This window comes from Lingula anatina, chromosome 5 (genome assembly GCF_051362555.1).
Source record: "Lingula anatina isolate TDL-2025a chromosome 5, LinAna3.0, whole genome shotgun sequence".
Taxonomy (NCBI): Eukaryota; Metazoa; Brachiopoda; class Lingulata; order Lingulida; family Lingulidae; genus Lingula; species Lingula anatina.
In genome coordinates this window covers 23,201,705-23,445,497 of record NC_141771.1, presented here as the reverse complement: position 1 = coordinate 23,445,497, position 243,793 = coordinate 23,201,705, and the positions used below count along the sequence as shown (strand labels likewise).

Here is a 243,793-nt window from a genome sequence, read left to right as displayed (position 1 = left end):
GTTCTTCATTCAATGCGTCCTCGTCACTGCGTCCTATACACTGAAGATGATATTCCTCATTGCACCCGTCACAGATGACATAGAGGGTGTGTGTATCTGGTAATTTACAATTACAGTATAAATTTACCGCGACCGAATTTTTGATAGGATTTTTAATTTTACGTCTGCTTGTTATCGGAAAAAGAGAAAGATGTCGTCTTTCTAAACAAAAAAATAAATGTGAACGCAGTTTTTTTTGCTGTCATACTTCATGTTTGTGGGATCTTTACCATGCGCCAAGGCAACCATATTTGCTATTGCGTACATACCGCAATCATAGTTGTTGTTTTGTTGCGTTACGTCCAAAACGTTAATTTGTAGAGTTCTTGCAGACGATGGTGCTATTAATGACGCAATGCACATTTGTTCCACAGTATATGCGATTATGACGTAGACTCCACAGTTTGCAAATAGGAAAACAAACAACAAATACCTCTAATTTTTATTGAAAAGAGAAAAGAAACATAAAACACAATAGTGAGTATTGGTGGGGTGAGATAGAAAACACATCATTCTTTACATTTTTACTGTAATTTTGCCTTTTTATACACTCTCAAACGTCTATGACTTATACAATGGTAGGGTTTAATTTGCTACGATAAAAGATTAATCACCATTGAAATAAAAACTAATGTAATTTCAGGAATTTATTGATATAAAACAATGAGCTGACGCATATTTATAATTTTGATATTTTTATTTTGTAAAAATATTTTCTTGTTTACTTGTAATTGCAAATTTATTAATAGTCTAAGTTATCTGTGACGTCACAATTTTCTTTGGTTGTTATTGGAGCGTTTGTTTTCTAAGGCCGTTCCGCACTGTTGGTTCCGCAAGCCAGCAGTCACAACAATTAAACGTTCCGTCTTTTATGCTGTTCCGTTCCTGCGTCGTGTGTTCCACAGTAACAATGTTCCGCATTATAGTCTGTTCCGCTGTTCCGTTGTTCCGCTGTTCCGTGTTTTAGGTTTACTGTCTGATATTTTTTAACCCAGTGTTGTTGTTGTTGCGGTCGTCACCTTGACGCTCACCTTGACTTGTCAGTAAACGAGTGTCGTAAGATAACCAAATGATTATTTTATTATTACGTTTTGAATGCTGCTATCGAATTTGGTGTTTTTAAAATGTGCTTTGGCATAATAGAATAACAGTTATTTTATTATAGTTTTTTCAGGTTGATGCACCCGGTTTATTAATAATAGGACGATTTTACGACACCCGTTCACCGACCAGTCAAGGTAACCCCCGAAGTGTGTAAGCCGTGTCAACATTCTCTTTGGAAAGGTGGACATCTAGCGATCTGTTTATAATTTGCAGTGACTTTTCGACTGGTGTACTCAGGTATTGCTACAAAAAACGCTCTGCTGGTTTTGAAATGAAACCACATGTACAGTCATGAGAAGTACGCTACTAATAAGATTATGGATCGGTGTGGCGATAGGGGGCATTATGGTATTGTTAATAACAATGCATAAGAAAACAACGTCCCCGCTCCAAAGTCTCTCCGGAGGACCAAGCCACGTCGTGGATGAAGGGGCGCCGGCAGGTACTAGTGCTAGCGGGTCTAAATCCAATATCCCAGGTGTCTGGGACTCTGTTCCGACGCTTGAACTGTTCCTTCGCATGTACCACAAACATCATCATCTTTACGAGAAGATCTTCAAACCCAGCTTGATGCTTTTCTGGCCGCGTCATATTCGTGTGATGGTTATCTTAGACAATGAATCGAAACAGGACCATGCGTTGGAAGCAACGATAAGAGACAGCCCGCCTTTTCCGAAGGTTTTCTTTGAAGACCCCTACCCAGAAATATACAACCATCGAGGGCCAAGCCGTATGCAGCGGTCGATGTTTTATCCCGAAAATTACACCAAGGCCGAGTACGTTGGCTACGTGGATACAGACACTCTGTTCGTTACGGTTGTTACGCCGGAAGACCTTTTCAGAGACGGCAAACCTATCGTGGTCGGCGTCGTTGGCCAGTTTCTGACGAAAGAATGGGGAATGACAACAATGAAGCATTACAATTTATTCGGGACTGGAGAAGTCATGAAATGCATGTCATACTTTCCTGTCATCATAAAAGTAAAACATGTTGTTGAATGTCGCCATTACTTGGAGCGGTTACATAAGAAATCTTTCGATGCAATCATTAAAGAAATATCAGTCGACAATCTCTTTTCTCAATTCAGCATAATGTGTCAGTGTATATACACTCTCCATCGCAAGGAATACATCTTTCGCATCCAAATGCGCCCAAACGGAGACTTCAAAGCCGAACTCCCCGGGAGAGCACCTCTCAAAACTTACAAAGAAAATTTTACGACGGAGGAACTATCCCCCATCGCTAGAACTTCAATGCATTGGAAATATCAGACAGTACCCAAACAGGAACTGTTGAAAACACCGTACGACAGGGAAACTTACTACCCTCAAGCTCTTCTGATGGGGATTTGCTATTCCGGTGGCTTCGAAATGTGCCCGAATCACTGTAGATTTTTCAGTAGGAGCGTCATTCAAAGAGACCTGTTTAATTTTGAGTTCACCGACTGGACCTGGCACCCGGGCTGTATGAAGGCTCAAGAAAGACACTACCAGGATGTGAACCGATTGTTGTCGTATTACAAATCGCATGGATTCCCCATATTTGGCGAGAAAAATCCCACCGTGGCATGTGATCGAATTTATAAAATGCTTCAGGTCGATAAAAAGTATTCACTGATTACACCAACGTAGGCATGGCTTTTCAAAGTTTTAATATTAGTATGGGTATCTCTGATATGATGATGAAAGTAGTCCTGCGACAGGTAGATTTTACATTTTTCACTTGGTGTGAAACAGAGGTATACGTATGTGTAACGGAGGCCGTGCATTTGAGTTATATGCTCTAAGGGCGCATTCCCATAGATTTTAGATCGATCTATCCCCGTGGGGAGTCTCACTAGATTACTGTCAGATAATCCGGCTTAAATGTCCGTCCCGCCTACCACAAGCTGTAAGGGGGTAATTAACTTTCGTGCCCGCTCGGCTGACAGCTATTTAGCGTGAACCCCCAGGGAGTTAGGTCGATCTAGTTGGATCAATCTAAACCCCATTCCCAGAAATTAGATCGATCCAAACTAGATCGACCTAACTCCCTGGGGGTTCACGCTAAATAGCTGAGACTCCCCACAAGGATAGATCGATCTAAAATCTATGGGAATACGCCCCTAATCTCTCGGAATGGGGTCTAAAACTCGGGAATAAGCTCTGTGTAGAATCAGGACAAACCAAGACGTATTTTTTTAAACAATTTTTTAAAGACGCATATCTTTTATATTTTTTACTGTCTGATATTTTTTAACCCAGTGTTGTTGCTGTATGAGATTATTACTTTCTTTGTATTTTCAATATAATTTTTGTCAGTGTTCATATTAATTTAATTTACTTACTGTAAGACGCGTTGAGATTTGTGGAAATTTTTTGTGGAAAAATTTATATTACTACTGTCATGTTGAGTACTGCATTGGGTTAGATGGTAAAGTCTATACAGCTTTCCATACAACTTTATTTTTCATCTACTTTATTTATTGATCTGTTTGCTAGCTTTATGTACTTGATTTAATTTTTTTGCCTTCTGTAGTTACATAGTATGGAAGCAATGTTTTCGTCTGTCATTTGTTTGTTTAAAAACTTCGTTCACTGCTTGTATTGAGGGCCATGTGTAACATGTTTTACGTTCTTTAAATATATTTTTTTATTTTTATAATTATTACTTTCGGGATATACACGATAGTGTGAATACATTTTTAGTGTTAACAGCTGCTGACTTTATCCCCCCCCCCCCCCTCCCACCCTTAGCTGAACTGACAGCATTATAGAAAGCTAAAGGTAGGATACCATCTTTTTAGAAATGAATATGTATCTTGGACAGTTCGTATCAGACCGGTGTAGGGTAACTTGTGATTATTTAAGGATTATCTAGTGCTACGGCACTTAAACATAATAATAACACATTGTTTAGTAGTAAAGCATAAGTTGAACTGTTTATTTCCTGAAACGAGTCATTTTCCCCACAAAATTATATCGAGTCATTTTGCCCCTTTGCGACCGCGCCATGCTTACGGAGGATGTTTTACATAGAGAAGCCCATTGAATTAAGACATCCAAAAGTTGAATGGGGTATATATATATATATTGATGCTTACTTAGGTATGTGATCTTATAGTGGTCACTTCTATCGCTTCTGATAGCTTGGGTATTTTCACTTCACAGAAAACTACAAAAATATAACTGAAATAAAATATGTATATTGTACAAGTAGGAACAAGCTGGAAGTCAAGTTAGTCTGAAAACAGTGGGATATATCAATGTACTTTATAACTTAATTGACCAATGTCGCGTGAGTGACTTGGGTTCTTAGGGTCGATGCCCACCCAAGTTCTCTGAGTATATACTAATGCCAGGTAGTTCTATGTATGTGTGTGAGTGAAACTGGGCGGTAAAATTTTAATTTAAAATTTAAAAAGTAAAATTCCTGTTTGTGCCTTGATCATAGCGTGGCTATCACTAAATTTAGTTATATTATAACTTATAAGATGCGTATACTGAGACGCCATTTCGTCAACGAAGGGCTCCGACGTGATTCCAAATCCGAGTGAAGTCTTTCACTTCACGTGCACAGAAAAGCATAACAAACAACCTCACATCTTCAGTTAAAAACGAAATTTTACTTTATGCTGTACACTATTCACATTTTATTCTATTTATGTAAATGGGATCAATATGTGTGCAACAGTAACTCCAAGTAATTTACATGCATCGAAAGGTTCACTATATAATCGGGGCTTAAGTAAGATCAGCTGTGCTACATTTTACATTTTATGGACACATTTGGGATGAAGATAGCCAAGGCATGTCACTTGATTCACTTATTTTGATCTATTTTAAGCATACTCTGTGTGAAAGAATCAAAAGGGTTATCAGTTAACTCGGCTTACTTTCATCTTGAGAGTTCAATCCCTTTGATACAGTAATAATAAAATTGTACTACTACTACGATCAAAATTGTCGATGTTGATTGCTGTCTGTCATGTTGGATATCCCGCGTTTTTCGGGAAGTCAACAGTCAACATGGCCCGCAACATGTCATGGTGAGGTAGATATATATACTGCGGTGTCCTGGTGCCTGGAAGTTAAACTGGAGACATGCCCCCTCGCCCTCTAAAAATTTTTGAAATGTATTCCGTTTTTTAAGCCCCTTTCACACTAGACGGCGTCCTTTCTGCGTCCTTTGTGGACTATGTAACTGGCATCGATATGGTCGTAGAGAAGAGGCATAAGCATCGCTTTGGCTACAGATTGAATCCTCAGTGATCGATCAGTTGTCGGCACAGAAGTAATGGTTTTATTTGCTCTCAAACGGGGCCGTTCTAACGGAAGCAGAAAGGACGCCGTCCAGTGTAAAGGGGGCTGTACTCACAGTAGTACTACATGGACTCTCAGCATTGAGCTGGTCTCTTGTTACCTCTCTCTCTCTCGTCTCCCCCGTAGATGTTCCACGCAATCGTGCGCTCACACAAACACAGGATCGTTCGCGTCATTTTTGCCTCATTCTGACGCCGACTGAGGGAAAAGTAAGAAACTCCTTTTGGACTGGAAGAAAGCGCAACAGCAATCTTTATACCAATTGCATGCTTCGTGATTTTGGTAATGATGTATTTACTGTTCTCATAAATGAACTGAGCCAGAGGATTGTATGCTCAAGCTAATCGTGTGTGTATCTGGTGGCATATTTTTAATTTTGCTGGTCTTTTTTTGCTCAATGGAAATGACAGTGGAACGTCAGATTTGAGGAGCGTATGCTCTAAACTTGAATAAATGGTATATAATATAGATCGACATTTTGTACTTTCTGTACCGCACGTCAAATTAGGTATGGTAAATGGAATTTAAAAAATATTTAAAATGGTTTATGTAAACAAAAACACATGCCATGTCATGGAACTCGAGTTAGGACACAATTTTTGACCAATAGTGTACATGTCTACATACACACACAAGAATCCAGTATGAAAAGCGTTTCAATGGAAAATTGATAAATCAATATACAAAGCAAAAAATAAAATAAAATAAAAATAAATAACTTGGGTAGCCATGCTCATTTCATCACAGTCTAAGGGTTATGTATAAGACCAAATTTATTGACAAATTTGAGACACTTGTTAATCCATTCCCTAAGCTTTTAAAACAAAAACCCCTGAAAGAGCATTTTAATAGACATATTCTGTAAGATGGACACAAAATTGTCAACAAAACATACATCTTTATCATAAGTGTTTGAATATTTTATATAAAATCAACAAAATTATCATAAATCATTTGCGCCTCTGTGCGGCAGTGAGATCTACAATTACATGTATATTCACCTTCTTCTCCATCAGAAAACTATTCACTGTATCCAGAAGTTCCTGAATATTGACCATGTTATGGCTTTACTTATGATATAAATGAAATCAATGTTTGTCATGTTCAATATGCAGTGTTTACACTATAGGATTATCATATTCTCACTGCTGTTTGGTAATTACCAATAAGGATTTACATGTATAATACATTCTAACAATACAAAACTCCACAAATTTATGTACAATCACAAACAACTGATAAATGAATTACACATACCAATACAATCAGGTCTTTGAACCTTAGGAATTATATGCACTGCTGCTCGCCTTTGGACAATCTTAAATTTAAACTTCTGAATATCTACTGAGACAGTCAAATAAAGAGCTTTGTCTATCTATGTCTATTTTCTCCAATTTAATGTACTCACACAGACAGCCAAAATCCTGAAAACGCTCACATACATGTGGTACGATAGGTACCTGTGCTTGCAATAAATGGTACATCCATTTATATATATATTTCTACCTCCGATTCTTATAGCCAGTAAGATATAAACTATCCCATTTGTGGTTTTCTGTACTTTAAATATACCATGTTCATCAGGGGAAAATGGAGAACTATCTGGTTTCTAGTCAAAATCATATTATAGTCATAATGAATTAATTATTACAACGGCTGCATTGACACCAGACTCTTCTCTTTTCAGAGAATAGGATATTACAATTTTCAAACTAAATGACCAACCATTTCAAACTTGCATTTTATCTAAATCTTGTTTACATATTCAAAATACGTGCGCCCTTTTTGATCTGTATCTAAACCAAACACTTCAATGTAAAATGACTTCCTTTAAGTTTGTAAACAGACAACTTTTAATTTAATGCCCTGTTTGCTTACAAATAAACTTTTGAACTGTGTTACTATTAAGTTCTTCTTTAAAATATCACACTGCAGATTAAATAACCAATAAATCTTACCAAAAACCAGACAAAAAGACTAAAGCATGACTGCCACTCACCTAATTTACCTGGAATATTTTATTTTACAGACCAGCATATATAATATGTACTGCTGTACAGTATTGTATATCCTTGAGGCTTTGCAGGTATTGTGTACTTTTATATACATAATGACATATACAGTAGTCACATTTTGCTTTCAATGTCTTCAGCACTACCATCAGAATGTAGTTGAAAATGTCACCTCTGCACTTTTTTTTTCTTTTGTACAAAATAACCTTATGCACTTATATACATTTTTCTGAACCAGTTTTAATGGTCATCCTCTTTGCATATGCATATTAGCTGAAAACTTACATTCCTAATAAATAAATAAATAAATAAATAAATAAATAAAATAAAAATAAAAGCCATATGTTTTCAACTCTCTTTTACAATTTCGTCATTCCTTCAGGGTTCTTTTACCTCCTTTCCCTTACAGAAAAGGATGTCTTATTCTGCCACGTTTCATTTGTTATTTTTGTCATCTTCCTCATTCATCGTTTTTCTCCTCGTCCTGGTCCCCTGTGGCCTCCTCATCCTCCTGGAGCATGGCATCCTCATCTATTTCTTCTTCGTCCTCCTCCTCCTCAGCTGCCTCCTCACCATTGGTGTCCTCCTCAGCCACATCCTCACCTGAAAGTCATGACAACAGGGGCTACCTTCACAAAAGAACTAGAAGGTGCACAATGAGTGTTAGGCCTCTACAGAGGAAAAAAACAACAACAAAATTTCATTTTTTCTCCTTAATAACCAATGGACCTCACATGCAAAATTGTTGATAAAATTATTACTCAGTTTTTGAGTTAATTTTTTTTTTTTTTTTGTTTGTTTTTGGGTCACATTCATGATAGAGACAGATAAAGGCGAGTTTCTTGACACCTTCCTCAGAAATCAGTTTGCAGGTGTTACTGTTTCCTCTACCCGCAGTTAGCGTCCCCTCCCCCCAACTCTCCTATTTTTTTGCTATTGGGTGAACTATCATAGTAACTGAAATCAGCCGAAAACTATGGTCTGCGTCGTGCTTTATTCCATGTAGAGTCACAACGTGCAGGAAAACGCAGGGCAGACAGAATGTGGCACAACATACAATTTTCTGCTCAAGCAATGATTAAGTCTAATTAAAGTACTCATAGCAATTTTTTTACCTAATACTGAGTGCATAAAAACAGCAGATCAAATTCTTATACAAAGTCCAATTTAAAGTTCAGGTTCATTTACCTTCTTTCCTTGACTCCTCTTTCTCTTTGCTATTCCCAGCCTGTGTATATGAAAACACCATTATTTACTCTCTCTCAAATCATATTTACAAATAAAGGAATAAATATAAACATTGTAATTCATGCATCAGCATGTACTGCCAAAAATGTATAGTCTGATTTGTATATATATAATGATGTATGTGCACAATATGATAAAAGACTACACCAGGATCTTAACATCATGACAATATTTACAAGAGCCTTTATATTCTTGAACAGCACAACAAACATCATTCAAATCAAAATCACTGAGAGCAATTTTCCAAGTCTTGCTGATACTAAACCAACTGGAAAAATATCATATCTTTGTTATTATGAAAATCAAATCCCTTCACAACTTCAGCTTCATAAATCACTTCTCAGTCAACCAATCAGTTATTTGAGCAATTGTTCAAATGATAAATAACAAACTAACAAGGTACTTTGAAATTCTTTTTTTTAAACATCAAATTCATGTGAACTGCTCTAAATGAGAAATATAAAAATACACAAACCTCTGTTGTTTCTGTGCCGTTGGTGTCGGCCTCTGCTGCTTTCTTAATGGCACTCTGGAATGTTTAGAGTCGATAAAATTAAACCCACTGATTGGTAGCGATTTGTCTTCACCAAAGCAAGTTATTACCAAGATCAAGCTTTAAACAATTTAGTACCATTTTCAGTCCTGTACTCTTACTGATAACACTGTTTTCTTTCAAATTGCCTATACCATTTATAACGATAAGTAAATAAAGTTTACCTAGAATATTAAAGTCAAATGTTTCTAATAAATGCAAATATTTCTAATTCTTCGAAATGTCAAATCTATCCAAAATGCATAAAAACCGTGTATGTATTTCAGTTGTAGCGCTCTAGATCTGCATATAGCAAAGTTTTACCTGTTCTTGGATTGGTGGTACAAATATGGACATGTTGTGTTCGGTTTGGCAGTGGTTACATAACTCCCAGCTAGTGGGGAAAACTTTCTTACAGGTAGCACATGACACCACAGCTGGTTCACCATCTGAGGGAAAAAAAAGCATATCTTTTGAAATAATGGCCCAATCCTTCGAACTCGACCTGTATTTTATGAATATTCATCAGTTCCATGAGTTTGAAGACAAAAGCCGAAATGTTCTTCCACTGATCGTGTTATCACTGAAAGTGCATGGCAACAACGACAACATCAACATCTGTGTCTGCACATAAAAAACATCAATGAAAAGCAGGAATTCCAATAACCCTGACAATATTTCAGAAAGAGAAAATAAATAATTAAGAATGTTAAAATATTATACTAAAACAGTACAAACATCACTACCAGACCCAAGAAAAGTAACTCTGAGAACAAAGAACTCATCCAAAATGGCATGAGAGGTTTCGTGTTTAAAATTTCCCAAAGTTCACTTGTCCATGTTTTCACCAATAGAAGGAAAACCATACGGTCAGGGTTTCCAAGCTTGAAGGGATAACAACTCTTTGTATGAGATTCAAAAATTCCACATTCAATAAATTTTTAACAAGATGTTAACAAGACGTGAAAATGTAATAAATTGTATTTTACCACCAAAATTGCAGTTAATCGTTATATCTGGCTATCACGAGACGGTGGAATGTCATTGATTGCTACCCTCTGTAATAATCTCTGAACAGATTATTACTAAAACATACTCTTAAAAAAAATTAGATTACATTTAAAGTCTCTGTATGGGAAAATTACCTTTCCTTCAAGATAATTCACTTTATGGCACTTTTCCAGCCAAAAAGAAGAGCTGTTATCCCTTTGAGATATGTAGCTGAAATAAGTGGTCCCCTGAAAATCCTATCCAGTACTTATCAATTTCTTTTCTTACCAGGTCTCTTGCATTTACACAGGAACTTCAGTTGACATGTCCGCCGTTTGTGGAGTGCCAGCTCCTCAAAGTCTGTGAAGATCCACTTGCAGTTCCCACAAATCAAGATGTCTGGACTGTCTGAAGAAAAAATACAGAACGGATCACGAGTGTAGAACAAAAAATTGACAGACGATCAGAGCAAAGCAGATATTTTTTAAAAAGACAATTAACACAAAAATCTTTTTAAAAATTCTGCCTGAAAATGTTACAGAAATCTGCATTAAATCTATACCATGAAATATTACTATTTAAAATTATGTAGGAAGAGTTCATACAACGTGATATGAGTAGCAAGAAAAGATTAAACTTAATGGTTTCTAAAAAGACTTAACAAATATGAGGCATTAAGTTCACAGCCTCCATCCCTCAACCACTTGCTACATGAACTCATTAACACTAAGAAAAAAGGTCAAGTCTCACAGGTTCCCCAATAAACCACATGTTTAACCTCTGTAAAAACATTTTTTTTTACCAGCCTAACATGAAATGAATAACATTATCTGGACACTTAGACCCCCCCCCCCCCCCACACACACACACACACACTACACACACATCTTCCTACCATATTTCTGCACTGGTCCTTTGGGCTGTGTGCTGGCAGGCTTCCCGCCCCTGCCCTTGGGGATATTGCTGACCAGTGACACCAGGTTTCTCTTGTTAATGGACCCCATGGGGTGGGCCATCCCTGGACGCTGTTTTTCATGGGAGGGCCTCCTCCTCCTCCACCCCCTCCCATTGGCCCCCGTCCTGGCCCTCCTTGGCCCCCACCCTGAGACCTGAAGCACAAATGTTGATAACATTTTTAATTTTTTTAAATTTTACATTGAAATAAAAAAAAAGAAAAATAAAAAAAGGACTGGGTGACTGCATCACAATGGATCATGGTCTTCACTTTCAGAAAAAAAATTCTTGGTCTGCTTTTAGTCCAAGAGCCTGCTTCACAAAGTCTGAGAGCTTTTAGCCTTAGCTTAGACTGCTTAACTTGGATAATCAAATGTGTGGAGTCTAGTTTGCAATAGTGGTGTTAGAGCATTTCACAACTGGCTCCCCATAAATGTATTAAATATATCCACATGGACTAATATCACCCCCCATGAGCATTAATCATTGTTAAGGCAATTTCAATCCACTCTGGGGACTTGGTTAAAAACAAAGGTTAAGGACTCATCAGATTCTCCGAGAAACATATCCTTGTTATCTATATTCAGTTAATCTTTTGTACAACAGGCCCTTGGATAAATAGCACTCTGAAATCTAGTAACTGCCTGATTGAAACACTGACCATTATCCTTTTTAAGACATTAGGAGGTCTAACATTTGATTCCCAGCAATGAAAATATCTGCTCCCTACACTTCAACTTTAGTTTAAAAATATAATCAAAAATAATTACAGCAAAGCTTTACAATACTTACATGCATCAAAATACAGAAATTTGTTAAGCCTATAAAATTTCTTTAAATATCTCCAGTGGCACCACCTACCAGTTATTTCCAGAAGGCCCTGCATTATGTGGTCGCTTAGCACCTCTTTTATGTTGCTTTGGTTCTGAGAAAAGGTTTATATCTGTCAAATAAAACATTGGATCTTAAGTATGGGTATGGGTTTTAAAAAACCTATAGTTGCACAAAACACTAAAACTTGGAATGCCTTATGTGCCATTAAAATAAAATTTAAATCCAAGTTAAATAACATTTGACCACAGACAGTATGCAGAAAAGCATGTAACCAAGGCAACTTAGCTCACCTAAAGTCTGGCTGGCGTATATCATCCCGTCCTCTCCGTGTACCGAATTCCGAGCGTCAAACTCGTTGTAATACTGTACAAAGGCATACCCCTTATGCATGGAGATCCCAGCCACTGGCCCATAGCAGGCAAATATATTCTCCACATCTTCCTTCTTCAACTGAAATGTGTTAAGGTTGCCGACAAAGACGCGGCAGTTCACCCACCGTGGGTCTGACGAGTTGGTAACATTGCTTATTTTAGCAGTGTTCATAGTGTTACAGCTCTGCTTTTTCCTAGCATACCACAGGTATTCCTGAAGCAAAAGGTATGCCATCATCAACAGGTGATACAGGTAATATAAGGTGATGTATATTTACTGTCTTTAGACAATGGAAACAATTTGGACAATGTATGATTTATTAGTCAATACAATACTTTATATTTTTCACTAATTTAATGGAGGTTTTATTTGTGTACTTTTACTAGCCTCATGAGGGCCCCGGAGAAGATAAAGTTTACATAGACCTACCATTTTACCATCAATAAATATAGTTAAATAAATAATAAATGTTTTATTTCACCTAAGCACTTTTTAAAAACAATTAACAATTTTATTTATCTTATTCTTATCAAGTGAATATAACAATTAATAGTTTTACAATCTGACTACTGGTATTTTGGTTGCAAATGAACATTATTGTTATTATTATTTATTATATAACGAGTATGATAAGTTACAATATTGGCAATCAGGCATTTTAAATATTATAATATGCATATCATGATGGGAATATCAGACATAATGCACTTGGAATATTCCAATTTCTATGGAGAGAGAGAGAGAGAGAGAGAGAGAGAGAGAGAGGGAGATAGAGGGGAGGGAGAGAGAGAAGCAGAGTTTCCTAAAAAAGGGCATATTTGTGTTCAGAAAGTCATAATAACTATAAGGAGAAATATCAAATTATTTTTTCAGAATTAATGCAATCTATAATAGGTATACATATCACAATGCGCCAGGGGTGCCACAGTAACCACTGTCTAGCTGCAGTGCTGGCAAAACTGTGACCAGCCTGATCACAGGTCGCATATATGACATCCCTTTCAAATCTCTCTTTTAGCAATGTGTAATTTATACCATTTATAAGCTCAGGTAATTTGCAATCTAATTTTAAAACAAGGCAGCAAAGCTGTCAAATGTACAGACAAAAAACAGGAAATAACTATGCACAAAATAGGCTACTGTCAATTCTGATGCAAAAGTACATTATGTTAAACTGCAAATTCAACATCAAATTTTAATTATGCTCAACAGGTAATACCAATGTAAGTAAAATGTGTAACAAGTTCACACTTTGAAAATGTATAACTTCCAGAAAAAGAAGCCAATTAGACTGTTTTTCCAACTCAGGCTGCATTTTACTCCTGTATTTCTTTTTTGAAAGTTTGGCAATCATAAGTAACATGGTTTTCCCATAATGGTCATCATGGCAGCAGCACCCAAAATTGTGTTTTCTTCTATTCTGATGCCATATTACATAATGGTTAACAGCATAATGACTGTTAATTTTTAATAATAAAATATACGTATCATGGATTTTCAGAAAATGTGACTAGCATGGGTCTTCAAGCCCGTGGAACTTCAAAGTCACACCTTGAAAATATGTGAAAAATTAAATTTTCACAAAAGAAAAAAAAAAAAAAAAAACGTTTAACTGGCAGTAAGAATTACCAGACAGACTGCATTGCCTACTGAAGCTGTATTTTAGTCCCATGTTTCTTTCCTATAAGTTTGAGAACAGTAAGTGACATGTTTTTTCTTAAATGGTCATCATGGGAGCAGTGCCCAAAATAGTTTTTTTTTCAAATTTTGATGCAATATTACATAATGTTTAACAGCATAATGATCATCAATTTTAATAATAAAATATTAGTATTATGGATATTCAGAAAATGTGACTAGCAAAGGTCTTCAGGCTGATGGAACTTCAAAGTCACAACTTGAAAATGCCAAAATGTAAACAAGACAGCAATGTTCTGAAATGTTTTTTTTTTTCCAGTTTTAACAATTTCTAACATAAAACAAAATTAACAGTTTACTACCGTTTTTATATGATCAACTAAGAAAATTGATGAGATGGGAAAAATATCAATAGAGCAGTGTTAAATGTCCAATTTCTTCCATTCTGAGATTCTGAACATAGTGAATGATTGAATCTGACAAACTGCAATGATATGAGTTTATTTCCATTTTTGAAACTTTATTACATAATACACGACAACAAGTTTACCATCATTTTTACAAAATCAACTAACAATGTTGTAAAGATGCAGGAAATGTCAAACAAACACTTTTACATATCTTATTAATTAAATAATGAAACTGTTAACATGCCTAAGAATTGAATCTGAGGAAATGTGAAAAAACAGCATAACTTCTAAAATAATGGCCCGTTTATGCTGATTTTTTTAACTCAACCTGCGTTTTAACAGGATTGACCACTCCTGTGAGTTTAATGACAATTGGCCTATCTGTTTTTCTTATATTGTGTTTACAGTGTTGCATATATGCTGAAAAGTTAAAAAAAAAAAGAGCATAACTACTAAAATTGTGGCCCGATCATGCCAATTTTTTTAACTTGACCTGCATTTTAGTAAGATCGATTACACCTGTAAGTTTCATGACAACAGGCCTATCGGTTTTCCTTGAAATGTGTTTACAGTGTTGCATATATGCTGAAAAGTGAAAAAACAGCATAACTTCTACAATAATGACCCGATCATGCTGATTTTCGAACTTGACCTGCGTTTTATGAATATTCATTAGCTCTGTAAATATAAAGCCAAAAAGTAAAACTGCCTTCCACTTATCGTGTCTACAAGGAAAGTGCACGGCGCTGGCGACGACAGACGCAGGTGATGGGAATATGTACAGACACATCTGTGTCTGTACATAAAAAAAACAGAGCTGTGTATCTGAAATAAAGAATTGTTTTATCTATTTTTATTGATTTTACCATTTCTACTCACCCACAGTCTTGGCTCCAGTAGTTTTGTTCCTCCCAATCACGTTCACACAGAGCAGAGCATGCGAGCGGGAGGAGTGCTCATTCATGTTCGTGCATGCTGTCGCTCTGTTCCTGTGTCCTAGGGCAAAGGTCTGAAAGGAACAAGATATACACTCTCACAGGAAGTCTTTTAAAACAACAGGCTGTCTGCTATTGATGAAGATGGCAAAGTACTGGTGTGAAATACTATAATATACACATTTTTAATTGTCATTTTGATGCTTTTAAAGATCGATAACCAACTTTTCCAATCCATGCACACATTTCATTTAAAACAGTGCATGCGAGTGTGTGTGCACGTGTGCGTGCTGTCCATCTGTCTACATGTGCATGCCAATAAATTTTAGTCTTTTCAGCCAGAAGGACAATATACCAAAATATATGGACGAGCACGTGCTTATGTTTGTACAGATTAGTCCGGTTGCTTAGGGCAAAAAAATTGCCAAATCGTGACACGGCGGATAAAAGCACCAAATTTTGCATGTGGGTACCTTTTAACATACTAAATCAAATTAGAGCCGTAGCCCACGGAAAAAATGTACCGTTTGTCCAAAAATCCAAAATGGCCGCCAATTTGTGAAATTCTGTAGAAATATACACATACCTATGTTGATTTTTATCATATTAAGTATTTTCTCAATGTTTTCCACATCCTTGTTACCCATATTATGCATATGTGTCAGATAGCAAACAAGTGTCCATGGACTTTTTGAAATATCCAAGATGGCCGCCATATGGCATAGGAATACTAGATCATGTTCATGGGTTTTCAACTAACTAATGCCAACAAGGAAGATGCATTGCCCACTATCTAATTGTTTCTTATTACACAAATGATATATTTGTGGTGAGTGACTAACCTTAATTCTCAGGCATTTCGAGAAAAATCCAAGATGGCCGCCATATCAAAGGAATACTAGTATACACATAGGGCTTCTTCTGCCATGGAGATATAATATTAATTGATAAGTTAGGTTTGATTCTGAGTATTTTCCACATCTTTTTTATTCACATAATATATATATGATGAAAATGTTATGTGTATCCTTTTTGAAAAGAAAACAAAACAAAATGGCTGCCATTAGCCATAGAAGGTGGGGTTCAGTTAATACCTGCGGGAGATAGGCTTACATATACAATGAAGCTGAATTCAGTTTTTATTCTGTTTTTTTTTTAGTATTATTATTTCATGATACATATCTGTTAGGTAATTAATGTCCATATTTTATCATTTTGGGGAAATACAAGATGGCCTTCTTTTCCCCATAGGAAAACTGGTGCATTAGATTTTATAGGCACTTCTAAGGCAAATGAGGGTAATCATGATATTTTGTCAAAATACTTAAGGGTACACACTTGTTACCCACCAGATAGATATCTCAAAGTTCAAAAAGAATGTGGGAAATACCGAGAAACAAAATTAATTTTACATTGAACCCAATGTCTCTCTGGCAGTAGTTGAATGTACTATTCCTATTGTGAATTGCAGCAATCTTGAATTTTCTCAAATCTGTAAGATGCACACTTGCTACACACCAGATTTATATAGAGTAAGGTTAATAAGGATGTCAGCATGTTTGAACATCAAACGGCTTTATTTCATGTTGGAATCAATGTCTGAACTGTTCCATTAATTGACACCTATTTGCATTTGAATGATATATTCCTATGACAACTGGCAGCTAACTTGGGTTTTCTTCGAATAATACTCAAGGATACATACACTTTCTACGCACACAGAGTCTTTCATAAGGATAGATAGGATATGAAAAACATTTAAAAACGATCTAAAGTTAACTGCATTTAAATTGTACTCAGTGTATCTCTGGCATTATTTTATTATGTATTCGAATATTCTAATGACAAAAGACAGACATCTTGAATTTTTTCCAGAATACTCAAAGATACGCACATGCTACAGAGCAGGTATACATCATAGGAGTAATAATAAATGGAATGAAAAACATAAATTTTTTTTAAAACAAACCCATGGTAGTGTGATTGTATAATAAACCATATGCCTCTCTAGCAGCAATTGATCCACCCATTTGTATTCCTATGTCAAATTGTATCTATCTTGGATTTTCTCAGAATGCCCAAGGATGTACATTATTTACCCACCAGATATATATCATAGGACTAATAAGGATGGGCAAAACTTGATAAGCAAACACATCTACTACTTTTCATCTACTACCAGGGTGAAAAGCCATGGATGTGCAGTTGTAATTCCAGCAGTATTCCTACGGCAAATGACGGCCATCTTTGATTTTCTCATAATGATCAAACATGCACATTTATTACCTGCTAGATATGTATCACAGTGTAATAATTATGTGTAAAACACTAAAAAAAAACTGAATTTGATAGTGAATTAGTTGGCATTAGTTCCAACCCTTAGTAATACTAGAAGTATTCCTATGACATGTGGCGGCCATCTTGGATTTTCTCAAATTGCCCAGGAATACATGTTAGTTACTCACCACATACATATTGTGTGGGTGGAAAGGATGTGGAAAACACCCAGAAACAAACTTAATTTGATAGTGGAAAATTAATCTTCCCATTTGCCATTAGCTGAATTCCCCCGTATACTAGAATTCCTGTGGCACATGGCAGCCATCTTGGATTTTCCAAAATGCCCAAGAACACTTCGTAGTTACTCACCACAAACATATTATGTGGGTAACAAAAATCTGAGAAACAGATTTAATTTGATAGTGGATAACGTATCTTTCTAGCTAGTATTAGTTGTGCACTAGTATTCCTATGGCTGTTTCTATGGCATATGTCAGCCATCTTGGATTTTTTCAAAAAGTCCAAGGGAACTTGTTTGCTATCTGACATATATGAATAAAATGAGTAATAAGGGTGTGGAAAACTCTGAGAAATAATTTATTTGATAAAAATCAACATAGGTATGTACACATTTCTATAGAATTCCATAAATTGGCGGCCATTTTGGATTTTTTGGCCAAACGGTAATTTTTTTCCGTGGGCTACGGCTCTAATTTGATTTAGTATGTGAAAAGGTACCCACATGCAAAATTTAGTGCTTTTATCCGCCGTGTCACGATTTTTTCCTTAAGCCACCGGACTAGATTGCAATTCCATAAATGTGTGACCAAAGCACCTTATATCATGTTGGCATGGTAACTTAGTCGATGTCCTCACCTCATTAATATCCTCCACAGACTGGACCCTGATGGTGGTCAGCCCTGGGACATACAGACCCCCCTCGGGGCTCATCTTCACCTCCATCTTGTAGCTGGGGTCAGAACTCAAAAGGTCTCTGGGGATTGATAACATTAAAATCATATTGTATGTTATACTGTTATCTACCAGATTTGGGACTGATCGTCTTTACATCTGTTTCATAGATGGGCTAAGAACTCAACAAGTATCTGATATTTAATAAAATTCATATTTATATCACATTAATTATATATACTTTTTAATTTATATAAATATTTAACATGGACTTTATATAATATATTTAATTACTGATATTGTTCTAGAGTCGTGCCTATGTAAAGTATCATATTTAAGGAGCTAGATGACATATATGATCAATGAAATAAATCTTACTGCTAAATTCCAGATAAATCCAGACCAATTTTGAAAATTCCAATGTTTTTTACTATACTCCAACGCATAATTTATCAGTCAATTACCAGAAAATAGTAGTGCTACTGTAGATCTCCATCACACTGACTGTGACATCACACTTTACCTGATCAATTGTAGATCTCCATCACACTGACTGTGATGTCACACATTACCAGATCATTTCATTGTAGATCTCCATCACACTGACTGTGACATCACAACTTTACCTGATCATTTCATTGTAGATCTCCATCACACTGACTGTGACGTCACACTTTACCTGATCATTTCATTGTAGATCTCCATCACACTGACTGTGATGTCACACTTTACCTGATCATTTCATTGTAGATCTCCATCACACTGACTGTGATGTCACACTTTACCTGATCATTTCATTGTAGATCTCCATCACACTGACTGTGATGTCACACTTTAACTGATCATTTCATTGTACATCTCCATCACACTGACTGTGACATCACAACTTTACCTGATCAATTGTAGATCTCCATCACACTGACTGTGATGTCACACATTATCTGATCATTTCATTGTAGATCTCCATCACACTGACTGTGATGTCACACATTACCAGATCATTTCATTGTACATCTCCATCACACTGACTGTGACATCACAACTTTACCTGATCAATTGTAGATCTCCATCACACTGACTGTGATGTCACACATTACCTGATCATTTCATTGTAGATCTCCATCATGTGATGTCACACTTTAACTGATCATTTCATTGTAGATCTCCATCACACTGACTGTGATGTCACACTTTACCTGATCATTTCATTGAAGATCTCCATCACACTGACTGTGATGTCACACTTTACCTGATCATTTCATTGTAGATCTCCATCACAATGACTGTGATGTCACACTTTACCTGATCATTTCATTGTAGATCTCCATTATACTGACTGTGATGTCATACTGCCACTCCAGAGCCCTGTCAGCAGTCTCCCTGAACAGCTCCATCAGTCCTCTCTGGTTGATACCTGGGTCCTCATTGGGTCCCTGGAAGGAGGGCAATATGACACAATGAGGACAATGTGACATAATGATGACAGTGTGACACAATGAGGTCAGTGTGACACAATGTGGACACAGTGACACAATGGGGACAATGTGACATAAGGACAATGTGACATGAGGCCAGTGTGACAAATTGAGGGCAATATGACACAATGAGGACAATATTACACAATGAAGACAATGTGACATAATGAGAACATAATGAAACAATGTGGAAATTATGACACAATGTGGACAATGTTGCACAATGAAGACAATCACAAAATGACAAACATTTCTGGCACAATGAAGAGTTTGTGACAGTGACAGAGACATAATGTCGCAATGAAGGAGGGCAATTGTGACAACTGATAATGAGACAGTGGTGACACTTGTAAAATCAATAAATAAAAAAAAAAAAAACTAAAGGATCAGAGAGGCGATACCGCCTCCGAATATTGTACCACCAGCTGGAGCAAGCGCATTTGTATAGACCCCCACATATACAAAATAAGGAACACAGCCACCAGTCTTGTGCTTGACAAGCTGTAAAAATGCAATCAACAAGAATTTTCAAAATATGCAAAAAAAATATATATAACTAAAAATGGTACAGTCAAAGTTAAGTTCATCGTAAGGTAGGTCAAAGGTCAATTCCAAGGTCACAGTAAATTGCCAGTATATGACTTCCTATTCAACTTCAATAGTAACTATGGGCCTACCTCTGCCAGGTTTGGAGATAAAAGAGAAAGAAATTAGCAGAGTTCAGTTCATGATAATAAGTAGGTCAAAGGTCAATTTCAAGGTCACACTTAGATTGCCAGTATATGACTTCCTATTCACGTTTAATAGTAACTATGGACCTATCTCTGCCAGTTTTGGAGATAAAGGGGAAGCAAAATATGCAAAGTTCAGTTCATGGTGAAAAGTAGGTCAAAGGTCAATTTTAAGGTCACTTTTAGATTGCCAGTATATGACTTCCTATTCAACTTCAATAGAGACTATGGACCTATCTCTGCCAGTTTTGGAGATAAAAGGGACTCAAAATTTGCAAAGTTCGGTCCATGGTGAAAAGTAGGTCAAAGGTCAATTTTAAGGTCACATATAGATTGCCAGTATATGACTTCCTATTCAACTTCAATAGAGACTATGGACCTATCTCTGCCAGTTTTGGAGATAAAAAGGAAGCAAAATTTGCAAAGTTCAGTTCATGGTGAAAAGTAGGTCAAAAGTCAATTTTAAGGTCACATTTAGATTGCCAGTATATGACTTCCTATTCAACTTCAATAGTAACTATGGACCTATCTCTGCCAGTTTTGGAGATATAAGGGACTAAATGTTATAATTTTGGAGTTACCATAATGTGCCATAAATTTCCTACAGAAAAAATTAATTAAAATAAAGAAAAGGTCGTTTTGGTCAAAATTCTTGAAATGGGAGGTGCTCTGAAGTTCCAGATGTTCAAATTTGATGAAATAATGTCATTTTTGACCACAAGTTGTCTGCTTTGCCAAGCCTTATGTACAAAATTTATTATCCATTACTGTACTGCACATTTTGCTTTCACCACCAATATGTACTTTTTGATACAGCGTAACTTTGGAGATAAAAGGGAAGCAAAATTTGCAAAGTTCAGTTCATGGTGAAAAGTAGGTCAAAGGTCAATTTTAAGGTCACATTTAGATTGCCAGTATATGACTTCCTATTCAACTTCAATAGAGACTATGGACCTATCTCTGCCAGTTTTGGAGATAAAAGGGACTCAAAATTTGCAAAGTTCAGTTCATGGTGAAAAGTAGGTCAAAGGTCAATTTTAAGGTCACATGTAGATTGCCAGTATATGACTTCCTATTCAACTTCAATAGAGACTATGGACCTATCTCTGCCAGTTTTGGAGATAAAAAGGAAGCAAAATTTGCAAAGTTCAGTTCATGGTGAAAAGTAGGTCAAAGGTTAATTTTAAGGTCACATTTAGATTGCCAGTATATGACTTCCTATTCAACTTCAATAGAAACTATGGACCTATCTCTGCCAGTTTTGGAGATAAAAGGGAAGCAAAATTTGCAAAGTTCAGTTCATGGTGAAAAGTAGGTCAAAGGCCAATTTTAAGGTCACGTTAAGATTGCCAGTATATGACTTCCTATTCAAGTTCAATAGAAACTATGGACCTATCTCTGCCAGTTTTGGAGATAAAAAGGAAGCAAAATTTGCAAAGTTCAGTTCATGGTGAAAAGTAGGTCAAAGGTCAATTTTAAGGTCACATTCAGATTGCCAGTATATGACTTCCTATTCAACTTCAATAGTAACTATGGACCTATCTCTGCCAGTTTTGGAGATATAAGGGACTAAATGTTATAATTTTGGAGTTACCATAATGTGCCATAAATTTCCTACAGAAAAAATTAATTAAAATAAAGAAAAGGTCATTTTGGTCAAAATTCTTGAAATGGGAGGTGCTCTGAAGTTCCAGATGTTCAAATTTGATGAAATAATGTCATTTTTGACCACAAGTTGTCTGCTTTGCCAAGCCTTATGTTTTATTTTTCCGGAGTTCAAAATTTATTATCCATTACCGTACTGCTCATTTTGCTTTCACCACCAATATGTACTTTTTGATACAGCGTAACTCGAAAACCGTATGGAATACAAAAAAAACGGAGACCACTTTCAGTGTTGGGCTTCACATGCTCTACAAAATGCAAAAAAGAATGGATGTCTAGCATTAACGGTTCCCGAATTAGAGACAGTTTTCAGTTTCGATATCTTATGGCCGCTACTCCCGTGAAAATGCACCGATTGACCCCAAATTCATGGAGATGAAAGATGACCCGAAGGGTAACACTTTCCATTAATATAAGTAGTTAAGTCTGAGTGGTGTCTGAATAAGACCGCAAATAATTTTTTTTTCGGCAAAAATTTTGTTTTTTGAAAATTTTGGCCCGTTTGACCTTGAAATAAAGGTCAAAGGTCAAATCCAAGGGCATATTTGAAATCTACACATATGACTTTTGGAAAGCTGTCTGTAGAAATGTTTCCCATAATTCCTTCCGTAGGGGAGATAATTAGCATGTAATTTTGCCATTTTTGGACAAGGGTGTATTGTAATGAGTGCCACACCTAGACCCCAGCACCGACAAAGCCCAAATTTTACGTGGAACGAGTTGAGATTATAGGTGACCTAAATCCAAGAGATGGGTACGGAGGCCCTTACCGTCTAGGAGGAGCAGCGGTAATGGTGAGATGGCGACGGAGCCAGAGGAGCCGGCGGAGCCAACGGAGCCAGTGGAACATGCGGGTCGGGACTAAAACCATGTGTACCGCCAGCGCCTACGCTGGTGGTACAATAAACTTGATATACAGACAAAGGACATTCAGATCTCTGATACTATTAAAAAAAATTTAGTCCTCTATCAGGCAAAGATGTAAGCCCCAAAACTTACTTTAGACTTCCAGTAAAACCAGCCCCAGATGGCTGAGTGGACTTGCTCACCCTGTGGCTGATACTGCTCTAGTTCTTCTTCATCAGAGCTGGGCATGTCCGGCTGACCATTACATCCATACGGGTCATCTGGGCACAGAACAGAGAAATACAATGTCAGCAATATAATAGCATTTTTATCAAATTATTCAAATATAAATTGTGTATTTTCAAATGATAAATAAGTAGAAAAAATAAAGCCATACCAAAAGCATAAATCACACTGATAAACTGAACTTTTTACAACTTTTTATACTCCTCTGATAAGATATGAACCCCAAATATTGACAAATTTCCAAACAGTGAAATTTGTGATAAAACATATGTGGTTCTATTTCAATGTTAGACTATCAAGATCAATTTTTTCTCGAACAAAAGTAACATTATAAGCTTTTTAAGGACATAACAGTACATGTACAGGTTTATTTAGCCTTTCCTTACCATCTAAGCCTAGCTGTTCCCTCCACACATCAACTCTGGATGGGGATGGTCTTGCCTGCTCTCCTACCAAACGAGGACTGAAAGTCATAGGTGTCTTGAACACTGGCTCCCTGTGCTGTGAGAGAGAAGAAGATGAAAAAAAATTAAAGCTGACAGACACTTATCTATTTGTTGCGCCTTCCTGGCATATTTACCATATTCATTGGAAACCATAGTATTTAATGAAAATGTTGTAATTATTCTTTTTACTTTTTTATCATCAACCAATAAAATATACTACAGTTAACTATAAAATCAAATCTCCCAGTTCAATAGCAATAGTACTTGCACAAATCTTCATGTTCAATGAGATATTTACTCCTTTTTTTCTTTTTTTTTTTTTTTTTTTTGGCCAAGAATGAAGCATATTCAATAATTCAGGGCACTGAGATGTTTTGAACACAGTAACTGCTACATTTCTCAACTATTTCTCCAAGTCACTCTGACCAATTTACTGACATTTCACTAAATAAATTAGGACTTTAGCAGGGATTAACTTTAGAAATATTTTAGAATAACCTTAAGCCAAGGTAAGATGCAAATGCCTGCAAATATTTCAATAATAATCTTAAGTCATATCTAATTACTTGTGGCACTTTAGGGAAATAATTCTGGTAAGTCTATTTGACTGCAGGTGTGAGACAAAACCATGTATAAATTTGAACAAATACTGTGATATATTTTCAAACAAAACAGTTTTGACATTTATATACCTGAGTATTAATTAAGGGATAAAAAAACTCTGAAACTGAGCTGGGTTAAAGAAAGGTTTTTGTCAGTGTCTCAAAATGACTGGTCTTGAAAAAATAATTGACAAGTAGAATAATTAAAGCCAATTCAGAGTAATAATTCCAGTATCAAACAGGCACTAAAATGTATACTGAGAGTGGCAAACAACATTCTGCACTCTGCGGTTATTGTCGAGAACATAAAAAATCACTCAAAAATGATGCCTTATGTTACTGTGACACAGTCTGGGATTCATTATCAAAAATTCATGTGTAAATTACCCCCAGTTTGAAGATTAAAGCAGAAAGATTAGTGAGTAATTACTTTAGCACAGATAACACTGGTCAAATACCAGGTTTATCATGTACGTAGCAGGAACTGGCAGAACAAACAGATGAGTGCAGGTAGACTACATACAAACGATCACTGTGTTAATATGTACCAAGGTGACACATGTTAAGTGCAAAGCCTGTTGTAATAATGAGAATAACATGCAAGGTGCCTGTAAAATAATGAAAATGTTGGCATTTATGTAAACACTTACTTAAATGTGATGTTGACTTAATGTGTGGGTGTGGAGAGAGAGAGAGACAGAGAGAGGGAGAGAGACAAAGTACTATTTTACCTTCAATCCCATCATATGAGAGGGGGTGACCACTTGGTACGCCCTGTCTTCTTAGTTTTGTTGCCTAAACTTAAACTTCCTCAGTGAAGATGTTGGCTGTGGCAACCTCACTTCTCCTTCTCTGCTGTAGTTTTTTAGACAGTCAACAGCTCAGCTGTTCACCTAAGCCTTCACAACTCCACCCACAGTTCCATGGAGACTCCATCTACATTCTGCTTCAACTGTAACAAGTCTCAAATACTCAACATTTTCTCCAAGTCCCAAAGGTTCACCAGCTTGTACAAAGTCCCTACAACCTGCTCTATATAATTAGTCTTTCCACTTGTTTGTGCTTCTTTGTAAGTTCTTCACAAATATTCAAGATTTTCAAGGGCCCACCTTTGTGAAGTGGACAGACGGCTAATGACCCACAGTGAATTTCTCTCTGGAAGGTAGAAAAAAATGTCATTTTAAATTAGGTGATAATATCAGAGGCTGGGTATAATAAAGGCACAGCCAGCATGGGAGCTGGGATGTTTGTGTTGTTATTATTACTGGGTGACTCATCCTGGTATACAATACCTGCACTTGTACATATATTATTAACCTGGATTTTTCATTTTAATTTAAAATCTTCATTTCACAAACCACACTATTTAAAGTCAGTATAAGTATTAGATTCTGAATCAACCTTATCCCACCTGTACACCCAAATAGACCAATTGGGAATTCTCAAATAATATAAACAATTAATGCCATGAAAAAATATCAAGCTGAGAGTCGAGTCAAAGTTCTCGTCAATAAGACCTCAACTTTGTGATCTCAGACAGCTAAAAATGTGAAGAAATGACAGCATGTACAACCTATGTATTGCACACAGTCACCCCACCTACATCTATTACTCCTTTATTTTCTTAGGATTTTCCTGTTGATTTGTCCATCACAATGGCCCTCCGTGCAGTGGAGGGTACGTGCCCTTTGTTCCGCTTACATTACAACAGAGTTCACCTGTATTACCTGAGCAAACACACTCCATGGCCAGCTTCTAGTACATGTGACCAAAGCACATAGACTGATAAACAGGCTCTCTCCTTCATGTCAATTCACAAAATGAAAAATTTTACATCGGATGTACAAGTTGGGGGTTAGGAGCTAAAACTTATTTTACAAGCTTTGGTGTATTTTTTACTTCTATTTAAAAACAGACTAGCAGATCTAATTTTCTCAATGGTTTTTAAGGAAAAGGCATATCAAGGGAAAAAAACTTGACATATTTAGGAAAATTGCTCTTCCTATATTAAGGTCCAACATGTAAATGGCATGCCTTTCGTTAATTATAACCCTAAATTCTAAACCCTTTTTAATGGCTCTACCAATGCAGCCAATTGAAAGTGGAAATGATGGAAGTATCTATTAATGCATGCATTTACCTGGTACTTTCTAGTACAGAAGCAATCAGCATAATGCTTAATCAATCTCCAATCCAATTAGTCATGATGACAAATCAATTGACTGGGAGAGCTTTTCTTATTAAAAGTACATCAGGGGCATGTTTCATAAAAATAACTTATGCTCAAAAACTGGTCCAAACTTTTAGACAAAAACTGACCCATTTTCATTAGTGACAAACTAAATTCATTTTAACAGTAATTTATTCATGTATTTATCTATTAACTCATTTCACATTTTCATTCATTCATTCACATATCCCTTTTTTGATTGGAGGGGTGGTAGTATTGTTCATAACATACTAGACCATCAAACAACAAATTAAAACTGCATTCAATACAGCACTAAAGCATTCCTAACCTCAGTAAGGGTATCAGGAATGGATTTAACTGTGTCAAAATGGCATTTGATGACAATATCGAATTCCACATCATATTAATAATCCATAGCAACTACCAAACTGGATGCTTAATTTGTTATGTATGCCACAATACTTAGAAGACCTTGGTAGTTTTGTGACAGAGGAATGATTGGATTATACAACATATACTAGCACAGCAGAACATTGTACGGGCACTCAAAATTAAAGCAGATTGTTTGAAACTTTATACCGGCATAAATTAGTCGGTATATAATATCTCCCTTGTTTCTTTTGCACATCTTTGACTGATGCACAGCAGTTGCTGATGATGGGGGGGGGGGGGGGGGGGGGGGGGGGGCGAAAAAATTATTCCACAAATCTACTAAATGACTTGTAACAGTATATCAATAACAGAACATGAAGGAACTGAACTACGTCAGTATTGAAACCCCACATTTAATCCAACGGGAAAACATTCTAACATTTGAAACAACAGAGCGTTCAAACGCATAACATCAACTTTAATCACAAAGAACATTTTAACATACACTAGTTGTTTGAAATAACCCCACGTTAAGGAAAAATTTTTAAAAACTAGATAACAACTCCTCGTGAAAAATAAGTTTTTCCACCATACCTTCTGAACGGAGTGTACCACAGAAGCCTTATTTTCGTAGAATCCGCTAAATAGATCAAGTGACACGTAAAGGGGTCGATGCTGGACCAAAAGTGTTAATTGTGGAAAATACGAGTAAAAGCCGAACGTGCCCCGGGGCCGAACGTGCCCCGGTGAAAAAGTCATATCAATGGTGCCTTACTTTCACTGACAATACTTAGTTTCTCATTTAAAACGATCGCCAATATGCCCAGATTTCACAGAATAAACCAGGACAAAGAAGTATGGTTTATTCGAGAGCGTAAGAAAATTCACAAAATTTCATCATTATTATCAAGATCTGAAGTCCTCCACTTAATACTGTAGAAGTTCTTCTGCTTCTCGTGTCTATTAAAAGCACTGCCTAGTTACAACTTTATCCAAGCGATATTCACTTCCCGTAGGATATACTGTATGTGCTATCGTAATTTGAGCATTTATGAAACTGAATATCAATTTCACGCTTACTTCTATTTTGATGCAACATTACATAATGCTTTACAGCATAATGACCATTGATTTTTAATAATAAAATATAAGTGTCATGGATTTTCACAAAATGTGACTAGCATGGGTCTTCAAGCCCGTGGAGGTTCTAAGTCACACCTTGGAAATGCCAATATGTGAAAAATTAAATTTTCACAAAAAACTGTTTAATTGCCAGAACAATTTACCAAACAGACTGCATTGCCTACTGAAGCTGTATTTTAGTCCCATGTTTCTTTCCTGTAAGTATGAGAACAGTAAGTGACATGATTTTCCTAAAATGGTCATCATGGGAGCAGTGCCAAAAATAGGGGTTTCTTCAAATTTTGATGGAATATTACATAATGTTTTACAGCATAATGACCATCAATTTTTAATTATAAAATATTAGTATCATGGTTATTCAGAAAATGTGACAAGCAAAAGTCTTCAGGCCCATGGAACTTCAAAGTCACATATTGAAAATACCAAAATGTAAACAAGACAGCACTGTTCTGAAATGGGTTTATTTCCATTTTTAACACTTTTTTAACATAAAATAAAATAAACAGTTTACTGCCATTTTTATATGACCAATGAAGAAAATTGATGAGATGGGAAAAGTATCAATAGAACAGTGTTAAATGTCCAACTTCCTCCATTCTGAGATTCTGAACATAGTGGATGAATGCATCTGACAAACTGCAATGATATGAGTTTATTTCCATTTTTGACACTTTATTACACAATACATGATAACAAGTTTACCATCATTTTTAAAAAATCAACTAACAATGTTGTAAAGATGCAGGAAATGTCAAACAAACACTTTTACGTATCTTATTAGTTCAATAATGAGACTGCTAACATGCCTAAGAATTGAATGTGAGGAAATGTGAAAAAACAGCATAACTTCTAAAATAATGAACTGATTATGCTGATTTTCAAACTCAACCTGCGTTTTAGTAAGATTGGCCCCTACTGTGAGTATAATGACAATTGGCCAATCTGTTTTTCTTATATTGTGTTATCAGTGTTGCATATATACTTAAAAAAGTGAAAAAACAGCATAAATTCCCTATAAGTGACCCGATCGTGCTGATTTTCGAACTTGACCTGCGTATTATAAATATTTATCAGTTCTGTAAGTTTCAAGCCAAAAGGTAAAATGGTTTTCCACTTATCGTGTTATCGGTGCTGCACATATGCTGAAAAAAGAGAAAAAATAGCCTAAATTCACTAAAAATGACCCAATCACGCTGATTTTCGAACTTGACCTCCGTATTATGTATATGCATCAGTTCTGTAAGTTTCAAGCCAAAAGGTAAAATGATTTTCCACTTATCGTGTTATCGGTGCTGCATATGAATATTCATCAGTTCTGTAAGTTTCAAACAAAAAGAAAAAACAGTTTTCCACTTATCGTGTTATCGGTAAAAGTGCACGGCGACGGCGACGATGGCAACGACGGCAACTGCGACGACAGACGCAGATGACGGCTATATGTACAGACACATCTGTACAGACACAAGGTGTTTTTTCATTCAGAGTGAGTCCCCGTGGAGTAAGTGTGATATTTGTGTGAATAGCTGTAAAACGCAAAATATAACAAATATAGCACAGGTGCAGTGCTTACTTATGCCCGATTTAAGTGTGCATCGAATGACTTACCAATTCATTCACCAAATGTCACTTAAATCTAGATGTAAGTACTACATTACTACATGTACAGTTTATTGTTTACCAGTTCACAGTAGTGAACACGGATGTATTATAATGAAGTATATTTTATAATTAATTCGTTTTTATCATAAAAAACTTATATCAATACATAAGAAATACTTTTTACTATTTAAATTTTTAATTAACAGCTGAGAATGAACCACAATGTTTCCTCCCTATCATATAAGGTTCTCATCCATTCTAAGTAGCCTACGTAAATAAAGTAATAATGAGTAAGAATCGTGTAAGATCTTTGATCTGCTGATATAATTTGTAAACCCAAGAGTTGGTGTCCAACTTGTGATTACATGTAAATTTTATTGGATAGTTACGTTACATTTCATCTACTTCCATAGTCAAGATAACAAAGTCACTTTTTTTTAAAAGATTCCCCGTGATTTAATGCTCTCCTGTAAATTGAGGAGAAGGTAGGACGGAATCACATTCTGATAGTATGTTTATATAGTAGGTACAGCATACAAAACTAAAGAAATGGAGATACAATAATTTTGTAACAGACTACTAACGGACACTGTGGTCAGAGAGTAGGACCGGTCAGCATTGTAATCAATTTAAATTACAAGTTAAATTCACTTTCAACTCTGATATCCGAATAAGACTAGAGGATCAGAGAGGCGATACCGCCTCCGAATATTGTACCACCAGCTGGAGCAAGCACATTCGTATAGACCCCCACATACACAAAAAAAGGAAGACAGCCACTAGTCTTGTGCTTGACAAGCTGTAAAAATGCAATCGAAGAGAATTTTCAAAATATGCAAAATATATATATATAACTAAAAAAATGGTACAATCAAAGTTAAGTTCATCATAAGGTAGGTCAAAGGTCAATTCCAAGGTCACAGTAAATTGCCAGACTTCCTATTCAACTTCAATAGTAACTATGGACCTATCTCTGCCAGGTTTGGAGTTAAAAGAGAAAGAAATTAGCAGAGTTCAGTTCATGATAATAAGTAGGTCAAAGGTCAATTTCAAGGTCACACTTAGATTGCCAGTATATAACTTCCTATTCAAGTTCAATAGTAACTATGAACCTATCTCTGTCAGTTTTGGAGATAAAGGGGAAGCAAAATATGCAAAGTTCAGTTCATGGTGAAAAGTAGATCAAAGGTCAATTTTAAGGTCACATGTAGATTGCCAGTATATGACTTCCTATTCAACTTCAATAGAGACTATGGACCTATCTCTGCCAGTTTTGGAGATAAAAGGGAAGCAAAATTTGCAAAGTTCAGTTCATGGTGAAAAGTAGGTCAAAGGTCAATTTCAAGGTCACACTTAGATTGCCAGTATATAACTTCCTATTCAAGTTCAATAGTAACTATGAACCTATTTCTGTCAGTTTTGGAGATAAAGGGGAAGCAAAATATGCAAAGTTCAGTTCATGGTGAAAAGTAGGTCAAAGGTCAATTTTAAGGTCACATGTAGATTGCCAGTATATGACTTCCTATTCAACTTCAATAGTAACTATGGACCTATCTCTGCCAGTTTTGGAGATAAAAGGGAAGCAAAATTTGCAAAGTTCAGTTCATGGTGAAAAGTAGGTCAAAGGTCAATTTTAAGGTCACGTTTAGATTGCCAGTATATGACTTCCTATTCAAGTTCAATAGAAACTATGGACCTATCTCTGCCAGTTTTGGAGATATAAGGGACTAAATGGTATAATATTGGAGTTACCATAGTGTGCCATAAATTTCCTACAGAAAAAAATTAATTAAAATAAAGAAAAGGTCATTTTGGTCAAAATTCTTGAAATGGGAGGTGCTCTGAAGTTCCAGATGTTCAAATTTGATGAAATAATGTCATTTTTGACCACAAGTTGTCTGCTTTGCCAAGCCTGCACATTTTGCTTTCACCACCAATATGTACTTTTTGATAAAGCGTAACTCGAAAACCGTATGGAATACAAAAAAATGGAGACCACTTCCAATGTTGGGCTTTACATGCTCTACATAATGCAAAAAAGAATGGGTGTCTAGCATTAACGGTTCCCGAATTAGAGACAGTTTTCAGTTTTGATATCTTATGGCCGCTACTCCCGTGAAAATGCACCGATTGACCCTAAATTCACGGAGATGAAAGATGACCCGAAGGGTAACACTTTCCATTAATATTATTAGTTAAGTCTGTGTGGTGTCTGAATAAGAGCGCAAAAAATTTTTTTTTTCGGCAAAAATTTTGTTTTTTTGAAAATTTTGGCCCGTTTGACCTTGAAATAAAGGTCAAAGGTCAAATCCAAGGGCATATTTGAAATCTACACATATGACTTTTGGAAAGCTGTCTGTAGAAAATTTTCCCATAATTCCTTCCGTAGGGGAGATAATTAGCATTTAATTTTGCCATTTTTGGACAAGGGTGCATTGCAATGAGCGCCACACCTAGACCCCAATACCGACAAAGCCCAAATTTTACGTGGAACGAGTTGAGATTATAGGTGACCTAAATCCAAGAGATGGGTATGGAGACCCTTACCGTCTAGGAGGAGAAGCGGTAACGGTGACTTGGCGGCGGAGCCGCAGGAGCCGCAGGAGCCGGCGGAGCCGGCGGAGCCGCAGGAGCCGGCGGAACATACGGGTCGGGACTAAAACCATGTGTACCGCCAGCGCCTACGCTGGTGGTACAATTAGCCGTGCGGAGTAACCATTTCAGTTGAAATTTATGGTCTGGAGAAAAAAAAACGTGAAAACACCAAATAGAAATTTGGTTGGGGGGTTTTTCGATGCTTTTCCTTTTCAACATTCAGTGTCGACAACAACACGCATTTTGAGACACATTGCATTGCATAGAAGTAAAAATTAATCCTCCACTCACACTTGGAGCTACTGGTAGTTAAACATCTTGTTTGGTTCCTGCATACATTTTGGACATTGTTATTAGCTGCAACATCTCAACAATATTAAAGGTCTATGGAAGGCGTCATAATAAACAACACGAAATATCATATTTTTATTCAAACCGAGTCAAAAGAGAAAGGAATTAATCGGTCGCATAAATCTGTTACCAAAACGGTGTAATTATGTCCTATGGACGCGACATAATTTAAGAACTAATGTCATTCCCAAAGGGTCATGGTGTGACAGGAATAGCAGTCCGAGAAATGAAAGTCCGAGGTTCCAATAATATGATTAGTCGGTTGATTGCTACAGGTAAGTGTTAGTCTCCTGTACTAAATAATGCCGAACGGACTACGGTTCCTAGCGGACTGCCATTCCTGTCATACCGTTTAAGGCTATATATGCACACGAGACAATGGCACGACCCCCAGTTTCGTTACACCTCTACTTCTGTTGACATACTCGTATATCTGGGTTAATAATATCAAGAATAGAGAATCACCAGTGACTTGTGACCAGATTTTGACTTGTGGATATTATCACCATCGCTTACTGATAATCAGTTGAAGCTAGTTCACTTCAGTTCAGAATATAAGAGGTTCAGATGAATGTGCAATTGTACTGAGGTGGTCATGGTTTCAATCCCTCTCTCTCTCTCTCTCTCTCTCAAAAACACGCACGCACGCGCACACACGTGCAAACGATCTAAATGCATACAGATATCTCACCATCTGTCCTTTGTCTCCAAGCAGTATGAACGCGGATCTTCGAAATAGATTTACATACCCCTCCTTGTCCCGACCCTCACCTTAACCACAACCCCTTTAGGGGGAGGGGGCGGAACTTCAGGATAGTCGACAATCTTCAGAGGAGCTAAAGCCTCGCAGATCTCCGCTCTTTTCATGCTTACGTTGGGCGCTGTCAATGAATGCGACTTGTTGCTTTGACTAGAGCGTTTTAAACTCAACACCGTACCAGATCTAGAGTCAGGCGGGTTCGTTGTTTACGTGAGCTGTCGCTGATAGTAAAGTTAGGAAGAGGGCGTAAGACGATGTTAAGGGGCCGATAAAGATTTGGCAAAGTCAAATAGACAACGGACGATATGACGTATTTATCACTGTAATTCGGTCAGTGCATTTTTTAGAAGTGTTAATATTTAACAAAGCTCGTGATTGTTATTGTACGCTTAGCACGCGGCTTTGTGGTAACGTTTAGGGCCTACATATAGGCGTAGGAAGCAGTGGGACCAACGGACCCCCTCCTCCGTCGCTTATATTCCCTCACATGGTTTGCCCCCTCCCCTTCACACACACACACACACACACACACACACACGCACACACACACTTAAAAGCTGCGCACCTGAATAAAGACATATTATATACATATTTACTGATACTCAATATATATATAGGCTTAAGTTCATTTGAAAAAAAAAAAAAGGAAAAAATGAAGTTAAAAATATAAGCGCGATTTCTCCTTTTTTTTTAACTCTGGAGACAGAAAGTGATAAATATAGCTTTTTGTGCGCATGCCAATCCAAGAAAAGTTTAAAATCCATGCCCTGCTAGTGCGGGGAGTGCGAAGAGAAACGAAGGTTTTATGAAAGAAATTTTAAAAATATCACGCCTTTTGTGTAATATTTGCACGATATTAATACTAAGAAAAATCAAACTGCGCTAAGGGCTATTACAAGATGCATGGTTATTTTACTGACACAATTTGTACTCAACCTCAAGTATATTTTTACAAAAGATTCTGCAAATTACTTTCTCTGAGAATGCAGTTTTGTCGCGTTTTGTGTAAAATGCTTGACTATGCCCTGTCACCATTTCGTCTAGCTAACAGTGGATGTAACTGAAATGAGGATTTTATTTATGGCTAAAACATTACAAAAAAAAAAAAAAAAAAAAAAAAAAAAAAAAACGCTAACGACTGAAAACAACGCTCTGTAAAACTGTGTGCAAACTTTGATATGTCTACACATCGGAAGAAAAAAATCAAACACCAAAATATGCATCTCGGTGCAAGAAAACTAGAGAGCGCAACCCCCGCAAGGACAAATAATTGCGTATTATAAAGTATCATTAATTAAGTATTAGTATTATAAATTGATTAATACTAAAATATGCACCTGAGCAGAAGAAAACCAGAGAGCGCAACCTCCGCAAGGACATAATTTAGTATTATTCAGTATTCTTAATTAATTAATACTAAATTATTTGTCCTTGCGGAGTTCCATGATCGATTAATTTATTAATTAAATAATAAATAAATGGATCATTACCAAAATCTTCTTCCATTGTCCATTTGTGAGCTATCCTGGAAATTTAATTTTCAAGTAATTAATTAATGGAACACAACCAAAATCCAACCATTTCTTCCTTTGCCCATTTGTGACCTATCCTGTAAATTTCAACAAAATCTGTTAATAGCTAAGTAATAAATAAACTTATTAAACAATTAATTAATAAATGAATTAATGGATCATCACCAAAATATGGTGCAGAGCCTGTTCATTGTGGTTGCTGAGACTCACAACGTAATTCAGCCGTTTGCACCCGTGTCACATTTTTGAGTGCTATGAGATGATGCTGTAAACAGTACATCGCCAGCCTTAAATATCGGACACAATTTACCATTCTGTTGGACATAAATCCTATTTTCAAATCATGTATGAGTGTAACACAAGAAAATCGAGATAATTGTTATAGAAATTTTATGAGCCGAGATGGTGTACAGAAGAAACAGGTGAGAAAAAGTCTAGTCCTTTTTAGGTCAATTTTTTCAGTTCATTTTTCAAACACAAATATAGATAAATTTGAACTCTTACATGCCCCGTTATTCTTTTATTTCTATTGATTGCCATATAAAACTATTAAATAATCCTTTCTTTCGTTTCTGATCTTTTTCACATGGAAAAGAGTTCTGAAGAGATGAACTGGTTGTAGGGGTCCATGTTCCTCATTACCCAGCTTCTTTTTAAATTTCCATAATGAATTAATTATGACAGTGGAACGTCAGATTTGAGGAGACATAAAATTACCTTAGAGTTAGCCAACGAAAACGCGGCAAGTTATTGACTGCGGGTGTATTGTAGATTTTCACATTGTATTTCAATGGGCTGGATTAAATGTGATTAAAACTAATAAAAAGACCACAGGTAATTACAAAAGCAATTATTTCAACAGCTTTGACATAGATGAACAAGAAAATGTAAAAGACTGTTTGAAAAGTGAAAGTTACAGAAAGTTACAGGGTGGGGGGGGGGGGGGTATACTACAAAAGTACCGAACGATCTACGTAGACCGACATTGATGGTTTCAAGGGGAATGAGCCATTAAATTCTGTGGCCTGTGATATAGGGCCAGGGGTAATCCTAGAGAGGGGTCAGAAACGTCCATTGTTCTCGTTACGTCAGTGAGGCTAACCGAATTCAGGGTATGTACGCACAGACAGTAAACCATGTATTGTGGGAACGTTACTAATGAAGCCACTGGTAGTACTAGTAGATATCAGTCTGTAGTCTAGAACAAGCACCTCGTTGACGAGTGAACAGTTGTCAAACACAAAAGACCCAGGTGTGGTAGATCGACTACTGTTCGCGCGTGCCGCAAAGACCAAGCCTAATTGCCCCTCAAGGTCACAAACTAATATCCGGTGCTGACGGTTAGGCTCGTCATAACCATATAAGTAGCGCGTTTCCACCCCCTGATAGGGCCTACCTGCTGCTGCCATCTTGACTCTGTTTGGGCCGTGACGCTTCACAGAGTCCAACGTTTATATTTCCGCTCTAATAATCACTAATAAACTCTGTTCCGACGATTGAACTGGTCCTTCGCATGTACCACAAACATCATCTTCTTTACGTCCAAAACCGGTTCGCTCGGGCAGAAACTAAAAGACGGAACACCGGAACAACGGAACAGCGGAACAGACTAAAATGCGGAATACAGTAAAAAGCGGAACGTGTATCAAATACATTGTGGAACGAGGAAATATTATTTATTTAGTGGTAAAAGAAAAACAAGACGAATATGAATACATTGAGTTATTATTATTGTTGTTGTTGTCTTCTTTTCCTGCATATAATTAAAGAAAAATTTGAACGCCAATATATTATTTCTTGTTTCAATGCGTTATATTGAGTTATTATTATTATTGTTGTTGTCTTTTTCTGCATTCTGTGCAATACATTCGTTCTTCATTCAATGCGTCCTCGTCACTGCGTCCTATACACTGAGGATGATATTCCTCATTGCACCCGTCACAGATGACATAGAGGGTATGTGTATCTGGTAATTTACAATTACAATATAAATTTACCGCGACCGAATTTTTGATAGGATTTTTAATTTTACGTCTGCTTGTTATCGGAAAAAGAGAAAGATGTCGTCTTTCTAAACAAAAAAATAAATGTGAACGCAGTTTTTTACTGTCATACTTCATGTTTGTGGGATCTTTACCATGCGCCAAGGCAACCATATTTGCTATTGCGTACAGACCGCAATCATAGTTGTTGTTTTGTTGCGTTACGTCCAAAACGTTAATTTGTAGAGTTCTTGCAGACGATGGTGCTATTAATGACGCAATGCACATTTGTTCCACAGTTGGAATGTCACTGAAAGAGGAATCGCATATATTAACTGTATCTGGGGCACACCCAATGTTTGATACTGTGAGCCAGTGTGTACCGCGGTCTGGTGTTCGGTTTATAATTTGGATGAATTGATTTTTGTGACGCTTGAAATCTAGCTGTACTGCCAGAGCACATGACTCGAGTCCTTCTAGAAGCGGGAATTGATATTTAATTATATCATGACAAGCGTCGATGATGGTTCCATTTAGCCAACCGCAAGGGTCAGTGATTATGTCGCGGTCTCTGACGTTCAAATTTTCTTTAATAATATTCCTGTCAGCCGGGATCCACACTTCTCTGCTGTAGCTGATGTCCCTTTGAAAACTTTCATCGATGTGTTCCGCGTCCAGAGTTAAGTGTTCCATTCCGTGGTCGATGTCTGTGTGAGTTAAGTGTTCCGTTCCGTGGTCCAGAGTTAATTAAGTGTTCCGTTCCGTGGTCATTGTTCCGTTGTTCCGTGTCCCGAGTTAAGTGTTCCGTTCCGTGGTCGATGTCTATGTGTTCCGTTCCGTGGTCATTGTTCCGTTGTTCCGTGTCCCGAGTTAAGTATTCCGCTCCGTAGCCGTTGTCTCTGTGTTCCGCGTCCAGAGTTAAGTGTTCCGTTCCGTGGGCGATGTCTATGTGTTCCGTTCCGTGGTAGTTGTTCTGTTGTTCCGCGTCTAGAGCTAAGTGTTCCGTTCCGGTGTCACATACATCACCCACCCGAGGTTTTTTCCTTCCAGGCTTTGCTCTTTTCGGCCCTCTTGCGTTTTTCCTGACAGTTGATAAGTATTTGAGGCCTGATTTCTCTAATGGCAAATTGATGCTCATGGGCACTGCCATAAGGTGCACGCACCCATCTTTCAGTGGACAACTGCATGACGGTGGCTTTTCCATCTGCACCCTTTGCATAAAAGTATGATTTTTTGTATAATGGTTGTTTCCTAGGTAATTTTTTAGAACTGCCGTTTGTCCACCTATGGCCGTCTGCCCTCCAGTCTTCTTTTTCCGCCTCCGAATTGGCTTTGAAAACAAATGTTTGTCCTCCTTTTGGTCGAAACGGAATGACGTCCACTTTCTCAGTGTGATTAAATAGTCGACACACTTTATCTGTTGTTAGCGGGGCGTTTTTTTCAGATATTGTATCAACCATTCTCTGCGCCATCGCGCATCTCTAAGTGTTGCCGCTGCTAGTGCTATTGTAGCGTTATGGTGATAGCGATTATGACGTAGACTCCACAGTTTGCACATAGGAAAACAAACAACAAATATCTCTAATTTTTATTGAAAAGAGAAAAGAAACATAAAAAACAGTAGTGAGTATTGGTGGGGTGAGATAGAAAACACATCATCCTTTACTTACTTACTGTAATTTTGCCTTTTTATACACTCTCAAACGTCTATGACTTATACAATGGTAGGGTTTAATTTGCTACAATAAAAGATTTATCACCATTGAAATAAAAACTAATGTAATTTCAGGAATTTATTGATATAAAACAATGAGCTGACGCATATTTATAATTTTGATATTTTTATTTTGTAAAAATATTTTCTTGTTTACTTGTAATTGTAAATTTATTAATAGTCTAAGTTATCTGTGACGTCACAATTTTCTTTGGTTGTTATTGGAGCGTTTGTTTTCTAAGGCCGTTCCGCACTGTTGGTTCCGCAAGCCAGCAGTCACAACAATTAAACGTTCCGTCTTTTATGCTGTTCCGTTCCTGCGTCGTGTGTTCCACAGTAACAATGTTCCGCATTATAGTCTGTTCCGCTGTTCCGTTGTTCCGCTGTTCCGTGTTTTAGGTTTACTGTCTGATATTTTTTAACCCAGTGTTGTTGTTGTTGCGGTCGTCACCTTGACGCTCACCTTGACTTGTCAGTAAACGAGTGTCGTAAGATAACCAAATGATTATTTTATTATTACGTTTTGAATGCTGCTATCGAATTTGGTGTTTTTAAAATGTGCTTTGGCATAATAGAATGACAGTTATTTTATTATAGTTTTTTCAGGTTGATGCACCCGGTTTATTAATAATAGGACGATTTTACGACACCCGTTCACCGACCAGTCAAGGTAACCCCCGAAGTGTGTAAGCCGTGTCAACATTCTCTTTGGAAAGGTGGACATCTAGCGATCTGTTTATAATTTGCAGTGACTTTTCGACTGGTGTACTCAGGTATTGCTACAAAAAACGCTCTGCTGGTTTTGAAATGAAACCACATGTAGGCCTACAGTCATGAGAAGTACGCTACTAATAAGATTATGGATCGGTGTGGCGATAGGGGGCATTATGGTATTGTTAATAACAATGCATAAGAAAACAACGTCCCCGCTCCAAAGTCTCTACGGAGGACCAAGCCACGTCGTGGATGAAGGGGCGCCGGCAGGTACTAGTGCTAGCGGGTCTAAATCCAATATCCCAGGTGTCTGGGACTCTGTTCCGACGCTTGAACTGTTCCTTCGCATGTACCACAAACATCATCATCTTTACGAGAAGATCTTCAAACCCAGCTTGATGCTTTTCTGGCCGCGTCATATTCGTGTGATGGTTATCTTAGACAATGAATCGAAACAGGACCATGCGTTGGAAGCAACGATAAGAGACAGCCCGCCTTTTCCGAAGGTTTTCTTTGAAGACCCCTACCCAGAAATATACAACCATCGAGGGCCAAGCCGTATGCAGCGGTCGATGTTTTATCCCGAAAATTACACCAAGGCCGAGTACGTTGGCTACGTGGATACAGACACTCTGTTCGTTACGGTTGTTACGCCGGAAGACCTTTTCAGAGACGGCAAACCTATCGTGGTCGGCGTCGTTGGCCAGTTTCTGACGAAAGAATGGGGAATGACAACAATGAAGCATTACAATTTATTCGGGACTGGAGAAGTCATGAAATGCATGTCATACTTTCCTGTCATCATAAAAGTAAAACATGTTGTTGAATGTCGCCATTACTTGGAGCGGTTACATAAGAAATCTTTCGATGCAATCATTAAAGAAATATCAGTCGACAATCTCTTTTCTCAATTCAGCATAATGTGCCAGTGTATATACACTCTCCATCGCAAGGAATACATCTTTCGCATCCAAATGCGCCCAAACGGAGACTTCAAAGCCGAACTCCCCGGGAGAGCACCTCTCAAAACTTACAAAGAAAATTTTACGACGGAGGAACTATCCCCCATCGCTAGAACTTCAATGCATTGGAAATATCAGACAGTACCCAAACAGGAACTGTTGAAAACACCGTACGACAGGGAAACTTACTACCCTCAAGCTCTTCTGATGGGGATTTGCTATTCCGGTGGCTTCGAAATGTGCCCGAATCACTGTAGATTTTTCAGTAGGAGCGTCATTCAAAGAGACCTGTTTAATTTTGAGTTCACCGACTGGACCTGGCACCCGGGCTGTATGAAGGCTCAAGAAAGACACTACCAGGATGTGAACCGATTGTTGTCGTATTACAAATCGCATGGATTCCCCATATTTGGCGAGAAAAATCCCACCGTGGCATGTGATCGAATTTATAAAATGCTTCAGGTCGATAAAAAGTATTCACTGATTACACCAACGTAGGCATGGCTTTTCAAAGTTTTAATATTAGTATGGGTATCTCTGATATGATGATGAAAGTAGTCCTGCGACAGGTAGATTTTACATTTTTCACTTGGTGTGAAACAGAGGTATACGTATGTGTAACGGAGGCCGTGCATTTGAGTTATATGCTCTAAGGGCGCATTCCCATAGATTTTAGATCGATCTATCCCCGTGGGGAGTCTCACTAGATTACTGTCAGATAATCCGGCTTAAATGTCCGTCCCGCCTACCACAAGCTGTAAGGGGGTAATTAACTTTCGTGCCCGCTCGGCTGACAGCTATTTAGCGTGAACCCCCAGGGAGTTAGGTCGATCTAGTTGGATCAATCTAAACCCCATTCCCAGAAATTAGATCGATCCAAACTAGATCGACCTAACTCCCTGGGGGTTCACGCTAAATAGCTGAGACTCCCCACGGGGATAGATCGATCTAAAATCTATGGGAATACGCCCCTAATCTCTCGGAATGGGGTCTAAAACTCGGGAATAAGCTCTGTGTAGAATCAGGACAAACCAAGACGTATTTTTTTAAACAATTTTTTAAAGACGCATATCTTTTATATTTTTTACTGTCTGATATTTTTTAACCCAGTGTTGTTGCTGTATGAGATTATTACTTTCTTTGTATTTTCAATATAATTTTTGTCAGTGTTCATATTAATTTAATTTACTTACTGTAAGACGCGTTGAGATTTGTGGAAATTTTTTGTGGAAAAATTTATATTACTACTGTCATGTTGAGTACTGCATTGGGCTAGATGGTAAAGTCTATACAGCTTTCCATACAACTTTATTTTTCATCTACTTTATTTATTGATCTGTTTGCTAGCTTTATGTACTTGATTTAATTTTTTTGCCTTCTGTAGTTACATAGTATGGAAGCAATGTTTTCGTCTGTCATTTGTTTGTTTAAAAACTTCGTTCACTGCTTGTATTGAGGGCCATGTGTAACATGTTTTACGTTCTTTAAATATATTTTTTTATTTTTATAATTATTACTTTCGGGATATACACGATAGTGTGAATACATTTTTAGTGTTAACAGCTGCTGACTTTATCCCCCCCCCCCTCCCACCCTTAGCTGAACTGACAGCATTATAGAAAGCTAAAGGTAGGATACCATCTTTTTAGAAATGAATATGTATCTTGGACAGTTCGTATCAGACCGGTGTAGGGTAACTTGTGATTATTTAAGGATTATCTAGTGCTACGGCACTTAAACATAATAATAACACATTGTTTAGTAGTAAAGCATAAGTTGAACTGTTTATTTCCTGAAACGAGTCATTTTCCCCACAAAATTATATCGAGTCATTTTGCCCCTTTGCGACCGCGCCATGCTTACGGAGGATGTTTTACATAGAGAAGCCCATTGAATTAAGACATCCAAAAGTTGAATGGGGTATATATATATATATTGATGCTTACTTAGGTATGTGATCTTATAGTGGTCACTTCTATCGCTTCTGATAGCTTGGGTATTTTCACTTCACAGAAAACTACAAAAATATAACTGAAATAAAATATGTATATTGTACAAGTAGGAACAAGCTGGAAGTCAAGTTAGTCTGAAAACAGTGGGATATATCAATGTACTTTATAACTTAATTGACCAATGTCGCGTGAGTGACTTGGGTTCTTAGGGTCGATGCCCACCCAAGTTCTCTGAGTATATACTAATGCCAGGTAGTTCTATGTATGTGTGTGAGTGAAACTGGGCGGTAAAATTTTAATTTAAAATTTAAAAAGTAAAATTCCTGTTTGTGCCTTGATCATAGCGTGGCTATCACTAAATTTAGTTATATTATAACTTATAAGATGCGTATACTGAGACGCCATTTCGTCAACGAAGGGCTCCGACGTGATTCCAAATCCCGAGTGAAGTCTTTCACTTCACGTGCACAGAAAAGCATAACAAACAACCTCACATCTTCAGTTAAAAACGAAATTTTACTTTATACTGTACACTATTCACATTTTATTCTATTTATGTAAATGGGATCAATATGTGTGCAACAGTAACTCCAAGTAATTTACGTGCATCGAAAGGTTCACTATATAATCGGGGCTTAAGTAAGATCAGCTGTGCTACATTTTACATTTTATGGGCACATTTGGGATGAAGATAGCCAAGGCATGTCACTTGATTCACGTATTTTGATCTATTTTAAGCATACTCTGTGTGAAAGAACCAAAAGGGTTATCAGTTAACTCGGCTTACTTTCATCTTGAGAGTTCAATCCCTTTGATACAGTACATGTAATAATAAAATTGTACTACTACTACGATCAAAATTGTCGATGTTGATTGCTGTCTGTCATGTTGGATATCCCGCGTTTTTCGGGAAGTCAACAGTCAACATGGCCCGCAACATGTCATGGTGAGGTAGATATATATACTGCGGTGTCCTGGTGCCTGTAAGTTAAACTGGAGACATGCCCCCTCGCCCTCTAAAAAATTTTGAAATGTATTCCGTTTTTTAAGCCCCTTTCACACTAGACGGCGTCCTTTCTGCGTCCTTTGTGGACTATGTAACTGGCATCGATATGGTCGTAGAGAAGAGGCATAAGCATCGCTTTGGCTACAGATTGAATCCTCAGTGATCGATCAGTTGTCGGCACAGAAGTAATGGTTTTATTTGCTCTCAAACGGGGCCGTTCTAACGGAAGCAGAAAGGACGCCGTCCAGTGTAAAGGGGGCTGTACTCACAGTAGTACTACATGGACTCTCAGCATTGAGCTGGTCTCTTGTTACCTCTCTCTCTCTCGTCTCCCCCGTAGATGTTCCACACAATCGTGCGCTCACACAAACACAGGATCTTTCGCGTCATTTTTGCCTCATTCTGACGCCGACTGAGGGAAAAGTAAGAAACTCCTTTTGGACTGGAAGAAAGCGCAACAGCAATCTTTATACCAATTGCATGCTTCGTGATTTTGGTAATGATGTATTTACTGTTCTCATAAATGAACTGAGCCAGAGGATTGTATGCTCAAGCTAATCGTGTGTGTATCTGGTGGCATATTTTTAATTTTGCTGGTCTTTTTTTGCTCAATGGAAATGACAGTGGAACGTCAGATTTGAGGAGCGTATGCTCTAAACTTGAATAAATGGTATATAATATAGATCGACATTTTGTACTTTCTGTACCGCACGTCAAATTAGGTATGGTAAATGGAATTTAAAAAATATTTAAAATGGTTTACAGCTGTGAGATGATCATATGTAAACAAAAACACATGCCATGTCATGGAACTCGAGTTAGGACACAATTTTTGACCAATAGTGTACATTGTCTACATACACACACAAGAATCCAGTATGAAAAGCGTTTCAATGGAAAATTGATAAATCAATATACAAAGCAAAAAATAAATAAAATAAAAATAAATAACTTGGGTAGCCATGCTCATTTCATCACAGTCTAAGGGTTATGTATAAGACCAAATTTATTGACAAATTTGAGACACTTGTTAATCCATTCCCTAAGCTTTTAAAACAAAAAACCCTGAAAGTGCATTTTAATAGACATATTCTGTAAGATGGACACAAAATTGTCAACAAAACATACATCTTTATCATAAGTTTTTGAATATTTTATATAAAATCAACAAAATTATCATAAATCATTTGCGCCTCTGTGCGGCAGTGAGATCTACAATTAGGGGAGAGCGGGGTGGGTTGGAACGCGGGTAAGTTGGAACATTGGCTTTATTTCTTAAATCACAAGACCGATCATGTGCTCCTTCAGCATAAAAATGTCACGTGGCATGGTTATTCATCTGGTAAACTTGTGGAAGTTTCGAAAATGCATTAAAAGTTTTATGCGAAAAAAACTTATTTTCGCTACTCGAAGTAAGTTTTCATATTTTTGACATTCATCGTGCTGTAAACTAAAGTATAAGGATTATATCACTGAAATTGTGCAAAGCGTTTAGGACCACCTTGATGTTCAAAAAGCTGTTGTTTTTTTTAATCACTTCCCACGTGTTAAAGAAATACAGTGTCATAAGTAGGCCATGACGTCATGGGGGCTGGTCGGAACATTTGACATGGGGCCAGTTGGAACACTGTCAGGGGTGTTCCAACCCACCCCGCACGGTGTTTTTCATTTTTTAAACCTCTCCAAATGTTTTAATTTCAACTTTGAAGAGAGTAGTAACGTAGTAACCCAGTACAACTCCAACTGGAGACGAAATCTAGCTGATAGAACATCTCCAAGATGCCGGAATGTACATGCGTGTAGAAGATACAAGGGGGGATGGTCACTGCTTGTTAAATGCAGTTGCTAGCTGTTTGGTCGAAAATTGTCTGCATGCCCACTGTTGCTTTTTGCGATAAATTGCTTTTATATGTGGAAGGAAATGTCGATTATTACTCTGCTTTTCGCGGCAAAATGAAAATATTCTAGCTGAGAGCCTATGTTTTGGATAAACTATACAACACCAATTCTGCCAATATTGTTTTAGATGCTTTGTGTAATGGGTTGGGGGTTGCTGTTAATGTTTAGTGAACGAGGGCACAAAATCCGCCAGAAAAGACAAACATTCACCTCGTAACTTAGGCATAGATTCAGTTGAAATCTCAGTTGCCCTCACCGGAAGAGGTGCTACAGCACACTAAGGCTTTTAGATCGATCTAGATTACTGTCACTAGATTACTGTCAGATAATCCGGCTTAAATGTCCGTCCCGCCTACTACAAGCTGTAAGGGGGTAATTAACTTTGGTGTCCGCTCGGCTGACAGCTATTTAGCGTGAACCCCCAGGGAGTTAGGTCGATCTAAAGTAGATCGATCTAATCTCCGGAAATGGGGTCTAAAGCGCACTTAAGAAAAGCCCAAAACAGCTCAAGTCCAGCAATAATTAGACCGGTTCCGAAGGCTCACCGTCGCAGTCCAAATGTTAAAAGAAGAAAACGATGCAGTGCAGTACTAACTGACACACCTGAAAATGAGCTGCTCGAAAAAGAAAAGGCCAAGCCCAACAAAATTAAAAAGGACAAGCGCAACAAAAATAAAAAACAGTTAAAGATTTCTAGTCGATAGAGAAAATCAAGAAAAAGGAAATTAAAGATGACCAACGATTCTGAGTCAGAAGAAGAGTGGCCATCTCTGGTTTGTGGGGAGCCGTTCATTAACAGCCGACCAAAAGAGAAATGGGTTAAATGCATTGTTTGTCTAAAGTGGTCACATGAAGACTGTACTAAGGTTGACCAAGTGTACATACTGAGTATGTCAGAACTGCGATTTTGATTCTGAGTTGTTGAGTTGAAAGAGATACAGTTTTCATTTGTAGGTCTAACATACTGTTGTTGATAGGTTGAGTTATGTGTGTTCAATTTCTTTTCTCTTAAACTACACCACTTTTGTTATCATTATGAAATGACGTGTACCTGGATATGGTTTATACATCGAAAAGACTATTTGAAAGCGAATTGTAAACGTAAAAAATGCTTACAAACTATGGAGATACGAATACAAAGTAACACGCACTTGTTGGGAAATTAATATAGATAAACCTACTCTTAAAATGAATTATACTTTGAATTTATATGCAAGCGTTCCAACTCGCCCTCTTGTTCCAACTCACCCCACTGCCTGTTCCAACTTACCCCGCGGGTGGGGTGAGATGGAACGTTTTAGGAGGCAACTTTGAGCATTTATTACTCTAAAATAAAAAGACCTACTTGATGTTTTATTTCATAGATGAGTGCGGCATATAATTTTCCCCTATCAGATTTTTTATTTTTGTCCCCAAAGCTTTGACTGCTGAGATATCGCAAAAAAGGTGAAAACTGTTCCAACCAACCCCGCTCTCCCCTACATGTATATTCACCTTCTTCTCCATCAGAAAACTATTCACTGTACCCAGAAGTTCCTGAATATTGACCATGTTATGGCTTTACTTATGATATAAATGAAATCAATGTTTGTCATGTTCAATATGCAGTGTTTACACTATAGGATTATCATATTCTCACTGCTGTTTGGTAATTACCAATAAGGATTTACATGTATAATACATTCTAACAATACAAAACTCCACGAATTTATGTACAATCACAAACAACTGATAAATGAATTACACATACCAATACAATCAGGTCTTTGAACCTTAGGAATTATATGCACTGCTGCTCGCCTTTGGACAATCTTAAATTTAAACTTCTGAATATCTACAGAGACAGTCAAATAAAGAGCTTTGTCTATCTATGTCTATTTTCTCCAATTTAATGTACTCACACAGACAGCCAAAATCCTGAAAACGCTCACATACATGTGGTACGATAGGTACCTGTGTTTGCAATAAATGGAACATCCATTTATATATATATTTCTACCTCCGATTCTTATAGCCAGTAAGATATAAACTATCCCATTTGTGGTTTTCTGTACTTTAAATATACCATGTTCATCAGGGGAAAATGGAGAACTATCTGGTTTCTAGTCAAAATCATATTATAGTCATAATGAATTAATTATTACAACAGCTGCATTGACACCAGACTCTTCTCTTTTCAGAGAATAGGATATTACAATTTTCAAACTAAATGACCAACCATTTCAAACTAGCATTTTATCTAAATCTTGTTTACATATTCAAAATACGTGCGCCCTTTTGATCTGTATCTAAACCAAACACTTCAATGTAAAATGACTTCCTTTAAGTTTGTAAACAGACAACTTTTAATTTAATGCCCTGTTTGCTTACAAATAAACTTTTGAACTGTGTTACTATTAAGTTCTTCTTTAAAATATCACACTGCAGATTAAATAACCAATAAATCTTACCAAAAACCAGACAAAAAGACTAAAGCATGACTGCCACTCACCTAATTTACCTGGAATATTTTATTTTACAGACCAGCATATATAATATGTACTGCTGTATTGTATATCCTTGAGGCTTTGCAGGTATTGTGTACTTTTATATACATAATGACATATACAGTAGTCACATTTTGCTTTCAATGTCTTCAGCACTACCATCAGAATGTAGTTGAAAATGTCACTTCTGCACTTTTTTTTCTTTTGTACAAAATAACCTTATGCACTTATATACATTTTTCTGAACCAGTTTTAATGGTCATCCTCTTTGCATATGCATATTAGCTGAAAACTTACATTCCTAATAAATAAATAAATAAATAAATAAATAAATAAATAAAATAAAAATAAAAGCCATATGTTTTCAACTCTCTTTTACAATTTCGTCATTCCTTCAGGGTTCTTTTACCTCCTTTCCCTTACAGAAAAGGATGTCTTATTCTGCCACGTTTCATTTGTTATTTTTGTCATCTTCCTCATTCATCGTTTTTCTCCTCGTCCTGGTCCCCTGTGGCCTCCTCATCCTCCTGGAGCATGGCATTCTCATCTATTTCTTCTTCTTCGTCCTCCTCCTCCTCAGCTGCTTCCTCACCATTGGTGTCCTCCTCAGCCACATCCTCACCTGAAAGTCACAACAGGGGCTACCTTCACAAAAGAACTAGAAGGTGCACAATGAGTGTTAGGCCTCTACAGAGGAAAAAAAAAAAAAAAACAACAAAATTTCATTTTTTCTCCTTAATAACCAATGGACCTCACATGCAAAATTGTTGATAAAATTATTACTCAGTTTTTGAGTTAATTTTTTTTTTTTTTTGTTTGTTTTTGGGTCACATTCATGATAGAGACAGATAAAGGCGAGTTTCTTGACACCTTCCTCAGAAATCAGTTTGCAGGTGTTACTGTTTCCTCTACCCGCAGTTAGCGTCCCCTCCCCCCAACTCTCCTATTTTTTTGCTATTGGGTGAACTATCATAGTAACTGAAATCAGCCGAAAACTATGGTCTGCGTCGTGCTTTATTCCATGTAGAGTCACAACATGCAGGAAAACGCAGGGCAGACAGAATGTGGCACAACATACAATTTTCTGCTCAAGCAATGGTTCAGTCTAATTAAAGTACTCATAGCAATTTTTTTACCTAATACTGAGTGCATAAAAACAGCAGATCAAATTCTTATACAAAGTCCAATTTAAAGTTCAGGTTCATTTACCTTCTTTCCTTGACTCCTCTTTCTCTTTGCTATTCCCTGCCTGTGTATATGAAAACACCATTATTTACTCTCTCTCAAATCATATTTACAAATAAAGGAATAAATATAAACATTGTAATTCATGCATCAGCATGTACTGCCAAAAATGTATAGTCTGATTTGTATATATATAATGATGTATGTGCACAATATGATAAAAGACTACACCAGGATCTTAACATCATGACAATATTTACAAGAGCCTTTATATTCTTGAACAGCACAACAAACATCATTCAAATCAAAATCACTGAGAGCAATTTTCCAAGTCTTGCTGATACTAAACCAACTGGAAAAATATCATATCTTTGTTATTATGAAAATCAAATCCCTTCACAACTTCAGCTTCATAAATCACTTCTCAGTCAACCAATCAGTTATTTGAGCAATTGTTCAAATGATAAATAACAAACTAACAAGGTACTTTGAAATTCTTTTTTTAAACACCAAATTCATGTGAACTGCTCTAAATGAGAAATATAAAAATACACAAACCTCTGTTGTTTCTGTGCCATTGGTGCCGGCCTCTGCTGCTTTCTTAATGGCACTCTGGAATGTTTAGAGTCGATAAATTAAACCCACTGATTGGTAGCGATTTGTCTTCACCAAAGCAAGTTATTACCAAGATCAAGCTTTAAACAATTTAGTACCATTTTCAGTCCTGTACTCTTACTGATAACACTGTTTTCTTTCAAATTGCCTATACCATTTATAACGATAAGTAAATAAAGTTTACCTAGAATATTAAAGTCAAATGTTTCTAATAAACGCAAATATTTCTAATTCTTCGAAATGTCAAATCTATCCAAAATGCATAAAAACCGTGTATGTATTTCAGTTGTAGCGCTCTAGATCTGCATATGGCAAAGTTTTACCTGTTCTTGGATTGGTGGTACAAATATGGACATGTTGGGTTCGGTTTGGCAGTGGTTACATAACTCCCAGCTAGTGGGGAACACTTTCTTACAGGTAGCACATGACACCACAGCTGGTTCACCATCTGAGGGGAAAAAAAGCATATCTTTTGAAATAATGGCCCAATCCTTCGAACTCGACCTGTATTTTATGAATATTCATCAGTTCCTTGAGTTTGAAGACAAAAGCCGAAATGTTCTTCCACTGATCGTGTTATCACTGAAAGTGCATGGCAACAACGACAACATCAACATCTGTGTCTGCACATAAAAAACATCAATGAAAAGCAGGAATTCCAAAAACCCTGACAATATTTCAGAAAAAGAAAATAAATAATTAAGAATGTTAAAATATTATACTAAAACAGTACAAACATCACTACCAGACCCAAGAAAAGTAACTCTGAGAACAAAGAACTCATCCAAAATGGCATGAGAGGTTTCGTGTTTAAAATTTCCCAAAGTTCACTTGTCCATGTTTTTACCAATAGAAGGAAAACCATACGGTCAGGGTTTCCAAGCTTGAAGGGATAACAACTCTTTGTATGAGATTCAAAAATTCCACATTCAATAAATTTTTAACAAGATGTTAACAAGACGTGAAAATGTAATAAATTGTATTTTACCACCAAAATTGCAGTTAATCGTTATATCTGGCTATCATGAGACGGTGGAATGTCATTGATTGCTACCCTCTGTAATAATCTCTGAACAGATTATTACTAAAACATACTCTTAAAAAAATTAGATTACATTTAAAGTCTCTGTATGGGAAAATTACCTTTCCTTCAAGATAATTCACTTTATGGCACTTTTCCAGCCAAAAAGAAGAGTTGTTATCCCTTTGAGATATGTAGCTGAAATAAGTGGTCCCCTGAAAATCCTATCCAGTACTTATCAATTTCTTTTCTTACCAGGTCTCTTGCATTTACACAGGAACTTCAGTTGACATGTCCGCCGTTTGTGGAGTGCCAGCTCCTCAAAGTCTGTGAAAATCCACTTGCAGTTCCCACAAATCAAGATGTCTGGACTGTCTGAAGAAAAAATACAGAACGGATCACGAGTGTAGAACAAAAAAATGACAGACGATCAGAGCAAAGCAGATATTTTTTAAAAAGACAATTAATACAAAAATCTTTTTAAAAATTCTGCCTGAAAATGTTACAGAAATCTGCATCAAATCTATACCATGAAATATTACTATTTAAAATTATGTAGGAAGAGTTCATACAACGTGATATGAGAAGCAAGAAAAGATTAAACTTAATGGTTTCTAAAAAGACTTAACAAATATGAGGCATTAAGTTCACAGCCTCCATCCCTCAACCACTTGCTACATGAACTCATTAACACTAAGAAAAAAGGTCAAGTCTCACAGATTCCCCAATAAACCACATGTTTAACCTCTGTAAAAACATTTTTTTTTACCAGCCTAACATGAAATGAATAACATTATCTGGACACTTAGACCCCCCCCCCCCCCCCCCCCCACACACACACACACACTACACACACATCTTCCTACCATATTTCTGCACTGGTCCTTTGGGCTGTGTGCTGGCAGGCTTCCCGCCCCTGCCCTTGGGGATATTGCTGACCAATGACACCAGGTTTCTCTTGTTAATGGACCCCATGGGGTGGGCCATCCCTGGACGCTGTTTTTTCATGGGAGGGCCTCCTCCTCCTCCACCCCCTCCCATTGGCCCCCGTCCTGGCCCTCCTTGGCCCCCACCCTGAGACCTGAAGCACAAATGTTGATAACATTTTTAATTTTTTTAAATTTTACATTGAAATAAAAAAAAAGAAAAATAAAAAAAAGGACTGGGTGACTGCATCACAATGGATCATGGTCTTCACTTTCAGAAAAAAAATTCTTGGTCTGCTTTTAGTCCAAGAGCCTGCTTCACAAAGTCTGAGAGCTTTTAGCCTTAGCTTAGACTGCTTAACTTGGATAATCAAACGTGTGGAGTCTAGTTTGCAATAGTGGTGTTAGAGCATTTCACAACTGGCTCCCCATAAATGTATTAAATATATCCACATGGACTAATATCACCCCCATGAGCATTAATCATTGTTAAGGCAATTTCAATCCACTCTGGGGACTTGGTTAAAAACAAAGGTTAAGGACTCATCAGATTCTCCGAGAAACATATCCTTGTTATCTATATTCAGTTAATCTTTTGTACAACAGGCCCTTGGATAAATAGCACTCTGAAATCTAGTAACTGCCTGATTGAAACACTGACCATTATCCTTTTTAAGACATTAGGAGGTCTAACATTTGATTCCCAGCAATGAAAATATCTGCTCCCTACACTTCAACTTTAGTTTAAAAATATAATCAAAAATAATTACAGCAAAGCTTTACAATACTTACATGCATCAAAATACAGAAATTTGTTAAGCCTATAAAATTTCTTTAAATATCTCCAGTGGCACCACCTACCAGTTATTTCCAGAAGGCCCTGCATTATGTGGTCGCTTAGCACCTCTTTTGTTGCTTTGGTTCTGAGAAAAGGTTTATATCTGTCAAATAAAACATTGGATCTTAAGTATGGGTATGGGTTTTAAAAAACGTATAGTTGCACAAAACACTAAAACTTGGAATGCCTTATGTGCCATTAAAATAAAATTTAAATCCAAGTTAAATAACATTTGACCACAGACAGTATGCAGAAAAGCATGTAACCAAGGCAACTTAGCTCACCTAAAGTCTGGCTGGCGTATATCATCCCGTCCTCTCCGTGTACCGAATTCCGAGCGTCAAACTCGTTGTAATACTGTACAAAGGCATACCCCTTATGCATGGAGATCCCAGCCACTGGCCCATAGCAGGCAAATATATTCTCCACATCTTCCTTCTTCAACTGAAATGTGTTAAGGTTGCCGACAAAGACGCGGCAGTTCACCCACCGTGGGTCTGACGAGTTGGTAACATTGCTTATTTTAGCAGTGTTCATAGTGTTACAGCTCTGCTTTTTCCTAGCATACCACAGGTATTCCTGAAGCGAAAGGTATGCCATCATCAACAGGTGATACAGGTAATATAAGGTGATGTATATTTACTGTCTTTAGACAATGGAAACAATTTGGACAATGTATGATTTATTAGTCAATACAATACTTTATATTTTTCACTAATTTAATGGAGGTTTTATTTGTGTACTTTTACTAGCCTCATGAGGGCCCCGGAGAAGATAAAGTTTACATAGACCTACCATTTTACCATCAATAAATATAGTTAAATAAATAATAAATGTTTTATTTCACCTAAGCACTTTTTAAAAACAATTAACAATTTTATTTATCTTATTCTTATCAAGTGAATATAACAATTAATAGTTTTACAATCTGACTACTGGTATTTTGGTTGCAAATGAACATTATTGTTATTATTATTTATTATATAACGAGTATGATAAGTTACAATATTGGCAATCAGGCATTTTAAATATTATAATATGCATATCATGATGGGAATATCAGACATAATGCACTTGGAATATTCCAATTTCTATGGAGAGAGAGAGAGAGAGAGAGAGAGAGAGAGAGAGAGAGGGAGATAGAGGGGAGGGAGAGAGAGAAGCAGAGTTTCCTAAAAAAGGGCATATTTGTGTTCAGAAAGTCATAATAACTATAAGGAGAAATATCAAATTATTTTTTCAGAATTAATGCAATCTATAATAGGTATACATATCACAATGCGCCAGGGGTGCCACAGTAACCACTGTCTAGCTGCAGTGCTGGCAAAACTGTGACCAGCCTGATCACAGGTCGCATATATGACATCCCTTTCAAATCTCTCTTTTAGCAATGTGTAATTTATACCATTTATAAGCTCAGGTAATTTGCAATCTAATTTTAAAACAAGGCAGCAAAGCTGTCAAATGTACAGACAAAAAACAGGAAATAACTATGCACAAAATAGGCTACTGTCAATTCTGATGCGAAAGTACATTATGTTAAACTGCAAATTCAACATCAAATTTTAATTATGCTCAACAGGTAATACCAATGTAAGTAAAATGTGTAACAAGTTCACACTTTGAAAATGTATAACTTCCAGAAAAAGAAGCCAATTAGACTGTTTTTCCAACTCAGGCTGCATTTTACTCCTGTATTTCTTTTTTGAAAGTTTGGCAATCATAAGTAACATGGTTTTCCCATAATGGTCATCATGGCAGCAGCACCCAAAATTGTGTTTTCTTCTATTCTGATGCCATATTACATAATGGTTAACAGCATAATGACTGTTAATTTTTAATAATAAAATATACGTATCATGGATTTTCAGAAAATGTGACTAGCATGGGTCTTCAAGCCCGTGGAACTTCAAAGTCACACCTTGAAAATATGTGAAAAATTAAATTTTCACAAAAGAAAAAAAAAAAAAAACGTTTAACTGGCAGTAAGAATTACCAGACAGACTGCATTGCCTACTGAAGCTGTATTTTAGTCCCATGTTTCTTTCCTGTAAGTTTGAGAACAGTAAGTGACATGTTTTTTCTTAAATGGTCATCATGGGAGCAGTGCCCAAAATAGTTTTTTTTTTTCAAATTTTGATGCAATATTACATAATGTTTAACAGCATAATGATCATCAATTTTAATAATAAAATATTAGTATTATGGATATTCAGAAAATGTGACTAGCAAAGGTCTTCAGGCTGATGGAACTTCAAAGTCACAACTTGAAAATGCCAAAATGTAAACAAGACAGCAATGTTCTGAAATGTTTTTTTTTTTTTCCAGTTTTAACAATTTCTAACATAAAACAAAATTAACAGTTTACTACTGTTTTTATATGATCAACTAAGAAAATTGATGAGATGGGAAAAATATCAATAGAGCAGTGTTAAATGTCCAATTTCTTCCATTCTGAGATTCTGAACATAGTGAATGATTGAATCTGACAAACTGCAATGATATGAGTTTATTTCCATTTTTGAAACTTTATTACATAATACACGACAAAAAGTTTACCATCATTTTTACAAAATCAACTAACAATGTTGTAAAGATGCAGGAAATGTCAAACAAACACTTTTACATATCTTATTAATTAAATAATGAAACTGTTAACATGCCTAAGAATTGAATCTGAGGAAATGTGAAAAAACAGCATAACTTCTAAAATAATGGCCTGTTTATGCTGATTTTTTTAACTCAACCTGCGTTTTAACAGGATTGACCACTCCTGTGAGTTTAATGACAATTGGCCTATCTGTTTTTCTTATATTGTGTTTACAGTGTTGCATATATGCTGAAAAGTGAAAAAAAAAAGCATAACTACTAAAATTGTGGCCCGATCATGCCAATTTTTTGAACTTGACCTGCGTTTTAGTAAGATCGATTACACCTGTAAGTTTCATGACAACAGGCCTATCGGTTTTCCTTGAAATGTGTTTACAGTGTTGCATATATGCTGAAAAGTGAAAAAACAGCATAACTTCTACAATAATGACCCGATCATGCTAATTTTCGAACTTGACCTGCGTTTTATGAATATTCATTAGCTCTGTAAATATAAAGCCAAAAAGTAAAACTGCCTTCCACTTATCGTGTTTACAAGGAAAGTGCACGGCGCTGGCGACGACAGACGCAGGTGATGGGAATATGTACAGACACATCTGTGTCTGTACATAAAAAAAACAGAGCTGTGTATCTGAAATAAAGAATTGTTTTATCTATTTTTATTGATTTTACCATTTCTACTCACCCACAGTCTTGGCTCCAGTAGTTTTGTTCCTCCCAATCACGTTCACACAGAGCAGAGCATGCGAGCGGGAGGAGTGCTCATTCATGTTCGTGCATGCTGTCGCTCTGTTCCTGTGTCCTAGGGCAAAGGTCTGAAAGGAACAAGATATACACTCTCACAGGAAGTCTTTTAAAACAACAGGCTGTCTGCTATTGATGAAGATGGCAAAGTACTGGTGTGAAATACTATAATATACACATTTTTAATTGTCATTTTGATGCTTTTAAAGATCGATAACCAACTTTTCCAATCCATGCACACATTTCATTTAAAACAGTGCATGCAAGTGTGTGTGCACGTGTGCGTGCTGTCCATCTGTCTATATGTGCATGCCAATAAATTTTAGTCTTTTCAGCCAGAAGGACAATATACCAAAATATATGGACGAGCACATGCTTATGTTTGTACAGATTGCAATTCCATAAATGTGTGACCAAAGCACCTTATATCATGTTGGCATGGTAACTTAGTCGATGTCCTCACCTCATTAATATCCTCCACAGACTGGACCCTGATGGTGGTCAGCCCTGGGACATACAGACCCCCCTCAGGGCTCATCTTCACCTCCATCTTGTAGCTGGGGTCAGAACTCAAAAGGTCTCTGGGGATTGATAACATTAAAATCATATTGTATGTTATACTGTTATCTACCAGATTTGGGACTGATCGTCTTTACATCTGTTTCATAGATGGGCTAAGAACTCATCAAGTATCTGATATTTAATAAAATTCATATTTATATCACATTAATTATATATACTTTTTAATTTATATAAATATTTAACATGGACTTTATATAATATATTTAATTACTGATATTGTTCTAGAGTCGTGCCTATGTAAAGTATCATATTTAAGGAGCTTGATGACATATATGATCAATGAAATAAATCTTACTGCTAAATTCCAGATAAATCCAGACCAATTTTGAAAATTCCAATGTTTTTTTACTATACTCCAACGCATAATTTATCAGTCAATTACCAGAAAATAGTAGTGCTACTGTAGATCTCCATCACACTGACTGTGACATCACACTTTACCTGATCATTTCATTGTAGATCTCCATCACACTGACTGTGATGTCACACTTTACCTGATCATTTCATTGTAGATCTCCATCACACTGACTGTGATGTCACACTTTACCTGATCATTTCATTGTAGATCTCCATCACACTGACTGTGATGTCACACTTTACCTGATCATTTCATTGTAGATCTCCATCACACTGACTGTGATGTCACACTTTACCTGATCATTTCATTGTAGATCTCCATTACACTGACTGTGATGTCACACTTTACCTGATCATTTCATTGTACATCTCCATCACACTGACTGTGATGTCACACTTTACCTGATCATTTCATTGTAGATCTCCATCACACTGACTGTGATGTCACACTTTACCTGATCATTTCATTGTAGATCTCCATCACACTGACTGTGATGTCACACTTTACCTGATCATTTCATTGTAGATCTCCATCACACTGACTGTGACATCACAACTTTACCTGATCATTTCATTGTACATCTCCATCATGTGATGTCACACTTTACCTGATCATTTCATTGTAGATCTCCATCATGTGATGTCACACTTTAACTGATCATTTCATTGTAGATCTCCATCACACTGACTGTGATGTCACACTTTACCTGATCATTTCATTGTAGATCTCCATCACACTGACTGTGATGTCACACTTTACCTGATCATTTCATTGTAGATCTCCATCACACTGACTGTGACATAACACTACTGATCATTTCATTGTAGATCTCCATCACGCTGACTGTGATGTCACACTTTACCTGATCATTTCATTGAAGATCTCCATCACACTGACTGTGATGTCACACTTTACCTGATCATTTCAGTGTAGATCTCCATTACACTGACTGTGATGTCATACTGCCACTCCAGAGCCCTGTCAGCAGTCTCCCTGAACAGCTCCATCAGTCCTCTCTGGTTGATACCTGGGTCCTCACTGGGTCCCTGGAAGGAGGGCAATATGACACAATGAGGACAATGTGACATAATGATGACAGTGTGACACAATGAGGTCAGTGTGACACAATGTGGACACAGTGACACAATGAGGACAATGTGACATAATGATGACAGTGTGACACAATGAGGTCAGTGTGACACAATGTGGACACAGTGACACAATGGAGACAATGTGACATAAGGACAATGTGACATGAGGCCAGTGTGCCAAATTGAGGGCAATATGACACAATGAGGACAAAGTGACATAATGATGACAGTGTGACACAATGAGGTCAGTGTGACACAATGTGGACACAGTGACACAATGGGGACAATGTGACATAAGGACAATGTGACATGAGGCCAGTGTGACAAATTGAGGGCAATATGACACAATGAGGACAATATTACACAATGAAGACAATGTGACATAATGAGAACATAATGAAACAATGTGGAAATTATGACACAATGTGGACAATGTTGCACAATGAAGACAGTCACAAAATGACAAACATTTCTGGCACAATGAAGAGTTTGTGACAGTGACAGAGACATAATGTCACAATGAAGGAGGGCAATTGTGACAACTGATAATGAGACAGTGGTGACACTTGTAAAATCAATAAAAAAAAAAAAATTAATTGGCATGCTAAAGTCAAAATAGTAATCATGTATACATCCATCTTTTTAAAGCTGAGAGTAAAACAAATTATCAAAAGGAAAATGTCAATAAATGATTAGGTAACGACTATTATCAATATTTGACCAAATCATTCTTTACATATACAACTACATACCAGCTAAAGATATATGTCTATTAAGTCACACATGCTAGTGTGTACAGTTACCTACCTCCATGGTATATGTCTTTCTAGACCCTGTCTGACCATAAGCAAATATGCAGACATTATAACCATCAACACAGCATGTCACCAATGCCTTCACTTCATCAAATACCTGGATATATTAAGTACCAAAATTATATCATTGTTAATATGTCTAGGAGAATTTGAATAAATACAAGGAAAAACACAAAATTTAAAAATTCTCCACTAATGAACTGCTTTTCAATGAGCTGATATAAAAATGCCTTACATTTTTCATTCTTATAAGACATGAGACCTTTAAAAGGTGAGACCCAATATCAGCTAGGCAAAAAAAAAAAAAAAAAAAAAAAAAAAAAATGACGTATAAATATTCTTTTTTTTTATTTTTCAAAGCAAACATTAAAAAAATTCATTCAATAATTTAAAATATCTTCATGTGTCTGTTTGCTCTTAGCAGGCTGCCAGAGTTTTCAGCGAAAAGTTTTCAATAATTACAAAAAGTGAATAGAAGCTCAATCATACAATGTCTGATGGAAAAATTAAGAACCCACTTCTCACACTCACATACCTGTGCCCAATAGATATGCCCATACATGTATAACTGTAACAACAATTTAGACCTGAACTAAAGAAAGAAAGAAAGAAAGAAAGAAAGAAAGAAAGAAAGAAAGAAAAAGCAAACCTCTGTTTGAGTGCTGTCTTCAGTGAAGACCTTGTCCATCTCAAATGTCTGGACACATCCACCTTTGTTATTGAGGAACAGCAGTCCATCATCATCCTAGTCATAACTGACCACTGACTGGGCCTGCTGACCACTGCCATCTTCACGGATGTTTGGACGGACACGACAGAAAACACGGATGTTTCCTGAAATTGGGGTAGGGATCAAATGAAATGAAGTTTGTCCATAGAAAAAGTGAATTAATATCACATTTTGAAAAAAAAGTTACCCTTCTAAATGGGCATGGTGTTTCAACTAGTTTTGTCTCTTTAGAAACTATTTATTTTATACCATCTTTATAAAAGAAACAATAAACTCTCCTTTCAGCTGTCGAGTGACAAATTAATGTAATTAATAAGTGATAAATGCAGCTGATAGAATGTTTTCAAACTTTAATTTGGCAAAATACACAAGGTTTACTAAAATAGGTCTCATATATAAAATCTTTACAATGGAGATTGAAAAGTTTACAGTTTGAACTATCTATTGTCTCTAGCAGTGCCAACTACCTTTGAGTTCCACAAGCTCATTGTGGTATTTCTTCCTCAACTGCATCTCCTTCTTGTACTTCCTGACTAGTTCCTTGTTGTACTCACTGACATTATGGACAGCTTTGCTAATCTGTAAGAAATACATGTGGCATAGTCATAACAACCCGATTCTTGTTACTATTTCCAGTCATAAGATCATGTAATGTTTTAATATGTGTTATTGGATTTGTTGAATGTAAGTGTCTGTTTTCATGAAATATAATTACATCTGTTCATCATATAACTTCATTAAACAAGCAGCAGACCTGAAAGTTACTCTTAGTGCGACCAATTTTATCACATGTATGCCAAAGCATATAACAATGGTTACCTCTTTCAGTGTCATTACCACGGTTTGCTTAATGAGGAGAGGAAAGGCAGACATGTCCTTCTTCAATGCTTTGTGCTCCTTCACCTGAAAGAAAGAAAACAAGCTTTTATAGAGGATGTGGTTTTTTACATGGTGATATGTCCATGCTACCCTCATGCACAAATGTACTTATATTTCATTAGGTATCTGATTTAGTGGGTTTACAGGTTAAAATAGCTTGTCACTTGTAAAATATTTTACTGAAGCAATTTCCATCCCATTTTAATCAAAATGCAAAAATTTCTCACAATTCCTACTTTCTTAATTTAAGGGAAGATGCATACATCCCACCCCCCTTAGCAGGTGAAGATATTCTAGAGAGTATATGATAATATACTGTGGAATAGCCTTCTGTAATTATTATTATCATCATCATCATCTCATCTATATCTCTACATTTTAACAATCACCATCCAATATATTCTATAACTACATTAACTGTAATAAGACAAGTTTAACATGTAATAATCCACAGATGATTCTACAATCAAAGTGCAAATCAGTTACTTTGGGTGACAAATGACAATATAATGTACTGCAAGCTGACTTCCTCACCAGTTGCGTAAACTGAGGCCAGAGCAAGTGGAGTCCCAGCTTGGCCCGTGTGTAGTTGGTATTCAGGGACATCATCTTCTCCTCGGCCCTCTTGGCAGCCTGGTCCACGGCATGGGACTTGGTCTGCTCCAGCTGTTTCATCTCCCTCATCATCTCTGACTTGACAACCTCCATCTGCTTCTCGTACTCCTTTAACTGGATGGGAGGAAGGATTTTAAAAGAACTGTGAAATAAATAATTACCTCTGCCAGTGAAAAAGGTTGTGTTTTTATTGGCGTTGATAAGTATGCGTGGACATCATATCTCAAAAAGTTCTCTACCAGTTCTAATGAAATATTTTGGATAAACAGGATAAAATTTTCATTGGACCATGCATTTCATACTGTCAACAACACATACCTTCTACCCTAATTGACACATACCCTCTTTTCAAGATCAGTGACTTTGATTTTCTCTGCAGTCAACTGTTTGTTGCTGTCATTGTACATTCTTTGGTATGTCGTGATCTGATTGCGTAGCTTATCCTTCTCGGCCATGGCTTCTGCCAGTGCCTTCTTACTGGCCTCGGACTCGACTTCGACCTTCTTGACCTTGGTGTGGACCTGTTGGTCAAGGAGAAACATGCATCAAACCTTGTTTTCACCTTAGATAAGTTGGGGGCAGTTTCACATAAGGGCTTATGACTGAAAGTTGGCTTTGACCTTTAGACCATAACCTTTGGTCTAGTTCTAGTCCTGTGTATCATGGAGAAACATGAATTATGTGTGGTTTTGTAGGGGGAAGGGGAGGGGGGAAGCACAAAAGAAATGTTGACCAAAAATTCTGGTGTTAATTCCAATTAGGATAATTCAATAGTACTGAAGTAACTATTGGCCTAACACATTGTCCTCCAATAAATTTAGTCTAACTCTGTCTTTTGACTGTTTTAAGCCAAAGTCTTCCTCGGATAGTTTAATATTTTACATTGAATAAAACTACAAAGCTAAAAAGTATTATTATCATTATTATTATCATTATTAGCATTTTTCATATTACTTCCCACCTGAGGTTCTTTGCTCTGTTGGGAGGTGAGATCTTGTCTCATCTGACGGAGCTGCTTGTTCACACCAACATTCTCTGAGGTCAGCCTGTGAATGTCTTCCTTGTGTTTGAGCTTTAAGTCCGAGAGCTCTTTCTGTTTTATAGCACAGTCTGTCTCCAGTTCCAGCACCCTGTTTTTCAAGTGCTCATTTTCTTCTTCTAATTTCTGTTTTGTTTTGTTTTTTTTTGTGTGGAAAAAAAGTTGAAGTATTTCAACAGTTGTTAGACATTACCTTACAGTACCACTAAAACTTAAATATGTCACAAATATGTCATAAAACATACTGTTTTAACCACATTCAACTGTCACAGTCTTATTCTGTTACAGTAAAAGAGAGTAATTATCACATTTTTTCATGGGTAAGATTGCAATAAAGCAGTCAATGACAAAATCATTTACACAGACTTTTGAATCTATAGATCAGACACTAAACATTTACAGCATATTTCTTTTACTTGTAAAATTCAAAGAGAATTAACTTCAAGAAGAGTTTCAGTATAAAACCCAAGTCAGGCAAATTGCCCCTTACTTCAAAAATAAACAAACAAACAAACAAATAAATGCTGACAATAAGTAGTTCCAATAATAGTAAAATAATACTATAAAAGTAATAATTGATAATACAAATAAAAATCACTGTAACCGACCTTTATTTTAGCATTCTCTGCAGCATAATTATAAGGTTGTTTGGGCTGCAGTCTGCGGGACTCGGAAAGCTCCATCTGCAGTCTGTCGCAGTCCTGCTCTAATTTCAGCAGTTGTTTCTCTGTGTCTGTGCTGCCATTGCCCTGAAGAGAAAATAAATACCAACTATAATTTTTATAATTAATTTCTGTTACAATGTTTGTCTCTAGAAACAAGGACTGAAACCTAAGAGTTATTACCACTGTTGAGACAATGAAATATTGGAGTCACTGTGGAAAAATTGTGAGTTTTAATTGTTTAAAGAAACTATCATCATTGAACTTTGAGTGCATACCACAGCTTAGGAAATTCTCTGCTGGATTCAAATCTAACTATGGCACCTTGTGTTAATTGTCACTCCCCAAAATATGCACTGATTGATACCAAAATCAGACTGGTTAGACTTAAAATTACATTCAACCTAAAACCATCAAAATTGCACTTTAAGGGGATATGGTTGTAGCAAATCCTATATATGATGAATCAAAATATACACTGATAACTATATCAAAACATTTACCTGTTTCTGAGGCCTACTACCTCCTCTTGCAATGACCTATTGTCTTTCTCCAATTTATTTATTGCACTTTTGGTAGTCCTATCCTGTTCCTCTTTCTCTGAGCGGAAATTTTGGAGCTCTGCCTGAGCTGTGAGTAACTGTCCTGTCAACTCAGCCTTTTCTGACTCTAAATGCTGAATCTGATCAACCAACTTGTTCACTGCAGATGGAGGTTTCGATCTGCGACTTGTATCCCCTGTGAAAAAAGTTAACTAAATGATGCAAACTATATAAACAGGTTGAAAAATCATCTACTAGTAGCCTCAAAAGAATGGTGCGTGTTCAGCATTACTGATGAAAATATGCTTATCAATATGCAACATTGGTATGTAGGCATATACATTATATCAAGTAGATTTCATACAAGATACTTTTTCCTCAAACTTGCATGTACATGCATATGCATGTTTATGCAAACACGCACGCACTCACAGGCAGGCACAAACAAAGGCCCACAACATGCTCACATACATCATGTCACAGCCTATTACCTTTAATTTCTGCTTCCAGCTGGAAGATTTTAGCTTCCTGCTCATCTATGACATCTTGTAAGTTTTGGACTAGGTTTTGTTTGGCCTCTAAGTGAGATTCGTGCGTTTTCCTCATAATCTTGATCTGTTGCTTCTTGTTGTTCTCCTCTTTGACAAGACGAGCCTTGTAATTCTTTCCTTTGTCATTCAACATCTGAAGCAGAATAACATCATTATTTCAACGTTTTCTCCATTTTTTCTTTACTTTTTATGCCAAGCCTAAGTAATTTAAACTCTGCTGAAAAATATTCAAATATAAAAAGAAAGTTTAGCTTCTGACAGTAAGTATATATCTTTAAACACTAATCTTGAACTGTCCACCTTCTGAACACTTCTTTAAATGCTCTGATTTAAAATACCTGTTTTTTTTATTCTTTCTCATTTCCAAGTGTGTAACAATGTGCATACATCTTTATAAATGCCTTCTTTTTTGTCCTCACCTTAATTTTGTACAACAGTTCATCTCTCTGTGAATTCCTCTCCTCCAACTCTTTCTTCAGGGCCTGGTACTCTATCATAGAACATGTCTCTAGAATAATAATAATAATAATAATAATAATAATAATAATAATAATAATAAAATTGATGTAAGATTTATTTACTCATTTACTTAATAAAATTTGTGAAATTATCAATGAACTAGAGGATCAGAGAGGCGATACCGCCTCCGAATATTGTACCACCAGCTGGAGTAAGCGCATTCGTATAGACCCCCCCCCCCCCCACAAAAAAAGGGACCCCCCCAGTCTTGTGCTTGACAAGCTGTAAAAAATGCAATCTACAAGAATTATCAAAATATGCAAAAAATATATATAACTAAAAATGGTACAATCAAAGTTCAGTTCATCGTAGGTCAAAGGTCAATTTCAAGGTCACAGTAAATTTCCAGTATATGACTTCCTATTCAAGTTCAATAGTAACTATGGACCTATCTCTGCCAGTTTTGGAGATAAAAGGGAACAAAAATTTGCAAAGTTCAATTCACGATGAAAAGTAGGTCAAAGGTCAATTTCAAGGTCAACTTTAGATTGCCAGTATATGGCTCTGTTCTCACAACTTTTAGATCGATCTATCACCGCGGGGAGTCTCACTAGATTACTGTCAGATAATCCCCCTTAAGTGTCCGTCCCCGCCTACTACAAGCTTTAAGGGGTAATTAACTTTCGTGTCCGCCCGGCTGACAGCTATTTAGCGTGAACCCCCAGGGAGTTAGGTCGATCCAATGTAGGTCGATCTAATCTATGAGAATGGGGTGTATGACTTCCTATTCAAGATCAATAGTAACTATGGACCTATCTCTGCTTGTTTTGGAGATAAAAGGGAACAAAATTTGCCAAGTTCAGTTCATGGTGAAAAGTAGGTCAAAGGTCAATTTTAAGGTCACAGTAAATTGCCTCTAATGACTTTCTATTCAAATTCAATAGTAACTATGGGCGTATCTCTGCCAGTTTTGAAAATAAAAGCATTAAAAAGTTCAGTTTATGGTGTAAAGTAGGTCAAAGGTCAATTTCAAGGTCAGAGTAAGATTACAAGTATATGACTTCCTATTCAACTTTAATAGTAACTATGGACCTATCTCTGCCAGGTTTGGAGTTAAAAGGGAAAGATATTAGCAAAGTTCAGTTCATGGTGATAAGTAGGTCAAAGTTCAATTTTAAGGTCACAGTAAATTGCCTCTAATGACTTTCTATTCAAATTCAATAGTAACTATGGGCGTATCTTTGCCAGTTTTGGAGATAAAAGGGAACAAAATTTGCCAAGTTCAGTTCATGGTGAAAAGTAGGTCAAAGGTCAATTTTAAGGTCACAGTAAATTGCCTCTAATGACTTTCTATTCAAATTCAATAGTAACTATGGACGTATCTCTGCCAGTTTTGAAAATAAAAGCATTAAAAAGTTCAGTTTATGGTGTAAAGTAGGTCAAAGGTCAATTTCAAGGTCAGAGTAAGATTACAAGTATATGACTTCCTATTCAACTTTAATAGTAACTATGGACCTATCTCTGCCAGGTTTGGAGTTAAAAGGGAAAGATATTAGCAAAGTTCAGTTCATGGTGATAAGTAGGTCAAAGGTCAATTTTAAGGTCACAGTAAATTGCCTCTAATGACTTTCTATTCAAATTCAATAGTAACTATGGGCGTATCTTTGCCAGTTTTGGAGATAAAAGGGAAATAAAATTTGCCAAGTTAAGTTCATGGTAAAAAGTAGGTCAAAGGTCAATTTTAAGGTCACAGTAAATTGTCTTTAATGACTTCATATTCAAATTCAATAATAACTATGGACGTATCGTTGCCAGTTTTGGAGATAAAAGGGAACCAAACTTCGCAAAGTTCAGTTCATGTGAAAAGTAGGTCAAAGGTCAATTTTAAGGTCACAGTTAATTGCCTCTAATGACTTTCTATTCAAATTCAATTGTAACTATGTCGTATCTCCGCAGTTTTGAAAGTGTAAGCATTAAAAAAGGTGCAAAGTTTAGTTTAGGTATAAAGTAGGTCAAAGGTCAATTTCAAGGTCAGAGTAAAATTATCTGTATATGACTTCCTATTCAACTTCAATAGTAACTATGGACCTATCTTTGCCAGTTTTAGAGAGAAAAGGGAACCAAAATTTGCAAAGTTCAATTCATGATGAAAAGTAGGTCAAAGGTCAAATTCAAGGTCACATTTAGATTGCCAGTATATGACTTCCTATTCAAGTTCAATAGTAAATATGGACCTCTCTCTGCCAGTTTTGAAGATATAAGGGACTAAATGTTATAATTTTGGAGTTACAATAATGTGCCATAAATTTTGTACAGAAAAATTAATTAAAATAAAGAAAAGGTCATTTTGGTTGAAATTCTTGAAATGGGAGGTGCTCAGAAGTTCCAGATGTTCAAATTTCATGAATTAATGTCATTTTTGACCAGAAGTTGTCTGCCTCTCCAAGCCTTATGTTTCATTTTCCCGGGGTTCAAAATTTATTATCCATTACCGTACTGCACATTTTGCTTTCACCACCAATATGTACTTTTTGATACAGCGTAACTCAAAAACTGTATGGGATACAAAAAAATGGAGACCACCCCAGTGTTGGGCTTTACATGCTCTACAAAATGCAAAAAAGAATGGGTCTCTAGCATTAACGGCTCCCGAATAAGAGACAGTTTTCAGTTTCGGTATCTTATGGCCGCTCCTCCCATGAAAATGCACCGATTGACCCCAAATTCACGGAGATGAAAGATGACCTGAAGGGTAACACTTTCCAATAATATTATTGGTTAAGTCTGTGTAGTGTCTGAATAACAGCGCAAATAATTTTTTTTTCGTAAAAAATTTTGTCTTTTTTGAAAATTTTGGCCTGTTTGACCTTGAAAGAAAGGTCAAAGGTCAAATCTAAGGGCATATTTGAAATCTACACATATGACTTTTGGAATGTTGTCTGTAGAAATTTTTCCCATAATTCCTTCCGTAGGGTAGATAAATAGCATTTAATTTTGCCATTTTTGGACAAGGGTGTATTGTAATGAGTGCCACACCTAGACCCCAGCACCGACAAAGCCCAAATTTTACGTGGAACGAGTTGAGATTATAGGTGACCTAAATCCAAGAGATGGGTACGGAGGCCCTTACCGTCTAGGAGGAGAAGCGGTAACGGTGAGATGGCGGCAGAGCCAGAGGAGCCGGCGGAGCCAACGGAGCCGGTGGAGCCGGCGGAACATGCGGGTCGGGACTAAAACCATGTGTACTGCCAGCGCCTACGCTGGTGGTACAATAAACTTGATATACAGACAAAGGACATTCAGATCTCTGATACTATTAAAAAAAATTTAGTCCTCTATCAGGCAAAGATGTAAGCCCCAAAACTGACTTTAGACTTCCAGTAAAACCAGCCCCAGATGGCTGAGTGGACTTGCTCACCCTGTGGCTGATACTGCTCTAGTTCTTCTTCATCAGAGCTGGGCATGTCCGGCTGACCATTACATCCATACGGGTCATCTGGGCACAGAACAGAGAAATACAATGTCAGCAATATAATAGCATTTTTATCAAATTATTCAAATATAAATTGTGTATTTTCAAATGATAAATAAGTAGAAAAAATAAAGCCATACCAAAAGCATAAATCACACTGATAAACTGAACTTTTTACAACTTTTTATACTCCTCTGATAAGATATGAACCCCAAATATTGACAAATTTCCAAACAGTGAAATTTGTGATAAAACATGTGGTTCTACTTCAATGTTAGACTATCAAGATCAAATTTTTCTCGAACAAAAGTAACATTATAAGCTTTTTAAGGACATAACAGTACATGTACAGGTTTATTTAGCCTTTCCTTACCATCTAAGCCTAGCTGTTCCCTCCACACATCAACTCTGGATGGGGATGGTCTTGCCTGCTCTCCTACCAAACGAGGACTGAAAGTCATAGGTGTCTTGAACACTGGCTCCCTGTGCTGTGAGAGAGAAGAAGATGAAAAAAAAAAATTAAAGCTGACAGACACTTATTTATTTGTTGCGCCTCCTGGCATATTTACCATATTCATTGGAAACCATAGTATTTAATGAAAATGTTGTAATTATTCTTTTTACTTTTTTATCATCAACCAATAAAATCTACTACAGTTAACTATAAAATCAAATCTCCCAGTTCAATAGCAATAGTACTTGCACAAATTTTCATGTTCGATGAGATATTTACTCCTTTTTTTTTCTTTTTTTTTTTTTTTTTTTGGCCAAGAATGAAGCATATTCAATAATTCAGGGCACTGAGATGTTTTGAACACAGTAACTGCTACATTTCTCAACTATTTCTCCAAGTCACTCTGACCAATTTACTGACATTTCACTAAATAAATTAGGACTTTAGCAGGGATTAACTTTAGAAATATTTTAGAATAACCTTAAGCCAAGGTAAGATGCAAATGCCTGCAAATATTTCAATAATAATCTTAAGTCATATCTAATTACTTGTGGCACTTTAGGGAAATAATTCTGGTAAGTCTATTTGACTGCAGGTGTGAGACAAAACCATGTATAAATTTGAACAAATACTGTGATATATTTTCAAACAAAACAGTTTTGACATTTATATACCTGAGTATTAAGGGATAAAAAAACTCTGAAACTGAGCTGGGTTAAAGAAAGGTTTTTGTCAGTGTCTCAAAATGACTGGTCTTGAAAAAATAATTGACAAGTAGAATAATTAAAGCCAATTCAGAGTAATAATTCCAGTATCAAACAGGCACTAAAATGTATACTGAGAGTGGCAAACAACATTCTGCACTCTGCGGTTATTGTCGAGAACATAAAAAATCACTCAAAAATGATGCCTTATGTTACTGTGACACAGTCTGGGATTCATTATCAAAAATTCATGTGTAAATTACCCCCAGTTTGGAGATTAAAGCAGAAAGATTAGTGAGTAATTACTTTAGCACAGATAACACTGGTCAAATACCAGGTTTATCATGTACGTAGCAGGAACTGGCAGAACAAACAGATGAGTGCAGGTAGACTACATACAAACGATCACTGTGTTAATATGTACCAAGGTGACACATGTTAAGTGCAAAGCCTGTTGTAATAATGAGAATAACATGCAAGGTGCCTGTAAAATAATGAAAATGTTGGCATTTATGTAAACACTTACTTAAATGTGATGTTGACTTAATGTGTGGGTGTGGAGAGAGAGACAGAGAGAGGGAGAGAGACAAAGTACTATTTTACCTTCAATCCCATCATATGAGAGGGGGTGACCACTTGGTACGCCATGTCTTCTTAGTTTTGTTGCCTAAACTTAAACTTCCTCAATGAAGATGTTGGCTGTGGCAACCTCACTTCTCCTTCTCTGCTGTAGTTTTTTAGACAGTCAACAGCTCAGCTGTTCACCTAAGCCTTCACAACTCCACCCACAGTTCCATGGAGACTCCATCTACATTCTGCTTCAACTGTAACAAGTCTCAAATACTCAACATTTTCTCCAAGTCCCAAAGGTTCACCAGCTTGTACAAAGTCCCTACAACCTGCTCTATATAATTAGTCGTTCCACTTGTTTGTGCTTCTTTGTAAGTTCTTCACAAATATTCAAGATTTTCAAGGGCCCACCTTCGTGAAGTGGACAGACGGCTAATGACCCACAGTGAATTTCTCTCTGGAAGGTAGAAAAAAATGTCATTTTAAATTAGGTGATAATATCAGAGGCTGGGTATAATAAAGGCACAGCCAGCATGGGAGCTGGGATGTTTGTGTTGTTATTATTACTGGGTGACTCATCCTGGTAAACAATACCTGCACTTGTACATATATTATTAACCTGGATTTTTCATTTTAATTTAAAATCTTCATTTCACAAACCACACTATTTAAAGTCAGTATAAGTATTAGATTCTGAATCAACCTTATCCCACCTGTACACCCAAATAGACCAATTGGGAATTCTCAAATAATATAAACAATTAATGCCATGAAAAAATATCAAGCTGAGAGTCGAGTCAAAGTTCTCGTCAATAAGACCTCAACTTTGTGATCTCAGACAGCTAAAAATGTGAAGAAATGACAGCATGTACAACCTATGTATTGCACACAGTCACCCCACCTACATCTATTACTCCTTTATTTTCTTAGGATTTTCCTGTTGATTTGTCCATCACAATGGCCCTCCGTGCAGTGGAGGGTGCGTGCCCTTTGTTCCGCTTACATTACAACAGAGTTCACCTGTATTACCTGAGCAAACACACTCCATGGCCAGCTTCTAGTACATGTGACCAAAGCACATAGACCGATAAACAGGCTCTCTCCTTCATGTCAATTCACAAAATGAAAAATTTTACATCGGATGTACAAGTTGGGGGTTAGGAGCTAAAACTTATTTTACAAGCTTTGGTGTATTTTTTACTTCTATTTAAAAACAGACTAGCAGATCTAATTTTCTCAATGGTTTTTAAGGAAAAGGCATATCAAGGGAAAAAAACTTGACATATTTAGGAAAATTGCTCTTCCTATATTAAGGTCCAACATGTAAATGGCATGCCTTTCGTTAATTATAACCCTAAATTCTAAACCCTTTTTAATGGCTCTACCAATGCAGCCAATTGAAAGTGGAAATGATGGAAGTATCTATTAATGCATGCATTTACCTGGTACTTTCTAGTACAGAAGCAATCAGCATAATGCTTAATCAATCTCCAATCCAATTAGTCATGATGACAAATCAATTGACTGGGAGAGCTTTTCTTATTAAAAGTACATCAGGGGCATGTTTCATAAAAATAACTTATGCTCAAAAACTGGTCCAAACTTTTAGACAAAAACTGACCCATTTTCATTAGTGACAAACTAAATTCATTTTAACAGTAATTTATTCATGTATTTATCTATTAACTCATTTCACATTTTCATTCATTCATTCACATATCCCTTTTTTGATTGGAGGGGTGGTAGTATTGTTCATAACATACTAGACCATCAAACAACAAATTAAAACTGCATTCAATACAGCACTAAAGCATTCCTAACCTCAGTAAGGGTATCAGGAATGGATTTAACTGTGTCAAAATGGCATTTGATGACAATATCGAATTCCACATCATATTAATAATCCATAGCAACTACCAAACTGGATGCTTAATTTGTTATGTATGCCACAATACTTAGAAGACCTTGGTAGTTTTGTGACAGAGGAATGATTGGATTATACAACATATACTAGCACAGCAGAACATTGTACGGGCACTCAAAATTAAAGCAGATTGTTTGAAACTTTATACCGGCATAAATTAGTCGGTATATAATATCTCCCTTGTTTCTTTTGCACATCTTTGACTGATGCACAGCAGTTGCTGATGATGGGGGGGGAGGGGGGGGGGGCGAAAAAATTATTCCACAAATCTACTAAATGACTTGTAACAGTATATCAATAACAGAACATGAAGGAACTGAACTACGTCAGTATTGAAACCCCACATTTAATCCAACGGGAAAACATTCTAACATTTGAAACAACAGAGCGTTCAAACGCATAACATCAACTTTAATCACAAATAACATTTTAACATACACTAGTTGTTTGAAATAACCCCACGTTAAGGAAAAATTTTTAAAAACTAGATAACAACTCCTCGTGAAAAATAAGTTTTTCCACCATACCTTCTGAACGGAGTGTACCACAGAAGCCTTATTTTCGTAGAATCCGCTAAATAGATCAAGTGACACGTAAAGGGGTCGATGCTGGACCAAAAGTGTTAATTGTGGAAAATAGAGTAAAAGCCGAACGTGCCCCGGGGCCGAACGTGCCCCGGTGAAAAAGTCATATCAATGGTGCCTTACTTTCACTGACAATACTTAGTTTCTCATTTAAAACGATCGCCAATATGCCCAGATTTCACAGAATAAACCAGGACAAAGAAGTATGGTTTATTCGAGAGCGTAAGAAAATTCACAAAATTTCATCATTATTATCAAGATCTGAAGTCCTCCACTTAATACTGTAGAAGTTCTTCTGCTTCTCGTGTCTATTAAAAGCACTGCCTAGTTACAACTTTATCCAAGCGATATTCACTTCCCGTAGGATATACTGTATGTGCTATCGTAATTTGAGCATTTATGAAACTGAATATCAATTTCACGCTTACTTCTATTTTGATGCAACATTACATAATGCTTTACAGCATAATGACCATTGATTTTTAATAATAAAATATAAGTGTCATGGATTTTCACAAAATGTGACTAGCATGGGTCTTCAAGCCCGTGGAGGTTCTAAGTCACACCTTGGAAATGCCAATATGTGAAAAATTAAATTTTCACAAAAAACTGTTTTATTGCCAGAACAATTTACCAAACAGACTGCATTGCCTACTGAAGCTGTATTTTAGTCCCATGTTTCTTTCCTGTAAGTATGAGAACAGTAAGTGACATGATTTTCCTAAAATGGTCATCATGGGAGCAGTGCCCAAAATAGGGGTTTCTTCAAATTTTGATGGAATATTACATAATGTTTTACAGCATAATGACCATCAATTTTTAATTATAAAATATTAGTATCATGGTTATTCAGAAAATGTGACAAGCAAAAGTCTTCAGGCCCATGGAACTTCAAAGTCACATATTGAAAATACCAAAATGTAAACAAGACAGCACTGTTCTGAAATGGGTTTATTTCCATTTTTAACACTTTTTTAACATAAAATAAAATAAACAGTTTACTGCCATTTTTATATGACCAATGAAGAAAATTGATGAGATGGGAAAAGTATCAATAGAACAGTGTTAAATGTCCAACTTCCTCCATTCTGAGATTCTGAACATAGTGGATGAATGCATCTGACAAACTGCAATGATATGAGTTTATTTCCATTTTTGACACTATTTTACACAATACATGATAACAAGTTTACCATCATTTTTAAAAAATCAACTAACAATGTTGTAAAGATGCAGGAAATGTCAAACAAACACTTTTACGTATCTTATTAGTTCAATAATGAGACTGTTAACATGCCTAAGAATTGAATGTGAGGAAATGTGAAAAAACAGCATAACTTCTAAAATAATGAACTGATTATGCTGATTTTCAAACTCAACCTGCGTTTTAGTAAGATTGGCCCCTACTGTGAGTATAATGACAATTGGCCGATCTGTTTTTCTTATATTGTGTTATCAGTGTTGCATATATACTTAAAAAAGTGAAAAAACAGCATAAATTCCCTATAAGTGACCCGATCGTGCTGATTTTCGAACTTGACCTGCGTATTATGAATATTTATCAGTTCTGTAAGTTTCAAGCCAAAAGGTAAAATGGTTTTCCACTTATCGTGTTATCGGTGCTGCACATATGCTGAAAAAAGAGAAAAAATAGCCTAAATTCACTAAAAATGACCCAATCACGCTGATTTTCGAACTTGACCTCCGTATTATGTATATGCATCAGTTCTGTAAGTTTCAAGCCAAAAGGTAAAATGATTTTCCACTTATCGTGTTATCGGTGCTGCATATGAATATTCATCAGTTCTGTAAGTTTCAAACAAAAAGAAAAAACAGTTTTCCACTTATCGTGTTATCGGTAAAAGTGCACGGCGACGGCGACGATGGCAACGACGGCAACTGCGACGACAGACGCAGATGACGGCTATATGTACAGACACATCTGTACAGACACAAGGTGTTTTTTCATTCAGAGTGAGTCCCCGTGGAGTAAGTGTGATATTTGTGTGAATAGCTGTAAAACGCAAAATATAACAAATATAGCACAGGTGCAGTGCTTACTTATGCCCGATTTAAGTGTGCATCGAATGACTTACCAATTCATTCACCAAATGTCACTTAAATCTAGATGTAAGTACTACATTACTACATGTACAGTTTATTGTTTACCAGTTCACAGTAGTGAACACGGATGTATTATAATGAAGTATATTTTATAATTAATTCGTTTTTATCATAAAAAACTTATATCAATACATAAGAAATACTTTTTACTATTTAAATTTTTAATTAACAGCTGAGAATGAACCACAATGTTTCCTCCCTATCATATAAGGTTCTCATCCATTCTAAGTAGCCTACGTAAATAAAGTAATAATGAGTAAGAATCGTGTAAGATCTTTGATCTGCTGATATAATTTGTAAACCCAAGAGTTGGTGTCCAACTTGTGATTACATGTAAATTTTATTGGATAGTTACGTTACATTTCATCTACTTCCATAGTCAAGATAACAAAGTCACTTTTTTTTAAAAGATTCCCCGTGATTTAATGCTCTCCTGTAAATTGAGGAGAAGGTAGGACGGAATCACATTCTGATAGTATGTTTATATAGTAGGTACAGCATACAAAACTAAAGAAATGGAGATACAATAATTTTGTAACAGACTACTAACGGACACTGTGGTCAGAGAGTAGGACCGGTCAGCATTGTAATTAATTTAAATTACAAGTTAAATTCACTTTCAACTCTGATATCCGAATAAGATTAGCCGTGCGGAGTAACCATTTCAGTTGAAATTTATGGTCTGGAGAAAAAAAAAACGTGAAAACACCAAATAGAAATTTGGTTGGTTTTTTTCGATGCTTTTCCTTTTCAACATTCAGTGTCAACAACAACACGCATTTTGAGACACATTGCATTGCATAGAAGTAAAAATTAATCCTCCACTCACACTTGGAGCTACTGGTAGTTAAACATCTTGTTTGGTTCCTGCATACATTTTGGACATTGTTATTAGCTGCAACATCTCAACAATATTAAAGGTCTATGGAAGGCGTCATAATAAACAACACGAAATATCATATTTTTATTCAAACCGAGTCAAAAGAGAAAGGAATTAATCGGTCGCATAAATCTGTTACCAAAACGGTGTAATTATGTCCTATGGACGCGACATAATTTAAGAACTAATGTCATTCCCAAAGGGTCATGGTGTGACAGGAATAGCAGTCCGAGAAATGAAAGTCCGAGGTTCCAATAATATGATTAGTCGGTTGATTGCTACAGGTAAGTGTTAGTCTCCTGTACTAAATAATGCCGAACGGACTACGGTTCCTAGCGGACTGCCATTCCTGTCATACCGTTTAAGGCTATATATGCACACGAGACAATGGCACGACCCCCAGTTTCGTTACACCTCTACTTCTGTTGACATACTCGTATATCTGGGTTAATAATATCAAGAATAGAGAATCACCAGTGACTTGTGACCAGATTTTGACTTGTGGATATTATCACCATCGCTTACTGATAATCAGTTGAAGCTAGTTCACTTCAGTTCAGAATATAAGAGGTTCAGATGAATGTGCAATTGTACTGAGGTGGTCATGGTTTCAATCCCTCTCTCTCTCTCTCAAAAACACGCACGCACGCGCACACACGTGCAAACGATCTAAATGCATACAGATATCTCACCATCTGTCCTTTGTCTCCAAGCAGTATGAACGCGGATCTTCGAAATAGATTTACATACCCCTCCTTGTCCCGACCCTCACCTTAACCACAACCCCTTTAGGGGGAGGGGGCGGAACTTCAGGATAGTCGACAATCTTCAGAGGAGCTAAAGCCTCGCAGATCTCCGCTCTTTTCATGCTTACGTTGGGCGCTGTCAATGAATGCGACTTGTTGCTTTGACTAGAGCGTTTTAAACTCAACACCGTACCAGATCTAGAGTCAGGCGGGTTCGTTGTTTACGTGAGCTGTCGCTGATAGTAAAGTTAGGAAGAGGGCGTAAGACGATGTTAAGGGGCCGATAAAGATTTGGCAAAGTCAAATAGACAACGGACGATATGACGTATTTATCACTGTAATTCGGTCAGTGCATTTTTTAGAAGTGTTAATATTTAACAAAGCTCGTGATTGTTATTGTACGCTTAGCACGCGGCTTTGTGGTAACGTTTAGGGCCTACATATAGGCGTAGGAAGCAGTGGGACCAACGGACCCCCTCCTCCGTCGCTTATATTCCCTCACATGGTTTGCCCCCTCCCCTTCACACACACACACACACACACACACACGCACACACACACTTAAAAGCTGCGCACCTGAATAAAGACATATTATATACATATTTACTGATACTCAATATATATATAGGCTTAAGTTCATTTGAAAAAAAAAAAAGGAAAAAATGAAGTTAAAAATATAAGCGCGATTTCTCCTTTTTTTTTAACTCTGGAGACAGAAAGTGATAAATATAGCTTTTTGTGCGCATGCCAATCCAAGAAAAGTTTAAAATCCATGCCCTGCTAGTGCGGGGAGTGCGAAGAGAAACGAAGGTTTTATGAAAGAAATTTTAAAAATATCACGCCTTTTGTGTAATATTTGCACGATATTAATACTAAGAAAAATCAAACTGCGCTAAGGGCTATTACGAGATGCATGGTTATTTTACTGACACAATTTGTACTCAACCTCAAGTATATTTTTACAAAAGATTCTGCAAATTACTTTCTCTGAGAATGCAGTTTTGTCGCGTTTTGTGTAAAATGCTTGACTATGCCCTGTCACCATTTCGTCTAGCTAACAGTGGATGTAACTGAAATGAGGATTTTATTTATGGCTAAAACATTACAAAAAAAAAAAAAAAAAAAAAAAAAAAAAAAAAACGCTAACGACTGAAAACAACGCTCTGTAAAACTGTGTGCAAACTTTGATATGTCTACACATCGGAAGAAAAAAATCAAACACCAAAATATGCATCTCAGTGCAAGAAAACTAGAGAGCGCAACCCCCGCAAGGACAAATAATTGCGTATTATAAAGTATCATTAATTAAGTATTAGTATTATAAATTGATTAATACTAAAATATGCACCTGAGCAGAAGAAAACCAGAGAGCGCAACCTCCGCAAGGACATAATTTAGTATTATTCAGTATTCTTAATTAATTAATACTAAATTATTTGTCCTTGCGGAGTTCCATGATCGATTAATTTATTAATTAAATAATAAATAAATGGATCATTACCAAAATCTTCTTCCATTGTCCATTTGTGAGCTATCCTGGAAATTTAATTTTCAAGTAATTAATTAATGGAACACAACCAAAATCCAACCATTTCTTCCTTTGCCCATTTGTGACCTATCCTGTAAATTTCAACAAAATCTGTTAATAGCTAAGTAATAAATAAACTTATTAAACAATTAATTAATAAATGAATTAATGGATCATCACCAAAATATGGTGCAGAGCCTGTTCATTGTGGTTGCTGAGACTCACAACGTAATTCAGCCGTTTGCACCCGTGTCACATTTTTGAGTGCTATGAGATGATACTGTAAACAGTACATCGCCAGCCTTAAATATCGGACACAATTTACCATTCTGTTGGACATAAATCCTATTTTCAAATCATGTATGAGTGTAACACAAGAAAATCGAGATAATTGTTATAGAAATTTTATGAGCCGAGATGGTGTACAGAAGAAACAGGTGGGAAAAAGTCTAGTCCTTTTTAGGTCAATTTTTTCAGTTCATTTTTCAAACACAAATATAGATAAATTTGAACTCTTACATGCCCCGTTATGCTTTTATTTCTATTGATTGCCATATAAAACTATTAAATAATCCTTTCTTTCGTTTCTGATCTTTTTCACATGGAAAAGAGTTCTGAAGAGATGAACTGGTTGTAGGGGTCCATGTTCCTCATTACCCAGCTTCTTTTTAAATTTCCATAATGAATTAATTATGACAGTGGAACGTCAGATTTGAGGAGACATAAAATTACCTTAGAGTTAGCCAACGAAAACGCGGCAAGTTATTGACTGCGGGTGTATTGTAGATTTTCACATTGTATTTCAATGGGCTGGATTAAATGTGATTAAAACTAATAAAAAGACCACAGGTAATTACAAAAGCAATTATTTCAACAGCTTTGACATAGATGAACAAGAATATGTAAAAGACTGTTTGAAAAGTGAAAGTTACAGAAAGTTACAGGGTGGGGGGGGGGGGGGGTATACTACAAAAGTAGCCTACCGAACGATCTACGTAGACCGACATTGATGGTTTCAAGGGGAATGAGCCATTAAATTCTGTGGCCTGTGATATAGGGCCAGGGGTAATCCTAGAGAGGGGTAAGAAACGTCCATTGTTCTCGTTACGTCAGTGAGGCTAACCGAATTCAGGGTATGTACGCACAGACAGAAAACCATGTATTGTGGGAACGTTACTAATGAAGCCACTGGTAGTACTAGTAGATATCAGTCTGTAGTCTAGAACAAGCACCTCGTTGACGAGTGAACAGTTGTCAAACACAAAAGACCCAGGTGTGGTAGATCGACTACTGTTCGCGCGTGCCGCAAAGACCAAGCCTAATTGCCCCTCAAGGTCACAAACTAATATCCGGTGCTGACGGTTAGGCTCGTCATAACCATATAAGTAGCGCGTTTCCACCCCCTGATAGGGCCTACCTGCTGCTGCCATCTTGACTCTGTTTGGGCCGTGACGCTTCACAGAGTCCAACGTTTATATTTCCGCTCTAATAATCACTAATAAACTCTGTTCCGACGATTGAACTGTTCCTTCGCATGTACCACAAACATCATCTTCTTTACGTCCAAAACCGGTTCGCTCGGGCAGAACCTAAAAGACGGAACACCGGAACAACGGAACAGCGGAACAGACTAAAATGCGGAATACAGTAAAAAGCGGAACGTGTATCAAATACATTGTGGAACGAGGAAATATTATTTATTTAGTGGTAAAAGAAAAACAAGACGAATATGAATACATTGAGTTATTATTATTGTTGTAGTTGTCTTCTTTTCCTGCATATAATTAAAGAAAATTTGAACGCCAATATATTATTTCTTGTTTCAATGCGTTATATTGAGTTATTATTATTATTGTTGTTGTCTTTTTCTGCATTCTGTGCAATACATTCTTTCTTCATTCAATGCGTCCTCGTCACTGCGTCCTATACACTGAGGATGATATTCCTCATTGCACCCGTCACAGATGACATAGAGGGTATGTGTATCTGGTAATTTACAATTACAATATAAATTTACCGCGACCGAATTTTTGATAGGATTTTTAATTTTACGTCTGCTTGTTATCGGAAAAAGAGAAAGATGTCGTCTTTCTAAACAAAAAAATAAATGTGAACGCAGTTTTTTACTGTCATACTTCATGTTTGTGGGATCTTTACCATGCGCCAAGGCAACCATATTTGCTATTGCGTACAGACCGCAATCATAGTTGTTGTTTTGTTGCGTTACGTCCAAAACGTTAATTTGTAGAGTTCTTGCAGACGATGGTGCTATTAATGACGCAATGCACATTTGTTCCACAGTTGGAATGTCACTGAAAGAGGAATCGCATATATTAACTGTATCTGGGGCACACCCAATGTTTGATACTGTGAGCCAGTGTGTACCGCGGTCTGGTGTTCGGTTTATAATTTGGATGAATTGATTTTTGTGACGCTTGAAATCTAGCTGTACTGCCAGAGCACATGACTCGAGTCCTTCTAGAAGCGGGAATTGATATTTAATTATATCATGACAAGCGTCGATGATGGTTCCATTTAGCCAACCGCAAGGGTCAGTGATTATGTCGCGGTCTCTGACGTTCAAATTTTCTTTAATAATATTCCTGTCAGCCGGGATCCACACTTCTCTGCTGTAGCTGATGTCCCTTTGAAAACTTTCATCGATGTGTTCCGCGTCCAGAGTTAAGTGTTCCATTCCGTGGTCGATGTCTGTGTGAGTTAAGTGTTCCGTTCCGTGGTCCAGAGTTAATTAAGTGTTCCGTTCCGTGGTCATTGTTCCGTTGTTCCGTGTCCCGAGTTAAGTATTCCGCTCCGTAGCCGTTGTCTCTGTGTTCCGCGTCCAGAGTTAAGTGTTCCGTTCCGTGGGCGATGTCTATGTGTTCCGTTCCGTGGTAGTTGTTCTGTTGTTCCGCGTCTAGAGCTAAGTGTTCCGTTCCGGTGTCACATACATCACCCACCCGAGGTTTTTTCCTTCCAGGCTTTGCTCTTTTCGGCCCTCTTGCGTTTTTCCTGACAGTTGATAAGTTTTTGAGGCCTGATTTCTCTAATGGCAAATTGATGCTCATGGGCACTGCCATAAGGTGCACGCACCCATCTTTCAGTGGACAACTGCATGACGGTGGCTTTTCCATCTGCACCCTTTGCATAAAAGTATGATTTTTTGTATAATGGTTGTTTCCTAGGTAATTTTTTAGAACTGCCGTTTGTCCACCTATGGCCGTCTGCCCTCCAGTCTTCTTTTTCCGCCTCCGAATTGGCTTTGAAAACAAATGTTTGTCCTCCTTTTGGTCGAAACGGAATGACGTCCACTTTCTCAGTGTGATTAAATAGTCGACACACTTTATCTGTTGTTAGCGGGGCGTTTTTTTCAGATATTGTATCAACCATTCTCTGCGCCATCGCGCATCTCTAAGCGTTGCCGCTGCTAGTGCTATTGTAGCATTATGGTGATAGCGATTATGACGTAGACTCCACAGTTTGCAAATAGGAAAACAAACAACAAATATCTCTAATTTTTATTGAAAAGAGAAAAGAAACATAAATAGGCCGTAGTGAGTATTGGTGGGGTGAGATAGAAAACACATCATCCTTTCCTTGTTCGCTGTAATTTAGCCATTTTATACACTCTCAAACGTCTATGACTTATACAATGGTAGGGTTTAATTTGCTACGATAAAAGATTAATCACCATTGAAATAAAAACTAATGTAATTTCAGGAATTTATTGATATAAAACAATGAGCTGACGCATATTTATAATTTTGATATTTTTATTTTGTAAAAATATTTTCTTGTTTACTTGTAATTGTAAATTTATTAATAGTCTAAGTTATCTGTGACGTCACAATTTTCTTTGGTTGTTATTGGAGCGTTTGTTTTCTAAGGCCGTTCCGCACTGTTGGTTCCGCAAGCCAGCAGTCACAACAATTAAACGTTCCGTCTTTTATGCTGTTCCGTTCCTGCGTCGTGTGTTCCACAGTAACAATGTTCCGCATTATAGTCTGTTCCGCTGTTCCGTTGTTCCGCTGTTCCGTGTTTTAGGTTTACTGTCTGATATTTTTTAACCCAGTGTTGTTGTTGTTGCGGTCGTCACCTTGACGCTCACCTTGACTTGTCAGTAAACGAGTGTCGTAAGATAACCAAATGATTATTTTATTATTACGTTTTGAATGCTGCTATCGAATTTGGTGTTTTTAAAATGTGCTTTGGCATAATAGAATGACAGTTATTTTATTATAGTTTTTTCAGGTTGATGCACCCGGTTTATTAATAATAGGACGATTTTACGACACCCGTTCACCGACCAGTCAAGGTAACCCCCGAAGTGTGTAAGCCGTGTCAACATTCTCTTTGGAAAGGTGGACATCTAGCGATCTGTTTATAATTTGCAGTGACTTTTCGACTGGTGTACTCAGGTATTGCTACAAAAAACGCTCTGCTGGTTTTGAAATGAAACCACATGTTGGCCTACAGTCATGAGAAGTACGCTACTAATAAGATTATGGATCGGTGTGGCGATAGGGGGCATTATGGTATTGTTAATAACAATGCATAAGAAAACAACGTCCCAGCTCCTAAGTCTCCCCGGAGGACCAAGCCACGTCGTGGATGAAGGGGCGCCGGCAGGTACTAGTGCTAGCGGGTCTAACTCCAATATCCCAGGTGTCTGGAACTCTGTTCCGACGCTTGAACTGTTCCTTCGCATGTACCACAAACATCATCATCTTTACGAGAAGATCTTCAAACCCAGCTTGATGCTTTTCTGGCCGCGTCATATTCGTGTGATGGTTATCTTAGACAATGAATCGAAAGAGGACCATGCGTTGGAAGCAACGATAAGAGACAGCCCGCCTTTTCCGAAGGTTTTCTTTGAAGACCCCTACCCAGAAATATACAACCATCGAGGGCCAAGCCGTATGCAGCGGTCGATGTTTTATCCCGAAAATTACACCAAGGCCGAGTACGTTGGCTACGTGGATACAGACACTCTGTTCGTTACGGTTGTTACGCCGGAAGACCTTTTCAGAGACGGCAAACCTATCGTGGTCGGCGTCGTTGGCCAGTTTCTGACGAAAGAATGGGGAATGACAACAATGAAGCATTACAATTTATTCGGGACTGGAGAAGTCATGAAATGCATGTCATACTTTCCTGTCATCATAAAAGTAAAACATGTTGTTGAATGTCGCCATTACTTGGAGCGGTTACATAAGAAATCTTTCGATGCAATCATTAAAGAAATATCAGTCGACAATCTCTTTTCTCAATTCAGCATAATGTGTCAATGTATATACACTCTCCATCGCAAGGAATACATCTTTCGCATCCAAATGCGCCCAAACGGAGACTTCAAAACCGAACTCCCCGGGAGAGCACCTCTCAAAACTTACAAAGAAAATTTTACGACGGAGGAACTATCCCCCATCGCTAGAACTTCAATGCATTGGAAATATCAGACAGTACCCAAACAGGAACTGTTGAAAACACCGTACGACAGGGAAACTTACTACCCTCAAGCTCTTCTGATGGGGATTTGCTATTCCGGTGGCTTCGAAATGTGCCCGAATCACTGTAGATTTTTCAGTAGGAGCGTCATTCAAAGAGACCTGTTTAATTTTGAGTTCACCGACTGGACCTGGCACCCGGGCTGTATGAAGGCTCAAGAAAGACACTACCAGGATGTGAACCGATTGTTGTCGTATTACAAATCGCATGGATTCCCCATATTTGGCGAGAAAAATACCACCGTGGCATGTGATCGAATTTATAAAATGCTTCAGGTCGATAAAAAGTATTCACTGATTACACCAACGTAGGCATGGCTTTTCAAAGTTTTAATATTAGTATGGGTATCTCTGATATGATGATGAAAGTACAACAAGACGTATTTTTTTAAACAATTTTTTAAAGACGCATATCTTTTATATTTTTTACTGTCTGATATTTTTTAACCCAGTGTTGTTGCTGTATGAGATTATTTCTTTCTTTGTATTTTCAATATAATTTTTGGTAGTGTTCATATTAATTTAATTTACTTACTGTAAGACGCGTTGAGATTTGTGGAAATTTTTTGTGGAAAAATTTATATTACTACTGTCATGTTGAGTACTGCATTGGGTTAGATGGTAAAGTCTATACAGCTTTCCATACAACTTTATTTTTTATCTACTTTATTTATTGATCTGTTTGCTAGCTTTATGTACTTGATTTAATTTTTTTGCCTTCTGTAGTTACATAGTATGGAAGCAATGTTTTCGTCTGTCATTTGTTTGTTTAAAAACTTCGTTCACTGCTTGTATTGAGGGCCATGTGCAACATGTTTCACGTTCTTTAAATATAGTTTTTATTATTATAATTATTACTTTCGGGATATACACGATAGTGTGAATACATTTTTAGTGTTAACAGCTGCTGACTTTATCCCCCCCCCCCTCCCACCCTTAGCTGAACTGACAGCATTATAGAAAGCTAAAGGTAGGATACCATCTTTTTAGAAATGAATATGTATCTTGGACAGTTCGTATCAGACCGGTGTAGGGTAACTTGTGATTATTTAAGGATTATCTTGTGCTACGGCACTTAAACATAATAATAACACATTGTTTAGTAGTAAAGCATAAGTTGAACTGTTTATTTCCTGAAACGAGTCATTTTTCCCACAAAATTATATCGAGTCATTTTGCCCCTTTGCGACCGCGCCATACTTACGGAGGATGTTTTACATAGAGAAGCCCATTGAATTAAGACATCCAAAAGTTGAATGGGGTATATATATATATATTGATGCTTACTTAGGTATGTGATCTTATAGTGGTCACTTCTATCGCTTCTGATAGCTTGGGTATTTTCACCTCACAGAAAACTACAAAAATATAACTGAAATAAAATATGTATATTGTACAAGTAGGAACAAGCTGGAAGTAAGTTAGTCTGAAAACAGTGGGATATATCAATGAACTTTATAATTATAACTTAATTGACCAATGGCGCGTGAGTGACTTGGGTTCTTAGGGTCGATGCCCACCCAAGTTCTCTGAGTATATACTAATGCCAAGTAGTTCTATGTATGTGTGTGAGTGAAACTGGGCGGTAAAATTTTAATTTAAAATTTAAAAAGTAAAATTCCTACTGTTTGTGCCTTGATCATAGCGTGGCTATCACTAAATTTAGTTATATTATAACTTATAAGATGCGTATACTGAGACGCCATTTCGTCAACGAAGGGCTCCGACGTGATTCCAAATCCGAGTGAAGTCTTTCACTTCACGTGCACAGAAAAGCATAACAAACAACCTCACATCTTCAGTTAAAAACGAAATTTTACTTTATACTGTACACTATTCACATTTTATTCTATTTATGTAAATGGGATCAATATGTGTGCAACAGTAACTCCAAGTAATTTACATGCATCGAAAGGTTCACTATATAATCGGGGCTTAAGTAAGATCAGCTGTGCTACATTTAACATTTTATGGGCACATTTGGGATGAAGATAGCCAAGGCATGTCACTTGATTCACGTATTTTGATCTATTTTAAGCATACTCTGTGTGAAAGAACCAAAAGGGTTATCAGTTAACTCGGCTTACTTTCATCTTGAGAGTTCAATCCCTTTGATACAGTAATAATAAAATTGTACAACTACTACGATCAAAATTGTCGATGTTGATTGCTGTCTGTCATGTTGGATATCCCGCGTTTTTCGGGAAGTCAACAGTCAACATGGCCCGCAACATGTCATGGTGAGGTAGATATATATATATATACTGCGGTGTCCTGGTGCCTGGAAGTTAAACTGGAGACATGCCCCCTCGCCCTCTAAAAAATTTTGAAATGTATTCCGTTTTTAAAGCCCCTTTCACACTAGACGGCGTCCTTTCTGCGTCCTTTGTGGACTATGTAACTGGCATCGATATGGTCGTAGAGAAGAGGCATAAGCATCGCTTTGGCTGCAGATTGAATCCTCATTGATCGATCAGTTGTCGGCACAGAAGTAATGGTTTTATTTGCTCTCAAACGGGGCCGTTCTAACGGAAGCAGAAAGGACGCCGTCCAGTGTAAAGGGGGCTGTAGTACTACATGGACTCTCAGCATTGAGCTGGTCTCTTGTTACCTCTCTCTCTCGTCTCCCCCGTAGATGTTCCACGCAATCGTGCGCTCACACAAACACAGGATCTTTCGCGTCATTTTTGCCTCATTCTGACGCCGACTGAGGGAAAAGTAAGAAACTCCTTTTGGACTGGAAGAAAGCGCAACAGCAATCTTTATACCAATTGCATGCTTCGTGATTTTGGTAATGATGTATTTACTGTTCTCATAAATGAACTGAGCCAGAGGATTGTATGCTCAAGCTAATCGTGTGTGTATCTGGTGGCATATTTTTAATTTTGCTGGTCTTTTTTTGCTCAATGGAAATGACAGTGGAACGTCAGATTTGAGGAGCGTATGCTCTAAACTTGAATAAATGGTATATAATATAGATCGACATTTTGTACTTTCTGTACCGCACGTCAAATTAGGTATGGTAAATGGAATTTAAAAAATATTTAAAATGGTTTACAGCTGTGAGATGATCATATGTAAACAAAAACACATGCCATGTCATGGAACTCGAGTTAGGACACAATTTTTGACCAATAGTGTACATGTCTACATACACACACAAGAATCCAGTATGAAAAGCGTTTCAATGGAAAATTGATAAATCAATATACAAAGCAAAAAAAATAAATAAAATAAAAATAAATAACTTGGGTAGCCATGCTCATTTCATCACAGTCTAAGGGTTATGTATAAGACCAAATTTATTGACAAATTTGAGACACTTGTTAATCCATTCCCTAAGCTTTTAAAACAAAAAACCCTGAAAGAGCATTTTAATAGACATATTCTGTAAGATGGACACAAAATTGTCAACAAAACATACATCTTTATCATTAGTGTTTGAATATTTTATATAAAATCAACAAAATTATCATAAATCATTTGCGCCTCTGTGCGGCAGTGAGATCTACAATTACATGTATATTCACCTTCTTCTCCATCAGAAAACTATTCACTGTACCCAGAAGTTCCTGAATATTGACCATGTTATGGCTTTACTTATGATATAAATGAAATCAATGTTTGTCATGTTCAATATGCAGTGTTTACACTATAGGATTATCATATTCTCACTGCTGTTTGGTAATTACCAATAAGGATTTACATGTATAATACATTCTAACAATACAAAACTCCACAAATTTATGTACAATCACAAACAACTGATAAATGAATTACACATACCAATGCAATCAGGTCTTTGAACCTTAGGAATTATATGCACTGCTGCTCGCCTTTGGACAATCTTAAATTTAAACTTCTGAATATCTACAGAGACAGTCAAATAAAGAGCTTTGTCTATCTATGTCTATTTTCTCCAATTTAATGTACTCACACAGACAGCCAAAATCCTGAAAACGCTCACATACATGTGGTACGATAGGTACCTGTGCTTGCAATAAATGGTACATCCATTTATATATATATTTCTACCTCCGATTCTTATAGCCAGTAAGATATAAACTATCCCATTTGTGGTTTTCTGTACTTTAAATATACCATGTTCATCAGGGGAAAATGGAGAACTATCTGGTTTCTAGTCAAAATCATATTATACTCATAATGAATTAATTATTACAACAGCTGCATTGACACCAGACTCTTCTCTTTTCAGAGAATAGGATATTACAATTTTCAAACTAAATGACCAACCATTTCAAACTTGCATTTTATCTAAATCTTGTTTACATATTCAAAATACGTGCGCCCTTTTTGATCTGTATCTAAACCAAACACTTCAATGTAAAATGACTTCCTTTAAGTTTGTAAACAGACAACGTTTAATTTAATGCCCTGTTTGCTTACAAATAAACTTTTGAACTGTGTTACTATTAAGTTCTTCTTTAAAATATCACACTGCAGATTAAATAACCAATAAATCTTACCAAAAACCAGACAAAAAGACTAAAGCATGACTGCCACTCACCTAATTTACCTGGAATATTTTATTTTACAGACCAGCATATATAATATGTACTGCTGTATTGTATATCCTTGAGGCTTTGCAGGTATTGTGTACTTTTATATACATAATGACATATACAGTAGTCACATTTTGCTTTCAATGTCTTCAGCACTACCATCAGAATGTAGTTGAAAATGTCACTTCTGCACTTTTTTTTTCTTTTGTACAAAATAACCTTATGCACTTATATACATTTTTCTGAACCAGTTTTAATGGTCATCCTCTTTGCATATGCATATTAGCTGAAAACTAACATTCCTAATAAATAAATAAATAAATAAATAAAATAAAAATAAAAGCCATATGTTTTCAACTCTCTTTTACAATTTCGTCATTCCTTCAGGGTTCTTTTACCTCCTTTCCCTTACAGAAAAGGATGTCTTATTCTGCCACGTTTCATTTGTTATTTTTGTCATCTTCCTCATTCATCGTTTTTCTCCTCGTCCTGGTCCCCTGTGGCCTCCTCATCCTCCTGGAGCATGGCATCCTCATCTATTTCTTCTTTTTCGTCCTCCTCCTCCTCAGCTGCCTCCTCACCATTGGTGTCCTCCTCAGCCACATCCTCACCTGAAAGTCACAACAGGGGCTACCTTCACAAAAGAACTAGAAGGCGCACAATGAGTGTTAGGCCTCTACAGAGGAAAAAAACAACAACAAAATTTCATTTTTTCTCCTTAATAACCAATGGACCTCACATGCAAAATTGTTGATAAAATTATTACTCAGTTTTTGAGTTAATTTTTTTTTTTTTTGTTTGTTTGTTTTTGGGTCACATTCATGATAGAGACAGATAAAGGCGAGTTTCTTGACACCTTCCTCAGAAATCAGTTTGCAGGTGTTACTGTTTCCTCTACCCGCAGTTAGCGTCCCCTCCCCCCAACTCTCCTATTTTTTTGCTATTGGGTGAACTATCATAGTAACTGAAATCAGCCGAAAACTATGGTCTGCGTCGTGCTTTATTCCATGTAGAGTCACAACATGCAGGAAAACGCAGGGCAGACAGAATGTGGCACAACATACAATTTTCTGCTCAAGCAATGGTTAAGTCTAATTAAAGTACTCATAGCAATTTTTTTACCTAATACTGAGTGCATAAAAACAGCAGATCAAATTCTTATACAAAGTCCAATTTAAAGTTCAGGTTCATTTACCTTCTTTCCTTGACTCCTTTTTCTCTTTGCTATTCCCAGCCTGTGTATATGAAAACACCATTATTTACTCTCTCTCAAATCATATTTACAAATAAAGGAATAAATATAAACATTGTAATTCATGCATCAGCATGTACTGCCAAAAATGTATAGTCTGATTTGTATATATATAATGATGTATGTGCACAATATGATAAAAGACTACACCAGGATCTTAACATCATGACAATATTTACAAGAGCCTTTATATTCTTGAACAGCACAACAAACATCATTCAAATCAAAATCACTGAGAGCAATTTTCCAAGTCTTGCTGATACTAAACCAACTGGAAAAATATCATATCTTTGTTATTATGAAAATCAAATCCCTTCACAACTTCAGCTTCATAAATCACTTCTCAGTCAACCAATCAGTTATTTGAGCAATTGTTCAAATGATAAATAACAAACTAACAAGGTACTTTGAAATTCTTTTTTTAAACATCAAATTCATGTGAACTGCTCTAAATGAGAAATATAAAAATACACAAACCTCTGTTGTTTCTGTGCCGTTGGTGTCGGCCTCTGCTGCTTTCTTTATGGCACTCTGGAATGTTTAGAGTCGATAAATTAAACCCACTGATTGGTAGCGATTTGTCTTCACCAAAGCAAGTTATTACCAAGATCAAGCTTTAAACAATTTAGTACCATTTTCAGTCCTGTACTCTTACTGATAACACTGTTTTCTTTCAAATTGCCTATACCATTTATAACGATAAGTAAATAAAGTTTACCTAGAATATTAAAGTCAAATGTTTCTAATAAACGCAAATATTTCTAATTCTTCGAAATGTCAAATCTATCCAAAATGCATAAAAACCGTGTATGTATTTCAGTTGTAGCGCTCTAGATCTGCATATGGCAAAGTTTTACCTGTTCTTGGATTGGTGGTACAAATATGGACATGTTGGGTTCGGTTTGGCAGTGGTTACATAACTCCCAGCTAGTGGGGAACACTTTCTTACAGGTAGCACATGACACCACAGCTGGTTCACCATCTGAGGGAAAAAAAAAGCATATCTTTTGAAATAATGGCCCAATCCTTCGAACTCGACCTGTATTTTATGAATATTCATCAGTTCCATGAGTTTGAAGACAAAAGCCGAAATGTTCTTCCACTGATCGTGTTATCACTGAAAGTGCATGGCAACAACGACAACATCAACATCTGTATCTGCACATAAAAAACATCAATGAAAAGCAGGAATTCCAAAAACCCTGACAATATTTCAGAAAAAGAAAATAAATAATTAAGAATGTTAAAATATTATACTAAAACAGTACAAACATCACTACCAGACCCAAGAAAAGTAACTCTGAGAACAAAGAACTCATCCAAAATGGCATGAGAGGTTTCGTGTTTAAAATTTCCCAAAGTTCACTTGTCCATGTTTTCACCAATAGAAGGAAAACCATACGGTCAGGGTTTCCAAGCTTGAAGGGATAACAACTCTTTGTATGAGATTCAAAAATTCCACATTCAATAAATTTTTAACAAGATGTTAACAAGACGTGAAAATGTAATAAATTGTATTTTACCACCAAAATTGCAGTTAATCGTTATATCTGGCTATCACGAGACGGTGGAATGTCATTGATTGCTACCCTCTGTAATAATCTCTGAACAGATTATTACTAAAACATACTCTTAAAAAAAATTAGATTACATTTAAAGTCTCTGTATGGGAAAATTACCTTTCCTTCAAGATAATTCACTTTATGGCACTTTTCCAGCCAAAAAGAAGAGTTGTTATCCCTTTGAGATATGTAGCCGAAATAAGTGGTCCCCTGAAAATCCTATCCAGTACTTATCAATTTCTTTTCTTACCAGGTCTCTTGCATTTACACAGGAACTTCAGTTGACATGTCCGCCGTTTGTGGAGTGCCAGCTCCTCAAAGTCTGTGAAGATCCACTTGCAGTTCCCACAAATCAAGATGTCTGGACTGTCTGAAGAAAAAATACAGAACGGATCACAAGTGTAGAACAAAAAATTGACAGACGATCAGAGCAAAGCAGATATTTTTTAAAAAGACAATTAACACAAAAATCTTTTTAAAAATTCTGCCTGAAAATGTTACAGAAATCTGCATCAAATCTATACCATGAAATATTACTATTTAAAATTATGTAGGAAGAGTTCATACAACGTGATATGAGTAGCAAGAAAAGATTAAACTTAATGGTTTCTAAAAAAGACTTAACAAATATGAGGCATTAAGTTCACAGCCTCCATCCCTCAACCACTTGCTACATGAACTCATTAACACTAAGAAAAAAGGTCAAGTCTCACAGGTTCCCCAATAAACCACATGTTTAACCTCTGTAAAAACATTTTGTTTTACCAGCCTAACATGAAATGAATAACATTATCTGGACACTTAGACCCCCCCCCCCCCCCCCCAAACACAGACACACACACTACACACACATCTTCCTACCATATTTCTGCACTGGTCCTTTGGGCTGTGTGCTGGCAGGCTTCCCGCCCCTGCCCTTGGGGATATTGCTGACCAGTGACACCAGGTTTCTCTTGTTAATGGACCCCATGGGGTGGGCCATCCCTGGACGCTGTTTTTTCATGGGAGGGCCTCCTCCTCCTCCACCCCCTCCCATTGGCCCCCGTCCTGGCCCTCCTTGGCCCCCACCCTGAGACCTGAAGCACAAATGTTGATAACATTTTTAATTTTTTTAAATTTTACATTGAAATAAAAAAAAAGAAAAATAAAAAAAGGACTGGGTGACTGCATCACAATGGATCATGGTCTTCACTTTCAGAAAAAAAATTCTTGGTCTGCTTTTAGTCCAAGAGCCTGCTTCACAAAGTCTGAGAGCTTTTAGCCTTAGCTTAGACTGCTTAACTTGGATAATCAAACGTGTGGAGTCTAGTTTGCAATAGTGGTGTTAGAGCATTTCACAACTGGCTCCCCATAAATGTATTAAATATATCCACATGGACTAATATCACCCCCATGAGCATTAATCATTGTTAAGGCAATTTCAATCCTCTCTGGGGACTTGGTTAAAAACAAAGGTTGATTCGCCGTCAAGATGGCAGGATCACGTTCTTCGCAAGCCGTGAACATTTTAGTGATTTTAGTGGTTTTATTGCTACAGTTTACGCCCAGATATGATTCTGATGTATTATTAACTTACAGTGACAATTTTGGACATGTGTTTGTGGAATGCCATACGAGTTTGGGTGAGAATTTCGGACTTTTAGGTGCGACATCTTTGCTGTCGCCAGGGATACCTGAACAAACATGGCGCCGGTCTGTTGTTGCTGAATCGGCAATGTCGACATCGAACTTCTGCTGGCATCACGGGTTCGTATTACTTCTACTGAGTGGTGACATCCACTTGAATCCCGGACCAGCCAAAAGGAACTACAAATACCCATGTGGAATATGCAGTAAACCAGTAAAGTCCAACCAGAAGGGACTATGTTGTGATACTTGTGACTACTGGCATCATGTCAAATGTTTGCCGGAAGTGATTTCTGTGTCTAACGCTGAATATGGGAGACTATCAGCAAGTGACAGCGATTGGCACTGCTACAATTGTCAATTGCCATCAATCAGTGATTCTTTCTTTGATAACTCAGTATTGGATAGTACACAGTACTCCAGCAGTAGTGATGGTGAGTGTGAAAATACTGATTTCTTTGATAACATCAAAAAGGACCATCCCAAAGGGTTTATTGCTGCCTACATAAACATTAAGTTTTCGCCACAAAGTAATTCACATCCGTGAATCACTGAGACGAGTACCAGTGGATCTACTAGGCATAGCAGAAACCAAGGTGGACGACTCATTCCCAGATGAGCAGTTCAGAATTGATGGTTACCGGTTGTTTCGACGAGACCGTGATGAAAAAGGTGGCGGTGTCATGGTCTACATCAGGTCGGATATACCCTGTCGTCGGATGAAATGCCATGAGACCGAAGCTGTGGAAATGATAACCGTGGAGGTAGTGCCTAATAAAAAGTCAAAGTATCTCCTCATGTGCGCTTATAAGCCACCTAGTCTACAAAATGCAACCTTTACTGAAGAAATGGCTAACATTTTGGACAAAGCTCACAGTAACTACACCGACATATGTGTGTTAGGTGATCTCAACTTCGATTTGCTACATGACGCCAAAGGTGAGCCATTAAGAGACTTGTGTGATCAGTATGATTTGGAGCAGCTGATCAAACAACCTACAAATCACACTATTCATGGATCTACTCTTATAGATGTGATACTTGTGAGCCGAGCTGACAAATGTGTTAAATCAGCAACCATGAATACAGGATTAAGTGATTCGCATGACATGATATATGTTGTGTTCAAACTGTTTGCTGCCAGGCTGCCAGCAAAAACAGTGACTTATCGCAATTATAAGCAATTTAACATGGATTTATACATTCAGGAAGTGAACTACATTCCCTATACTGTGTGTGAAATCTTTGAAGACCCATCTGATAATTACTGGGCTCTTCAAACTATGCTCAGGGAGATTATGGATGAACATGCACCCCTGAAAACTGTCAAAGTGCGAGCCAAAGAGGCTCCTTTTATGAACAAAACCTTACGAAAGGCTGTGCGAGACAAAAAACGACTGCAAAATAAGTTCAGGAGATTCCCTACAGATGCTAACTGGGAAAAGTACAGATCTCAAAGAAACCGTACAACTCGCATAAGGAAACAGGCCATAAAGGACTATTTCAATGCCAAGTGCAGAAATGGACCTAAAAACTGTGATTTCTGGTCTACGATAAAGCCCTTCCTCACAAACAAAGGGTCCAGCGATGGAAACTCCATCATGATACGAACAGAAAATGCCATTGAGACTAAGCCGCAGGAAGTAGCCAATGTGATGAACAATTTTTATGTGAATATTGCATCGCAGATTGGGGGTAACCTTGATCTAGATCAAGGGATGACCTCCAATACAGACTTTGTACAACAGTGTGAAACTTACTTCACTGATCATCCAAGTGTGCAAAATATCAAATCTAGTATGAACAATTGTGATTTCACTTTTGAACATACCACACCAGATGATGTAATGAAAATCATTAAGGACATGGACACTACTAAGGCAACAGGTTGGGACAGTGTACCACCGAGATTACTGAAACCTGTAGCTACATGCCTTAGTCACCACATCACGTCAATCTACAATCAGTGTGTTGATACTTGTGTATTTCCGGATGGTGCCAAACTTGCTGAAGTGGTGCCACTCTTCAAGAAGGATGACAACCTTATCATGAAAAACTACAGGCCTGTTAGTATCTTGCCTGCTTTGTCCAAAGTACTGGAGAAGATACTTCATCATCAGCTGGCGCCTTTCCTTCAGCGGATCCTGGATCCCAGGATGGCCGCTTATAGGAGAGGATACAACTGCCAGTATGTGCTTCTTCGCTTGATCGAGGACTGGAAGCAGTCCTTGGAAAATCGCAACCACGCAGGAGCCATCCTAATGGACCTGAGCAAGGCGTTCGACTGTTTGCCGCACCAGCTCATTATCGCCAAGCTCAGGGCCTACGGCATGTCGCAAAAAGGTTGTGCCTTGATATGGGCGTACCTTTCGTCACGCAGTCAGAGGGTTAAACTCTCTGGACATGTCAGTGATTGGCTACCGCTGGTAAAGGGGGTCCCGCAGGGTTCCATCATGGGACCGATCCTCTTCAATGTCTTCATGAATGACATTTACGCAACGATCACCAGAGCGTCGTTATACAACTATGCTGACGACAACACTCTAGTCGCTATGCACCCAACCCGACAGGAGGTGATAGAGACTCTAACTACAGAGTCAGAGACTGCCATAAAGTGGTTCAGAGACAATATGATGGAGGCTAACCCATCTAAATTTCATGCTATTATGTTAAATGAAACTACAGATAGAAATACTATCAGTATTGATAATGCTAATATCACCACAGAACCACATGTGAAACTATTAGGTGTGAATATTGATGAAAGACTTAATTTTCATTATCATATCAGTGTACTATGTAAGAAGGCAGGTGCTCAACTTAAAGTGTTACAGAGACTTTCACAGTACCTTGATGAAATGTCTAGACTACAAGTCTTTAGATGTTTTATTTTATCACAGTTTAACTATTGTGCTTTAGCTTGGAACTTTTGTGGTGCTGTAGATTGTGCAAAGATGGAACGCATTCAGTACAGAGCCTTAAAGTTTGTGTATGATGATTTTGAGTCTAGTTATAGTACATTACTAGAGAAAGCAGGGTTATCTACTCTTGAGCTTTCTAGGAATAGAGCTGTAATAATTGAAGTGTTTAAATCAGTAAATAAGCTCTCCCCACCTTTCATGTGGGATTTGTTCAGTGTTAAAGAAGTACCTTACAGCTTAAGGAACTCAAATCAGTTGCTTCAGAAGCACTGCAGGACAAAATGCTATGGATTAAATTCATTAGCCTACAGTGGTGCTAAACTATGGAATATGTTGCCAGTATCAATGAAAAATTGTAAAGATCTGGACACTTTTAAAGGTATGGTCCAAAACTGGACACCCCAGTCAAACTGGAAATGTGAATTGTGTGCAAATGTATAGCCTAAAAGGCATTCTGGTTTTAAATCTCAGGTAGCCTCTATTTATTTAAATTTTATATCACTATTATAGTACTTCACATTAATTTATTTCATTCTGTCGGTGATATTAGCCTGCTATGGCTAGTGTTGTGCTTGTTGGAAAACTGACGTGAAATAAAATTATGTTATGTTATGTTATGTTATCAGATTCTCCGAGAAACATATCCTTGTTATCAATATTCAGTTAATCTTTTGTACAACAGGCCCTTGGATAAATAGCACTCTGAAATCTAGTAACTGCCTGATTGAAACACTGACCATTATCCTTTTTAAGACATTAGGAGGTCTAACATTTTATTCCCAGCAATGAAAATATCTGCTTCCTACACTTCAACTTTAGTTAAAAAATATAATCAAAAATAATTACAGCAAAGCTTTACAATACTTACATGCATCAAAATACAGAAATTTGTTAAGCCTATAAAATTTCTTTAAATATTTCCAGTGGCACCACCTACCAGTTATTTCCAGAAGGCCCTGCATTATGTGGTCACTTAGCACCTCTTTTATGTTGCTTTGGTTCTGAGACAAGGTTTATATCTGTCAAATAAAACATTGGATCTTAAGTATGGGTATGGGTTTTAAAAAACGTATAGTTGCACAAAACACTAAAACTTGGAATGCCTTATGTGCCATTAAAATAAAATTTAAATCCAAGTTAAATAACATTTGACCACAGACAGTATGCAGAAAAGCATGTAACCAAGGCAACTTAGCTCACCTAAAGTCTGGCCGGCGTATATCATCCCGTCCTCTCCGTGTACCGAATTCCGAGCGTCAAACTCGTTGTAATACTGTACAAAGGCATACCCCTTATGCATGGAGATCCCAGCCACTGGCCCATAGCAGGCAAATATATTCTCCACATCTTCCTTCTTCACCTGAAATGTGTTAAGGTTGCCGACAAAGACGCGGCAGTTCACCCACCGTGGGTCTGACGAGTTGGTAACATTGCTTATTTTAGCAGTGTTCATAGTGTTACAGCTCTGCTTTTTCCTAGCATACCACAGGTATTCCTGAAGCAAAAGGTATGCCATCATCAACAGGTGATACAGGTAATATAAGGTGATGTATATTTACTGTCTTTAGACAATGGAAACAATTTGGACAATGTATGATTTATTAGTCAATACAATACTTTATATTTTTCACTAATTTAATGGAGGTTTTATTTGTGTACTTTTACTAGCCTCATGAGGGCCCCGGAGAAGATAAAGTTTACATAGACCTACCATTTTACCATCAATAAATATAGTTAAATAAATAATAAATGTTTTATTTCACCTAAGCACTTTTTAAAAACAATTAACAATTTTATTTATCTTATTCTTATCAAGTGAATATAACAATTAATAGTTTTACAATCTGACTACTGGTATTTTGGTTGCAAATGAACATTATTGTTATGATTATTTATTATATAACGAGTATGATAAGTTACAATATTGGCAATCAGGCATTTTAAATATTATAATATGCATATCATGATGGGAATATCAGACATAATGCACTTGGAATATTCCAATTTCTATGGAGAGAGAGAGAGAGAGAGAGAGAGAGAGAGAGGGAGATAGAGGGGAGGGAGAGAGAGAAGCAGAGTTTCCTAAAAAAGGGCATATTTGTGTTCAGAAAGTCATAATAACTATAAGGAGAAATATCAAATTATTTTTTCAGAATTAATGCAATCTATAATAGGTATACATATCACAATGCGCCAGGGGTGCCACAGTAACCACTGTCTAGCTGCAGTGCTGGCAAAACTGTGACCAGCCTGATCACAGGTCGCATATATGACATCCCTTTCAAATCTCTCTTTTAGCAATGTGTAATTTATACCATTTATAAGCTCAGGTAATTTGCAATCTAATTTTAAAACAAGGCAGCAAAGCTGTCAAATGTACAGACAAAAAACAGGAAATAACTATGCACAAAATAGGCTACTGTCAATTCTGATGCAAAAGTACATTATGTTAAACTGCAAATTCAACATCAAATTTTAATTATGCTCAACAGGTAATACCAATGTAAGTAAAATGTGTAACAAGTTCACACTTTGAAAATATATAACTTCCAGAAAAAGAAGCCAATTAGACTGTTTTTCCAACTCAGGCTGCATTTTAGTCCTGTATTTCTTTTTTGAAAGTTTGGCAATCATAAGTAACATGGTTTTCCCATAATGGTCATCATGGCAGCAGCACCCAAAATTGTGTTTTCTTCTATTCTGATGCCATATTACATAATGGTTAACAGCATAATGACTGTTAATTTTTAATAATAAAATATACGTATCATGGATTTTCAGAAAATGTGACTAGCATGGGTCTTCAAGCCCGTGGAACTTCAAAGTCACACCTTGAAAATATGTGAAAAATTAAATTTTCACAAAAAAAAAAAAAAAAAAAAAAAAAAAAAGTTTAACTGGCAGTAAGAATTACCAGACAGACTGCATTGCCTACTGAAGCTGTATTTTAGTCCCATGTTTCTTTCCTGTAAGTTTGAGAACAGTAAGTGACATGTTTTTTCTTAAATGGTCATCATGGGAGCAGTGCCCAAAATAGTTTTTTTTTTCAAATTTTGATGCAATATTACATAATGTTTAACAGCATAATGATCATCAATTTTAATAATAAAATATTAGTATTATGGATATTCAGAAAATGTGACTAGCAAAGGTCTTCAGGCTGATGGAACTTCAAAGTCACAACTTGAAAATGCCAAAATGTAAACAAGACATCAAAATGTTTTTTTTTCCAGTTTTAACAATTTCTAACATAAAACAAAATTAACAGTTTACTACCGTTTTTATATGATCAACTAAGAAAATTGATGAGATGGGAAAAATATCAATAGAGCAGTGTTAAATGTCCAATTTCTTCCATTCTGAGATTCTGAACATAGTGAATGATTGAATGTGACAAACTGCAATGATATGAGTTTATTTCCATTTTTGAAACTTTATTACATAATACACGACAACAAGTTTACCATCATTTTTACAAAATCAACTAACAATGTTGTAAAGATGCAGGAAATGTCAAACAAACACTTTTACATATCTTATTAATTAAATAATGAAACTGTTAACATGCCTAAGAATTGAATCTGAGGAAATGTGAAAAAACAGCATAACTTCTAAAATAATGGCCCGTTTATGCTGATTTTTTTAACTCAACCTGCGTTTTAACAGGATTGACCACTCCTGTGAGTTTAATGACAATTGGCCTATCTGTTTTTCTTATATTGTGTTTACAGTGTTGCATATATGCTGAAAAGTGAAAAAAAAAAGAGCATAACTACTAAAATTGTGGCCCGATCATGCCAATTTTTTTAACTTGACCTGCGTTTTAGTAAGATCGATTACACCTGTAAGTTTCATGACAACAGGCCTATCGGTTTTCCTTGAAATGTGTTTACAGTGTTGCATATATGCTGAAAAGTGAAAAAACAGCATAACTTCTACAATAATGACCCGATCATGCTGATTTTCGAACTTGACCTGCGTTTTATGAATATTCATCAGCTCTGTAAATATAAAGCCAAAAAGTAAAACTGCCTTCCACTTATCGTGTTTACAAGGAAAGTGCACGGCGCTGGCGACGACAGACGCAGGTGATGGAAATATGTACAGACACATCTGTGTCTGTACATAAAAAAAACAGAGCTGTGTATCTGAAATAAAGGATTGTTTTATCTATTTTTATTGATTTTACCATTTCTACTCACCCACAGTCTTGGCTCCAGTAGTTTTGTTCCTCCCAATCACGTTCACACAGAGCAGAGCATGCGAGCGGGAGGAGTGAGGAGTGCTCATTCATGTTCGTGCATGCTGTTGCTCTGTTCCTGTGTCCTAGGGCAAAGGTCTGAAAGGAACAAGATATACACTCTCACAGGAAGTCTTTTAAAACAACAGGCTGTCTGCTATTGATGAAGATGGCAAAGTACTGGTGTGAAATACTATAATATACACATTTTTAATTGTCATTTTGATGCTTTTAAAGATCGATAACCAACTTTTCCAATCCATGCACACATTTCATTTAAAACAGTGCATGCGAGTGTGTGTGCACGTGTGCGTGCTGTCCATCTGTCTATATGTGCATGCCAATAAATTTTAGTCTTTTCAGTCAGAAGGACAATATACCAAAATATATGGACGAGCACGTGCTTATGTTTGTACAGATTGCAATTCCATAAATGTGTGACCAAAGCACCTTATATCATGTTGGCATGGTAACTTAGTCGATGTCCTCACCTCATTAATGTCCTCCACAGACTGGACCCTGATGGTGGTCAGCCCTGGGACATACAGACCCCCCTCGGGGCTCATCTTCACCTCCATCTTGTAGCTGGGGTCAGAACTCAAAAGGTCTCTGGGGGTTGATAACATTAAAATCATATTGTATGTTATACTGTTATCTACCAGATTTGGGACTGATCGTCTTTACATCTGTTTCATAGATGGGCTAAGAACTCAACAAGTATCTGATATTTAATAAAATTCATATTTATATCACATTAATTATATATACTTTTTAATTTATATAAATATTTAACATGGATTTTATATAATATATTTAATTACTGATATTGTTCTAGAGTCGTGCCTATGTAAAGTATCATATTTAAGGAGCTAGATGACATATATGATCAATGAAATAAATCTTACTGCTAAATTCCAGATAAATCCAGACCAATGTTTTTTACTATACTCCAACGCATAATTTATCAGTCAATTACCAGAAAATAGTAGTGCTACTGTAGATCTCCATCAAACTGACTGTGACATCACACTTTACCTGATCAATTGTAGATCTCCATCACACTGACTGTGATGTCACACTTTACCTGATCATTTCATTGTAGATCTCCATCACACTGACTGTGATGTCACACTTTACCTGATCATTTCATTGTAGATCTCCATCACACTGACTGTGATGTCACACTTTACCTGATCATTTCATTGTAGATCTCCATCACACTGACTGTGATGTCACACTTTACCTGATCATTTCATTGTAGATCTCCATCACACTGACTGTGATGTCACACTTTACCTGATCATTTCATTGTAGATCTCCATCACACTGACTGTGATGTCACACTTTACCCGATCATTTCATTGTAGATCTCCATCACACTGACTGTGATGTCACACTTTAACTGATCATTTCATTGTACATCTCCATCACACTGACTGTGACATCACAACTTTACCTGATCAATTGTAGATCTCCATCACACTGACTGTGATGTCACACATTACCTGATCATTTCATTGTAGATCTCCATCACACTGACTGTGATGTCACACTTTACCTGATCATTTCATTGTAGATCTCCATCACACTGACTGTGATGTCACACTTTACCTGATCATTTCATTGAAGATCTCCATCACACTGACTGTGATGTCACACTTTACCCGATCATTTCATTGTAGATCTCCATCACACTGACTGTGATGTCACACTTTACCTGATCATTTCATTGTAGATCTCCATTATACTGACTGTGATGTCATACTGCCACTCCAGACAATAGGCCTATTGGTTTTCCTTGAAATGTGTTATCAGTGTTGCATATATGCTGACAAAAGAGAAAACGTAAGGGCAACACTGAGCATATCTCTGCTAGTTTTGAAGATATGAGGGGCAAGAAAATATGCAAAGGTCAGTTCATGGTATATGATTTCCTATTCAAGTTAAATAGTAACTATGGGTATCTCCTTGCTAATTTTGTAGATAAAGAGGCCAGAAAACATGCAAAGTATAGTTCATCATAAAAAGTAGGTCAAAGGTTAATTTCAAGGTCACAGTTAGATTGCCAGTATATGACTTCCTGTTCAGGTTCAATAGTAACTATGGGTGTATCTCTGCCAGTTTTCGAGATATAAGGGAGATAATTTTTGCAAAGTTCAGTTCATGGTGAAAAGTAGGTCAAAGGTCAATTTCAAGGTCACAGTTAGATTATCAGTATATGACTTCCTATTCAAGTTCAATAGTAACTAAGGGCTTATCTCTGCTAATTTTTGAGTAATTCACATTTTATTTTCACCACTGAATTTTGGATGTTGAACTTTTTGATTAGTGCAATGCCTAAGCCGTATCAAAAACAAAAAAAATGGACACCACCCCCAGTGCTGCCCTTGACAAGTTCTACAAAATGCAAAAAACAAGAGGTCTCTAGCATTAACGGTTCCAGAATTAGAGAGAATTTTCAGTTTCGGCATCTAATGGCCGCTACTACCATGAAAATGCACCGATTGACCCCAAATTCACGAAAATGAAAGATGACCCTAAGGGTAACACCTGCCCATAATATTATAGGTAAGATATGTTTCGTTTCTAAATATCGGCTGAAATAATAATTTTCTCGCAAAAAATTCCCATTTTTAGAAAATTTTGGCCTGTTTGACCTTGAAATAAAGGTCAAAGGTCAAATCCAAGGGCATATTTGAAATCCTCACATATGACTTTTGGTCAGCCATCTGTTGTAATTTTTCCCATAATTCCATCGGTTTGGGAGATATTTAGCATTGAATTTTCAAAATTTTTGACAAGGGTGCATTTCAACGAGCGTCACGCCCAGGTCAATGCACCAACTGAGACAAAAAAACCTGGGGGTTCAAGTTGAGATTATATGTGACCTAAATCCAAGAGATGGGGACACAGGTCCTTGCGGTCTAGGAGGAGAAGCGGTAACGGTGACTCGTATCCCACGTCATCCTGCGGAGCCGCAGGAGCCGCAGGAGCCGCAGGAGCCGGCGGAGCTGTACGAGACGGGTCGGGACTAAAACCATGAGTACCGCCAGCTTACACGCTGGTGGTACTAATAATGTCATTTTTGACCACAAGTTGTCTGCTTTGCCAAGCCTTATGTTTTATTTTTCCGGAGTTCAAAATTTATTATCCATTACCGTACTGCACATTTTGCTTTCACCACCAATATGTACTTTTTGATACAGCGTAACTTTGGAGATAAAAGGGAAGCAAAATTTGCAAAGTTCAGTTCATGGTGAAAAGTAGGTCAAAGGTCAATTTTAAGGTCACATTTAGATTGCCAGTATATGACTTCCTATTCAACTTCAATAGAGACTATGGACCTATCTCTGCCAGTTTTGGAGATAAAAGGGACTCAAAATTTGCAAAGTTCAGTTCATGGTGAAAAGTAGGTCAAAGGTCAATTTTAAGGTCACATTTAGATTGCCAGTATATGACTTCCTATTCAACTTCAATAGAGACTATGGACCTATCTCTGCCAGTTTTGGAGATAAAAGGGACTCAAAATTTGCAAAGTTCAGTTCATGGTGAAAAGTAGGTCAAAGGTCAATTTTAAGGTCACATGTAGATTGCCAGTATATGACTTCCTATTCAAGTTCAATAGAGACTATGGGCCTATCTCTGCCAGTTTTGGAGATAAAAGGGAAGCAAAATTTGCAAAGTTCAGTTCATGGTGAAAAGTAGGTCAAAGGTCAATTTTAAGGTCACATTTAGATTGCCAGTATATGACTTCCTATTCAACTTCAATAGAAACTATGGACCTATCTCTGCCAGTTTTGGAGATAAAAGGGAAGCAAAATATGCAAAGTTCAGTTCATGGTGAAAAGTAGGTCAAAGGTCAATTTTAAGGTCACATGTAGATTGCCAGTATATGACTTCCTATTCAACTTCAATAGAGACTATGGACCTATCTCTGCCAGTTTTGGAGATAAAAGGGAAGCAAAATTTGCAAAGTTCAGTTCATGGTGAAAAGTAGGTCAAAGGCCAATTTTAAGGTCACGTTAAGATTGCCAGTATATGACTTCCTATTCAAGTTCAATAGAAACTATGGACCTATCTCTGCCAGTTTTGGAGATAAAAAGGAAGCAAAATTTGCAAAGTTCAGTTCATGGTGAAAAGTAGGTCAAAGGTCAATTTTAAGGTCACATTCAGATTGCCAGTATATGACTTCCTATTCAACTTCAATAGTAACTATGGACCTATCTCTGCCAGTTTTGGAGATATAAGGGACTAAATGTTATAATTGTGGAGTTACCATAATGTGCCATAAATTTCCTACAGAAAAAATTAATTAAAATAAAGAAAAGGTCGTTTTGGTCAAAATTCTTGAAATGGGAGGTGCTCTGAAGTTCCAGATGTTCAAATTTGATGAAATAATGTCATTTTTGACCACAAGTTGTCTGCTTTGCCAAGCCTTATGTTTTATTTTTCCGGAGTTCAAAATTTATTATCCATTACCGTACTGCACATTTTGCTTTCACCACCAATATGTACTTTTTGATACAGCGTAACTCGAAAACCGTATGGAATACAAAAAAAACAGAGACCACGTTCAGTGTTGGGCTTCACATGCTCTACAAAATGCAAAAAAGAATGGATGTCTAGCATTAACGGTTCCCGAATTAGAGACAGTTTTCAGTTTCGATATCTTATGACTTTTGGAAAGCTGTCTGTAGAAATGTTTCCCATAATTCCTTCCGTAGGGGAGATAATTAGCATGTAATTTTGCCATTTTTGGACAAGGGTGTATTGTAATGAGTGCCACACCTAGACCCCAGCACCGACAAAGCCCAAATTTTACGTGGAACGAGTTGAGATTATAGGTGACCTAAATCCAAGAGATGGGTACGGAGGCCCTTACCGTCTAGGAGGAGCAGCGGTAATGGTGAGATGGTGACGGAGCCAGAGGAGCCGGCGGAGCCAACGGAGCCGGTGGAACATGCGGGTCGGGACTAAAACCATGTGTACCGCCAGCGCCTACGCTGGTGGTACAATAAACTTGATATACAGACAAAGGACATTCAGATCTCTGATACTATTAAAAAAAATTTAGTCCTCTATCAGGCAAAGATGTAAGCCCCAAAACTTACTTTAGACTTCCAGTAAAACCAGCCCCAGATGGCTGAGTGGACTTGCTCACCCTGTGGCTGATACTGCTCTACTTCTTCTTCATCAGAGCTGGGCATGTCCGGCTGACCATTACATCCATACGGGTCATCTGGGCACAGAACAGAGAAATACAATGTCAGCAATATAATAGCATTTTTATCAAATTATTCAAATATAAATTGTGTATTTTCAAATGATAAATAAGTAGAAAAAATAAAGCCATACCAAAAGCATAAATCACACTGATAAACTGAACTTTTTACAACTTTTTATACTCCTCTGATAAGATATGAACCCCAAATATTGACAAATTTCCAAACAGTGAAATTTGTGATAAAACATATGTGGTTCTATTTCAATGTTAGACTATCAAGATCAATTTTTTCTCGAACAAAAGTAACATTATAAGCTTTTTAAGGACATAACAGTACATGTACAGGTTTATTTAGCCTTTCCTTACCATCTAAGCCTAGCTGTTCCCTCCACACATCAACTCTGGATGGGGATGGTCTTGCCTGCTCTCCTACCAAACGAGGACTGAAAGTCATAGGTGTCTTAAACACTGGCTCCCTGTGCTGTGAGAGAGAAGAAGATGAAAAAAAATTAAAGCTGACAGACACTTATTTATTTGTTGCGCCTTCCTGGCATATTTACCACATTCATTGGAAACCATAGTATTTAATGAAAATGTTGTAATTATTCTTTTTACTTTTTTATCATCAACCAATAAAATATACTACAGTTAACTATAAAATCAAATCTCCCAGTTCAATAGCAATAGTACTTGCACAAATCTTCATGTTTAATGAGATATTTACTCCTTTTTTTCTTTTTTTTTTTTTTTGGCCAAGAATGAAGCATATTCAATAATTCAGGGCACTGAGATGTTTTGAACACAGTAACTGCTACATTTCTCAACTATTTCTCCAAGTCACTCTGACCAATTTACTGACATTTCACTAAATAAATTAGGACTTTAGCAGGGATTAACTTTAGAAATATTTAAGCCAAGGTAAGATGCAAATGCCTGCAAATATTTCAATAATAATCTTAAGTCATATCTAATTACTTGTGGCACTTTAGGGAAATAATTCTGGTAAGTCTATTTGACTGCAGGTGTGAGACAAAACCATGTATAAATTTGAACAAATACTGTGATATATTTTCAAACAAAACAGTTTTGACATTTATATACCTGAGTATTAAGGGATAAAAAAAACTCTGAGACTGAGCTGGGTTAAAGAAAGGTTTTTGTCAGTGTCTCAAAATGACTGGTCTTGAAAAAATAATTGACAAGTAGAATAATTAAAGCCAATTCAGAGTAATAATTCCAGTATCAAACAGGCACTAAAATGTATACTGAGAGTGGCAAACAACATTCTGCACTCTGCGGTTATTGTCGAGAACATAAAAAATCACTCAAAAATGATGCCTTATGTTACTGTGACACAGTCTGGGATTCATTATCAAAAATTCATGTGTAAATTACCCCCAGTTTGGAGATTAAAGCAGAAAGATTAGTGAGTAATTACTTTAGCACAGATAACACTGGTCAAATACCAGGTTTATCATGTACGTAGCAGGAACTGGCAGAACAAACAGATGAGTGCAGGTAGACTACATACAAACGATCACTGTGTTAATATGTACCAAGGTGACACATGTTAAGTGCAAAGCCTGTTGTAATAATGAGAATAACATGCAAGGTGCCTGTAAAATAATGAAAATGTTGGCATTTATGTAAACACTTACTTAAATGTGATGTTGACTTAATGTGTGGGTGTGCAGAGAGAGACAGAGAGAGGGAGAGAGACAAAGTACTATTTTACCTTCAATCCCATCATATGAGAGGGGGTGACCACTTGGTACGCCATGTCTTCTTAGTTTTGTTGCCTAAACTTAAACTTCCTCAATGAAGATGTTGGCTGTGGCAACCTCACTTCTCCTTCTCTGCTGTAGTTTTTTAGACAGTCAACAGCTCAGCTGTTCACCTAAGCCTTCACAACTCCACCCACAGTTCCATGGAGACTCCATCTACATTCTGCTTCAACTGTAACAAGTCTCAAATACTCAACATTTTCTCCAAGTCCCAAAGGTTCACCAGCTTGTACAAAGTCCCTACAACCTGCTCTATATAATTAGTCATTCCACTTGTTTGTGCTTCTTTGTAAGTTCTTCACAAATATTCAAGATTTTCAAGGGCCCACCTTCGTGAAGTGGACAGACGGCTAATGACCCACAGTAAATTTCTCTCTGGAAGGTAGAAAAAAATGTCATTTTAAATTAGGTGATAATATCAGAGGCTGGGTATAATAAAGGCACAGCCAGCATGGGAGCTGGGATGTTTGTGTTGTTATTATTACTGGGTGACTCATCCTGGTATACAATACCTGCACTTGTACATATATTATTAACCTGGATTTTTCATTTTAATTTAAAATCTTCATTTCACAAACCGCACTATTTAAAGTCAGTATAAGTATTAGCTTCTGAATCAACCTTATCCCACCTGTACACCCAAATAGACCGATTGGGAATTCTCAAATAATATAAACAATTAATGCCATGAAAAAATATCAAGCTGAGAGTCGAGTCAAAGTTCTCGTCAATAAGACCTCAACTTTGTGATCTCAGACAGCTAAAAATGTGAAGAAATGACAGCATGTACAACCTATGTATTGCACACAGTCACCCCACCTACATCTATTACTCCTTTATTTTCTTAGGATTTTCCTGTTGATTTGTCCATCACAATGGCCCTCCATGCAGTGGAGGGTGCGTGCCCTTTGTTCCGCTTACATTACAACAGAGTTCACCTGTATTACCTGAGCAAACACACTCCATGGCCAGCTTCTAGTACATGTGACCAAAGCACATAGACTGATAAACAGGCTCTCTCCTTCATGTCAATTCACAAAATGAAAAATTTTACATCGGATGTACAAGTTGGGGGTTAGGAGCTAAAACTTATTTTACAAGCTTTGGTGTATTTTTTACTTCTATTTAAAAACAGACTAGCAGATCTAATTTTCTCAATGGTTTTTAAGGAAAAGGCATATCAAGGGAAAAAACTTGACATATTTAGGAAAATTGCTCTTCCTATATTAAGGTCCAACATGTAAATGGCATGCCTTTCGTTAATTATAACCCTAAATTCTAAACCCTTTTTAATGGCTCTACAGACCAATGCAGCCAATTGAAAGTGGAAATGATGGAAGTATCTATTAATGCATGCATTTACCTGGTACTTTCTAGTACAGAAGCAATCAGCATAATGCTTAATCAATCTCCAATCCAATTAGTCATGATGACAAATCAATTGACTGGGAGAGCTTTTCTTATTAAAAGTACATCAGGGGCATGTTTCATAAAAATAACTATATATATGCTCAAAAACTGGTCCAAACTTTTAGACAAAAACTGACCCATTTTCATTAGTGACAAACTAAATTCATTTTAACAGTAATTTATTCATGTATTTATCTATTAACTCATTTCACATTTTCATTCATTCATTCACATATCCCTTTTTTTATTGGAGGGGGGGTAGTATTGTTCATAACATACTAGACCATCAAACAACAAATTAAAACTGCATTCAATACAGCACTAAAGCATTCCTAACCTCAGTAAGGGTATCAGGAATGGATTTAACTGTGTCAAAATGGCATTTGATGACAATATCGAATTCCACATCATATTAATAATCCATAGCAACTACCAAACTGGATGCTTGTTATGTATGCCACAATACTTAGAAAACCTTGGTAGTTTTGTGACAGAGGAATGATTGGATTATACAACATATACTAGCACAGCAGAACATTGTACGGGCACTCAAAATTAAAGCAGATTGTTTGAAACTTTATACCGGCATAAATTAGTCGGTATATAATATCTCCCTTGTTTCTTTTGCACATCTTTGACTGATGCACAGCAGTTGCTGATGATGGGGGGGGGGGGCGAAAAATTTATTCCACAAATCTACTAAATGACTTGTAACAGTATATCAATAACAGAACATGAAGGAACTGAACTACGTCAGTATTGAAACCCCACATTTAATCCAACGGGAAAACATTCTAACATTTGAAACAACAGAGCGTTCAAACGCATAACATCAACTTTAATCACAAAGAACATTTTAACATACACTAGTTGTTTGAAATAACCCCACGTTAAGGAAAAATTTAAAAAAAACTAGATAACAACTCCACGTGAAAAATAAGTTTTTCCACCATACCTTCCGAACGGAGTGTACCACAGAAGCCTTATTTTCGTAGAATCCGCTAAATAGATCAAGTGACACGTAAAGGGGTCGATGCTGGACCAAAAGTGTTAATTGTGGAAAATACGAGTAAAAGCCGAACGTGCCCCGGGGCCGAACGTGCCCCGGTGAAAAAGTCATATCAATGGTGCCTTACTTTCACTGACAATACTTAGTTTCTCATTTAAAACGATCGCCAATATGCCCAGATTTCACAGAATAAACCAGGACAAAGAAGTATGGTTTATTCGAGAGCGTAAGAAAATTCACAAAATTTCATCATTATTATCAAGATCTGAAGTCCTCCACTTAATACTGTAGAAGTTCTTCTGCTTCTCGTGTCTATTAAAAGCACTGCCTAGTTACAACTTTATCCAAGCGATATTCATTTCCTGTAGGATATACTGTATGTGCTATCGTAATTTGAGCATTTATGAAACTGAATATCAATTTCACGCTTACTTCTATTTTGATGCAACATTACATAATGCTTTACAGCATAATGACCATTGATTTTTAATAATAAAATATAAGTGTCATGGATTTCCACAAAATGTGACTAGCATGGGTCTTCAAGCCCGTGGAGGTTCTAAGTCACACCTTGGAAATGCCAATATGTGAAAAATTAAATTTTCACAAAAAACTGTTTAATTGCCAGAAAAATTTACCAAACAGACTGCATTGCCTACTGAAGCTGTATTTTAGTCCCATGTTTCTTTCCTGTAAGTATGAGAACAGTAAGTGACATGATTTTCCTTAAATGGTCATCATGGGAGCAGTGCCCAAAATAGGGGTTTCTTCAAATTTTGATGGAATATTACATAATGTTTTACAGCATAATGACCATCAATTTTTAATTATAAAATATTAGTATCATGGTTATTCAGAAAATGTGACAAGCAAAAGTCTTCAGGCCCATGGAACTTCAAAGTCACATATTGAAAATACCAAAATGTAAACAAGACAGCACTGTTCTGAAATGGGTTTATTTCCATTTTTAACACTTTTTTAACATAAAATAAAATAAACAGTTTACTTCCATTTTTATATGACCAATGAAGAAAATTGATGAGATGGGAAAAGTATCAATAGAACAGTGTTAAATGTCCAACTTCCTCCATTCTGAGATTCTGAACATAGTGGATGAATGCATCTGACAAACTGCAATGATATGAGTTTATTTCCATTTTTGACACTTTATTACACAATACATGATAACAAGTTTACCATCATTTTTAAAAAATCAACTAACAATGTTGTAAAGATGCAGGAAATGTCAAACAAACACTTTTACGTATCTTATTAGTTCAATAATGAGACTGTTAACATGCCTAAGAATTGAATGTGAGGAAATGTGAAAAAACAGCATAACTTCTAAAATAATGAACTGATTATGCCGATTTTCAAACTCAACCTGCGTTTTAGTAAGATTGGCCCCTACTGTGAGTATAATGACAATTGGCCAATCTGTTTTTCTTATATTGTGTTATCAGTGTTGCATATATACTGAAAAAAGTGAAAAAACAGCATAAATTCCCTATAAGTGACCCGATCGTGCTGATTTTCGAACTTGACCTGCGTATTATGAATATTTATCAGTTCTGTAAGTTTCAAGCCAAAAGGTAAAATGGTTTTCCACTTATCGTGTTATCGGTGCTGCACATATGCTGAAAAAAGAGAAAAAATAGCCTAAATTCACTAAAAATGACCCAATCACGCTGATTTTCGAACTTGACCTCCGTATTATGTATATGCATCAGTTCTGTAAGTTTCAAGCCAAAAGGTAAAATTATTTTCCACTTATCGTGTTATCGGTGCTGCATATGAATATTCATCAGTTCTGTAAGGTTCAAACAAAAAGAAAAAAACAGTTTTCCACTTATCGTGTTATCGGTAAAAGTGCACGGCGACGGCGACGACGGCGACTGCGACGACAGACGCAGATGACGGCTATATGTACAGACACATCTGTGTCTGTACATAAAAACAGAGAGGAGGTGACGGTTGAGGATAGATTTATGTCACCCTAGCATGGCTATACGATTTTTCTTCTATCAACAGTGCAATAACACTGCAGATGTTATTCTTTTCTGAAGAATACATTACCTTTCATCCTGATCATTTCGGTTACTCTTTCTTTCGTCTTCAGGACGGCGTTGTACGTGGTGATGCCACTACACAGCACCATACAGGCGAATTCCGGCGCCAGTCCCTCGGGAATCTTCACCACAGCACCACTGGTGATAGGAACCACCACGTGAGTGGCGAACCTGAGAACATTAGGAAAACAATACAGTGCCATAGCTCTCTCTCTCTCTTCATTTTCAAGGCAAGAAGCTAGATGTAGTTCTGTACATGTACTTTCCAATATCAACCTCATACGTTGACTTTATCAAACTGTCAACTCTCTTAAGATTAACAATATACACACTTCTCATTTGCCTTCTTCTGTTCTTAAATTATTTAACACATTACTGTACTGTCCTCCCTACCCTCCGTGCTTTGCAGCCCCAATCCTTTCCACCACGTTCAAGCAGAGGTTGGGCTGTCCGTGCGTGCACAGGTCACATTGAAGAAGAAATACAGGGCGAAATTAATTGTGACATCGGAAACTAAGAAGTTATTCGTGTGATAATCCAGTAAACATTCGAATATTATCCTGTATTTAATTTTCATTTGTAAAAATATATATGTTATATTCCTTTGGGAAGGGGAAGGAGGAGCATGGGAAGGGGGTTAGCAGTACATTCAAAATCAAATGACATATGCACGGAGTAACAACATATCTTAGCTTCCTTCGACCAAATTGTGGCCATAAAAGGTGTTTTTTCATTCAGAGTGAGTCCCCGTGGAGTAAGTGTGATATTTGTGTGAATAGCTGTAAAACGCAAAATATAACAAATATAGCACAGGTGCAGTGCTTACTTATGCCCGATTTAAGTGTGCATCGAATGACTTACCAATTCATTCACCAAATGTCACTTAAATCTAGATGTAAGTACTACATTACTACATGTACAGTTTATTGTTTACCAGTTCACAGTAGTGAACACGGATATATTATAATGAAGTATATTTTATAATTAATTCGTTTTTATCATAAAAAACTTATATCAATACATAAGAAATACTTTTTACTATTTAAATTTTTAATTAACAGCTGAGAATGAACCACAATGTTTCCTCCCTATCATATAAGGTTCTCATCCATTCTAAGTAGCCTACGTAAATAAAGTTATAATGAGTAAGAATCGTGTAAGATCTTTGATCTGCTGATATAATTTGTAAACCCAAGAGTTGGTGTCCAACTTGTGATTACTTGTAAATTTTATTGGATAGTTACGTTACATTTCATCTACTTCCATAGTCAAGATAACAAAGTCACTTTTTTTTAAAAGATTCCCCGTGATTTAATGCTCTCCTGTAAATTGAGGAGAAGGTAGGACGGAATCACATTCTGATAGTATCTTTATATAGTAGGTACAGCATACAAAACTGAAGAAAAGGAGATACAATAATTTTGTAACAGACTACTAACGGACACTGTGGTCAGAGGGTAGGACCGGTCAGCATTGTAATTAATTTAAATTACAAGTTAAATTCACTTTCAACTCTGATATCCGAATAAGATTAGCCGTGCGGAGTAACCATTTCAGTTGAAATTTATGGTCTGGAGAAAAAAAAAAACGTGAAAACACCAAATAGAAATTTGGTTGGGTTTTTTCGATGCTTTTCCTTTTCAACATTCAGTGTCAACAACAACACGCATTTTGAGACACATTGCATTGCATAGAAGTAAAAATTAATCCTCCACTCACACTTGGAGCTACTGGTAGTTAAACATCTTGTTTGGTTCCCGCATACATTTTGGACATTGTTATTAGCTGCAACATCTCAACAATATTAAAGGTCTATGGAAGGCGTCATAATAAACAACACGAAATATCATATTTTTATTCAAACCGAGTCAAAAGAGAAAGGAATTAATCGGTCGCATAAATCTGTTACCAAAACGGTGTAATTATGTCCTATGGACGCGACATAATTTAAGAACTAATGTCATTCCCAAAGGGTCATGGTGTGACAGGAATAGCAGTCCGAGAAATGAAAGTCCGAGGTTCCAATAATATGATTAGTCGGTTGATTGCTACAGGTAAGTGTTAGTCTCCTGTACTAAATAATGCCGAACGGACTACGGTTCCTAGCGGACTACCATTCCTGTCATACCGTTTAAGGCTATATATGCACACGAGACAATGGCACGACCCCCAGTTTCGTTACACCTCTACTTCTGTTGACATACTCGTATATCTGGGTTAATAATATCAAGAATAGAGAATCACCAGTGACTTGTGACCAGATTTTGACTTGTGGATATTATCACCGTCGCTTACTGATAATCAGTTGAAGCTAGTTCACTTCAGTTCAGAATATAAGAGGTTCAGATGAATGTGCAATTGTACTGAGGTGGTCATGGTTTCAATCCCTCTCTCTCTCTCTCTCTCTCTCAAAAACACGCACGCACGCGCACACACGTGCAAACGATCTAAATGCATACAGATATCTCACCATCTGTCCTATGTCTCCAAGCAGTATGAACGCGGATCTTCGAAATAGATTTACATACCCCTCCTTGTCCCGACCCTCACCTTAACCACAACCCCTTTAGGGGGAGGGGGCGGAACTTCAGGATAGTCGACAATCTTCAGAGGAGCTAAAGCCTCGCAGATCTCCGCTCTTTTCATGCTTACGTTGGGCGCTGTCAATGAATGCGACTTGTTGCTTTGACTAGAGCGTTTTAAACTCAACACCGTACCAGATCTAGAGTCAGGCGGGTTCGTTGTTTACGTGAGCTGTCGCTGATAGTAAAGTTAGGAAGAGGGCGTAAGACGATGTTAAGGGGCCGATAAAGATTTGGCAAAGTCAAATAGACAACGGACGATATGACGTATTTATCACTGTAATTCGGTCAGTGCATTTTTAGAAGTGTTAATATTTAACAAAGCTCGTGATTGTTATTGTGCGCTTAGCACGCGGCTTTGTGGTAACGTTTAGGGCCTACATATAGGCGTAGGAAGCAGTGGGACCAACGGACCCCCTCCTCCGTCGCTTATATTCCCTCACATGGTTTGCCCCCTCCCCTTCACACACACACACACACACACACACACACACGCACACACACACTTAAAAGCTGCGCACCTGAATAAAGACATATTATATACATATTTACTGATACTCAATATATATATAGGCTTAAGTTCATTTGAAAAAAAAAAAGGAAAAAATGAAGTTAAAAATATAAGCGCGATTTCTCCTTTTTTTTTTTAACTCTGGAGACAGAAAGTGATAAATATAGCTTTTTGTGCGCATGCCAATCCAAGAAAAGTTTAAAATCCATGCCCTGCTAGTGCGGGGAGTGCGAAGAGAAACGAAGGTTTTATGAAAGAAATTTTAAAAATATCACGCCTTTTGTGTAATATTTGCACGATATTAATACTAAGAAAAATCAAACTGCGCTAAGGGCTATTACGAGATGCATGGTTATTTTACTGACACAATTTGTACTCAACCTCAAGTATATTTTTACAAAAGATTCTGCAAATTACTTTCTCTGAGAATGCAGTTTTGTCGCGTTTTGTGTAAAATGCTTGACTATGCCCTGTCACCATTTCGTCTAGCTAACAGTGGATGTAACTGAAATGAGGATTTTATTTATGGCTAAAACATTACAAAAAAAAAAAAAAAAAAAAAAAAAAAAACGCTAACGACTGAAAACAACGCTCTGTAAAACTGTGTGCAAACTTTGATATGTCTACACATCGGAAGAAAAAAATCAAACACCAAAATATGCATCTCAGTGCAAGAAAACTAGAGAGCGCAACCCCCGCAAGGACAAATAATTGCGTATTATAAAGTATCATTAATTAAGTATTAGTATTATAAATTGATTAATACTAAAATATGCACCTGAGCAGAAGAAAACCAGAGAGCGCAACCTCCGCAAGGACATAATTTAGTATTATTCAGTATTCTTAATTAATTAATACTAAATTATTTGTCCTTGCGGAGTTCCATGATCGATTAATTTATTAATTAAATAATAAATAAATGGATCATTACCAAAATCTTCTTCCATTGTCCATTTGTGAGCTATCCTGGAAATTTAATTTTCAAGTAATTAATTAATGGAACACAACCAAAATCCAACCATTTCTTCCTTTGCCCATTTGTGACCTATCCTGTAAATTTCAACAAAATCTGTTAATAGCTAAGTAATAAATAAACTTATTAAACAATTAATTAATAAATGAATTAATGGATCATCACCAAAATATGGTGCAGAGCCTGTTCATTGTGGTTGCTGAGACTCACAACGTAATTCAGCCGTTTGCACCCGTGTCACATTTTTGAGTGCTATGAGATGATACTGTAAACAGTACATCGCCAGCCTTAAATATCGGACACAATTTACCATTCTGTTGGACATAAATCCTATTTTCAAATCATGTATGAGTGTAACACAAGAAAATCGAGATAATTGTTATAGACATTTTATGAGCCGAGATGGTGTACAGAAGAAACAGGTGGGAAAAAGTCTAGTCCTTTTTAGGTCAATTTTTTCAGTTCATTTTTCAAACACAAATATAGATAAATTTGAACTCTTACATGCCCCGTTATTCTTTTATTTCTATTGATTGCCATATAAAACTATTAAATAATCCTTTCTTTCGTTTCTGATCTTTTTCACATGGAAAAGAGTTCTGAAGAGATGAACTGGTTGTAGGGGTCCATGTTCCTCATTACCCAGCTTCTTTTTAAATTTCCATAATGAATTAATTATGACAGTGGAACGTCAGATTTGAGGAGACATAAAATTACCTTAGAGTTAGCCAACGAAAACGCGGCAAGTTATTGACTGCGGGTGTATTGTAGATTTTCACATTGTATTTCAATGGGCTGGATTAAATGTGATTAAAACTAATAAAAAGACCACAGGTAATTACAAAAGCAATTATTTCAACAGCTTTGACATAGATGAACAAGAAAATGTAAAAGACTGTTTGAAAAGTGAAAGTTACAGAAAGTTACAGGGTGGGGGGGGGGGGGTATACTACAAAAATACCGAACGATCTACGTAGACCGACATTGATGGTTTCAAGGGGAATGAGCCATTAAATTCTGTGGCCTGTGGTATAGGGCCAGGGGTAATCCTAGAGAGGGGTCAGAAACGTCCATTGTTCTCGTTACGTCAGTGAGGCTAACCGAATTCAGGGTATGTAGGCTACGCACAGACAGTAAACCATGTATTGTGGGAACGTTACTAATGAAGCCACTGGTAGTACTAGTAGATATCAGTCTGTAGTCTAGAACAAGCACCTCGTTGACGAGTGAACAGTTGTCAAACACAAAAGACCCAGGTGTGGTAGATCGACTACTGTTCGCGCGTGCCGCAAAGACCAAGCCTAATTGCCCCTCAAGGTCACAAACTAATATCCGGTGCTGACGGTTAGGCTCGTCATAACCATATAAGTAGCGCGTTTCCACCCCCTGATAGGGCCTACCTGCTGCTGCCATCTTGACTCTGTTTGGGCCGTGACGCTTCACAGAGTCCAACGTTTATATTTCCGCTCTAATAATCACTAATAAACTCTGTTCCGACGATTGAACTGTTCCTTCGCATGTACCACAAACATCATCTTCTTTACGTCCAAAACCGGTTCGCTCGGGCAGAACCTAAAAGACGGAACACCGGAACAACGGAACAGCGGAACAGACTAAAATGCGGAATACAGTAAAAAGCGGAACGTGTATCAAATACATTGTGGAACGAGGAAATATTATTTATTTAGTGGTAAAAGAAAAACAAGACGAATATGAATACATTGAGTTATTATTATTGTTGTTGTTGTCTTCTTTTCCTGCATATAATTAAACAAAAATTTGAACGCCAATATATTATTTCTTGTTTCAATGCGTTATATTGAGTTATTATTATTATTGTTGTTGTCTTTTTCTGCATTCTGTGCAATACATTCGTTCTTCATTCAATGCGTCCTCGTCACTGCGTCCTATACACTGAGGATGATATTCCTCATTGCACCCGTCACAGATGACATAGAGGGTATGTGTATCTGGTAATTTACAATTACAATATAAATTTACCGCGACCGAATTTTTGATAGGATTTTTAATTTTACGTCTGCTTGTTATCGGAAAAAGAGAAAGATGTCGTCTTTCTAAACAAAAAAATAAATGTGAACGCAGTTTTTTACTGTCATACTTCATGTTTGTGGGATCTTTACCATGCGCCAAGGCAACCATATTTGCTATTGCGTACAGACCGCAATCATAGTTGTTGTTTTGTTGCGTTACGTCCAAAACGTTAATTTGTAGAGTTCTTGCAGACGATGGTGCTATTAATGACGCAATGCACATTTGTTCCACAGTTGGAATGTCACTGAAAGAGGAATCGCATATATTAACTGTATCTGGGGCACACCCAATGTTTGATACTGTGAGCCAGTGTGTACCGCGGTCTGGTGTTCGGTTTATAATTTGGATGAATTGATTTTTGTGACGCTTGAAATCTAGCTGTACTGCCAGAGCACATGACTTGAGTCCTTCTAGAAGCGGGAATTGATATTTAATTATATCATGACAAGCGTCGATGATGGTTCCATTTAGCCAACCGCAAGGGTCAGTGATTATGTCGCGGTCTCTGACGTTCAAATTTTCTTTAATAATATTCCTGTCAGCCGGGATCCACACTTCTCTGCTGTAGCTGATGTCCCTTTGAAAACTTTCATCGATGTGTTCCGCGTCCAGAGTTAAGTGTTCCATTCCGTGGTCGATGTCTGTGTGAGTTAAGTGTTCCGTTCCGTGGTCCAGAGTTAATTAAGTGTTCCGTTCCGTGGTCATTGTTCCGTTGTTCCGTGTCCCGAGTTAAGTGTTCCGTTCCGTGGTCGATGTCTATGTGTTCCGTTCCGTTCCGTGGTCATTGTTCCGTTGTTCCGTGTCCCGAGTTAAGTATTCCGCTCCGTAGCCGTTGTCTCTGTGTTCCGCGTCCAGAGTTAAGTGTTCCGTTCCGTGGGCGATGTCTATGTGTTCCGTTCCGTGGTAGTTGTTCTGTTGTTCCGCGTCTAGAGCTAAGTGTTCCGTTCCGGTGTCACATACATCACCCACCCGAGGTTTTTTCCTTCCAGGCTTTGCTCTTTTCGGCCCTCTTGCGTTTTTCCTGACAGTTGATAAGTTTTTGAGGCCTGATTTCTCTAATGGCAAATTGATGCTCATGGGCACTGCCATAAGGTGCACGCACCCATCTTTCAGTGGACAACTGCATGACGGTGGCTTTTCCATCTGCACCCTTTGCATAAAAGTATGATTTTTTGTATAATGGTTGTTTCCTAGGTAATTTTTTAGAACTGCCGTTTGTCCACCTATGGCCGTCTGCCCTCCAGTCTTCTTTTTCCGCCTCCGAATTGGCTTTGAAAACAAATGTTTGTCCTCCTTTTGGTCGAAACGGAATGACGTCCACTTTCTCAGTGTGATTAAATAGTCGACACACTTTATCTGTTGTTAGCGGGGCGTTTTTTTCAGATATTGTATCAACCATTCTCTGCGCCATCGCGCATCTCTAAGCGTTGCCGCTGCTAGTGCTATTGTAGCATTATGGTGATAGCGATTATGACGTAGACTCCACAGTTTGCAAATAGGAAAACAAACAACAAATATCTCTAATTTTTATTGAAAAGAGAAAAGAAACATAAAAGACAGTAGTGAGTATTGGTGGGGTGAGATAGAAAACACATCATCCTTTCCTTATTCGCTGTAATTTAGCCACTTTATACACTCTCAAACGTCTATGACTTATACAATGGTAGGGTTTAATTTGCTACGATAAAAGATTAATCACCATTGAAATAAAAACTAATGTAATTTCAGGAATTTATTGATAAAAAACAATGAGCTGACGCATATTTATAATTTTGATATTTTTATTTAGTAAAAATATTTTCTTGTTTACTTGTAATTGTAAATTTATTAATAGTCTAAGTTATCTGTGACGTCACAATTTTCTTTGGTTGTTATTGGAGCGTTTGTTTTCTAAGGCCGTTCCGCACTGTTGGTTCCGCAAGCCAGCAGTCACAACAATTAAACGTTCCGTCTTTTATGCTGTTCCGTTCCTGCGTCGTGTGTTCCACAGTAACAATGTTCCGCATTATAGTCTGTTCCGCTGTTCCGTTGTTCCGCTGTTCCGTGTTTTAGGTTTACTGTCTGATATTTTTAACCCAGTGTTGTTGTTGTTGCGGTCGTCACCTTGACGCTCACCTTGACTTGTCAGTAAACGAGTGTCGTAAGATAACCAAATGATTATTTTATTATTACGTTTTCAATGCTGCTATCGAATTTGGTGTTTTTAAAATGTGCTTTGGCATAATAGAATGACAGTTATTTTATTATAGTTTTTTCAGGTTGATGCACCCGGTTTATTAATAATAGGACGATTTTACGACACCCGTTCACCGACCAGTCAAGGTGACCCCCGAAGTGTGTAAGCCGTGTCAACATTCTCTTTGGAAAGGTGGACATCTAGCGATCTGTTTATAATTTGCAGTGACTTTTCGACTGGTGTACTCAGGTATTGCTACAAAAAACGCTCTGCTGGTTTTGAAATGAAACCACATGTACAGTCATGAGAAGTACGCTACTAATAAGATTATGTATCGGTGTGGCGATAGGGGGCATTATGGTATTGTTAATAACAATGCATAAGAAAACAACGCCCCCGCTCCAAAGTCTCTCCGGAGGACCAAGCCACGTCGTGGATGAAGGGGCGCCGGCAGGTACTAGTGCTAGCGGGTCTAACTCCAATATCCCAGGTGTCTGGGACTCTGTTCCGACGCTTGAACTGTTCCTTCGCATGTACCACAAACACCATCATCTTTACGAGAAGATCTTCAAACCCAGCTTGATGCTTTTCTGGCCGCGTCATATTCGTGTGATGGTTATCTTAGACAATGAATCGAAAGAGGACCATGCGTTGGAAGCAACGATAAGAGACAGCCCGCCTTTTCCGAAGGTTTTCTTTGAAGACCCCTACCCAGAAATATACAACCATCGAGGGCCAAGCCGTATGCAGCGGTCGATGTTTTATCCCGAAAATTACACCAAGGCCGAGTACGTTGGCTACGTGGATACAGACACTCTGTTCGTTACGGTTGTTACGCCGGAAGACCTTTTCAGAGACGGCAAACCTATCGTGGTCGGCGTCATTGGCCAGTTTCTGACGAAAGAATGGGGAATGACAACAATGAAGCATTACAATTTATTCGGGACTGGAGAAGTCATGAAATGCATGTCATACTTTCCTGTCATCATAAAAGTAAAACATGTTGTTGAATGTCGCCATTACTTGGAGCGGTTACATAAGAAATCTTTCGATGCAATCATTAAAGAAATATCAGTCGACAATCTCTTTTCTCAATTCAGCATAATGTGTCAGTGTATATACACTCTCCATCGCAAGGAATACATCTTTCGCATCCAAATGCGCCCAAACGGAGACTTCAAAGCCGAACTCCCCGGGAGAGCACCTCTCAAAACTTACAAAGAAAATTTTACGACGGAGGAACTATCCCCCATCGCTAGAACTTCAATGCATTGGAAATATCAGACAGTACCCAAACAGGAACTGTTGAAAACACCGTACGACAGGGAAACTTACTACCCTCAAGCTCTTCTGATGGGGATTTGCTATTCCGGTGGCTTCGAAATGTGCCCGAATCACTGTAGATTTTTCAGTAGGAGCGTCATTCAAAGAGACCTGTTTAATTTTGAGTTCACCGACTGGACCTGGCACCCGGGCTGTATGAAGGCCCAAGAAAGACACTACCAGGATGTGAACCGATTGTTGTCGTATTACAAATCGCATGGATTCCCCATATTTGGCGAGAAAAATCCCACCGTGGCATGTGATCGAATTTATAAAATGCTTCAGGTCGATAAAAAGTATTCACTGATTACACCAACGTAGGCATGGCTTTTCAAAGTTTTAATATTAGTATGGGTATCTCTGATATGATGATGAAAGTAGTTCTGCGACAGGTAGATTTTACATTTTTCACTTGGTGTGAAACAGAGGTATACGTATGTGTAACGGAGGCCGTGCATTTGAGTTATATGCTCTAAGGGCGCATTCCCATAGATTTTAGATCGATCTATCCCCGTGGGGAGTTTCACTAGATTACTGTCAGATAATCCGGCTTAAATGTCCGACCCGCCTACAACAAGCTGTAAGGGGGTAATTAACTTTCGTGCCCGCTCGGCTGACAGCTATTTAGCGTGAACCCCCAGGGAGTTAGGTCGATCTAGTTGGATCAATCTAAACCCCATTCCCAGAAATTAGATCGGTCCAAACTAGATCGACCTAACTCCCTGGGGGTTCACGCTAAATAGCTGAGACTCCCCACGGGGATAGATCGATCTAAAATCTATGGGAATACGCCCCTAATCTCTGGGAATGGGGTCTAAAACTCGGGAATAAGCTCTGTGTAGAATCAGGACAAACCAAGACGTATTTTTTTAAACAATTTTTTAAAGACACATATCTTTTATATTTTTTACTGTCTGATATTTTTTAACCTAGTGTTGTTGCTGTATGAGATTATTACTTTCTTTGTATTTTCAATATAATTTTTGTCAGTGTTCATATTAATTTAATTTACTTACTGTAAGACGCAATGAGATTTGTGGAAATTTTTTGTGGAAAAATTTATATTACTACTGTCATGTTGAGTACTGCATTGGGTTAGATGGTAAAGTCTATACAGCTTTCCATACAACTTTATTTTTCATCTACTTTATTTATTGATCTGTTTGCTAGCTTTATGTACTTGATTTAATTTTTTTGCCTTCTGTAGTTACATAGTATGGAAGCAATGTTTTCGTCTGTCATTTGTTTGTTTAAAAACTTCGTTCACTGCTTGTATTGAGGGCCATGTGTAACATGTTTTACGTTCTTTAAATATAGTTTTTATGTACAGACACAGATGTGTCTGTACATATAGCCGTCATCTGCGTCTGTCGTCGCCGTCGTGGCCGTCGTCGCCGTCGCCATGCACTTTTACCAATAACACGATAAGTGGAAAACTGTTTTTTCTTTTGGCTTAAAACTTACAGAACTAATGAATATTCATAATACGCAGGTCAAGTTCGAAAATCAGCATGATCGGGTCACTTATAGGGAATTTATGCTGTTTTTTCACTTTTTTCAGCATAAATTAAGCACCGATAACACGATAAGTGGAAAACTGTTTTACTTTTTGGCTTGAAACTTACAGAACTGATGAATATTCATAATACGCAGGTCAAGTTCGAAAATCAGCGTGATTGGGACATTTTTAGTGAATTTAGGCTATTTTTTCTCTTTTTTCAGCATAAATGCAGCACCGATAACATGATAAGTGGAAAACCATTTTACTTTTTGGCTTGAAACTTACAGAACTGATAAATATTCATAATACGCAGGTCAAGTTCGAAAATCGGCATGATCGGGTGACTTGTAGGGAAGTTATGCTGTTTTTTTTTTTTACTTTTTTCAGCATATATGCAGCACCGATAACACGATAAGTGGAAAACCGTTTTTTACTTTTTGGCTTCAAACTTACAAAACTGATGAAGATTCATAATCCGCAGATCAAGTTCGAAAATCAGCATGATCAAGCCATTTTTAGGGGAGTTATGCTATTTTTTCACTTTTTTTCAACATATATGCAACACTGATAACACTATATAAGAAAAACAGATAAGCCAATTGTCATTATACTTACAGGAATGGTCAATCTTACTAAAATGCAGGTTGAGTTGGAAAATCAGCATAATCTGGCCATTATTTTAGAAGTTATGCTGTTTTTTCACATTTCCTCAGATTCAATTCTTAAGCATGTTAACAGTCTCATTATTTAACTAATAAGATACGTAAAAGTGTTTGTTTGATATTTCCTGCATCTTTACAACATTGTTAGTTGATTATGTAAAAATGATGGTAAACTTGATATCGTGTATTGTGTAATAAAGTGTCAAAAATGGAAATAAACTCATATCATATCATATTGCAGTTTTTTAGATTCAATCATCAACTATGTTCAGAATCTCAGAATGGAGGAAATTGGACATTTAACACTGCTCTATTGATATTTTCCCATTTCATCAATTTTCTAAGTTCGTCATATAAAAATGGAAGTATACTGTTTATTTTGTTTTGTTTAAAAAGTGTTAAAATGGAAATAAACCCATTTCAGAACAGTGCTGTCTTTTTTACAGTTTGGCATTTTTAAGATGTGACTTTGAAGTTCCATGAGCCTGCAGATCTTTGCTAGTCACATTTTCTGAATATCCATGATACTAATATTTTATGATTAAAAATTGATGGTCATTATGCTGTTAAACATTATGTAATATTGCATCAAGATTCGAAGAAACCCATATTTTGGGCACTGCTCCCATGATGACCATTTAAAGAAAATCATGTCACTTACTGTTATCAAACTTACAGGAAAGAAATATGGGTCTAAAATACAGCTTCAGTAGGCAATGCAGTCTGTTTGGTAATTTTTTCTGGCAGTTAAACAGTTTTTTGTGAAAATTTAATTTTTCACTTATTGGCATTTCCAAGGTGATTCTGAAGACCTTTGCTTGTCATGTTTTCTGAAAGTCCATGTTACTAATATTCTATTAAATAAAAATTGATGGTCATATATGCTGTTAAGCATTATGTAATGTTGCTTCAAAATAGAAGAAAACACAATTTTTGGTGCTGCTGCCATGATGACCATGATGGGAAAACCGTGTTACTTATGACTGTCAAACCTTAAAAAAAGAAACACTGTACTAAAATGCAGCCTGAGTTGGAAAAGCAGTCTAATTGGCTTCTTTTTCTGGAAGTTATACATTTGAGTGAAATATTCATTAACTTTTTGGCATATTCATTGTGGGACTCGGAGCTCCCATGGACATGAAGCCGAATGGTAATCAAATTTTCTACATGTCCATGCTATTTGTAATCAATAATCAAAAATTGGTGATAATTATTCTATAATTTATTATGCAATGTTACATCAAAATTTGCAATAATCTTTTTGCACTGCTACTGCAAACATTATGAAAAGAAAACTGTGTTACTTATTATTATTTTTAACTTATGAGAATGATTTTTAGGATTGGCATGCAGTTAAAATTAGAAAGCTAGGTCAATTGGGTTATCGTTTATTATTGAATTTATGCAATTTTGTGTGAAATTTTCATTTTTTTATTCTGGCACTTTCTAAGTATAAACTTGAACTCTGATGGGCCTGAAGCCTTATGCTTTTACTTTGGTCGGTGTTACCTGCTGTGCATAATTAAAATATGATGTTGACTTTGCAGTTAAACATAATGTATCATTTCATCAGAATTGGTAGTCTCCTATTTTGTGCATTATTGTTTTGTGCTTTTCTTAAGATGTGACTTATGGGCCTGAAGGGTCTTTGAGAGGGTCAGTCTGTAAATTTCCCTTGGGTATCACTTAGCTTAGCTCTGAGTTATAAAGTAATTTGCCTAATTGATTATTAATAGGCCATTAAATGAGATTACATAAAGCACACTTGTTGATATCTCCCTGTAAACTCCCAAAGGTTAAGCTCTCTGCTAGATTAATAATAAGGAAGCAGTGATAATTATGGAGGTAAATTATGCAGGTAATATATATATGTATATATATGTATATATATATATATATATATATATATAATCAACAATTGCTGCCTGGGCAGAGGTCTGCACTCTCGGAGTGTTTTTCTAGTTTTGTTTATTTTCCTTAATAACTTTTTTCTCAAAAACACTTGCATTTGTGATATTTAACCGCCTGAAGCTCTGCACATTTTCTGTATTTCCACATAAGCAGTTGTATGTTATTTATGTTTTCAAACATTATGTAATATTATTTTATGCACTGTCATCATTTTTAAAATATTGAGACTTTCATCATGTGACTTTGGTCTCTCATGGTCCTGATACTGTAATCTTATTAAAGGGATAGATTGAGACCATCTTCTGGGTCAGCTTCCGGAAGACGTTCGGATTTTTAAGTTTATATTGACTGATATTTATTATTTTTTTCTGTTGGAAGATCAACAAAATAGAGGATGGATCAACAAAGATACTTTGGAATACTGTCAGAAAATATCTCTGGGTCAGCTCCTGTTATTGACCATGTTACCTGTTGTGCATGATTAAAATTCAGTGTTGACTAACAGTGCTATTATAAGCATTATTTATTATTGCATCAAAATTGGCAAAATGACCTATTTTGCATCATTATTTTCTGTTTTTTGTCTGTACATTTGACAGCTTTGCTGCCTTGTTTCAACATTTATGCAACACTGATAACACAATATTTGAAAAACCATTTTACCTTTTTGCTTGAAACTTACAGAAATGGAAAATATTCATAATACGCAGGTCAAGTTCAAAAATCAGCATGATAGGAACATTTTTATGGAAGTCAGCTGTTTTTTTCACTTTTTTCAGCATATATGCAACCCTGATAACACGATAAGTGAAGAACTGCTTTACTTTTTGGCTTGAAACTTACAGAACTAATGAATATCTATAATACGCAAGTCAAGTTCCAAAATTGGCATGATCAGGGCATTTTTATAAAAGTTTTGCTGTTTTTTCACTTTTTTTCAGCATATATGCAACACCTATAACACATTTTGGCCAATTGTCTTGAAATTCACAGTAGTGATCAGTGTTACTGAAATACAGATTAAGTTTTGAAAATAAGCTTGATCAGTTAAAGTTTGGTTAAGTTATGCCTTTTTTTTTTTTTTTTTTTTTGTATATAAGTGTTTTTTCCTCAAATTTAATTCTCAGGCATGTTAACAGTCTCATTTTTGAACTAATTAGATATGTTAAGTTGTTCTTTTGACATTTACTGCATCTTAACAACATTGTTAGTTGATTATATAAAAATGATGGTAAACTTGATATTGTGTATTGTGTAATAAGTGTCAAAAATGGGGAAAAAAACATATCTTTACAGTTTGTCAGATTCAACCATTCACTATGTTCAGAATCTCAGAATGGAGCAAGTTGGAAATTTATAATTCTTCTATTGATATTTTTGCTTTGAGAACATATTTTTTTATTGATCATATAAAAATGACAGTAAATTAATTACTTTGCTTTATGTAAAAAAGGTGTTGAAAATGGAAATAAACTCTTTCAATACAGTTTTCTCTTGTTTACATTTTGGGATTTCCAAAGTATGACTCTGAACTCTCTGGGCTAGTCACATTTTCTGAATATCCATGATACTTTTATTTTATTATTAAAAAAATTATGGTTATTATGCTGTTAAGCATTGTGTAATATTGCATCAAAATTTAACAAAACCCTATTCTGGGCACTGCCTCCGTATGGTGGTGAAAGGAAAACCATGTCACTTGCTCTTCTCACACTTACAGGAAAGAAACATAGGACTGAATTACAGCTTCAGTTGAAAAATTGTCTCATTAGTTAATTGTTTGGAAGTAATACAGGATTTTTGTGAAAATTTTTATCTTTCACATGTTGCAATTTTCAATATGGGACTTAGAGCTCCCTTGGGCATGAAGTCCAGTGGTAATCAGTTTTCTTAATGTCCATGTTTTTAATAGTAGATATTTTAAAATTGGTGGTATTTAATTAGTTAATCATTATGTAATGTTGCATCAAAATTGACAAAAAACCTACTTTGTGCTCTGCCACCATTAATATTATGTAAAGTAAAGTGTTACTTTCTATTTTTTTTAACTATTCTTACAAGAATGATTCTTAGGATTGACATACATATATATTAGAGAACAGCTCTATTGGATTATCATTTTTATTAAATTTATGAATTTTTTTGTGAAATTTTCATTTTACTCATTCTGGCACTTTTTAATTGTAAACTTTAACTCTGATGGGCCTGGAGCCTTATGCTTTTACTTTCATCAGTGTTACCTGTTGTGCAAAATTAAAATTTGATGTTGACTGTGCAGTTAAACATAATGTATTATTGCATCAGAATTGGCAGTCTCCTGTTTTTTTTGTGCATTATTGTTTTCTGCTTTTCTTAAGGTGTGACTTATGGGCCTGAAGACCTTTGATAGACAAATTGTGTGGTCAGTCTGTAAATTCCCCTTGGGTATTCACTAGGCTAATTTAAGTGCTGTAAACTCATTTACCTAATTAAGTGGCCATTAAATGAAATTTCATAAAGCACACTTGGTGATATTTCCCTGTAAACTCCCAAAGGTTAAGCTCTGTGCTAGATAACATAGTGTCCATAATAAGGAAGCAGTGAATAGCAGCTTCATAGGAATTATATTTTTGTTGTTTTCATTTTAATTTTTTCTCCAACACTGGCATTTTTAAGATGTGATTTTTAACTCCCATCCACCTGAGGCTCTGCACATTTTCAGTATTTCCACATAAGCAGTTGTATTGGTATTTATGTCTTTAAACACGCTGTAATATTATTTTATGCACTGTCATCATTTTTCATATATTGGGACTTTCATCATGTGAATTTTAACTCTCATGGTCCTGAAACTGTATTCTTATTGAAGGGGTGGATTGAGACCATCTTCTGGGTCTCCTGGAAGACAGTCAGATTTTAAAGTTTATATTAACAGGTTTCTGTTGGAAGACCATAAAAATGGAGGATGGATCAACAAAGATACTTTGGAATACTGTCAGAAAATATCTCTGGATCTGCTCCATGTTACCTGTTGTGCATGATTAAAAATCAGTGTTGACTGACTGTGCTATTATAAGCATTTATTATTGCATCAAAATTGACAGAATTTCCTATTTTGCATCTTTTTTTTCTGTTTTTTGTCTGTACATTTGACAGCTTTGCTGCCTTGTTTTTTTATTTTTTATTTCATAAAATACATTAAAGGTATACTGTGATGAAAAAACGGGTTAAAACTATCCATTAGGTGCCCAAAAGTCATTTTTGAGTAATGAAAAAAAGTTCTTACGTTTATTTAGTTTTTAAAGCCGATTTTATGCAGGTGTGAATGTACCGTATAGCTAAAAAAAACACGACTATTGGTACGCGTATTATCGATAACTGATTTAATTCTCGTAAGATTACCATCCAATTCTTTGTGCATTCCTGGATATTCAAAGAGCATTCTAACAATTCCGAGTGCATTTCAAATATTTTTACCCATTCTTGTGGCCGGCTCGAATGTTTTTGTCATGTCAGAATGTAGTGAGAATATTTAAAATGCAGTCATAATGTAGTTAGAATACTATTCAAATGCCATTCAATAATTTTCCACTTGGAATTCACTTCGAAAGTTTCTAACATTCAGGCCGACCACAAGAATGGGTAAAAGTATTTGAAATGCACTCGGAATTTATAGAATGCTCTTTGAATATCCAGGAATGCACAAAGAATTGTCTTTCCAACGGCATTCTTGTTCATTCTGCCTCTAGTGTGACGGGGGTATTATATAACCTGGTTATTATGCCCCTATTTCACACAGACCACGAATCGCCAAGAATTGACAAATTTCAGGATTCGTGGTTGAATCGTAATCAGTTCGTGAAGTTCTTAACAGATTCGTATATATTCGTAGTCAGTTCAGTTCAGCTTAGTTCAGCAATTCTTGATCAATCGCGAATTCGTGGCCAAAATTTTGAGTTGTTCAAATTTTTGGCCACGAACTCCCGATTCCAAAAATCGTAGTTAATTCGTAGCAAATTCGCATTTCATTCTTAGGCATCGTAACTGAATCGTAATCGATTCGTAGGCATTCGTATGTATTCTTAACTCTTTCGGGGATTCGTGAATCACTGGACTGACCACGAATCGGCTACGAATCAGTCACGAAATTCACCGAAGCATGCACGGAGGGGAAATACCACGAAATGTCAAGAATAGTCCAGAAATCACTTTTATTTGTACCCAATTCGTGCATGCATTCGGCAACTCCTTGCGACTGAGGTTGCCAAAAGGTAGCTAAATGGTTGCAAGCACAGTGTGAACCAGGTTTAACACGTACACTCTCAGGTGAAAGGTTTTCTTAATTGATGTATAAAAAAGCAAGCAACTACATTAAATAACAAGCGTGTTAGACTGGGGCACCTTATTAGCATACATTAAAATATATGTCTTTGATAAAAAGCAATTAATAGTAAGTAAATTAAATAATCACGTAAATAAAGTAAATTAAACAAAACAAAACGGGTCAACCCAAAACTTAACAAAAAAAAAAAAAAAGGATATAATAAAATCTAGTCATCCCATGGAATCACATATCTAATCAAGCTCAAGGAGTTCATTGTTGACCATACAGAGGCGGGGCCAGAAGTAAAACCGTTTGGTTAAGGACATGGTTTCCATGCTGGACACCTGCTGGTATTGACCTTGACCTTGGGTCTTCATACTGGCAACCACTCTGTTCACCTGAAATACCACAAAGAGGCGAAATTTGATGTAAAATATGAGCTACACATAACCCACAAGTTCAACAGCAACACTGTACTAAATGGGTAAATGATTATATTAGTTAGCTATGTGTCAGACTCGGTACTAAAAATAGAGAAATCCTCATAAAGTTTTTAGTAAGGTCTATGTCAGTAGTGTCAAAATATGTGTGCCAGCCTTTTGAATCTGGGAGTATTTTATTTGCACAACGGCTTATATATCCCAGGCACCACTTGTTTTTTTTTTTTTTTGTTTTTTGTTTTTTTTTTTTTTTTTTTTTTTTCTATTTTGTTTTTTCTTTTCAGACAAGGGTAGCATATCAATATGCTAATGTATACAGACTTGACATTTAAAGGAAAAAAATATTTTTTCCAAACCATTTTCATCATTTTTTCCTGTTTTGCTGATATGCTAAATGAAAATAAGTATTGAAATCGTGTTTTATGACTTTTAATAAACTCTATGACGTCATTGTGACAACAGCTCATTAATTGAATTCGCCACTAAAGCAAGCAAAAGTACATTCCCTATTCTAAGTAATACGACAACTATTAAAAGCGATATTTTGGATCGCCTTATTTCCCAATTATCATCCGTAAAAGAGTTACACGCCCCACAAAGGACCCATAAGTCAGTGTCTAGTCACAGCAACGGATAAGCCTGACCCGGTTACACATGACCTTATCTGGCTGCTACCAGGGCTCTGAAGCGGCAAGGAATTGGTCAAATCTTGTGGTTCAGTTTTGTTGTAGGACATGCAGGCCGTTGATAAGGCGAGTAATGACCTACCCACATATTGTCTGTGGTTCAAATATATATATATATATATATATATATATATATATATATATATATATATATATATGGCGATTTATATGACCAAGGTAGCTGTTCATTCCCTTCGTTCGTTGATTTGCTACTGAAAGTGCTCTGTGTGAACGGGAATCTCATCGTGCAACCTTAAATTTTTCCTACGGTGCCCCCTATTAAATAACAGTCAGGTGGTTCCCAGATAACTCCTTTATTTGATGAGGTTCAGGTTTTCACATATGACTACCTTTGGTGTTTTGGCACCAGTGTGGTATCCACTCCAAATACTGAAGCTGACACTGTCCCTAGTCACTTTAGACGCGGCACACGCTCCGTCATAGGCCTCTCCAGGATGTCTGTAAACTCGTAAAATTTTGACAAGTTGAGTAGTACAGGTGAAATCTGACCTCAGTGAAGAAAGCAACACGATTTAAATGTTCGAACCAGAAACGGTCCCTAATTCATTAGAGAAACAGACGTCGATGTTACGCTATTTATAGTGACTTCCGAAGAGTTCGTTTGGTATTCTAACCTGCTAAAACCAGTTTGACGTTTGGTAAGGGCCTTGAAAAATGCGCTCTGGTGTTAATTTGCCCCTCATTCCGAACGGACTGGGTGGTACTTGTTTAGTTGCAGAGGCATATCAGGAAGGGCAGTGAGTCCTGTACCCTGGTGGTGGGGTTTCAATACACTTGGCGTGTACTCTATGTAGGTACATCAGTCTGGGAATAACTTTATAAAAATGTGCAGACCATTCCGTTTAACACAAGCTGTCTGGCAATGTCTGTCTTTTTTGCACCATTCTGGCACAGATTAACAATTTTGTAAAACACTGCTTTTGTCATTTAAAGCACAGCAAACCCGACCGCTTGCATGCAGAATTTTAAATTCTTTTATGCATCAGTTGCTGACATATGCTTACTTCTTTGACAGAACCATGTTTTGCCAAAACCAAGCTTTGACCAGCCCATAGGAGCACTACCCAATTAAATCACTGCACTTAACACAATGCGGCAGTGCAACAAACATGGTATTCAGTTAATTCATAGCGACACACCTCACTTCACACTTCTTCATATTTTATATGACACCTAATATTTTTTTTACCTAGCCATATATATATATATATATATATATATATATATATATATATATATATATATATATATATATATATATATATGTGTAATATATGTAATAAAATTATATATATATATACAATTTTATTACATATATTATTATTCATTATATATAACTTTTATTTAAGTGTGCGAGAAAAAGTCAGGGCGGACATAAATCCCTAGTATAAATCAGGAAAACAGGTTTCATCCGGACTTTAATTCCTCACCATGGGACTTGGATTCCTTAGTAACTGCTGTCCCACGGACGTTAAATCCTAGTAACGCATGTCCTAATGCATCCATTCCAAAAACGCTAGACCTAGGACTTGTGTTACTAGGGCTGCCATTCCTTTTGTACCGGGTGCACCGCTGAGACGATGGCCAGTGAGAGAACCACTGCTGCTGAGCCGCTGATGCTGCCGTTGACACTTTTTTGAGTAGAATTGCAGTAGGCTATGCTGCATTTCTACTGCAAATATGCTCCACACCACTACTGCGTTAATGTTTCTTTGCTACTTCGATACTTCTGCATTTTCGTGCTGGAATCTTTCCCCAGCCATGTGTCGATGATGTCAGAGTAGCTAAGGGAATGCAGTGGGTTAATTTTTAGCTCGCAGTACAGGGATTGGAAGCACTTGAGGGCTATGGCTTAATTAGACGTTAGAAATGTATATAAATGTTTCCACTGTATTGTTACCGAATAACGTCTAAATTGGCACATGATTTTCTGGTCAAACTGGATCTGAGCATGCCTGTCCTCTGTCTGATCACCATTCTTCTAAATCAACCAAAGTTGGTTTGGGGGTTGCTCACAGAATGCAACACCATTCGGGTCAACATAGTGGAAGACCCAGAGAGTAATATCTTGGTGTTTCTAGATTCATAACGTTGCTCCCATTATACGTCATCTTTAGAATAACCAAGCTCTCCTGGATGTTGACATAAATTGACTCTAGTTGTACCCCAGCCCGGTCTTTGGTAGTCGGGACATCTGTCACACGCTCCAAAAAATTGCGGACCACTAGCGATCTATGTCTAAATTTGTTTGTGTATTTTCTGGTGAAAAAACTCCGCAAATCAAGGGCTGATCTGTTGAATGGGGCAATGGATACTCTTTTTCGAAAACACATTTGGGAAACAATTCTTCAAAAGTCCTTTCTGTTAAGTCATTATACAACAGGTAAAACAGTCCCACGATGTGGTGTGAGCTCATCTATCCATGCGACAATTGGTTTTGGTGCTTGAGTAGGTGATACGGAGGGCTCTTTGGCTGGCTTTTGGAGTTCATTTATGTGAATAATCTCTGAAATATCCCGTAAACAGTGCGTACATGTTCCTGCCACTTATACGAACCAAGTTGGGCTGCTTCAGTGGCGTCGTCGTCTTCAAAGGTATCGATGTAAGTGTTGTTTGCCGTTTCGCATTCTGTCTTCAATGTAGTTACTTCTTTAATCTGATATAAATTATGGGTTCTCCTCTTTTCTTTTTGAATAGTCTATTTTGCTTTTAATACTGGTTTTGTAAAAGAAGAAGCCAGGCGCCCCGTTCTTGCTGCTTTCAATCGTCTTTCTTTCATGCCGTTGATGTTGATGTCCGACTCGCCAGACCTAATGTTGCGGACTGATCGAATATTTAAAACAACAAGAACAAAATAAACAAACAAACAAACAAACAAATAAATAAATAAATAAATAAATAAATAAATAAATAAATAAATTGATGTGACTAGAATATAATACAAAATCTGATCAACATAAAAACAATAATTGAAAATGGAGACTGCAGGGTACTCCTCTGAGACGATGGCCAGTGACTGAAGCACTGCTGCTGAGCCGCAGATGCTTGCGTTGAGAGTGCAGGCCGATCAGCAGAAAATGCCCAGGCCCCCGTTTCACAAAGAATCTTAAATCCGTAGTCGACTAGCTCGAGCTGAGTGGCCTAGCTAGGTCGACTTAGCTGAAGTCGACTAGGAGTGTTTCACAAAGAATCTAACGTCTTAGCTTGGCGTGCTTACCGTAGTCGACGCGCACAAGAAACTCTTCAAGAAAAGGAGGTGTAAAATTGCAAAAGTTTCACAAGACATGACGTTTCATGGCCTCTTTCGGCCGAGAACGATCGTTTATCAACAATAAAAGTCAGCCAAAACACAAACAAAGTTTGTTTTTGAACTTTATTGATTAGTTTAACTTCAATACAACTTCAAAGTAACAGTTAAACATTAGCTTGTCGTGGAACATTACTAAGGGACGTCTAGCGGTCAAAAACATAAACAAACACGCGATCGGCTGGGTAAAGTGGAATTTTATTTTTTATTTTAATATTCCATAAATGTCAGTGCTATTCAAGTATATTATAACACAATATCTTGAAGGAGGTATGTTCTTTCCAAATTTTTGTTGTTTATGCTCTCATTTACCGAGTTTTAGTTGAGCTTGCCGACTTAAGTCTCCTCCCGAGGAGGCTTGACATCGTCGACTTACAGCTAAGAAAAAAACGACGTAAGCGACCTTTTAGATTCTTTGTGAAACGGGACTTAGTGACGTAACGACTTAATTACGTTGGTAACCAAGCCCTAAGTCAGGGAAACCGACTTAAGTTTTTTTGTGAAACGGGGGCCAGGTTATATTCAAACTGGAGCCTGAGACTACTCTATTTTGGGAAAGTTAAAAAAAGGGGGGGGGGGGGGGCGAACTGTCGCTGGCAATACGTATTTTATAAGAAATACCAGTCTGTCCTTGAACTAATAAACACTGTACTCGAGAACGCCTGCTACTATTAACAAAAGTTATGAAAGACGTAACATATGAAAATATCAGCCAAATTTGCACTGGTCTCAATATTGCCAAAAAGCAGAAGAGGATTTTTCAACGGCGCGATAAGGCAAAAATCTTCGCAGGGCTGTTATGTCATGTGCAATTCTTGCAGTTATGTAATCTGAAATGCCCACATTTATTTATTGTTTTATGGGATATGCTGCAATTAAGAAAGCGTTTACACCTCCTCACTGACTTACCGAGGTCAGGGGCTCTAAATAATGTTAACCTTTCGCCTCCTCACTGACTTACCGAGGTCAGGAGCTCGAGAATGTGTTTATATAATTACTCCTTTACTAGCCTCTTCACTGATTTACCGAGGTCAGGAGCTCTAGAATGTGTTTATATAATAACTCCTTTACTAGCCTCGTCACTGACTTACCGAGGTCAGGAGCTCTAGAATGTGTTTATATAATAACTCCTTTACTAGCCTCGTCACTGATTTACCGAGGTCAGGAGCTCTAGAATGTGTTTATATAATTACTCCTTTACTAGCCTCTTCACTGATTTACCGAGGTCAGGAGCTCTAGAATGTGTTTATATAATAACTCCTTTACTAGCCTCGTCACTGACTTACCGAGGTCAGGAGCTCTAGAATGTGTTTATATAATAGCTCCTTTACTTGCCTCCTCACTGACTTACCGAGGTCAGGAGCTCTAGAATGTGTTTATATAATAACTCCTTTACTAGCCTCGTCACTGATTTACCGAGGTCAGGAGCTCTAGAATGTGTTTATATAATAACTCCTTTACTAGCCTCGTCACTGATTTACCGAGGTCAGGAGCTCTAGAATGTGTTTATATAATAACTCCTTTACTTGCCTCCTCACTGATTTACCGAGGTCAGGAGCTCTAGAATGTGTTTATATAATAACTCCTTTACTTGCCTCCTCACTGATTTACCGAGGTCAGGAGCTCTAGAATGTGTTTATATAATAACTCCTTTACTAGCCTCGTCACTGATTTACCGAGGTCAGGAGCTCTAGAATGTGTTTACATAATAACTCCTTTACTAGCCTGGTCACTGATTTACCGAGGTCAGGAGCTCCAGAAAGTGTTTACTCCTCGCCTCCTCACTGAACACCCTAACAATGGCGCTGATAAACCAAGATCCGTTCTCCTTATTTCGCCAGGACACGTAGTCTGAAATGAGCCAATGTATAATTGACCAACACCATTTAATTGCTGTTAGTTTAAAAATTCAAGAACTGAATTATTTATCAGGACGAGAAATTAGTAAAAAAAAAAAAATCAGCAATATCAGTGTTTATTTCATAATTATTTTCAAACATTCGAAAATATTGTCTAATAAACTAATGAACTTCCTTCGGTATGAGGTTCCAGTTTAGTTCAGTCTGTTATTATTATTTTTTTTATATAATAGTGATTTGCCCACCTGGAGTGGTTGCCGTGGCAACCGCTATGTCACTCATGTTAGCGACAAATTTTGTCTCGTGTTCAATTAAAAGCGACCGTGTGTTATCTGATTGACCGCCATCTTGTCTTACTGTAAGAGGGTCGGGATCCCCCAGAATGCTACTGTCTTTCTTTTCTAAAATAAATACAATGTTTTGATTTAAGGTAAAGTGATATATTAAGCACCGAAAATTACTTTAATCAATCTGCTGTGTCGCCTTTTTTAATTCTGTTTTCAAAATGCTTGATGATAACAAACTCGTAATGCCAATTTCAGTTAACTATCGTTCAAAAAAAAAAAAAAAAAAAAAAAAAAAAAAAGTTTTAGAAATCATAACCAGTCTGCCAAAATTGTATATTTGAATTAATTTATTGACTTACTTCCTTGACACGCCTGAATAAAAAATATTTTTGGTTTTCCCGCCAGGGCGGGGCAGCGGTCGGTGGTAAAGTGCATATACATCATACTGTACGGCAAACAGTTGCCATCTGTCCCGAGCACTGCGTTACTCATACCGTGACTCAGGATAAACACGATGAAGGAATCACTGTTCCAGTGGCTAGGTTGTTTGCTTTCAGTTTCCATCACATCAAAGATTCCCTAAAATCATCACATTAGATGTACATATTGTGTGATATACATTCTAGTAATAACTTTGTAACATACCGTGAAGCTGTATTCCCAATTCATAGATATATACACAAATGAACGAACACAGAAGCACATGCCCACGGCCACATACATGCATTCACACACACACACACACACGCGCGCGCGCGCGCGCACCAGCTCACCTTTGCGGTCAGATCATTATGCACAATGACGGTATAACTCATCTGTTCCATCAGCTCTACCAGCGCCTTACAGTCCATTTCTGACCCGTCTCTCTTCTCATGGTGCTGGAATTTGATGTTGTTGATGATGACAGCGCGTCCACGCGGCAGGCCACAGTTTTGGTAGACCTGAAGTAGACATCAAATTGAGTACCTACTAGTGCCAAGAAGGCTGTAAAATATATATAGTTAATCTGTTTTCTCCATGTTTAATACACCCTTAACACCCTAAGTTGTTTATAAGCCCAATCACCATGGGTAGAGCACTCTTCCAAAGTGAATTGATCATATTTTCCGTGATATAATGTATAGTAGTGACGAGAGAGAGAGAGAGAGAGAGAGAGAGAGATGTTTATCTATACATCGTCCTTGTAGGCTTCCTTCATAAACAGCCAACGGTCGGCAGCTCTCACACTAAGTGACGTCACAGTAAGTTGAGGCATGACTAAAAGCAACACAAAAAGTCGTGTTTTTATTTTAAATTGTTCTGATTAAAGGCTAACTCCATGGAATTTATCCACAAAATTAATTTCCCTGGAGGAAAGAGCGTATCTCTTCCACTCACGAGTAATTGCTTGATCCATCCCTGCACTTGGATTCGATGTTTTATTTCATTCAAAATATGATACTTTAGTTTAAGTGAGTCACTGAACACTGAAGATATATCCGTTATCCCAAAGAATGTATGCAAGACAATAAATATAAAAAAACTATATTTTTTATTTATTATTGTTTATTATTAAGAATTTATTAAGAATTTAAGAAGCTTTACATGACATAAATATGACTGTGGGAGGGTGGGTTAGGCATGGAGAGAATCTCTAAAAATCATATTTTGCGGAAAAATTCCAAAAAGTGTCCTTTTAAGTATTACTTTTAAGGCCTCTTTAACTTTGCATGTAATCTATAAGAGTAATGAACATTTTAAAATGTAAATGATAATTGAAGGAAATATAATAAAAAAATCATAAAACTACTGATCCATCGGTTAATTGATTAAATATTCGCTTGTAAGATTTTGCTTACCTCTAGCCTGAATTTGGTCAATCCGGTCATAGGTCACGATGTATTCCGGGTAACACTGTTCCGCCGTGAACAGGAGGAATTCCCGGAATAACTTCCTGGTATCACATATCACGGAGTCGAAGGTCTCGTGATGCTCACAGCAAATCTCTTTCCTACAGAGGCACGGCGGTCTTTTAAATGTCTGTCGTTCCTCGCAATAGTAGGCATTTCCAAGAAGAACGCGAAAAATCAGTATTTGAAGGTCTTCCGTTTGTCTGTCGTCCATGTTGTCTGGAGGAAGATAAAAATGCAAAATGAAATATAATAAATATATTTTATTGATTTCATGTGCATGGGTGCAAGTAGGTATACTATGCTTACTGTTATTTCCCGAAATACCTGTAAAGTTTTCAAGAGGTGTATGTTTGGCCGCCACTTCTAAAATACAAACGACAACAATAATAACAAAATACTGCAATGAGAAAACTAAAACGAGCAGTTGTAGATATGTTCATACGTAGGCATACTCCATGCCCGCCTCGACGTACCTGCGTACTGATCCGCTTTGGTGGCGCTCTCTGAAAAATAAATTGCTCGACCAAACATTCCTCTTCCAGCGATCCTGAGATCTGGCCCCATTGTGCAAATAGATGGTATATATGCACTCTTTGTTCCATGAAATAGGTAATGTTCATTGATGTCCTCATTTAGTGTATTCAATACAGGGGAATCTATCTCGGCGGTCATGGGCTTTTTCTTCGTAGGATCCACGTAATAATAAGGTTTCAAACGGCTCTGTGTTTGACGTATGTGGTGCTGATCCTTGGTAGTCTCATAACGCTCTTTCAAACGTTGGTTCACGATGACCTCGACTTTCTTTACCACAATATGGGCGTGGTCAAGGTTTCGTGTGTCTCGCCCACGACCCGTCTTTTTGGTTTCCCACGTTCCTTGGACTAGGTTCGTCACGGAGTAGAAAATGCTGTTGTTCACACCCACTGTATAGTACGCACGTTGGGGTGAATTTGCCAAACATTGTGCAAATTCGTCGTATTTGGATATCTTGGTTCGTGAAATGTTTAACTGACTAGAGAGCGGATCAGGTAAAATGCCAGACGGTGGGGCGTTTTGGTGATTCTGGGCAGTGGAACCTGTCAAATAAAGACAACAAAAAGTTATATTTAAGTAACGACATATTAATATCATTATTCCCGCACTTTAAGGACAAGAATCGAGGATCTTATTATATCCAGTCTGTTCGCGCGTCCTTAAGTACATACATGAGTAATTTCTTCTATCTTCCCCTAGACTAGACATGTCGGTGCCCAGAACCAGTTGGTTTTTCTAGGAGGCAACCTCATCAAGGCTTCCTACAGAGACATTCTACAGCAAACAATGCTTCGATTGGTAAGAGTCATCTTAAGGAACAACTTTTTGTATCAAGACGACTGCGCAACCCCACATCGAGGCCGCAGAATCGCTGTTTTTCTTCAAAACCAATGGGTTCAGCAACTGCCCTAACCTGCAAACTCTCCAGATATGAACCCAATTGAAAAACTTTGGGCAAAAGTAACTCACAGAATTAATAGCTATGGTCATCGGCCGGTAAATAGTGATGAACTGCGAAAGGCAAATATCACTGCGTGGAATGATATCCCCACCCAAACTCTAAAAAACGTAGCTATTTAGCAGTTGCAGTTGACAAAACGTTCTTTATCCAGGAGTTGCTTGTTTGCTCCGATAGCGGTCACTGCGACTGCACAAAGAAATTAAGGGTCCTTGCGTGTAGAATCTCCAGTCACCTGAAGACATAGGCGGACGCAATGTCCCGAAATTTATTGGATATCACATTATGCCGATTCAGTTACCTACTATTAGTTTCCCACTTCTATCATATTCCTCGTCAGACGTTTCACTGTTCAGGGTAGATACCTTAGCAAAGTAGAGTATCTTGCTCAGTCTGACCTGCACATCATTATAAACCAGCTCAATCCAAAAATCAACCCTCCTTGCCTCATCAACTATTCGTTTTTGTTATCACTGAAGTTACCATTTACACCTACTGCTTACATATCATTGAGTTTCACATTTATAGCTCTGTCTTTAAGTCTTCTGAAGAAAATTTGTGGTCTTATATCAACCCCCACCCTTCACACATCTCTACTACTTGGGTTCACTTACTTAGGGCATTACAACTGATAGAGCATCTTAAGTTAGTCAGAGAAGTAAATAGTTATTAGCTTTTCACTTTTCAGTAAGCAGGATAATTTTGCATGGGTATTACAAGTCCCCCAGATATGGAAGATTTCAATACTTATTGAAGCACATTGCCTTCATTTTTATCATATTCAATGACCTCTGTTCATTTTCTTAGGACTTCACTCTTTCAGCTTTCAGTAGGATATTGCAAAACTTTCCCACCCTAGTTAATCGTAAAAACATGTCTTGTATTCCTGACCCATTTTCAAGTAACAAGGCTCCATGAAAAGTCTCCTGTTCTCTGGTTAAAATTAAAATTACAACCGAGCTTTATGGCCCTTCTATGGCCTATTAACTGAGGCTGGTCCCTTAATTAAGCAGTTGATAGAGGCTTACAATCCCTGACCCTACTGCTGAGGGTAATTATGCCCTCACCATAGCAAATACATCCTGGCCACCTGTTATGATAGTGATAAAGGCTGACAGCCGCCTAGTAGTAGTTCTCTAAAGATAAATACGAGCTATAAAGATGAACAAATACACTGGAATTACGAGTTACTGGCGAAATAGACTGAATTACTTTAATCATTCAACAATTCAGTGGCGACTATTAAGTAATACATCTGAACTCACAACAAGATAAAACATATATATATATATATATATATATATATATATATATATATATATATATATATATATATATATCTGAGTTTCAAAAATGCACACTAGCTTAGACATGCTTTTAAAATCGTAATGTTTTTAGGACCAGTGGTTGAAATAGAAGAACGCATTTTATAATATACGTCAATTTAATAATGATCTTGGGCATCGGTTATTTTAGAGGCTAACATGACAACTTGCCGTATATTTGAGTGTAAATAAAGAAATCCTCCAAAAACAAAATAAATTGCTTCATCTTGGAAATTCAGTCTCCTCGGTAGTATATAAGACCATGATTCAAACCTTCATGTAAAGTTTACCCCATGATAACATACAGTCTTAAGAACGAAGACAGGAGTCTGACATAATTCTAGATGTTCATCCCTGGCAACCGGGCAAGCATCTTAAGAGGGCATTTCATTCACTAGTTTCCTCAATCATCGAGGGTTTGGTTCTTATAATTATAACAATAATAATGATAATAGTAATAATAATATCATTTTTCACTTTGTTTGCTGAATGCCACTCGGGTTGGAGCACACCTTTCGGACATGGGGCAATACAAACTTGAGCCTAATAAGCATGGACCCATCAGATAGAATTTCTCTCAGTAAGTTGAACTAACCCCCCCCCCCTTTTCACTTTTCTTAATCAGACTCTGACCTTTTCAGGGCCTCATGAAAATTTCATGTAAATTGGTCACTTAACTGGATTTGTTTGTTAAACAAATTCTGTCATTTTCAGGGCCTCATACACATTTGCTCTCCTATCCGGATCCACCGGATCACATCCACCTATAACCGAACTTCTACCGAGGCCAGTATCCACTCTCTCCGCGTTCAGTGTGACAACTGTAACAGAAGTCTCAAAAATCATTACGAGTTCAAAAAAGACATCATGTTCTTTAGACCCCATCCCAACAACATTGCTGACCCAGATTTTACCAACTGTCATAAATCCTATCACATAACTGGTGAACTTATGCTTAAGAAAGGGAATATCTCCAGACTCATTCAAAAGTGCAGTAATCAAACCTCTTCTGAAAAAGAATAACTTGGATCATAATGTCTTTAATCATTATAGACCTGTGAGTAATATATCTTTCTTTTAAAAGCTGGTAGAAAGAGTCATGGCAACGAGGCTTTTTGAGCATCTGAAACAGAACAATTTAGTGGAAAAATGCAATCTGCTCATAACGCAAAACATAACACTTAGCTTGCTCTTCTGAGAATAAAAAAATGACCTTCTGACTAGTGTTGACAATCATTCTGCAGTCTAACTAGTGCTATTAGATCTTTCAGCAGCATTTGATACAGTCGACCATGCCACTCTTCTATCATTTTTTGAGAAATCAGCTGGAATTAAGGACAAGGCTTTGTCTCTTCTACGGTCCTTTCTCACTGGTAGAACACAGCAGATATCCATCAACGGTGTACTTTCAGATCTTGAGCAAATGATTTTTGGTGTTCCACAGGGCAGCGTTGTTGGACCAATTAAATTTTGCATTTACACACTACCCTTGGGTACTATACTACGATATCATCAAATTGGCTATCATATATATGCAGACGACACCCAATTGTACCCTAACTGTGATATTCTTAAGCCTGGAGATGCAATAACTAGAATGACCTGTGCCATTTCAGATTTGCGAGAATGGATGATCAAAAGTAAACTAAAATTAAATGATGAAAAAACAGAATTCATGGTCATCTCTCGACCACACTCAAAACACTTAGCTGAAGAACTATCTCTACAAATTGAATCTGTAATAGTTGGGGTTTATCCTCATGCAAAAAACCTGAGGGTGTATTTTGATACTACTTTAAACATAGACAAGCAGATAGCCAATGTGAAAAAAACTTGTTTGTATCACATAAGAAACATCAGTTCCCTACGAAATAATTTAACAGATTCTGCTACTGCCACGGTCATTCATGCCCTAGTAACATCAAGGCTTGATTACTGTAACTCCTTGCTCTATGGATGTGGCATAGAAAAAACAAAGAAAGTCCAACGCATTCAAATATATCAGCACGTCTTCTTACCCGAACTTCTATGGAGAGTCACATGACACCGATATTAAAACAATTTCACTGGCTACCTGTAAATCTTATTCAAACGTTTAACCCACGCTCATGCGGCTTTTTATGGACTTGCACCAGATTGTATTTGTGAACTTGTATCTCATTACACACCAAATCGTACCTTAAGATCTAAGGATCAATTATTACTAAAACCACAGAACGCAAGACTAAAATCTTTTGGCGAAAAATCATTCCAGTACGTAGCAGTACATGAGTGGAATAAATTACCTGTGGACTTGACAAGCATTAGCTCAGTGGAATATTTAAAAAGCTTTAAAACATACCTTTTTAACAAATTTTATTAAAGAACATTTTATAACTCGAAAACATTAACTGGACATCTTTATCTTAACTCAGACTCTTAGGTCACAATTTTGTAAAGTCGATTCTTCTTTTAAACTTTGTTTTTAGTTTTTAGTTTGTAAAGTCTACAGAACATATTTTATGGATTTTAGACTTTAAATAAATATATTATTATATTATTATTAAGATGAAGGAGATAATGCGCAGGTGAGAAGTGCTCAGATAGATGGTCAACGTAAATAATCATCATCATCCGAATTTATTTTATACTGGCCGGGCTAGTTTAAGGCCGGGTCACACTGCGCTTGCGACCTTTTTGCAACCTTTTTGCAACCACAAAATCTGGCGGTCGCTTGCGATCACTTTGCAAGCTAATTAAGAAGCTGTGGCCAATTTTGATCGGCAAGCAGTCGCAAACCGGTTGCAACAAGGTTGCAGTATGGTATCTGCAACCTCTTATAGACCATCTTCAAGTTATAGGTTACCAGTCGCACGCTGTTTGCCGAGCGATACACAACCTGTCTGCAATCACTCGGTGACCGAAGACCGGTTGCAGGACTGTATCAATAGCTTGTCAACTGGTAGCAGCAAGGTCGCACAGAACATATATGCTGCTAACTTGTGACAGTAGCTGCTTTCCCATAAATTCCCCTCTCAAAAGACAAAAATGTTGTAGTAAAGCGACTCCTTTTCAAAAAGACGGGAGTGCTATAATCATTGACTTTGTTTACCTAAGAAGTAAAACGACTAAAAAAAACTCGAAAATACTGAGTGAACCCGTGGATTGCAAGACGCCCCCCGTAAGGCGATTACAAAAATTTGATGAAAGAACTTTGACTGGAAAATCAGGAAGTTTTCATTTCATTCCTAAAAATAGAATGAACAATGTTTTGTGAACTTTTGAAAAGACTACACCCTCACCTAACGAAACCAGTGCTGCAATAAAAACATAAACTTGCAAATGTTTTAATCCTTATTAATCTCATAATACTCTTTACTATTTTCTTGTTCAAATACTTGGTCTCTTTGAGGTCGCAAGGCCTGTGCAGTTACGGTCACACTGAACAAAAAACCTCTTTGCGACTTGCAACTGTCACCGATTGCAAAAAGGTCGGCGACCGGTTGCAACAACTCGCAAAGTGGTTTCCAAATGAACGCTGGGTTAATATCCGGTTGCGCCGGTTTTCGGTGCAGCACCGATAACCTCCTGGCGACCGAAAAACCTACTTGTAGTATCCAACCGGTTGCTAACAGGTCGCCGACTGCTTTGCAACTGATTTGCAACCGAATTTGTGGTTCCTTTGTCTTTTGTTTGCCACTTACAATACAACGTAATTAAATCGTGACAAGTCATCCTTGTAGTGAGGATACTAAGCACTGGGAAGATGTTAAATTGTTTGTGTTGAAACTATTTTTATTTAAGTCTATTGGACACATTTTACGATTTGTTCAATTATTTGTGGATAATTTTGATGTTGAAATAATGTTATTAAATTGCAGTTAACTATGGTATGAATAAAGTGTCATTATCTGCTTCTTTGTATGGAATCTTTTTCTGACTTAAGCATTTAGTGTATTTCAGGGGCGGATCCAGAGATATTTTCTGACAGTTTTCCAAATTATCTTTGTTGACCCATCTTCCATTTTTGACCGTCTTCCGACAGAAAACATTAGATGGCTGACAATGTAAACTTGAAAATCTGACCGTCTTCCAGAAGACCCAGAAGACGGCCTAAATCCGCCCCTGTATTTGTATATTGTCTTGTCAAGAACTCTTCAAGTTGCTTACGGGTAAATTAAAAAAAAAAAAAAAAAATTGCGCTTCTCCATTTATTTTCGACGCTCTTCCAAAGCTAGCAGGGTTGGAAAGATGGTAATATATTCTATATATTCTATTTAAGCCTCAAAGTGACCAACATAACTTGGCGCCGGAAGGAATTTGTGCCTCGTCACCTTTGAGTGAGAGTACATCTAGCCAACGTCATAGTTACTTTCGTTAACCTTGGTATTAATTCCTGTGAAGTAACGTATATATTCCGCATTGTACAAATTATTATCAGGGACTACGGAACAAGGGTCTTTAGAATATTGATGGGATTCTAATTCCAATTTTTTCCAGCGCTCTTCCCCAAATCTTCCCAACTCGTACCTTGTGGACGCTTTAGCCAGGATGGTCTTATTAAACGGTATGAAAGTTTCACACATAGTATCTGGATGATTTTATAGAGTATGAGTGCATCCACGGACTGCATCACGTGGTCGTCTTTGTAGGTTTTGTAGAACTCTCTGTGCAGCTTTTCTCTCATTGACATAACGTTGCGTTATCATAAACAACTCCTGCACCCAACCATGCTCGAGGCTTTTGTCACAGGGAGTTTAAAATGTTTGCTCAATCTTAAGCCTCGGTCACAACCGGACGTACGAATTTCAGGATCTTACGTCCCCTGCGATTTTGGGTGTTGCGGAGGCCGTGGAGGTCGTAGAGGTGGAGGAAAGTCTGCCTTGCGAGTCGCAAGGGCCACATGAGATGTTCTTTCAAGCATGGATGCTAATTGCAAAGAGCAATGGCCGTGGAAATTGCACTCATTTCTTGAGTTTGTCTTGCTTCCTGTGTACGTGGCACACACTCACCACTAACGAAGGGAATGTAACGCACGGTTTTGCTTCACACTTGCCTCACACGTTTGTAGTGACGTACTGACGGCGTACGTCAGTTTTGCTTCCTGTTCTTCTCTTCTTTCTTCTTCCTCCTCCCTTTTTTTTTTACTGCTATGAAAGCTTCTTTCTCTTGCCTTCTGGAGGCATATTAGAAACTAAATAGAGCAAAAAATTTGAAAATTTTCAAAATTGTTGTACACGTTACACAGTCGACGTTCATTGTAAAGACACGAGTACGCGTCGTGAGCACGCCTTTTATACACCAGGCGTGGGGGTGACGCACGTGCTACGCATTCCCGGTGTGCTCTCGACTTTGTTCGTTAGTTGTGAGGGCGTGCGCCTCTTCATTGCTTGAGACGCGCGTCTCTCTTGCTAACTCCGTGAGAAAGGAGCAAGTAGCGCTTGCGGTCTCGCTGTTCACAGGCTATTTGTAGAATCTTTTGGACATGTCCAACATCCTCCGTACGTGCTTATGGACTGTCTGCGAACTCGAAATTTCGTAAGAAGGACTTGCGTGGGACGTGAGATTCTGAGCAAAATTTGTACGCAAACAGCTCGTTAGAGCCCCTACGGCCGGTTGTGACCGAGGCTTTACGGTGTCTCCCTCCTTGAATTTAAACTTTTCTTTTTCAAATTTCATACACATGTAAAGGTTTTTCCATTCCTCGTCCGAATTTTTATTTTCATTTTGACGCTTCCATTGGTGATGTACTGTACCAATGCTCTAGTGTTCAGCCATGTTTTATCCTATTAAAAGTTGGTCGAGTGCATATAAATATGCCAGTGTACTGTTGGCGGCGAAATATGTGTCCATGCGAGATTTCAATGTTCTGTTAAACCGTTCAACGGCCAATTTTTTTGATCCATCTTTGTTGTGAAAAAGGCTTTTCCTTTATCTTTCAAATATATCTGAAATGTTTTAATTGTAAATTCTGCTTCTGCATCTGTTTGTAGGATTGCTGGATTTCGGCTAAAATATTACTAAAAGCTTCTCACACACTATCAGCAGTTTTTGATTCGATGAACACAACCCATTCGTAGTTTGAAAATACATCAATCACAGTTAACAAAAATACTGATGTAGAACCTAGAGTCTTTGGAATGAACGTAAATGAATTAAAGAGATGTCAGCTGTCGTGTTGTACCAATACTTGGGTGTATACCTAAACTGATAAGAATTCACTCGTTATTGCATTACTTGGTGCAGACTGGGCCTTTACAGATCAGTAGGCGATATCAAATGATCTGCAAACTACATACTGTTTGCTTACACTAAGCGTTCTTAGTTTAATATGATTCTAGCGATAAATTGCCACTCATACAACACTTAATACACTATAATAATTAATACATCATTCTGTATACTGTGAAATTAAAGAAAGGCTAGCGGTCATGACATTTATTTTTTTCAAAAATGTATAGCTTGAAAGAGAAGACCATTGGCCCTCCTCACCAATCAACCGGGACATTTGCTTGATCTTATTGTATAAGTCTATGCTTGACCATAATCTGGACAGTGTTTTTCTGTGTAAAATGAGGATTTCCGTTAATGCATTATCAAGTAAAAAAAGATGTTTATATCTGAAACGTCTAGTGCATCCAGTCAATTGTGGAGCTGCAAACAAAAGTAGGATTTTGTAATTATTTTATTAAAAAAAAAAGAAAAAAAAAAAAAAAAAATTCAGACATACGCACTGTTCATTATTATAAGTACGAGTACTTAGAAACTTGTATTAAAAGGTGGTTAAAGAAAAATAAATGCTCTGAATTGGTTTGACTTGTTGTCTGTTTGGTGACTTCTTCCCTTTGGATAATCTCTAAACCAATCTCCGTGAGCGGCTCTGTAACAAGGCTAAATCTTGTCCAGAAGTTCGGCCGAGCTTGGTTAATTCTTCCAAATGGGCGTGAAGCTGTTGCCTTGGCTGTGCGCGGAGAAGCATTATCATTCTGACTCATAAATGAGTGGTCATGGTCCACAAGACTTTTTCGAAAAAAATTCCCTAAGTTTTTGCTAGTACTTGAATGCATACGAATACCATACAGTTCAAAAATATGACAATGACTTTTATGGGCCTGACAACTGCAAAGGGTGCTTTCCCAGAGATTTAGATCGATCTAAAGATTAAGTTTTAGATCGACCTAACTCCCTGGGGGTTCACGCTAAATTGCAGTCAGCCGAGCGGGTACCAAAGTTAATTACCCCCTTACAGCTTTTAGTAGGCGGGACAGACGCTTAAGCCGGCCAAGCTGACAGTAATCTAGTGAGACTCCCCACAGGGAAAGATCGATCTAAAAATCTATGGAAATGGGGTGTATGTTTTATTTCTCCGACCGAACGATGCTCAAGTCAATACAGCGGCGCCAATCGGTACGAATTATGAAAATACAGTTTTAGAAAGCTAGCTGTGTCAAAATTTAAGCAAATAAGCATACCCCTGTATGGTTAAACAGTATAGTTTAAATCCATTGACGTTTCCGACAGACTGCTTACCTATTTTTACTTAACATATCCTTTTTCATACCAGTGGGGTTACTTTCGACACAAAGTCCATATTTGTAAGGCAAAAATATTATGTAACAGATAAAACACAGCCACTGTTGTACTAAGAAAAACTAAAGTACAGCAAGGGGATCCGAGGCGGATGACAAGAAACTCCTCTAGTGGAATAGTGGGGTAGGCAGTACCTTCGGTGGGAAGACTATGTTAGAGCCAATTTTGCTCAAGAAAGTGACGTGAGCATGGAGAGACCCTTGCAATCCAAATAATAGTTCGTTCCAGCCAGTGTTATTACCTAATCGTCTACGGTCCCTCAAAGCCACACTTACCGTGATGACGGAGCATAGCGAATTTACCATATAATTTTGTATACATTTAATCAACCTTTTACTTGTAAAAAATTAAATTGGTCATTTAATTGAAAAACAGAGATTTTTATTTTATTTTTTGCATGTACATGGCAATAATTCATTAGTTTATCTTGTCTATCTTATTTCGGTAAGGGTGATACTTTGGCAGATCACATCTACCACATCGTGCGGAGAGGAAGGATACTATAAGACAGGTGTTTTTTTTTATACTTGTTAGTCTAACAACTTTTAATTCACATATATATATATATATATATATATATATAATTAACATTAACAAGTAAACAACTCTGAGTTTCACTGGCATACCCAGAAGGTATGTCCGATCGTCAGGAGGTGTTTATTTGAAAACATTGCATAAGGCTAAACTAATGCAATGTGCAATGTATCGTCAGGTGGTGTTTATTTTTCAAAAAACAATAAATAATAAAATGTATGTTGAATCGTGACCACATTAAAAGGGATCAAAGGTCATACAAGGTCAAAACTCAGGTATTTAAAAAAAAATAAGCCAACATAATTTACTTCAGAATCAGAATTTTCGAACCTAAAATGTTTTTTAGAGTATGATTGGTAAATGCAGTCTAAATCTCAGATATTTTACAGGGTTTCAGGATTTCATCTTACAGCATGTTAGATCTATGACTGATACCAATACTTCTGAGGGGTTTAGTTAAATTGCAAAAAAAAAAAAGGGGGGGCACTCACAACAGAAATTCTAATTAAGGTATGGCATTGATTTGTATATTATCATACAGCTAAAGACATATTCTTAACATTTAAATTGTAAATGTTACGTTAGATTGAATGATGTCTGTGTAAGCTGGGGGCAAATGTCATACTAAGTCAAACATTTGAAGTGAAAAATTTAACCAGTCAAGCCTAAAAAATTCCTTACCGTAAGCTTAAGGCCAACCTGGTCGAAGACCTTCATCAGACTAATGGGAGCAGTTGGTCACACTCACTGACCGCTAGGTGGTATAGCGGCCAGGACCCTCTTATAAATGTCAGGAAGATCAACCCCCCCCCCTGTTCGTGGCTGGTGACGGCTGATGTTGATAGCCTCTCGTATCTAACGCAGGATGTTGGATGACTCAGATTCAAGGATCTTGGTTGAATTCCAGTCGATACTGTGGCCGGTGTCTATTACATGTTCAGAAATGGCAGAGCTGGTTTTGCTCATGAACTAGTCTCATTGTTGTATGACTTATATTTGTGCCGACTTACATTTTACTCTCGTTCATTTTGTGAAACTCTTTCCTTGAATAAAGTTTTGCCTGTATAAATTAACTTTGTGACATGAAGTAATTAATTAAACGCGTCTGTTGAAAAGGGGGCTTTTCGTAACTAATAAAGGTTCATTCACTATTCAGAAAAATATCGTCGCCGTTCGTCGCCGCTACCTTCAGGAAAGCGTACCCTCCGCGTGGATCACCGACATTTTTGATCATCTGACAAATTAAGGCAATTTACGTTTTAGCTATTAATTCTAAATTTACTAATATTTTGGACTAAATTCGATGTCAGATTCATAGCAATGACGGAGAGCCGACAGAGTAACTGTTTAATTTTCTAAACTAATCAAACTAGAACGCGTGGCGATAAAATGTGTCGCTAGATCTTGTAAACACTCAGCGAAGTGCACCTAGTGACTATATTCAATGTGCCGTCACTTAATTGCTTTCTCGATTTCATTAATTGGCGATTATAATTGCAGATAACAAGGAAGAGGAAATGCTGAAGACAAAACAACGTCGGGTCTTTGTGTGACTTTCTCCCTAAACACTTTTTATGTTGCTGTCAAAGAAAAAGGAGTCTAGATAGCGATTATTTAAACCACTGCTGCTGCTTTTGCAGGTAGACTTCCTCGTTTATCATTTAAATGCTCCCCTCCCCCAGCAGACCCAACTTGATGCATGTACGTCTTGGTAGCTATAGTACAGATCTTGGTTCAAGTAATGAAAGGTTTAAGCACAAAACGATAATTTGAGGCTATTTTTTCATTCAAGACAAAATTAGGTATCTATGGTGTGTGACAAAAGGGACTTTACAAAGCTTAATTTGTCCTTAAATATACACACACTGGACAAAAGAAGTGTCACCCCCTGAATTAGAGTAATCAAAGTTATAATGCCTGGTCTACTTATAATGTGACTAATGAGTGTAAAACCGCTGTACCATGGAATTGTATTGTTGTTCTTTTTGTGAAATTTGATGTTTATTAAATGATACCAGGAGCATATCATTCCACAGTCATTTATCTCCCCCAAAGTATTGGTTCAGTAGGGGTGACACTTCTATTGTCCAGTGTGTGTATATTCCAGTAGCATAGGCGAGCGACGTAATTGTAACCTCAACCTGAGGTATCCCCCATGAAAGCGGAGTACAAAAATTAATTTTTTAAATATAGATTACAACATGCTGTACAATGACAATGAGTCTTAAAAGGTTTAATGGACTTCTTTGCCTTAAAAGCAATTCATTTCAAAATTAAAAGAAACAGTTTTTTTCGGCGAGCGTGGGTAGACAGTTTACGTCAGGTGATTCGTTAAAGTCGAGGAGTGTTTCACTATCAAATGTGTAAATCATATATGTCATAAAACACTATAAGAAAGTTTTTTTGTTACGATCTGCAACATTTGTTAATTTATATAGCAGGGCGAGGTAAATAGAAGCCAGAGGTAAATAGTTATATAGCCAGAGGTAAATAGAACCTAATGCCGTAATCCTCCTCGTCCATTTATTTAAATCGTATCAAAACGTTTGATACACAATGTTCATTAATGTCATAATTTTGGCGATTTATTATAACCATATTGGTACATAATAGATTGGCATAAGTTAAGCAAAAACCAGTGTGAAGAACAACACCCTTTTTAAATGAGGCAAGGCACCCTCTTCACACTGATTATAACCTTGAGAAAGACATTATGCAACAAGGCAAAGGAGTTATGCAAAGTTCTTTCAACTCGTGTGTGAATACAACACATTCTATGTCACTTTTACAAGACAATGGAGGCGAGCAAGTAGAGTAATTACAATATACAATAAAAAGGAAATTAGTTAAGAAAGCTTACTTCGGGTCAGCCCTTTGCTTGTTCGAATGAAAGAGATGGATATCGCGCCGCGACTCCCTTTATTAAACCTTCGTGCGTTTGTGTAAAAGTGTGAAAGACAGGCAACGGTCTTGAGTCGCTGTTGATATTGTTCGCGATTAATATTGAAGTATAACTCCTTCGCCTGCATGTAAACGTGTTACTTTTCCTTATGTTCACTATATTTCTTCTAGGTGGTTGAGACAACGTGATTAGATCGATAAAAGTAAAGGTTAATCTAAACAATTAGATGCGATTTTTGTGAAATGACTTATTAAGTGATGTGCATGTACCTAGCATGTTTAAATTCTTGAATTTCTAATTTGTAAAATCTTTCATACACGGCTTCATATATGTATTACCCTCAGGCCATACTCTTCGATATTATTGTGTTATACGGGACTCCTGGAAACCTGAAGCACAGGGCTACGGAGTCTTGTTATCCTTCATGCAGTTTTATGGCTGGGATGAACACTGCGAAGTAGAAACAGGCTTTACTTAGCTTTACGTAATATACGACAGTTTAAACAAAACCAGTCTGCAAGGCTTGCTTTGATTTGGCGTTAACCTTACACTGGTTTTAAAAGAACAAATATAAATATGTTCGATGGATTAAATGCCGGCTTCGTTATATTTTTAACTAAATGCGTTCATTTGCACAGTTACACAGATAATATATTTAAGTTGTCTGTCGTTCAGCACGCATTATAGGCGAGTAGCTAAATAGTGACGATGATCAATCCAAGTACAATCTTGGCAAGTATTGTTTACAAAATAGATCATGATGAATAAACTTAATTACGCTTTAATAAATAATAAACACAAGGTTCGGTTATTGTCACTTGAAAGCTTTCGATCAAAGACGTTCAATGAAATCACAAATCATTTGACGATTAAAAATGGACAGGTTCAAGGGGCAGTTTTTGTTTCAGCTAAAGGGACTTCAGGTTCAGGTAGAGGGTTCAGTTACGTGTTTCATCGGATGATAGTAGCATCACGCCCTAGGTCTAAGCGAGTTGAATAGAAGCTTTTTTATCCAAACATCCTATTCCTAACTACTGAGTTAGGACAAAGGTCTAGTAACATGCACTGTGCAATTACTATTAATGTATCAGATGCATACTTGATTGTTTTTCCTGTGGTGTCGCACGTATGCATTTTTTCTTGAGTGATCTAAAACAAGTCGCCAGTGTACCATGTTTATCACTGTAGCAAAATATGTTCGACTTGGCGTTTCTGAACGGCAGCCGGATACACAGTAATTGTATAGGCATGGTTTAAGCTTGTTCGAGAGATAATAACAGTCGCGTTTAACAATAGATAGCGAGCTATAGTAAGACCCCCTCCTCTTTAACTGATGATTTACACTTTTAATTGACCGTACTTTCGTATATTGTATGATCACACAGCCAGACTTCCCCCTGTTGCACGTTGTAGTTGGATTGTCATTGGGCCTATGTCAATGCACCTCATTTAATTTCAATATTATAATATAAGCATAATATAAGTAATATATTCTTTCCTTATTCCTCTTTCATTATCATTCATGTTTTATAAATACTTGAATGCTTGAATGCAGATATTTCAAATTAAAACGTAAGTACATAAATGGATTATACATTTATAAATTAATGCAATAAGAATTTTTTTGAGACAGATTGATGCTGACGCTCATGCATTTCAACCAAACAAACAATAATTAGTTCAATTTTTGACTGCGGAAATTTCATATAGGACGAAATAACTGATAACAAATTTAACTAGCAGTTTGTTAGCAACACTTAAATCCAGCTGCACTTGCCAAACTAGTGAACAAAATGGCAGTTCGCTTCGCGTGGCACGCCTTAGCATGGGTTTTAGCCTCTTAAAGCTATAATCCTATCGCCGCAACAAACAATAGGGACCCTCTGGCTGATGTATCCTGCTGTTAATTACACCTAGTTACAGCGGATTGTCGCGCTCACGCTGGACCACAGAAACCAGCCTCATGGGGTTCACTCGTATTAAGTATTGTGTTATTCCACCTAAGCTATTGTGTTTGTGCGTTCGAATTTTGAAGGGATTTATACGGCCCTCCATTGTTTGTCCGCCCCCTTCTATTCACAAGATAGGGATTAAAACATTTCGAACGTTGTTACCCCGGTGTACAACGGAAACAAAATTATTCCGACCACTGTAGATGCACCAAATTTTATCACGAGCAATAAGCCCTGTATCCCTACTAAATTCAAACCAGTATTTGCGATGAATCATCTGTATAAAGTATTTTGTTTGCTAGAATAGCATCCGCCATATAAGTATAGGTTTGCTTCTATCTCTGTTGTTTGGGCTAACGTTTTGTAAGCTCAAATGGTCACTACTATCTTTGGCAAGAAAATGAGAAAAAATGTTGAAATATTGAAGAACACTTGATTCCGAATTCAAGTGTTTATTAAATAAAACATTGTCTTGAGCGTGGAAAATATGCGTTGATGGATAGAAATACCGCAACAAACCAAATTAATAGGATGTAGCTGTGTTATCTTAGGGTTCATTCCCAGAGATTTAAATCGATCCAGAGATTTAGATTTAGATTAACTTAACTCCCTGGGGGTTCACGCTAAATTGCAGTCAGCCGAGCGTGCACCATAGGTAATTTCCCCCTTACAGCTTTTAGTAGGCGGGACAGACGCTTAAGCCGGCTAAGCTGACAGTAATCTAGTGAGACTCCCCACAGGGATAGATCGATCTAAAATCTATGGGAATGGGGTCTTAGTGTTGTTTTGACAACTTGCCACTAGGGTGGGGGAAAAAAGATATTTGAATTCAAACTGCAATAGCAAACAGCCACTTAAACAAGTTGTAGGGCATTTCAGGGTTATATCAGTAATGGTAACTAAAGTTATTTGCTTGTCATAATCTATTAACCAAAAGGTATTTCTCAACACTAAACAACCCTAGAACGGCTCCAAGGGATTTTTTTCTGAAATGTATTTGTCCTGGATTCAGATTTCTTATAACCCCTTATTTTCTGAGTACGAAACATTCATCCTTAGGAGACAAAAATAAGTCGTTATGAAAGTTTTAATTATGGTCACAGCGATGTTTCGGGATATGCTACACATTTTATATATAGAGAGAAGCCATGGCCAAGACTTTGATGGTGTGGAGTTAGTTCGCCCTTTGGCAATAGTAGGCACTGAAACTCTGAGTGAGTTGACTAAACTAGTGCGTCAGCGACGGCCCCACTTACTAATTGTAGATGATTAGCTTCCTTTGAATCCGGCACAGTTCCTGGGCCGAGAACCACCACCAAAGCCAGATATGGCCGTTGACCAGCTCTTGGGGCTTCTCTTAACACTGAGGGGCCACCTTGGGGGTAAAAAAACAACCACCATTCAGCTCTGTTCGAGTACAATGGACACTAAGCTGAAGATGCAATTGATGAGAGCACGAAGGATCACCCATGGGGTGTTTCTGCAACTGTATCAGGCACAGGGGCGGGTCCAGGATTATTTGAAGGGGTGGGGGACGGCGGATGCGAAGCCGACCCTTCCCCTCACTTGGCGTGGGGCCCGCTGAAGGGCCTAGGAATTTTTGGTACTTTAGAGGGCGAACGTTGCCATTTAGTGCGGTTCAGCTAGTCAAACCTCCAGTTTCAAGAAGGGACTAGAAATCGAAGTGGGGGGGGGGGGGGGGGGGGAGGTGTCAGGACCCCCTGCCCCCCTCTAAATCCGCCACTGAGGCACTGAGACAGACCAAGACCCTACAGCACGCTGTGCCAGGTACGCTAGCCTTATTCGGGGAGCACTAAGCAGGACCTAACTCTCTCCATCAAGCTTAAAATCCCACATCCCTGATCAGCGGATATTATACATTCGATTTTGACTCCGAATGGGATGTGGACCGTACGACCCCTGCGACACCCTTAAAATACCCCACTGGACATGATGAGTCGGGAACTTTTGATTTCGAGGTTACTTCGTGGAATTCTACCCCAACCAACGCCGAAATTCGACCAGACGGCATGTCTGATGAAGAACTGCCGGACTTGGAATAAATACGATAATTATAAAAAGATCAAGGTAATTTTCATTTTAATTTCTGCGTTTTATCCTTCGTCCTTGTAAAGTCTTATTGTTATGATGTCTCTGTACTTCATCTGAAATATTCTCTTCAGGTTCCCAGGTAGGATTCCTGTAACCCTTCCATTTGACCTCGTGATGACGTTTATTTTTTATAGTTTTACAGTATAATAATTTTTCAGCTTCGTAATATTCGATAGCATCTTTCTTATTGTCAGATGCAAGATCAACTTTTTCCTTGTCATTTATATCTCTGTCTTGCGTTTCAATGGTCGGCACCACAGTGTTATATAAATCAATATTATATCTTAATAAAATCCTATACTATTAATGATTTCCTTTCCCCTACCTCCATTTATGGCAATTGAATGGACCTCCGACCTTCATATTGATAAATCTCGGAAAATGTATATGCAAGTCTCAAGAGACCAGGAAACATTTGTTAGATAGATGAGATGTTCACAACATAATCCAAAAATATACTGTGGGCTCTTATACTCCAAACAAATGAACTTTACTGGCTTACTTTCCTGAAATTTCCTCACATTTAGACTCATTTGACATTTGACCCCTTTTACTCCGCAATGATTTAGTAGTACATGTTTAAAGCAACCCACTAGCTGTGCAATGATATTTAAGTCATTGTTATATCTTACTTTAATTTCAAGTTATGATTGATTTTTTTCTCTTACCCCACTGGACTGACATTTTTCAGATACTCCCATATGCTAATCGTATCCATCATAATTCTTACAAACTGTTAAATTAAGTTACAAATGACCATTAAACATTTGTAATATCGATGGGATTTACCAACTCTACCCTAAAAAGTATATTGTTGGCTCACATTCTCTATATAAATACAATTATTTCTTTATTTTTCTGAAAATTTCTCAAATTTGACCTCATTTTACCTCTGACCCATTTTACTTCGACATGGTTCATTATTATATATTTTTCATTACTTGCATGTTTAGAGCAACCCAGCTACATAGTGTCATATAAACAATTATTATATCTTATTTAAATTGCAAACTATAGATATTTTTCTTCCTTTACCCCCCCCCCCCCATTATTTCAAAGGTGCTTATTTGAGCCACAGGGTGTTCCATATCATTAAATCCTGTAAATTAAATAAATAATATATTTCCAAAAGAATAATATATATCCAATGTTTTTGTATGTTTTGCTTATCAAAGAACATTTGCTCCTGAAGATATAAACACAATGCACGTGCTTGCCCTGTGCCAAGTTTGACAGCTACACTGTATGCCCGATACCATTGGTTTTGGTCTGAAATCTTATAATCACTGCGGTATATTAAGCAATATATCGTTTGTGTTCTACATTAAGTAAAGCCACCACTAATGCCAATTGCCTGGCCCTGATACATAGACCATATTTCATCATGAGCTCTGTACCCCATACGAAATTTCAACCAGTATTTGCGATGAATCATCTGTAGAAAATATTTTGTTTGATAGAATAGCATCCGCCATAGAAGCATAGGTTTCCTCTTGTCTCTGCTGTTTGAGCTAATGTTTTGTAAGTTCAAATGATCACTAATATTTTTGGCAAGAAAATGAGAAAATGTTGAAATAGCTGAAGAACAGCTGATTCCGAATTTAAGGGTTTACTAAATAAAACAACGTTTCACGTTGAAAATATGCGTTGATGAATAGAAATACAACAACAAACTAAATTTAATAGGATGTAGCTGTGACAACCTGCCACTTGGGTGGGAGATAAAAAGACTATTTAAAATTCAGACTTCAATAGCAAATAATTTTAATGACACGGTAATGACAGCCACTTAAACAAGTCGTCGTTGTAGGGCATTTCAGTGTTATGTCAGTAATGTAACAAAAGTTATTTGCTTGTCAAAATATCTATCAACCGAAAGGTATTTCTCAACACTAAATAACCCTTGAACGGCTCCAGGGGGATTTTTTTAAAAATCCCTTTGTCCTCGATTCACATTTCTTATAACCCCTTATTTTCTGAGCAGGAAACATTCAACCACAGGAGGCCAAGCCAAGTCGTTATGAAAGTTTTAATTATAGCCGCAGCAATACTCCGGGCTATGCTACACTTTTTAGATAGAGAAAGGAGCCAAGACTAAGACTTTAATGGCGTGGATTTAGTTCGTTATCACCCTATGACGATAGTAAACACAGAAACTCTGAGTGAATTGACAGAAACTATGTTTGATGTAAGCATAATAGAGTAAGCATAATAGAGTAGCTTAGGCAGCGAAAAATGTTAATTTGTAACGGTTAAAGCTGAATAAATTATTATTATTATTATTAAATACTGTTCAAGCGAGATGAACTTCCACAACAAGAAAATGTATTTAGCAAAAATTGACCAAAACGGTCAGACACTTCGTGAGAATTTGGCTGGATTTGACCAGCGCACATGGACGAGTTTATTCCATATAGAGTGTGATATAGGGTCACTTTATTCGGTTTAAGTGGTGTTTTAGGGTGAAATGACTATATTTATTCTGAGTGTATATGTCGTAATACACTGTCACCCTCTCTTGATATATGCCATGAATATATGCCATGCATATATCGCTCGGTAAATTATCTCACACCCCTGACAAAATTTACTTATAAATGCCCGGGATACTTCTTATGTCTTCATGGAACAGTCTTATTTTAGAACAGAAGAACAGCTCAAGTGTTGGATTACTCAAGTATTCTCTCAAAACTGAACTTTTCGCTGGACCCCAATCTATTATCACTTTACAGCTTGCTAGGATACGAGAAATACATTTTTATCGGGCTCGCGTAGACCTATCATTCCAATCTCAACTTTTTAAGCACAACCGGCTATCATTAAACACCCTAAACTATGTGGTAAGGCTGAAACCCCACGACATTTCTAGTTTCGATGCCCTCTTAAACAGTCTAAATACCATAAATTAAAAAAAATATAATCGGAGATGACTACATTAATTTCAGAATGCAATTTGATTAAACTTATTTCTTTCTACACGATTGCTGTTGGAATATTTTAATGATTACATTTGGTTCGGCGTTGTTTAACAACTCGCATCATTTACACAGTGCTCTGTCTAGCTAGCTAGCTGTTACCTTGTACACACAAACCCAATATAGAGGTGTATTTCACATGCTGAAGTGTCAAAAAATTAAATTGAATGAATTCACAGTTCAATTCAATTTTTTAAAACATATGCATGAATAGAACAAAAATCCACGACTGTCTCAATTTAAATTTAAATTTTAATTTTTACCATGTCTTAACATTAAGCAAGGGTATCTAAATGGTAACGTATGCCCCGGAAACGTATGGAAACGTATGTTCTGGGTCATTTAATTTATTTTTTTTTAAACCACGTTCCGATATAATTTAGTAGTGATTGAGTCATGGTAAATTAGACATGACGAAAGGGCGTTTTTATAAATATTTAAACTATAACTCAGGGGCTTTGTGTCATGGCTAGTACTAGGTAACGTATGTTCCCCAGAAAAATTGTTAAAAAGTTTAATTTTGTTCAAGTATTTTGTGCAATAGAAAACATTGCTTTCTGTTCAATCTGTGCACTAAATATTTAAAAGAGCATGCCTGTGACATCAATTACACCTCTATATCGGGTTTGGGTGTGTAGTGAAAATAAATCTATGGGTTCGCTTGTGACAATTTACATCAAGCGGAAGGGGTGGCACGCTTTTGGTAAGGAAGTATACTATAATACCGTCTAACATGGAAGAATTCAATATGTTTTTTATAAGTGACATAAAATGGTTATGGAAATAATGAATCACTGACGTGACTCAACGTTCACTCTTTTGTGGAATGACTCTTTATTATTTTCTTGTTCTCCAAAGTTAAATTATTTTGTATTATACTCTTCAGCTTATGTAGAATACAGGTCTCTCAGTGCACTCATTCAGGACAAGCTAATCTAAACAGCGAGGTGAACTGAACTGATAAATGTGAACCACCATTTTTCAGTTTTATTCATACAATGAACTTAAGTAAACGAGTTGTACATATACTGTTCTTTTTGTTTAATGAATGAATAAAATTAATTTGATGGTATTTATTCGGCGGGAGAGCCGCTAGGGAATTCTGCAAAATGACGACAATAACTGCTCACGGTATTGTACAAACAGTTACCGAATATTAAAGCAAGTTTTTTAGTTACTACAGTTGCCTAAGGTACGTAACGCATGCGCAATCATACTTCCCCTGTCTTAACATTAAGGACACGCAGCCAAGAAAAAGGGAACCAAACAGATCAACCATTTTGTTTTAAAAGGCTCCAAGTTCTGTGAATTATTTCCGACTCTTTCATAATATCAGCATTATAGGTACGTACCCAAGGTTTATGTACATACCATATCGGTCATGATCATGTGTATATTCATTCCATGTACCATTTGAAGGTTACGCGCTAAATTCAGAGTTAAAACTACAAAAGAGGAGTATGCTAATTACAGAGTAGCTTTACGATTGTAAGTGGAATATGGTGGCTGGCCTTATCCCCCAGTCGACTGGGCTGGCACGCCCTTTCTGACTACTTATGTAAACAACCTGTCTCCCATGTTTTTAGTGTCACGAGCTAACTGCACATTAAACCAGTGAAAGTTGTTATTTTATTTAATTTGCTGTGTTGCCTGGTCAACAACTGAACAAAATATTGTTTGTATGAGCATGGTCAAAAATTCACCCTGCCTCTTTAAATGTCAAAAAGAACTGTTGTAAATTTTACGCATATTGTATTTATAGAAAAAAAAATATAAAGTGGAAAGAAACTTGGCAGAAAATCCAGGAACTTGCATTTTTATGTAAAGTTAAAGTAACAACAAAACCTATTTTTTCTTTAATTTCCCGTAACACTAAACTAGTAGCATCATCGCAACAAATACGTTGTAGCTTAAAAAAAAAATGATGAACAAATATTAATAGTAACAAACAAAACACAATAAGAAAAAAGAAAATACAATATAACAATTTAAAGGATCCATGGCAGGATTATCACCAATTTGTTTCGCAGAGAATTTTTGTTAGTCAAGTCAATCCTCTTCACCCGTCTTTAGCTATTAAAAGCCTGATTTTAGTTACTAGTAATCAAGGATGATATTACACCCAAACCCAATAGAGAGGTGCAAACTGTGTTTGATTATTTTAGGGTTCCACATGAAGAAGCTTGTATAAAAGTTTCACTCTCCTGGAACCATGAATAATTAAAAATAATTCATCGTTTAACCCCAAAAAGGAACATACGTTACTGTCACAAATACAAAACGTCAAACTGTGAAACGTTCTACTCACATTGAAAATTCAGTCATGACTGGTTTTGTTCATTGATTTATCTCCTACAAGTATAACGTTGCTAAAAATTATAATAATCTTCTGTATAGAGAAGTTAATTGTTTTTGAGCGACTTTAGTTTGCTTGTCACAAAATATATATATATATATTTAATGGGGAAAATACACCCTACCGACAGTAAAATAAGCATTAAATAATTTATTTCCCTTCGTGATTCAAATATTACATCAGAAATGTCAAACTATCATGGTACCACAATATATTGTTCGGTCAGCAAAAGAAAACATTGTATTTCTTGCACACAAGTACTTGAACAAAATGAAACATTTTGACAATTTTTTCTAGGGAACATACGTTACCTAGTATAAGCCTTGACGCAAAGCCCTTTGAGATACAGTTTAAATATTTATAAAATCGTCCTTACGCCATGTCTAATTTACCATGATTGAACCACTAAAGATATATCGGAACGCGGCATAAACAAGAAAATTAAATGGCAAGGAACATACGTTACCGCACGCTTTTGGAACATAATTTCAAAATAGGGTTCTTTGCGTAATGTTAAAGACATGGTAAAAATTAAAATTTGAATTTCAGTTGAAACAGTCGTGGATTTTTCTTCTATACACATATATGTTTTGAAATATTAAATACAATTTTGAATTCATTCATTTTTATTTTTTGACACTTCAGCATGTTGGGTTTGGGTGATTAACGTTTATGTGAACGTTGAACATTTTTGTCTGTTCACAGGACGAGGTGTCGCTTTGTTTTCAAAACAATCGCTTGTCCTCGGGGGCTATGAGCTATATGAATAATGGGTTTATAGCTCCTCGCTTGCACCCTCTACGGTTGAAGCATCAGTGATTTTCCCAGCCATATATAACTATACTCTGAGGCACTTGGGCCCCACTAGAATACGTTCAAAATCACACTCTGCTATTTAACAATTTTCTAACTGACTAGCGCACCCTGTGATCAGAGAGTACTATTTAATCATGATTAAGGAAAGCGATTGCAGTAATCAATTTCAAATTTTAGAGATTGCATAGTAAGCTTACCTTTTTCAACACTTGTCGTGCTCATAAAAGACTCTTAATATTACAGAGAATGTAAAATACCAGAGAGAGAGAGAGAGAGAGAGAGCGAGCAGGCCCGTAGCCAGCAATTTCAAAGGGGGTTCTTTACCGTGAAACTTACATGTGCAATATTTTTTATGTTTTCATAAAACACAAATAAAAACCAAGCCACGGTAGATTTTAAATTATGTTTTGTATATGGTAAAGATGTTAAAATTAAAACCCTTGACGAAAATGGGGTGACCAAGAAAAAGGGATTATATGTTTTTAAAATCAGGAAAACAACTTTTGCTCTAGCAAATCAACATTTACACTGTTATAAAATGTTGCCATTAACAGTGTCATTGCCTTTTGAATGAATTTTGAATTTCAATTTTGAATGAACAAGTTAATGCCACAGAACATCACACAACAGCATCCGTTATAAAATAACTGCTTAGGTGTAATGGAAAGGGAAATAGTATAAGTGTTTCATTATATATATACAAAATACAAAATGCATAACATTAAATCACACATTTACTGATATTTTACTGATGTGCCAGACTAAAAGTTGAGGGTAAATTTCTAGTATCTTTTCATCCCAATCTCCTCTTTCCATCGGTTATTTCTTTCAGTATCTTTTTTCTTTCATTTATCATTAAATTTCAGGTTACTTGGAACATATTTTCAAATGCACTAATGGTATTCACAGTTACATTGTCATTGAAAAATTAAGTATCCTAAGTCTCTTATCATCTGTTGTACACTGTCGAAAAAGGACAATAACCTCAATCCTGGCTTGGCACAAAACTCCACCAAAAAATAAATATTATAAATAAAAGAAAAATGAATTAAAAAAATAACTGAGTATCTCAGACAATTTAAGGAAATACTTTTATGCCGATGATATTACCAAATATTTAACAACAACAACAAAAGCTCGTCGAATTTAAGTAACTTGTACTAAGAGACGACATATTTTAAAACGCCATACAATATGAATATTGAGACATGCTTTTCATTTATAACAACTGCTTTATTATTTAAGGTACGTAGTCATTTGTTCCATGTCCTGATGATAAGCCCACCCAGGCAAGATTAACAACCTCCGCTATTCTGTATTAATTGGCTCCAAGTTCCACGCATTCGAACCTATATTAAGAGGTTAGGGTCAAGTCTCTTGTGTTTTGTTCAGGAATGCTTATTTAAATATGTGCATGTTGCACATTTACAGGTGCGAGTTGTTCACAAATTATACGTTTATTATTGTGGTCTTTTTGATGTTTTTTCCTCAAGAGCGGGAGGATATGGGTTCTTTCTTCCCATGGACAAATCAGAAGTTTGATTTTAATGCTTCTCCTTTTCAATTTAATCCTTCGTACCTCCCTAAAATAGGTGGTTAATTCAGTCTGTCTTATGGCAGGGGATTTTATTTGAGTTGTATAAGAAACTAGTAGAAATGGTTTATTCGTATTACTAAGAATCCACTTTCACGATTTTCTTCAAACTTGGCCCATTATTGAGGTTATGCGATGAAATGTGACACCTCTGCTTTTGGGTCTGAACACTCTTAACACATTACGAAAAGCTTTTGTGTACATTTTTTTAGATGTTTTTGTTGCCACACCACACGAAAAGTAAACTAAAACTAATATAAGTTAAAAAAATCACAGGAAGGCCATTTCAAAGTATTTATTTTAAATATGTTTTGGCACTTACTTATAGAACCTTAATGGAGGTAAAGGCAATTGAGCCATGATTAAACCACGACAATGTCTTAACTAGCCGACAAATTTGAAAAAAAAAAAAGAATATAAGTGCAAATTTATTGATGACAAAAATACTAAAAGATGGAAATATAAATGTTTTCTTGTGGCAAATTAGCTTATAATACTAAAGCATACCTAAAAATCGTGCATTTTTCGGCACAAAGAATCTCGGGGTTCCTGTTAAAGTCAGTGCTACAATAGCAATTGTTATTTTTTATGTACAACATATAGGGTCCCACAGTAAAACGTTTATTTATCATATCCTTTATGGATTGCAACATAAATAATAATAATAATAATAATAATAATAATAATAATAATAATAATAATAATAATGAATTGCCATATTTAAACATACATAAGTATAAAATGAAGATTAATTTGATGGAGTTTAAGATTGGGGATGTAAACCTAGAAAGGGGTACGAGTTGACAAGTTGAAAAGTAGGTGCATGTATAGACCTTAAGAAGGTTACAAATTTATCGAAATTAAGAGTAGGTGTATACCTAGAAAGGGGTGCTAGTTTATCAAGATTGAGTGTAGGTGTCTTAAATCTCAAAATCTCAAGTTGAAGACGCCGCTTACACCACGACCACATACACGTGTACATTTAATATGCACATTTAACAGAGCATAAACAATTTTAAAAAAATAGAATAAAATAACGCATTCATCCCAAACCGCAAAATGTCAGCAAAATGTCCATACTAAATATAAATACATATGGAAGCTGTTATTGCTATGCGATTCTTTCTTGTTTATATTTAACAAAGATCTTTTACAACTGCCGTTCACACCCGTCACATAGTTTGATTAGTGTCTCTTGAAGATGAACCTCCAACTCAAGTTTTTCTGAAGTTTTCTATTTAAATTTTAAATTGAAATGAAACGATGAATTCTTAGCATAGGGGCCTAGATTATTGCTTGTGGCTTTGTAAGTTACTGCAAGATTGATATTGCTAGATATGGTAGGTCCCACTCCCTGTCTGCCTATGGTATACTTTTATCCTTTTGGATCATTATATATTTCAGGTTCAGGCACTGAAGAAAGGGAGTGCATATGACAACCATCTTGATTTTTTTCAAAAAGTCCAAGGGAACTCGTTTGCTATCTGACATATATGCATAATGTGGGTAACAAGGATGTGGAAAACACTGAGAAAATACTTTTTTTGATAAAAATCAACATAGGTATGTATATTTTTCAATAGAATTCCATAAATTGGCAGCCATTTTTTACTTTTTGATCAAACGGTAAATTGTTTCAGAGGGCTAGTGCTCTTATTTGGCAAAAAGGTAACTGCATGCCAAATTTGGTGCTTTTATCCGCCTTGTCACGATTTTTTCGCTAACACACCCCACTACATGAGTAGCCTTACAAACTGTCATATAATTCAAGAGCTGCCAATCGCAAAGCTGTAAGATAGTATGAAAGAGTATCATCGTGACCACCTTAGTAAGAATGGCATTGCATGGCAGTAAAAGGAGTTTTTAGTGAAAACATGCTTGGAAAAATATTGGTAATAAAGTTTAAGGTTCTTTAAACATTGAGCGGAAGAGTTTGCTGTACATCAACAAGTTTGACTGGTCGCTGACGATTTATTAAGCCTATGCATATACAACAAATTAAAATTTGAGAATTCATGACCATTTAAGACCGTCACTGTGTTAAAATACTTTAACCATGCAATTACACTACTACGGTTTATTGCAGTTCACAAGTTCGCTTACAGTGAATACTGTTAACTAGGAGTTTGACTCTGACATATTAAAATAGTATTCATTTTAAGATGTTAGTATTTCAGACTGATGAGATTTACAGCTTAGTGTTAAACTTAATGTAACCCTCTGTGCAGGGAAGTAGTGCTTATTAACAGTATGGGTATCCATTGCAATACTGTTATTTTATTCTCAAGGTAAACATTTGTTTCTCCTGATAGTTTTTAAGACAAGAGTGTAACACTGAAATGAAATGTCCCTGAGTGCACACTATCTGATATGATCACATTTTTATGTAGTCTTACATTTACCAGTACACACTGGGCAGTACACTTACACATACCAGTACAAACTGAGCAGTGCACTTACACATACCAGTACACACTGAGTAGTACACTTACATATACCAATACACACTGAGCAGTACACTTACATATACCAGTACACACTGAGCAGTACACTTACATATACCAATACACACTGAGCAGTACACTTACATATACCAGTACACACTGAGCAGTACACTTACATATACCAATACACACTGAGCAGTACACTTACATATACCAGTACACACTGAGTAGTACACTTACATATACCAGTATACCCTGAGCAGTACACTTACATATATCAATACACACTGAGCAGAACACTTACATATACCAGTTCACACTGAGCAGTACACTTAGGGCGCAATCCCATAGATTTTAGATCGATCTATCCCCGAGAGGAGTCTCACTAGATTACTGTCAGACAATCCGGCTTAAATGTCCGTCCCGCCTACTGCAAGCTGTAAGAGGGTAATTAACTCGTGCCCGCTTGGCTAACAGCTATTTAGCGTGAGTCCCCAGGGAGTTAGGTCGATCTAGTTGGATCGATCTAATCTCTGGGAATGGGGTCTAACATATACCAGTACACACCAAGCAGTACATTTACATAAGATATTGCAAATAAGCTACTCATGTGTGCAAAATAAATATTCTGAATTATATAAAAAAGTTAATTGTAGAAGACAAAATATGTTCTGAAGACAAGTACCCGATATCAAGTTTTGATTTCGATTCCAGCAATTCCATGTTTTTTTTTTTTTTTTTTCTTAAGCTATAGGTAACGACTTGCAACGTTTGAGGCTCGCGAAGAGGATTTTTGAAATTACACTGAATAAATTGGAGGCCATTACAATCAGTTAAATATCTTCCGAGTAATGCTGCTCCCGTAGTAAAGTTGTATGTAAAACCAGAGACACGAATGTGCAAAACATTGGTGTATTGCTCTCAAAATTGTTTTATGTGTAGAACATCGGAATTGTATATAATATGCATACGATAGTTGGACAGGTCCTATTTTTTCAACTTGTCTGTTTATTACAGACGCTGTGTCACGTGAGCAAGACAAACTGTAAGGGGAAGGATCCCATCGAGGATATTCAACAGAGGATGCCTTGAGCTTATTTACAGCACCAACAAAGAATGACAGGTTTAAAACTGTGCAAGGGTAAACTGTGCACGGGCTTAGAAGAAATTAAATATGGGCGCAGTGAAATTAGTTCAGGTGATGTGTCTTTGCTTAGTGGCATAAGTGATTTACATTTAGCTGCAATAAGAAATCACTATCAGGGTATTAGCAGGCTTATTGATGAAGGGGCTGATGTCAATTCACAAGACAAAGAGGGTTTATGTAGTTTACATATATCAGCAGAAAACGGCAGCATTAACGTTGCCACATATCTAATTGATAAAGGACTGATATTTATGTACAAGACAAGGAAAGTAGAAGTAGTATATATTTAGCACTAGAGAACCGTCATGGTGATATTGCCACCAAGCTGTTTGATACAGATGCAGAACTGCCAGAGGAAGGAAATCTTTTCCCCAGTGAAATTAATTCAGGTGAAAGCACGTGCTGTGGCGAAGATTTATAGTAGTCTTAGTGAAATATCCATACCTTGCATAGCCAATGAAAAAAGGACAGAATTGTGTATCTTGCGGTATATGCAATAGCAAAACTAAAAAGAAATGGCATGACCTTCCAGCCTATCGGGAAATTTTTTATCTCTTTGTCTGTAGGGAAATGCTGAGTCACGTACCTGTAACAGATTCTAGAATATTTTGGAATTGGGAAAAAAACTCAGTCTTTGCATATTTATAATTAGGCCTGTGTTGGTACCATATGTTTCTCAAGCGGATTTGCAAATATACAGAATAACTAAGTCTCTGTTGAACATGCCTCTGTCAAGTTGATTTGCAAATATACATAAATATTGAGTGTTTAGGTGAAATAACTACTGTATTTGAATGGACAGAGAGCGACCAGCTGCTATATTGCTGATAAACAATAATGAATGTAAATGAGGTTATTTCCAGCTACCCTTGGTAGAAACATGCATGTCATATCATCATGCAGGTTACATGAAACAAACATAGGTCGCTTAAGGCCCCGTCACGCTTATTTAGAATCAGCAGGAATCAAGCAGAAGCAGCCGGAATGACTAAATTTAAAAATTCGTACTATAAGAATTCGTACTGGAAGAATTTTCAAATTGACCTAAGTTCTTGTAAGATTGCCGTTGGAATCCTCAGAATGCGCTTGAATCCGCCTGGAATGATTCGTGCACATTTTGGTTGTATTAGCCCTCAAATGCAGCTCGAATGTCGTTGGAATGTCGTTGGAGTATCAATAATGCTGTAAAATGCAGTCAGAATATTTAGAATACACTTCGAATGCCGTGCGAATGTAGTTCGACTGCCGGCTGAAATAGGATCGAGATGCATTCGAGTTGCATTCTAGCCCATTCTAGCAGAATTTGAAGTGTCTTGCCATTTTGGTTCTCCCTCGAATGTGATCAGAATGTATCGAATGCTGTCGGAATGCCGTGAGAATATTTAGAATGTTTAGAATGCAGTCATAGTGCAGTTAGAATAATATTCAAATGCCATTCAATAATTTTCCACTTGGAATGCACAAGTATTTAACACGAGCAAAATATTCGGGCCAGCCACAAGAATGGGTAAAAATATTTGGAATGCACTGGGAATTTTTAGAATGCACTTCGATTACCCAGGAACGCACAAAACAATGTCTTTCCGACGGCATTCTTGCTCATTCCGCCTCTAGTGTGACAGGGGTTTTAGCACAGTGCAACTGATCATATAAGCTGTAGTCACGAATGCTGCACAAAAGTTAAGGGTATCGTGTTGTGTTGTGAACGATATGTTAGTTTTCTTGCTCAATAATTGAACTATGAGTATTTGCAAAATAATGAGACAAAGGCTTATATATATATATATATATATATATATATATATATATATTATGAAAGTTGCCACATATATAATTGATAAAGGACTGGTGTTTATGTACAAGACAGGGAAAGAAGAGAAATGCACAGTCATTTTATTTTGGTGTGTATAAATATCCCAATTTTTCATAAAGAAACATGGCAAAACTACCGTTGGGATTGCAAAAAATGGCCAGTCATTTAAATAAACAAATAGATGCATTCAGAACATACTATAACATTTTTTTCTAGAAAATTCCATGGGGTTGGGGATGGAGAAAAAATGCCGAGTCAAGGCACTATGCTGCATATAAATATTCCGAAATTTAAAGGACTTGGGTAGGCAACACGGATCACTTAATATTATGACAGAGGTATATTTCCGACAGTGAATTAGTCACACGTGGAGAAGTTAGAAATACAGCAAGGCTTTGAACACTAAACTATGAGCAACTATGAACTGGCCCCGGGTATTTAGAAAACTTTTGAACATATTATTTTGTTTGAAATAACGTATTTCATATATAAATCCTAAAGACCTTTTTTTGATCTGCAAGCTCGAAAACTCGTATTTATAAAACTTGGTATGATGAAATGTCCTTGTACACTAATGTATCGTTAAATTGTTTATCATTAGTAAAACCTCTAAGAATTTGTTCTAAAGTTTTCCCGCAAGAACAGTTCATTAAATAATATATACAGTATTGTCCAAACACTTTTGTGTAAATGCTCTTTAGTGCTTCGTTGGTGTTACACGTCCACACAGATGTCGAGTTCTTGTCCAAAAAGCATTCAAACGAATCGTTATAGTAATAAGGTCCTTTGCCGTAAGAGTAAAAAAATCGTGTTCCGTTTTCATTGAAGTGAAATGCGACCCAGTGCACACCAGGTTTGTCGTGTGGGTCGGTGATGGCAATTATGCATACAGGATAAGTCCTTATTTGACTATGTGGCAAAGTGTCCAATGCAAATACTCCTCGAAAACAAGCACTTGTAAAAGGAACAGTTTTAAGTAGACAATTCAATAGATTTGTGTTCATCTTTAATACTCAACATAGACATTCCTGCGTTGATCAATTTTTATAATGGCGTCAAATTCAGCTTAACTACCAAGATGGAATTATCAATCACTTGTCCGAATTCTAGATTGATGTTGAGCGAACCCTGCTTCGTTGGCATACTATAATTTTCAGTTTCTATCTGATGTCAAGCCAAAGCCAAACACAGTGAACATTTCAAAAAAATCTGCTTGATCTATTGTAATATCTTGTTCACTGCTATCTGCGATAACTGATGATAAAATGTTGAAATAGGATTTTATGTAGCCTAAACCACCAGTGACCCCAAAATCTTGGTGAGTATGGTTTAAAGGTTATTTGCTTTCCTACCAGAGTAAGACACAGCTGTCGCAAGTGACAGTATTTTTAATGTTTTTTTTTTCTGAATCACCACTGAAGGTATCGCCATCTACCATTCCTAAAACGATGTGTTATGACATTGTTTGTTTTCCCGATAGATGAAAGGTCATCGTGGATTATAAGATCACTGACCTTGCCATTTAACAAATGTCCCCTCGATTTACCCTTGCCTCTAGATCTTAACATTTTTTAGACCCTATACACATCGTCTTTCTTTGTGACCTGTTTAAAGTTTACGTTAGCGTAAACAACTCTTGCATCCAACCCTGCTCGTAGACTTTGCCAAGGGAGTTCTATGTTTGGGCAACCTTACGGTGTCTCCTACCTTGAATTTAAACTTCTTTTTTTGATTTCATTCCCCCTAAGGGTTTTTACATACCACGTCCGAATTTTTCTTTCACCGCCTCGGTTGGTGACATACCAATGCTCTTGTTTTTAGTTATTTAAAAGTTGGTCGAGTGCATATAAATATATACCACTGTACTGTTGGCTGTGAACTGTGTCCGTGTGTATTTGTCATCATCTTTGAGTGAAAGTATGTCACAGTAACTCTCCAGAACCGTGGTATAAATTCTTGTAAACCGATGTACGTCTTCCACGTCATACAAATTATTACCAGCGACTAAATTATGAGGGTCTTAAGAAATCTTGATGATGTTCTAATTTTTTACCAATATTCCGGCTCAAATCGTCCCACTTGGTGACTCATGGATACTATAACCAAGATGGTCTTATTAAACGGCATGAAACCTTCACACATTGCAGCTGGATGATTTTATAGAGTATGAGTGCATCCACGGACTGCATCACGTGGTCGTCTTTGTAGCTTTTCTAGAACTCTCTCTCCATCTCCTCTCTCATTGACATAACGTTGGGTTACTGAAAACAACTCCTGCGTCAACCCTGCTCGTAACCTTTGGCAAAGGGAGTTCTATGTTTGCTCAACCATACGGTTTCTCCAATCTTGATTTTAATTTTTTTTATATTTCATTCCCCCTGAAGTTTTTTACATACCACGTCCGATTTTTTTTATTTCACCTCCCTTGGTGACGTACCATTGCTCCTGTGTTCAGTTATTTTATATCCCATCAAAAGCCGGTCGAGTGCACATAAATATATCATTGTACTGTTGTCGGGGAAATATTTGTCCATGCAAGATTTTAAGTTTCAGTTAAACCTTTCGACAACCGAACTTTATTGTTCCAACATTTTTTGTGAAAATTGCTGTTCCTTATTATTTCAGGTATGCCCGGAATTTTCTATCTGTAAAATCAGTTCCAGCATCTGTTTGTTTGATTGCTGAATTTCGACCTTCGTCTAAAATATTACTAAAAGCTTCGAACACACCATCAGCAGTTTTTGATTTGATGGCCACAACCCATGAGAACTTTGGAATTACATCAATTATAATAAAAAAAAAATGAATACGCTTTCCATTGCTGATCTGTGTGACCAATAACAACACGATTGGTATGAAATATTTTCCTGCTGTTAGCATGTCATGTATATGGAGCTTGTCTCATCAAGAACTCTTTGAGTTGCTCATGGTTACAATTTTTAATCCTTTTGTGCTTCTTCATTTAATTTCAACAAGCTATTAAAATCAGCAGGATTAGAAGGAACGTAATTTATTATTTTTTTTCAGTATCCTCTCTAAAAGTCTAAGTCTAAAAGTGACTTACATGTCTTGGGGCCAGAAGGAATTTGCACCTCGACACCTTTGAGTGAGAGTACATCTCGCCAACATCATAGTTACTCTCGTTTACCGTGGTATTAATTCCTGTGAAGTAACGTATATATTCTGCGACATACAAATTATTACCAGCGACTACATTACGAGGGTCTTTAGAATCTTGATGAGATTCTCATTCGACTTTTTCTAGCGCTCCGGGTCAAATCTTCCCAACTCGTACCTCGTAGCTGCTATAACCAAGATGATCTTATTAAACGGCATGAAAGCTTCGCACAAAGCTGCTGGATGATCACATAAAGTATGAATGTATCGACGGACTGCATCAGTGGTCGTCTTTGTAGGTTTTGTAAAACTCTGTCTGCGGCTTCTCTCTCATTGACAAATTGTTGCGTTATTGTAAACAACTCCTGCACCCAACCCTGCTCGAGGCTTTTGTCAAAGAGAGTTTTATGTTTCTCATCCTTACTGTGTCTCCCACCTTGAATTTAAACTTTGCCTTTTCAAATGTCATACTCCTGTAAAGTTTTTTCATTCCTCGTCCGATTTTTTTTCATTTTATTTTGACACCTCCATTGGTGATGTGTTGTACCAATGCTCTTGTTTACAGCCATGTTTAATCCCATTAAAAGTTGGTCGAGTGCATATAAATATGTCAGTGTAATGTTGGCGGCGAAATTTTTGTCCATGCGAGATCTCGAGGATCTTTTAAAACGTTGTACGGCCGAACATTTTTGTTCCAACTTTGTTGTGAAAAAGGTTATTCCTTGTTCTTTCAGGTATGCCTGAGTTTTTCTTTTTGTAAATTCTGTTCCTGCATCTGACTGTGGGATTACCGGTGTAACAGTAATCCAAGTCCCCCAGGAACCGAGGTCCTACGGATGTAGGTTGTCTGTAGGACTAACATTACTTGGGAATAGTAGTCCTACAGGGACCTAGGTTCCTGGCTCATAATTAGAGTAGGTAGGACTTGCATTACTGTCGGACTTTTATTCCTGTTATACCATGACAGTAATATAAGTCCAGCTATTTGAAAGTCCTATCCTTAGGCAATAATACGGTCAAATGATAAAACTATAAATGTATATGAAATCCTTCCTGTGAGCCATATATCTGACAAAAATGAATGGTTTGCAACGTCAGCTCTTCCGTGTAGTGGTTAGCGTGCAAGTCTGTAAGGTAAGAATTCTTGAATCGTTCTGTTACATCTATGGGTTCGAGACCTACCTTTGACATGACCTTCCCCCCCTCCACCTTTCCCCCCTTATTACTTGCAGCAATATGTTTAATGGTGTTTTTATGTGTTCGAAATTCTGTGCTCATTACATTTACAACTAATTTTTTTGTTTTGTTTTTTAAGTGTCAAAGCACCAAAATAGCAAAGGGTTATTACAGACCATTAAATACATATATTGCAATTTTCAATTTCTAAACTGTCTTGGTTTGTCTTAAATCTCAGCCCATACTTTCCAAGAGCAAATTTCTATCGATTTCGAGGTTATTTTTCAATTTCTGCGAGTGTAAACCGAAACATAAATCTAACAACGGAGATCCCGCGTTTTGTGTAAAGTAAATTTTTTCTTAGGAATAAGGTTTTGAAAGAGAGAGAGAGAGAGAGAGAGAGAGAGAGAAGAATTTCGACGCAAAACACAAAAGGTACACTCCAGTAGAAAAGGACATGAAATAATATACACTTTACATATACCTCAAAGGAGGAAAATAAGGGAAGGCCTTTGCATTGTTTTGTTAAAAAAATATAGGGCAAACCAGGCTCATACATATTGTACACTGAGGGAGGAGTACGCCAAAAATATGCGTTTACTAGATGAATAATACACATAAAATTAGTAAATTGTTTTTGCTTCTTCATTAATATGCATATAAACTGCCTAACGGAAAATAAAAACATTGTAAAATATAAAGATAAAATGTCATATAAATAGAATAAAGCAAACGTGTATTATATGTTTAAAACTAGTATGTCTCTATATCTATTCATTCATGTCATTCCTTGGTGTATACTATATAGGACATGCGTTACTAAAATGTCAGGAACGCACGTCCCATTAAGACGTGCATTACTACACGTAAGACTTACATTACTTGGGAGCCTTTGTCCTATGGACATTGAAGCCTAGTAACGTATGTCCTAGGTCTTCCATTTCTAGCAATGCCTGCCCTAGGACTTGCATTCCCAGGACTTAGTGTCCTGCCGTTACTAGGACGTGCACTCCTGCCACACCAGCTTTAATCGTCCCACTAGGTACCTCATGGATGCTATAACCAAGATGGTCTTATTAAACGGCATGAAACCTTCACACATCGCAGCTGGATGATTTTATAGAGTATGAGTGCATCCACGGACTACATCACGTGGTTGTCTTTGTAGCTTTTCTAGAACTCTCTCTCCAGCTCCTCTCTCATTAACATAACGTTTGGTTATTGTAAACAACTCATGTGCCCAACTCTTGGCAAAGGGAGTTTTATGTTTGTTCAACCATACAGTGTCAATCTTGAATTTATTTATTTATTATTATTATTATTATTATTATTATTATTATTATTATTATTATTATTATTATTATCTTTTTTGCATTTCATTACGCCTGAAGGTTTTTCCATACCACGTACGATTTTTTTTATATCTACGCCTCCCTTGGTGACTTACCATTGCCCCTGTGTTCAGTTTTTTTGTATCCCATCGAAAGCTGGTTGAGTGCACATAAATATATCATTGTACTGTTGGCGGGAAAATATTTGTCCATATATATATATATATATATATATATATATATATATATATATATATATATATATATATATATATATATATAACTCCTTGCTGAGGTCAATTGAATACGCTTTCCATTGCTGATCTGTATGACCAAAACAACACAATTGGTATGAAATATTTTCCTGTTGTTAGCATGTCATGTATATGAAACTTGTCTCATCAAGAACTCTTTGAGTTGCTTATGGTTAAAAGTTTTAATCCTTTTGTGCTTCTTCGTTTAATTTCAACACGCTTTCAAAATTTGCAGGATTAGAAGGAACGTAATTTATTCTATTTCAGTATCCTCTCTAAATGTCTACAATCAAGATTATCTTTTTAAACGGCATGAAAGCTTCACATATAGCTGCTGGATGATCACTATGGTATGAATGTATCGATGGACTGCATCACGTGGTCGTCTTTGTAAGTTTTGTAGAACTCTGTATACAGCTTCTCTCTCATTGACATAACATTGCGTTATCGCAAACAACTCCTGCACCCAACCCTGCTCGAGGCTTTTGTCACAGGGAGTTTTGTTTCTCAACCTTACGGTGTCTCCCACCTTGAATTTAAAATTTGTCTTTTCAAATGTCATACTCCTGTAAAGGTTTTTTTCTATTTCTCGTCCGAATTTTTATTTTGACGCCTCCATAGGTGATGTGTTGTACCAATGCTCTTGTGTTCAGCCATGTTTTATCCCATAAAAAGTTTTTCGAGTGCCTATGACTATGTCAGTGTACTGTTGGCGGCTAAATGCTTGTTCATGCAAGATCTCAAGGATCTTTTAAACCGTAGGACGGCCGAAATTTTTTGTTCCAACTTTGTTGTGAAAAAGGCAATCCAGGTATGCCTGAATTTTTCTTTTTGTAAATTATGCTCCTGCATCTGATTGTAGGATTACCGGATTTTGACCTTCGGCTAAAATATTACTCAATGCTTCTTACACACTATAAGCAGTTGCTGGTTTGATGGCCACAGCCTATGCGTACTTTGAAAATACATCAATCATTCCTTCATTTTATTTTGATATTTTTCTGAAGTCAGCTAAATCGGCTTGCCATTACTGAACTACCAGGCCAACAATATAACAATTGGTATGGAATCTTTTTCTGACTTAAGCATATAGTGTATATGTTTCTTGTCTTGTCAAGAATTCTTTCAGTTGCGCAGGGGTTATTCTATAAATCTTTGTGAGCTTCTTCATTTAATTTCGACACTTCCAAAACAAGCAGGGTTGGAAGGTTCATAATATATTTCAGTTAAATAATCTCTCTAAAATTAAGTCTCAAAGTGACCAACATAACTTGGCGCCAGGAGGAATTTGCATCTCGTCACCTTTGAGTGAGAGTACATCTAGCCAACATCATAGTTACTCTCGTTAACCGTGTTATTAATTCCTGTAAAGTAACGTATATATTCCGCGACGTACAAATTATTATCTGTGACTACTGTACGAGGGTCTTTAGAATATTGATGGGATACTAATTCCATTTTTTTCCAGCGCTCTTGCCCAAATCTTCCCAACTCGTACCTTGTGGACGCTATAGCCAGGATGATCTTATTAAACGGCATGAAAGTTTCACACATCGCATCTGGATCATTTTATAGAATATGAGTATCCACGGACTGCATCACGTGGTCGTCTTTGTAGGTTTTGTAGTACTCTCTATACAGCTCCCCTCTCACTGACATAACGTGGTGTTATCATGAACAACTCTTGCGAACAACTGTGCTCGTAGCCTTTGGAAAAAAAGAGTTCTATGTTTGCTCAACCTTATGGTGTCTAACACCTTAAATTAAAACTTTGCTTTTTCAAATGTCATACCCCTGTAAAGGTTTTTCCATACCACGTCCGACTGGTGACGTACCAATGCTCCTGTGATCGGTCGTGTTGTATCCTCTTAAAGGTTGGTTGTGTGCATATAAATATGTCAATGTACTGTTGGCAGTGAAATATTTGTCTGTGCGAGATTTCAAGGTTCTGTTCGATGACAGAACATTTCTGTTCAAACTTTGTTGTAAAAAAATATTTCTTTTTCTTTCAGGTATGCGTGAAATGTTTTATTTGTAAAAGCTGTCCCTTCATCTGTTTGTAGTATTGCCGAATTCTGACTTTCGGCTAAAATATCACTAAAAGCTTCTAACACACTATCAGCAGTTATTGATTTGATGGCCACAACCCGTGCTTACTTTGTAAACACATCCATCACAGTTAACAAAAAAAATCATTCGTTTATGGTATTTTGATGATTTGCTGAGGTCAGCCAAATCCGCTTGCCATGTTGTTCTGTACGAACAACAACACTATCGGTGCTGAATCTCTTTCTGGCTTTAGCATGTAGTGTATATGCTTCTTGTCTTGTCAAGAACTCTTCAATTTGCTTACCGGTAATTAAAAAAAAAATGTTTTTACGGCACTTCATATAATTTCGACACGCTTTCAAAACTTGTATTAATGACTGTAAGTATACAGCCATTCATGTTATCAACCAAGCTCTGCAACGGTTCTGCAACCTGAGGGTTCCTTTTGATCTGCGTTCCAAATCCATTATTTTTTACCTCCAGTTATGCGTGTACCTGCGATTGTAAATCGACGAAGCATAGATAGTTTTAAAATTACAGGGGGTACCCTACCATGTTGTTTTTCATGATCGGAAATGATGTTAAAAGGTTAGGCCAAAGCCAGGTTAAAGTACGTTAAACTATATGTTTAAAATTCATAATAGCTTGAACATTTCATTGTAAAAAAAAAATGTAGCTGAAATTGATGGTTGAAGGAAAACGTAAAATAAGCAGTTTAATTTGTATTTTGGACCCCTTATTTCTCAACATTCAGTGTCAACAACACATGGAATTTTAAAATTTACAATAGATTTAACAAAACAGAAATTCCCACTAAACAAGGGGTAGTTTATCAGTGTATGTGTTGCGTCCAAGCATTCATTAGCTTTAATATTTCAACAAAAAATGTAACAACATCACAGTCTATCAAGATGTCTTAAAACACATCACAGCAAATCATATAGAGAAACGAAATAAATCGGCAGCAAAAATAATCTGTAACTGAGCTTTAAAATACACACATCAAAAACGTCGATTGAAAATCTTTTAAGAGTAACATTTATATTATTAGAGTTGAGCCTTGGAACCAAGACATCGTCAAGAAAGAAAATACTATCAAAAGGACGGGTAAAGGTCAGAATACAATGAAAACATGCCACATATAGATGAACAATGGTTGAGTGTTGTCGGGCATATAATCAGATAGGCAGGTTGGACTCGGAGATGATGGCAATTAACGCTGTCGCTGTCGCTCAGCAGCATCAGTAGGGGAAGAAGTGGTAATTAGGTCTGTCATACATCACCTTAAACGAGGCCACCTCAACTTCCCTTACCCCAGCTGCCTTACTCTTAGCATTATGACCTATATTGTGTTTACCGTGTAATTGTATCCGTGGTCTCACCTTTGCACAAGACGGTACATTTCTACCACTTACCTTTGTTTTTTAGCACTGTTTAAAAGTTTCTGAATATTCGGCCAGATAATCGTCGCTTATAGTTTGGTATAGTATTTCAAAATGTTCTACATGTGCGACTAACTGTAATTCATTGTCGGAAATGAAGTTCTGTTATAACTCTGACTGAACCATGCTGCCTATCGTGCCTTTTAAATTTCGGAATATTTATATGCAGCATAGTGCAATGACTCGGCATTTTTTCTCAATCCCCAACTTCATGCAATGTTCCAGAAAAAAAAGATTATATAATTATTTGCTCTGAACGCATCTGATAATCTATTTAAATGTTTTCTCAGTCCCTGGGGTTATACAATAATAGCTCTCTAAGCCTTTGCCTCATTATCCCTCAAGTGACCGAGTGGGGTCATTCACGACCCCAGTCATATGATTTAATGTGCCATCTCTTTATTTTTTATTCGAATTTTCTTTCCTTGCATGAGTTTGTCAGTCTACTAATCCTACACACTTTCACAGTTTTTTGTAGGGATCAACCAATTAGTGTGGCGTATACATCAAAAACTCTTGTGGGGTCATTTATGACCCCAAAGAGAAGCATTGGTTTTTACATATTAGTTTTTAAATTTTATTCAAATGTTTTGCCCAAGCAACACTGACAGGAAAATGTCACATGCATGTGTTTCATGCAACCAGCCAGTGTACCCAAAACATAGGCACAAATAAGTGGTTTGTGAAGATTGTGCTTGAAGTGTTACTAATAGTGCATCGCTGAATCTAATTTCAGTAGCTTTGTTGGAACTTGTTCTCATAACTGGGTCTCTCATTTTGACGGTTACAATTTTCGGGTATTTCTGAAATCTAAATAATTCTGTCGATATCATATTATACATATATTAACAAATTGTTTGTGTGGATTTTGTTTTATACACAGCTGTGGTAGTAACATACATGTAGGTTGATTGAATGTGTTCTGAGTAGTATGACTTCCTTACCAGCATTAGGGTATTCCCTACTCAGCAAGTCAGCTAATTATTCTTATTGAAGCTAGCAGGATGCTATCTCAACATAAATCAAACTATTTTTACTCAAAGTAATTTTGTAATGTACTTTTTTCATTTAGTGTGGCAAATAAAAAGAGAAATATTTCTGCAAGTGGAAACTGACAATGACTGTATAAATACCGGTGTAATGTTGTTCTTAAAATCTGTGCTTGGTTATTTCATGCAATAAAAGTATTATTACCAAATACTTATTACATTAGATCATTATAAAATACTTGTCTTAAATCCTGGGAGTAGTATGGGTGTGATAAAGCCTCAACAGCCTTTTATAGCCTTGTACAGAGCACAATGGGGTCATAGATGACCCCACTTGGTCATTTCAGTCAGTAAAATAGCTTGGTCTCTTGAGGGTTATTTTGCAAATGCTCATAGTTCGATTATTGTGCAAGGAAACTAACATATCGTTCATGTTTGTTACTCACAACATGGTAGCCATAACTTTTATGCAAGATCTAAAGTATTTCAGACTGTAGCACAAAACGTTGCTTCTAAAGGACCATTTGCTCCACGTCTATCCTTAAGTTATATAGTTCTGTCTGTGACATGAGGTTGGAGTCGTTATTATTTCCTTGGTGATAAAATACACATGGCTTCTCAAGCACTTTTATCACGGGTCGTGTGGTCATTGTGGTGAGTATGGCTTATTAGGTCAATTCATACAGAAGTGACAATATGGACATCTAATTTCTTCACAAGCTACAATTGAGTCCACTCCCCTTATAAATAATGTTATAAATATATGGAATACACTCTGGTTAATGGTGTATGATGGTTGTAACACAATATATTGAGAATCTTTTGCCTAATGTAACATATTTATAACAGACACAGTCAATAACATCTGACCTCAATATAAATATAGATCATGTATAGTTATTAAAAAAAATGTTTCAACTGTATGGTCATTGTAGTGTTGATAATGATAATTTAATAACCGAGATTTCATAGTCATAATCCACAAACCGTAATATATCATGGCAAACTGTACAATCATATGTATATTTTAAAATAATTTATAAAATGTATATAGAATATATAAACAATGTACTACAAAATATTGTTTCGGTTTTTTAGAGATAATATAGATACAGAACCCTTTGTGAAAACTGTATATTTCCTATCATACTGTTATCTGGGTATTTATAAATATAAAACACATTAACATATGTGAGTTGTTCATTCTTGCGCAATGTAAGTGTGGGCCAATGAATGACCTTATTCTTAGAATAATTGGTGAAATGCCGAAAACTGGTGGTTTATGTGGTGTCTCTTTTTGGATTTTATAGGGAGTTGCGTTAGAAAAACTTAAAATAAGTTAAATTTTTAACTATACCAATATGATATATTTATTTTATAAATCTATGTATCTTATATATGTATTAACTAACGGCATGAAAGTGTTCCAGCTTGTGTTTGATAATTATCATACAAGATCCAACTACCAAGATAATTAATTTTTTTGCTAACATAACCTACAACAAAATATTGTATTATTGGTATACAATAGTTTGTTCAAAATATGTTATATATGAAAACTAATACTTGTAACCGAGAAATGACTGTTTGTTATGAAGAGACATGGAGGTTTGTAAAGTTATAAATTACCAAAGGGTTGAATCATACGACAACACAACCCAGACGCCATTGTATCTAAAGAAGGTACATATTTTCATTAAAGCACCAAGAAGCGGAGAACTTTGATTGATATAAAAGTATAACAAGCCAATGGTATGTCTGATATTTGGGCTGAAATGGGTCGCTTCATTGCTATTCTACGCACTGTAAAAGGACACTGTCTATTTCAGAGTTCTGAAGTAAAAGAGTTACTTACAACTGAAACTTTTCCATTGCATCAAGGCAGTTGTAGAACTGCAACAAAGACAATCCTGCGAATTATCTGAAAGTTTAATAATCTAAATCTGTATGAAACAAAATGGCTTAATAATCATAAGCTATGCGTCGCATATTATTTTTAGTACAAGTAGTAACAAACGTGTAATAAAATGTGGTTAAAGACAAAAGTTCTGAATTATTTTGACTTATTTTCTGTTTGATAATATTTTCCCTTTGGAGAATTACTCATCCTGTTTTCAAAATTTTATTTCCAAATTTATTTTTAAATACAAATTCAAGAGTATTTATACTGTATTTCTAATTTTTGGACCAGCATTCACTTGTTTTCGTTACAGTGCCTTCCTTTTGCGTGAATACCAGGATTGTTTAATTCTGATTGTAAATCCATCATTCTATATTTTCTATGAAGGCAATCTCCAAGATTCCTGTTTTCGATTAGAAATCTAAGTTATTATATGAATTACACTGTACATCATATTTGGATGTATCTAAAACTTATTTTGCATGTAATTTACACGTTGCTGGAACAATTTTATTGTGATATTAACCAATCAAATAAAATTGTATGTCATTATGTCCAATAATATCCTTTCCTAACAGGAATACTTCCCAGACTTGTTGACCCTAAGGGCATCAATCTTGCACTTTAAATTTCGTTAGATTTTCCGTTATTTGATTTTACTTAAGTTATTAAGTTAACTTAAGTTTACTTAAGTTAATAAGTGAAGCCATTGACTTAACAACACGACCCTCCCCCCCCTTTTTTTTTAAAGAGTTTGTCCTCTAATTTAAAACTTTTACAACATTGGGCCTACACTCTTCTTTATTAAAAAAATACAAATAAACACTTTCACTTAATGACATGTCATTACACCTATTGTGACATTAAAATTATCTAAATTTCTTACTATTAAAGGTATTAAACGACTAACTGTAATTCATTGTCGGAAATGCAGCTCTGTTATAACTCTGACTGAACCATGCTGCCTATCCGTGCCTTTTAAATTTCGGAATATTTATATGCAGCATAGTGCAATGACTCGGCATTTTTTCTCAATCCCCAACTTCATGCAATGTTCCAGAAAAAGGTTGTAGAGTCTTCAATCATTTATTCACCACTCACTTTTCATACAATTTTACCCATATTTATACTCTAATTCTCCGTTCTGATCACGCGTGTAATTACGTTCTTTTTATTGTTTATGGGGTGATTTCCAGAAACTTTTCCATTGTCATGTTGACTTTACCATAAAACATTCCCTTATTAGGCAATGCCTAAGAGCCTTGTTTTCAACCAAACTTATCCAAAATACTATTTGCATGAGCTGCGACAAGTATACCAATCCAGATATTTACTCCAATTACCATGCTAAAATAATTAAGGAGCCACAACATTTCTAGAGGGCCACAGTTGGTTTTGAAAAATCTTAAAATGCGCAGTGAATCATTCAGTGAAAATCAAATGCAAAACGCATTCAACACTTTTAAAGAATTTCAGCAAATAGCTTCACACGGGTAAAAAAAATGCAAACCGGTGTCACAGGAATGGTAGCCCTAGGAAAGGTAGTGCAGGTTTGGGTACTTGGAGTATTGGGGTTAGTATATGGGACGCCGACGAATGTCACCTGTACAAAGTAATGGGGGACCGTCTACGGTTCATTACGGACCACCATTCCTGTCACACTAGTACTGGCCTTACAATACCCACCTACTCCTGTCAAACCACCGGTTGTCACCTCAATACACACGTATACACACACACGCACACAAACATACGCATAAACGCACACACACGCACAGGCATGCACACAAACATACACATACACACAAACACACATGTGCGTGCACACAAACACACACACTGACACACACACACACTAATCCCCTCTTTATTACACCAGCCCTCGGTGTACCGTGTATAACAACAGATCTTTTCTCAACTTGGAGACGTATTTACAGTAGAGGATGGATACTTCTTCAAGTACCAAAGGAAGTGACATCCTTTTTTTTTCTACTCGTTGCCTTCATTTTGTCGACATGTTTAGTCACGGTTTAAATTCTGCATCCATGCAGTCACACCTAACCCACCAGCAAAACAGCTCTTAACACAACTGTGGAGTTATCAATTTCAAAGGGATTCAATGATTTAGAAAAGGTGGACATATTGTTATCAACATACCAGCAATCTTGACCATATTGTTATTCAGAGCCAGCCGAAAATAAATAAATACATAAATAAATAAATTAATTAATAAACCCCCGACAAGACTCCCGTCCCACTGTCTGAGATGTAGATCTACATGTCATTGTACCAAGTCATCATCACGAAGTTGTGATAATTGTAGTATTTCATACATTAAATCATTCAATCCCATTAACTTCATTTTATGCTACTGTCACAACAGAAGGCAATGGGGAAATTTAAATGTTTTTTTTTTAGAATAATCATTAAATAAAAAAAAATTCGACACTTTTGAAGCTGATCAAAATAAAAATTCTAATAGGCCAAACGTGCACCTACCTCGGTCTTACCCCCATTCACCCTCCTCCCCTCCCCCTCCGCCAAACACACACACACCACCACAACAACATTTAATAAGAGCAAAGTATTTACGGCCAATCCCCATCTTTACGCCAGCCTCCGAGTTTTTTTTAATCATTTATTTCCATTCAACGTGAGACGTACTGGAGACGCATATAAAGTAGAGCATACAGGTAATCCTTCTAGCACCACAAGGGGCGACATTCTTTTTTGCTGACGCTTTGGATAATTTATACAGTCTGCCTGCCCTTAATATTGCTCATTGTTATACAGCAACTGCAAACAAGGCAGTTTAAATATAGCCAGTGCGTCCCAATTTATCCCTTCGAACAAAATACGCAAGCGTTCTTTATTTGGGCCTTTTTCTACGGCGCAGTAAACAAGCCCTTCATATAAAACTGGTTTGCAAGGTCCGTTTTATTTGGTGCATTTACAAAAGCCTGTAAGCTGGTCAAAGGAAAAAGGTATGTATGATAGACATTTTTTATGGATTTTCTTTAGGTCTATACTTCAATTAATGATTATCCCAGACAATCAAATGTGACGTCTTATTTAGACTAAGGAACTTTTCCCAGACCCTGTCGTACTAGCTGTGGATCGATCTCTTCCAAAGGGGATTCTAGCTAAATTGCAATCAACTTAAGCGGCTTAGATCTCTATCACAGCTACTGAAGCTTCTAGGGGGTAATTAATTATCGTTAAGCAGCTTCAGTAGGCATACCAGACACCTAAGCCGCCGAAGCTGAAAGCAGATTAGCGAGAAACCCCTTGGATATGGATCGATCCTGTTAGATCGATCTAGGGTATGGGGGCCCAGTCTTAATTTCCGTTTAGATTTACCAAAAGATTTGCTGCACAAAGCAAGCGCAATGGGGATATTAAGATAGCATAAATTATATTAACATATCAGACCATATTATATTATATATTGCATCGCAGATCAGCTTTTTTACACAAGTTACACCTGCGTGACGTGTATATATAAATGGGGGTTACATGCGTAGGGGTTACATGCGTAGGCATTTAATAACATAAAGGAGACGGACGCACCTGCGAGTCATTTATTGAGAAACCCTTACTACTCATATGAGAGTGAGAGAAAGGCAGGGGGAGGGAGAGAGAAAAAGAAATACATATATGGTCAGTTTAGAGAACATTTAGCATGTTGCCAGCATGTTAAGACCACATACCAATAGACGGAAAACCAATAGGCTGTCATATTGGAAAACAAATTGATTTATAGATTATTTTATTTTAAACTGTTCAACATTTCTTTCAGACGACTCACAATGTGGCCGTATCTGGTGGCTGTTATCATCTTCCTGGTGTCAGTATGGTTGTGGTACGTACAATACATCACCAAATACAAATGTGGTTTTGTAGTAGGTTTAATATATATCACTATATCATAGTTTGGTTGTGGTGGGTACAATACATCACCAAATACAAATGTGGTTTTGTAGTAGGTATAAAATATATCACTATATCATAGTATGGTTGTGGTAGGTACAATACATCACTAAATACAAATGTGGTATTGTAGTAGGTATAATATATATCACTATATCATAGTATGGTTGTGGTAGGTACAATACATCACTAAATACAAATGTGGTATTGTAGTAGGTATAATATATATCACTATATCATAGTATGGTTGTGGTAGGTACAATACATCACTAAATACAAATGTGGTATTGTAGTAGGTATAATATATATCACTATATCATAGTATGGTTGTGGTATGTACAATACATCACTAAATACAAATGTGGTATTGTAGTAGGTATAATATATATCACTATATCATAGTATGGTAGTAGGTACACTATATCAAACTACGTATCTGTAACTGCATGATTTAAAACCTAGTATACATACACATATAACTAATCTCATCATTCGACCAGCACAAATTTGAATCTGAGTTTTACAAAAATGTAACAATTACTACAGTGTGGTCGTTCCTCTAATCAGCTGTGACTGTAATACATGCTATATGTATAAGACTTGTTTTAACAACTAATTATTAAAATAATATCCCGACTCCTTAGAGCTGTAATTGACACTTTCGCTGTGATACATGTAGTAAAAGTGAATGACCCGTCAAGTGCTGTGAATAAGAAATATAGTTATCACAAACATTGCATTTTCATTACAGGGGCGGATATAGGATTATTTGAAAGGGGGGGGGGGCTTAAGGCCCCGACAGGTTTTTGGTATTTTCGAGGACGAACAGTGCCATTTGGCACGGTTTAGAACTATGATTCAGCTATTTGAAATTCTAAGTTCAAGAGGGAACCATTGGTGATTTTTCTTTAGAAATTGAAGGGGGCCAGGAACCGCAGGACCCCTCACCCCTAAATCCACCACTGTATTATACCTATTCCTAAGATAAACTGTCCGTGCTGTTTTGTATTTAGGCAGAGGATAGACAGTTACCGTGTGTTCAAGAAGATGGGAATCAACGGTCCTCCGCCAAACATCATATTCGGAAATTTCAGACAGATAATGGTTTGTTTTCATATTGGAAAATGACAACACTACAAATAAACAGTGTATATTTGTATTTTCCCTTTATTTTTACTCAGACAATTGTGAAAACTAACTAGCTCTCTCTCGAAATGATGAAATAAGCTGTATTTACTATCAACGTCATAAGTAATTGCCAGTTGTAATATCATACATGTGGAAGGCTTTTCACACGTAGCCGCCCTCGTCGTTACTTTATCCCAGTAACACCGTGAATGTATGGGGAAACAGCATTCATGTCGATTGTGTCCTCAGGTGACCGTTGTGTTAAAGCTGCAATAAGCTTTTTAAATAATTAAAACGACAATTATACTTTTAAAAAGGACGTAGGAACATTTGTTGATGTATTCGGTTGCTATCTAAAATGTCAAATTTTACGGTGAAAAGTCATTCCAATATGCATCCAAAGTTTGTAAAAAAATGTTACTCAATCTGGATACCAACATTTGAACTACAAAAAATCAGTCAATAGTGAAATGCACATTCATTTTGATCTAGTGCCAGCCAGTTTGGATGGCATACAGAAAGTGGGAACGGCTCTATGGAAAAACGTTTGGGTATGTATGAACGCACTCTTTACATATATACAGCATATTATCAAGTCCTTTTTAGTCTTTATTATCATTTACTATTTTTGTTGCTTTATGCAACTCTTCAAAAGATTGGTGCTTAATCGCCACTATTTATTGCGATACAATGCCAGATATATGAATTATTTAGCACTGATCCAAACCACAGTTAGCCAGGTCTTGTCTTTATTTTAGGGTCTTCTTTCTCAATTCTCCCAGTATAGTGACCTCGGATGTCGATTTTCTGCAAGAAGTCTTTGTCAAACAGTTCAGTAAATTTCATCAAAGAGCAGTGAGTAATATTTACCAATAACCCAATAAAGATTTATTGGTGGAATAATCATCAAAATTATTTCCCCAAACATGCCGCTTACCAAGGACGGCAATTGTGTTTTCATTTTGATTAGTTGGCCTGCATTTAAGACCCGATTCCCATGGATACTATCTGTCTATGTCAGTCGACCCAACTCTGCAGGGGCTCTTGCTAAGTGCAATCAGATTAACTGACTGACTCACCTTCTCTTGTTTCAAACTTACTCGTTTAACTTTTTTCTTGTATTCTTCTTAACGCCAGGAGGAGGCGTGACAGTTGTTGCAGACAGTGAGCGTCCCCACGGAGTTAAGTCGATCGATGGTAGACCGATGGTGACTCTGTGAATGAGACCTTGAATAATGATTAACAGGACTATTGTTGGGCTGGGTAGAAAATTTTTGGGGTGATACAGCATACTTGGTAGTGTAATTCAAACAAAAATGTACTCTGACCCATGGCAAAATATTAGGCCTGCTGCGAATTCGCTGCAAATTTGCAGCAAAATTGCTGAATATTGCTGCAAACAATTCATTCCTGCAAACAATTCATTCCTGCAAACAATTCAATTCTTCAACATGGTTGCAAATTGGCAGCAGTATTTCTTAATTTAATTTAATTTATTATATATATATATATATATATATATATATATATATATATATATATATATATATATATATATATATATATTTTTTTTTTTTTTTTTTTTTTGCAATCTCGCCGCTGCTAAGTTTTAGTTTAATATTGCGGCAATTTAGCTAGAAACTTTTCACTTTGCCAATTTTTCTTGGGTGAGCATTTTTCATGTAACTTTTTTTCCACTGACACTGCTCAAATTGAATTCATTGTGTTCATTTTTAGATTCCTAATTCAATAGACACGGAGGATGAAGAAACACACATGGTTTTTGCGAAAGGAAAACGATGGAAGCGATTACGTTTAATATCCAACCCGACCTTCTCCTCTCTTAAAATGAAACAAGTAAGAAAACATATGATTATGAAAGTTAAATAGTTCGAATCGAGACTTAACGTGTCGGCATAAGATGCTTCTTTCTACTACAACCCTGGGTATCCTGACCCCACCATGGTAGCTTTATTTTAGGGTGATACAAATCGTTATTTGATTAATATGCGGTTGTATATACTGTGGCATGTGTAATTGTTTCGTTTCATTACAGATGGCGCCACTGATCCAGGAGTCGGTGAACAGTTTCATGGAAGCGATGGAGAAGCGTTGCCAGGAGGAAAAACCGTTCGATATCCACAGGTAAGTACTAACTACTGACAAAGTCACGTAAAGTTTCACAGATTGAATGGAAATGGATGAATAAAGCCGAAAGTTAGATGTCTGTTTCGCGATTTCAATAAAACCGTACGTTTCTGTATATGTTATACTGTACGTTATACCTTTAGTTATTTAATCTCGAGCTCCAATCTTCTGTATACTGTTTAATGCAACAAGACAAGAACCAGTGACGTGTGTGTGACAGACAGGACAAGTATTATTTCTGATGCATCTCTGGAGATCTACTTTACAGTTGTCAAATATAATCCAGATTATCATTGCTAATCCCCGAAGAAGGCCCAGGGACCGAAAGCTTGGATTATATTTGACAAATGTAAAGTAGATCTTCAGAGATGCATCAAAAATAATATACTTATATTTACCTTAAGATCTATACGGTGAATTAACACGAATTATCAACGTGACAGACAGTAGGGTAGACAGAGGGGCTTTATACGTTACGTCTGTATTCAAAAAGGATGCTCAGGTTCGGGGGAAATTTATCCTCCTGCACATTAAATGTACTAGACATACATTCTTTGTATATAAGTTGTTCTTTTCATCCTCTCACGCGTACAAATGCATATACACTGATTGCGTAGCCGCCATTATCATTTTGTCATGCAATACACACGTGTTTTTGTAATGAGCTCTCTCTCTCTCTCTCTCTCTCTCTCTCCTCTGTGCGATACAAATAATAACCGGAGTTTAATAAAGCTGGCTGTAATTATGGGCTATTCAATATTTAATGCATTTATGCTATGCGATTTCAGTGATTTCCAAGGCCTCACCCTGGAAGTCATCGGCTCGTGTGGCTTTGGTCTCGAGATTAACTCAGTGCGAGATAACACGTCACCATTTCTGGCAGCATGTCGCAAAGCGTTCAGTGCGTCACTGATGATGATGACGCCAATGTTTATGTCCGGTATGTTCACGTCGTAATAATGTTACTTTTAGAAAGAATAGGCCAGTTTTAGAGAAAGTCTTAAGTACTGAGACCTAAAATATAGCTGAAAGAATGTTTTCAGTTTATAGTTTATTTAAACATATAACATATCTTATAGGTATCCTATGGGATCCTATAGGAAATTTACGTAAGGGAAAGTACTGAGACTTAAAATATAGCTGCAAGAATGTTTTAAGTTTATAGTTTATTTTAAACATATTTGCAATATTCATCTTGTTAAATTGTACAATACATTTTATTAGACCCAAATTATAAACACATCTTAAAGTAACTGGTATATCATTTTTTGGTCTTTATTGATGACCAATAAGGCCGACAATCTGTGAAGTGCAAGTTTGGGCTGGCAGATTTGGGATAACCACAGATGTAATTTTTTGCTGATATTTACCAAAACTGTAGAAAATGTATAACAATGAATACTGGTGTTCAAACAAATAAACACGTTGAATGCTACTTATAAACCTAATGATCAAACTATCATTTAAGCAAGTAATATTTTTATGCGATTTTTACTTTTATATGTCTCTGTTTGCAGAACTTTTTCCATCGTTGTCCGGTCTAGCCAAGGTGTTGAACAAATATCTGACGAGAAAGAGGGTGCATGACATTGACGTTCTGGTCAGCGCTGCCGTACAGTCCAGATTAAATGATCCAAAGGTAAGCTGTATAAAAAACATTATTGGTAAAAAACGGTCATGGAATGAAATGAACCAGTCTATTGATATTGACATCCTTATACATTAACCATTAAAAAAAATTACAAATGCCAATCTCCAAAGCTTCCGGCCTATATGCCTTTCTTTTTTAATGACTTCCGGCTTATATGCCTTTCTTATTTAATGACAATTGCAATTGTTAAAATGTCAATAATTTGATTGTGATGAATTCTTGAAATGAGATAAGATGACATCACACGTATCAAACACAGTTCAAACAACATGAATAAATACCCTCCAACAAAGTATTTCAGTAGCCAATAAACTAATTGAAAGTGGTTGACAATCATGTGGTAAACTTTCAGTCTCGACGGGTGGATCTCCTGCAGCTAATGTTGGACGCCAAAACTGACAATCTGGACTCGACTGTACCCCAGGCGATGACGGACAGTGACGTAATATCAACACAACAGGGAGGGGAAACGGGTCAGCAGAACGCTTCTTCGTCATCTCAAAGAAAATTTACACAAAAGGCCAAACTAACAGAAAAGGTAAAAAGGCAATCTGGTTTATGTGCGTTTGTGTGTGTGTGTGTGTGTGTGTGCAAAAATATTCCACGTTTCACGACTATATGCAGACGCCTTAATTGATACCAACACAAGCAGCGCCATTACTTCAGTAAAAGGTGACTGAGCAATCATTGGTGGCTTTGGTCTTTTTTATCTTTAGGAGGTCCAAACGCAGTGTTCGACGTTTTTGTTGGCAGGGTATGAAACCACCAGCACCGCCCTGGCCTACGCTGCCTACCACCTAGCAACGAGTCCAGAGGCACAGAAAGCTCTTCAGGAGGATGTAGACCAATACTGCACTGAAGAGGTAAGTGTCTGTAGGGAAAAAACTCTCTTGAAGGAAAGCAATTTAATATTGAAACAGCGATGTTGGATTTGGATAGATTTTGGAGTAATATAGTTGGATTTAGAAGACGCTTCTGTACACACCTTTTAACGCGGAATGGTGCACGTGCACAATTAAGATATAAGTCCCTATAAAATAATACAAGGTATTACAACTGATGCAGAGGGACATCTTTTTTCTAAAAGATGAGCCAACCATTACCTATACATGAAGTATTGATCGTAAATGTACATGTATGGTGTTGATGTCGTGATTTTAAGGCGAAAATGGGATAATTTGATTTCCGTTTCTGTATGGAAAGAAATATCTTTATAATGTTGATTCATTCTGTTTGTTAATTTTTTTTTTCAAAACTCTTTTAGGGTCCTCCATCGTATGAGACCATAAGTAAGATGCAGTATTTGGACATGTTCCTCAAGGAATCGCTACGACTACACCCTATCGCTCCATTGTAAGTGGACTCAAACATATAAAATTAATTAACATTTATATTCTTATATAAAAGGTTAGTATAAGCAGCTACATACCTTATTTTTCGCTAATGAAATAACCATTAATAAATTATTGGGAGCACCTGCTTTGTTCTGCCCTTTCCCTTCATAACCTTGCTTTGGAAACGGATTCTAAAAAATGAGGTTTGTCATTTTTCAGGGAAATATGTTTTTGATTGCCTTTTGTGTAATGATAAAAAACTGAATACTTTATGACGAAGCCTTGTAATCAGGGTCTTTTAAGGAAAAGTTAAACAAACGTGTCTTATAGATGGAAACCACGGTAAAGGTAGAATGAGCCTCTTTAGAAACGATTACTTTTCGTCATGGACTCCCGCCAAACTACTTCTATAAAAATGTATCTTTTCACTAGTGGGCCAGGGAGAACAGCCCAAGAATCCAGCACAGTGATGGGTGTTCACATTCCCAAAGGCATGAAAGTCCGCTGTGACGTTTACAGTATCCACATGGATCCCGAGCACTGGGGACCCCCAGACCCCAGCCTCTTCTGTCCTGAACGGTAAGGTGCTGCCATCTATCGATATTCATATCATATTGCTACATAAATTAACTTCGAGTTGTTGGAAACTGAGATGATTAAATCTTATTTTGGTGCTTACATTTGAAATATTAGAGTTTAAACGTTTCAGTTTTTTATTTTTTTTTTATAAAACACTTTCAGTCTTGTTGATTATCCTCTTACCTTGTGTTTGATTATAAAAAAATAACTGTTCGCAGGATGCTTCTAAATATTTCAGAAGAATTGTTTTATTTAATTAATAAGCATTTTTAAAAGCCTTGTAATTGTTATGTCAACTGACGCGATCCAAGCGCATTCATGCTCTTCAATAGTCATGTGTAAGCACTGTTCACGTGACATGACGTAACTCTACGTCATCTTTGTGCTAGCACAAAGATGACGTAGAGTTACGTCATGTCACGTGAACAGCTGTTCTTCTATCCAGGTTCACAGCAGAGAGGATTGCTAAGCGTCACCCTATGGCCTGGCTTCCATTTGGGGCAGGCCCCAGAAACTGCATTGGTATGAGGTTCGCCCTGATGGAGGCCAAGATGACCTTGGCGTGTCTCGTGAAGAAGTTCAGCGTTGAGACCTGTGCTGAGACGCAGATTCCGTTGGTTCACGTGGCCAGTAGCACAGTGCAGCCGGAGAAAGGTGTCACCGTGCGTCTTACAAGGCGGCATGTGGTGGCCAATAATAGTGAAGAATAGACATTAACTGAACGTATTCACAAAGCTCCATAGCACGTGTCATAATTGTCAATGTTTCATGACTACTATCTGTCAGCAAGACTTAGCTTACATACTTTTTCAATTTAATCAACATACTTTTTACAGAGATATTATTTCACAATGCGTTTTTGCAGCGTAACTCCAGCTATTCAATATGAGATGTCTGTACACATACCAATGTACAGTGATGAATATAACAAATATGTTTTCATTGTTCATATAAAAGTTTATTTGTTTTATTTTATGTATTGTTTAGAGAAAATTATTGTATGTTTTGTATTGTATATAGATAATTGTTGTACATGTATTTTATAGAGAGAATAATCTGGTTCTAACCGTCTCAGACATTTATATACTGTCATGGACATCAAGGGGTTTGAAAGAAATATTGCAACTCGGTACAAGCGGTCATCACACGACCTGTCAGTGAAGAAGGACTGCCTGTTCTACGACCTTTTTAGAGGATCTTAAATGTATCTGTGGTACCGGTGAAATCCAAACATGTTTGTGCCTTTATTTATGACAATCTGTATACGTAAGGATTACCCTGCGTTAGATTTTAGAGAGGCGGACCTATACGCACGATGTGTGTCATTGTAAATATGCTGTAAACTGTTTATTTTCCTAATGCTAACATTGTGTTACCGTTTTATTAGTATGTGTTAAGACCATAACGACTTCATCAACTTGGGTGTAATCATGAATTTGTTTTTTTTTTTTTTTTTTTTTTTGTTATGCTGGTTATATATTAACCTTCAAGATCAATAATCTTATTTAACTAATATTGTTGGTTGATTCTGAGATTTTGGGGATTTGAGTCACCTTTGAATTTACGTAATTACCAATCAAATATTGAGAACGATAGCGTCTTGCCTATATGAAAAGGTGACGGGAAAATCTGTATAAACAGTACATTGTGAACTGAGGTCAATCATCACACCATCACCAAATAAGGAAATATTAATAGATTGAGGATTTGCCTAGAATGGGACATTGGCGAAAATAAAAAGAATCTGTATAATACGTCACACCAATGAAATGTGACATGAGGGGGAAAAGGTCGAGTTTAATGATTGTAAGGTTACGAATATACGAATAAACCTTTTGCATACCAAAAAAAAAAAAAAAAAAAAAAAAAACGAAATTTCTACGTTCCTATAGCTACGTGGTAAATTGACTTTACCATAATTTGGTGGAGGCATCAACGATACCGTTACTCGGGGTGAATCAATAGAAAATTGGGGCTTACCGTCTGCGAATATTCGGCAAACAATAGGGAAGAAAACAAAGGATCTCGAAAGTAAGACGTCACCACAGAGACCTGATAAAAAGTCTCAATTTTTCGAAGGCTCGCGGATTGTGGGGCCAACGCCTTAATTAGAAACAGACCAATTAAAAATTCTTCTAATCGATTTTTCGGAGTATATAAAGAAGACCCAACAGAGATCTTAGTAATAGGAAAAATAACAACGACGACCACAAATAGTAACATTATATACATTATCAGTAACTTATCCAGGTATTCATCAGTATTATAAGCAGATAGAGCAATGGAGGATAATAGAAAAAAAAGATCCAAGGGCGTGTCTTTAGATTTAGATTTGACACCTTGGTAATTCCAAAATAGGATGTCGAAGAAGGGATGAATCATTAAAAAAATTGTATCTGTTACACAGAGCAAATAATTTCGATTTTCCATCGATGTTGACTACGCAACATTTGACTAATACGAAACCAGCAAGTCAAAATAAAAAAAAGGACTGTGTACATCACAGCTGTGAATTTTTGGAAAGTATACAATAAACCAAGAAAAACAGAGACTTGTTCCGTAATTTCAAAATTATTTGAAAGACAAAAAGTTCTGAATAACCATTTCTAAACTATGTCTCTTCCATGGGACAAGATGTACAGCAGACACAGCTATATCAACACGTGACGTCAATAGCAATTCTAAATGGACCGGTGCCACAAATTAGGTCATCTGTTGCTCGAAGGGAACCACGTGTTTTTGACATGTGTCTTGGACCACACACGACTCCATTGCATACTTCTCGCGAACTCCTTGCGAGTGGAGGAAGCTACGTTTGCGGCCTCGCTGTTCGCAGATTATTTGTAGAATCTTTCGGACATTTCCAACGTCCTCCGTACGTGCTTACGGGCTGTCTGCGAATTTCAAATTTCGCAAGAAGAACTTGCGCGGCACGTGAGATTCTACGCAAAATTTGGTCGTAAACAGGTCGTAAGAGCCAGTACGTACTGTTGTGACAGAGGCTTAACATGCATAGGGCAACTATCCGGGTCTAAAGCCCTTTCATCCCCCGACCACCACCACCACCACCACCCCACATCACAACAACGTCTAATAACAAAAAAGTGCCTGCAGTTAATCGCCTCTTTAGGTCAGCCCCATAATTTTAAAACACAGTTTTTTTTTATTCCACAGTACCAGTACCAGGGTTACATCCTTTTTTATGGACGTTTTGGAGCAATGTGCCTGTCTGTAATATTGCGCATCGTTATACAGCGAGTGCAGACAGTGCAGTTTCTATATATAACTATATTGGGTCATAATTTCTGCCCTCGAACAAAATAGGTAGCGTGCTACGGCTCATATTAACAAGCTGTTTATATAAAACCGGTTTACATGATACGTATTAGTTAGTATAGGAAAATTAGTTGCTACACCGAAAGTTCAGCCATCTTGATAAGTAGCTGGCTCGAATGTGTGCTGGGTGGGAAAACTACTCAGCCCGTTCTGAAAGTTGTCGGCCCCGGGCAGACGGTCCAGCCTTAATTTCTAACACTGTTTACATGAGTCTGTAAGCTGGTCAAAGGAAAAGGTATGTGTGATAAATATTGTTTATGGATTTTCTTTAGGTCTATACTTCTATTGATGATTATTCCTGACAATTGAACTGTGACGTATTATTTAGACTAAGGAACTATTCCCAGACCCTATAGTACTGACTGTGGATCTAACTGGGAATCGTACTTACTGGGATTCTCGCTAAATTGCAATCAACTTAAGCGGCTTAGATCTCTGTCCCGCCTACTGAAGCTTCTAGGGGGTAATTAATCATCGTTTAGCAGCTTCAGTAGGCATACCATACACCTAAGCCGCCTAAGCTGAAATCAATTTAGCGAGAAACCCCTTGGATATGGATTGATCCTGTTAGTTCGATCTAGGGTATGGGGGCCCAGTCTTAGTTTCCATTTAGAACTACCGAAAGATTTGCTGCACAAAGCAAGCGCAATGGGGATATTAAGATAGTATAAATTATATTAACATATCAGACCATATTATATTATATATTGCATAGCAGATCAGCTTTTTTTTTTTACACAAGTTACACCTGCGTGACGTGTATATATAAATGGGGGTTACATGCGTAGGCATTTAATAACATAAAGGAGACATATTATATTATATATTGCAAGTAAGTTTTATAGAAAGGTCAGTGCGCTGTGTCCTAAATATAACTGTCCTCTCGGCAAGGATAATATTTGTGTCCTCCTCTGAATTTATTGACATGAGAGAGAGAGAGGGATATATATATATATATATATATATATATATATATATATATATATATATATATATATATATATATAACATGTTGCCTGTATGTTAAGATCAGATATCAATTGATGGAAAACCCATTTGCTGTTACATTGAAAAACAGGGTAAACTGATTTGTAGATTACTACCTCCGCCAAGGAGGTTATGTTTTCACCCGTGTCTGTCTGTCTGTCTGTATGTTTGTCATCAATTTAACTCAAAAAGTTATTCACCGATTTTGGTGAAATTTTCAGGAACTGTCAGAAGTGCGCCAAGGAAGAGATGATTATTTTTTGGTGGTGATCCGGATAATCGATCGATAATCGATCAATAATCAATAATCAAAAAAACAAATCATTATAGAATGAAAATTTAGGGGTGAAACGGCATTGGATGGAGACTTTGTTGCCTTGGCGGAGGTCTGCGATCTCGGAGTGCTTTTCTTGTCTAGGTTTATTTTAACTGTTAAATCTTTCTTTCAGTCTACTCAGAATGTGGCTGTATTTAGTTGCTGTTATCGTCATCCTGGCGTCAGTATGGCTGTGGTACGTACAATATGTACTGTATATATCACAATATGTATCTATAACTGCATGATGGATTTAAAGGTCCCCAAAAGGGCCCCGAAAAGTTGGTATTTTAGAGGGTAAACAGTGCCATCAGGTATTATACAGGTACGTATTCCTAACTAAGATGAACAGTCCGTGTTGTTTTTCATTTAGGCAGAGGATAGACAGTTACCGCGTGTTCAAGAAGATGGGAATCAACGGTCCTCCACCAAACCTCATATTCGGAAATTTCAGACAAATAATGGTTTGTGTTCATGTTATAAATTGACAGCACTGCAAATATACACTGTATAGTTTTATTTTCCCTTATTTTTACTCAGATAATTGTGAAAACTTACCGACTTTTCCTTGGAATGATAACATACGCTGTATTCACCATAAGCATATAAGGTAATTGCCAGTTATTTCTGTTATTATACATGAAGAAGGCTTTTCACACTTAGTAACCCTTGTCGTCACTTTATCCATGTACCCCAGTGCATGTATGGGGAACAGCATTCATTTCCATTGTGTTCTCCGCCACCAGGTGGCTGTGGTTTTTAAGCTGCAATAAGCTTTAATTACAATTATACTTGTAGAAAGGACGTAGGAACATTTGTTCATGTTTTGGGTTGCTATCTGAAATGTCAAATGTTTACGGTGAAAAGCCATTCCAACATGCATCCAGAATTTGTAAAAGATAAAACTCAATCTGGATACCAAAATTTGAACTATACACACACTGGACAATAGAAGTGCCACCCCCTGAATCAGAGTGATCAAAATTATTAACCTGAAGAGGCGGAATATAAGCAATGTCAGAATATCGATAGCCTACAATTGAATTGTTCAGTCAGAACCGTTTCTTTTGTAAAATCTGATGTTAATAAAATGAAACCAGGAGCATATCATTCCACAGTCATTTATCTCCCCAAAGAATTGCACATTCATTTTGATCTAGTCCCAGCCAGTTTGGATGGCATACAGAAAGTGGGAACAGCTCTATGGAAAAACGTTTGGGTATGTATTCAACGCATTCTTCACATATATACAAAATATTCCCAAGTCTTTATTAGTCTTTATTATCATGTATTATTTTTGTTGCTTTCTAAATCTCATCAAAAGACTGATGACTAATCACCATTATTTATTGCGGTACATGCAAGATATATGAATTGATTACCACTGATCCAAACCATAATTTAACTAGAGCTTGTCTTTATTTCAGGGTCTTCTTCCTCAATTCTCCCAGTATAGTGACCTCAGATGTCCATTTTCTGCAAGAAGTCTTTGTCAAACAATTCAGTAAATTTCACCAAAGAGAAGTGAGTAACAATTATCAATAACCCCGTAAAGATTTATTGGTGATATAATCATCATAATTATTTCCCCAAACATGCCGCTTACCAAGAACGACAATTGTGTTTTCATTTTGATTAGTTGACTGTATTTCAGACCCTATTCCCATGGACATTATCGGTCTACGTCAATCGACCTAACTCTGCTTAACTGAATGACACACCTTCTTTTGTTTCAAACTTACTCGTTTAACCACCAACTTTATTATTTTTTCTTGTATTCTTCTTAACGCCAGGAGGAGGCGTGACAGTTGTTGCAGGCAGTGAGTGTCCCCGCGGAGTTAAGTCGATCGATGGTAGACCGATGGTGACTCTGTGAATGAGACCTTGAATAATGATTAACAGGACTATTGTTGGGCTGGGTAGACGTTTTTTTGGGGTGATACAGCATACTTGGTAGTGTAATTCAAACAAAAATGTACTCTGACCCATGGCAAAATATAAGGCCTGCTGCGAATTCGCTGCAAATTTGCAGCAAAATTGCTGAATATTGCTGCAAACTGTAATTCAATCTTGCAATTTTGTAGCAAATTTGCTTCACCATGGCTGCATATTGGCAGCAGTATCTTTAAATTTATTTAATTAACTTATTAATTAATTTATTATTTTATTTATTTATTCATTTATTTATTTATTTATTTATTTATTTATTTATTTATTTATTATTATTATTATTATTATTATTATTATTATTATTATTATATTTTTATTTTTGCAATTTTGCTGCTACTTAGTTTTAGTTTAATATTGCGGCAATTTTGCTAAAAACTTTTCACTTTGCTAATTTTTCTTGGGTGAGCACTTTTCATGTAATTTCGTTTTCCAGTGACACTGCTCAAATTGAATTCATTGTGTTTATTTTTAGATTCCTAATTCAATAGACACGGAGGATGAAAAAACAAACATGGTTTTCGCGAAAGGAAAACGATGGAAGCGATTACGTTTAATATCCAACCCGACCTTCTCCTCCCTTAAAATGAAACAAGTAAGAAAACATATGATTATGAAAAGTAAATAGTTCGATTCGAGACTTAACGTGTCTGCATAAGATGCTTCTATCTACTACAACCCTGGGTATCCTGACCCCACCATGGTAGCTTTATTTTAGGGTGATACAAATCGTTATTTGATTAATATGCGGTTGTATATACTGTGGCATGTGTAATTGTTTCGTTTCATTACAGATGGCGCCACTGATCCAGGAGTCGGTGAACAGTTTCATGGAAGCGATGGAGAAGCGTTGCCAGGAGGAAAAACCGTTCGATATCCACAGGTAAGTACTAACTACTGACAAAGTCACGTAAAGTTTCACAGCTTGAATGGAAATGGATGAATAAAGCCGAAAGTTAGATGCTGCTTCGCGATTTCAATAAAACCGTACGTTTCTGTATATGTTATACTGTACGTTATACCTTACGTTATTTAATATCGAGCTCCAATCTTCTGTATAATGTTTAATGCAACAAGACTTAAGAACCAGTGACGTGTGTGTGACAGGCAGCATAAGTATTGTTTCTGATGTATCTCTGAAGATTTACTTTACAGTTGTCAAATATAAGCCAAGCTTTCGGCCCTTGGGCTTTCCTAGCAGTGATAATCTGGATTATATTTGACAACTGTAAAGTAGATATTTAGAGATGCATAAGAAATTTATTTTCCTTAAGATCTATACGGCGAATTAACATGAATCCTCAATGTGACAGACAGTGGGATAGACAGAGGGGCTTTAGACGTAACGTCTGTATTCAAAGAGGATGAGGTTCAGGGGAGTTTAATCCTCCTGCACATTAAATGTTCTAGACATACATATTCTTTATATATGAATTGTTCTTTTTATCCTCTCACGAGTACAAATGCATATACACTGATTGCGTAGCCGCCATTATAATTTTGTCAGGCAATATCCCGCACGAAAACGCAGTAGATGCTCCAGTGCAGTAGACTACTGCAATCATACTGCAGATATGCCTCCAATCTGCTTCGCATTGGGCGCTAATTAGCATATTTGAAACATGCTTCTATCATGCTGCTAATCTACTGCATTAATGCTCCTCCTCTGTACAACCCTATGTTATTTTTGAAGTAGAATCGAAGTAGGCTATACTGCATTTCTACTGCAAATATGCTCCACACCACTACTGCGTTAATGCTTCTTTGCTACTTCGATACTACTGCATTTTTGTGCGAGTACCCACGTGAGTTTTAATGATCTCTCTCTCTCTCTCTCTCTCTCTCTCTCTCTCCAATACAAATAATAACTGGAGTTTAATAAAGCTGGCTGTAATTATGGGCTATTCAATATTTAAAGTATTTATGCTATGCGGTTTCAGTGCATTCCAAGGCCTCACCATGGAAGTCATCGGCTCGTGTGGTTTTGGTCTCGAGCTGAACTCAGTATACCACGATACCACGTCAGATAACACGTCACCATTTCTGGCAGCATGTCGTAAAGTGTTTAGCACGCCACTGGTGATGATGTGGCCAATGTTTGTTGCCGGTATGTTCACGTCATAGCAATGTTACTTTTAGAAAGAATAGGCCAGTTTTAGAGAAAGTCTAAAGTAATGAGACTTAAAATATAGCTGCAAGAATGTTTTTAGTTTATAGTTTATTTAAACTTATGTGCAATATTCATCTTGTTACATATACTATAAATTTTAGTAGACCCAAATTATAAACACATCTTATAAACCCTATAGGGAAGCTTTCCTATAGGATCAAATAGGAAATACTATAGGATCCTATAGATCTTATAGGGACCCTATGGGATCCTATAGGGGATTTTTTCTAAGAGAAAGTACTGAGACTTAAAATAAAGCTGCAAGAATATTTTAAGTTTATTGTTTATTTTAAACATATATGCAATATCCATCTTGTTTCATTGTACTATAAATTTCACTAGACCCAAATTATAGACACATCTAAAAGTTACTCATATATCATTTTTGGGTTTTTGTTGATGACCAATAAGGCCAACAATCTGTGAAGTGCAAGTTTGGGTTGGCAGATTTGAGATATCCACAGATGTAATTTTTTGCTGATATTTACCAACATGGTAGAAAATGTGTCACAATGAATACTGGTGTTCAAACAAATAAATACATTGAATGCTACTTATAAAGTTAAGGATCAAACTATCATTAAAGCAAGTCATCTTTTCATGCGATTTGGAGCTTATATATGTCTCTGTTCGCAGAACTTTTTCCATCGTTGACCGGTCTAGCCAAGGTGATGAACAAATATCTGACGAGAAAGAAGATGCGTGACATAGACGCTCTGGTCAGCGCTGCCGTACATTCCAGATTAAATGATCCAAAGGTAAACTGTATAAAAAACATTATTGGTAAAAAACTATCATGGAATGAAATTAACAATTCTATTGGTATTGAAATCGTATACATTAACAATTAAACCAATAAAAATGGCGTATATGACTTTCTTTTTTAATGACGTCCGGCTTATATGCTTTTCTAATTTTATGACAATTGCAATTGTTAAAATGTCAATAATTTGATTATGATGAATTCTTGAAATGAGATACGTTGACATCACATGTATCAAATACAGTTCAAACAACATGAATAAATACCCTTCAACAAATTATTTCAGTGGCCAATAAACTAATTGAAAGTGGTTTACAATCACGTGGTAAACTTTCAGTCACGACGGGTGGATCTCCTGCAGCTAATGTTGGACGCCAAAACTGACAATCTGGATTCGACTGTACCCCAAGCGATGACGGACAGTGACGTAATGACAACGCAAGAGGGAGGCGAAACGGGTCAGCAGAACGACTCTTCGTCATCTCAAAGAAGAGTTACACAAAAGGCCAAACTCACAGAAAAGGTAAAAAGGCAATCTTGTGTGTGTGGGTGTGTGTACATGTATGTTTGTCTATATGTGTGTATGTGTGTGTGTGTGTATGTGTTTTTTTTTTTTTTTTTTTTTTTTTTTTTGGGGGGGGGGGGACAAAAAATCCCACGTATCATGACTATATACAGACACATTAATTGATACCAACACATGCAGCGCATAAAGAAAAAGGTGACTGAGAAATCATTGGTGGCTTTGGCCTTTTTTATCTTCAGGAGATCCAAGCGCAGTGTGCGTTGTTTTTGTTCGCAGGTTATGAAACCACCAGCACCGTCCTGGCCTACGCCGCCTACCACCTAGCCACGAGTCCAGAGGCACAGAAAGCTCTCCAGGCGGAGGTAGACCAATACTGCACTGAAGAGGTAAGTGTCTGCAGGGAACCAACTCTCTTGAAGGAAAGCAATTTTATATTGAAACAGCGATGTTGGATTTGGATAGATTTTGGAGTAATATAGTTGGATTTAGAAGACGCTTCTGTACACACCTTTTAACGCGGAATGGTGGACGTGCACAATTAAGATATAAGTCCCTATAAAATAATGCAAGGTATTACAACTGATGCAGAGGGACATCTTTTTTTTTCGAAGATGAGCCAATCATTACCTATACATGACGTATTGATCACACTGGCGTAAATGTACATGTATGGTGTTAATGTCGTGATGGGAGAACTTGATTTTGATTTCTGTATGGAAAGAAATATCTTTATTATGTTGATTCATTCTGTTTGGTAATTGTTTTATTTTTCAAAACTCTTTTAGGGTCCTCCATCGTATGAGACCATAAGTAAGATGCAGTATTTGGACATGTTCCTCAAGGAATCGCTACGACTACACCCTATCGCTCCATTGTAAGTGGACTCAAAAATACAAATTTAATTAACATTTATATTCTTATATAAAAGGTTAGTATAAGCAGCTACATATATTTTTTTCGCTAAGGAAATAACCATTAATAAATTATTGGGAGTACCTGCTTTGTTCTGCCCTTTCCCTACATAACCTTGCTTTGGAAACGGATTCTAAAAATGAGGTTAGTCATTTTTCAGGGAAATAGATTTTTCATTGCCTTTTGTGTAATGATAAAATACTGAATCGTTTATGACGAAGTCTTGTAATCAGGGTCTTTTAAGGAAAAGTTAAACAAACGTGTCTTATAGATGGAAACCACGGTAAAGGTAGAATGAGCCTCTTTAGAAAGGATTACTTTTCATAATGGACTCCCGCCAAACTACTTCTATAAAAACATAAAATACCGACCTTTAATTGCCAAAACACATCTGGAGGTGAAAATTATCATTTTTATTGTTTTTTCCTAAAATCCACAGATGGCATTACCCATCTCCTCCCATAGTGTGTGGTTTGCAGACTTTTGAAATTGATGATATAAAAGGATGATCACTCAGTCAACCATTCTTTCCAAAAACCGTTCAACCATATGTTTTAGGCACCTCGACTGCTTTAAAAGCGGTTAATTTTCATCATGAATGTCTTTGTCCAACTGCTTTTATAAAACCAGTATCTTTTCACTAGTGGGCCAGGGAGAACAGCCCAAGAATCCAGCACAGTGATGGGTGTTCACATTCCCAAAGGCATGAAAGTCCGCTGTGACGTTTACAGTATCCACATGGATCCCGAGCACTGGGGACCCCCAGACCCCAGCCTCTTCTGTCCTGAACGGTAAGGTGCTGCCATCTATCGATATTCATATGATATTGCTATCATGTTCGAGTTGTTGTAAACTGAGATAAAGTTTGGAGCTATAATTAAATCTTATTTTGATGCTTACATTTGAAATATTTGAGTCTTAAGGTTTCAGTTTTTTTTTTAATTCTTTCTAAAACACTTTCCATCTTGTTGATTATCCTCTTATCTTCGCAGGATGCTTCAAAATATTTTAGAAGAATTGCTTTATTTAAATAATATGCATTTTTAAAAGCCTTGTAATTGTAAAGTCAACTGGCGCCATCTAAGCGTATTCATGCTCTTAAATAGTCGGGTGTAAACACGGTTCACGTGACATGACGTAACTCTACGTCATCTTTGTGTTGTATTTCTATCCAGGTTCACGGCAGAAAGGGTTGCTAAGCGTCACCCTATGGCCTGGCTTCCATTTGGGGCAGGCCCCAGAAACTGCATTGGTATGAGGTTCGCCCTAATGGAGGCCAAGATGACCTTGGCGTGTCTCGTGAAGAAGTTCAGCGTTGAAACCTGTGCTGAGACGCAGATTCCGTTGGTTCACGTGGCCAGGAGCACAGTGCAGCCGGAGAAAGCTGTCACCGTGCGTCTTAGAAGGCGGCATGTGGTGGTCAATAAGACTACATGATAGACATAATAGTGGAACGTATTCACAAAGTTCCATAGCATGTGTCATAATTGTCAATGTTGTATGACTAATATCTGTCAGCAAGACTTAGCTTACATACTTTTTCAATTTAATCAACATATTTTTTACAGAGATATTATTTCACAATGCGTTTTAAAACAATATGCAGCGTAACTCCAGCTATCCAATATGAGATGTCTGTACACATACCAATGTACAGTGATGAATATAACAAATATGTTTTCATTTTTCATATAAAAATTTTATTTTATGTATTGTTTAGAGAAAAATATTGTATGTTATGTATATTATATAGATAATTATTGCATTTTACGTGTTTTATAGAGAGAATGATCTGGTTCTAACCATCTCAGACATTTATACTGACATGGACATCAAGGGTTTGAGAAAAATATTGCAACTCGGAACAAGCGGTCATCACACGACCTGTCAGTGAAGAAGGGCTGCCTGTTCCACGACCTTTTAGAGGATCTTAAATGTATTTGTGGTACCGGTGAAATCCAAACATGTTTGTGCTTTTATTGTATGACAATCTGTATACGAAAGGCATACCCATTTTAGAGAGGCAGACCTATACGCACGATGTGTGTCATTGTAAATATGCTGTAAACTGTTTATTTTCCTAATGCTAACATTGTCTTACCGTTTTATTAGTATGTGTTAAGGCCATAACAGCTTCATCAACTTGGGTATAATCATGAATTTGTTTTTTGTTATGCTGGTTATATATTAACATTCAAGATCAATAATCTTATTTAACTAATATTGTTGGTTGATTCTGAGATTTTGGGGATTTGAGTCACTTTTGAATTTACGTAATTACCAATCAAATATTGGGAACGATAGCGTCTTGCCTATATGAAAAGGTGACGGGAAAATCTGTATAAACAGTACATTGTGAACTGAGGTTAATCATCACACCATCACCAAATAAGGAAATATTAATAGATTGAGGATTTGACTAGAATGGGAAATTGGCGAAAATAAAAAGAATCTGTATGATACGTCATACCAATGAAATGTGACATGAGGGGAAAAAAGGTCGAGTTTAATGATTGTAAGGTTACGAATATACGAATAAACCTTTTGCACACTAAAAAGAACGAACTTTCTACGTTCCTATCGCTACGTGGTAAATTGACTTTACCATAACTTGGTGGAGGCATCAACGATACTGGTACTCAGGGTGAATCAATAGAAAATTGGGGCTTACCGGCTGCGAATATTCGGCAAACAATAGGGAAGAAAACAAAGGATCTCGAAAGTAAGACGTCACCACAGAGACCTGACAAAAAAGTCTCATTTTTTCGCAGGCTCACCGATAGTGGGGCCAACGCCAAAATTAATAAGAAACAGACCAATTAAGAATTCTTTTATTCGATTTTTCGGACTATATAAAGAAGACCCAACAGAGATCTTAGTAATTGAAAAATCACGACGACCACAAATTGTAACATTATATACATTACCAGTATCCAGTTATTCATCAGTAAAATATGCAGAAAGAGCAATGGAGAATAAAAGAAAAAAGATCCAAGGGCGTGTCTTTAGATTTAGATTTTACACCTTGGTAATTCCAAAATAGGATGTCGAAGAAGGGATTAATCATTTAAAAAGTGTATCTGTTACACAAAGCAAATAATTTCGATTTTCCATCCATGTTGACTACGCGACATTAGACTAATACGAAACCAGCAAGTCAAAATGAAAAAAGGACTGTGAACATCACAGCTGTGAAATTTTTGGAAAGTATACAATGAACCAAGAGACTTGTTCCGTAATTTCCAAATTATTTGAAAGACAGCAAGTTCTGCAGAACCCTTTCTAAACTATGTCTCTTCCATGGGACGAGATGTACAGCAGACACAGCTATATCAACACGTGACGTCAATAGCAATTCTAAATGGATCGTTGCCACAAATTAGGTCATCTGTGGCTCAAAGGGAACCACATGACCAAGACCAATTATTGGAGCAAGCAAGGCTGGCGGAGAATGCAGTACAACCGTCAGGAGAAAAGCACATAATGAACATCATGGAGGTAATGGCCAAAATCGACGCCCTCCACCAAAAGTTGACCCAAGTGGTCAACGCATATCGCCCCACAGACGTCCTTACAGTGGACACAGCTGGGGGAGGGGAATGAACATCGTCAAAACCGAAAGAACAGAAAATAACAATGCAAGACGCACCTCGACAGTGCAACAGCAATCTCCGGGAGGTTATAGTGGATACCCCACGCCGGTTTCAGTACCAATAATTCTGGGGTGCATGGAAGCGTCAACAATCTACCAATGAGGGAGATCCAAGGTCAAGTCAAACTCAATCATTCCCGATGTGTTAAGGCTGTGGTGAGTTCACACATTTTATAAGTAGCTGTTTTACTCGGAATTCAACTCATTATGTGTGTAATCGAGTGGGGTAACTTGAGAAAGCTATTACCCTAAATGACTATATGCTTATATGGTAGGTAAAATTATAAGAAAGAAATCAGATCTTCGACTATTCACTGTCATCAATTTCAAAATGTGCTGTCAATTAAAATAAAAAAAAATACATGTTGATACATTAGTCGATACCTAGGCGTCGTTAAATGTTGTGTCAGAGCATTTTTTGAAATGTTAGATAACAGAAATCTTACGTTTTATAAAACATCTCACATGAAGAATGTTTCTGTAGTGAATGGATCATTACAGAATGTTTTTGGTTCAGTCAAACTGCCCATTTCTTTTGGCGATAAAGTCATAAATCAGTCACGCCGATTTAGCCTCGAAAACTGATCATAAGTATGCTTTTTTTAAAGCACACTGTTAAATTGACGTTGGTTTGAACTATCTTACAATACCCAAATACTATGTACAGATATCATTATATCTGTATGTATTGATGGTTCTATTATAAACTTTGTATTTTAATTGATAAACGGAGTGTGGGCAGAAACGTGGAACAATGCCATGATATCACTCAATAGGTGCCAGAAGAGATGCTTTTTTAGTTTTAAAAAATACCATACACGACGAGATGAATCCTTTGATATAAAAAGTTGCGACAATTTTGGTCAGAGGGTAGTTGTCTGTAGCCGAGTCATTCTTTTCTGTTTACCTGATACTTTCTCCTTATGACAATATCATGTCAGATGACACTGCAACATTGACAGCTATTGTCATTCTACTAGCAAGTAGTCAAAATGGTTGATTTTATGTTGGGGTGACCCCACGGGTAGTTTGTGCATGTGTTTACGCGCTTCACCGTGATCTTCAGGGGAAACAAGGCAAGCGTGCATTCATATGTTTGAGACATTATACAATTATAGCGCAATTCATGGCATTTTAAGGTATTACGATGTAATACTGGCGGCAAACCCGATTTTGTCAGCTTACTGAATTATTTATTGGAAGCTATTACATAATGCTACTCAGCAGTTATGTAAAACTAGTTTTATGGGTGAATAGGTGAATTAAGGAAATAGTTTTATTCGTTACATCTCTCACGATAATCTGGCCGTCAAGTCAAACATTTGAAGAATCAATGAAGTGTAGACGGTCACATTATGTCTAACTGATTTTTGATTCACAGATAATATACATAGAACAGTATATCCCCACTGTATGCTGCATTATATTACACCAGCATTAAGCTTCAGATCAATTTCTCCCTGACCACAGCTATGTAAACCCTGTAACAGGTAGCTCATATGATTTTGTACGCCACTATACAGATCTTTTCCATTTCACCTATTCTGAATCTACAACAAAGAGTTCTTTACAGTAGCACAGGAAACATTCATGGAATGAAGTATCCAAAATGACTGCTAGGGTGATGTGACGCAGGGCAAAATTGACATGACCTGCATACACCACGTAGGTTATTTGGTTTTTTTTTCCTGTGTGATGATAGACAAATACTGTGAATAAGTGATTGTAATGAAGAAATTTATGTGAAAACCAAGTTGGGGGAAGCAGACGAGTTAACAAACAAGTTAACAATTCAATTTGGTCGAGTTTTAGATTATAGACGACTATCTTACATGATAGAAATGTTGAGCCAAGTAAGATAATAGTATCAAAGATTTAACATCCAAAGTTATGACCAACGAAGATAATACTGATGTTGAGGGACTGTAGAAACGAACTTACATATGATATAATTGAAAAATGCAGTTACCATTCGATTAGTTACGTAAATAATGACAAACACACATGTACCTATCATCCATAAGATGCCAGGAAATCAAGTTTGTTTGCTGGATAGTACGGACTAGTTAATGCTGATATACAAGAATTAATGATGACAAATAAAGGAACTATGAGTAGAAATATTAGTATAATAGTTAAGGGTGCTCGTGTCGAACAGGAGAATGAAATGATGATTGAAGACAAAAAGCATACTGGAGGTAAGTTTAGGGATAGGGTAGCTTTAAGGTGTGTTTATGGATTTTAAATATACAACTGATTATCTCTCTCCCTAGGCGTTTTGTACAAACAGGACGTTGACTGACATAGACCTTCACAATTTTCGTTCTTTATTGCAGCACAAATATTAATCCCGTATACATCTCACACCAATAATCATAAATCATAAAATCTGCGTCAAGTTTACAAGCTTCCGGGGCTGCACACTGATTCTGTGCAATTTTCTTTGGCTCCAGCAGAGAATCATGAGGTTAAGTTATATCGTCGTATTTTGCCGTTCATCAGACGGGATTTTAATTAACCATTTTATCCCCTTATTAACAAATTTGTGACCGTCCCTGGGTGGGCTTGAACCACCAACCTTTCGGTTAACAGCCGAACGTGCTAACCGATTGCGCCACAGAGACCTATATAACTCACCTGAAGGTATTAATTAGCACCTGGGGCCTTCATCACGGCAGGAAGATTGAGATTTTATCTCACCGTCGCTTAACCTTTATGTATAAGGCCTCTGTACTGATGATAAATTCCGATTAACATGTATATCAATCATATGAATTCTATCAAAACATATTTGTCCCTGGGTGGGCTTGAAAAACCAACCTTTCGGTCAACAGCCCAGACGTGGATGTGGCAGACTCGGATTCCGTGGAAATGCGACTAGAAAAGGTTCAGTTTTACCTTAAATTTTTTTGAATAAGTTCACAGCACAGTAACATGTTTAAAACACCGCAGTTTTCTGGCGGTTTTCAGTCCATTCTCGCATTCCTTTTTTTTGTGCATGGTTGCTGAAGTACGGCGAATTTCGTTGGAATAAATAAATACGGCAAATGCGACCATTATTTAAAAGCCTTTTGTAAAGTAAGTTAAAACTCGGCAGGCCCGTAGCCATCAGTTTTAAAAGTGTGATTCTTTTTCTGAAAAAGTGGACCTATTACCGTCAAACCTTCATGTATCTAACCCTCATAGACGTACATTGAATGTACAAATGTATACATTACTTCAAGATTACGCTCCAAATGTGATATGTAATTTGATTTAGTTAGTTTTACTGTGTTTTATAAACATGATTCCCACTATTTAAAACGTAAAAATTAAGACGTAAAGAACTTCAAGTTTTAGTTGATGTTTGCCTTGATTATGTTAGAACGTGGAACATTAAAGACAATATAACTCTTTGTTTTGGCCAAAAATGATTTTTCCTGCAGTAAACAACAATTTCCCCATATTTACCAAGGGTTAATGAAACCATTTTTACATTCAAAGTTAGTCCCTGTGTTTTTTTTCAAAAAAGTTTGTTTTTTGTTATAATCTTTTAAGAGATTATAACAGAATATAGCCATCAATGGAGGTCACGTGGTGTAAAGACAAGATCAGATATCAGAATAAAAACTATAACTGCCATATATGTTATATTTGTATGAGTTGTTCCCAATGTTTTTTATTGTGAAATATAGATCTCATATAAAGAGTTATTATCCCTTTAACAAAAGCATTCCATATTTATAGTTCTGTTTAAACGGCGTGTGCTATCCGGACCTCCATACCCTGACGCGATTTGGACGTCTCAGAAACCCCTGAAAGAATTGGACACGCTGCAAAACAAATTTGTTACAAGATTTATGGCTGTTTCTCCCAAATCTCCTACATCAAATATTTTAAAAGTTTTTTTAGAAGTTCTAAAGACTTGTGCTACTGTTATTAAATTAGCTAATTCTCTGTTCTGTAGGGTAATGAGCTTTGCCTCACCTTACCGTGAGACTTTATCATAGCAGGTTTCTCATGTTATACCCAATCAGCCACTGGTGAGAGAGACCCAGCTAGATGGTTAAAAAAAAAGTAATTTAAAATAATTTTAAACTGCTTGTGGGTCTACATTAACAGTTTTAAACTGTCTTTTATATGAGCTGTGTGATCGTTATGTATTTCATTTTATTCCATCACGTTTTAACTTATTTACTTAATTCGTTGTTTTTTTTTGTTTTTTTTTTTTTTACTTTTATTAATCTTTTAAAGGTTACTTTATAAATAAATAAATTTATACATTTAGGGTACACAATGAATGGTCTTTAATTTGTTAAATAGTTGAAACAAAAGATTGGGAGGGGGTTGGAGGAAGGATGATTGAAGCATAGTAAGTTTGATGTAATCTACATGCATGCAAATAGGTCCTCCTTGATAGGACAAACACCAAATATTTAGTGTGGCAAGAGTTAGATGAGGGTGGTGGAATTTAAATATCATGCTAATAAAGAAGATCAATTTAAGGTAGATACATTTCACCTATTTAGATACACTTTACGTATTTTATTCTAACTACATTGGCTTCCCGTACGACAGAGAATTGTTTTTATATCACTGCTGTTTGTTTTTAAATTCACCAGAGATGAATGCCCATCAAATTTTAACTCTGTGCTACATCCAAGTTCAGCCAATCTCACCAGGTCCACCAGATCCACCTCCTCTCTTTGCTTTACCAGGAATGATAATAAAAAAAATAAAATAACTTAAACCTCCGACCACAGGGCATTTTCAATCACAGCACCAGTTTTATGGAATGAACTGCCCTCACACATTCGGGCTTTACTGTAGTAATTAGATTAGTTTGGGAAAAAAGCACTGACAGTGTGCCAAGGATAAATATGACATTGATGATGATGATGTTGTAGAATGAGAATGAGACGTGTACAGGAGGTAAAACACGTAAGATAAGGTGGACGTTAATGAAGGCAAATTATATAAAAAGCACATGCGCGTAATATATATATATATATATATATATATATATATATATATATATATATATATATATATATATATATATATATAAAGGGTAGAAACTGTAAAGTATTATCAGTGATGTCTGTTAGATTCAGGGTATTAATACCCAAGGAGAAAAAGATTTATAAACTGAAAAAAGGATCTGATGTCGACAACAAATGGTAGGAGATTTTGGAAGAGGCAACTAATAACGGGGAATTAAACAAGGAATATCCAAACGATTTCATGACAGACAGAATTATACATTTAGTGAGATTTCTGTGAGAAATAGCCCTATTATAGTTATGAGTAAAATAGCCTAGGCGACTGGCAGCATACTATAATGTATTAAGTGGCCAAATAAATTTAATGATCATGATAAAACGCTTAATAAAAGAAACGATGAATATTTATGATGTACATTGTATTTATGGCTCAATCTGCTCCACAACATCAGGGCCCGGTTTCATCAAGGCTGGATAGGCTATCCTAGGGATAACACTATCCAGTGTATAAATTTCTTATCCTCTGTATAGTTATCCTCTGTATAAATTTGTGTTTCACAAAGGCTGGATAAACAGCATGATAGTAATCCAATGGATAACAACTTATCCAATGCCATATTTAGAAAAAGACATTCCCATAATGCAGTTGGTTGCTATAAACATTATAAAAGCCATGATAGTTGCTAACCAAAAAGTAATCTATACCATATTTGGAAAATAAATTACCCATGATTAACAATATTCTAAGTATATTTCAAGATGGTACATTCATTAAAATAATGGGACTATAATATCTACAGCATATTTTAGTGTCAGTGTCAAAAACACATCACATTGCATTAGTTGTGCCTCATGCAATGTTTACAATTTGCAGTTGAAGGGCAAGGTCGTGACATACTTTCTAACAAAATGGCTGACTTGGCATGTTTGGCAGTTTATGTCAATAGCAGTGTAGAGTTTTTTCGTCGATTTAAAAGGTTTGTTTTAGTAAAATAAAATATAATTGGTCTCTCATGGAGATTGCATGGGTTCTGTTCGTAGCAGGCGCGATGTCAACTTTGATCAAGTCTGTTATGTAATCTGTTTCAGCATCACTCAAAGCATTAAAAGCAAACACACATCTTTTAAAATTATCTTTCTAATTATTCTCCGCCTGTGAAATCTCACAGGATTTACTGCCAAACCAAGCAGGTTAGCCATTTTTGATGATTTAACAGCATGCTAGCAGATTTATCCCACCTATTTCGGGCGGACAACTTTATCCTCTGGATAAGCTGATTTATCCCCTGGATAACGCTATCCACTGTTGATGAAACTCACTATCCTCTGGATAGCTCTATCCAGAGGAGAGCAGCCATTTTTATCCATAGGATAGCGCTATCCAGCCTTGATGAAACCGGGCCCAGGTTGCTTTTAAAACAAACTTCTAAATAATATCAGAAACGAATTTTAAAGAAAGTTAAACGTTCATTTTTCATACATACAATGCTTTATTTGACACATAACATATATAATAATTCGAATTCGATAGAACGTAGGAAAAAATGATTTAATTATTTAGGCATTGGAGGTTTTATGTTAATCTTATACTGGCAAGAAGAAACCTTTCGGCTCCATCACTTCATTAAATATACGACATCTTTGCTTTTTTTCATCATATTTTACCTCAACGCCTTTACAGTAATTAAGATATTCCGAGAAAAAGATATGGCAGCTAGCATATGGTCGTTGGAAAAAATATATATTTTGCTTATTAAGTGACGGAAGGAAGGGGGTAAAATTACATGAGCCATGGCAAATAAGAAACTCTCAACACTCATCTTTGTTGCTAATACAAAACGTGCATTCCTTCAACACATATAGAATTGGCCAGGAAAGCAAAAGACATGATTAGGAATCAAATGTGTTCAGACAGAATTGAACAGTCTTTCATACATATAATGGTATTAGCGTCAGTGTGAAATCAGATACGGCCTTTACTATTGAATTACCGACTGTTCATGTGGTCGCTTGTTTGTCTTTTGGTACGGACTCTGATCAATTTCGAATCATTTGATTCTGACTTATAATAATAATAATAATAATAATAATAATAATAATAATAATAATAATTATTATTATTTACTTACTTATTTATTTATTTATTTATTTATTTATTTATTAAATAAAATCTTAAATCCAATTATATTCAGTAGACTTCACAGTATAAATATATATATATGGCTATGTACAACATAAAGAGCCAATATAAGAAGAGGGAAGATCAACTAAAACTGTTTTATATCATGCAGATATTAAAATGGTAGTTCATCAAGTCCTGTTAAAAAGTTCTAGACATAATTTTGACATGATTGATTTACAATTATTGATTGCGAAGAGAAGTTGATATGTGTCTAGAAAAGGAACAAGAACTACATGTGTAGAAATAAAGGACATCTGTAAAGTCTACAATCACGTGAACCTTTAACATGGATAGATGACTAGATGAGATCACTTATTCCAACATGAACTGCCCTAAGTGACAGGGGACTATAGGCCTATAGTTAGCTTGCTAACATATACTTTTTTCATGTGGTAGCCTTACAGTGCCCCTGAAAAACAACGACAGTCTTGAGTATCCGTCAATGAAAGGAACTGCTCCGCCGTGAATCTGCGGTTGAATGTCAAAATTTAAGTTCAAAATGAAACGAAAAGCTTATTTAATTTTGCTTTATTTAATTTTATTTACCGCATTTAAAATGTGAATTGAAAAATATATAATATAATTTGGCTAATCAAAACATTTGCTCCTGGAGATATTAACACAATACACGTGCTTGCCGTGTGCCAAGTTTGACAGCTACACTGGATGTCCGATACCACTATAAGGACTGTGCGGCTACACGAAAAATCAGTTTTTAAAGCAGAAAGATGCTCGTGTTTTGGCACTGATTTTCGATCGCAAGGTAGTCTTAGTTCAAACTTCAAACTTAGCGTCAGCCATTATGCTTCTTTGTCTCGTCTGCACGAGATGACGTCGTCTCTAGGCGGGACGGAGCCTTAAGGTACGAGACACGTGACTTCCAAATATGGAAGCGCCCCAGGCAAAATTTTGCCGAATACGCCCCAGTATGCCTCCGGTGGCTAGAGTCAGCATTGTTGTACGAAATCAAGATCGAGCTGGCAAAACTGAATTCTTGAATCTAGGGTAACATGAGCAGTGAATATAAAAACAATGTTACTCTCCCAGAATCCACAAAATAAGCATTCAACCTAGCCAGAATTATTTCACTCTTTCATACCTACGCGACATATATTTAGTTTGGGATCCATTGCATATGAGAATAGGGTAAAAGCGTTTTGACCTAGCTTCCGGGGGGACATGTAATAAGGATTCAACAACTAAAACAACTAAAATCTTCACCTTGACTCTTTTCCAGAATTCTACGAACAGAAGAAAATAAAAGTAAGGCATGGGACAAGCGTAAACAATTTTTTTAACTCTGATGACGTCAACATTAATATTCATCAAAACGTTCATTGGTAGTTTCTGTTCCGTCGTAATGAAAATTTGATAAACGCGAGGACTTTAAAAAGCTTTACAGTGACGACTGCTGACACAGCTGCTTGGCGACATCATGGATCGACAACTTATTTCCCTGGCCGTGGCCATACTGCTGATTTGCCAGTGCGTTGGGCCTAGTGCGGCGGTATACGACGAGGAATTTGATGAAATTGAAGCTAATATGGCACCACTTGAAGGCAGCGAATCTTTGGCACCTGAAGTTTATTATGAACGTAAGTAGATATGACAGTTTTAATACCAGAGAAACGCAACACTCCTTTTAGTAGCTTGTTGATTTTAGTGTTCTTCGTGATTCTCAATGGCATAGAAAGACACATATTTGATGAAGAAAATGAACTTGAAAACCTCTTTTTGTCAGTTAACTTTTAAGCATGCATATGATTTCCTCAATGGATAAATGATTTAATTTGTTTCCTACATTCTATCCTATTCAGGGATTTAAAAATCAAACATGACAAAAAAATTAAAAGCATGTTTCTATAAGTTTTGAGATTGCAGGATCAAGTTATTCTTCTGTCTCTCTTAACGACAGTGCGACAGTTTAGGAGTAATTAAAACATAATATATATATATATATATATATATATATATATATATATATATATATATATATATATATATATATATATATATATTTTTTTTTTTTTTTCTGCCTTTTCGGCGTTTTACTTTTAATAAAATTACATGTAATTTCACGAACCACACAACACGGGGATTTCTTATTTTATCCAGGCCTAGAACTAGTGCGATTTCGTATACTACATGGAAGCAGCACGGGAAATTTAACCTAAGTTAGGTTCGAAATGTTGGTTGATTTTTTTTTCTTTTAGTATTATTGTTATTTTATTTTATTTATTTATTTTAATTTAGAAGCCTGCTTCATTTCCACTATTCTCACAACCCTTTAGCCAACAGAACACGTAACTTAAACATTTTAACCATCTGAAGCTGAGATAATTATTCATTGATACCTTTAGAATGTACTTAAAATTGGAATCTTCTGTTCATTTAGTTCCGAATGCCACTTGTTGGGCACGAGGCGATGTTCGCTACAAGACGTTTGACGGCCTGCACTTCAGTTATAACACTCCTGTTCAAACTATCAGTCTACCAGTCGTTACGAAATTCGGCATCATGGTCATGTCGTGGACGGGTAGTCGTTGGTGGGTGGTCACGGAGCAAGAGTTATTTAATGGGGGACCAAGAACACGCATCAAACGAGTTTTCGTGGGGTGTTCAGGTGAATTTTTCCAGGCTGATTTAGGCTCAAATGTGACGTTGTTGGTGAGTTTTTTTTAATTTTAGTTTTCAATTCAGTTAACACATTTTAAACCCACCTATTAAGTCCATGTAGTACGTTCCTTGCTGTCGCTCCCTCCCTCCGTCCCTCTCTGTCTTTCTCTCTCTCTCTCATATGAATTTCATTTCAGTGCAGTACAATCGATATTGTTAATTAACTGCTTGCTATTCATTATAAATATTGCATTTTTTAAAAAATGGTTTGCATTTGCCTTCCCGAACCGAGTCAGATGTAGCCCCAGCCCTATTCCACTTCTATCTTCCTAGTTCTACCCTATCTTGTAGAAATGTTGCAGTAGTTTATACTGTTTCTGTGATTCAGAAAAAAACAACATCTTTTGCATTTTCCTTCCAGAAACGAGGCACAGGCGAAATTATTGATACACCTTTCGTATATGCCGGTGGACTTGTCACAGGGGATAGTCTTGCACCTAGAGGGTACTTCATAGTTTGCCATGCAGTTCCAATGACTGTCAGTGTCTACCTGCACACGGTTGAGATAGAAATGACTGGCAAACATTGCGCCTCTGCCCTGGGGGTACGTGGAATCTGCGGAGACTACAATGGGAACGCGACCAACGACTATGACGACTTGATCCCACCTGGTCTGCCGCCATGGAAACCTTTCTTGTTACCTGAACGACCATAAAAGATACAGTGACAATAACACACACAGCGGAAACACATTGACGGTGGGGAAATATTGAATACGGACAAACAATACAGCAATGTATACACAGTCAAAAACCAGGACTGAATTCCATATGAATACGGACTATGAGCACTGAAAATGGGAAGCACCAACTGCAGTTTCAGTTATTTTTCTCTATAAACATTTGGGTCTGAGTGACTTGAAGGTTTCTTTTCATAGCTTCCAAAAAGAATGACTGTCCACTTTGTCAATGGGCTTGGTGTTTTTTTTTTTTTTTTTTTTTTTTTTTTTCACAACATTAAATTTTGAACACCGTAGTCAAAGTGCTTATTGGAAGTTTTTTGAAGTAAAGATATATCTGTCGCTGTGCAGCCTGTAATTTGTGGCTTTGACGTTTACAGTATTTCTAATTTCATGTTATTGAACTGGTAACTGGATGTCACAGGAACACGGAACATGGGGTACTTACGATGCAATTCCACTCTATCTAATTTAATTGTAATTTGTGGATTGGAAGATGATAATGTTTCAGTTCAATGTATATCTTTTGGTGTTCTTTTTGCATAATTATTTAGTTAATTATATATATTTGAGGGGTGTAATCGTAAGACACAATTTGAAAATTTTGAATGCATGGTAAATTTAAATTTGTAATGCGTGAAAGGGATATTTTCTGTTTACAGTTACAGTATTTTAAACGTGGTAATTGGTAGAAAGACAATATTCAGCTTTGAGTTTTTTCTGAATAACGAGTGTAAAAGTTTTTTTTTTTTTGACATTGGAATTTCTTAAGAGAATAAAAATAGGGCACAAAGACACAGCTGAGTTATAGTTACTAAGAAGAAAAAATATTGCTGCATCAAAAATAAAAATATATATATATATATATATATATATATATATATATATATATATATATATATATATATATAATAAGAACATAATATAAATGTGAAGAAAAACATGTGTTCAACACTTGGGATGAAATGCTAGAGTGTATTTATAGAGTCCACATATCACTCAAATGGTTAAAAGGGCTAAAATGATTGTCGCTTGGGATATATTTAGTGGGGATCAAGGGAGAGGGACGACACAGTAGGAGGGTCCAGAGGGTTCAAATGATGCCACTTGTGGTACAGTATATTTACTGGGGGATCCAGGAAGAAGGGACGGGACAGTGGGAGGTTGCCGACGGTTAAAGTAATGTCGCTTCTATAGAAGAAGGCCCATCTTTGGTCCTCTAATCCTGATTGCAGTAAATACCCGTGCTATGCCACCGTGCATAAACGGTCCGTTAACTCTTCTACAGTGTCGAGGAAGTGTCAAATCCGTGCAACCGTCTCCATTTTAACAGCTTTGACGACGTTGTCGTAGCGTCGTTTTGCTAGTGGACGACGCCATTCAGTTGGAGGCGTTTGTTGAAAACAACAGTGCCTCTCAGCCAATAACGATTCACCTAGTTTTAGTATGGAAGCGTGGAGGACGCCATAAGACATTTGTGTTGCCCTTGGTTATTTGTACTGAGGGATTTCAACCTGTAATAAAATTGTGGCTTATAGCGGACCTTTGTTAGCGTGCACAGTATACATTTATTAAGCTTATTTTTGAACACCTTTGGCTAGTCGGTCGTGCATTCTTAGTTTCTTAAGAGGGCGCGAATAAAGTGGATATCAACAACAACCATTACTAAAGATATAGTGTGTTTACCATGGAAAGAACAGACATACCAGTAACGTGTGTGGAACTTAACCAAGTCTACTGTGTATTAACCCCTTTCCAGAAACTGTCGCGAAAGTTTGACAAATTATTGTCATTCTAGGAACTTGTAAATCAATAAAGCGGTGAGATTGGACAATACAACGCATTGATAAATCGACTTTTACATAAAAAAAAAGAAAACGCAATATTATTTTTGTCCATCACTTTGCATTGGTATACATACATCTATATACCAACGTACTGTAGAGCTGGAATTACGAGGGATATTACACCCTAGTCAGTGTTCTTTTGAAAAAAAAAAAAAAAAAAAAAGAAAAGAAAAACAAGGAAAGTGACAATATATCTGTAAAATTACACTGATAACATATTGAGGGACATATTTTAAGTTAAAGTTATTTAAAAACATATCTTAAAACATGTTCACAGAAATAGTAAGCATAACTGATGACTCTGCAATATAAAACACCCAACCGTGTAGCTAGTGTTCTTAAAAAACATGCAAAGTGACTTAATATATTTGAAAAATACATTGATAAGATATTAAGGGACATATAAAGATTTTTATAAACATATCTTAAAACTTGTTCACAGAAATAGTAATCCTAACTGATGATTCTGAAATATATAACACCCAAGCAAGTGTTATAAAAAAAAAAAAAAAAAAAAAAAAAAAAAAACATGTAGAGAGACTTAATATATCTGTAAAAATATATTTATAAAATATTAAGGGATGTATTTTAATTTTAAATAAATCATATACATATTTTAAAACTTGTTCACGTTAATAGTCATCCTTTTTGATGTCTTTCAAATACAATGCCCTTCTTTGTCAACTAAATTCGACACCCATCCGCACAATAGAACATTTTAAACGGAACACATTTCTCAATTTTTTCTACTTTAAACATGTAAGCTAATTGTTTCTGAAAGATATAAGTCATACAACATCGTCAATCGTGACACTTGCTATGGAACTTTGTGAATATGTTCAACTAATATGTCTACTTTGTAGTCTTATTGCCCACCGCATTCCGCCTTGCAAGACGCACGGTGACACCTTTCTCCGGCTGCACTGTGCCCCTAGCCACGTGAACCACTGGAATCTGCGTCTCAGCACAGGTCTCAACGCTGAACTTCTTCACGAGACACGCCAAGGTCATCTTGGCCTCCATCAGGGCGAACCTCATACCAATGCAGTTTTTGGGGCCTGCCCCAAATGGAAGCCAGGCCATGGGGTGACGCTTAGCAACCCTCTCTGCCGTGAACCTGGATAGAAGAACAACACAAAGATGACGTAGAGTTACATCATGTCACGTGTACCTGGTTTACCCACGACTATTGTAGAGCATGAATGCGCCTGGCTGAGGTCATTAGACTTTCAAATTACAGGGCGGAAACAAGCATGCTTAAATTTGACTCAAAAATGAATTTGTGCAATAGTAATTATGAAGATGAATATGTCACTGACACGAAAAAGGTAATGTGATAAGTCTTGAATGTTAATACCTCAAACATTTCAAACGTTAACTCCAAAATGAGATTCAATTAAAGTTTCACCTTTGTCTAAAAATAAATAAAATAAACAAATAAAAAAATCAAGTCAAAATAAAAAGAATCAAAACCTTTCTTCAAATAAATAGCAAAATCCAATGATTATCGATAGATGGCAGCACCTTACCGTTCAGGACGGAAGAGGCTGGGGTCTGGGGGTGCCCAGTGCTCAGGATCCATGTGGATACTGTATATGTTACAGCGAACACTCATGCCTTTGGGGATGTGAACACCCATCACTGTGCTGGATTCCTGTGTAGTTCTCCGTGGTCCACTAATGAAAACATACTAGTTTATAGATGTAGTTTGACAAATTTTAATTTGAATTAAAAATTTAATTTGAATTAAAATTCATTACGCATCAGCCGATGCGATTCAATCCTTTAAAAATGATCGCACCACTTTTTCAGGAACTCTTACTTTTAATTATTACGACACGAGGTATCAAAAAACCTATTATATCGAAATAATTATCTCATTTTTTTTTTTAGAATTCGTTTTTAGTGCGTGGCTGTTGTAAGGGAAAATTACAGGACAAAGCACGTGCTCCCTATGGTTGACTACAGAGTTATTCATTTTATCATTATTTTCACAAGTCTACAAACCGTACACTGATGGTAATGCCTTCTGTGTGCTTTGGGAAAATAAAATGATGATCACAGACCTAGGGGTGTGTTGGCGAAGGTCACCTTTTTAACCTTCACCTTGCGAAGGGTCTGGAAAATGTGTACTCTTTGAAGACGTGTGAGAATGAGGGCAAAAATGAATGGCCCCTAACGGTTAGGTACTGTAGCGCAAAATGAGATATGGCTGCTGCTTATGCGCAACTTTTATATAGAATAAAATTGGATTTATTTTGCATTAGTGAGGCTACTTACTCTGGAGCGATAGGGTGTAGTCGCAGCGCTTCCCTTAAGAACATGTCCAAATACTGCATCTTACTTATGGTCTCATACGATGGAGGACCCTAAAAGAGTTTCTATATGTCATACATAGTTTTTCAAGCTGATTGAAAAAAGTGCTTAGTTTGAAAATGATGTAAAGTGCTCGAATAAATGTGCATCTATTACACGTGTAGTTAGTTCATGTATCCAAATAAGTGTAAGTTTGATGAGCAGTTTGCTTTTAGCTTTCGATTTTCAAACTTTGCTTTACATCTTCTCAACTACTTACTTTCATTGGATTACTATTATTATTATTATTATTATTATTATTATTATTATTATTATTATGAAAATAATTGCTGTACAGTTGACGTACAGATGAGGAAACGAGCGAACATGACTGCACGTGCGCTGTATGTATGTGTGCATAAGCTTCTTTACATTGTTTTTTTGTTCTATGTGTATTGTCATACTATGTTCACTATTATTTTTATTTATTTATATAATTTATTTGAATAACATATATATATATATATATATATATATATATATATATATATATATATATATATATATATATATATAAGAAAAATAATATTTGATATATAACTGACAAACTGATTAAATAAACTATACAAAAAAGAAGCAGAACATCTCTAATTCCCAATTAATATAATTACAACAACAACATGATACAATTGCGTCGATGTGATTTAAACTATTAGTAACAACTGGCTCATCTTGGAAATTAATCTCCCTACCGCAGTTTAATTACTTTTAAACACTACATTATTTTATAGGATCTTAGGGCTTGATTTTGTACATCCGCCATTTACTTAAAAAAGTGTGTACAAAGGCGCCGCCTGAATCCAACTATTTTACTATAGAACTATCTGAATTCAACTAGGTATATTCCTACACTGTTTCAATATATAATTCTTTCCCTTCAAGAGAGTTGTTTCTCTGCAGACACTTACCTCTTCAGTGCAGTATTGGTCTACCTCCTCCTGGAGAGTTTTCTGTGCCTCTGGACTCGTTGCTAGGCGGTAGGCGGCGTAGGCCAGGGCGGTGCTGGTAGTTTCATACCCTGCGAACAAAAACGTTACACACTGGCCCGGATCTCCTAAAGATTGAAATAAAAGTCAACAATTAATTCGATTTATTAAACCTTTCAGCCGTACGGCTCATCTGAATGGAATACATTGACAACATAAAGTCACATCAACTCAACTACCACTACAAAAACAACTACTACTGATGCAAATAATAATAATAATAATAATAATAATAATAATAATAATAATAATAATTCATCGGAGTGACCCTAATTTTAGCTCCAATGCATATTAAAAAAAAAAACTTTCTCAAGTTCTTTAAGTGTGAGACATTGTTAAGTGATAATAATTTAATTAGTTTAAAGACGCTTGGCTTTGTATAATAAAATGTCCTGTTGTATTTATGCCTAATCGTACTGTAGTGAGGGCATGTAAGGATAAAGTGAAATGCATCATCTACATCGTATAAATTACATAATTTACAGGTTCTTAATTTTTTATTTGTGTCTGTGAACCTTCCAGTCTCCACAGCTAGATTATGTTATGAAAGCCCATATTCCTAATTTCTCTGGGAAATTGACTTCCCGGTTATTTAAATACAATTGCACTGTGTAATTATCAACAAGATGTTGATACAATAACCCTTTCCTGGCTGTGAATATTTCTCTAGTCAATACTTGTTTAAAGTGATATTTCAATATTTGTGTTTTTTTTGTTTGTTTTTTTTTAATCAAGAACAGTTTACAAACATCTGACATGTTTTCATAACAAGTAAATCACAGACCCACTGATTCCAATTCATTCCGTATATAACTTTTTCACTCAAAATTATTTAAAGGATATTTTTGTAGCACGTAGGTATAATACATTTTTTTCGAAGAGCGGATTTTCAACCACTATTTAATAAAGCTAAAACACTGAATTCCTCCTTAGATACACACAGTCACACACACACACACATACACACACACACGTGCGCAAACGCAAACGCGCGCGTACACACGCAGCCACATACGCCAGATTGTCTTTTTACCTTTTCTGTGAGTTTCACCTTTTGTGTATATCTTCTTTGAGATGAGGAAGTGTCGCTCTGCTGATCCGCCTCGACTCCATCTTGTGTTGATATTACGTCACTGTCCGTCATCGCCTGAAGTACAGTCGAGTCCAGATTGTCAGTTTTGGCGTCCAACATCAACTGTAGGAGATCTACCCGTCGAGACTGAAAATTTACCATGTGGTTGTAAACCACTTTTAAAAAAGTCACTGAAATACTATGCATTTACGCTTCTGGGAGGGCATGCATTCATATTTTTTAACTTTATCTGATATATGCTATCTCGTGTCATTCCAGGGTTTTATGATTATTAACGCGTATATATATTATACAAGAAAACCCAAAACTTATAGAGGCGTTTAAGTCGAGAGCTTTAATTTGCGTTTAGAATTTTTTATATTTACTTACTTGCTGGTGTATTAAGAACACATTATTATTATACATAATTCATTCCAATCCATGACAGGTTTTTACCAGTAATATAATTTCATTATACCTTTGGATTATTTAATCTGGACTGTATGGCAGCGCTGGCAAGTGCACCTATGTCATGCCTCCTCTTTCTCATCAGATATTTGTTCCACAACTTGGCTACGCTGGTCAATGATGGAAAAATCCCTGCAATCAGGAACATTAGCTATGGATCACATACATATTTTGTATCTGCTGAACACGGTTGACGGGTAGTGTAACCCAACGTGCCTACCGGAGGCCATATCAGGTAAAAAAAAAAAAAAAAAAGGATATATGAACGATGCAGTGATAATTGATCCTTGGGTTTATATACAGTTTTCAAAGCCCAAATTATTAGGGCATCAAATTGACACTCTGACCTTAAGGCTATCCAATAGATGGATGACCTTGTCACGACGTGATCATATCCGTACCGGAAATAAAGAAGGGCGCCATCATCGCTAGTGATGACGTGCCGAAGAATTCACGACATGCTGCCAGAAATGGTGACGTTTTATCTCGCACTGAGTTCAGCTCGAGCCCAAAACCACACGAGCCGATGACTTCCATGGTGAGGCCTTGGAATTCACTGAAATTGCATAACATAAAGAAATGGCATATTAAATAACCTGAATTTACTGCCAGATTTGTCGTTCTTCAGTTATTTTTTTCATGAGAGAGAGAGAGAGATTATTTACATATGATTACAGATCGAGATTAATTACTATAAGTATACCGTACGGTCTTGAATGATACCCTAATGCAGACATCTAATTTTGGTTACTGGCTATTCAATACGTAAAACATGATTTCGACATTACTTACTCATGGATATTAAACGGCATTCCCTCCTGGCAACGCCTTTCCATAGCTTCCATGAAACTCTTCACCGATTCCTGGATCAGTGGAGCCATATCTGCAATAAAATGCAGTCACACATGCAGCTTACAACGTATGTTTTAACAATTAAAATTGAAGTAAAGTATGCATTGCCCTAAAAATTCCCGGCAAATCCATGCTACTAAAAGATATTACAAGAGGGATTCATAAAAAAATAAATTTACAGGTATTTTTATTTTCATTTGTTAAACTTTTTTGTTACGTTCTTCTTAATTTTTTTTAATTATTTTATTTTTTTTAATTATTTTTTTACATTGTTGTTTACATGTATATGTTATTAGTTTTCTCTTGTGACATCTTTAAAGATGGTAAAATAAATAATCGTGTTTAAAAGAGACTAGTAGTGTCTTCGGGTGTTTCGATTCCTCTAGGAAATTCGACCATTACTCAATTACTAGGAATTGAATCACACAACTGACTTGTGTGCTCTCTGGTGAGAGAAAAAAATATTATCTCGACACGTTTAGTCTCTTAACAAACGGTTTACTTTCCACAATCATTTTCATTCTTACTTGTTTCATTTTTAGGGTGGAGAACGACGGGTTGCTTACTAACCGCAATCGCTTCCATCGTTTTCCTTTAGCCAAAAGCATCCCCACTTCTTCGTTCTCTGTCTCTATGAATTCAGGGATCTGAAAAAGAGCCAAATGTGCTCAGTTACAGTGCAAAATCAAGTATCTTATTTAAATACAACTGTAATGCCATTGATAAAAAAACCCCGGAGGGTGGCATTAGTAAAAATCATTACTCACTGCTCTTTGGTAAAATTTACTGAACTGTTTGACAAACACTTCTCTCAGAAAATTGACGTCAAAATGTTCGGAGAATTGAAGAAGTAAATCCTAAAATGAACACAACACTATTAAATTATGCATTCAGATTGACAGTGATTCATACCCATGTCTCATCTCGCTGAATAATTTTAATTGTTAAAATAACTTGCTGACCAAAACGTCTATTGCGGAATTACAAGCTCGTTCAATGACCGTCGGGCGATTTAAAGCGAAATGGTGGACGTGCAGAATTAAGATATAAATCCATATAAAATAATGCAAGGTATTACAACTGATGCAGAGTGACATCTTTTTTTTTCTCGAAGATGAGCCAACCATTACCTATACATGTAGTATTGATCATAAATGTGCATGTACAGTATGGTGTTGATGTAGTGATTTTAAGGCGAAAATGGAAGACTTTGATTTCCATTTCTGTATGGAAAGAAATATCGTTGTTATGTTGATTAATTTTGTTTGTTAATTATTTTTTAAGGTCCTCCATCATATGACACCATAAGTAAGATGCAGTATTTGGACATGTTCCTCAAGGAATCGCTACGACTACACCCTATCGCTCCATTGTAAGTGGACTCAAAAATACAAATTTAATTAACATTTATCTTCTTATATAAAAGGTTAGTATAAGCAGCTACATACCTAATTTTTCGCTAATGAAATAACCATTAATAAATTATTGGGAGCACCTGCTTTGTTCTGCCCTTTCCCTACATAACCTTGCTTTGGAAACGGATTCTAAAAAATGAGGTTAGTCATTTTTCAGGGAAATAGATTTTTCATTGCCTTTTGTGTAATGATAAAATACTGAATCGTTTATGACGAAGTCTTGTAATCAGGGTCTTTTAAGGAAAAGTTAAACAAACGTGTCTTATAGATGGAAACCACGGTAAAGGTAGAATGAGCCTATTTAGAAAGGATTACTTTTCATAATGGACTCCCGCCAAACTACTTCTATAAAAACATAAAATACCGACCATTAATTGCCAAAACACATCTGGAGGTGAAAATTATCATTTTTATTGTTTTTCCTAAAATCCACAGATGGCATTACCCATCTCCTCCCATAGTGTGTGGTTTGCAGACTTTTGAAATTGATGATATAAAAGGATGATCACTCAGTCAACCATTCTTTCCAAAAACCGTTCAACCATATGTTTTAGGCACCTCGACTGCTTTAAAAGCGGTTAATTTTCATCATGAATGTCTTTGTCCAACTGCTTTTATAAAACCAGTATGTTTTCACTAGTGGGCCAGGGAGAACAGCCCAAGAATCCAGCACAGTGATGGGTGTTCACATTCCCAAAGGCATGAAAGTCCGCTGTGACGTTTACAGTATCCACATGGATCCCGATCACTGGGGACCCCCAGACCCCAGCCTCTTCTGTCCTGAACGGTAAGGTGCTGCCATCTATCGATATTCATATGATATTGCTATCAAGTTCGAGTTGTTGTAAACTGAGATAAAGTTTGGAACTATAATTAAATCTTATTTTGATGCTTACATTTGAAATATTTGAGTCTTAAGGTTTCAGTTTTTTTTAATTCTTTCTAAAACACCTTCCATCTTGTTGATTATCCTCTTACCTTGTGTTTGATTATAAAAAAAAATATAACTGTTCGCAGGATGCTTCTAAATATTTTAGAAGTATTGTTTTATTTAAATAATAAGCATTTTTAAAAACCTTGTAATTATAATGTCAACTGACGCCATCCTAGCGTATTCATGCTCTTTAATAGTCGTGTGTAAACACGGTTCACGTGACATGACGTAACTCTACGTCATCTTTGTGTTGTATTTCTATCCAGGTTCACGGCAGAAAGAGTTGCTAAACGTCACCCTATGGCCTCTCTCCCATTTGGGGCAGGCCCCAGAAACTGCATTGGTATGAGGTTCGCCCTAATGGAGGCCAAGATGACCTTGGCGTGTCTCGTGAAGAAGTTCAGCGTTGAAACCTGTGCTGAGACGCAGATTCCGTTGGTTCACGTGGCCAGGAGCACAGTGCAGCCGGAGAAAGCTGTCACCGTGCGTCTTAGAAGGCGGCATGTGGTGGTCAATAAGACTACATAATAGACATAGTAGTGGAACGTATTCACAAAGTTCCATAGCATGTGTCATAATTGTCAATGTTGTATGACTAATATCTGTCAGCAAGACTTAGCTTACATACTTTTTCAATTTAATCAACATATTTTTTACAGAGATATTATTTCACAATGCGTTTTAAAACAATATGCAGCGCAACTCCAGCTATCCAATATGAGATGTCTGTACACATACCAATGTACAGTGATGAATATAACAAATATGTTTTCATTTTTCATATAAAAGTTGTATTTTATGTATTGTTTAGAGAAAATTATTGTATGTTATGTATAGTGTATAGATAATTATTGCATTTTATGTGTTGTATAGAGTGAATGATCTGGTTCTAACCGTCTCAGACATTTATACTGACATGGACATCAAGGGTTTGAGAAAAATATTGCAACTCGGAACACGCGGTCATCACACGACCTGTCAGTGAAGAAGGGCTGCCTGTTCCGTCGTCAAAACGCAACTAGTAGAAGCCAAAACTCGATTTGACGCTAGATGGCGCTTATGTCAATGGTCTTGGCCACCCTTGTGCCGACTTCACAGTCAATACCGCGAAAATCTGACACTGATAATTAAGTGCTTAATTTGTGATTGACAGATTGAGGAGAGTTGACAGATGTTGTACTTTTGTAGGCTAGTATGTGATAGCAATGGAGAAAAAAGATCCAAGGGCGTGTCTTTAGATTTAGATATTTCACCTTGGTAATTCCAAAATAGGATGTCGAAGAAGGGATTAATCATTTAAAAAAGTGTATCTGTTACACAAAGCAAATAATTTCGACATTAGACTAATACGAAACCAGCAAGTCAAAATGAAAAAAGGACTGTGAACATCACAGCTGTGAAATTTTTGGAAAGTATACAATGAACCAAGAGTCTTGTTTCCAAATTTCCAAATTATTTGAAAGACTGCAAGTTCTGGAGAACCGTTTCTAAACTATGTCTCTTCCATGCGACGAGATGTACAGCAGTCACAGCTATATCAACACGTCACGTACGTCTATAGCAATTCTAAATGGATCGTTGCCACAAATTAGGTCATCTGTGGTTCAAAGGGAACCACATGATCAAGACCAATTATTGGAGCAAGCAAGGCTGGCGGAGAATGCAGTGCAACCTTCAGGAGAAAAGCACATTATGAACATCATGGAGGTAATGGCCAAAATCGACGCCCTCCACGAAAAGTTGACCCAAGTGGTCAACGCATATCGCCCCACAGACGTCCATTTGGTAGAAACAACTGGGGGAGGGGAATGAACATCGTCACAACCGAAAGAACAGACAATAACATTGCAAGACTCACCTCGACAGTACAACAGCAATCTCCGGGAGGTAATGGTATATACCCCACGCCGGTTCCAGTACCAACAATTCGGGGGTGCATGTAAGCGTCAACAATCTACAATGAGGGAGATCCGAGACCAAGTCAAACTCACAAAAACATACATGTCCGATGTGCAATGGTTGTGGTGAGTTCACACTTTTGAAAAGTAACCGTTTCACTCGGAATTTACCTTGTCATGTGTGTAATCGAGTGGGGTAACTTGAGAAAGCTATTACGCTAAATGACTATATGTCTATAATTATATGGTAGGTAAAATGATAAGAAAGACATCAGATCTTCGACTATTCAACGTCATCAATTGCTGTCAATTAAAAATTAAAGATACGTGTTCATGCATTAGTCGATACCTAGGCGTCGTTAAATCTTGTGTCAGAGCAATTTTTGAAATTGTTAGATAACAGAAATCTTACATTTTATAAAACAACTCACATGAAGAATTTTTCTGTAGTGAATGGATCATCACAGAATGTTTTTGGTTCAATCAAACTGCCCATTTCTTTTGGCGATTAAGTCATAAATCAGTCACGCCATTTGCCTCAAAAATTGATCATAGGCTTTTTTTTAGAGCACACTGTTAAATTGACGTTGGTTTTGACTTTCTTTCAATTCCCAAATAATATTTACAGTTATCATTATATATATATATATATATATATATATATATATATATATATATTGATGGTTCTACTATAAACTTTGTATTTGAATTGAATTGATAAACGGAGTGTGGGCAGAAAAGTGGAACAATGCCATGATATCACTCAATAGGTGCCAGAAGAGATGCTTTTTTATTTAAAAAATACCATACACGACGAGATTTCGGTCAGAGGGTAGTTGTCTGTGGCCGAGTCATTCTTCTCTGTTTACCTGACACTTTCTCCTTATGACAATATCATGTCAGATGACACTGCAACAGCTATTGTCATTCTACTAGCAAGAAGTCAGAATGGTTGATTTTATGTTGGTGTGACCCCACGGGTAGTTTGTGCATGTGTTTACGCGCCGAGCCGTGCTTTTCAGGGAAAACAAAGCAGGCGTGCATTATATGTTTGAGAAATTATACAATTATAGCGCAATTAATGGCATTTTAAGGTATTACGATGTAATACTGGCGGCAAACCCGATTTTGTCAGCTTGCTGAATTATTTATTGGAAGCTATTACATAATGCTACTCAGCAGTTCTGTAAAACTAGTTTTATGGGTGAATAGGTGAATTAAGGAAATAGTTTTATCTCTCACGATAATCTGGCCGTCAAGTCAAACATTTGAAGAATCAATGAAGTGTAGACGGTCACATTATGTCTAACTGATTTTTGCTTCACAGATAATATACATAGAACAGTATGCTGCATTATATTACACCAGCATTAAGCTTCAGATCAATTTCTCCCTGACCACAGCTATGTAAACCCTGTAACAGGTAGCCCATATGATTTCGTACGCTACTATACAGATCTTTTCCATTTCACCTATTCTGAATCTACAACAAAGAGTTCTTTACAGTAGCACAGGAAACATTCATGGAATGAAGTATCCAAAATGACTGCTAGAGTGATGTGAGGCAGGGCAAAATTGACATGACCTGCATACACCACGTAGGTTATTTATTTTTTTTCTGTGTGATGATAGACAAATACTGTGAATAAGTGATTGTAATGAAGAAATTTGTGTGAAAACCAAGTTGGGGGAAGCAGATGAGTTAACAAACAAGTTAACAATTCAATTTGGTCGAGTTTTAGATTATAGATGACTATCTTACATGATAGAAATGTTGAGCCCAGTAAGATAAGATTATCAAAGATTTAACATCCAAAGTTATGACCAATGAAGATAATACTGATGTTGAGGGACTGTTGACACGAACTAACATATGATATTGAAAAATGCAGTGAACATTCGAGCAGTTATATAAATAATGACAAACACATGTACCTATTATCCATAAGATGCCAGGAAATCAAGTTTGTTTGCTGGATAGTATGGACTAGTTAAAGCTGATATACAAGAATTAATGATGACAAGTAAAGGAACTATGAGTAGAAATACCAGTATAATAGATAAGGGTACTCGTGTCGAACAGGAGAATGATATGATGATTGAAGACAAAAAGCATACTGGAGGTAAGTTTAGGGATAGGATAGGTTTAAAGTGTGTTTATGGATTTTAAATATACAACTGATTATCTCTCTCCCTAGGCATTTTGTAAATACAGGGTGTTGACTGACATAGACCTCCACAATTTTCGTTCTTTATTGCAGCACAAATATTATGGTTCCCGTATAAAACTTTGCCCATATATATCTCACACCAATAATCATAAATCATAAAATCTGCGTCAAGTTTACAAGCTTCCGGGGCTGCACATTGATTATGTGCAATTTTCTTTGGCTCCAGCAGAGAATCGTGAGGTAAAGTTATATTGTCGTATTTTGCCGTTCATCAGACGGGATTTTAATAAACCATTTTATCCCCTTATTAACAAAATTGTGACCGTCCCTGGGTGGGCTTGCACCACCAACCATTCGGTTAACAGCCGAACGCGCTAACCAATTGCGCCACAGAGACCTATATTACTCACCTGAAGGTATTAATTAGCACCTGGGGCTCTCATAACGGCAGGTAGATCGAGATTTTATCTCACCGTCGCTTTACCTTCATGTATAAGGCCTCTGTTCTGATGATAAATTCTGATTAACTGTCGTGCAAACAGGTATACATGTATCCCAGTTTGGGCAAAGTTAGGACTTCAATTCTGATGGATATACTGAAATATCCTTTTCAGAAATCACGAGAGAAAAACCTTTATATAATATGAATTCTATCAAAACATGTTTGTCCCTGGGTGGGCTTGAAAAACCAACCTTTCGGTTAACAGCCCAGAAGTGGATGTGGCAGACTCGGACTCCGTGGAAATGCGACTAGAAAAGGTTCAGTAGATGTTTTACCTTAAAAATTTTGAATAAGTTCACAGCACAGTAACATGTTTAAAACACCGCAGTTTTCTGGTGGTTTTCAGTCCATTCTCGCATTTCTCTCTTTTTTTTTTTTTTTTTTTTTTTTTTTTTTTTTTTTTTTTTTTTTTTGTGCAGAGTTGCTGAAATACGACCATTATTTGAAAGCCTTTTGGTAAAGTTAAAACTCGGCAGGTCCGTAGCCATCAATTTTAAAAGTGTGATTCTTTTTCTGAAAAAGTGGACCTTTTCCCTTGAAACCTTCATGTATCTAAACCTCATATGCGTACATTGAATATACAAATGTATACATTACTTCAAGATTACCCGCCAAATGTGAAATGTAATTTGATTTAGGTTGTTTTACTGTGTTTTATAAACATGATTCCCTTTATTTAAAACGTAAAAATTAGGACGTAAAGAACTTCAAGTTTTAGTTGATATTTGCCTTGATTATATTAGAACGTGGAACATTAGAGGGACAATATAACTCTTCGTTTTGGCCAAAAATGATTTTTCCTGCAGTAAGCAACAATTTCCCCATAGTTACCAAGGGTTAATGAATCCATTTTTACATTCAAAGTTAGTCCCTGTTTTTTTTTCTAAAAAGTTTTTTTTTTTTTTTTTTTTTTTTCTTTATTATTTAATGTATTCACTTCATTAATATTTTTTTTTTATTATGGAAAAAAAATAATAATAAGTAAATAAATAAACACAAATAGAGTATATATATATATGTTCCTTTCATACACGCACACATACCCACGTACGCACAACACTCATACTTGGTCACTGCTAATATGTATATTATCCTTGCATTACACAGTTGTGTTTACAAAAATAGACTAATTAGTTGTCTGTCCATTTCACTCAAATATAGTAACTTCATCTCTAAGTGCCTGCTGATTAACAAAACAAAATTAAATAAAATATAATAGAAAACTTAAACCCAAAAGATAAAGAAAGGGATGCTACTGCTATTCCCCTTCAACAAAAAGTGGTAACCATTGTGCCCATTGTTTAACAAAGTTGTCATATGTGCAAGATCCATGACGCAAAGCAATATTTTTTTCAACATGATACATAAATTTTATGTAACCCAAAAGACCTTGAAAGCTTGGGGTCTTTTTTTGTTTCAGGCACTTGTAAATATATAGTTTTCCAAACATAATAAGTAAATTAAAAATTTTACTTTCCGTTGTGCATTTTATTCCAAACAAGATTTTATAGTCATCGAGATCCAAATTGACATTAGTTTTTTCGAGTATATGGTCTTGAAACTTATTCCAAAGAGGACGCACACTATTACACTGTATAAACACATGAAGGAGATCTTCACGGTCTCTTTTACAAAAGCCACATATGTCATTATCCTGAATGCCAATCTTTTTCAAATAAGCACCCAAAGGGAGTATCCTATGTATTATTCTAAACTGAAGCCATTGTAACGTTGTATCTCGAGAAGTTCCAAAAAAAGTTTGTTTTTTGTTATAATCTCTTAAGAGATTATAACAGAATATAGCCATCAATGGAGGTCACGTGGTCTAAAGACAAGATCAGATATCAGAATAATAGCTATAACTGCCTTATTTGTGGTACAACAGAATATGTTATACAGACTTGACATTTAATATGGAATATTTCAGTTTCGAATGTATGCCTAGATGAAAATGCGTTTTTTTTCACAAACTTCGATCTCATATAAGATATGTGAATGGAGAAGTGTGTAGTCGGGTGTGTCGCTACCAATTAACTGATTAAAAGGTTTGTTGCGCTGCTGCATTATGTAATTTGCAGTGATTTAATTGGGTAGTGCTCCTTTGGGCAGGTCAAAGCTTGGCTTTGGCAAAGCATGGTTCCGTCAAAAAAGTATCCATATGTCGGCAACAACTGCATAGAAGAATTTGAAATTTTGCATGCAAGTGGGCGGGTTTGCAATGTGTAAGATGAGCTATGCAGTGCTTTACAAATTTGTTAATCTGTGGCAGAATGGCGCGAAAGGGCAGGCATTACCAGACAGGTAATTGCGCCAAACGAAACGGTCCACACAGTTTTATAGAGTAATGGCCAAACTGATGTACCGACACAGAGGCCGTACCCAATGTATTGAAATCTTACCACCAGGGTACAGGACCCACTGTCTGTCGGGATATGCTGTTGCAACTAAACAAAAACCACCAAGTCCGTTCAGAATGAGGGGTAAATTACCACCAAAATGCATTTTTCAAGGCCCTTAGCGAACACCAAACTGGTTTTAGCAGGTTAGAATACCAAACGACCTCCGAGGAACCCCCCGTAAACAGCAAAACATCGTTGTATGTTTCTCTATTGAATTGGGTACCTTGACTGTTTCTGGGTCGAACACTGAAATCTCATGGCTTTCTTTATTGAGGTCAGATTTCACCTGCACCGCTCAACTAGTCAAAACAGAGTTTACAGACATCCAGAAGAGGCCATTGACGAAGCGTGTGCCGCTTCTAAAGTGACTAAGGTCATTAACAGCGTCTGTATTTGGAGTGGATACCACATTGGTGCCAAAACACCAATGGTAGTCATCGACGAAAACCTGAACCAGATGAAATAAAGAAATAGTCTGGGAAACACTTTGCTTTCATTTGATAGGGGACAACTTAGGAACAATTTTAGGTTGCACGGTGAGATTGCCAGTTCACACAGAGCACTTTTAATAGCAGTTTACTTACAGAACCAAGGGAATAAGCAGCTACCTTGGTCATCAAAATCGCCATATTTGAGCCACATAGACAATATGTGGGTAGGCCATTACTCTCCGAATCAATGGCTTACATGTCCTACAACAAAACTGGACCAAATTGGGCAGATTTTGACCGATGCCTGGAATGTTATTCCAGATTGAACTTTAAAAACCTATCCCAAGGAATGCCGTGCCACTTGAGAGCGCTGGTAGCAGCCAGAAGAAGTCAGGCGTAACAGCGACCGTTACTGTGACTAGACACTGACATGAGGGTCCTTTGTGGAGCGTTTAACTCCTTTACAGACAATAATTTGGAAAATATGGAGGTCCAAAATATCCCTTTTAATGGTTGTCGTATGACATAGAATAGGCAATGTGTTTTTGTTTGCTTCTCTGGCGAATTCCATTAATGAACTGATGTCACAATGACATCAAAGAGATAATTAAAAGTTATTAAAACACGATTTTAATCCTTATTTTCATTTATCAGTCTGCAAAATAGGAAAAAACTGATGAAAAATGATTTTGAAAAAAATATTCCATATTAAATGTCAAGTCTGTATTTGTATAAGTTCCCGCACGAAAACGAAGTAGATGCTCCAGCGCAGTAGACTACTGCAATCATACTGCAAACATGCTTCAAATCTGCTTCGATTTGGGAGCTAATTAGCATATTTGAAACATGCTTCTATCATGCTGCTAATCTACTGCATTAATGCTCCTCCTCTGTACAACCCTATGTAATTTTTTGAGTAGAATTGCAGTAGGCTATACTGCATTTCTACTGCAAATATGCTCCACACCACTACTGCGTTAATGCTTCTTTGCTACTTCGATACTACTGCATTTTTGTGCGGGTTGTTACCAATGTTTGTTAAGAAAGATCTGCAACCTTGGATGAATGATCACATTCTGGAGGCAAAGAGAGACAGAAGGAAAGCGGAGAGGAAGTGGCGAGGTAATAAATTAACTGTTCATCATCAGATCTATAAAGAAGCATGTTGTCATGTAAACAAATTAATCTGTCAAGCTAAAGAAACGTATTATTCTAACATGATACAAGAATGTGATGGTGATACCAAGGCTTTATTTAGAACTGTCAACACTATTCTGGGAAAAACTAATTGCTCTAAGTACCCCAAAACAGATTCAGTGAAAGATCTTGCAAATAACATGAGTGACTTTTTCGTGTCTAAAGTCAGTAATATCAACGCTGAACTTTCTGAATTAGGAAAGACTGTGACTACACCATCGCATCCACCTTTGTCAGAACTTTTACAAGAACCGCAGTCACTCATCACTATATTTGAACCAACAACCACTTGTGAAGTAACAAAGATAATAAACAGTTCCAAAAAGACATCATGCATGTTAGACCCGATCCCATCATCATTATTGGTTCAGATTCTTCCGGCTGTAATAACTTTGATTGTGGAAATTATCAACAAATGTTTCACTGTGGGTGTTTTTCCAAAAAAGTTTAAATCTGCAATAATTCGCCCACTACTCAAAAAGGACAACCTTGACACGGATCTTTTGGTAAACTATCGTCCTGTTTCCAATTTGTCATTTTTATCTAAGGTAGTAGAAAGGGTTATAGCAGTTAGACTATTTAAGCATTTAGAAGCAAACAATCTTGTTGAGGAAATGCAGTCAGCCTACAAATTCAATCATAGCACAGAATCTGCACTTTTGAGAATTAAAAATGATTTGTTAAGTGGTGTTGACAAACATTCTGCTATGTTATTGGTACTGTTAGATTTGTCTGCTGCGTTTGACACAGTAGACCATAATATTTTATTGACATTTCTAGAGCAGAGTGTAGGGGTTAGAGATAAGGCCTTAGATCTTTTACGATCCTATCTTGTTGGGAGAATGCATCAAGTTAATATAAATGGTGTGCTTTCTGAACTCTCACAGCTTTTATTTGGTGTTCCTCAGGGGAGCGTGCTTGGCCCGCTTAAGTTTTGTGTTTACACCTTACCCCTTGGAGCAATTCTGCGTTATCATAAGATAGGTTACCACTTTTATGCCGATGATACCCAGTTGTACACATCTTGTAACATCCATGATCCAGCATTGTCTGTGAACACAATTGTTGATTGCATATCAGACCTCAGAGGTTGGCTAATTTCAAACAAATTGAAGATAAATGATGGAAAAACAGAATTTTTAGTCATTACTCAACCCCACAACAAGGGCCTTGCTCATAACTTGCAACTTAAAATTGGAGCTAGTATGGCATTTTCCTCCCCCCATGTAAAAAATTTAGGAGTATACTTTGATTCTACACTTTCAATGGACAAACAGATCTCCAACATCACAAGGTCTTGTTTATTCAACATTCGGAATATTGGTACCATAAGGAAACATCTGAATCAATCTGCTGCTGCTACTGTTATACACTCATTGGTAACTTCCAGGCTAGACTATTGCAATTCTATATTATATGGATGTCCAGATGATAAGATAAAAAATTACAACGCATCCAGAATATATCAGCACGGCTTTTAATGCTACAGCCTAGGGATTGCCATATCACTCCAATTTTAAAGCATCTGCACTGGTTACCAGTTAGGGCCAGAATTTTATTTAAGGTTTTAGTTTTTACACATGCTGCTTTTATAATCTAGCTCCACCATATATAACTGATTTAGTCAAACATTATAGCCCTCAAAGATCCCTGAGGTCTGGTGACAAACTTTTACTGAAAGTTCCAAAATCAAGGTTAAAATCATATGGTGACATATCATTTTGTGTAGCTGCACCAGTAGAGTGGAATAAGTTGCCAATTTTTATTAGACAAATAGAATCACAAGAATCTTTTAAAAAGGAATTAAAAACTCATATTTTATTCATATTTCATGAATCTTAAATTTTATAATTTTAAAGAAACCTTGGATTTTTTACTTTTAATTACTGTTTATTACAATTAAGTTAGTTTAGCTCTTATTTATATAAAATATATCTTAACCATTTTTTATCTATAAACTTCTTTGTATTTTATGTTGTACAGTCTATTGAACATTTTATGGATTTTAGACTTGAAATAAATATATTATTATTATATATTATTATTTATTGTGAAATATAGATCTCATATAAAGAGTTATTATCCCTTTAACAAAAGCATTCCATATTTATAGTTCTGTTAAATGGCGCGTGCTATCCGGACCTCCATACCCTGACGCGATTTGGACGTCTCAGAAACACCTGAAAGAATTGGACACGCTGCAAAACAAATTTGTTACAAGATTCATGGCTGTTTCTTCCAAATCTCGTACATCAAATCTTTTTTTTTTTTTTTAGAAATTCTAAAGACTAGTGCTACTGTTATTAAATTAGCTAAATCTCTGTTCAGTAGGGTTATGAGCATTGCCTCACCGTACCGTGAGACTTTATCATGCATGTTTCTCATGTTATACCCAATCACTCACTGGTGAGAGAGACCCAGCTTGAAAGGCGGATCTCCTATGGTAAAAAAAAAGTCTGAGCAACATGGAATTTGCTCACAAAATGACACGGAATCCATCAAGACTAGAAGACACGTCGCCTTCAGGACAGACAATGTAAGGAATACATGCTTGTGGGACTACATTACAATCTTTTAACTGTCCTTTAGATACACTTGTTAAGCCTCTCTTCCGGTCCTCAAATCAAGTTCGGTCCCTTTGTTCTAAACTGTTTACAAGAAGCTCTGAACTGGTCCTACACCTGTAAATGTCCATCATGACTCGTTCAAACGCGTTCCCCAAACGTGTCCTTGAGGTTTAAAACTTTGAGAGGCTACCAAAAAAAAACTGAATGTTAGAAATAAATGCATTTCAATTATTTAAAATTGTATTAAATTTGCTACAATATATTATCATATTTTTTAAAGAACACAAAAGTTTTGCTGCGTTACTACCTTTAGGATGCTTATACTACTACAATATTTATGGCGTTCTCTGCCTCTATTTTCAAGACAGTGACATTCGTTAGTGATTGTGTGCATGTGGGGGGGGGGGGGCTACTCACTCACTGTCATGAACAGCGTTCTTTATTCCGTTTCAAGTTAGTATAAGCTCTTATTTTCACATAACATACGCTGTGTAATCGTTATGTATTTTTTTTATTCCATCCCATTCTGACTTATTTACTTAATTCGTTTTTTTTTTGTTTTCATTCATCTTTTAAAGGTGACTTTATAAATAAATAAATAAATAAATAAATAAATAAATAAATAAATAAACACATGTCATAGAGCAATTTAGTAATTGTATTTCAAATGTTGTATTTTGCCACAGAGTGTGATTTAGGGTTAAAAAATGAATGATTTTTAATTTGTTAAATAGTTGAAATAAAAAGGGGGGGGGGATTGGAAGAAGGATGATGGAAGCATAGTAGATTTGATGTAATCTACATGCATATAAATAGGTCCTTCTTGATAGGTGAGCTGATTAGGAATTTGGAATTTGATACAAATGGCGCTGAATCAATGGGTTAACGATGTGTTTGAGAACCAAGAGTAGAATACACCATGCATATGCATGAACAGAAAGAAGTTGCATTGCATGCTCGCTTCATAGCACTTTGTTTATGTGAGATTTTGATAAACGCATCAGATCGAATATATATATATATGTGTGTGTGTGTGTGTGTATGTGTGTGTGTGTGTGTGTAACATAACCAAAAACCAAATATTTAGTGTGGCAAAATACCACGAAGAGTCAGATGATGGATGGTGGAATTAAAATATCATACTAAAATAGAATATCAATTTAAGGTAGATACATTTCATCTATTTAAGATACACTTTACCTATTTTATTCGAACTACGTACGACAGAGAATTGTTTTTAAATCACTGCTGTTTGTTTTAAATTCACCAGATGTGAATGCCCATCACATTTTAACTCTGTGCTACATCCAAGTTCAGCCAATCTCACCAGGTCCACTAGATCCACCTCCTCTCTTTGCTTCACCAGGAATGATAACAAAAATAAAATAACTAAAACCTCCGGCCACAGGGCATTTTCAATCGCAGCACCCGTTTTATGGAATGCAGTACTCTCACACATTCGGACTTTACTGTAGATAGTGTTGAAGACTTGGAAACACTCTTATTTGTACAGTACTCAGATTGGAATTTAAAACTTGAAATTTTATATTTTTTCATTGTATCAGAGAAACTTTTATTATTTAGACGATTACTATTATAACCAGCATTAATCATTTTAATTGTTTTCTTCAGCTCAACATTTTTTATTTATAAAATTACTTGTAATTCTGATAATTTTGCTTGTAAACAGCACTGAGACGGTAGTGTAATGTGGTTTAGAAATAATAATAATAATAATAATAATAATAATAATAATAATAATAATAATAATTATTATTATTATTATTATTATTATTATTATTATTATTATATATGCATATGTGCCGGTCATTAGATTAGTTTGGGAAAAAAGCACTGTCAGTGTGCCAAGGATAAATATGACATTGATGATGATGTTGGAGAATGAGACGTGTACAGGAGGTAAAACAAGTAAGATAAGGTGGACGTTAATGAAGGCAAATTATATGAAAAATTACATGCTCGAAAAGAATATATATAGTAAAGTATTATCGGTGATGTCGCTGAGATTCGTGGTATTATTACCCGAGGTGAAGAAAATATATAAACCGAAGAAAGGATCTGATGCTGATAACAAATGGTAGGAGGTTTTGGAAGAGGCAACTAATAACGAGGAATTAAACAAAGAATATCCAAACCGATTTCAAGACAGACAGAATTATACATTTAGTGAGATTTCTTTGAGAAATAGCCTTATTATAGTTATGAAAAAAATAATCTAAGCGACTGGCAGCATAATAAAATGTATTCAGTGGCCAAGGAAAGTTAATTATCATGATAACATTCTAGATAAAAGAAACGATAAATGTATATGGCGTATTTATGACTCATTCTGCTCCAAAACATCAGGTTGCTTTTAAAACTATATTTTAAATAATATCTGAAACGAATTTAATGAAAGTTAAACGTTCATTTTCCATATATACAGTGATTCATTTGACACGTACCTTGTAGCATATATGTCGAATTAGATAGGACGTAGGAAAAGTGATTTAATTATTTAGGCATAGGAGGTTTTATGTTAATCTTATACTGGCAAATAGAAACTTTCTTGCTCCATCACTTCATTAAATATACAGCATCTTTGCTTTTTTCATCATTTTTTACCTCAACGCCTTTACAGTAATTAAGATATTCCGAGAAAAAGATATGGCAGCTGGCATATGGCCGTTGGAAAAATATATTTTGCTAATTAAGTATCGTAACGAAGTGACGGAAGGAAGGGGGTAAAGCTACATGAGCCATGGCAAATTAGAAACTCTCAACACACATCTTTGTTGCTAATACAAAACGTGCATCCCTTCAACAAATACAGAATTGACCCGGAAAGAAAAAGATATGATTAAGAGTCAAGTGTTCAAATCAGGTGATTCTGACTTAATGATGATAATAATAATAATAGTAATAATAATAATAATGATAATAATAATTCATTTGTTTATTTATTTATTTATTTATTTATTTATTTATTTTAAGCATTAAATCCAATTATTTTCAGTAGACTTCACAATGTATGTAAATATGAATGTACAGCGTAATAGGCCAGTAAAAGAAGAGGAAAGGTCGATTAAAACAAACATCTTTATACATGTATAATGCAGAATTGAAAATGTAAGTTCATCAAATATTTTTAAAAAGTTATATTCATACTTTTTTTAAATGTTGTAAATACATGTACATCTTTGAAAGTGTCTGGAGAGGCTATCCTTAGAAGTAAAAGTGAATTCAAATTTAACATCTTTAGTGCAGCAACTTTAAAATAATTGTCATTGTACGTGACAAGTCTAGACTTGTACTGTGTTTAAAACAGATGGCCGTAACAGGCGGGAGGGGGGGTACGTTAATACAAGAAATACATAAAAAAGCAGAAAGAGCAGGGGAATAAAATCTTTTTTTTCAAAATAATGGCTTATTATTCACTTTTAAATAAAACACATTTCAAAACATTAAAAAAAAAACATTTGGCATAATTGATTTACAGTTATTGATTGTGAAGAGAAGTTGATATGTGTCTAGAAAAGGTACAAGAACTACATGTGTAGTAATAATGGGCATTTGTAAAGTCTACAAACACGTGGACCTTCTACATAGATATATGACTAGATGAGATAATTTATTCCAATAAGAGCTACCCTGAGTGTCAGGGCACTATAAAGCTAGCTTGATCACATATCCCTTTTTCTTGTGGTAGCTTTACATTGGCCCTGCAATCTTGAGTATCCGTCAAATAAAGGAACTGCTCCGCCGTGAATCTGCGGTTGAATTTCATTAGTTCAAAATGAAACGTAAAGCTTATTTAATTTTGCTTTATTTAATTTTATTTACTGTATTTAAAATCTAATTACTTAATTTAATTAAATGTATGTACTGTATTTAAGATGTGAATTTAAAAATATATAATATATAATATAATTTTGCTAATCAAAACATTTGCTCCTGGAGATATTAACACAATACACGTGCTTGCCGTGTGCCAAGTTTGACAGCTACACTGGATGTCCGATACCACTATAAGGACTGTGGGGCTACACCAAAAATCAGTTTTTAAAGCAGAAAGATGCTTGTGTTTTGACACTGATTTTCGATCGCAAGGAATTCTTAGTTCAAACTTCAAACTTAGCGTCAGCCAATATGCTTCTTTGTCTCGTCTGCACGAGATGACGTCAGCTCAAGGCGGGTAAGGCAGCTCCAGGCGGGACGGAGCCTTAAGGTACGAGACACGTGACTTCCAAATATGGAAGCGCCCCAGGCAAAATTTTGCCGAATACGCCCCCAGTATGCCTCTGGTGGCTAGAGTCAGTATTGTTGTACGTTATGTATGAAATCAAGATCGAGCTAGTAATACTGAATTGAGTCAGCATTGTTGTACGTTATATACGAAATCAAGATCGAGCTGGCAATACCGAATTCTGGAACCTAGGGTAACATGAGCAGTGAATATACAAACAATTTTACTCTCCCAGAATCCACAAAATAAGCATTCAACCTAGCCAAAATTATTTCACTCTTTCATACCTATGCGACATATATTTAGTTTGGGATCCTTGCATATGAGAATAGGGTAAAGGTGTTTTGACCTAGATTCCGGGGGTACATGTATGAATAAGGATTCAGATAAACAACTAAAATCTTCACCTTGACTCTTTTCCAGAATTCTACAAACAGAAGAAAATAAAAGTAAGGCATGGGACAAGTGTAAACAATTTTTTAAACTCTGATGACGTCAACATTAATATTCATCAAAACGTTCATTGGTAGTTTCTGTTCCGTCGTAATGAACATTTGATAAACACGAGGACTTATAAAGCTTGACAGTGACGACTGCTGACACAGCTGCTTGCCGACATCATGGATCGACATTTTATTTCCCTGGTCGTGGCCATACTGCTGATTTGCCAGTGCGTTGGGCCCAGTGCGGCGGTATACGACGAGGAATTTGATGAAATTGAAGCTAATATAGCACCACTTGTAGGCAACGAATCTTTGGCACCTGAAGTTTATTATGAACGTAAGTAGAAATGACAGTTTTAATACCAGAGAAACGCAACGCACCTTTAAGTAGCTCGTTGATTTTAGTATTCTGCGTATTTGATAATGGCAAACAAAGACATATTTTATGAAGTAAATGAACTTGAAAACTTCTATTTGCCAATTTACTTTTAAGCATACATGTGATTTCCTCAATGGATAAATGATTGAATTTGTTTCCTACATTCTATCCTGTTCAGGGATTTAAAAATCAAACATGACAAAAAATTGAAAACATGTTTCTATAAGTTTTGAGATTGCAGGATCAAGTTATTCTTCTGTCTCTCTTAACGACAGTGCGACAGTTAAGGAGTAATTAAAACATAATATATACATAAAATATATATATTCTGCCTCGTGTCGACGTTTTACTTTTAATAAAGTTAATTTTACGAACCACACAACACGGGGATTTCTTATTTTATCCAGGCCTAGAACTAGTGCGATTTCGTATGCTACATGGACGCAGCACGGAAAATGTAACCTATGTTAGGTTTGAAATGTCGGTTGATTTTTTTTTCTTTTTTTCTTTTATTATTATTATTATTTTTATTATTTTATTTTATTTTATTTATTTATTTTATTTATTTATTTATTTATTTTAATTTAGAAGCCGGCTTCATTTCCACTATTCTCACAACCCTTTAGCCAACAGAACACCAAACTTAAGATAAGTATTTCAAGCATTTGAAGCTGAGATATTTATTCATTGATACCTTCAGCATAATGTACTTAAAATTGGAATCCTCTTTTCATTTAGTTCCGAATGCCACTTGCTGGGCACGGGGCGATGTTCGCTACAAGACGTTTGACGGCCTGCACTTCAGTTATAACACTCCTGTTCAAACTATAAGTCTACCAGTCGTTACGAAATTCGGCATCATGGTCATGTCGTGGACGGGTAATTATTGGTGGGTGGCCACGGAGCAGGAGCTCTTTAACGGGGGACCAAAAACACGCATCAAACGAGTACACGTGAAGTGTTCTGAAGAATTCTTCGTGGCCGATTTAGGCTCAACTGTGACGTTGTGGGTGAGTCTTTTTCCTTCTTTTAGTTTTCAATTCAGTTAACACATTTTAAACCCACCTATTAAGTCCATGTAGTACGTTCCTTGCTGTCACTCCCTCCCTCCTTCACTCTCTCTCTCGTATGGATTTCATTTCAATGCAGTGCAATCGATATTGTTCATTAACTGCTTGCTATTCATTATAAATATTGCATTTTTTTAAAAATGTTTTGCATTTGCCTTCCCGAACCGAGTCCGATGTAGCCCCAGCCCTATTCCACTTCTATCTTCCTAGTTCCACCCTATCTTGTAGAAATGTTGCAGTAGTTTATACTGTTTCTGTGATTCAGAAAAAAAAAACAACAACATCGTTTGCATTTTCCTTCCAGAACCGAGGCACAGGCGAAATTACTGAAACACCTTTCGTATATGCTGGTGGACTTGTTACAGGGGACAGTCTTGCACCTAGAGGGTACATTATACGTTGCCATGAAGTTCCAATGACTGTCAGTGTCTACCTGCACACGGTTGAGATAGAAATGACTGGCAAACATTGCGCCTCTGCCCTGGGGGTACGTGGAATCTGCGGAGACTACAATGGGGACGCGGCCAACGACTATGACGACTTGAACCCACCCGATCCACCTGGTCTGCCGCCATGGAGACCTTTCTTGTTACCTGAACGAACATAAAAGATACAGGGACAATAACACACAACGGAAACTCATTGACGGTGGGGAAATATTGAATACGGACAAACAATACAGGAA

General features: G+C 36.6%; 19 protein-coding genes and 2 non-coding genes across 38 annotated transcripts in view; 10 read left to right on the top strand and 11 right to left on the bottom strand.

Annotated features, from left to right (window-relative positions):
• The first annotated feature begins 826 nt into the window (after positions 1–826).
• Positions 827–5,076, top strand: LOC106150368 (uncharacterized). Of its 2 annotated transcripts, none has more exons than XM_087012859.1 (2): positions 827–1,006; positions 1,214–5,076. In XM_087012859.1, exon 2 carries the CDS (start codon positions 1,435–1,437, stop codon positions 2,773–2,775), a length of 1,341 nt encoding a protein of 446 aa, XP_086868985.1. In that variant the 5' UTR covers positions 827–1,006; positions 1,214–1,434; the 3' UTR covers positions 2,776–5,076. The 2 variants fall into 2 exon arrangements, with proteins under 2 accessions (XP_086868985.1, XP_086868986.1); XM_087012860.1 differs by having other exon boundaries at positions 1,205–5,076.
• A 938-nt stretch (positions 5,077–6,014) lies between these two features.
• Positions 6,015–11,291, bottom strand: LOC147761934 (uncharacterized). Its single transcript, XM_087012869.1, has 6 exons — positions 11,123–11,291; positions 10,516–10,635; positions 9,562–9,686; positions 9,181–9,234; positions 8,646–8,685; positions 6,015–8,060 (listed from the first exon to the last, which is right to left on the bottom strand). The coding sequence occupies exons 1-6, from the start codon at positions 11,241–11,243 to the stop codon at positions 7,918–7,920; spliced, it is 603 nt and encodes a 200-aa protein (XP_086868995.1). The 5' UTR covers positions 11,244–11,291; the 3' UTR covers positions 6,015–7,917.
• A 1,113-nt stretch (positions 11,292–12,404) lies between these two features.
• On the bottom strand, positions 12,405–36,808 carry LOC147761933 (kinesin-like protein KIFC3). Of its 3 annotated transcripts, none has more exons than XM_087012867.1 (8): positions 36,513–36,808; positions 25,305–25,728; positions 23,912–24,026; positions 23,433–23,560; positions 19,865–19,995; positions 18,527–18,644; positions 15,315–15,444; positions 12,405–12,600 (listed from the first exon to the last, which is right to left on the bottom strand). In XM_087012867.1, exons 2-8 carry the CDS (start codon positions 25,317–25,319, stop codon positions 12,581–12,583), a joined length of 657 nt encoding a protein of 218 aa, XP_086868993.1. In that variant the 5' UTR covers positions 25,320–25,728; positions 36,513–36,808; the 3' UTR covers positions 12,405–12,580. The 3 variants fall into 3 exon arrangements, with proteins under 3 accessions (XP_086868993.1, XP_086868992.1, XP_086868994.1); XM_087012866.1 differs by lacking the exon at positions 36,513–36,808 and adding an exon at positions 33,516–34,217; XM_087012868.1 differs by lacking the exon at positions 36,513–36,808 and adding an exon at positions 25,985–26,545.
• Positions 36,809–39,024: 2,216 nt separating this feature from the next.
• LOC147761932 (uncharacterized) lies at positions 39,025–42,556 on the top strand. Of its 2 annotated transcripts, none has more exons than XM_087012861.1 (2): positions 39,025–39,211; positions 39,419–42,556. In XM_087012861.1, the coding sequence occupies exon 2, from the start codon at positions 39,646–39,648 to the stop codon at positions 40,984–40,986; it is 1,341 nt and encodes a 446-aa protein (XP_086868987.1). In that variant the 5' UTR covers positions 39,025–39,211; positions 39,419–39,645; the 3' UTR covers positions 40,987–42,556. The 2 variants fall into 2 exon arrangements, with proteins under 2 accessions (XP_086868987.1, XP_086868988.1); XM_087012862.1 differs by having other exon boundaries at positions 39,410–42,556.
• Positions 42,557–44,412: 1,856 nt separating this feature from the next.
• On the bottom strand, positions 44,413–52,791 carry LOC147761931 (uncharacterized). Its single transcript, XM_087012865.1, has 8 exons — positions 52,701–52,791; positions 52,440–52,519; positions 51,519–51,733; positions 50,908–51,027; positions 49,955–50,079; positions 49,575–49,628; positions 49,041–49,080; positions 44,413–48,453 (listed from the first exon to the last, which is right to left on the bottom strand). Exons 3-8 carry the CDS (start codon positions 51,691–51,693, stop codon positions 48,308–48,310), a joined length of 660 nt encoding a protein of 219 aa, XP_086868991.1. The 5' UTR covers positions 51,694–51,733; positions 52,440–52,519; positions 52,701–52,791; the 3' UTR covers positions 44,413–48,307.
• Positions 52,792–52,799: 8 nt separating this feature from the next.
• Positions 52,800–76,063, bottom strand: LOC106163696 (kinesin-like protein KIFC3). The gene is given in 20 exon segments (XM_087014096.1): positions 52,800–52,995; positions 55,712–55,841; positions 56,234–56,351; positions 57,626–57,756; positions 58,609–58,713; positions 59,266–59,450; positions 59,814–59,925; positions 60,166–60,249; positions 60,760–60,954; positions 61,182–61,361; positions 61,802–62,005; positions 62,488–62,628; positions 62,939–62,945; positions 63,045–63,279; positions 63,575–63,767; positions 64,054–64,142; positions 67,512–67,589; positions 67,939–68,053; positions 69,327–69,750; positions 75,498–76,063. Coding segments are annotated over 19 exon segments (2,367 nt in total). The 5' UTR covers positions 69,372–69,750; positions 75,498–76,063; the 3' UTR covers positions 52,800–52,975.
• Positions 76,064–80,905: 4,842 nt separating this feature from the next.
• On the top strand, positions 80,906–83,699 carry LOC147761930 (uncharacterized). The gene is made up of 2 exons (XM_087012858.1): positions 80,906–81,120; positions 81,328–83,699. The coding sequence occupies exon 2, from the start codon at positions 81,555–81,557 to the stop codon at positions 82,893–82,895; it is 1,341 nt and encodes a 446-aa protein (XP_086868984.1). The 5' UTR covers positions 80,906–81,120; positions 81,328–81,554; the 3' UTR covers positions 82,896–83,699.
• Positions 83,700–84,380: 681 nt separating this feature from the next.
• Positions 84,381–90,974, bottom strand: LOC147761929 (uncharacterized). Its single transcript, XM_087012864.1, has 6 exons — positions 90,782–90,974; positions 90,171–90,290; positions 89,216–89,340; positions 88,836–88,889; positions 88,302–88,341; positions 84,381–87,717 (listed from the first exon to the last, which is right to left on the bottom strand). Exons 1-6 carry the CDS (start codon positions 90,954–90,956, stop codon positions 87,572–87,574), a joined length of 660 nt encoding a protein of 219 aa, XP_086868990.1. The 5' UTR covers positions 90,957–90,974; the 3' UTR covers positions 84,381–87,571.
• A 660-nt stretch (positions 90,975–91,634) lies between these two features.
• On the top strand, positions 91,635–95,444 carry LOC147761928 (uncharacterized). The gene is made up of 3 exons (XM_087014095.1): positions 91,635–91,980; positions 92,078–94,846; positions 95,392–95,444. Exons 1-3 carry the CDS (start codon positions 91,635–91,637, stop codon positions 95,442–95,444), a joined length of 3,168 nt encoding a protein of 1,055 aa, XP_086870221.1.
• On the bottom strand, positions 95,405–114,207 carry LOC147761927 (kinesin-like protein KIFC3). Of its 10 annotated transcripts, XM_087012873.1 has the most exons (8): positions 112,674–114,207; positions 110,597–110,649; positions 110,211–110,374; positions 105,667–106,090; positions 104,298–104,412; positions 103,819–103,946; positions 99,199–99,316; positions 98,670–98,806 (listed from the first exon to the last, which is right to left on the bottom strand). In XM_087012873.1, the coding sequence occupies exons 4-7, from the start codon at positions 105,709–105,711 to the stop codon at positions 99,299–99,301; spliced, it is 306 nt and encodes a 101-aa protein (XP_086868999.1). In that variant the 5' UTR covers positions 105,712–106,090; positions 110,211–110,374; positions 110,597–110,649; positions 112,674–114,207; the 3' UTR covers positions 98,670–98,806; positions 99,199–99,298. The 10 variants fall into 10 exon arrangements, with proteins under 10 accessions (XP_086869005.1, XP_086868996.1, XP_086868997.1 ...); XM_087012872.1 differs by lacking the exon at positions 112,674–114,207 and having other exon boundaries at positions 110,597–112,648; XM_087012879.1 differs by lacking the exons at positions 105,667–106,090; positions 110,211–110,374; positions 110,597–110,649; positions 112,674–114,207 and adding exons at positions 95,405–95,486; positions 95,668–95,962 and having other exon boundaries at positions 104,298–104,323.
• Positions 114,208–118,199: 3,992 nt separating this feature from the next.
• On the top strand, positions 118,200–125,380 carry LOC147761926 (uncharacterized). Its single transcript, XM_087012863.1, has 2 exons — positions 118,200–118,373; positions 118,580–125,380. The coding sequence occupies exon 2, from the start codon at positions 118,801–118,803 to the stop codon at positions 120,139–120,141; it is 1,341 nt and encodes a 446-aa protein (XP_086868989.1). The 5' UTR covers positions 118,200–118,373; positions 118,580–118,800; the 3' UTR covers positions 120,142–125,380.
• Positions 125,381–130,702: 5,322 nt separating this feature from the next.
• LOC147761925 (caspase-3-like) lies at positions 130,703–148,344 on the bottom strand. The gene is made up of 8 exons (XM_087014204.1): positions 148,291–148,344; positions 137,163–137,765; positions 136,636–136,905; positions 135,972–136,054; positions 135,571–135,738; positions 135,157–135,376; positions 134,756–134,911; positions 130,703–134,502 (listed from the first exon to the last, which is right to left on the bottom strand). Exons 2-8 carry the CDS (start codon positions 137,359–137,361, stop codon positions 134,381–134,383), a joined length of 1,218 nt encoding a protein of 405 aa, XP_086870330.1. The 5' UTR covers positions 137,362–137,765; positions 148,291–148,344; the 3' UTR covers positions 130,703–134,380.
• Positions 148,345–182,802: 34,458 nt separating this feature from the next.
• LOC106159562 (cytochrome P450 3A24-like) lies at positions 182,803–191,608 on the top strand. Of its 4 annotated transcripts, XM_087013566.1 has the most exons (14): positions 182,803–182,962; positions 183,778–183,840; positions 184,922–185,012; positions 185,529–185,587; positions 185,795–185,891; positions 186,774–186,893; positions 187,093–187,181; positions 187,973–188,124; positions 188,702–188,823; positions 189,188–189,373; positions 189,552–189,698; positions 190,100–190,188; positions 190,602–190,748; positions 191,194–191,608. In XM_087013566.1, exons 2-14 carry the CDS (start codon positions 183,788–183,790, stop codon positions 191,456–191,458), a joined length of 1,617 nt encoding a protein of 538 aa, XP_086869692.1. In that variant the 5' UTR covers positions 182,803–182,962; positions 183,778–183,787; the 3' UTR covers positions 191,459–191,608. The 4 variants fall into 4 exon arrangements, with proteins under 4 accessions (XP_086869692.1, XP_086869694.1, XP_086869693.1 ...); XM_087013568.1 differs by lacking the exon at positions 185,795–185,891 and having other exon boundaries at positions 182,855–182,962; XM_087013567.1 differs by lacking the exons at positions 182,803–182,962; positions 183,778–183,840 and adding an exon at positions 184,173–184,240.
• A 3,507-nt stretch (positions 191,609–195,115) lies between these two features.
• Positions 195,116–204,251, top strand: LOC106162909 (cytochrome P450 3A11-like). Of its 2 annotated transcripts, XM_087013563.1 has the most exons (13): positions 195,117–195,583; positions 195,761–195,851; positions 196,548–196,606; positions 196,815–196,911; positions 197,810–197,929; positions 198,129–198,217; positions 199,275–199,441; positions 200,141–200,262; positions 200,605–200,790; positions 201,033–201,179; positions 201,579–201,667; positions 202,350–202,496; positions 202,881–204,251. In XM_087013563.1, the coding sequence occupies exons 1-13, from the start codon at positions 195,531–195,533 to the stop codon at positions 203,140–203,142; spliced, it is 1,629 nt and encodes a 542-aa protein (XP_086869689.1). In that variant the 5' UTR covers positions 195,117–195,530; the 3' UTR covers positions 203,143–204,251. The 2 variants fall into 2 exon arrangements, with proteins under 2 accessions (XP_086869691.1, XP_086869689.1); XM_087013565.1 differs by lacking the exon at positions 196,815–196,911 and having other exon boundaries at positions 195,116–195,583.
• A 3,656-nt stretch (positions 204,252–207,907) lies between these two features.
• On the bottom strand, positions 207,908–207,981 carry Trnan-guu (transfer RNA asparagine (anticodon GUU)). The gene has a single exon. It is a non-coding gene; the product is annotated as a tRNA-Asn (tRNA).
• A 3,256-nt stretch (positions 207,982–211,237) lies between these two features.
• LOC106162920 (uncharacterized) lies at positions 211,238–216,142 on the top strand. Its single transcript, XM_087012408.1, has 4 exons — positions 211,238–211,316; positions 213,759–214,116; positions 214,917–215,188; positions 215,559–216,142. Exons 2-4 carry the CDS (start codon positions 213,957–213,959, stop codon positions 215,850–215,852), a joined length of 726 nt encoding a protein of 241 aa, XP_086868534.1. The 5' UTR covers positions 211,238–211,316; positions 213,759–213,956; the 3' UTR covers positions 215,853–216,142.
• A 2,222-nt stretch (positions 216,143–218,364) lies between these two features.
• LOC147761923 (cytochrome P450 3A19-like) lies at positions 218,365–219,374 on the bottom strand. The gene is made up of 2 exons (XM_087013916.1): positions 219,253–219,374; positions 218,365–218,840 (listed from the first exon to the last, which is right to left on the bottom strand). Exons 1-2 carry the CDS (start codon positions 219,360–219,362, stop codon positions 218,576–218,578), a joined length of 375 nt encoding a protein of 124 aa, XP_086870042.1. The 5' UTR covers positions 219,363–219,374; the 3' UTR covers positions 218,365–218,575.
• A 625-nt stretch (positions 219,375–219,999) lies between these two features.
• Positions 220,000–223,485, bottom strand: LOC147761922 (cytochrome P450 3A4-like). Its single transcript, XM_087014094.1, has 7 exons — positions 223,397–223,485; positions 223,006–223,160; positions 222,615–222,736; positions 222,098–222,283; positions 221,580–221,595; positions 220,987–221,132; positions 220,000–220,092 (listed from the first exon to the last, which is right to left on the bottom strand). The coding sequence occupies exons 1-7, from the start codon at positions 223,483–223,485 to the stop codon at positions 220,000–220,002; spliced, it is 807 nt and encodes a 268-aa protein (XP_086870220.1).
• A 1,260-nt stretch (positions 223,486–224,745) lies between these two features.
• LOC147761921 (cytochrome P450 3A11-like) lies at positions 224,746–226,333 on the top strand. The gene is made up of 3 exons (XM_087014093.1): positions 224,746–224,828; positions 225,512–225,658; positions 226,072–226,333. Exons 1-3 carry the CDS (start codon positions 224,770–224,772, stop codon positions 226,331–226,333), a joined length of 468 nt encoding a protein of 155 aa, XP_086870219.1. The 5' UTR covers positions 224,746–224,769.
• A 3,864-nt stretch (positions 226,334–230,197) lies between these two features.
• Trnan-guu (transfer RNA asparagine (anticodon GUU)) lies at positions 230,198–230,271 on the bottom strand. Its single transcript has one exon. It is a non-coding gene; the product is annotated as a tRNA-Asn (tRNA).
• Positions 230,272–241,805: 11,534 nt separating this feature from the next.
• LOC147761919 (uncharacterized) overlaps positions 241,806–243,793 on the top strand; it is a 2,721-nt gene continuing 733 nt past the window's right edge. Inside the window, exons 1-3 of the mRNA XM_087013821.1 lie at positions 241,806–241,996; positions 242,777–243,048; positions 243,413–243,793. The exon at positions 243,413–243,793 is cut by the window's right edge and continues 733 nt beyond it. Coding sequence (XP_086869947.1) covers positions 241,837–241,996; positions 242,777–243,048; positions 243,413–243,715 — 735 coding nt within the window. The 5' untranslated portion in view covers positions 241,806–241,836 and the 3' untranslated portion in view covers positions 243,716–243,793. The remainder of the gene's footprint in view (positions 241,997–242,776; positions 243,049–243,412) is intronic.

Excerpts from the sequence above, each read along its gene's own strand:
- LOC147761928 (XM_087014095.1), top strand. The coding sequence starts at position 91,635 with ATGTCGACATCGAACTTCTGCTGGCATCACGGGTTCGTATTACTTCTA. Across the intron at positions 91,981-92,077 it reads GTACTCCAGCAGTAGTGATG|TAATTCACATCCGTGAATCA; the intron begins GTGAGTGTGAAA and ends TTCGCCACAAAG. Across the intron at positions 94,847-95,391 it reads AGATCTGGACACTTTTAAAG|TGGCACCACCTACCAGTTAT; the intron begins GTATGGTCCAAA and ends AAATATTTCCAG.
- LOC106159562 (XM_087013566.1), top strand. The coding sequence starts at position 183,788 with ATGTGGCCGTATCTGGTGGCTGTTATCATCTTCCTGGTGTCAGTATGG. Across the intron at positions 185,892-186,773 it reads GTAAATTTCATCAAAGAGCA|ATTCCTAATTCAATAGACAC; the intron begins GTGAGTAATATT and ends GTTCATTTTTAG. Across the intron at positions 190,749-191,193 it reads AGCCTCTTCTGTCCTGAACG|GTTCACAGCAGAGAGGATTG; the intron begins GTAAGGTGCTGC and ends TCTTCTATCCAG.
- LOC147761932 (XM_087012861.1), top strand. The coding sequence starts at position 39,646 with ATGAGAAGTACGCTACTAATAAGATTATGGATCGGTGTGGCGATAGGG.
- LOC147761927 (XM_087012870.1), bottom strand. The coding sequence starts at position 100,450 with ATGGAGATCTACAATGAAATGATCAG. Across the intron at positions 99,317-100,424 it reads ATCTACAATGAAATGATCAG|AGACCTTTTGAGTTCTGACC; the intron begins GTAAAGTGTGAC and ends ATCAACCCCCAG. Across the intron at positions 98,807-99,198 it reads CTGTGGAGGACATTAATGAG|ACCTTTGCCCTAGGACACAG; the intron begins GTGAGGACATCG and ends TGTTCCTTTCAG.
- LOC147761930 (XM_087012858.1), top strand. The coding sequence starts at position 81,555 with ATGAGAAGTACGCTACTAATAAGATTATGGATCGGTGTGGCGATAGGG.
- LOC147761925 (XM_087014204.1), bottom strand. The coding sequence starts at position 137,361 with ATGACCGCCGAGATAGATTCCCCTGTATTGAATACACTAAATGAGGAC. Across the intron at positions 135,739-135,971 it reads AGGAAGCCTACAAGGACGAT|GTCTACCAAAACTGTGGCCT; the intron begins GTATAGATAAAC and ends TGTCTACTTCAG. Across the intron at positions 134,503-134,755 it reads TGCCACGGCAACCACTCCAG|ACTACGTGTCCTGGCGAAAT; the intron begins GTGGGCAAATCA and ends GGCTCATTTCAG.
- LOC106150368 (XM_087012859.1), top strand. The coding sequence starts at position 1,435 with ATGAGAAGTACGCTACTAATAAGATTATGGATCGGTGTGGCGATAGGG.
- LOC147761921 (XM_087014093.1), top strand. The coding sequence starts at position 224,770 with ATGCAGTATTTGGACATGTTCCTCAAGGAATCGCTACGACTACACCCT. Across the intron at positions 224,829-225,511 it reads CTACACCCTATCGCTCCATT|TGGGCCAGGGAGAACAGCCC; the intron begins GTAAGTGGACTC and ends TGTTTTCACTAG. Across the intron at positions 225,659-226,071 it reads AGCCTCTTCTGTCCTGAACG|GTTCACGGCAGAAAGAGTTG; the intron begins GTAAGGTGCTGC and ends ATTTCTATCCAG.
- LOC147761934 (XM_087012869.1), bottom strand. The coding sequence starts at position 11,243 with ATGGCCCACCCCATGGGGTCCATTAACAAGAGAAACCTGGTGTCACTG. Across the intron at positions 9,235-9,561 it reads TACCACCAATCCAAGAACAG|AGTGCCATTAAGAAAGCAGC; the intron begins GTAAAACTTTGC and ends TAAACATTCCAG. Across the intron at positions 8,061-8,645 it reads AGAGGAGTCAAGGAAAGAAG|GTGAGGATGTGGCTGAGGAG; the intron begins GTAAATGAACCT and ends CATGACTTTCAG.
- LOC106162909 (XM_087013563.1), top strand. The coding sequence starts at position 195,531 with ATGTGGCTGTATTTAGTTGCTGTTATCGTCATCCTGGCGTCAGTATGG. Across the intron at positions 197,930-198,128 it reads CCTCCCTTAAAATGAAACAA|ATGGCGCCACTGATCCAGGA; the intron begins GTAAGAAAACAT and ends GTTTCATTACAG. Across the intron at positions 200,791-201,032 it reads AGGCCAAACTCACAGAAAAG|GAGATCCAAGCGCAGTGTGC; the intron begins GTAAAAAGGCAA and ends TTTTATCTTCAG.
- LOC106162920 (XM_087012408.1), top strand. The coding sequence starts at position 213,957 with ATGGATCGACAACTTATTTCCCTGGCCGTGGCCATACTGCTGATTTGC. Across the intron at positions 214,117-214,916 it reads ACCTGAAGTTTATTATGAAC|TTCCGAATGCCACTTGTTGG; the intron begins GTAAGTAGATAT and ends CTGTTCATTTAG. Across the intron at positions 215,189-215,558 it reads GCTCAAATGTGACGTTGTTG|AAACGAGGCACAGGCGAAAT; the intron begins GTGAGTTTTTTT and ends TTTTCCTTCCAG.
- LOC147761922 (XM_087014094.1), bottom strand. The coding sequence starts at position 223,485 with ATGGCTCCACTGATCCAGGAATCGGTGAAGAGTTTCATGGAAGCTATG. Across the intron at positions 222,284-222,614 it reads CCAGATTAAATAATCCAAAG|TCTCGACGGGTAGATCTCCT; the intron begins GTATAATGAAAT and ends GTAAATTTTCAG. Across the intron at positions 220,093-220,986 it reads ACCAATACTGCACTGAAGAG|GGTCCTCCATCGTATGAGAC; the intron begins GTAAGTGTCTGC and ends AAACTCTTTTAG.
- LOC147761926 (XM_087012863.1), top strand. The coding sequence starts at position 118,801 with ATGAGAAGTACGCTACTAATAAGATTATGTATCGGTGTGGCGATAGGG.
- LOC147761933 (XM_087012867.1), bottom strand. Across the intron at positions 23,561-23,911 it reads GGAACAGCTAGGCTTAGATG|ATGACCCGTATGGATGTAAT; the intron begins GTAAGGAAAGGC and ends TTCTGTGCCCAG. Across the intron at positions 18,645-19,864 it reads ATCTACAATGAAATGATCAG|AGACCTTTTGAGTTCTGACC; the intron begins GTAAAGTGTGAC and ends ATCAATCCCCAG.
- LOC147761931 (XM_087012865.1), bottom strand. The coding sequence starts at position 51,693 with ATGGGAGGGGGTGGAGGAGGAGGAGGCCCTCCCATGAAAAAACAGCGT. Across the intron at positions 51,028-51,518 it reads AGGACCAGTGCAGAAATATG|ACAGTCCAGACATCTTGATT; the intron begins GTAGGAAGATGT and ends TTTTTTCTTCAG. Across the intron at positions 50,080-50,907 it reads GTGTAAATGCAAGAGACCTG|ATGGTGAACCAGCTGTGGTG; the intron begins GTAAGAAAAGAA and ends TTTTCCCCTCAG.
- LOC147761929 (XM_087012864.1), bottom strand. The coding sequence starts at position 90,956 with ATGGGAGGGGGTGGAGGAGGAGGAGGCCCTCCCATGAAAAAACAGCGT. Across the intron at positions 89,341-90,170 it reads GTGTAAATGCAAGAGACCTG|ATGGTGAACCAGCTGTGGTG; the intron begins GTAAGAAAAGAA and ends TTTTTCCCTCAG. Across the intron at positions 88,890-89,215 it reads TACCACCAATCCAAGAACAG|AGTGCCATAAAGAAAGCAGC; the intron begins GTAAAACTTTGC and ends TAAACATTCCAG.
- LOC147761923 (XM_087013916.1), bottom strand. The coding sequence starts at position 219,362 with ATGGGTGTTCACATCCCCAAAGGCATGAGTGTTCGCTGTAACATATAC. Across the intron at positions 218,841-219,252 it reads AGCCTCTTCCGTCCTGAACG|GTTCACGGCAGAGAGGGTTG; the intron begins GTAAGGTGCTGC and ends TCTTCTATCCAG.